The sequence below is a fragment of the Brassica rapa genome, chromosome A02 (assembly GCF_000309985.2).
Source record: "Brassica rapa cultivar Chiifu-401-42 chromosome A02, CAAS_Brap_v3.01, whole genome shotgun sequence".
NCBI classification, from domain to species: domain Eukaryota; kingdom Viridiplantae; phylum Streptophyta; class Magnoliopsida; order Brassicales; family Brassicaceae; genus Brassica; species Brassica rapa.
In genome coordinates this window covers 28,254,341-28,470,242 of record NC_024796.2, presented here as the reverse complement: position 1 = coordinate 28,470,242, position 215,902 = coordinate 28,254,341, and the positions used below count along the sequence as shown (strand labels likewise).

The 215,902-nt window shown below is 33.9% G+C and overlaps 31 protein-coding genes, 1 long non-coding RNA gene, 8 other non-coding genes and 3 pseudogenes across 63 annotated transcripts; 12 read left to right on the top strand and 31 right to left on the bottom strand.

Moving 5' to 3' along the window:
* Positions 1–3,845: 3,845 nt before the first annotated feature.
* Positions 3,846–8,457, bottom strand: LOC103854687. 7 transcript variants are annotated; one of them, XM_033284484.1, is made up of 7 exons: positions 7,680–8,454; positions 7,470–7,649; positions 6,989–7,127; positions 6,757–6,809; positions 5,773–6,649; positions 5,285–5,742; positions 3,846–4,699 (listed from the first exon to the last, which is right to left on the bottom strand). In XM_033284484.1, the coding sequence occupies exons 3-7, from the start codon at positions 7,098–7,100 to the stop codon at positions 4,091–4,093; spliced, it is 2,109 nt and encodes a 702-aa protein (XP_033140375.1). In that variant the 5' UTR covers positions 7,101–7,127; positions 7,470–7,649; positions 7,680–8,454; the 3' UTR covers positions 3,846–4,090. The 7 variants fall into 7 exon arrangements, with proteins under 7 accessions (XP_033140375.1, XP_033140376.1, XP_033140374.1 ...); XM_033284485.1 differs by having other exon boundaries at positions 5,285–5,747; positions 5,778–6,649; XM_033284483.1 differs by having other exon boundaries at positions 5,285–6,649; positions 6,757–6,806; positions 7,680–8,457.
* Positions 8,458–13,307: 4,850 nt separating this feature from the next.
* On the top strand, positions 13,308–17,422 carry LOC103854686 (calmodulin-binding protein 60 G). Of its 2 annotated transcripts, none has more exons than XM_009131648.2 (6): positions 13,308–14,445; positions 14,545–14,620; positions 15,132–15,663; positions 16,029–16,183; positions 16,266–16,569; positions 16,704–17,422. In XM_009131648.2, exons 1-6 carry the CDS (start codon positions 14,369–14,371, stop codon positions 17,189–17,191), a joined length of 1,632 nt encoding a protein of 543 aa, XP_009129896.1. In that variant the 5' UTR covers positions 13,308–14,368; the 3' UTR covers positions 17,192–17,422. The 2 variants fall into 2 exon arrangements, with proteins under 2 accessions (XP_009129896.1, XP_009129897.1); XM_009131649.2 differs by having other exon boundaries at positions 14,357–14,445; positions 14,510–14,620.
* Positions 17,423–17,703: 281 nt separating this feature from the next.
* On the bottom strand, positions 17,704–20,736 carry LOC103854825 (putative nuclease HARBI1; the record flags this gene model as incomplete). The annotated part of the gene is made up of 1 exon (XM_033284582.1): positions 17,704–20,736. A coding segment is annotated over one exon (1,353 nt), but the record flags the coding sequence as incomplete, so codon positions are not given.
* On the bottom strand, positions 20,560–24,224 carry LOC117131799 (LWamide neuropeptides-like). Of its 2 annotated transcripts, XM_033284571.1 has the most exons (4): positions 23,659–24,224; positions 23,527–23,571; positions 22,254–22,318; positions 20,560–22,163 (listed from the first exon to the last, which is right to left on the bottom strand). In XM_033284571.1, the coding sequence occupies exon 4, from the start codon at positions 21,717–21,719 to the stop codon at positions 20,823–20,825; it is 897 nt and encodes a 298-aa protein (XP_033140462.1). In that variant the 5' UTR covers positions 21,720–22,163; positions 22,254–22,318; positions 23,527–23,571; positions 23,659–24,224; the 3' UTR covers positions 20,560–20,822. The 2 variants fall into 2 exon arrangements, with proteins under 2 accessions (XP_033140462.1, XP_033140461.1); XM_033284570.1 differs by having other exon boundaries at positions 20,560–21,778; positions 21,858–24,224.
* A 393-nt stretch (positions 24,225–24,617) lies between these two features.
* Positions 24,618–26,825, top strand: LOC103854685 (protein DEHYDRATION-INDUCED 19 homolog 6). 2 transcript variants are annotated; one of them, XM_018656157.2, is made up of 5 exons: positions 24,618–24,933; positions 25,409–25,551; positions 25,964–26,041; positions 26,134–26,387; positions 26,472–26,825. In XM_018656157.2, exons 1-5 carry the CDS (start codon positions 24,858–24,860, stop codon positions 26,575–26,577), a joined length of 657 nt encoding a protein of 218 aa, XP_018511673.2. In that variant the 5' UTR covers positions 24,618–24,857; the 3' UTR covers positions 26,578–26,825. The 2 variants fall into 2 exon arrangements, with proteins under 2 accessions (XP_018511673.2, XP_009129895.2); XM_009131647.3 differs by having other exon boundaries at positions 26,469–26,825.
* Positions 26,826–27,040: 215 nt separating this feature from the next.
* Positions 27,041–27,202, bottom strand: LOC117132337. The gene has a single exon (XR_004455887.1). It is a non-coding gene; the product is annotated as a U1 spliceosomal RNA (small nuclear RNA).
* A 949-nt stretch (positions 27,203–28,151) lies between these two features.
* LOC117132339 lies at positions 28,152–28,313 on the bottom strand. The gene has a single exon (XR_004455889.1). It is a non-coding gene; the product is annotated as a U1 spliceosomal RNA (small nuclear RNA).
* A 2,000-nt stretch (positions 28,314–30,313) lies between these two features.
* LOC117132338 lies at positions 30,314–30,475 on the bottom strand. Its single transcript, XR_004455888.1, has one exon. It is a non-coding gene; the product is annotated as a U1 spliceosomal RNA (small nuclear RNA).
* A 2,201-nt stretch (positions 30,476–32,676) lies between these two features.
* LOC117132342 lies at positions 32,677–32,838 on the bottom strand. Its single transcript, XR_004455892.1, has one exon. It is a non-coding gene; the product is annotated as a U1 spliceosomal RNA (small nuclear RNA).
* Positions 32,839–33,526: 688 nt separating this feature from the next.
* Positions 33,527–40,568, bottom strand: LOC103854682 (topless-related protein 3). Its single transcript, XM_009131645.3, has 25 exons — positions 40,307–40,568; positions 39,536–39,715; positions 39,346–39,459; positions 39,014–39,172; positions 38,757–38,931; positions 38,535–38,670; positions 38,322–38,434; positions 38,101–38,236; positions 37,892–38,001; positions 37,654–37,723; positions 37,515–37,588; positions 37,332–37,427; positions 37,164–37,256; positions 36,929–37,056; positions 36,394–36,628; positions 36,133–36,303; positions 35,965–36,039; positions 35,642–35,779; positions 35,442–35,552; positions 35,190–35,369; positions 34,938–35,066; positions 34,650–34,745; positions 34,328–34,513; positions 34,076–34,239; positions 33,527–33,981 (listed from the first exon to the last, which is right to left on the bottom strand). Exons 1-25 carry the CDS (start codon positions 40,384–40,386, stop codon positions 33,780–33,782), a joined length of 3,351 nt encoding a protein of 1,116 aa, XP_009129893.1. The 5' UTR covers positions 40,387–40,568; the 3' UTR covers positions 33,527–33,779.
* Positions 40,569–43,623: 3,055 nt separating this feature from the next.
* On the bottom strand, positions 43,624–44,611 carry LOC117131812. Its single transcript, XR_004455210.1, has 2 exons — positions 44,470–44,611; positions 43,624–44,377 (listed from the first exon to the last, which is right to left on the bottom strand). It is a non-coding gene; the product is annotated as an uncharacterized LOC117131812 (long non-coding RNA).
* A 3,650-nt stretch (positions 44,612–48,261) lies between these two features.
* Positions 48,262–52,133, top strand: LOC103854681 (probable disease resistance protein At5g66900). The gene is made up of 5 exons (XM_009131644.3): positions 48,262–49,083; positions 49,719–50,125; positions 50,184–50,521; positions 50,629–50,834; positions 51,216–52,133. The coding sequence occupies exons 1-5, from the start codon at positions 48,495–48,497 to the stop codon at positions 51,941–51,943; spliced, it is 2,268 nt and encodes a 755-aa protein (XP_009129892.1). The 5' UTR covers positions 48,262–48,494; the 3' UTR covers positions 51,944–52,133.
* Positions 52,134–56,652: 4,519 nt separating this feature from the next.
* On the top strand, positions 56,653–59,785 carry LOC103854680 (probable protein phosphatase 2C 73). Of its 2 annotated transcripts, none has more exons than XM_009131642.3 (6): positions 56,653–56,904; positions 57,535–57,839; positions 58,011–58,325; positions 58,488–58,605; positions 58,725–58,948; positions 59,470–59,785. In XM_009131642.3, the coding sequence occupies exons 2-6, from the start codon at positions 57,594–57,596 to the stop codon at positions 59,692–59,694; spliced, it is 1,128 nt and encodes a 375-aa protein (XP_009129890.1). In that variant the 5' UTR covers positions 56,653–56,904; positions 57,535–57,593; the 3' UTR covers positions 59,695–59,785. The 2 variants fall into 2 exon arrangements, with proteins under 2 accessions (XP_009129890.1, XP_009129891.1); XM_009131643.3 differs by lacking the exon at positions 56,653–56,904 and adding an exon at positions 56,967–57,427.
* A 2,482-nt stretch (positions 59,786–62,267) lies between these two features.
* On the bottom strand, positions 62,268–70,756 carry LOC103854679 (40S ribosomal protein S13-2-like). 4 transcript variants are annotated; one of them, XM_033284609.1, is made up of 10 exons: positions 70,745–70,756; positions 64,485–64,539; positions 64,323–64,395; positions 63,998–64,136; positions 63,819–63,906; positions 63,379–63,444; positions 63,245–63,289; positions 62,985–63,075; positions 62,814–62,883; positions 62,268–62,555 (listed from the first exon to the last, which is right to left on the bottom strand). In XM_033284609.1, coding segments are annotated over exons 2-6 (324 nt in total). In that variant the 5' UTR covers positions 64,508–64,539; positions 70,745–70,756; the 3' UTR covers positions 62,268–62,555; positions 62,814–62,883; positions 62,985–63,075; positions 63,245–63,289; positions 63,379–63,443. The 4 variants fall into 4 exon arrangements, with proteins under 4 accessions (XP_033140500.1, XP_033140501.1, XP_033140502.1 ...); XM_033284610.1 differs by lacking the exon at positions 70,745–70,756 and adding an exon at positions 63,571–63,681 and having other exon boundaries at positions 64,485–64,745; XM_033284611.1 differs by lacking the exon at positions 70,745–70,756 and having other exon boundaries at positions 62,268–62,734; positions 64,485–64,712.
* Positions 70,757–72,449: 1,693 nt separating this feature from the next.
* On the bottom strand, positions 72,450–75,040 carry LOC103854678 (zinc finger protein JAGGED-like). Its single transcript, XM_009131637.2, has one exon. The coding sequence runs from the start codon at positions 73,513–73,515 to the stop codon at positions 72,694–72,696; it is 822 nt and encodes a 273-aa protein (XP_009129885.1). The 5' UTR covers positions 73,516–75,040; the 3' UTR covers positions 72,450–72,693.
* A 242-nt stretch (positions 75,041–75,282) lies between these two features.
* LOC103854823 lies at positions 75,283–76,809 on the bottom strand (annotated as a pseudogene).
* A 93-nt stretch (positions 76,810–76,902) lies between these two features.
* Positions 76,903–78,231, bottom strand: LOC103854677 (60S ribosomal protein L18-2). Its single transcript, XM_009131636.2, has 5 exons — positions 78,023–78,231; positions 77,805–77,894; positions 77,605–77,733; positions 77,331–77,513; positions 76,903–77,238 (listed from the first exon to the last, which is right to left on the bottom strand). The coding sequence occupies exons 1-5, from the start codon at positions 78,128–78,130 to the stop codon at positions 77,080–77,082; spliced, it is 669 nt and encodes a 222-aa protein (XP_009129884.1). The 5' UTR covers positions 78,131–78,231; the 3' UTR covers positions 76,903–77,079.
* A 49-nt stretch (positions 78,232–78,280) lies between these two features.
* LOC103854676 (serine/threonine-protein phosphatase PP1 isozyme 9) lies at positions 78,281–80,479 on the top strand. Of its 2 annotated transcripts, XR_004455200.1 has the most exons (5): positions 78,281–78,633; positions 79,146–79,705; positions 79,787–79,966; positions 80,112–80,190; positions 80,236–80,479. XR_004455200.1 is itself a non-coding variant. In XM_009131635.3 (4 exons), exons 1-4 carry the CDS (start codon positions 78,441–78,443, stop codon positions 80,133–80,135), a joined length of 957 nt encoding a protein of 318 aa, XP_009129883.1. In that variant the 5' UTR covers positions 78,281–78,440; the 3' UTR covers positions 80,136–80,479. The 2 variants fall into 2 exon arrangements, 1 of the variants encoding a protein (XP_009129883.1); XM_009131635.3 differs by having other exon boundaries at positions 80,112–80,479.
* Positions 80,480–80,551: 72 nt separating this feature from the next.
* On the bottom strand, positions 80,552–81,790 carry LOC103854674 (50S ribosomal protein L18). The gene is made up of 2 exons (XM_009131633.3): positions 81,637–81,790; positions 80,552–81,194 (listed from the first exon to the last, which is right to left on the bottom strand). The coding sequence occupies exon 2, from the start codon at positions 81,164–81,166 to the stop codon at positions 80,822–80,824; it is 345 nt and encodes a 114-aa protein (XP_009129881.1). The 5' UTR covers positions 81,167–81,194; positions 81,637–81,790; the 3' UTR covers positions 80,552–80,821.
* A 3,088-nt stretch (positions 81,791–84,878) lies between these two features.
* MIR164B (microRNA MIR164b) lies at positions 84,879–84,990 on the bottom strand. Its single transcript, NR_128656.1, has one exon. It is a non-coding gene; the product is annotated as a microRNA MIR164b (primary transcript).
* A 4,302-nt stretch (positions 84,991–89,292) lies between these two features.
* Positions 89,293–90,804, bottom strand: LOC117131809 (annotated as a pseudogene).
* Positions 90,479–90,640, bottom strand: LOC117132340. The gene has a single exon (XR_004455890.1). It is a non-coding gene; the product is annotated as a U1 spliceosomal RNA (small nuclear RNA).
* Positions 90,805–91,038: 234 nt separating the features above from the next.
* LOC103854672 lies at positions 91,039–92,377 on the bottom strand. Its single transcript, XM_009131632.3, has 3 exons — positions 92,123–92,377; positions 91,741–91,831; positions 91,039–91,420 (listed from the first exon to the last, which is right to left on the bottom strand). Exons 1-3 carry the CDS (start codon positions 92,190–92,192, stop codon positions 91,291–91,293), a joined length of 291 nt encoding a protein of 96 aa, XP_009129880.1. The 5' UTR covers positions 92,193–92,377; the 3' UTR covers positions 91,039–91,290.
* Positions 92,378–93,294: 917 nt separating this feature from the next.
* On the bottom strand, positions 93,295–96,591 carry LOC103854671 (replication factor C subunit 3). Its single transcript, XM_009131631.3, has 12 exons — positions 96,326–96,591; positions 96,182–96,247; positions 95,920–95,964; positions 95,463–95,495; positions 94,929–95,097; positions 94,631–94,812; positions 94,366–94,502; positions 94,146–94,244; positions 94,006–94,075; positions 93,844–93,918; positions 93,681–93,726; positions 93,295–93,583 (listed from the first exon to the last, which is right to left on the bottom strand). The coding sequence occupies exons 1-12, from the start codon at positions 96,407–96,409 to the stop codon at positions 93,525–93,527; spliced, it is 1,065 nt and encodes a 354-aa protein (XP_009129879.1). The 5' UTR covers positions 96,410–96,591; the 3' UTR covers positions 93,295–93,524.
* Positions 96,592–97,170: 579 nt separating this feature from the next.
* LOC103854670 (heparan-alpha-glucosaminide N-acetyltransferase) lies at positions 97,171–109,948 on the bottom strand. Of its 2 annotated transcripts, none has more exons than XM_009131629.3 (11): positions 109,672–109,948; positions 99,652–99,814; positions 99,449–99,586; positions 99,288–99,369; positions 98,803–98,879; positions 98,611–98,726; positions 98,298–98,532; positions 97,991–98,231; positions 97,813–97,904; positions 97,603–97,746; positions 97,171–97,513 (listed from the first exon to the last, which is right to left on the bottom strand). In XM_009131629.3, the coding sequence occupies exons 2-11, from the start codon at positions 99,787–99,789 to the stop codon at positions 97,367–97,369; spliced, it is 1,410 nt and encodes a 469-aa protein (XP_009129877.1). In that variant the 5' UTR covers positions 99,790–99,814; positions 109,672–109,948; the 3' UTR covers positions 97,171–97,366. The 2 variants fall into 2 exon arrangements, 1 of the variants encoding a protein (XP_009129877.1); XR_004455173.1 differs by having other exon boundaries at positions 97,175–97,513; positions 97,823–97,904; positions 99,652–99,816.
* On the top strand, positions 101,456–101,527 carry TRNAE-UUC. The gene has a single exon. It is a non-coding gene; the product is annotated as a tRNA-Glu (tRNA).
* Positions 101,611–102,495, top strand: LOC103854669 (40S ribosomal protein S21-2). Its single transcript, XM_009131628.3, has 4 exons — positions 101,611–101,756; positions 101,844–101,929; positions 102,015–102,147; positions 102,287–102,495. The coding sequence occupies exons 2-4, from the start codon at positions 101,880–101,882 to the stop codon at positions 102,350–102,352; spliced, it is 249 nt and encodes an 82-aa protein (XP_009129876.1). The 5' UTR covers positions 101,611–101,756; positions 101,844–101,879; the 3' UTR covers positions 102,353–102,495.
* On the bottom strand, positions 103,003–104,625 carry LOC103854668 (heavy metal-associated isoprenylated plant protein 36). Its single transcript, XM_009131626.3, has 3 exons — positions 104,404–104,625; positions 104,231–104,306; positions 103,003–104,164 (listed from the first exon to the last, which is right to left on the bottom strand). The coding sequence occupies exons 1-3, from the start codon at positions 104,527–104,529 to the stop codon at positions 103,287–103,289; spliced, it is 1,080 nt and encodes a 359-aa protein (XP_009129874.2). The 5' UTR covers positions 104,530–104,625; the 3' UTR covers positions 103,003–103,286.
* On the top strand, positions 108,256–109,035 carry LOC103854667 (probable histone H2A.5). The gene is made up of 2 exons (XM_009131625.3): positions 108,256–108,536; positions 108,623–109,035. Exons 1-2 carry the CDS (start codon positions 108,327–108,329, stop codon positions 108,884–108,886), a joined length of 474 nt encoding a protein of 157 aa, XP_009129873.2. The 5' UTR covers positions 108,256–108,326; the 3' UTR covers positions 108,887–109,035.
* A 296-nt stretch (positions 109,949–110,244) lies between the features above and the next one.
* Positions 110,245–115,482, bottom strand: LOC103854665 (acyl-CoA-binding domain-containing protein 5). 2 transcript variants are annotated; one of them, XM_009131623.3, is made up of 18 exons: positions 114,710–115,482; positions 114,507–114,577; positions 114,112–114,175; positions 113,950–114,021; positions 113,584–113,778; positions 113,405–113,482; positions 113,148–113,258; positions 112,914–112,980; positions 112,751–112,812; positions 112,380–112,519; positions 112,092–112,218; positions 111,905–112,019; positions 111,668–111,756; positions 111,503–111,586; positions 111,236–111,421; positions 110,982–111,128; positions 110,762–110,821; positions 110,245–110,660 (listed from the first exon to the last, which is right to left on the bottom strand). In XM_009131623.3, exons 1-18 carry the CDS (start codon positions 114,863–114,865, stop codon positions 110,478–110,480), a joined length of 2,007 nt encoding a protein of 668 aa, XP_009129871.1. In that variant the 5' UTR covers positions 114,866–115,482; the 3' UTR covers positions 110,245–110,477. The 2 variants fall into 2 exon arrangements, with proteins under 2 accessions (XP_009129871.1, XP_009129872.1); XM_009131624.3 differs by having other exon boundaries at positions 113,584–113,775; positions 114,710–115,470.
* A 585-nt stretch (positions 115,483–116,067) lies between these two features.
* On the bottom strand, positions 116,068–119,129 carry LOC103854664 (cyclin-H1-1). The gene is made up of 13 exons (XM_009131622.3): positions 118,570–119,129; positions 118,411–118,461; positions 118,246–118,327; positions 118,049–118,161; positions 117,873–117,946; positions 117,573–117,693; positions 117,403–117,471; positions 117,123–117,164; positions 116,951–117,028; positions 116,787–116,845; positions 116,624–116,708; positions 116,460–116,551; positions 116,068–116,365 (listed from the first exon to the last, which is right to left on the bottom strand). Exons 1-13 carry the CDS (start codon positions 118,627–118,629, stop codon positions 116,284–116,286), a joined length of 1,008 nt encoding a protein of 335 aa, XP_009129870.1. The 5' UTR covers positions 118,630–119,129; the 3' UTR covers positions 116,068–116,283.
* Positions 119,130–119,380: 251 nt separating this feature from the next.
* On the bottom strand, positions 119,381–125,769 carry LOC103854663 (protein ALWAYS EARLY 1). 2 transcript variants are annotated; one of them, XM_033284468.1, is made up of 19 exons: positions 124,439–125,769; positions 124,068–124,179; positions 123,803–123,901; positions 123,649–123,714; positions 123,477–123,554; positions 123,099–123,288; positions 122,671–122,900; positions 122,351–122,597; positions 122,109–122,180; positions 121,867–122,014; positions 121,761–121,830; positions 121,339–121,647; positions 121,085–121,260; positions 120,743–121,019; positions 120,487–120,657; positions 120,299–120,412; positions 120,070–120,147; positions 119,776–119,982; positions 119,381–119,699 (listed from the first exon to the last, which is right to left on the bottom strand). In XM_033284468.1, exons 2-19 carry the CDS (start codon positions 124,164–124,166, stop codon positions 119,526–119,528), a joined length of 2,805 nt encoding a protein of 934 aa, XP_033140359.1. In that variant the 5' UTR covers positions 124,167–124,179; positions 124,439–125,769; the 3' UTR covers positions 119,381–119,525. The 2 variants fall into 2 exon arrangements, with proteins under 2 accessions (XP_033140359.1, XP_009129869.2); XM_009131621.3 differs by having other exon boundaries at positions 121,761–122,014.
* Positions 125,770–126,014: 245 nt separating this feature from the next.
* Positions 126,015–130,063, top strand: LOC103854662 (kinesin-like protein KIN-14S). The gene is made up of 12 exons (XM_009131620.3): positions 126,015–126,519; positions 126,618–126,701; positions 126,985–127,094; positions 127,169–127,268; positions 127,345–127,608; positions 127,696–127,975; positions 128,053–128,214; positions 128,293–128,508; positions 128,590–128,627; positions 128,729–128,892; positions 128,978–129,091; positions 129,167–130,063. Exons 1-12 carry the CDS (start codon positions 126,363–126,365, stop codon positions 129,914–129,916), a joined length of 2,439 nt encoding a protein of 812 aa, XP_009129868.2. The 5' UTR covers positions 126,015–126,362; the 3' UTR covers positions 129,917–130,063.
* Positions 130,064–130,394: 331 nt separating this feature from the next.
* On the bottom strand, positions 130,395–135,843 carry LOC103854661 (mitochondrial Rho GTPase 1). 3 transcript variants are annotated; one of them, XM_009131619.3, is made up of 15 exons: positions 135,508–135,843; positions 135,191–135,412; positions 134,230–134,362; positions 133,908–134,057; positions 133,439–133,615; positions 133,044–133,298; positions 132,763–132,831; positions 132,624–132,679; positions 132,448–132,529; positions 131,920–132,131; positions 131,683–131,749; positions 131,337–131,449; positions 131,106–131,256; positions 130,840–131,026; positions 130,395–130,747 (listed from the first exon to the last, which is right to left on the bottom strand). In XM_009131619.3, exons 2-15 carry the CDS (start codon positions 135,400–135,402, stop codon positions 130,674–130,676), a joined length of 1,938 nt encoding a protein of 645 aa, XP_009129867.1. In that variant the 5' UTR covers positions 135,403–135,412; positions 135,508–135,843; the 3' UTR covers positions 130,395–130,673. The 3 variants fall into 3 exon arrangements, with proteins under 3 accessions (XP_009129867.1, XP_009129866.1, XP_033140381.1); XM_009131618.3 differs by having other exon boundaries at positions 135,577–135,840; XM_033284490.1 differs by lacking the exon at positions 135,508–135,843 and adding an exon at positions 134,469–135,004.
* A 749-nt stretch (positions 135,844–136,592) lies between these two features.
* On the bottom strand, positions 136,593–139,225 carry LOC103854660 (serine--tRNA ligase, cytoplasmic). Its single transcript, XM_009131617.3, has 10 exons — positions 139,132–139,225; positions 138,870–139,029; positions 138,732–138,802; positions 138,239–138,400; positions 138,053–138,167; positions 137,795–137,988; positions 137,619–137,722; positions 137,370–137,553; positions 137,106–137,285; positions 136,593–137,013 (listed from the first exon to the last, which is right to left on the bottom strand). The coding sequence occupies exons 2-10, from the start codon at positions 139,000–139,002 to the stop codon at positions 136,801–136,803; spliced, it is 1,356 nt and encodes a 451-aa protein (XP_009129865.1). The 5' UTR covers positions 139,003–139,029; positions 139,132–139,225; the 3' UTR covers positions 136,593–136,800.
* Positions 139,226–139,483: 258 nt separating this feature from the next.
* Positions 139,484–143,851, top strand: LOC103854659 (pentatricopeptide repeat-containing protein At5g27460). Of its 2 annotated transcripts, XM_018656316.2 has the most exons (3): positions 139,484–140,286; positions 140,471–141,650; positions 143,282–143,851. In XM_018656316.2, the coding sequence occupies exons 1-3, from the start codon at positions 140,020–140,022 to the stop codon at positions 143,296–143,298; spliced, it is 1,464 nt and encodes a 487-aa protein (XP_018511832.1). In that variant the 5' UTR covers positions 139,484–140,019; the 3' UTR covers positions 143,299–143,851. The 2 variants fall into 2 exon arrangements, with proteins under 2 accessions (XP_018511832.1, XP_009129864.1); XM_009131616.3 differs by lacking the exon at positions 143,282–143,851 and having other exon boundaries at positions 140,471–142,286.
* A 295-nt stretch (positions 143,852–144,146) lies between these two features.
* LOC103854657 (mevalonate kinase-like) lies at positions 144,147–146,448 on the bottom strand. 3 transcript variants are annotated; one of them, XM_009131613.3, is made up of 6 exons: positions 146,253–146,448; positions 145,833–145,969; positions 145,438–145,687; positions 145,117–145,364; positions 144,632–145,039; positions 144,147–144,531 (listed from the first exon to the last, which is right to left on the bottom strand). In XM_009131613.3, the coding sequence occupies exons 2-6, from the start codon at positions 145,963–145,965 to the stop codon at positions 144,425–144,427; spliced, it is 1,146 nt and encodes a 381-aa protein (XP_009129861.2). In that variant the 5' UTR covers positions 145,966–145,969; positions 146,253–146,448; the 3' UTR covers positions 144,147–144,424. The 3 variants fall into 3 exon arrangements, with proteins under 3 accessions (XP_009129861.2, XP_033140438.1, XP_033140437.1); XM_033284547.1 differs by having other exon boundaries at positions 146,055–146,285; XM_033284546.1 differs by having other exon boundaries at positions 145,833–146,285.
* A 71-nt stretch (positions 146,449–146,519) lies between these two features.
* On the bottom strand, positions 146,520–148,364 carry LOC103854658 (signal peptidase complex subunit 3B). The gene is made up of 6 exons (XM_009131615.3): positions 148,143–148,364; positions 147,872–147,919; positions 147,258–147,320; positions 147,094–147,147; positions 146,905–146,991; positions 146,520–146,818 (listed from the first exon to the last, which is right to left on the bottom strand). The coding sequence occupies exons 1-6, from the start codon at positions 148,266–148,268 to the stop codon at positions 146,693–146,695; spliced, it is 504 nt and encodes a 167-aa protein (XP_009129863.1). The 5' UTR covers positions 148,269–148,364; the 3' UTR covers positions 146,520–146,692.
* A 473-nt stretch (positions 148,365–148,837) lies between these two features.
* On the top strand, positions 148,838–149,893 carry LOC103854822. Its single transcript, XM_009131784.1, has one exon. The coding sequence runs from the start codon at positions 148,838–148,840 to the stop codon at positions 149,891–149,893; it is 1,056 nt and encodes a 351-aa protein (XP_009130032.1).
* Positions 149,894–157,931: 8,038 nt separating this feature from the next.
* On the bottom strand, positions 157,932–160,636 carry LOC103854656 (E3 ubiquitin-protein ligase ATL31). Its single transcript, XM_009131612.3, has one exon. It carries the CDS (start codon positions 159,222–159,224, stop codon positions 158,079–158,081), a length of 1,146 nt encoding a protein of 381 aa, XP_009129860.2. The 5' UTR covers positions 159,225–160,636; the 3' UTR covers positions 157,932–158,078.
* An 18,012-nt stretch (positions 160,637–178,648) lies between these two features.
* LOC103854652 (sugar transporter ERD6-like 18) lies at positions 178,649–184,080 on the bottom strand. Of its 2 annotated transcripts, none has more exons than XM_009131608.3 (18): positions 183,772–184,080; positions 183,528–183,590; positions 182,617–182,706; positions 182,389–182,448; positions 182,145–182,210; positions 181,940–182,005; positions 181,041–181,116; positions 180,873–180,937; positions 180,693–180,785; positions 180,514–180,594; positions 180,330–180,414; positions 180,139–180,182; positions 179,815–179,877; positions 179,662–179,721; positions 179,467–179,520; positions 179,305–179,364; positions 179,102–179,216; positions 178,649–178,985 (listed from the first exon to the last, which is right to left on the bottom strand). In XM_009131608.3, the coding sequence occupies exons 1-18, from the start codon at positions 183,916–183,918 to the stop codon at positions 178,846–178,848; spliced, it is 1,428 nt and encodes a 475-aa protein (XP_009129856.1). In that variant the 5' UTR covers positions 183,919–184,080; the 3' UTR covers positions 178,649–178,845. The 2 variants fall into 2 exon arrangements, with proteins under 2 accessions (XP_009129856.1, XP_033140406.1); XM_033284515.1 differs by having other exon boundaries at positions 178,651–178,985; positions 182,617–182,699; positions 183,772–184,002.
* A 13,921-nt stretch (positions 184,081–198,001) lies between these two features.
* Positions 198,002–212,704, bottom strand: LOC103854821 (annotated as a pseudogene).
* On the top strand, positions 209,809–209,986 carry MIR5721 (microRNA MIR5721). Its single transcript, NR_120831.1, has one exon. It is a non-coding gene; the product is annotated as a microRNA MIR5721 (primary transcript).
* Positions 212,705–215,902: the final 3,198 nt, after the last annotated feature.

Genomic DNA, 215,902 nt, shown 5'->3' with positions numbered 1-215,902 from the left:
TTATAAATGTTTTTTATTTTCATATTTCGTTTTAAAATTAAAATTATTTAAAATTCAGAATTTTAAATAAATTCAAATTTATATATATATATTTGAGGTTAAAAATAATATTCAAAATATATTATAAAACGAAACGTCGATGTAGGCTCGACGTAAACATTTACAACTGATTACCGTCGAAAATAATTACGAGTCTTTTACATCGAAGATTTTACGTGGTCTTTACATCGAAATGTTACGTGGAGTTTACATCGAAACATTTACGAGGGTGTTACAACGAAAATGTTTACGTGTGCTTTACATCGAATCCATTACGTGGAGTTTACCACGAAATTTTACGTGTCGTTTACGACGAATCTCTGCCCTGCGCTTTACGAGGAATATATTTCGTCGTAAACTTAACAAGTCATTTACGACGAAACGTCGGTTACGATGGGCGTTTTACGACGAAACGTGTTTCGCGGTTCATTCGTCGTAACACCCCGTTTACGACGAAGTTACAACGTATATTGCCCTTGTAAAAAATATGTTTTCTTGTAGTGTCAGTTCAATGGTAGTTTCAAACATTGTTTTCTTTTCACCTGTTGCTATCAGTTCAGTAGGCAGAACTCCAGAAGAGAGAACAGTTTGTGACCTTATATTTTCAACTTCTCCATCACTCAAACCTGCTGAGAATAGACAGGGTTTTTTTTTTTTGCAAGCTAATGGCCAGTCCTGATCTTTCCTCAAAGTATTTTAGCACGCTAAGAATGGCTAGACAGAAGAGAGAGAACCATCTAAGAAAATGAGCAAATCATCAGCAAATGATAAATGAGTAAGATTAGCTTTACCACATCAAGAATGGTAGAGAAATTGTCCATTTGCAGCAGCTTTATCCTGAGCCATAGAAAGACATTCATGACCAAGACAAAGAGATAAGGGGATAAGGGAATCCCCTTGATGAAAACCTCAATTGCCTTTAAAGTAATCGTAGGTAGAATTATTGAATGCAACAGAAAATGAAGGGGGTACAAACACACCCCTCCAACTAGCGAATGAGAGTTTCCTGAATGTTGCAACTTGGTAAGCAGCTGAAAAATACCCATTTCACAGTGTCAAAAGCTTTCGCAATGGTTATCCTTTTCTCACCGCCAATCCTATCCTATGATATACTTGGACAATTTCAGAAGATAGCAGTGTGTTTTCCATCAATACAACGCAGTTTGATTAATTTGACTTGATAAAAACTCAAAACATATGCTATAAACTAGTAAAAACACATATTATCTCAGTTTTATAATGTGCTCAAAAAGGTTATGAGATTTTCTTCATGCAAAAGGTGTCAAAAATAATTAAATAATAATCTTTTCCAAAACAATAATTTTCAAAATCAACAACACATGAGAATATATGTCTTATATAGTTATATCTCCAACAGAAAAATAGCGAATTAGAATATTTTAGTTAATATGGAAAAAATGATGGTCCATTGGGCGTAATAAGGAATCACCATAACAAAGGTTATATAGCTTTCATATTTTTTTTTCTCGACTAATAAACGAACATGCTATTTAAACAAGACTTAAGGAAAAAACAAAGTGTGGAAGCCCAACATGAAGTCTGAGTTTGAATCCAGGAAAAACTAAAAATAATTATGCTCATAAGACATCTTAGAGTGATACAACCAAATAGAATTGCCGACCGTAGAATCATCTATGCAATATTTCGAATAATTGTAATATTATTAAAAAATCAGCAGAAACGGTCATCTTTCTCACCTTGTCCATCAAGTTTCTTGATTCATCTTCATTTCTTCCCTAATCTCTTCCCTCTGACTGATCTTACAATATTCTCATCTACTTAAACATCTTTTTTCAAACACTCGTTTTCCATTACACTCTCTATGTTTTTGGCTTCCTTCTTTTCATTTCTATTTTTAGATGTTTCACAGAAGGGTTCATTCAAAAAGCAAACGCTTGCATGGGTAGGCGGGGCTGGTAGGTCAAAACGCAAATAAACAACCATCTTAGAATATAATAATGTTAATTCTTGCTTTAGAAATTTAATGAAGGATTAGCCAGTGTATGATTGATATACAAAGATTTAGGAAGTGGTATACATTGGGACTAAACAGTAAATCTGGCGTCAAAGTTAGTGGTGAGCAAATGGATTGATTTGGTTTTAATCCGGTTTGATGTTCAGTATTAGCAGACATGGTACAACTCGACCGATCAAACCGAACCTGGTCCTGATTTTATTTACGTTCCACAGATTAGTCTGGTTTTCGCAGAGTAAGTGACATTAATGTGGTCCGAAACATAACGGCTTAATGGGTTGTATCCAGTTTATGAATGCCCATTATATACCCATATGTTAAGCAATTAAAAGTGTGTTTTATCTGATACACTTGTTATGTATGTTTTCGTCATAGATGCGAAGAAACTCTAAGAAATTGCACTTCTCCATGATTTTAAGATGATTTTGGTGTGGATTCGTGATTCCTTATTTAAGATAGCTAGTAGCTTGTTCGAGTTCATCAAGAGGTGGTTCTGGGGAGGTTGAAAAGTCAGGACAAAGTTATACTCATGTTTAAAATCAGTTTCCGATGATTTGCTATCGGAGATTACTGGGTCATGCTTGCTTAGCATCTAGGAGGTTAGGAGAACTTGTGAAGTCCAATAAGCTTTGAATTTTAAAATATGTCAATGATAGAATAAATAACGTCTATGTGATATCCGACTGTACATACAAAACAAAACGATTTAATTTTTGAAACTTAGACATGAAAAGAAATCAAATTTCATGTAATCAAAAATATGTAAGATGCTTAAGAGACATAAAGAATCTTTAAATCCAAAAAAAAAAAACATATCATAAGCATCTATGAGATGATATATCCTCAACAATCATCATCAAAGAAGTGAAAGTTTCACTATCATTTTCACGTGATACATAATATGCGGAGTCTATGACAAAGTACAAGTTGTGTACAATTTACCATTTAATTTAACTATATCAATACTTGTCGAGTGACAAATTATGTCATGTTTAACAACGGTTTCATGACACTTATAAAACCAAGTTACAATAATTAATAATATCACTTTGAGAAAATAAATTATTGACAACTAACGAGACAGGTTTGACATGGAAAGCAACATGATTTTTTTTAATATTTTTATCTTTTTATTAGAAAAAGGTTTGTAGTTTTGTTTTATTGATAATAACATACTTCCTCCGTTTCATTTTAATTGTCGTTTTATGTTTATGCACACAGATTAAAAAACATATGATTTTGTATATTTCCAAAATAAAAACACAATTACCTGTACACCTAACTATATTTCAACCGATAGAAAAATAAAGTGGAGAATCTTATTAATAAATGTTGCATTGAAACTCTAAAACGACATTTATTTTGAAACGAAAAATTTTCCTTGAAATGACAATTAAATCGAAACGGAGGGAGTAATAAACAACAACTACAAAATCAACATGTTAAACCACTAACACATAATATAATATTAAGTACATAAATCATTAGGATATACTGAAGCTTTACGAATTCTCTCGCTTTCCATCCCAAAGTTCACCATATAAGGCATCACCAATTCACCATACATTTTTTTATCATTAGGATAGCTTTTTTAATGCTGCTTTATTACGATCTTACAATTATGATATAGGAAAGATTACATAGACGATTCGACAACCGACAATACTACATGCCTTATGAATAGTTTATTTATGTGGTTGGACCGTTGTGGTATATTCTCATTCCCACAGCCAGATCATTATGCATCAAAACAAAAAATGTTATCTGTTTGTTATACTACGAAGGCGCTGGGATGAAGGACAAGACTGTTTCATCAGAACATGTATCATACTATTTGCATTTCATCCGATCTTTAAGAATACAGAATATATTTAAATGGAATGCTTCTGAACTACATTGAGGGAGACTGCTACTCAACATTGATTACTTTCCACTTTATCTCAATTCTCATGTCAGAGAAACTATCACATGAATGAAACACAGACTAGAAGCATCTACAATGCAGAGAGAAGATCAGACTCAAAACAAATCAGAAACCAACACTTTTCATTGGCTTCAGTGCTTTTCTTTGAACATTGAGGCAAGCTCATTAACTAAATCACCAACCAACTTAGATACTATCCCTCCTTCAATGTCAACACCTTCTTCATAAGTCTCTCTCTCGAAATCAATCCAACTCCCTTCTAAACTGCTCATCTCTTTCTCAACAAGCTCGTCCATCATCATCTCCCTCATCTTCCCCAACCCTTGAACCTCTCTGTTCAGTTCTTCTGCTAACCAATCTCTATGTTCAAACAAAATCCCCTCTCTCCACAATAGCCCTCTGCAGCTACCCCTAAACATCTGCTCGCATTTAAGCGCTAAACTCTTATTGACATAATCAAACAGTGTCTTCCTCTTGAGCTTGGCTGCTGTTTCTTCTCCACAGCCTTCCAGTTCTTTAAAGAGGCTCGCAGGTAATATGTCAGTATCCATTCCCAAAGCGAATTCTTTCACCATCAGTTGGTCAGAACCGAGGATCACAGATATGTACTCAACCTCCCAGACTAGCCTTTCTGCGGTTTGTCTGCAATCTGAGAAGCCCTTGCTGCAAGAGCTTCTGAGATCATCTGCTTCTGTTACAGTGCTAATGCTGCTAACTTCATGCTCCTCTGCATGCGTCATCTTTTTTTTTACCGGAACAAACGAAATTACACAAAAACATAATTAGTTAGAAAGCCTTGAATAATGTAGAAAGATTTACACGTACAGAGACAGTGCCAAGATACTAAAACTGGGGCTGGGATTTTGAACTGAACCGAACCAAACCAAACCCGCCAAACCGACTGAAATTTTCGATTACTTTGGTTAGGAGTTTGGTTTCGATTTGGTAGGGTTTTTAACAATATGGTGTTCGGTTCCCTTTGGCAATCGGTTTTCTTTAATAAAAATTAACCAGACCATACAAAAAACCATAACCAAACTAACCAAATTTCAAACCAGACTAACCGGATATAATTGAAATTAACCAAATTTATTTGAAATTTTAACAAAACTAAACCAAACCAACATATAACCAAAATTAAAAACTTCGGTACGATTTTCAAAAACCAAACTAACCAAATACCGAACCGAACTTTGTTTTGAGTTAATTCGGTAAGATTTGTTGAACCGAACTAACAGAGCCGAAGTACTTAAACCAGCGGGCCTAACTAAAAATATAGAATTCTAAATATGACAAATAATAAAATGCATCAGGAAGGAACTAACCTGAAGTTTTTGTTTGTCATAGGATGAGGTGCAGTCAGAAACAGACTCACTCTCTGATAAAACTTTTTCCAGACCATTTTGGGTCGACTTGTCATACTCTGATGAAGATGAAGGCTCTTCTTGGGTCAGGCTACAGCTAGAAGACTCAAGCTTAGAAGTCATCACTCTGAGCTTTTTCCCCAACAGAACATTTAAAGGATTGGCGCCAACAAACATATCGAAACTAGCTGCAGAGTCTATGTCTTGATCAGTTACTTGAGTGGAGGATAGTGAATCAGATGATAAACCTTTAACCGGAGATGAGAATGTGAATGAAATCACATCCATTTCCTTTTTCAGATCATCTTTGCCTGACTGCAAGCCACCATCACTGGCAATATTACATTTTATCACACTTTCAACCCTTTTGATTCCACACTCTTGCGTCCCATTTGGTGGTTTCTTGCTCCGGGGAACAGTCTTTTTGCGCAACAAAGATAGAGAAGCATTCTTTCCTGCCGGTTCAGTTCTCACACCGGACTGCTTTGATATCGATCCACGCTCCACTGGAACCTTGTTTACTAACCGTTGGTTGTCCTTGCAGTTCTGTTTCTGTTCATTCTTCTGCTGAAGACCACTCTTGACGATGCGCTTTTTAGGTTCTGCTTTCTCCTTATGGCTTGGAGAGTTTCTAATGACACGTAAGGGCGTTGTGCTGGCCTTTGCTTGTGCTGCAGATACATGAGGTGACCTAGCTTTACTCTTCAAACCATCATGACTACTTTTGGTAGTGACTGATGTTGATGCTCTCTTCTCGTTGAAGGTATTATTAGAGGAGACTCGGCGGCTTGACACTTTCTTTGCAGCTTTTAGTTTCTCTCTCAAATCTTGAATCCTCATAGGAACTGATGTTGAAGGAGAATCTGATGGCGAAGAAAACCGTGTTCTAGTAACCATCCTAGGACTTGGTGCAATCATTCTCGAAGCTGCTTCCATTACATAAACTGGGTTCCTGTATGGGACAAACCCAGGGCTCCTGATAGGAGACAAGAGTCTATTGTTTGCAGCAGAGATCGGTTTAGCTAACCTGGGAGGGAAAGTTTCGGAATGAAACCTCTCAACCGGTCTGTTGTGGCCATCATAACAAAGATTATCATATGCATTACATTTGTTTGTGTTTAGTGAATGTCTGAAGAAGAATGGATCAAGAACAGGATTAAACCGAGGTTCCTGTACCGGTAAAGACTCTAAACCCATGAGCCTTGCAACCACACTAGGGGGGCCTCTTGTCCCTTGTCCATCATCACTGGTGACAGAAGATGCACAACAGCTCGAGTCACTTCTTGAGGTGTAATTCCAGTTCTTGCCATTCTTATCAACCTCATTCTGCATTAAAAAAAAAAATCATATTCCACTAAATAAACAAAATAAAACTGAAGAAGACAAAAGGCACTTGACATAAACAAGGTAATAATAGTATTGAGAAAACTCACGAGAGAAGGACTTGAGAGGTTATGAGCATTCTGCTTTGTCTGCTTCGGTTCTTCTGGTACAAAAACAACAAGAAGAAGATTGAACTTGTTAAAACAAAAACCAAAACATGTTACAACCAAAGATCTTGAAAACAAAAAGTGCATTGCCTATAACCATATAATCAACAAAGAACACTAAACATTGCTAATTAGTTCTGAGCATTACAAAGGCAATATTTGTAGACACACACACCTGAGAGCTCCGAGTTGCCGGAAGAGAAGAGCTTCTTCTTCCGTGATTTACCAGGCCAGTCAAATAGATTTAAGAACCCTCCTCTTGATCGTTTCCTCTCAGCAACCTCCATTTTTTTTTTAAATTATTATTCTATCTACACATTACAATCAGTGAATCACTTTAACTTACAAGACGCAGCAAAAATGGGGGAGGTTCTAGCTGTACTAGATAACCAAAGAATAGACCAAAAATTGTAGAAACTATGATATGAAGACAGTTATTAATCTACAGTCAGAAAGTGGACACCACAGGATAAATACAGAAACAGAGCTGTGAAGAAGACAACGACAACTCAAACAATGTAGACACAGAAAGTTACCTATTAGCTTTACTTTGGGTTGCCAAAGACTTTGACACGTTAAGAGTAGAATGTAGCAACGGGAAACAAGAACCCAGACCTAAAAGCGACCAACAAGTTCTCTCACTAGGGGATGAGGTAGTGTCTTGTGTTCCCCCAAACACACAGCAATTGAGAAGGTTGGAAACACCAATGAATCAGAAGAAAGTAGTTAATGGCAAAGGGACCAATAGAGAGTGCAGAAGCAGCAAAGGAACTTGAAACTACACAGTGTGGATTGATGTGACGAGAGAGAGAAGAAGAAGAAGAAGAAGAAGAAGAAGAAGAAGAAGAAGAAGAAGAAGAATAAGAGTTGGGAGAGAGATAACAGCCTTTTGAATTGACCACTCTCTCACTCTTCCACCTCTGTAAATTAAATCAAATTAATTTAATTAATGTATTTATTTTATTAATTATTTTTTGTCAGCATTTTATTAATTTTTATAAGAAAGTGAATTTATTCTGCATATGATCCCAAAAGAAGATAGTGGTGGACACAAATTGTGTTAATATCCCCATTTTTAAAAATATTTGTGATCTGATTTATTTTGTCTGAATAAATAATTATTTGATTTGATTTGATCTTTAATTATTCGGGTGGGTGTTTGATAAAAAAAAAACTATTGGTGTTTGAATATCAAATTTTAAAATATTTTTTTATTGAATATACGATTCAGTCCATTCAAAAATATAAAATAAAATAAATAAATAAATCTAAAGATAATATAAAATAAAAAGATTTTACATTTTAAAATTCTAATAACTGAATAATAAATTTAGTAATAAAATATTGTAAACTTACATAAAATATAGTATTTATATAATTTATATATACTCCTTTAAATCCAGATTTTTTTTTAATCAAAATGAATAAAGAATCAAATAAAAAAATTAGATATTTTGTCCATTCCTAATAGAATATAGTTTAAATCTTGTATTTTTCTAAGGCGACGATCTAGTATCGACGAATGAACTATAATGAGTACAGAGAAAAAAGCTGAATAATATTCAGTCTGATTAGATGAATCTGTAGCAAATTGAGAAATCGACCATACATATGTTTCTCCTGTTCGGTTATGGAAGCATGCAAAAACTTTATGGTATACAGTGCACACGTCTAATAATGCCAACTCGCAATAGTTGATTTTCCACGGAGTTTGGGAACCACAAAATGGGTTTTCGGGCTCCACTTTCTATAATAATAATAATACGTTAGATCGTGTTTTTTTGTGTGTAAAGTTTTGTCCAGTTGTGTTCTCGAAAGTGAATCAATACTTGCTTGCTGCTATAAGCATCTCATTGTAAAGTTTTGGTGCATCCTTTTTCGTGCAACGGTTCTCTGTGATGGAATGCATTTTAAAGGTGGTACACGGAATACGAGTATCCTTTTTGCATATATAACCTGCAAATATCATGTGAAGGAGAAAATGAAACAAATTTTTATGTTATCTAAAGATGAGCAACGGCGCATGTAGATTACTCAAAAGATTGTTGCTCATTTCTTAACTGAACAAAGAACGAGCATTTACTGACGAAGAGTCGGTCTATTAGCGAAAATTATTTGATCATTTAATAGAGGTTTAAAGAGTCATGGGTTTATTCTTTGGCAATGATTTTTTATGCTACATAGAGTTAAAATGTACTGACTTTTGAGACCGAAAACTTTTAATCGTTTTTAAAAATAAACATTTTTGCTAAAATAGAGGTGAAAGAGTCCACGTGTTATTCGAGTTGCATAAGGTGAACGCCAAAATAGGTGTTTGTTAACTTATAAAAAAAACTTAAGGCAATTATAGGAAGAATATAATAAAAGAAGTTCATTAGGGATATATATAAAAAAATTCTCTTCTGACAATTTTTAGGACAAAAATTTGTGGAAACAAAATCTTATACTATAGAATAAACAGAAAATGATCTGCTAAGGAAAATATACTATTGACATTTTCTCTCTGAATGTATTTCCTAGGATATGATTAGCAAGATCAGTCGCATACCTTTCTTACAGGTTCTTACAGCACTTTAAGGATATCATTTTTCGATATGAATTAAAAAAAGACTGATGCTTGGTCATAAGTTTCACTACCATACAAGTATTTGAGGAACAAGTCTCAAAGTTAGTATATATTTAAAAGAGAATCTACCATCCTATATATCTTTAGTTCAGAAACTTCGTGGATGCTGGGTTCGCTAATATATAATTTTAAATTAACAAGACGATCTAACGTAGATCTACATGTACTCTGACTCACTCATGAGCATGTATGTCCATGAAGAAAAAAACATTTCTGGAACGATGATTACAAATGTATCTTTTAAAACATTATTACTGCAATACGTCCAAAACTCTTAAATGAAAAGGAGAAAATAAATAAATAAACATTAAAAAAACTTCACTTTTAGACTTTGGATTCGAGTGAATCTGTTTTGTATACGTAGTGCTTGATTTCGAATATATAAAATTGTGAACTCAACATTAAAACGTTTCGTCTATATGGATTGTGTGTGTGTGTTGTCTTTGCATTTCTAAGTCATGATCACAGCAAGTTCTTCTGTGATCGCTCTGCAAGGAATTCTCCATGACATCAGTGTGTTGAGTCTTTCCTTCTCTTCTATATGTTTTAAGTTTGTTCTTCGGCTCTCTAATACGATCGCTGATCGTCTGGCCAAAGAGGTTTTATCTTTGTATCTCAACCCCTCTGTGGTGAGAGGAAACCTTGATAACTAAGTAGTAATATAAGCATGTTTGACCAAAAAAAAGTATAACCAAACGCAAACCTTGTTTTGGGACAGATAACCAAATGCAGAAAAGAACCAAGACTCGCTTAATCTCTCATTTGCGCAACAAACTTCACAAATGAACCAAAATATAGTTCTGATCACAACTTAGCATGTGCATTTTGTTCAACTTTGCTGTACGATGATACATCCAAAAAAAGATTAACACAGCAGATTAACTATTACAAGTGAACAATATAATTAAAAAGTATGAAAGCCACGTCAAGAGTGACTGGTTAACGAAATGATTCGATGATCAAACTTAGATATCAATCAACAGTTACTTTGACTATTCGGCAGTTCCTTTCCGTTTTCCTCGAATTTGGAAGGAAAGTTTCAAGAAATGTATTTATACATATGCACGCCATTTTTTTCCGTAAAAGTCATCCATACATTATATTGGCCTGGAAACAATTGAACAAGAGTTCTTGAAACCTTTACTTTTAATTTTATTAAGTTTCAAAAAAACCCTCTAATTTTATTATATTTAACTTCCTCCTTATTTGTATAAAAGATCAGAAATTGTCTATCCTAATATGGTATAGAATATTTTTTATATCAACTTTTATAAGTTCTGAATCTTCAAAGCTACATTGTTTGATGTCTTCAATGCAAGGAGACATCACACAAGCTGGATGACAGTTGAGACCATGCGTGCTACAATAGACAAGACCATGCGAAATCGCATCTCGTCTCTCAAATATAGGGGGGGACATAAGTATGCAGGACTTCTCCAGAGATGGTTCTTGCTCACCATGTAGATGGGCTCTTTACTTTCAAAATTTTCCAGCTTACACATAGCATAGAAGAGTAGTCATAGTAGTTAAAATAGCCATATTATTCTTTTGTAAATATTAATACCCTAAAAGGATGAATAAATTTGAAATTTCATCAAAAAAAAAAAAAGTCATCCATACATTATATTGGCCTGGAACAGTGGCAGAGCCAGAAAATTTTTGTACCAGGGTCAATTTGTTTTTTCCAAATACATAATTTATAACCACAGAAAAACTATAAATATACTCTATGATCATTCATATCTTAAAACTTGTTTATCATAATTATTTACTACAATTTAAAATATTTTCGATAAAACAAATCATAAAAAATTTAGAAACTCACTACTGATGCGATATTGTATTAATACTATTTTTTGACCATTTTATTGGCTGATATTTTTTTGCCGATTCAGAAACTGATCCATTAGTTAACTGATAAATTTACATAATCATTGAATCATAATCAGTTTTTAGTTTGGTAAAATAAAGTGGAGAGTGTATAACAAAAAAAAAATAGAAAACTTATTTAAAAATTATTCGGTCAAAAAAAATATCCAAAAATTGCTTGGGGAACATGAGAGTTCTTCCTTTTTGCGTTGTCCAGAAAAGAAGTACAAATCCTTTTTTTCAAATTCACTCATTAATTTCAAACTTTTTTTAATATTAGTTATTGGACCTAATACAATTTGGGCTTTATTGAAATATGTAACTAACACTTAATATAAAAACGTGTTTATTGAAATTTAAGCTAAAATTAATATAAATCAAATGTTTAACAAATAAAATAAACATATTATTTATATAATTTTAAATTATCTTCAATTTTTAATGTTTTGTGATTATATTTGTGAAATTATATTTTTAGTGGGGTCAAATTTTCATTTTTAATAGGGTCAATAAAAATTTTCTTAAATAAAAAAAATATTTTTTAAAAAAGTAGTGGGGTCAGCTGACCCCACACCTCCTTCACTGCCTCCGCCCCTGGCCTGGAAACAATTGAACAAGAGTTCTTGAAACCTTTACTTTTAATTTTATTAAGTTTCAAAAAAACCTCTAAATTTATTATATTTAACTTCCTCCTTATTTGTATAAAAGATCAGAAATTGTCTATCCTAATATGGTATAGAATATTTTTTATATCAACTTTTATAAGTTCTGAATCTTCAAAGCTATATTGTTTGATGCCTACCTATTATAAACAATCCCTTAATTATTAATATACTTTTCTGTTTCAGTTTATTTGATGCTTAAAAATATGTTTATTGTAAAATAAGAGATTTTTCATTATTTCAGATAAAAAAAATTGTTTGAGATTTGCGACCAATTAATAATACTACATTTTTCTTTATTGATTAAATTAGTTTTGTTTAATGATATTTTTATATATATAGTCAATATAAATTATATAAAATTGTATTTTCTTAATATATATATGTATTAATCTTATATATTATATAAAATGAAATGAAACAAAGAAATTATCGTAAGTTTGAGTAATAGATCAACCGTTTGATGTAAAAAAAATCATATTTGCATTTTTAAATAAATAAAAATAAACCGTTTGTGTCGTTTTATTTGGTTTCCATCGTAGAGGGAGATAGTCCATCATCGGAACGCGTTAATGAAGAAAAATTTGTTCTTATATTTATCTGCATCTTGTCCTGCAATCGTTAAAACTTTAATATTTATGTTGAATGTTATTTTATATGATCATAAACTACTTAAAACGCGTTATCATTACCGCCTAAACGTGTTTTTTGGGGGTCATATGCTTTTAGTTGACGATGTAGCCTTGTCAACGCTTATGTCATCGGTTCTTTTTGGCTGGTTTATAAATTTTCAAATGTTATAAAATTGAGATAGTTCATTAAGCTAAATAGAACAATTTAACGTTAATATACGCTAAATTTTGATTGTAGTTTTACTTGCTTAGAATTTGATAATATGATCAAACTGCTTCCTTTTTTATCAAGGGATCATACCACTCCTAAATTTGGAAAATACGAAATTTATGCTATATATATCAACTATTGCAATTAAAACCAGTGCATGAGTAGCCGCGTAGGGTTTGATTGTGCATGGTAGCACCATAACAGTTACGTGTTTCTCAGGTCTAGTCAATGATTGAGAAATGGACAAAAGCTTTCAAGTAATAATTATAAAAACGCGTAGACTGTAACATCTATTAAGATGCAATTCTTACACATAAATGCAGGATCTTGTCTGCTAACAACAACAAATGTTTTTCGCTCATATGATTTCTGACCACAAACTATACAAATGAACGTTTGTAATACTTAGAAACCAAGATCGAAGGAAAAAAAAAAAGGAAGCAGTTTGATCGAAAAAAAAAAAAAAAAAAAAAAAAGATCGAAGAGATCATCGACTAATTTCTTAATGAAATTATTTCAATGATGATATTTTATTTACAATGGAAAACTAGTACACGTTTTCTCAAGTTTACGTATAGAAAATTTCAATGATATATTTAATTACATATTATAAATGACAAAGTACTAGTTAGAGACATCAGAAATCTATTTTTCCTTTAATATATTTGTGTGTTTAGGTCAATGATATTTTTTCTCTTACTCTGGAATATATTATTTCAAAAATATCATGTCTAATTTATTTCGTTTGAGATATCTAAACGCTTATAGGCATCAAATTCATCAGATGAGATCAATAAAAATAATAAGTCCAAAAGAAAACAGAAGAAATTGAATAAAAATGATTTAGGAACTGGTTCTTGTTTTCGTTATTCGGCTGATCTCCCCGTTAAGGGAATTTTTACAACAAAAATCTTTAAAGGTTGTAGACATGAAAAAATCTATAGACTAGGAGTTATTAGACCGTCTCTTAAATAACAGATATAAGAGTTTTCTTTTAACCGAAAAATGTAAAAAAAAAATATCGAATCATGAATTAAAAATTTCGGCTAAGAAACCGGGGTTAATCATGCAATTCTACTTTATTTCTGACTTTCCCAATATTCGTGGATGTTCTTATGAACCGTTATATTTTGAATGAAATACATGAACATGTTTGGCCGGATAGAGTGTATATTCGAGGTTATCATAAGCTTGTGACTCAACCAGCAATTGATTTGGTAACGAATATATATATACACTACACAAGTGTCCTTATGTTTGGTTTTAATTAATTAACAAAACACTAAAAATAACTAACTATAGCGTTGTTAATGTATAGCGCTACTAAACTATAAGAGCAGAACGAATCTTCCTCGAAGTTTCAAGTGCTACTTCGTCAATGCTCTCCCTTTATATAATCCCCCATCAACTACTCTTTCACAAACTCATCTCCTGCTCTCTTCTCTCCTCTCACACACACAAAGATCCCTTTCTTTTTCTTTTTTTAGAAAGACGATAAAATCTTTTGAGGTTTTTTAAAATCTGATAACACACACACACAAACCAAAAGTGATCAATGAAGATGCAACACACCCATTTTCATGGGGCTAGTGTGTACAATGGTTTAAAACCTCATAAACTAACATTCAAGAAGTGAGTTTCTTCCATCTTACAATACACATATATTGTTTGGTTGGTTTTCTAACAATAATTTAAGTTTTTGAGTTTGTTTTTTTCTCATGTAAACCTCAGAGCTGTGAAGAAAGTGATGAGAGATCGGTTAACTAATCAGTTCATGGTCGAGATGGAGAACAGGCTCAGAAAAATTGTGAGTTTTCTCACTGTCTTCAATTACACATAAACCACATAATTAATTAAAATCTCAATTAGTCACGAAATTAGTTAAATTAATCCATTCCTACAAAGCCGCCAGCTTTGACCGACTTCTTCTTCTCTTCTGTCCCGTTTTAGTTTCTGTGGTTTTATAATTTGTGGGCTCCGTATCAACAATATTGAACGGTCCTTAAGTCTAGCTAGTTTCTATAGTATATCATATATACATATAACTAAGAAGTTTATTGATCGAGTTGTATGTACTAATATACGTATAAACAAAATACATGTGTTAATTAAACCAGTTACTAATTATGTTATTTTAAATCATTTAGGTTCGAGAGGGGCTTGATATATATATATTTTTTATTAAAAAAAAATACATGTGTTTTTCTTTGTATCTTTTGCATGCAATTGTTGCAACTTGTTAACGTTTGCTTAGTTATACTTTATATTCAATGATATGCGTAAACTAGTTACTAATTATGTTATTTTTTATGATTTAGGTTCGAGAGGAGCTTGATCGTGTTATTCAACCACATCTCTCCTCGTCATGGTCCCCGACCGAACGATCACGTTCAGAAACGCCGTCCTCGCGTTCACGTTACAAGCTGCGATTCATCAACGCACCACCGTCTACGATATTCACGGGGGCCAAAATCGAAGCTAGGGACCGTTCTCCCGTAGCGTTCGAGCTCGTGGATACAGCCACGAACTATCGAGTCGTGGCGGGACCGCTCTCGTCTTCTCAGGTCGAAATAGTGCCGCTGAACGCTGACTTCACGGAGGAAAGCTGGACCGTTGACGTATTCAAAGGGTATATTGAAAAGCAACGCGAAGGGAAACGTCCGTTACTCACCGGAGATTTAACGGTGACGCTTAAAGACGGCGTCGGAGTGATCACCGGAGTTGTTACTTTCTCGGATAATTCGAGCTGGACTAGGAGTAAGAAGTTCCGGTTAGGTGCTAAACTAACCGGTGGTGGTGCCGTGGAGGCGAGAAGTGAAGCCTTTAAAGTTAAAGACCAACGTGGAGAATGTAAGTATACTTAGCTGTCTGAAACGGTTAATGTGTTTAGGGTAAAATATCAAAACAAATCACTTAGATAGCACAAAAAATATATTTGTCACAAAATAGTTTACCAAGAGAAAAATCTTAAAACTAACAATAATTTAAAAATAAAATGATTAATTAATTTAAACCTTAAAAAATTATGGTAATAATTTAACCCTAATTTTACTCCCAAAATATTATTATAAATACTAATTACTAAACCAAAACTCAAGTAAAAAATAAATAAAAATAATATTTTTTAATTAATAATATTTAGAAGAAAAAGTGTTCTAGTGCTAGTATTTCTCAATGATCAATAGTTTTTATTTTCTACATTTTTGGTTATGCAGCTTATAAAAAACATCATCCTCCGTACCCTGGCGACGAGGTTTGGAGGCTGGAGAAATTAGCTGGCGTTTCAGCGAAGCGTTTGGCTGAACGGAAGATTTTTACCGTTAAGGATTTTCGTCGTTGGTATACGGTAGATCCAGAGGCGCTATACAACGTAAGATTGATTATAAACCTAAAATAATTCAAATAAATATTTGAAGTAAATAAACCTAACCTAAGTTGTTCTTTTCTAACAGCTACTTGGTGGAGGGATCTCAAAGAGAACTTATGAAGAAGTAATTGTATCCCATGCGATGGAATGCGTTTTGGACGAAGCCGAGTGTTACATCTACAACACAACCGCTCTTGGCGTGTCGCTTATTTTTAACTCAGTCTATGAAGTGATCAAAGTGTACTTCAGTGACGGCACGTTTGGAAGCCCCGATCAGCTACCAGCTTATCAGCTGGACGAGCTGAAGCGTGAAGCGTATCAAAACCTTAGCCAGTTTAGGTCCTTGCAATGCACGCAGAATCCTGGAGTGCAGCACAACAACTTTCAAGGTATATATATTTAATTTTTGTCATAGTCTTGTAAAGCCCTTTTGGTATGTAAATAACTTGACTTAACTAATAACGATGTTTTTGATCAAAAAAATTAATAATGATGTTTTTTTTTTTTCTTTTCGGATATTTAGGAGTTTCAATTCCAATAGACTCTTTGAGCTCTTTTTACTTCACTGCTCCAACCTCCACGGTCCAACCAGAGATGGTGATGAATTTTGATAACTCACCAGCTACGACGTCGTTTCATATGGACGGAAAGTTCATGCAAAGAAACAGCTTCAGGGCTGGTGAACACGATCCGGTGTACAGTGAATCACAAACTGTAGAGACAAGGGATTGTATCGAGAATGACGGGAATATTTTTGCTTATCATCAACATCATGACTTTCCCTTGAACTGGTCGGCTGGTGCAGCGGATGTGGAGCAACAATTGAAAAGTTTTTGTGTTAGCGTGTCTGGCACGGAAGAAGCTGGAACGTACGATGTTAACATTAATGTGGGATCTCCAAGAGGCAGGTGGTGTAAGGTCAAGGCAGCCTTTAAAATCCGAGAAGTCTGGAAACTCACAACTGCCAGAAAACGAGGGAAGGCTTGTAAGAACCCTTGTCTAATGTATTAGATACAGAGGTTTCGATTCTTATACGGTGCATGAAAGATGTGTATATTGTATATGTGTGTGAGTTCTTATTCTTTCCTTTTGATAGAATATGGTTAGTTGAATGGATCCCGGCCATTGACTGTTTCCAATGGTTTAATAAGTACTGGGGATTAGTCTTTGTGTATACCATGTTTGATATGTACTTCTACAAAATGTATACACTATATATATATAACCAAATCAGTTTCCATATTTTATAATTAAAGTATTTGTTTATCCCCTAATTTGAAATGGTGTTATAGCTAAGGACTTGTAACTTGTAGCCTTTACAATATAGATTACATGCCATATTGGATTCAAAGGTTCCTTGATATGCACGAAAGCTATATATATATAAGATAAATTTTCTCTTTGCCTATACAATATTTTTAGAGAAAAATAAAACTATTTATTTTTGACAAAGTCAGCTTACATCTTTAAAATTTTGCTGTAAGAGTGTATTTCGATTTTATCCGCTAACAATGTGTAGAATCATTATCATAAAGACCATTCAAACAAGTATATAAACAGCACTATTAAGATATACCAAATCAACCAATACCATGAGGCATGAACTCTCAGTTTTCATAACAGAATCAACTTTCAAATCAAATCCTCAGTTGGCTAGAACTTATTAGAAAATAATCTGCTGGTTTGGGACAGACTATTTTATTGTATGTATTCCCTTTATAGTTTGTGACTTTATAGTATATGTACTTTTTCTTTCCCTCCAACTGATTGAGAAAGAAGACTATTGGCTTCCTAATCACAACAAAAAGTCTATGAGTAAGTGAAAACATAGGTGGCTTTTGTTTCATTACTTTTTTCTGTCTTTACGTGAACAAGTTTGCTGAATCTGTGGCTTTTTTTTTTTGAAACACCACTTGATTTCATTAGAACTTCAACTTGTTTGAGTACAGAGTAGAATCTGTGGCTTATTCTACTTTCTTTTCTCTAATACACACACAAACGCACTCATAATTATTAAAAACGACAGTTGTTCAAAAAAAAAATTATTAAAAACGATTCCAAAGATCCCGGTCGTGCGTACTGCCACTTGGCTTTCCACCCGACAATTATTTGGCAGATGTTTTGTTTTTTGTCATCAGTCTAGCAGAAAGGCCATAATCATTGACTGACCAAAAGTGCGGCCAAGGGCGTTTGTGTCTTCTTACCACAGTCACACTTGTTTGAAAGGGGGTTTAAAGATGTCCTAAGCCTTTCTTGATGATTGACTCATACCACAAAAATAACTAGCAATCTTGACATTGTTTCTATATATCAATCCTCTTGGCTTTATAGTGATCAGGCCCTCTATTTTGCTAAGAGTTATATAGATAACTGGGATAGTTCTTTGCTACTGTGGTTGCAAAAAGAGGCTCTGAAAATAAAGGTTGGTTGGTTCCTTTGATTTGATTTGATCCAAGAGAGCTATGTTCTTATACTTCATCTAATATTGTCATTGTTGCTCTTCTAAAATTGAACATAGAAATGGAAGAAGAGAAGGAGAGAGTTAGGTGTTGCAGTGATTGCAAAACCACCAGGACACCAATGTGGAGAGGTGGACCATCTGGTCCCAAGGTCTCTTCTACGTACCTTGAGTTACTATATTTATAACTTTGTTTGATATAGTTCAAGAAGTACCCTTAACTTTCTTTCTTTTTTTTTGGATAAAGAAGTGTTTTTAACTTGGTTTCCTTCTGGTTTTGCATAATGGAATTAGCAGTCACTTTGCAATGCATGTGGGATCAGATTCAAGAGACAGAGACGATCCCATTTGTTGGGTATTCATAGACAGAAAGCCCACAAGAAGATAAACACATCAATATTGTCATCAAAAGTTTGCGTGTCATTCAAGAAAAGAAAGAGTTTAAAGGAGGAAGAACAAGCTGCTCTTTGTCTACTATTATTGGCTACGAATGGCAAGCAGATCAGAAAAACGCAGATCAAATATACAATGCAGATCAAGCAGAACAAATGCAGATCAAGCAGAACAAATGCAGATCAAACTCGTTTAACTAATTTATCGAATTAGCTTATTTAACTGAATGCTAAACAAAAAATTTATTAAATTAAATATTTAAAATTACAAATTATTATATAAAAACTAATTATTATTTTTATTAAATAACAATAAAATTAAAACATTAAAAAGTACAATTACAACAAACAAATCAACATGGAGCATTTTTATTTGCCCATAATGTATTTGCAATCATTTCTCTAACGTTTGCCATGAAATTTCCTTGTGCTGTTTCCGCTTCTTCCATATCATTTTGTTCAGCCGTAGATGTAGCATTCGAAATCTCTGTATGTGTCATTGTATCAGCAAAATCTTCATCAGAAAAATTTGAAATTCTAATAAAATTATGTAATCCCATTGTTGCTGTGACCACTCTTTTCTGAACATGCATATCATATCTCGGAAATTCACAAAGAATCCTCCATTTCTTCTTCCAAACTCCAAATGTCCTCTCAATAACAGAACGCAAAGATGCATGATATCGATTAAATAACTCTTGTTTGTTTCTCGGAGGAGGACCACTTTCGAACTGTGACATATGATACCTCACAACCCCATTTCGTGAAGACCTATAGGGAGCCAAAAAGCCTTGTTTGTTTGGATAGCCAGAGTCAACGAGATAGTACTTATCGACTGGAGGTAAAGGAAAACTAGAATCATTGTCTTGCGCCATTGTGAGAACTGCTGTATCATGACATGAACCTGGTGCTCCATTCCAAACATATGTGAATAACATATTCAAATCACATATCGCCATTATGTTAAACGATGTAATATGGTGTCGATTCCAATACATTCCTTGAACTTCAGGCTTCACTTTAACGCAAACATGAACTCCATCCATAGCTCCAACAAAACCACTAAAATAAGGCCAATATCTCTCATCCATTAGTAGTCGTTCTGGAACCCGTCTTAGTTCTTGTGTTGTTGGAGTCTTGATATAGTCACAAGCAAGCAATTCAGTCGCTCGAAGCACTTCAAAAAATTTTCGCTTCACTGTCTCTTGCGTTCGTCCAAATCGTAATCCAACATTTCTTTGAACTTCGTTATGCCCACATATCGTTAGAAACATGGCCACACTCTCTTCAATGCTTACATTTAATGTTGATTGTAAGCCATAAGCCGTTTGCAATTTCTCACACAATGTGCAAAACGTGCCAAGAGACATTCGTAATAGCTGAAGACAAGCAACATTATCTTCTTGTAATCGATCCCAAATATTTCTCCATCCCAAACCACCATCAGTTTGAGCTGGTCTTCTTTCAAAATATCGATTGTAATAACTTAATGATGGTTGAATGATTAACTCTTCAAACTGCTCATTTTCCAAATTCCACAACTCAATTCGCTCTTCATAATTTAGATTTTGAACACCATGTGCTCGTAACTGACATATACGAAATGCCTGCAATTTTAAAAATATGAGGTAAGATTTAAATAAGAGTTTTAAAAACTCATTAATTATTAAATAAACTTTTAAGCACAAAAAATAACTAAAATCAAATTGAGAAGTTCTTTATAATACTTAATAGATATGACGAAAACATAAAATGAAACATAACATAATTATTAATAGCAAACAATACGAAACTAATCTTCATCTTCAGATTCACTTTGATGACTTTCATTTAAATTTGGTCCTTGTTTCTTTCCCCAGATATTGAATAATCCTCCTCTTCTGCGGGATCTTGGAATTTGCGCTTCTGAAGAATAATTTGTGAAACCGAATTCTGGTGATACTCTCATATGAAGGTTAGCTGATATGCGACCTTCTGCTTCCAGAGAATCTCTTTGTTGATTATTCATATTTGTTTCAGCTTCTGGTCCCACTGAAAATCCACGTTGAACATTTGGAGGTGTACCCCATTGTGGAATATTTGATGATGAACCCCATTGTTGAACATTTGATGATGAACCCCATTGCTGAGCATTTGGAGGTGTACCCCACTGTGGAACATTTGGTGATGAGCCCCATTGCTGAGCATTTGGAGGTGTACCCCATGGAACATTTGATGATGAACCCCATTGTGGACCATTTGAGGATGAACCCCATTGCGGAGCATTTGGAGGTGTACCCCATTGTGGAACATTTGATGATGAACCCCATTGCGGAACATTTGGAGGTGTACCCCATTGTGGAACATTTGATGATGAACCCCATTGCTGAACATTTGGAGGTGTACCCCATTGCTGAGAAACGTTGCCCAATGGTCCACCTGAAGTTCGACCCCATGAATTGTTTCCACCGGAAGATGGACTACCAGAAAAACTACCACTTAAATTTGGGTTTCCAGAATTCTGACCCGAGGCTAACCGCTTTCCAACAAACTCACTGTCTCGTGTATATCCAGTTAGAGCTTGCAAAAACTGTAGCTTATCTTCACTACTGTTGTCAGCTCTATCAATGAAATACTTTCGCCAAAATCTGTCATCTTTGAATGCTTGAATGCATGCCCAATAAAATTTAGTATTCTTTGGAACTTCCATCGATTCAAATATCTTGATAGCCCTTTCGCATTCATCGTAATTATCTTGATCGAAAAAATCTGGACGCAGTTGTTGTAAAAATATTTATTAAAATATATTTAGTATATTTTGGGTGTGGTAAAGATTAAAATTACTTACTTCACGATCTTTCCACCACGAATCAGATGCAGAAATTACAGACGTAACCGGATCAACCGAGATACCCGTAGAGTTTTGCATAAGCCCCGTATACTTCTTGTACTTTCTTTTCATTTGATCAAGTTTTTCTCTGAAGAACTTATAGTTTATATCAAGATTAAATTCTTGGTTGAACTTGTCAACTATAAACTCTTTACCAAGTGGTGACGGGTCTTTTAGACGATAATAATTCATAGCAAGTGCTTGGTCGTATAACTCAAGAAATATTCGTTCTCGTCTATGATCTCATTTCAAATATTCTTCACTCTAAAATTTTTAAAAATAAAAATATATTATTCACTAATTTCTAACAAAACTACTAATTTTAAATTTTAAATATAATAGTAAATATTTTACCCGTGTTGATGTTTCCGTATGAAGTGTACTGGAGTTCACGTTTTGTCCACGGTTAGACACCATATCTACACATTTGAAAATGATATTAGTTTTCTTACATAATCAAATTTTTATTCTAAACTGTTATGTTATTTATATGAATAATTAAAAAAATAACTTTAATGAGCTCTATTAGATAAGATATAAAAATATTCAACTAGTAAAAATACATTTGAATTAAATACAAGACATAAATCAATTTTCTGTTATAATATATTTGTAGAAACTAAGTAAGTCTAACATAATATTATCCAGCATAAATTTCAAGTTTTGTATACATATTAACGTTTTTATAATTCACTAAAGAAAACAAATTATGTACCATAATTTTTCAATTATTATAATAAATATAGATATAGAAGACAACTTGAAAAAATAAAACAACTGGTAATATAATTAGTTTACTTGTATTTTCTGATAACAAATTTTAAACATAAAGTAGATGGAACTATATATAGAAATAAATCATATCAACTGTGTATCGAGTCCGTCAATAACTACAAATAATTAAATTATAGTTTAGCAAGTTATTGTTTTTTTTGCCAAAATTACATTTGTGTTCTTCTAATTTCATGTAGTGAAGGTCAACGTGTTTTCCTTTTATAGAGACATATGTATTAAATGAACAAACTGAATAACGTAAAAATATATTTGGTAACATAAATTAAAAAACAATCACGCCTACTATACGCTTTTACAACAATGAATTTACACAGAATTAATAATATCTTAAACTATAATCAGTGGTTGCAGAAGAAACGCATGCTAACTACTGAAAAAAAAAAAATTAAACACAAGATTAAAACGCATGCATGTGTTATAGTACATTTAAAATGAAAAAAAAAAATTTATTATTTCATAGTTTCAAAATATTAATTAATTATATCAATAATTATTTTAATATATAAATATATTAAACGAGAATACATGAAATATCAATAACATTAATAAATTCATTAAACTAATAAATATTTAATATAAGTAGATGATTAAAATGCATGCAAATTGTATCATATATTTTTTAAAGAATTAGTTAATTCATTTCTAAGTATTATTGAGTATACATTTTGACTTATTTTTAACAAATTATAATTATCAAAATAAAATTGTAGCTTAATTTTTGATTGTTTTTATGGATATAAGTGTATGAGACAATATGAAATATGAATTTTAACTTATTTTTAAACAAATTTAAATTTTCATAACTCATTAAAGAAACAAAATGAAAATATACCTTGATTTCTTAATTGTTTTAGTGGATATAAATGGATGAGACAACCTGAAAAATAGGAAAAACTAGTTAAACACAATACAAAAATTTATCAAAAATTTTCATATAAAACGAAAAATTAAAAAAAAAACTTACTTGTAGAGAGGATTGTTTGATTTGTGAAAGAATGAAATGAGATAGTTGTAGAATTTATAGACAAAACAAGGAAATAAAAAAAATAAAAAAAGAAAGTAACAATCACATGCATTGGCCCACTGCATTCCCCCAACGTCTTTTTCTTATTTTGTGCAGGACAGCCTTTTTATCACATATCTTCTTCTGCATGCAGTGGTATGTATTTTTTATTATTATAATTTGTTCTGCAATTTTTTTTTTGATTGGGCTTCAGTTGCAGAGCAATCTGCATGCGATTTTCTCCTGCATTTATCCTGTGTTTCTCCTGCCACTCATTCAAAGCCATTGTCTTGCAGTTCTGTTCTCGCCTGAAAGGAAAAAAAAAAGAGTATCTATGAAAAGACAGTTTTGCCCTTTATTGTATCCACGCTCTTTGGGCCATTCTTTTTTAGTATATTAACGTAGTGAAGTTGGGCCTGTTTTGTATCGACAGTCCTGACCCGTAGAGACGATTGGTCAAAATCTAAAAAGTGAAATTAGACCGGAGCATTTCGATTTATGGCTTTGCATTGACTTCGGTTTAGTCTGTTTGCACCGAAAAAAATATATTGATGTGAAAACAAAAAGTTAGTGTATTATTAAAAATGAATATAAAAAATACAAAAAATCTTTGAAACAGTGAATACTCTGTTTGCGCGGGTCAAGTTCACCTGCTTCACCAACATACCATAACCAAACCAGTAATATTTAGACACGTACGCTTGTAACTAACACATTGACGTGTTCACTAAGCGGAAAATCGTGCCAGTTTTATATTACGAAAGGAAAATACACGTCGGGTAAAAGGTTTAAACGGCATGTATTCGTGCGGGCTGTTATAAACGAGAGATTAATTTTTTTTAAAAGACAGCTAGTTAAGGAAGTAAATACATGTAATAAAACTAATTTAAATTAAGAAATTATTATTACATAGGGAGAGAACTCGTCTCCTCTCTCCTATGTCTCTCACTCTCTATCCAAACAATTAAAAAAAAAAAAAAAAGACAACTTCCGGAAAACAACGCAGCATCGCCGTCGTTCGTTGTCGTCTTCGTAATACGTCTTTGCATCTCGCCGGAATCTTTTTGATTCGTTGATCGGAATATTCGTATAATCAATCTTTGTCCGTACCGAGAATCTTGATTCTTCGAATTTATTTTGGGATTCGATCGAGGAAAAAAATGGATTCTGATTCATGGAGTGATCGTCTCGCATCGGCTTCACGAAGATACCAGCTCGATTTCTTGTCTCGATCTGGTGAGTTGAAAAAATAAATAATATTGTTCTTTGTTTTATTTTTTGAGATTTGATTTTTTTTTGTTGGCTTATATTAATTGTACGAGTGATAAAGAAACGAGAAAATTATTTTTTTTTGTTGTAATTAAATCCATCCTGTCCGAAAATCATTGACATAGAGAACCAAGAAATGGAGAAAAGTTTCTGTCTTTGAGGCATTTGAGTCTCATGTGTGTGTTAGTTTATGTGTAAGAGTTCTGTTTGTCAAAAGGTTGGAACCTTTGATTCTTGGTTTAACAACAAGACATACAAAAAAAACTTGTTTTTGGTACAACGTTGTTTATTGCATAACTCCAACTTTTATTACATATCTCAGTGTTCCTTCTGATCCCCATTTATATTTGTCGTGTAACCACAAGAATGGAACACACTTTTAGTAGTCCTATATTTTTCAAGTCTCTGATTGTTTACATTTTGTTTTTGATGATAAATGCAGATAACTTCTTGGGGTTTGAGGAGGCGGAGGGAGAAGATGAGTTCAGGGAAGAGTATGCTTGCCCCTTCTGCTCTGACTACTTTGATATCGTCTCTTTGTGCTGCCACATTGACGAAGATCATCCAATGGACACTATCAATGGGGTGAACACTTCTCCCATATTATTCTGTAATATCAAAAATCTAATTAATGTCTCATCACATGGTTCTTAGTAGATTAGGCAGACCACTGCTCTTTGTTTAGTAGTTCCTCTTCTTGGACATACAATAAGGGAAGATGTGTTTGAATCAGGATAGGAGTCCTGTTTATTGTCAGGAGAGTTTCTTTTATTGTCGACAGTGTTCTAAAAATCGGTCTGCCCGCCTAAATGGTAAATTGGGTCTAAACGAAATGATTTTTTTAGAACGATTTTTTTTTCAAAATTGGTCTAAGCGCTCAAAAAATCGGTCTAGGCATCCGTCTAATCAGTAATTTTCTATAAAGCACAAAATTATTGTGACACTATCTGGCGATTTCTTGAACAGTGATTGTAGATTAACATTGTTCTCCTTGTAGGTATGCCCCGTATGTGCGGTGAAAGTGAGCTCCGATATGGTTGCTCATATAACACTTCAACATGCAAACATGTTCAAGATATCCTTTTTTTTTTCTATCCATCATTTTACCTATATGATTCCCTTCCTTCAATGTATTGTGTTTCATTCATTCCTTAACTATAATATCACGTGACAACGCGGAAAAGAAAATCAACAAGAAGAGGCGGGGCTCAGTCCATGCTATCCATCTTGAAGAGAGAGTTCCCTGATGGAAACTTTCAAAGCTTGTTTGAAGGATCTTCGCGTGTTGTTGTACCTCCTTCATCGTCCAGTATAGCTGCTGACCCTTTGCTGTCTTCCTTCATTTCGCCAATGGCAGATGGACTTTTCATTTCGGAAACAAGTTCTGCCAAGAAGACATCGAATCAGAGTTTGCCTAAACGGTATTGCTTCATTCATCATCCTCAGATTGGTTTTCTTACATTCACTCTCTGATGGTTCTCGTCTTGATCTGGATTTTGCAGGAGTGTTGAGAAGAAGTCTCTTTCGGCTGAGGATCACAGAGAAAAGTTGAAACAGAGCGAGTTTGTTCAAGGGATTTTCAGCTCCATGATTCTTGATGATGATTTATAAAGGGAGAGAAAAATATAACTTATCCACGAGTATTAGATCATTCAACTGTTGGAGTTGTTGTTTATTTTCAACAAGTGATATTGTGGGATAACCAGAATAATGTTAGCTTTGTATTGAAGAGTCAAGAAATACATCACATCAATAATGAGTATTATTTATCTTATTGAACACATCTTTTCTTTAATGAACACTTTGTTCGTCTGTACACTGTAAGAAAACAACAACATAAATGTACGTATTTGATCATATTTATCTACATTGAGTTATGTTCTTGAGATCCTATGTACATTTTCGGTTTACTCCAGTATTTTGCTATGGGGTTTCTATACAAGTTCTTAGTACTATGATTCACAGTGCACACAAACAGATTTTGAACATAAGATATTTAAGATTTACAACAATTTCTTTGCAGGGCTACATCTCCCTTTTGATTGAGATTAACATTTAAGACTGATAATAGATGGTAGGAGCCGCGCGAACGCAGGCTCCCTCTGCCACAAATAATGACGCAGGCTCTCCCACTTGGGGAGACCTTAGGCTAAGCACCCCTCCTCAGTGCAATGGAGGTCACTAGCCTAGGCCACTCGTCTTCTTGATCACGAGTTGACCCCGTCCAGGTAAGTGATTTGCTTGTTCGCTCCCCTTCTCTTTTTATACTATGGTAAGCGAGACCTTCCTTGTAAACGTAAGCGATGTGGGATAAATTTACATCTCTCTCACTAACAAGTTTAGATTCTTTCATGCATATATACACGGGCCGGATACGTACCATTTGGACTTATCCCTCCCATGCAGTATTTTGCTCATATTTTGTTTCCTAATGTGGATCAAGTGTTATCTTCGATCAAAAATAAAAGTATAAAACGTCACTGTTTTTGTGATCTTTAATGAAATATATAGCTGATGCCCACGTTACCAACTACCTAAAGCTATTGAGATCTGAATTTTGTTTGTTTGTAAGAATATAATTTCAGATTTGCTCTGAAGATTCTTGTCTTGACAGAATTTTTACAGGAATATTGGAGAGCAGTGTATTTCAGTTCCACTATTCCTGGTGGGGATTTATAAAGGAAAACATGCTGGTAACTATTGAACGAGTGTTAGATAATTCAGCGATTGATTCTCATGTAACCGAGTTGGCATGGAATTTTATTTAGAAACAATGACAAATACTAAGTAAAAGCATGTTAGTGGGACTTAGATTTCTATAGAATTTGTTGATTTTAAAAGTTGTGAGATTTGTAAAATTTGGAAAGATTTGTAAAAAAATTTATATATTGTGTAAATTTATGAAAATAAAGTAATGTAATGATTTTAAGAATTCAAGGGAAACATGTAATATTTTCAAAATCTTGTTTTGTGAGTTTAAATATTAAGAATTCAACTCTGCACTCCGATGTGTGATATTAGAAGTAGCTTGACCAACCTCAAAACCATTATAATAAACTTTCCTTTCTGCATTATATAATAACTTTCCCTGCATGGTTTATACGGTCGGTCATGAGATAAGTATCATAACTAATGATGCAATTACTACATAACTAACAAAATAACTTTAAGACGAAGAGTGAATGGTAGGAGCCGCGCGAACGCAGGCTCCCTCTGCCACAAATAATGACGCAGGCTCTCCCGCTTGGGGAGACCTTAAGCTAAGCACCCCTCCTTAGTGCAATGGAGGTCACTAGCCTAGGCCACTCGTCTTCTTGATCACGAGTCGACCCCGTCCAGGTAAGTGATTTGCTTGTAAGCTTCCCTTCTGTTTTTATACTCTGGTAAGCGAGACCTTCTCTTTACGTGTAAGCGATGTGGGACTTTTACACATCTCTCATTTACGAGTTTTAAACGGCAAAATTGTTGGGGGTTTTAGACATGGGCCGGACACGACAAGCCCAAGTTAAGTGTTTCGTAGTTGGTCGTTGGTAAAAAGCTTACATGCATAGTTGGGGAATGTGTTTACATATGCTAGCTTCAAGAATTAACCAATCAAACTTTCTTTACCAAAAGTATATAGAATCTTTGTTACTGTTCCTGGGTTTAGTTGTTTGTGGTGGATGGTGAAGTTGGAATCTTTGATTCTTGTTTGAACGACAAGAAAATACAAAAACTTGTTGTTGGTAATTGGTAAACCATCGTTTATTACATATCTCCAACTTTTATTACATATCTCCATGTTCCTTCTGATCCCCATTTATATTTGTCGTGTAACCACAAGATAGGAACATTTTAGTATTCCTAATTTCTTTCTCAAGTCTCTGTTTCTTTTTGTAGTTGTGCCATGTCTTATTGTTTGCTTTTGTTCTTTATGAAAACTTCTTGGGGTTTGAGGAGGTAGAGGGAGAAGATAATTTCAGGGAGGACTATGCTTTCCCCTTCTGCTCAGAGTACTTTGATATCGTCTCTCTCTGCTGCCACATAGACGAAGATTATCCTATGGATACAATTAATGGGGTAAACACTTCTTCCATACTATTCTGTTATATCAAAATCTAATTTATTGTTTCATCACATAGTTCTTACTTCTTAGTTGATTGGGCAAACTACTGCTATTTGTTTAGTAGTTCCTCTTCTTGAACATGCAATAAGGAAGTGAAAGTAGCCTAACGAAGATGTGTCGGAATTAGGATAGGACCCTTGTTTATTTTGGACAGTGTTCTAAAAACCGGTTTAGGAGGCAAATCGAATCTAAGAGAAATTATTTTTTTAGAACGCTTTTTTCAACATCTGCCTAATCAATAACTGTCTATAAAGCATCTAATTACTGCTTATCTATTTCTTGAACATTGATTAGATTAACATTATTCTCCTTGTAGGTATGCCCCGTATGTGCGGTGAAAGTGAGCTCTGATATAGTTGCTCATATAACACCTCAACATGCAAATATGTTCAAGATATCATTTTTTATCAACCATCATTATAATTTATGTGATTTCCTTCAATGTATTGTGTTTCATTCATTCCTTAACAATGACAACGCGAAAAAGAAAATCAAGAAGACATCGAACCAGAGTTTGCCTGAACGGTACTGCTTCATTCATCCTCAGATTGGTTTTCTTACGTGTTTGGATATTCTCACAATCTCACTCTCTGATGGTTCTTGTATTGGCTGAATTTTATAGGAGTGTTGAGAAAAAGTGGCTTTCGGCAGAGCATCACAGAGAAAAGTTAAAACAGAGCGAGTTTGTTCAAGGGATTTTTCAGCTCCATGATTCTTGATGATGATTTATAAAGGAAGAGAAGATATAACTTGTCTATAATTATTAGATCATTCAACTGTTGGAACAAATTTAATGGAGTTATTGTTTATTTTTTAACAAGTGATCATCTGGTGGGATAACCAGAATAATGTTAGAGAGCTTTGTGTTGAAGAGTCAAGAGATACGTGAATAATAAGTATTATTTATCTTATTGAACACGTATTTTCTTTAACGAACACTTGATTTGTTTTTTCAAAAAGAAAAACACTTGATTTGTCTGTAGACTGTAAGAAAACATCATAAATGTACGTATTTGATCATATGTCTACACTGAGTTATGTTCTTGATATCTTTAAGTATATTTTCGGTTTATTCTAGTATTTTGCTATGGGGTTTGTATGTATACAAGCTCTTAGTACTATAATTCATAGTGCGCAGACAATTTATTTTGAAAATAAAATATTTAGGACATCAACAAGTTCTTTGCAGGGCTTTACTTCACCCTTTTGGTTGGGACCAACATTTAATACTAAGGTTAGATAGTAGGAGCCGCGCGAACGCAGGCTCCTTCTGCCACAAATAATGACGCAGGCTCTCCCACTTGGGGAGACCTTAAGCTAAGCGCCCCTCCTCAGTGCAATGGAGGTCACTAGCCTAGGCCACTCGTCTTCTTGATCACGAGTTGACCCCGTCCAGGTAAGTAATTTGCTAGTTATCCCCCCCTTCTCTTCTTATACTCTGGTTAGCGAGTCCTTCTTATCAAATGTAAGCGATGTGGGACAAGTTATATTATATACATCTCTCACTCGTAGGCTTTAAACGGCGAAGATTCTTTCATGCTACACACAACAGGACGGATTCTAAAGGCCTGGTTAAATGTTTGAAGCCCTTTTCTTGTTACATTTCTCGATACGTACCATTTGGACTTATCCCTCCCATGCAATATTTTTGCTCCTATTTTGTTTCGTATTGTGGATCGAATGCTGTCGTCGATCAAAAAATTAAACGCCGCTGTGTTTTGTGATCTTTAATTAAATACTAGATCTTGTGCGGTGATTATTTTTCATTTTTATACATATAAATATTTTATTTACACAAATTAGTGGTATATAATTTTAACATTTACCATATTACTAATAGTTTAATTTAATATTTTTAAAACCAACAATTTTTATAGTTTGCATGCAACTATTTAATTTATTGTTTCAAATTATTATAATTAGTAATATCTCTATTACTAAAACATGAACACTAATTAAAACCTTACATTATATGATATTTACAATAAATTTTGTTCAATTTAACATTAAATTAAATATTAATTTCTTTGTGATTATACTTGTATCTTAGGATTTGGTCATACATATATGTTGATCGAATCATTTGTATGAATTTAATCTTTAACTGAATAACCTATATTAAGTAATGTAATTTATAAACCATCCACTTCATTTAAATTATTAAACCGAAAATTGTAATGCATTGTGTTTGTTTTTGTTCTTTTAAACATGAATTTTATCTTTATTATCTTTTTTTTGGAGGTTTCTTATGTTGTCTACTGTTGATTTAGATTTTTCTACCCTAAAACTCTTGGATTGTTTACAATGAAATTTTCTATGTTAAACTTTTAGTTGCAATTCATCATCTATCATACATCATGTTATATAATTAACACTTAAACCTATAACTAAGTTTGATAATATACACACTGAAAATAAAATATTCACATGAAATGTATTTTTCAATCATTCATTTTTCATTTATGTTAATGACATAAATTGGTACAATACCTAGTGCACTTTCAAATATCCAGCTCCAATTTTGCTCTTATTTTGTTTCGTATTGCGGATCAATACCTATTGCACTTTCAAATAAATTGATACAATAACTAGATTTTGATCCGCGTTTCGAAAACGCGAGTTTTCTTGAATTATAATTAAAATTTGATATAAATTAGAATTTTGAGATTGTACATTATTATGTTACAAAATCTGTATAAATTTTGTTTAAAATTATATAATTTATGAATTAATTTATTTGAGATTTCGTATAAACATTCTTATGTAACTTCTCTTAGGTCTGGGCATTTTATTCAGATTAAAAAAACTCAACCAAAACCGACCCGGAAATATAGATTTGGTTTGAGTCTCAGTCCAAGGCAAAATACTATTGTTTTTTTTTGTGTCCTGTGGGTCTTGGTTTGGTTCTATATCCTACCGAAGACCCGATCGGGTATTCAAAGTACCTGGAACATTTTGTGTTTATTAGGTATATTAGGTAATTTGAGTATTGCATATATATATATTGGCATTACAAATATTCTTTTAAACTTCAAATTAGAGGTTTCAGTTATAGTTTTGAATTCAGGTAAAATTTCAAAAAATTAAAATATATTACAAATATTCTGATAACATTGCAGAACTTGAGAGTACTTCCTTTTTGCGTTTGTCCGAAAAAGAAGTACAAATCTTTTTTTTTTTCAAATTCACTCATTAATTTCAAAAAAAAATTAATATTAGTTATTGAACGGGCTTTATTGAAATAAGTAACTAAGATTTTAACATAAAAGAACGTGTTTATTGAAATTTAAGCTAAAATTAATATAAATCAAATGTTTAACAAATAAAATAAACATATTATTTATATAATTTTCAATTATCTACAATCTTTAATGTTTTGTGATTATTTTTGTGAAGTTATATTTTTAGTGGGGTCAAAAAAAAATTTATGGGGTCAATACAAATTTTCTTATAAAAAAAGGATTAAAACAAAAATGTTTTGTAATACACCTCCTTCATTGCCTCCGCCCTTGGAGGGAAGAGAGTTTTCACTCAGACTCAGGCTGGTTTTTCAAGTGAAAAAGATGACTTCTGTAATTACCAACATTTAAGACTGATAATAGATGGTAGGAGCCGCGCGAACGCAGGCTCCCTCTGCCACAAATAATGACGCAGGCTCTCCCACTTGGGGAGACCTTAAGCTAAGCGCCCCTCCTTAGTGCAATGGAGGTCACTAGCCTAGGCCACTTGTCTTCTTGATCACGAGTCGACCCCGTCCAGGTAAGTGATTCGCTTGTTCGCTCCCCTTCTCTTCTTATACTCTGCTTAGCGAGTACTTCCCTTTTAACGTAACCGATGTGGGACAATTTACACATCTCTCAGACTCTCACAAGCTTTACAAGGCAAAAAGCCTAGTTAAGTGTTTGAAGCCATTTTCTGGATACGCACCACTCGGACTTATTCCATATACAGTTTTTTTGCTCATATTTTGCTTCGTGTTGTGGATCAAATGTTATGTTCAATCAACAAAACGCCACATATTACTTTGTTTTTGTGATCTTTAATGAATTTTAGCTGATCCCAACGTTCCTAACTAACTACCTAAAGCTCTTGAGATCTGAATTTTCTTTGTTTGTAAGAATATAAGTTGCAGATTTGCTCTGAAGATTCTTGTCTTAACAGGATTTTTAAAGGAATGTTGGAAAGCAGTGTCTTTTCAGCAGAGGATAAAACAGAGAAGAGTTGAAACAGAGCCGCCGAGTTCATTCAAATGATATTCAGTTCCACTATTTCTTGATGGCGATTTATAAAGGAAAAACATGTTGGTAACTTTTGTATGAGTGTTAGATCATTCAGCGATTGATTCTCATGTAACGGAGCTGGCATGAAAATAAACAGAACAATGTTAAAGAGCTAAGTAAAGTACCAAAAATGACAGTCAGGATGAGCATTGATCGATTATTGATGGTAGGGTGGTTTCACTAAACAGTCATGGTCGTGTTGCTTATTCACTCTTGAGATTTGCTTATACAAACTTTATTTCTTACCAATGTCATTATCTTAACAATCTTCAAACTAAGACTACATTCCAAGACCTAATACCACTGCTGAAACCTTAAACAATAATCAGCAAGAACACTAACTAACCAACAAACCTGAAGAGTCAATATTATGGAGACATTTGAAACTAATTACATGGATAATTATGAGTAAAGCCATAGTAGTTTGTTCATCTTTGTAACTGTTCTTGAGTTTGGTTGTTTGTGGTGGATGGTGAAGATTTGATGGCTTCAGAGGGTGGAACCATCCCCCACTTGCCTTCAGCCTCCGTCGGTTCTATCACCTTTACTGACCCATCATTCAAACCGACCGCAAACTGGTTTGGCTCTTGCGGGTGAGCTGCCACAACTAAAGGGGACAAGCCTTGGTTCCTATAATAACAGAGAGTTAATATAGAGACAAGCTTATAAACACTTACATTGACTTAGAACTAAGAATCTAATGAAATGCTAGATAAACATTTACCCTTGAGGCAAGTAGGCGGATGGAGAGATACGACATCTTAATCTAAGAGTGTCTGCGTCGAACACTCCAATGTTACCATCGCGGAAAGTGGTGTAGATCAACTGGCTGTTACACGCATACACTGCTGAAGATATAGGAGCAGACAACGAGTCTTGAGGAATCCACTGAGACATGGAAACAAGAAAACATAAGCCACTACAAAATTAAGAACTTAGGGTGTGTATGATCTTGCATTTCTAATCTCATACGCACCTGTCGGATGCATTCCATCTTGGAAGCATCAAATATCGCTAGTTGTGTCTCGTGGACTGCCAGGATACGGATCTGATCCACATGGAACTGTACACGCGTGTCTCCATTGGCGGCGGCTTTTCCTGCTGGCATTTGTATTGCAACTGATTTTCTCTTCTCCCATGTGTCAATGCTCCAAAAGCATATCTAAGAGAAGACAACAACAACAAGAGTTAGCATCCTTCTAAAATTAGATAATCGAACAGAGAAAATCGAGCAAGGAAAAGGCACAAAATATTCCAGCAATTTTTTTATGCAACAACAAGACGCAGGCATAACGCACCTGTGCATCAGCACCAGATGAAACCAAGATATTGAGTGTTGTAGAAAATGCTAAGCCGGTGATGCGTTTCTGGTGACCCTTTAGCTTTGATTTGACCTGATGAAACACAGATGCAAGTGAAGTGAGCTCGTGCATATAGTTTCAGGGCAACATTTAGCAGGGGAAGAATTAAAATGTGAAGCTATAACAACCACTTCCCAGATAAATGGTCAAAATTTCCCTCGTCATAGATCACAAAACTACGTAACTGGCAATGGTTAGAGAACTACTACTATCGGCTACACTTACCTCATCGACTCTGACATTGTAGATGTGAATCGTGGAGTCCTCCATACCAATGGCAATGATGTTGTTGTCCTGAGGATGGAACGCCAAAAATGTTGAAGCCGGTGGAGGTTGCATGAATGTTGTCATCACCTATAAGGCCAACAGATATTTTAAAATATTAGAACCACCAAAGGAGTTTTATAGTACGAACGTGAGAACATTTTCAGCTAGAGCTTGTGGTTTTAGTGCCTCTATTTCCAAGTTCATATATACCTTAAAAGTCATCATGTTGAACAACGAGACTTTTCCTCCAGCAGCCGACATGACATATGAGTCGTTCTTAGAGAGAGCGATGCACGGGTTAGACTCTTCAAGGTTTACACCAGAGACATCGTTGGCCATGAGAAGACCACTGTTTGGTTGCCATTGCTGAGGAACAACAGCAGTAGTTGCCTGCATAATAAATGGTACTTAGATATAGCCGTACACAGCACGCATTGAGCTCTAACTCTCTTTTATGCTTACCTTTCCACTAGGGTTCTGCTCATTGCGAACCCACTTCCACAGCCTCTGAATACCGTTCAAACCTAGTGCCAAGATTCCAGCGCCGGAATTAGTATACAGAAGCCGCACAACCTGCTTTGCCACGCAACAGGAGAAACATAAGCCTAAGTTTTTTTTTTAAATTACAAAACAAATTTCTAGTCGAAGTTAATTAGGCAAACCTTTGTGGAAGAACCAGCGGTATCGGGTAAAGTAGCCTGGCGACACTGGGCAGGGTCCACTATTTCAGCTAATTGCCAAGGTCTTGGTTTGTCTGTTGAGTCGTCTATTATTCTTGGCTTCGAGGCATCAACTCCATTCTTGAGGATTTGCCACAACAAAAAAAGATTAGCAACTATCCTTACACATATAAGAAAACTGAAATGCTATTAGCCATGATTTTAAGCAAATGTAATCCAATTTCATTTTCTAGTGATAAATTTAGAACAGAATAATAATGATTTATAAAAATGGCTAGAAACATAACATTTAATGGTTAATTTACCAGCATTGGTGAGGGTCTAACAGGAGAGCCTCGTTCAATTTTACAGTTAACAGACGCAACAGGAGCACCAGGAACCTAACAGAATACCAAAATGTGTAAACCGAGAGGGCTTGCTAAAACAGGGGATGTTAATAAAGAAAATTATACTACAAAGTTGAGAAACATTACAGCTTTGGTTAAGGAAGAATCGACTGGATTCCTCATAGTTTCAAAAGCAGAAGCTTCCATGGCTCTCATAGATCGGAAACCAGCTGTGTTTGCTAGGATCTTAAATCCGTTATCTGCCGTAGAAACGGCTAGAAGATTACCTTCCCTGTTAAATCTCACGCGAGGAAGAGCCTGAAGATGAGATAAGTTAGTATCCAAATCTAAAAAGATCGCCTAAGCAACAAGCCGTGGGAGAAAAAAAAAAGAATCTGTGAGACTAACCGGAAGTCCACCCTCCGCATCAGTGCTAGTCAGAACATTGATATTGTCCATATCCCAGAACTTGATTTGCCCATCTTCACCAACAGCCAGAAAGTGGTTCTTGGAGGTATCAAACTGAACCACACCAGCCAACTTTTTATGAAACCCAAGATACGTCCTTTTAATTGATCCTTCACTTTCATTCCATTCAACTAGGAAAAAGTCTCCATCTTTACTCGTTCCACAAGAGAACAATCTGAAGAAGAATATACACCACAATATCAGAAAGAACTAAAGCAGAGCAATGAAAAATGTATTCTGAAACAGATCAATTGAGTGGTACTAAATCAGCAAACGATGCACGACATTTGGGAGAGAGAAAAATGAGTATTTAGAGGAACTAGAAAATCAGAGAGACAACTCAGTACCTTCAGGAATAAATAAATCTCAGTGACGAACTTTAACATTTTAGGTACTACGTACGAAAAATAAAGAACGATTGACAAGCGAGTTTAAAGGATTGGAAGATGAACTTTTTATAAAATTCAGATCGTACCTAGACCCATCAGCGCTGTAAAGCATCGTAGTACACCATTTACCAGGAGCATCATAATCAACTCTGGAACCCATATTGTCATAAAGCCAGGCCTTTATCTTCCCATCTATGGCCGTTGAAAATATGAACTGAAATCCAAATAAGAATAGAAGTCAATAGGCAGGATCTTCTAAAGGAAATATGTCATCTACTTTTAGTGTTCTTTAAGCAGATGATAGATGATAGAATGCCACACCTGAATGTTCTCTTTGTGATGAGGACAAATGGAATACACAGGAGTTTCATGACCTTCAAAGGTAAAATGCTTTCGACCTTGAACATCCCATACCTGTTCCACATATATCAAGTTAGACAGGTGCAGTAGATATGTCTAGCAGTGAAATCCTGTGATTCATTTACTCACCTTGATTAGCTTATCATCTCCGCAAGTAACTACACATAGCTGTCTGTTCGGAATAGCGAAAGCCAAGTCGTTCACAGCACCCATATGGGCATCGATCTGTGAGAACAAAAAGAGATATAATTTCATGAGATATAATTACATAGCATTCCTTATCGTACGGAATATGATCTAACGTATGCTCACCTCAGCATGCTGGCGAAGATCGTTAGGTCCAGAGAAAGCATACAAGTGAACAAGATGTTTCGAATAGGCAACCCCTGCACAAGAAGAGACTGAGACAAGAGACTAACTAAAATCAAAGAATGCACGAAGGGAAGCTTACCAATGAAATTTCCATCTGGACTCCATGCAACACGGGTGACAGAAATTGGTGTTTCCTTAGCTATCAAAGCCTGAGTGAGTCCCAAAAAACGGTAAGTATAAGATTCTCGGACAACAAATAGTTTGCTGATACATTTTGTCTCCATCAACTATCAGTTCTCAAAGAAATATTTTTTTTTTTAAATCAAGCCTTTTAGATCAAACACATAAACTACAAAATTCTTAGCTGTAAGACAAACCTGAAACTGATTTGTGCAGTTAGTCATATCCCATACTTTGAATGGGCTTGTAACCAGCTTCTCTCGAACAGCCAGTTCCCACAATGTGATTTCTCCCGTCGCAGATCCGACTAATGGAACACAAATGGCATTCAGAATACGAAAAAGTAACTGAAATATAACTTCAAATCGAGTTTAGAATTTGCATTCTAAGTTTCTAACCACCATACCAAGAAGTAACGTATTTTGCATAGGGTGAAACTCCATGCTTGTCACAGTAGATCCTTGATGCAACGCTAGAGCCACCTTTAACGGCAAGTCTTCCGGCGACCATAGAGCTTGTTGCCTAGGAGCAGGATATGTCACCTGAAAACGAATAATGCTTAGAATATTTTGAGAAAAATGCAAGAATCGTACAAATAGCTTTCCAGAAAGAAAAAAATTATATTACCTCCTCCACAGATGGGGCAGGGCGGAGACGCTTCATTAGTTCATGATCCGGATTCTGATAATCTACTATACCTGGAGTTGCTGGTGGCGTTCTTGGTCGCTTCAAGATTGCCACTTTTTGTAAGAAAGGTAATTAGTCTTAGAAGGATATAAAACAGGTATTTACTGATAAGTACAGAACCAAAAAAAATGTAGAATACTGTCACAAACTAACCTTGATTCATAGGTAGAGGCATAGGCGCAGGTGTAACAACGGCAGCTTGGACAGCAGAAGCACCAGAGGCAGCAGCCATCCAACTAGCTAAAGCGCCAGCATTAGCAGCAGCAACAGCACCACCAGGAGGAAAGGGCTACATTAATACAGATTTACTCAACTATTAAATTTTTGTACGATTCAGAAACATGAATAAAGGAGTCAAACGTTGAGGTTTCTTACACCATGAGCTCCAAGTGGCGGAAAAGCTGTTGGCTTTGTTAAAGTTGTAACAGGCTGATTGACTGATGAAGGTGCCAGAGGACCATTGGGAACTGCGCATGTGTGGTCTGTGAATAGAGTTTTAATATCTGGGTTTGGCCTCGGATTTTTGCAAAGCTGGTGCTGCCAATTAAGACTGCAAGAGAACATGTGCACGATGAATCCAGCAACATATTCTATGGTCGTGAGGAGAAGAAGAAAAAGAAAAAGAAACACACCTTTGATTAATGAGAGTTCGCAGTCTCGAAGATCTTAGTGCAGGGAACGTCAATTTGTCACGAAAAAGAGGATTTGCTTCGATTAGTTTTTTAACTTCTGATAGCATTACGGTCCGAGCTGTTTTAGTGTCTCCGTATTTGGAAAGCTGGTCATTTTCCCTGCAGAATCAAATTGTTTAATATCATTAGATGTCAGATTCACATTCCTATTGATATCAGTTGATAAAAAAGGATCTTGAACTCTACATGAACAGACACTAATCAATCACATTCTCATAGTTTCAAAAATTCATCTTCCATCACAAGAGAAATGTATAGACTAAGTATCGTACCTGAAGTTCTGTAAAGTTAAAAGCTGAGTAATCTCTTTGTAGAGATCCTCGTTGAAAGTGGAGAAGACTCTCAAGTCCTGCACCAGTATCTCAACTGCTTTGGCCTTGTCTTGCCTGGAGAAAGAGACATGGAGATGACATCACACTCTGAAAATACACACACAACAAGATATAATCCGCAGGAAATTACCGATCAAGCGCCTCGAGATACTTCTGCTTCCTAATTTCGAAGAAAATCTTCATGGAGTATCTGTTATCATCAACCTTGGTAAACCCAGACAAGTACTTCTCCACTTCATTCCACTCTCCAGCGAGAACTTTTTCGTCGAAATACTTTGTATTGAAGAAGAACCCTGACTCTTTCTCAAGCCTGTAAACAATAATTACAAACATATGAACAACAAACCATCAACTCAAGAAAGGCTAATAAAACAACAAAATCATAAGAAAATTAAAATTAAATTTCACTGATTGAAATACAAATAATTCAAACAAGTCTAGGCGGAGCCTAAGCAGCAAATCGAGCCTAAATTAGACCTATTTTTTCAAAAAAATCGGTTTAGGCACCGCCTAAACCATAGCCTATTTAAAAAACGGTAAACCATTCCCCGGAGAGAGAATATAAAAGCTCCGGTGGCCACGCGCGTGAAAATCTTGTATGGTGCAGATTCGAATCCTGGTCCCTTAGGGATCCAACCACCCGAGCACAGACGCAGATTCGAACTCGGGTCCCTTAGGGCCATATAAAACGCCTAATTACCGCCTAGCAATTTCTTAAACACTGATTCAAACTACATAACCATCATCCATGTATATAACAATAACAAATGTTTTATTTAAATAATTACATAATTATATCACGAAACTGCACTTCTAATAAATCTCACAAACAGAGTAATCAAACACAGAGACGGCGAAATAATAATTTTGGAATTTTCAATTGAACTTCTTCTAGACTAACCTGTGCACAGACTCGTTGAATTTCTCTTCCTCTAGAAATTGCAGAATCAGAAACACCAGCTCTCGGCTTAGCGATGACATTCTCCGAAGCTCCGAATCTCAAATCTAACGTCAAAAATCACAAAATTAAACGATGAAAAATACACGATTACGTACGAATCGGAGCTCGAAGATCTACACGAGCTAGACGAAATCACGATTCGAGAATTTCTAGGGTTTTGAAGAGCTGCGTGGAGAGAAACAATGGAGAGAATAAATAATGGAGAGAGAGAGAGAGAGAGAAACTTGACCTCGCTTTCTTGGACGCGTTCTTCTTTCGAGAGAGCAGGTCTTACCGACTTATCAGATATAAGCGGAGCAATCTTCGGTGATACGAGAGTTTGCTTATAATATAGGTGGAGTAGGATATCACGTAATGAGGTGATAAGGGGGATTGGAGATTAAGTGGCGGATTCGAAAACAAAATTCAAATAGTGTGAATATGCCGTGCACACGTCCAGTCTGGTGGTCCCCACGTTTTTCTCTCTCTTGTGATGTCGCTCTCTCACCTCTTGTTGTTTGGCTTTTCTCATTTTCTCCTAATCACCCCTTTTTTATCGCGTTATATATTAACTCCGACAACGTGTCAGTTACACGGTGGACTATTCAACATATCACAAGTCACATCGACAAATAATAATTTTTTTTTTGCAAATAATAATATTCTTACAAAAACATTTATTTTTATTTTTTTATAAACACATTACGGACTTTTTTTTTTTGAAACTCTTGTTTTTCTTTCTCTCTAATAGTTGTTTTTGAGAGTTTTGAGTAAAATACACATTACGGACTTCACTAGAACAAAAAGCGAATAAAGGATGGGTATTGTTACATGGCAAGGCAGCCATAGAACCGATTGGCTCACCACTTGAGGCAGAAGCTGAAGCCTTACGTATGGCCATCTCCCGCATCAAAAGACTAGTCTTCAACTCAGTAACATTTTGTGGTGACTCAGCTTGAGCTCTACAAACAACTTCCACAATACAAAGAGCTTCCTATGATTAAAAAAAGAAAACCAATGAGTTTGTCATGCCCAACATACATGGAAGACACTGGTAATCTTACCAATGGAAGAAAAGCTAGCTTCCGCTTTCAAAAAAGTCCCTAGATCTTGTAATTCTCATGCTGATAACTTAGAGCTAGAGAAGGTAGAATGAAAAACTTAAGCTATGTGGTTAGCTGGAATCTTTTATAAAACTTTTATGTTATTATGAATATAAATTAATAATTAAAACCGGAGCTTCTAAAGGGTTCACGGCTGTGATTTCTGCCACCTGGGTTCGAAACCCGGCCACTGGAGAATTTACATGCGGGACCCCCAACACCCGAGACCGAAGACCGTTAATGGTGAGCCACATGGTGACGTCCTAGCAGCGTCCTTACTCACTTCGGTCTCTAGTCTGAAACACCACGGTGGGACCATGACACTCGGTTATCAAAAAGAAAATGAATATAAATTAAATGGTCGACAAAAAAAAATGATACCAATGAAAACAAATTAGCTACAGGATAATGTTTTCAAACAACTTTATTCATAAGTAACTATTGATAAGTTGTATACTTTTAAGAAAGTAGGATTTTCTTGATTTATTTTTTGTTCCAAAATAATAGATTTTCTAGAATTTTAAGATATTTTTAGTAGTTAATATTGTTAAGTTGTACTCCCTCCGTTCCATTAAGATTGACTTTTTAGAAAAAAAAAGTTTGTTTCACAAAGATGTATTTTTTGTGTTTTCTATGAAAAAATTGTAAACTTCAAGAAAATTAGTTGACTTTATTGAATTAATATTGGTTAAAAGTTATTGAAAATTGAAAATTACAGAAAACAATACATTTATTATGGTAATTTAATGTGCTTTCTTAATATGTGTGAAAACACTAAAAAATCTATCTTATGGAATGGAGAGAGTATATTTTTAAGAAATATTAATTGAAAATATTTAAATTGGTTAAATATTATTGATTGATAATTATTGGGAAATGTATAATAAAATAAACGATAAATTTAATTGTAAACATTCATTGCTCCCTTCATATCACTTTAAGTGGTGTTTAAGGATTTTTATTTTGTTTCATAATAAGTGATATTATCACTATTCTAGATAAAATTTAATGTCATTTAAAATTTGTGACCAATTACAAAATATTATGTTTTTTTTTCTCTTATTGGTTAAACTATTTTTATTTAATACGTAACTAAAATAAACTATATAAAAATTTGTATTTTCTTAATCTTTATGAAAAAACCTTAAACATCAATTAAAATGATACAAATGAAGTATATTCTTAACATGCGTGAATATTCTAAAGAAAAAACTTTTTTTAGAAACGGAAAGAGTATATATTTGGTTTCAGGTATATACATTTTAGGGCATCTCCAACCCTACTCTAAAACCCACTCCAAACTCCATTTTGCAGTAAAATCATCTCCAACCCCACTTCAAAACTCACTCCAAAATAAAGTAATAGATATGATTACTCCAAAATGAAGTAACAGGTATGATTACTCCAAATATGGAGTAACTCATTACACCAAAATGGAGTTGAACTTTTTTATTTATAAAATGGTCCTCCATATTTAAATATTTTCGTTTTTAATAAAATATTATTATAAATAAATATATAAATATTATTTTACTATATATATTATAAAAATTACTGTTAATATTTCTTAATTATAGAAATATCCATCTAATGAACTATTTTATGCAACAAAATATATATAATATAAAACATAAAAGACCATACATATAAAACATAAAATTGATAAGCACCATACAAAAGATATATAATATTAAACATAAAAGATCATACATATGAAAATTGACTATTTTGCAAATAGTATAAATGAAAGATGATATTACTAATTTTTTAATAACACAAAACATAATATATTAAAAAATTATATTTTGGAGTAAGAAATGGAATAATACATTGGAGCAAAATTCAACTTCATTTTGAAGTTACTCTATTTTGGAGTAGAAAATGGAATAATACATTGGGGAAGAGCGTTGTAAAAACCTCGTGTAGTACACGTAACATCTCTTTATCGACCAGACCTTTTAGCCAAATTTTCGTAGCTTTGGTCGTATAACACAATACATTTAGACCATTGTAGGAAAAAGACTCAATACATTTAGACCATTGTAGGAAAAAGACTTATAGCAAACTTGTAAACACATCTAGCGTTTTTCTTGGCTGCCTTTGATATTTCTGAGAGTTGCCGTATATGTATTGTGTTCTTCATTTTTTTTGACATCATATGTAGTGTGTTCTCTAATATGTTGAATTAGGATAAAAAGATGATGTTGTTTCCCGAAGTTGACCATATAAATTAGAATTCAGTTATATATAAGTAAGATTTTTCTTGTTGATGTATCAATTTAATTATGTTTATTTATTATAGTTACTGAGAAATGACGAACATTATTTTTATTGTTTAAAAAATTTCTATCTGGAATGTTTTTTCAAAAAAAAGATCGTGAATTCTTATAAAAATGTAAAGATCTGAATTACAGAATCATATTTATAGTTTTATGTCCAAAGGCGTATCTTAATATATTTTTTCCAGTAATTATGTCTTTGCTAGAGAGAAAAATGAACAATTATAATTAGAATTTTATCGTTCATCATTTACAAATTATATGTGTCGAATATCAGTTAATCTTTTTCTTAGTAGAAATCATGTGCATTGTACGTTTATAAGAAAATTCTCAAAATCACATAAAAATAAAATAATTTTCTACATTTTTAGTCTTTATATTCTTTAAACTGGGTGCATATGGGTGGGACAAGCCCATATCTAAATCTAGACTCAGCCCAAACAATTAAGATCTATGAGACGAGAAAACAATTAAAAGGTGTAACATAAAATGTTTTGAGAAGTTGACCAAAATATGTTTTGAGAACGGTTGAATTCTGAAAATGACGATGAAATTTTATTATTATACATAGTAAACTAAAAATATCATGTGTGTTTAATAACATATCTCTCTATGTAAGAATTTCTTAAAATATATCTTTACCCGCCATCCTGCACATCCATTGCCACCAATAAAAACATGTCAACATGCTACATACATACACATTATTACATATATACAATGATACATGAATTATATATACCGGGGGATTACATGTGCTTTATGACATTTGGAACCAACACAATCATGAATGCATTTGATTTTAACGTCGAGAGAAAACATTTGGCACGAGGAAACACAACTATCATAACAAGCTTCATATGTTTCACTCATCGCTGGTAATGGTATCATCGTCAATGCAATGATCATAATCATCAACATGCACATACACTTCTTTTCCATCTTTTGTTTTTTGGTCTTGTGTGTATCTATCTATGCTTGTCTCTTTTTGATGCCTCTAATCGCTACTAACAATCCCTATTTATAGCTGTATAAGCTTTATTATTTGAAACATGTTGTTAGATTTGACTCTTTATATATTGATCAACGGAAATTAAATTGGTTCCGATTTTGATCTTGATCAGCAATGTAGTATTATAACTATTCCACATTTAGTAAAGCTATTATTATTTCTTGCTGTATATTAGATTAATTTGACTAACACAAATCTACTTATATAATATTTTATACTTCTACACACCTAAAAAATCTGTAACTAATAATGTTGGGATTATAATATTTTCTTAATTTATAGAGATTAATTTATAAGAAGTTTCCTTTTTTATATTTCTATAGTTTAGAATAAAAAAAATTATCAAACAAAAATAGTTGATTCCAATGTTTATATATTCATTGAAATTATAAATTCAACTTTTCATATCATTTTATTATATTTATTTATGTATATGAGATATGTAGCATACAATTTAAATGTATTTTAGATATAATTTTATTAAATACTATCAAAATATTATGAAACTTAGAAAACATAGAAGTAAATTTCATTATGAATATAAAACAGACAATACAATGTATTATTTGCATTCTTATAAACTGTACTAGATATAGGAATTATTAATTAAAATTTAATGGTATTATATATTTACATGAGATTTTCTAAAAAATATCATTTTATTATTTTATTGATTTGTGTTATATTTTAAAACCGGCCTCAATTATATGAAATCATCTAAAATCATTAATTTATAGAGTTTTATTGTACAATGTTATTGAAAACCAATCCCAAACCAAAATTAATATAGCAAATTCACTCAAAACTAGTATCGGTCTCAAATTAGTTTAAATTCCGACCAATCTAAACACCTATAAAATTGCCATGTTTCACTTTGATTATTTTTCCAATCTTGGGAAAATAAGTACGAAATATGACAATGTAGATTCATCTTTTCAAAAAAAAAAAAAGACAATGTAAATTCACATCATCTGAAACATCAAAATATGTGCTTTCATGACTCCGCTTGATAATATGAAAGATTTAGTTTGTTGTTTGTCATAGTCACTACTTCACGACCAGACAATGGCAGAGAGAAATATAATTATATATGTTGATGGACTTATTAAAATTGGTCTATAGTTATGTGCTTTTGATGGAATTAGATTAAAAATGTATCATAAAATTGGCTTAAGCATCTTTATGTCGAGTGTCATGTGAAGTACATTATAGAGAACTCAGTAGTTCTCAAGAAACTAGTACTGAATTTGAGAGGTTCCATGATGGAACAAGGTGTCGTGTCTATATATGGATCTCCTTGCATTACCCAGACGATTTAGCACTTGCCGAATCATATTTTGTTGACCCATTGTTCTTGCCCTTTGACCAAGGTTTTTACCAAGGGCATTTTCTTGCTACTACCCGCAAACGCAATACAGCTTCTGCAATAGGTAGTGGTTGTTGACATTTTGCAACAATCACTCAAATCACTCTAAACCGCGTCAAACCGTTCTAAATCTCTTAAATTCAAAAACTGGTTCTACCTAGTGTTTGCGGGAAGATGATTTTTTAAAAAACAATATAAATACAAAAAAAAATTAAATTGAAATAATAGAAATGCTAAAATATATCTATTATATTCTAATTTTTATTATAAATTTTATAAATATAATTTTATAAATATAATTTTAACATTTATTATAATATTATGATGTTTAATATTTTTATAATTATATAAAATGTAAATATAGTTAATTTATTATTTAACAACCGTTGTATTTGATGCTTAACCAGTCATAAGTATCCCGCAAATACACTAATTTCTAACCACATAATCACTCGTTCAAATCTCTTAAAACCGCAACCACCCGCATTCACAAACCAGTCATGCTCCTAGTCGGTACCAACATAATCAGGTGGTTTCATATTTATTGGAGAAATTTTGAAAAATACATATACATGATATTTTAATTTGAAAACTACATTTTTTTTTTTGAAAACGACACTCTTATATATGTAAACTGACTAAATTTTCTAATCTGAATATTTAAAATTATTGTAATATATTTTGGTTTTCATAATTTTCTTAAATTTTAAACTAACAAACTCAATAACAATAAAATTATTTATTTTGGATATAATATTATTAACCTCTACATAATATCTTATTAAATCTTATACCTAAACAGTATTTTATAAAACTCATTATACTAAATTTTCATTTGCAATAAGAAGATTAATAGACATGACAAACAGTGACAAGTTGAAATGAATTATACTAAATTTCCATGAACACCTTTAGGATGTAATATCTATTATATGGTTGCCCGCGAATTTGTAGATATAAATATTTTATTAAAATATATATTATGTATACAATGTCATAATTTTGATTGATAATTAGAAACATTAAAAAATATAAATTTTTACTTCAGATAGTTTGAAAATAAGTCGTAAAATTTTCATAAATTTGATGTAAAAATAACTGATGAATATTTAGTAATAACAAATGCTTGTGAAATTATATATGTAATTATCACATCAACTTCTCCAACACATATTATGCATCTTCTTCGGGCTCTTCTTGTTTTTCTCGTCATCATTTTATTCCTTTTTATTAAATTTTACTAATGTTTTCCTAATTTTTACATATTTTTTACCAAATATTTATTTCTCCCTCTAAATAATAATACAAAACATACAATCAATGAACCAAAAATTCATCTTAGAATTATTTTCAATCATAACATTACCTTATTCAACATATTATTTGGCTTAAATACAAAACATTTTTTAAAAACTAAAAAATAAGATATATATTTCAAACTTAAAATTTCGAATAGAGTATTTTTCGAGTTATCTCTATTATTGTTGTCTCTTCTCCTAAAATCATAGAATATCTTGTGCTTCACTATGTTTTCCATGGCTTGTTTGATATATTTGGAAAGTAAAAAATAATAAAGTTTTCCACAATAAGGAAGTTATAGCGACCGACATTCTTCAATTAGCAGAACTAGAAACAAAAAGTTGAACAACGCAATGGAGGAAGAAAAAGATGAGGAATGTATCGTTTCAGAAGACAACTCAACGTCTCACAAGTCAGATCTGCAAATAATAATATTCTACAAAATTTTGTTTTAATTATTTTGTTATTCTCTATCCTAAAATGATAATAACAAAAGAAATTAATTACAAAATTATATTTTCAAACAACATTGATAATAACTAACTAGTTAAACAATATATATTTAGTTTCAGGTATATACACATTTATGAGCATTGTAAGGAAGTCTTGTAGTGCATATCAGTAAGTAACATCTCCTTAATGAAATATTTATAGCTTAGGATGTATAATATATACATTCAGATAATTCTAAGAAAAAAAAGACAAATAGCAAACATGTATATATTTACCGAGGTTTTCTCAACTGTCTTTGAAATTTATGAGGGTTGTCGTATGCAGTGTGCTCTTAAGAATGTTGAATTGTGGATAGAAGATGAAGTTGTTAATTAATACCCGAAGTTAACCATATAAATTAGAATCCAGATACACAAAATAAGTTTTTCCGTGTTGTATAAAGCATGTTAGTGGGCCGGTAGGCCAAAATTAAGAGAGGCATACGTTCGCACGTATGAGCGCGGCAAGGGAGATTCCTTAGCAATTAAGCGGAAGCTTTTGATTTTAACAGAGTTCCTTTTCCCCTTCTTTAAAATGTTATACCGACAATTTTTTTTATTTGTTTTTTTGTTCAGTCAAAGAAAGAAAAAGAGCAAAAATGAGCGTTTGGTTTGGGAGAGGTTTCCTCTTTAACTCTAGCCTTCTGGAAACTTTGATTTTCGCAGCTAAGGTTTACACAGACTTCAAACCTTTGTCCGAAGATCTCGCATCAACTTTGGAGAGATTAATTCCTCTGTCGGAAGAGATAGAATCTTTCCAAGGGAAACTAGACTTTGCCTATGGGGATCTCAAGGAACTTGTTGATACTCTCTTTCGAGCTCGTGAAGTGGTTAGCACCTGTATAGAAGGCGTCTCTTGGTTCCAGAAACCTATCCTCACAAGAGAGATTCAGCGAATCGTTAATGATTTGCTAAAGTTCTCTCGGACTGAGCTACAGTTTCTTCAGTTCAGGACCCTGGACGATGGTGGTTTATGTAAGAGAATTGATGGCTTCAGTGTTCCTGTTTATACGGATCTTTGTTCTGTTCCCCTGCCTGATAAGGATCTCCTTGGATTTGATTACCCCTTGATGGAGCTTAAGAAGAAGCTCCTTGATGATTCCGTGGGTAGTCTTGTTGTGTGCGCTCCTCCCGGTTGCGGCAAGACCACTCTCGTTGCTCAGCTTTGCCACGACCAAGAAATCAAAGGTATAAGTGCCTAGGCATATAAACCGAACCGAAAAACTAAACTGATGTTCAAAAATAACTGAATGGTTCTCATATCTTTGAAACCAAACTAACCGGAAAATCAAATAAGTATACGAATATCTAAAATATAGTTTATCAACCTAAAATATTAATTATTTTTAACTTTAAAAATACCAAATATTTTATAAATATTATTTATAAACCAAACTACCCAAGTATTGAATTATCCAAATATTTTTATTCAAAATATTAAAATCTAACTATCCAAAAGGCCGAATTAATTATCCAAATATTTTTATCCGGAATGTATTAATTTATCGGAATTACATGATCTTTGATTCGAGAAAACTGAAAAAGAAAATCTAATTTTCTTCGAAAAACCGAAACCGAAATTTATCGGATATTAGTTAGTTCTTAACACTGTTACTTGAACTGAGTCGAAAGATAAAATAACCGAGTTGAAATCGAACTAAATTTTATAAATAACTGAATGGTTCCTATATCTATCAAAACGAAAAACCAAAATTTAAAAAAAAAACTAACCGGAATCGAATCAAAATCCGAAAGTCAAGGCCTAGGTATAACTTGTTAAGTGTTTTTTTTTTACACACTGTTCAAAGTGTTTCCATTGGCAGGAGTGTTCAAACATATCTTCTATTGGGTTACTTCAAGAACCCCTAACTTGAGGGTCATGGTACAGCATCTACTTCTGCACAACGGTTTCAAAGATCTTACATTCACCAACGATTCTCAAGCAGCTAACTGCTTAAGAAAACTGCTAGAGGAACTTAAAGGAAATGGTGGTATATTGCTGGTGTTTGATGATGTGTTTGCTGGAGCAGAATCCTTGCTTAAGACGTTTCAGATTAACCTACAAGATTATAAGATTTTGGTCACTTCTCAGTTTGAGTTTGCCAGTTGTGGTCCCACTTATCATCTGAAACCTTTGGAACATCAAGATGCCAAGAACCTTCTCATTCAGCTTGCATCACCACTGCCTCATCACACAAATCCATATGAGTTTGAAGATCTTCTTCAAAAGGTATTAGTTTCTGATTCTAGCTCATGTCTGTGGAAACACTAATCCATCTTTTTTGTAGACGTTGAAACGTTGCAATGGACTCCCGCTTGTGATTGAAGTAGTTGGTGTTTCCCTTAAAGGACGAGGTCTACATTTATGGAAAGACCAAGTCGAAAGCTGGTCTGAAGGGAAAACAATTCTAGAACGTCTGCAGCCTAGCTTCGATGCCCTGAAACCTCATCTTAAAGAGTGTTTCATGGACATGGGCTCGTTTCTTGAGGACCAAAAGATATGTGCTTCGGTAATAATTGACTTATGGGTGGAACTATACGGTACTAGTAGTAGTAGTAGTATTGTGTACATGAAGTACCTCAATGACCTTGCTTCCCAGAACCTGCTTAAACTTATTCCTCTCGGGTATGTTTATTTAAGGAATAAGTTTATTTATATGTCAACATTTTTTCTTTGCTACCTTCTTATACCATGTACCACTTTGATGAACTTGTTTATGTACTACTTACCAGGAAAAATGAGCAGGAAGATGGATTCTACAATGGGATCTTAGTCACTCAACATGATGTCCTGAGGGAGCTGGCTATCCATCAAAGCCGATTGGAATCAATCTTGGAAACAAAAAGACTCCATTTGAAGATCATAAAGAACATATTTCCAGACTGGTATTCGAATCTAAGGCAGCCTATTAATGCTCGTCTCTTGTCTATCTCCACAGGTAATCTTTCAGGGTCCTCTTTTTTTTTTGTTCCTAACAATATAACTTGGACTTTCTGTTGTGAACAAGCGCCCATTAACTTTGAAAAAAGCAAAAAAAGAGGTTAAGAAAAACAAAATATGATCGAGTCATATACCCGTTTAGAATTTGTATATTGATTATGTGAATTAATATTTACAATCCCTTAAACTTACATTTATACTACCCAAAATACTATATTCCTTTTCTCTTTAAAAAACATCTTTCGTCCTGCCAGACGAATTTGACTTCTTATTGGTGCATAGAGATTTAAATCATTTTTAGAGTTTAACACTTTCTCTACTGTTTCTAGAGGTATGACTTTCTTACATACTATGTTTGATCTTTCTATTTTGGTTACAGATGATTTGTTCTCATCGAGTTGGGTTGAAATGGATTGCCCCAACGTTGAGGCTTTAATATCAAATATTTCTTCATCAGACTATGCATTACCAAGCTTCATTGTTGGAATGAAGAAGCTAAAGGTTTTGACCATCACAAACCACGGTGTTTCCCTTGCAAAAATAACAAACTTCTCCTGTCTCAGCTCATTACCAAACCTGAAACGTATCAGATTGGAGAAAGCTTCAGTCACTTTGCTGGACCTTCCCCAATTGCGACTCGGCAGTCTCCAGAAGATATCTTTTGTTATGTGTAGTTTCCATGAGGTTTTCTATGAATGTGTAGATATCGATATCTCTAAAGCTCTTCCTAGCTTACAGGAGATTGAGATAGACTATTGCTACGACCTCGATGAGGTGCCGTATTGGGTATCTCAAGTTGTTTCGTTGAAGAAACTTAGCGTCACGAACTGTTACAAGCTTTCTAGACTTCCAAATGATATAGACAACTTGAGTAAACTAGAGGTGTTGAGGCTGGCTTCTTGTTTTAATCTCTGCGAGCTGCCTGAAACGACTAGCGAACTCAGAAATTTGCGGTTTCTGGATATTTCTGATTGCACGGGGTTGAGAAAGCTGCCTCTAGAGATTGGGAAGCTGCAGAAGAAGTTGAAGAAGATCTCGATGAGGAAATGTTGGAGATGCGAATTGCCTGGTTCAGTGGTAAATCTAGAGAATCTGGAGCTGATATGACATGAAACTGAATTGGTGTGACGTACATCATTGTAGAGAACTCAGTAGTTCTCAAGAAACTTTGTTCTGAATATGTGTTTTTCCATGCTGGAACACAACTTCATGCTTAGTATGGTTGTATAGTCATGGGCTTCATATGCCCATGGGCTTTTTTTCCCTAGCTAGTACATTATTATACACCGTTTCCACACGTGACACGTTCTTATTGCTACGGTGGGTGCACAAACACGGAAAATCCACCACCACACAAGTGAATTATTTGTCAATTGTCGACAACACGTGTTGACCGTAGAATGTAAACTTTTATCCAAAGGTTTGGGCTCGCGTGTGGACCCCGTGAAGACCTAACTCATCATGTGGTTGGTTCTCGACTAGGTTCGGTTGCCGAAATTTGAACTTCCCTTTCGAAATGGGAAGAATTCACTCTAAAAGTCTTCTACTGTAGTGGTGAGTCTATGTTTCTCTCGTCACGTGTGCATGCATAGCTCCTCATATGACTCATTACCACGTATGTTCTTATTTTAGATCTAGTGGGTAGACGTTTTAGTTTTTTTTTGCTTAAATGGAAAAACGTTTTAGTTCTACAAATCGAATATCTTCTGGTCTATTTTAGTATGTTACTGTTTTCAAATACACAGCACACTAGAGAAAAGAAACATAAAGTTATATATATAAATAATAGATTACAATAGCCATGTTCTTTTCATAACCGCTGCGATTAGCGGTAGGAGCAAAAAATAACACTTCGGCGGAGTCAGGATTAACGATTTTGAAAACAAATTTAATTATTGAAGCTTGCTGCAACGACTGACAAAGGGAAAGATGCGGCCACTGATATTTCTAGCGTTAGACTTAGTTAATGATTCTTGCCACTGTTACTGATAATGTAAGTTCATGTTGTCTCACCGGCGTTGCATTTCCGATGGCAAAAGTGTAATTGGTCGTCAGCGTTAGCGAACAGAACATAACGAACGTTTATTCTTGTGGTTTGAATTTAAATATCCTCTTCTCAACAAAAAAATAAATAAATAAATAAATATCCAACCTGGCTGTGCTTACCATAAAACTTCATAAGTTTTGCTTCTCAAGTCCAAAAATAATTAAAAAAATTTACCAAAACAATAATAAAAATAAATGAAAACAGAGAAAAAGATTTTGCACAGATTGTTGCCGACATATTGGGGATTCATCCAACGAACCAATACAGAAAATCAGTGTTTGTTGTTTTCTTATGCGTGATGGGTCCCGCCCAAAAGACTACCGTCACAAGCGGTCAGACACAGTCCCCGTAAATTGGGTCCCACTGACTGTTCCCTCGACCAATGTGAAACTCGAAGGTTCGTGTCCAGTTTCGTCACGGCGTCTGATTATTGCGACCTGACATGCTACGGTTATCGATCCGGTTCACTGGCTGTAAACTGATTACTTAAAATATCTAGATCGAACCGGAATACGGTCAATGTTTAGAATGCATAAGCTAGCGAATCGAACCAGACCAATCATCCCTTTTATCGTGAGCTGTTTATTTCGTATAGTACACACAGGATCTCAATCGATCTCTATTTATTATTTACATATGCATGCACCTATATAATTCTTTTTTTTTTAAATTAAAGTTTTTTATTAGTTTTTACTTTTTACATATATCATATATGGACCATACTCACATGTCATTGTTTATAGTACACATTATAAAAACTGTTTATTCATACTTTAAAATGCTTATGTTAAACGTGTATAGCTACGACGTACGTACTTTATATGTATTTTGAATGCTCAACTTGTGTTTCTTTTTCAATATACATTTGGTCTTCCAAGAATATTTTCTCAATAGAAGATATGACTAGCTAACTACACATGTAACGTGCATGATGAAATTAAATTCATGAAGATAGATTTTCTAACATTTTCACGCATATTAAAAAATACATTAAATCACTATAATAAATGTATTAGTTTTTGCAATTTTTAATTTTTAATAACTTTTAACCAATAGTATTTCAATAAAAGCAATTAATTCTTTTGAAGTTTATAGATTTTCATTGAAAACATAAAATATCTATTTTTGTGAAACAATTTTTTTTCTAAAATATCTACAGTATCTTTATGAAACAGAGAGAATACTACTAAACCAGTATATTATTGTTATCTTATTTCATCGTGAACTGAACTGTATTAAGCATTTGTGCCTTTCAATTTGATATCTTATGCGTAAATAAAATAGAGGATTTTAAACTAGAACATTTCTTATACTGATGCGTCATATACATTCGGTAAACAGCAAAAAAACATAGAAACATTTTGAAATGGAATTATACGAACGTTTACGTAGGGCTGATCAAAATAATCGAATCCAAAAAAACGAACCCAATCCAAAAAATTAATAACGGATCCGAATTAAAATTTATTAAATATCCAAACGAGTTCAAAATTTTGGTATTTAGAGAACCGAAATCGAATCCGATCTGAACCAAAATATTTTGGGTACCCGAATGCACCGTAGCCTATTGGTTAAGGTTTAAAGGCTTCTACACCCAGGTCTGAGGTTCAAATCCCAGACTATGCAATTTATTGCAGATTACAGGAAATTCATGCTTCAAGTCCCGGAGAAAGCAGTTTATTAAACAATTATGCCAGACTACAGAGGAAAGGCTTGCAAGGGATCTTCAACATGGTGCAAGTAAATCTGGCCAGGCGTGGATCTTCATAGGACGGCTCAGGTGATGCAGTTAGGCGTAGATCTTCATAAGGCAGGTAGTATTGTCGGTTGTCGAATCGTCTATGTAATCTTTCCTATATCATAATTGTAAGATCGTAATAAATCAGCGTTAAAAAAAAATATTAATTATTTTTATATTTAATGTATATTAAAAACCATCCAAAATATGTAAGATATTTTTAAGTTGTCTAAAATACTTGAAAATACATACAAATAGTCAAAAGTAAATGTCTAAAATAACTAAAATATACTCAAAACACCAAAAATACTTAAAATATCTATTGATTCTCTATCAAAATATTCAAACCAAACTAATTTATATGTTAAACTTAGGTATTTTGACATATGTTATTCAAATTTATATGCAATATATTATTTTATTTATAGATTTTAAGAAATTTAAAGTATATAATGAATTTTAAATTTTTTAAATTTTAAAAATCATTTAAATGAGTTATCTAAATCTGAACCTAACCCGCAAAGATCTGAACTCGAACCAAAATTTAAAAACATCCTAATGAAACTAAAATCTTTGATCCCAAAAATCTGAAACCAAATAGACTCGAACCGAACACGAATAGATACTGATGGAACTAATTATCAATATTTGAGTCAATTGCAAAGGCCAAGGCAAATAACAATCAGTGCACTGCCTTTTACTGGACTTTATCAAAAGCTTTAGAGAGCATTATTGTCAAGTCATTTCTGTCATTTTCATGCTTTTTCTTCCCATCTTGTTTGGCCGGTCGTCAAAACCCGTTGCCAAAATAATCTAAAGCCGGAACGCTTACATAAATTATTCTCTAGCTAGAGTGTAATTTAAAATTTTGTATTTTTATCATTTGACCTCTTCTTCTATTAAAGTTGTAAGCTTTATAGTTAGTTTCGATATTGACCTAAATATCTTTTGGTTAGGAAATTTATTGATATATTTTATTTATTTATACGTATATAATACAGCAACTATGCTCTTTAAATATTCACATTTAAACAAATATGTGTATATTTTACTTGAGATCGATGTCGTTGACATACAGACATATTGTTACCACGATAATCATATGACGCAATGCCAAATAAAGTAGTAGTATCAATCGTAATATATATTAGATATATATGATTAGATTCCCCGACCTTCGAATTTTATTATCTTTAGTCGCTTGACCATATTTCTTTTATGCCTCCCGCTTACCTAATTTTATGCCAATTAAATTGATTTTTATACACTGTTTTTTGATATTATACGTATATTTTTTTTGATATTATACGTATATTAACTGCATAGTTTTCAGTCCGAAAAGATGTTAGATAACCACAACGGAACTGTTGGCAGTCTCTTCCTAAGGATAATGCTAAATATAATATACATATACTATTTGATTGCTTTATTATCTTGCCCATTCATAAAAACAGTGAGCTTTTCAGGTAACATTTACTTTTTGTTTTTTTCTTCATATAAAATATTGATTTGTTACCCTTATTACTGTGGTATTTAGTTATTTACTGAACTTTATTAGTTGTTTTTTTTTTTTGAGAAAAACTTTATTAGTTGTTTGTATCTGCTTTATTTGACTTTTGATGCAACAATATGGGCGCATTCATCTCTTAACCCATTTCATTCCATTATGTACACAATATTCTCATTTTATTATTGTGTTATTTCGAACAATAATTTTTATTATCATGTAAATGCAAATAGCATGTTGTAACACCATTTTAAATTATTTAAAAGCCTGTAACGAAAATGGTATGATCGAGGTCTTAATTGTATAATTTTCGAAGAAGATATAAACGTATCTCGTAGTTGTCTCTGTTTCTGATAATCGACACTTAAATATTCTACAACTTGTTCTTAATTAACTAATTTTTATTTTAAACCATAAGAAACAAATATCGTGGTGAGTTTATGATTATTAAAAAAATATATAATTATTGAATTTCTGATTTTCTGACATCCACAAAAGACCAAAGACATTGTCGTCCATGCCTTTGTCCTTCTCTTACCATAAGATAAATGACATAAGGAACTATTACAACACCGTACCAGAAAAAAATATTAACTTTATAAATAATCTTTCTTGATTGTTCCATTTAATGTGTTTCTTTCTCTTTGGAGCATTAAATGGATTCTGATAATTCTTCTCTCTCTCGCTTCCTTAGCTAACTTTTCTTCTCCGTTTGGTGCTACGTCAGCTTTTCCGACAATACGTCATCTCTACGGCGTCTCTGAGCCATCTCAACGGTCTCTATATTTCCATCTCTATCTCTCTTTTATACATCTAAGTTGAATCTGACTGGTCTGTGACGAATCACGAATGTTTAAACAAAGAGGGTGAAGAGTAATCTGTTGTTGGATTTTGCCTTTTAGGTTTTCATATTTAAATATATGTTAAGCAAAAGCATGCTCAGAAAGTTATGAGACTGTGATAGATTTTTATTTTCTTGTTAGATTTCCCTGAAAAAGCAAAAGAGGGGGAATCTTGGAGTCTTGCAACTTGTTTTTCATTTCCTTATTAAGAAATATCTCTAAATGTGTTTTCTATAAAGAGAAACTTGATTTCCCTTAGAGTCAAATTCATATTCATATTTATATATAGAACTTATCTCAAAAGATAACCATTTGATAATCTCAGAAGCTTGTTTCAATGGAATTCCATGTCAGACTTATGAATATTCTGCTAACTTAAGCATATTTTCTTTCTTATCGTTTATATTCTCTGCACTATGACTCATCTTCGTACCTTTTAAGTTTAAACCTCTGTTTGGTATTTTTTTTCTCCAATACTTTTAGGCATTATATTATGTCCCTCTAGCTCTTAAAACTCTCATCCAATAATCTAAAAACTCTCTGTTCTTTTTTTTTGTTCAACAGATTCAAGATCATCTTACTCACTGTTGCTTGATATTTTCATCATCTGGTGTAATTAAAGAATGGGACATTTTTCGTCCATGTTTAGTGGATTAGCTCGATCCTTTTCGATCAAGAAAGTGAAGAACAACAATGGAACTTGCGACGCTAAGCAAGCTGCTGATGAGATGGTGAAAGATGCAAAAAAAAAGGAGATGATTCTGAAATCATGTGGTTACGTTTATGCAGAAGGTTCTAATAACTCGGCCTCTGTTTTCTCTAAACGCGGCCAAAAAGGCGTTAACCAGGACTGTGCAATCGTTTGGGAGGTATATTACAACGCTACTAACCTTTTTCCCGTTTTAAAAATTTTCTGCGTTTGCGTTTGTTTGTTAGACTTCTCGGTTCCTTTAGGTGGAGCTTCTAGATTCATATCCTTTGTGCTATTTACCGCGTTTTGAGTATGTTTAGCGTTTTGACAATTTATCTTTGGTAATCAGGGATTTGGGTGCCAAGAAGACATGATATTCTGCGGAATATTCGATGGACATGGTCCATGGGGTCACTATGTAGCCAAACATGTAAGAAACTCAATGCCTTCGTCGCTTCTATGCAACTGGCAAAAGACTCTTGCTCAAACCGCACTACTAGAGCCCGAGCTAGACCTTGAAGGCTCCAATAAAAAATTCTCGAGATTCGACATATGGAAACATTCATATCTAAAGACATGTGCATCGGTTGATCAAGAGCTTGAACATCACCGCAAGATCGATTCTTACAACAGCGGCACAACCGCTATAACCATTGTCAGACAGGTAAAACATAAAACAATTAGTGATCACTCCGAGTAAAAATGTTCAAATCCAATAAATTTAACTTCATAAAAAAACTTAAAAAATATATGGTTTCTAATTGTTAATAAGATTTTTTGAGATTTATATGTTCATTGATCAAATGGTGTGTCTTGCCGTATGTAGGGTGATGTTATTTATGTATCAAACGTAGGCGATTCACGAGCAGTACTAGCCACGACTTCGGATGAAGGTAGCTTGGTTGCTGTTCAGCTCACCCTTGATTTCAAACCGAATCTGCCTCGTTAGTTCTCTCAATCCTTCTTGAACTTTACCTTACTAGATCTTGAAAAAGATATGAATATTATTCTAGTACGTTCTTGAATCTTGATTCTTGTGTTTGTTTTGGTGTGAAAATAATAGAGGAGAAGGAGAGAATTATCGGATGCAATGGGCGGGTTTTCTGTATGAAAGATGAGCCAGGAGTCCATCGTGTATGGCAACCAGACACAGAAGCACCGGGTTTGGCTATGTCAAGAGCGTTCGGAGACTATTGTATCAAAGAGTATGGATTGGTCTCGGTCCCTGAAGTCACTCAAAGGCATATCTCTGCTAAAGACCACTTTATCATCTTGGCTAGTGATGGGGTAAGTATCTGTAAACCGTGAAAACAAACAAACAATAACCATTCATTCACATTCCACACACACTTAAAATACTTTAAAGGGTTTTAAAATGCCAAATGTAAGACAGAAGAAAACATTTGAAAAGAATGAAATTAGAATATTATTTATTCGATTTACGAACATCTCATTCTAATTTCAGTACTGTTTTGGTTTTGAGTTTTTGGTTTTATATAAAATAGCTACATGTAAAAATCAAATTTATTATAACCGGCTTGAACAGTTTCATTTCGGTGGTTTTAATAAATAGATTTTGAAGTTCAAAATAATATAATTTTCAGTTTTTTTTGCTTTTAGATATATATAAAAATAAAATATTTGAGACAGCAATAGACCCTATTTCAGATTTTTGTTTAGGTTCAAATAAACATTTTTGATCGGTTTGAATTGAATTGGTTTATTCTGATTGGACACTCCTAATTTCGTTTATTTATTGTTAAATTTATTGACCAATTTGTTTTTTGTTTTTGGTTTGAATATAAAAGATATGGGATGTGATCACAAACCAAGAAGCTATAGAGATCGTTTCTTCGACCGCTGAGCGGCCTAAGGCGGCTAAGCGATTAGTGGAGCAAGCGGTTCGGGCTTGGAAGAAGAAGAGACGAGGTATTGCAATGGACGATATGTCCGTGGTCTGCCTCTTCCTCCATTCCTCTTCATCATCGCCATCTCTCTCACAACATGTTCAACATGCCACGACTTTTAAGTAGAAAGTTGCGTTTGTAAATAGATCAGCGATAGCTCTCCGTTTGTAACCTTGATTTTGAAATTCGAAATGCAGTTTTTTTGTCGCAGCCATCATGAGTTGGTTCATAAGTCTCATCATGTGTGATTGATTTATATGCTGACAAAAAAAAAACGATAGGAAGAGTGAAGAAACCATATGGTGATATCAAGTGGTAAGTAGACAACATATGCGATCATATATTAGAAGCACAAATGTATGCTGTATGGTATTTATTTTGAATTTTTATATGGACCATAGTCTTTGAGGTGATAGATGAGCATATCTCATAGTCTTTGTTTTGGGAGACAATGAACTCATATTTTCATATGATGTCATTATATGAGCACATCACCATATTAGATGTAGTCTAAGCTCAATAAAATGCGATCATCATCATAAAGTTTGCCCTATATAAAATGAGAGATGACGGCTTAGCCCGAGGTTGCAAGGCTTGAATCGGCTCATTCTATCGTACTGCATACAGTGAACCGACGGTTTTAGGGTTTGTCTCTAGAAAGTTTGATAATCACTATATATTTAAATATCTTAATGAATATATATTTTTTATTCTTTAACAAAAAAAAAAAAAAATATATTTTTTTACGTAAGACAATACTGATGTCTTTATATTTACTAGGGGTTGGCCGGCGCTACGCGCCGGATTTTCTATTATTATTATTTTAAATTATTTTTTCATAGAATAGTGTTATAATATTTGTTTTTTTTTATTTTATTTTGTGAAATAGTTTTATTATATTGATATCATATAAAATGTTTAACTTTTATATTGTGGAAATTGTTCAATAAAACTAAATTATTATATAAGATCAATTGATAAATTCACACAATGACTTTGCATATATCCAACCATGTTCCTTGTCTAAAGACCTATAAAATATAAACTGGAATCAGCTTAAGAGTAAAATAAACATAATAAAAATAAAGAGAGATGAATGGTATTTATTATTTGTTATTTGTTAAGCCTAATGTGTTGTATTTGTTATAAGATATAAGTTTTTATGTATTAAATTTTTTTTTCCGATGTCTGATCTCAGTACTTGAGTTCAAGTATTATCTATATCTCCAAGTGATTGTTTAATTGGTTAGTAGCAAAAAGTTCAACATTAATTTTGCTATATCTTGTCTTATTTGGGCTATCTTCCTCAACGTAGTTTTCCCGTTAGCTTTTTGTGATATGTACTTGATTGAGAGCCATGGTGGCTGATGTCCCACATTCTCCTCAACCGTAGATGCTACAGGTCCTGCTTACGCACCAAATGAATTGTAACTTAAATCCATCACTTTTTAGTATGTCTAATGAATGGATGTGTAATATGCTTCTTTCCATGTTTTTTTTTTAATTTCTACATTCACCATTCAAGAGATACATATGACCTGCATTTTTCACCAAATATCAATAGTTTAAGTGGACTGGAGTTAACATGACTTCGTTGTATCTGTGACTGCACTATAGTTGTAGATTTGAAACAAACTATAATGATTGAGTTGGAGGGAGTGATGAGTTCTTTGGATAGTAACATTCGTATTTATATTGTAGATTTGCTATGTAACGTTGGAGGAGTGGGAGGAAAGTAGTGTATCAATAGTTATAAGAAAGCCCATTTTATATAACTTTCTGAAGACAGTCAAGAACTAACTAAGAAGTAAAGAAAAAGAACTGGAGTTATGAAAATATATACGCTTGGACTGCTGCACCAATGGAGGTCGTGATCTCTAAGAACTTGTTTTTCTGTTTCAGGGGAGACAATTATAACAGTTGATTTCAGTAACATTACAGGACCAAACTTCTTCGACAGCTTCAATAGAAACTGATGTGGTAATTATCCTAGCTGGTGCAAGTTCCTGATGATCGATAAGCCATGAGAAGAAGGTAAACACGGACAACACCGCCGCTTAGTATGTTTCACGACGGTCATAAAGATAGAGATGAGATGCCAAATCAAATTCGTACTTTTAACATGTTTCACTTTGTACCTTCATAAGCATATATTTAAATTAACTTCCTTGTTGTTTTCGTATCATTCATAAGTTCATTAAATATTTTTGATTATATATAGAATAATTTTTCAAATAAAATACAAAAATATTCCAGATTTTAAGATGCTTATAGTATACTTTTTGTATTGTCAAAGTATCCACGATGATATATAAACTTCATAAACGATTGCATTTTAACATAATGTTAATGTGGACTGGATGTACTAATGTCTTCCTCTTACTCTTCCGTTATTGAGTTTTGAAACTTAGAAGAGACATCGTTAGGTTTTGTGAATTTTACCTAAAATGTTAATGTGGACTGTATGTGCTCTTCCCTTTCAATGTTTTTTTATGAACGTAGATTAAAGGCTGAAGTAGCCTTGGAAACTTGTTGTTGTCATGTATTTATTCCAGACACTAAGTATAAATAAAGATTTGTAGAACAAAGTTTATAGTGACCATCTTAAACCATTGCATAAGTAAAACTCTTGTTCCAAAAAAAAAAGGTAAGAAACTCATTAACCAGAGTAGAAGCTTAGGTGGAAGAACACATAGAAAACAAAAATAAAAAGCCTGCAGTCTCTATTACGATCACATGGGCTAAAACGTTCCAACAAAATCATTCACTTTTAACAGTTACATTGTATGTTTTGGGTTTTTGTACAAAGCTAATTCGTCTAAGTTACATGTTAGACCTGTTTAAGAGGGTACAGCCGTACATGTTGTGTTCCAGACCTGTGCCTCAGAACATATGCATTAAACTCCGCATCTGTGACGTATTCGAGTTTCTGGACACCTCCATAATTGGTTGAGGCTGAGGAAGAACCGATGTCCTTAACACATTCCCTGCATAATGTTAAGTGGGCTAAGACTGAAAACTCAGATACGTTAACTTGAGAGTTGAGTTATCTTGAGAGTTGAAACGGGAGTTGTATATATGCTAACGCATCGAGGAATATATGGCTAGCAAGACACTGTTTGTCAGAATAAATAAGTTCCTTAAGTATCATTTACGAAGAGCCGGCCTAGCAGGAAAAGAAGTAAGCAATTAAAGGTTGGAGAAATAGAGTTATAAAATGCTCAAAGTTACTGGGCAATCCGTACCACTAACCAACAATGACATTAGGCTCGTCAGTTCTCATCGAAGTTGGTGGCAAGGACGTAAGTGGTGTGCCTGCAGAGTGAGGACAAAGTGCCATCAAAAACATGTTCAACCAAAACTTCCACCACTTTCAAACCGTTCAACGTATTTAAGTTCGTCCAGGCGGTACATACCTCTCTATGCTTAGGTTTACCATGATTCGTTGAATATTCTGGCTTTCACCGCTAAAAGTGTTTTCGATTCCCTTTGCTTACCCAACAATAACTGAAATCAAACAAACAGCATCTGGTTAGTTTGTGTTGGTTAATAAAAAAGATAGACAACATTAGTGGGAAGGTTTGTTTTTGAGACGTATCACGTAACATCCAGAAGACTAATCTCGACTGATTTACGCTTTAGACTGCAATACAGTAAAAATAATCATAGTAAATACCTTAGTGAACTGAACGGTGCTAATTTCAGATGTTAATTCAAAAGCCTGCAACCAAAAGAAAATAAGCTATTGAGAACATCGAACCTGTAGATCCAATTGCATTGGTGTAGTGTCTAAATTCAATCTAGAAATACCTGGACATCAGTTTTCTCGCCATCCATCAACCTCACATACCTGACCACGTCTCATAGATCCATCACCTAAGCGAATATTAACAATCTCTTGGTACTTCGAACTCTACATGTACATTATAAACATTTATATAGATAGCAAAGATATAATTCAATATATTTAGATACATTTTCCTCCCCTTTGGAAACCGTAACTCATTTTTCTCTGCCAGAGAGATCAAATCATTGAAAGTATTGATGATATTTTTGTCATAAGAATCCCACATTTGAATCCATAGGTATGATGGGCCTAACAGACTCCTTTTTCTTCTCAATAGAGGTTCCATCATTGAACCGAATCGAGAAGAAAGCATCAGACAACCGAAAATAATTCACATGTCGAGAAAGAACAGCGAAACAGGGCACATTTTCATTCAGATAGGTAGGTAACAGAGTGCACTTACTACTTCCTGTTCCTCTCCAAGTGCTTGCGGATAGCAACTGCCTTCTTGATCAAATGGTACAGATCCTCAGGAATCTCAGGTGCAAGACCTTTTCACAAATAACAACAACAATACAATGCCACTCTTTTAAGTTAACGCAAATAAATAAAAGATGTAATAAAATGGCTAAAAACACAAACCGTGAGCTTTGAGAATACGCAAGATCTTGTTTCCGGTAACACTCTTCACCTGAGGGATACCATGAGAGTCACGAATAATCACACCAATCTGAGACGGTGTCAAACCCTTCTTCGCAAACTTGCAGATTGACTCATCAACCTAGTTAATAATATTAACCCCATTAAATGATCAGATCTAACAAAATAATTTTCAGACAGTCGAACAAAACCAAAGCTCTTGTCCTAATACTAAAGAGTAAGCTAAGTGAATCAACTAAGAAACCAAACGACAACAATCGAAGCTAATGTCTCAACAAAGAATCAAAAGTCTTAGGATTTTTCTTTCATCGAGGGCTGTGGTCTTGAGCCATGTCGGAGGTGAGCGCTTGTACGGCAACGCAGATGCGGAGATACCCTTTCTGCATAACACAAAATGAGAATAAGACGAAGAGATAAGAAGAAAAAAAACTAAGGCTTGAAGATGGTGATAAAGAAGAAGCTGACGAACCCTCTAGAATGCATACGCCCCATCTTGAAAAATTAGGGTTTGTTTCACTGTCTCGCTGAGATGAGTTCCTGCTGCGTTGTGAGTCAAGAGAAGATTTAAGTTGGGCTACGAAATGGTTTAAATGCTCTGGGAAGGTTAACTTAAATTTTTTATTCTAAGCCCAGTCCGCGATGACCTGGCAGAATGATTGGTGGGGAATATTTCTGCCCATGTGGCACCCCTTAAAAGCTCTAAAAATAGCTTCTTTTATATAGTAGGATGTTATTTTAACAAATTTATATTTTCACATTCTGGTACATAATGACAGCGAATATGCTATTTCTAACAATGCGCTGGAGACAGGAAATATTCATGGAATATACATATATATTATAGGAATTAGTTTAATTTAATTTAATTTTATTTAAAGAGATGTTCATGTATAAAGGTAGTATTATACAAGTCATTTTATATTGGCTGTAAATTATAGAAAACAAATTTACCAGTTTTAACAAGGGCAATGTGCTGGAGACAAAATATACATCTTCTCTATTAAAAGAGAAGTACCATTTTTATCTACCATAAAAAAGTCATACTAAATCCATTTCATTAATTACATTTATTTAATTATGTATATTAATCTATTCAATAAATAAAGATAGTAATAATAAATCAATTTTAACTGTAAATTTAAATTTTATTTTTAGTTATAACAAAACATTGAGAAAAAAATTAACAAAATTTTTTTAAAATTTAAAATATTTTATTTAAATTAATACCATTGATTAATTTCGTAATTAATGATATATACTATTATACATCTTCTCTATTAAAAGAGAAGTACCATTATTATCTACCATAAAAAAGTAATACGAGGTCTATTTCATTAATTATGTTTATTTAATTATGTATATTAATTTATTCAATATATAAAAATATTAATAAATCAATTTTAACTGTAAATTTAATTTTATTTTTAGTTATAACAAAACGTTGAGAAAAAATCTAACAAAATCTTTTTAAAATTTAAAATATTTTATTTAAATTAATACCATTGATTAATTTCGTAATTAATGATATATAATATTATACATTAATATAAATAAAAGTTTATTATAAAAAAAAGTATATGCTATTTTTCAAATTTTATAATTATATTCTATATATTCTTTATTAAAAGAAATACCATAAAAATTCATACTAGGTCTATTTCATTAATTACATCTATTTGACTATTTAAGTTAATCTATTTAATATATAACATTTCTAAAAAATCTTATTAAATATATAGGTATTAATAAATAAATTTTAACTGTAAATTTAAATTTTATTTTTATTTATAACAAAATAGGTTGAAAAAACTTAACAAAATCTTTATAAAATTTTAAAATATTTTTAAATTAATGCAGCGATTGATTTCACAATTAATAATATAGCATTATTATAATGTCTTTACTCATAAAATCCCACAATATACTAAAATAAATAGCATATAAATATAAATTATGCTAAGAAAATATCAGTTTTATAGTATAACTAAATAAAATTTTAAATGTATTGTATTCAGTCTGTAAAAATTAGAAAAAAGGACGGAGATTCTCAATTTTTTTTATTTCATACTATGAATTTATTTTACCAAACTCGAAAATATATTAATATATAATAACAATTAATAATAAAGTAAAATATATAAAACAAATTATTATACATTAATAATATTGAATAAGAAACATAGCCAATACCATTATATATTTACACAATATATAATACTAAAATGTAAATCATATATTTTAAAGTTTTGCGATGGTATCCGTTATATATTTATAAAATGAAAATCTACATGCACGGATGTGCGGGTGAAAAATCTAGTATATATTATAGGAAGTTTAATTTTATTTTATGTAAAGAGATGTTTATGTATAAGGGTAGTATTATACTAGTCATTTTTATATTGGTTGTAAATTATAGAAAACAAATTTACCATTTTTTTCCTCTTTCACTATTATGTATGATTTATTAAATTAAGTTTTTTCTGAACACCTGTAGTTACATTTTCATTATATTTGAAAATAACAAGTATCAACAAATATATGTATATATTATCAGAACTACAATAGATTCTTCAAATTTATATGTGTGATGGGATCTATTTTAATTAAACGTAAAAAATTAGAAGAAGTTATGATAGAAAACAATTTATAAGACAAACAAATATGTGAATTTAGATTTATTTAATGGTATATAGGTGTAAAAAAAAACCCCCAATGTTGTTCTCGACACTTATATATATATATATATATATATTTTTTTTTTTTATGAAATATTATTCAGAAACTGATATATTATTTATCTCACTTTTCAGTGAAAAATTAATCATCAAAAATTTATACTTGTAAGTATATAATTTATTAACATACTTACTGACTTCACCCACTTTAATTAGAGATTTGACAATACAAATATAATTATTGGCCATTATGCTAAAAATAACCTAGTAGCTAAAATAGCTAGATAATATACCAAACATTTGAATTTATATAAAAAATGAGTAGCGTACTGTATTAGTATTGATTAAGATTAATTTTCGATAGATTTCTTCTAATTATTATTATAATTACATAAAATCTCTTCTGTTCTTTTTCGGTCAAACTGTATAGCATCTTATTTTCATAGATTTATATGATGTTGTTTAACTTGTTTTTTCTTACGTATACTAACCAATATTTACATTAATCAACATTTAATACAGGATGAAGTAAGTAATATCTGGTGATACTGAATGCATTTAGTTAGCCATTCACGCACATTAAGAGGAATATATTTCTGATATCATATGAATAGCTTTTCTACATCGGTATAGACTGCAAATTTTGATACACATACATACGTACATGTACATTATTATATGTCTTAGTTATTCATTTGATTTGAATATGCTTAACTTGAGTACTTTAGCAAATTTTTATAATCATAAAGAAGGACATAACTTGAAATAAAAATACATAAGCAATTACGATTCTTTTTATTCTTTTTTTTTTTTTGTAAACTCGATTTTTTTTATTCGAAAAGGTAGAATTACATCTTGAGAGACAGATCAATCCCCCAATCTTTAGAACCATTAATGTTGGAACTGTTTTCACCAAAGTGTGAAACAAAATCTGCTGAGTAATGGTCACGACTTCCAATGGTTGAAATAAGATCTCTTGTGTAAATCTTAGGAATGTTAGCATTACAATTACCACGAACAAGTCTTTGCGATAAATCACTAAAAAATGAGGTTGAAGTAGATGAAGGAGATGGTTCAATATTCATGATCAGACAGCCATGCTCAGAACTATACCGAATTTTCTTAAATAATGGCTGTAAATCTGGTTTGCGTTTAGAAAAATCAAATAAACTAACCCTAGTACGAGTTTTGTCAAATGAAGAGTCGTTTAAAGACTGAGAAATGTTCGAGTACAGGTTAAGGTAGAAGAGGCTAGGATGCTCCGGCTCCATCTCTTTGCGTTTCATAACCATGATCTCTCTTTTGTGTGAGAACTAGTTTTCTAGCTTTGTGAGAGAACTATATCTTGAAAGAACCACAAGTTTAAACCCTAAATTGTGAGACAGTATCTTTAATCAAACTCTCAAACCCACTAGTTTGCTCTATATGCACTTATGATGTCAGAAACACTGTCCTATTTATATAGTGCCAGGAAGTTAACTGTCTTAATTAAGTTTTTAATTTTGGGTGAGGTTTATCTAGTACTTAAGGTATAATATTTTTATGGGTTGACAAATGCATTAATGTCATGAAACTAAAAAGAGTTATTTTCAAATTATATGGGAACAAATGAGGCCCAGTATTTATCTTTCTTCACTAAATAATATATTATGTGCTTTTATTGCTTTCATAAAGTTGGTAAATGAAATGTACAGCAAATTAATACTCAGCAATTCCTTAATTATTATTAAAATAAGTCATAAAAATTAATGATGATACATGCATGTAATATGTATCATTTGGGATAGAAAAAAATTCCAAAAGTACCTCGTCGGAAATCCGTCAGAACAGTCTATTTCCGACGGGTTTCCAACAGATTTGACCGTCAGAAATTTCTCCTTTTCTTGTAGTGAGATATGTAACTAATATACTATAGCATTGTTTTAAATTTATAAGATTACAGACTTCGGTTTATAACATTTTTTTATATCTGTGGTTTGTCCCAAATCACCACCGCATCCGTAGAATCCACGTTTTTACCACTTAAAGCGCTCCAAATGGCCATATTCAAACCAAGATGGCGATACTCATAGCTGTTAAATCTTTACCACAAGAACCGGAAGCTTCGGTTTATAACTTTAAATATGTAACTTTCTGTTCATTCAAAAACATCATTAAAACAAAATTATTAAATTTTAGTAAACATGTCGAGTATATAGTAGCCAAAAATTGATTTGATTGTTGATAATTTTTTTTGTTAAAGGCTATACATCAATATTTTTTCATAAAAAGTACCAATATTCAGATATATGTTTAATAATTTTGTTAGCAGGTTTCTGATTTGTAAAAAAAAAAAAGTCACAAAATGTTCACCAACTACATTTTATATAATTTTTAGCAAGAGCTACATTAAATTGAATAATTTAGTTATTCATAATTTTATTATAAATTTTCTTAGGTAGTCAAATTACATTTATAGAGACTAATTGTTAAATATACAAAATTCATTTACCAAAATTTAACTAATTTAAAATAAGTAAATTACTAGTATTTATTTTTAAAGTTTTGATCACTTATAATTTAGATAAAAAGAATATAGAATTAGAGAACAATTGTTTTCAATGCTACCCATCTTAGGCTTGGTGGCGACTCAGCGACTGAAGCAAATGAAATTTTGAGAATTATTTTAATTATTATTAAATATTTCAAATCTAGTACCATTATTAAATTAAATCCTATAGTTTTAGTTAACCTATAACAATAAAATATAAAACTATAATATATTATATATATCTTATAAATACATCCATTAAGATAAATTAATTTCATTTTATATTTTATATTTATTTCATATTTTTTCTATATTAATAGAATATTAATTAATATATATATTGAAATTAAGTTTGATAAGAACTTAATATTTTCTTCCTTTAAAATTTTAGATTTTATTTTTAATCCAATATTAATAATTAATAATTTATTATTTTAAATAAAAAATTAATAGAAATAAACTATACTGCACAATGCTTAGCTTTTATTATTTCATGAAAAGTTATTTAAATGAAATATTTTTATAAAATTGGAAATACACATACAAAATTAATGTTAATGAATATATGATTAAAATTAATGTATATATAAATTAAATTATAAAATGTTGATTTATGATAACATTTTTTTTTAAATTAAATATTCAATATGACCCTGGTTAGATTGTTTTGATGGGTGTCCATATGGATGTGGAGTTACCAGTTTTGTTTACAGAGTTTACATGATTCTGTTTATGTTGCTCACAAAAAAAAGAATATTTTGCTAGGTGGTGAGCATCGGTTCCTTTAAATCTTTTTTTTTGACAGCCGGTTTCTTTAAACCAAGAGTTATGAATTTTGTTAAAAAAACACTTTATTTACTATTAGACTATTAGTGCAACACTTTTGATACGTTTTGATTCTAAGTGACATAATAAATACAAAGAAGGTGCAAAAAGTAAAGAGGAAGAGTTTCTTCAAAAAAATAAAGAGGAAGAGGTGAAGCAAACAACTAAAGGCACTCTCATTTGCAGTATCTCCATGAGTCTATATCTAATATAGAATTGAAAAAAAAAATTATAAAGTTTTGCAGCATAGTTGGTCTCTATCATCGTCACCACCGATCAGATCTCCACCATACCCTTTTCTTTTTCAAAAAAGAAAAGAAAAGAAAAAGAAAATAAAACTGACCAAAAAAGTGTCTCATCTGAGATATCCCAAAATAATTTGTGAAAAATCATTCACACATGTCAAGTGATGATTGATTTAAATTTTAATTATACAAATAAATTTAATAAAAAGTAGTTTTATATTGGGTTAGATGTTCTTGTGAATATACCATTGAGAATGCCTTAAAAAAAACACTGTTAACTTTTTATACCAAATCAGGTTATGATGAAACTGTGGTAAGTCGTAAACAGTTGGATCTTGGATTTGGAGGAAACTCCTCAGACTCCATAAGCTTGCAAAGTTCTTCTTTCGTATGAATATCTAGAGTGGTCGTACAATGAGGTTTTGGACAGACCTATGGCACCCAATGGTATCACATGTGAGATTGGCACCCAAAACTTGGAACTGGTCACAATGCAAGGATTCGTGATGTTATTGTCAGGAATGAATGGAGGTTTCAGAACTGGTGACCGCCACATTCAACATCTTGTACATGAGACTTAGCAGTTTTTGGTGACTTTGGTAACGAATGGTAATGATGGTGTATTAATGAAAAGAGGTGAGGATGATTATCGTGATCATTTCAAGACCACTGAAATTTGGAACCAACTAAGGCATTGCCAGGAGAAAAAGCAATGGAGTAAAATTATTTGGTTCTCTCATGGTGTTCTACAGTTTGCTTTTGTCGCTTAGCTGGCAATCAAGGATAGACTGTCTACTGGACGCTGGATGCGTAGTTATAGTCTGGTCAAAGGTTGTTTATTTTGTGGGAAGCTAGATGAAAATAGAGATCATTTCTTTTTTGCTTGTCCTTATACTTTCACTTAATAGATAGTAGTGGTGGGAAACCTATTGGCCCGCGAGCCAAACTCAGATTGGAATATTACGGCGTCCATGCTAATTTTTGGTACCTATGATGTACTCTCCTATATTCTCATCCACCTTGCATTTCAGGTAACTATTACTACATATTGGGAGAGAGGAATAAACGGAGGCATAAGCCAAATTTGAAAGGATTGATGCGTCGTTGGTTATAAGGACACCGTACGTGACATATTGATTGCTCTTTTGACAAATTTTTGGGATTGTTTTTTTCATTATTCTTTACAAAATGATTAAACCTTGTACCTATAATCTTTCTTGGTGATTAATAAAATTTAACATTTCATTAAAAAAAAGTTTATAGTCTCAAGTACTCACTTATCAATCAAAGCTACGATTTGTTGATGGAATATGAACTCATTTGATGCATGCCATTTTCTTTTCATAACGACATATATAAGGTGCGTTCTCATGTAATAATATACAACAATATCATATCATATCTTGAGACTTCAGTTCATGTTGAATTGAGACATAAACATCCTATAGCTACGTTTTGTATATTTTTATTGCCGTCGCTTGCCGCAGCGTTTGTTCGCTGAACATGGCTTTACTATTGATCATCCTTGGGATTTTTGTCCATTTATACTTAGGAGGAAACATCTGCAAAATCAAACCAGAAGTTCGGTTTGCAAAGTTACTTTTCAAATCATGGAGTAACGCATTGGTTCATAATATTCGATTGGCTTTAGGGGTATGAAATATAAGTTGTTTCTAATAGTTTTTCGCACGTATTTTTCTGGTTAGCATAAAAAATCTACTTTTGAGAAATTTGAGTCAACACGGTCTCTTCAACTTACTTTTTAAAGATATACAAAACGCTCCATCGTAAATGCAAGTCTATTCTTGGACATTGCTCTAATATAATACATTTGATTTGATGCATCTCGTTTTGTTTTAGTAGCGATTAGCGATTAGCGAAGGTTTTCTTTATAAATAACGCTATGGTGCGTACATTGTAATATACATCCATCCTGAATCTCGAATAAACTCATCTTACGTGAAACAATGAACATATATTATTATAGATAAAAAAAAGAACTCTATTCTCATATTTCTTCATGCGTTCCCTTCCTTAATATATTCAACGCTATTACTAATAGCTTGACTAACTTGCACAAGAAAATATATTTGAATAACTAGTTTTTTTAATCAGTGTCCCCACCTATACGAGATATATAAATTATCTAAATTTTTTTAAGACTCACGCTATATAAATCACAACAATAAAAAAAAAGAAAATCAGAGATTAAAAAAAACAACCAAGACACAATGAGATGTCAATAGATGGAGAGATGATACAGACAAAGGAACATTTAAACTGAAATACAATAAAAAGGAGAACAACAATATTCATAGACAGAGATGAGGTGTATGGAGAGAGGTCTCTAATAGCTATGATACCTCAAAAATGAAAACCAAATAAACACACATACAATATTACTCAAAGGGATAGAGATAAATCAATGCCCCAGCTTTTAGATGTCCCTTTTTCTGGCTGATCATTATCATCATCATCAATCTCGACGATCTTGTCATTCCCTACCTTTGAGATGAGATTCTCTTCGCTCAATACATTCTTTTGAGAATAGCAAACGCTAGAGAGATTGGTGGCTCGAGGAGGAGGTGGAAAAGGAGGAATGTTTCTAGGAATCATCGGGGGATTGTTGTTGTAAGAGGGTCTTGGTGCAAGCCCCATTGAAGAAGAACCATTGGTACAAGTGGTCCCAGTGAAGAAGCGGGTAGGAGTCATGCGAGGAACTATGGCCACGTTGGTGAGACCACCACCGAACGATGGGTACAATCCTGTTCTTGTACGTTTGAGTACAGGTTCAAGAGTGATCCCAAGATGATTATCATTCGATAAAGCATCTTGTGAATACCCACCTAAGAGCAAGTGAGGCTTGTCTAGGTAAGGGCTCAAAAAGGAGAGTCCTGGAAAGTTTGCTTCCATCTCCTTACGCTTCTTGTCCCAGTCTCGCTCCTGTTTGTGTGCGTTCTGGTGGCCACCTAGGGCTTGAGAGGTTGAGAACCGTTTGTTGCAGAAGTGACAAATGTAGATCTTATTTGATTTTGATGGGTAGAACTTCATGATCTCACTTCCTGTTCGGACAGGATCGGATCTGAAACTAGGGTTCTCACTTCTGGACATAGCCTCCTGTGGGGACCCTAGTATCAGATTGTTGCTCTCTGCTGCTATCTCCTTGAACTCCTCCATGGCCTGGATGACAACCGGTTGCGGTGTGGAAGAGGTTGAAGAAGACATAACAAAATCTTTTTCTTTAATTTTTTTAAGGATTCAGAAGTGATCTTTATCTCTTTGTGCTATATTCGGAGAAGTGAGGACGCTATTTATTGAGAAAATAGTCTTAGTGTTCTTCAACTATTATGGTATAAAATCTTCAAGGGTAAAATTTAATCAGTCTTTGAATTCATATATAAAAAAATTATGGTCGTCTCTTTAGGTATGTGATTCTACTCTCCGTCTTAAAATCGCATTCTTCTGTGAAACTGTGATTCCATATTTTTGAATTTTATGATCATTTTTTTCTCTTTTGTCTTCCAACATGACATTCTATGTGAAATATGTACGAACCGATGTAAATTATATAAAATACTATATGGTTATAGTTTAGAGTCATTTTCTAACCATCTTGATTTTACTAAATTTATCTTCCAAAGCTATATTTGTGTGAAAAATACACCACTATAATTTGATGTTTATTCACTCATTCGAATATGTTGTATTTCGTGTGTGTAATAGCAGTGTAATATATATCAATATTACAAAAATATATTAGTTTTAAATATAATATTTTGAAAACAACGTTTTTCAATTATCTTAATTTTTCTATTTTGTGTCTATGCTACGTACGTAATATAGTACTACTATAAATCCATTTACGAAAGTTTCTTTGACAAAAGAAAATATTAATTAAGAAACTAACTAGTCAAAGTAACATCTTTCACTATAAGGAAGGATACTATTATTCTTCACTAAATTCATACGAAATATTTAATCACTTAAAATACAAGGAAACTGCAATGTAACATATGGAAAACCCAACGTGGAAGATGTTTCATAAACATTGTACTTAGACTGCTTGGCCTTGACCTGTTTGACTACAGTTGGTTCTTTGCAATGTGAAAAAGTATTAGTATAAAAGATTGTGAGATTTTTATAATTAGTTTCTTGGTCGTAATCAACTTTTAATTTCTATGTTTAAAAGCAAAATGACAAATATGGTGCATGAACTAGGAAGAATAACAGCTTTATCCCAGAAAGGTTTGAATACCTTTATAGTGTCATTATCTTTTTTCTTAAGCCAGACTTCAGAACTATTGGTAATTGTATCGAAGATACATTCATGAATACGGATTTATTACTACACAATCTGAGTTTGTATCTATCCTTTTTCACAAAAACAGATCAGCATTATGAAATATTATTCTTCTCTTGGATAACACCAACATTATATTTTTCTCTTTTCCAAGTGATGTCTGTAAATAATAAAGATAAACAGCTAAGAAATATGTATAATTTTTTTTAATAACCCTTGGGTATATGGCGGACCGAAGTCCAACCGACTAATTTTTTGGAGGCCCGTTTACCGGCGCCAGACATACGGATTAATCTAAGTTTGGTAGATTTCAAACTCTAGAAATGTAACATATTTCCAAGTCTGCCGTACCATTCGACCACACTTGTGTGGTTAATACATATAAACTGAAAAAGCATATATATAGGGAACACAATATGAGTAGCCTTTAATTTTATTATTTTGGAACATTGTGGAAACTAAAAACAAAATTTGGATAGGCTTTAAAGTTTAGAGGCATTTTCTACCCCCGATTAATTATATAGAAGTTTTCATACTAGGGATCGATCCTCGTGTAAATTCCCACCAAGAACGTGTTATTTCTGCCCCCACACAAGCATTAGTTAATAACTTAATATATATATTGCTGCACTAAGTATATAATTTCAATTTCAATTTATTCTATGTTCTTTTTGAACTAAGCTAGCATGAATATCTGGAACACAGGTTAGGTATAAGAAACGAGAACGAGATCGAGATTTTTTAACACACTGATAGAGTAAATAACACCATAGTAGAACTTCAAACACCGAGACAGGAGTCACGGGACATGTAGTTTAAAGAAAACACAAACTTAAGACTCATCAAGAGAATGTCTTGAGCCCATTCACGCAACAAACAAAAAGATAATAGAAACCTATTTTTCGAAACATTCTTAGTACTCCTCGCCTTCGTCATCCTCATCATCACCACCTTCAGCACCAACCTCCTCATAATCCTTCTCCAACGCCGCAAGATCCTCACGAGCCTCAGAGAACTCTCCTTCCTCCATACCCTCACCGACATACCAGTGAACGAACGCACGTTTCGCGTACATGAGATCGAACTTTGTGATCAATCCTCGAGAACACCTCAGCGACACTCGTCGAGTTAGAGATCATACACACAGCTCTCTGCACTTTCGCAAGGTCTCCTCCAGGGACAACAGTCGGTGGCTGGTAGTTGATACCGCACTTGAACACCAGTCAACGAACTGGATGGTACGTTTGGTCTTGATTGTTCCGACAGCTGCGTTCACGTCCTTGGGGACGACATCACAACGGTACATCAAACAGCAAGCCATGTATTTGCCGTGACGTGGGTCACATTTAGCCATCATGGAAGCAGGCTCGAAAGCGCTGTTGGTGATCTCAGCAACAGAGAGTTGCTCGTGGAAGGCCTTCTCAGCAGAGATCACTGGTGCGTAGGAGGAAAGCATGAAGTGGATTCTTGGGTATGGGACCAAATTGGTCTGAAACTCAGTGACATCCACGTTCAATGCACCATCGAACCTTAGAGAAGCAGTCAATGAAGAGATAACCTGAACCAAAAATCAAGAAATTAACATTAAACATCAAGATTAGTGTTAAAAGAGTTGTTCTTGTGGGCTGGTGTTATGATACCTGAGAGACGAGACGGTTAAGGTTGGTGTAAGTTGGTCTCTCAATGTTGAGGGAACGTCTACAGATGTCGTAGATAGCTTCATTGTCGAGGAGGATAGAGACATCAGTGTGTTCCAGGAGAGAGTGAGTGGAGAGGACACTGTTGTAAGGCTCAACAACGGAGGTAGAGACCTGAGGAGATGGGTAAACAGTGAAACCAAGCTTGGATTTTTTCCCATAGTCCACAGAGAGTCTCTCAAGGAGGAGAGACCCCAGACCAGACCCAGTTCCTCCACCAACAGCATTGAAGACAAGGAAGCCTTGGAGACCAGTGCAGTTATCAGCGAGCTTTCTGACCAAGCACAGATCAACAATCTCCTTCCCAACTGTTATTTCTAAACATTAAACACCATTGATTTGTTTTTTCGCGGTTTAAGCACTCTAGATTTTGACAATTTCAAAGCCCAATATCGAACTTTTAATCCCAATATTAACCACAAAAAAAAAGACACCCTGTTACCTACCGTTGAGTTTTGTTTCAATATATTTGTTAGAAAGTAGAAACCGTAGTGTTCTTATTAGACTAGTGTCATTAATCATTATGATTATGAAAATTACTTTACGGATGACTTCTGTAAAACTACATTTTCAGCTAGTGGTCCAACAATTAACATGCAACTTTAAGCACTAAACGATCTGAAAAGACTCTTTGGAATAAGTAAATTCTTAAGCAAAACATTTAAATGTCGAGTAGAACATAATAAAAACAAAAAGCTTAAAACATTGTCTGCAAGAGGGGAAGAGGAACACGAGTTCTCTAAGAAAATTTCGATTATGAAACCAACCATAACGAAACAACAGAGATATTTCTTAGACCTTGAAACCACGACTCTTTCGCTTTCCTCTAGCCTTCTCAAACTTCCTTCCCTTAGCCCTCACATAGGGCTTGGAGTGACTGTGCGGCACACCAGGAGCTGGACCAAAGTGCTTCACTGCTTCACGCGAGTTCTTTGGTCCTCTAAGTAGAACCTGTCACAAGATATTATTTAAGTTCATAAACTAAATTTCAAATACAAAAGCATCAAGGTAAAGAAAGGGGATTCCATTTTAAAATTACTCACCGTGTTCTGTCCCAATGGAGCAACGAGAGCAAGCTGATCAAAAGTCAAGCACTCACCACCAGCTTTCTCAATCCTAGCCCTAGCCCTCTCCGTAAACCTCAAGGCAGTAACCTTCATTGCAGGGATCTCATGCACTCTCAAATCATCAGTAATAGTCCCAACCAACACAGCAATCTTACCATCCTAAAGTAAAAAAAAAAAAAAACAACCACACAATTTAAGCTTCTCCAGACAAACAAAGCCTAATTAGATTGTAACTCAAAAGAAAACAAACCTTGCCCTTCATAAACTCCACGAGCTTGGAGAGTGAAAGAGGAGCCTTGTTGACTTTACTCATGAAAAGCCTCTTAAGGATCACAGCATCGAACTTGCTCCCGGTTCGCCTAACCAAAAACCGGTACAGCTACAAAAAAAGGAGAAAACCACATTAAACCAATCTGACATTACGATCCAACTAATATCAATTTTATTTACCTTGACGAGAAGCTTGAGGTAGACATCATCGGACTTTGGAGCAGTCCTTTTGGTCTTCTTGCTCTTACCTCCCGCGATAAGATCGATACCCTGCAATTACGATAAAACTAAAGAATCAAGCATCTCCAGATTAATCCTCAACTATAAGCTATAGCGCAGATCAATAAGCGTAGGAAACTCATAAGAGAAGATATTAAGCGGCGGAGATGAGTACGTACCATGGCGTGAGCTGTCGAGTGTCTGCAACGGAGAGAGACTGAAATGAAATTAGGGTTTATAAATTTATAGGAACAAGCTCGCTCGCGTTTTAGGTTTCGTGACGTCATCTTCGCTTTAGGCCTTCTTTGGGCCCAAATAAAAAGCCCATTTATATGATAGATCACTTTAATTGGTTTTTATTTATTTTTGTTTTTTTTTTCTTGTGTGAATATCAAGTTCTTCTGGGTTCTCATTGTTTGACGACCCTTCATCCTCAATTCCATCTTTCCCACGCTTTCTCGGGAAAATTCAAAGCGAGAAAATATTTAATTCGATCGGTGTCTAAGCACGACCCATTACTCCTCTCCTGCTTGTGAACGAAACCCTTGTACCAAGTTTCGATTTTGGTGAGGAAAACTTGAGATCTGAGAGAAGACGATGATGACGAGTATGGAAGGGATGATAGAGAAAGGAGTGTTGGACGATATCATCAGAAGATTGTTAGAAGGCAGAGGAGGCAAACAGGTTCAGCTATCAGAGTGCGAGATTCGTCAACTCTGCTCCAACGCTCGTCAAATCCTCCTCTCTCAGCCCAATCTCCTCGAGCTCCATGCCCCAATCCGCATCTGCGGTAATCTCTCTCTCTCTCTCATGATGAAATTTGCATAATTGGGGTTGAAAAGTAACAAACTTTAGGGATTTGAGCAACTGGGTACTGTAATTGGGGGTGAAAGTATCAAAATTTAGGGATTTGATCATCTGGGTATTGTGATTGTGGGTGAAAGTAGCAAACTTTAGGGGTTTGAGCATATGGGTATTCTAATTGGGTGACAAAAGTAGCAAACTTTAGGGATTTGAGCATCTAGGTATTGTAGTTGGATGACAAAAGTAGCAAACTTTAGGGATTTGAGCATCTGGGTATTGTAGTTGGATGACAAAAGTAGCAAACTTTAGGGATTTGAGCATCTGGGTATTCTAAGTGGGAGTGAATGTAGCAAAATTTAGGGATTCTTTGTGAATTTGAGGTTGATCATGGAGGTGAAAGTAGCAAAACTTTAGGGTTTCTCTGTAAATTTGAGGTTAATTTTGATACTTGGGGTGAAAGTAACAAACTTTAGGGCTTCTATGTGAATTTGAGATCAGGTGATATCCATGGCCAGTATCAAGATCTTCTTCGGCTATTCGAATACGGAGGCTACCCTCCTTCAGCGACCTATCTCTTCCTTGGCGACTACGTTGACAGAGGCAAGCAAAGTCTCGAGACCATATGTCTACTCCTCGCTTACAAGATTCGTTACCCGTCAAAGATTTATCTCCTGAGAGGCAACCACGAGGACGCCAAGATCAACAGAATCTACGGCTTCTACGACGAGTGCAAGCGTAGATTCAACGTACGTCTCTGGAAGATCTTTACCGATTGCTTCAACTCTTTGCCCGTGGCAGCACTCATTGATGACAAGATCTTGTGTATGCACGGGGGGTTGTCGCCGGAGTTGGAGAATTTGAATCAGATTCGAGAGATCGAGAGGCCTACTGAGATTCCAGACAACGGTCTTCTTTGTGATTTGCTTTGGTCGGATCCTGACCAGAAGAGGGAAGGATGGTCTGATAGTGATCGAGGCATCTCTTGTACTTTTGGAGCTGATAAAGTTGATGAGTTTTTGGATAAGAATGATCTTGACCTCATTTGCCGTGGCCATCAGGTAAAAACTAGATGAGATTTTTTGTTGTGAAGGTAGAGACTTTTTAGTGGAGACGTGTGTGATGGGTTTTGTGTGTTCCAGGTAGTGGAAGATGGGTATGAGTTTTTTGCGAACAGGAGGTTAGTTACGATATTTTCTGCTCCAAACTATGGTGGGGAGTTTGATAACGCTGGTGCGTTATTGAGCGTGGACGAGTCTCTTGTTTGCTCTTTTGAAATTATGAAACCGGCTCCAGCTTCTAGTAGTCATCCTCTCAAGAAGGTTCGTTTCTACCAAGAAAGTATATAGATTCAGACTTATCTTGTAACACAGTCTCTTCACCAGAACCTTAGGTCTCATCAGTATGAGATTGTAGTTCAATGTCCACAATCTTAACAACTATTGTTCATATGTTTCTCTTTATCAGGTACCCAAAATGGGGAAGTCTTGAAGTCTAGTCTTCTCTTTAAAGATAACGGTTCCACAGCTCAAGCTAGACTCAAGATTTGAACTTCCATTATAACTGTGTCTGTCAGTATTGGTTGAATGCATTGAAGAACCGAAAGGGTCCTTAGTCATCATCAAGCAACTTCTGTAAAAAGATAAAGTGACAAAGCAAAAAATACACTTTCTTTTCTGTGTGTAGAGATGCAGAATGATCTTGTCTTCTGCTTCTGGAGATTTTTAACTCCTTGAGAGTATCTTTTCCCTTTTAGTTTACGTTAGAGTGCCTCTGTTAGATTTATATGTGCTTGTCTAAACCCTTTTGCATATCATCAAGGTACCACATTTTTTCATTTTAGCTTCGTGTTCTTCTCCAGAGTAAAAAGACGAACATTAAAACACATTAAAGGTTCAACAAAAAAATAGTGTTCCATAAGCTTACTCAGCTTGTTCATTCAAACGCTTACAACTATTATCTATTCAAGAGTACAGAATCTCTCTCTATTGATATAATCTTACAACTCAATAGTCAAAGTTTTATAACATTTATTCTCCTTTGACATCTTTCTTCACAACCCTGAAGTAGAAGAAAAATGAACTAAGCAAAGGCTTTGATTGTGGCAACGCTCTTATCTCAAGCCAAAAAAAAGGACAATGTTCCCAACATGAAAGTGATGGATTGTTGAATAATCCTCAAAGCAACTTGACGCCAGCTTCCCTGACGGAATCGATCACAGCCTTTACTTTACCATGATACATCTGCTCTTTCTTCATGTGAATACTAACAGCTGGAATGTCTTTCATCAAGAGCCTTTCCCCAAGGAGTTTACCGATCTTTGCAGCAGCAGCCACGTCGCGTGTGACATTCATTGTTTCCCTCAATGCTTTCTCCTGTGAGCTAGCTGAGCAAGCTACTGTGGCTGTTGGTGAGTGGATGACTTGTGCGTGAACAAACTTGTTCGTGAAATGGAGCTTCAGGACGTAAGGTTTGAGGTAGTCGAAGAGACGAGGTGGTCTTACTGCTGGTGGAATCACCATCTTTCTCTCCCTTTTACTCTCTAAAACTCTGCAAGGAGAAACAAAGTGTAAACACTTCAAAAGATAAAAACTAAAAGAAAACTCTAATTTTCACTAAGCATTATTAACACAACATAAGCAAAATTTACATGACCAGGGCAGCAACTGCAGTTAATAACAGTTGAATACTCCATTTTCAGCTAAATCTTAACATATCAGACAAAGACAATGTGTGATGTGACAACTCCTGTATTAATATAATTCGACTGCTTGTTTGTAGCACCAAAACCAAACCTAGAAGAATCAACATCCTACGTTTTAACTCTCCACTCCTTTCAGACATTTCATCGAACAGTTGGTGGATATCAGTTTGTGAATAAACCATAATCATTAACAAAAAAATCATTCCTTTCTCAAGGTTTAAAGCTCAAAAACTAATCTACGGTAAAGAACTTCCAATGTTCTAGACATTGAACCCAGAATTGGCGTACCTGGAAAATTAGGAACGGAGTCTGGCGAAGGAAAAATTGAAACAAATGCCGATGAGGACGAGATATTGAGTTTTGATCAAAGAAGTATAATGAGCCCATTATCGGCCCATTTATACTGAAATTTTGGGTTAGTGAGCCCATTGTTTCTTTCTAATTTAAGTTGGGGGTCATATACTAGGTTCGATTTGAGTATTTCAATTTTCAACTAATCTGCATATTTTTTTAAAGTAAATAGGGTCGGCCCACCCTACGGACGGGATATACTTTATTTGTGATTTCAATTTTTATTCCTTTGTATGATTTTGTGGTTTGTGTTTTAGATTTGCATTTACATTTGTAAGTGATGTGTGTAATAATGATATTTCTCTATTAGAAAATTTTAAGAGATGAGGGATATTACATTCATTTTAGTTAACGTTGGATGTTGTTTATTTTTCTAACTTGTTTATGTTTTTTTATTTGTTTTCAAATACATTTTCTGACATTATACTATTTTATTATTCTTTTTCTTTTTTGTTATGTTTTTTTTTATAATAAACACACATTTTTATATCATCTTCACATATGTATAACTAAACTCTTTTATTTTTTATTTTATTATTAGTGTTATTAGAGATTATAAGTTTGTATTAGCATGACATGATGTTCATGATTGATATGGTATTATACGTTTTCTTAAATGTTTGCTCAACTTTTCTTATATATAGTAAGTAGATTTTAGTTTTTATTGTTGTGGTTAGGTTTAATACTCAAAATATTGATTATTTTATATAGTTTTGTACGTGGGTTTTGTATTTTTTTATTCTTATTAAAATATTTGTATATTTATGTATTAACATATTAACATGATTATTTATTTTAAAATTCAAAATAAACCAATCTACATATTTTTGCTAATAATATATAAACAGTTAATTTTTTATTTATTGGTTCAGTAATTTCACATTTATTAGAATAATTTACTTATAACTAATATTTAAACGAAATAATTGGATAGACAACAAATCAAATTTAGAATCTAGCTATTACTTTGTATGTTATAACTATATAAATTTTTATGCATTTTACCATTTTTAAAAAATTATGTATGTTATAACTAATAGCAAAACTGTTTGCAGCAAAGTTTTTAACTTCACGATCTTCATCTTGACGTCAGTTCAGTGTCGGCCCTGGCCCAAGCAGAAGAAGCATGGGCTTCCACCTGACATGATAATAAGTATTTTCGCGGCCACATATTTATAAAAAGTGACTTTATCCTAGTGGTTCTAAGAGAAATTACCAGTGCTAGAGGTGCTGGGTACAGTTACCCTTAACTGCTTTCATTTATTTTAGCCCTAAATATAAAATATAAAATGGATAACATTTTTTATATATATATTTTTTGATTATGTTTCAATAGCGAAACCAAACCATATACCAAATAGTCAGGCTTCATCATAAGTCGTTTGTCTGATTTTTTGTCACAAAAAATCAACTACAGCAATGTTGTTAATTAGTTTCATTATTTATATAACAAAATTATATTAATTGTTACATTTTGGAATACTTCAGTACTATATTTAAGTAAATGGCAAATTTTTGGCTCAACAACTACTGCTTAATTTTTCACTGATTCTACGTTATAACAGTTTATCAAACTCAATACGAGTTATAATAACTCAATGTAGTACATAGGTCACAACTTAGCCACTGCATTTACTTCTCTAGGGATAAAACACCAACCTGACATCACTGAATATGGAGAAGCATGTTTTTGATATCGTTAGAAACATGTTTGACACTCAGCCTATCTTCCTCACTATTGAACAATGTAAACGAGTTATTTGGAGGACTACGAATCAAAGACAATGTTCATAACTTCAGATAATTCATCGAAAGAGTTTTTTTTGTTTGAAAAATCGACCTCTTCAAAGAGATTTTCATCAGGTCGATTTTTTATGAAAAATCGACCTGCTGCAACTGTCTTCCATGCTATTGACAAAGAAATTCGTAACATCATCTCGGCAAGGAGACACAGAAAGCACTTCGACACACTAATGATCTTGTGGTTGAGATAAGTCAGATCTCTTGTTGTTCAAACTTGTGTCCCATCTTGTTTTTATTTCTTTTTGCCAAGATGACACAAACATAAGATTCTATTTTGTATTATCTTTCTTTCATTTATGATATTTACAGTTTAGCAAAAAAAGTTCATTCTTATTTTTTTGTTTTATTATATATTATACAAGAATCCGTTATAAAGTTGTACCCTCCAGTGTGCCCCTTTTTTCTGTCTCCACAAGGACATGACAACATTACTTGCGTAATAAAACTGTGACTTTTATTTGATTTTCTCACTTTCTGAATCTCTATTTATTAACTGAGGAAGAAAGAGAGTCACAGAAGTACGAGTTAATGGCAGTGTGAGTGAAAGAGAGAAAGTCCCCCGCTTTCTACGCCTCCACAGCCTTTCTTCTTTTTACCCTACACACAATCTACACGCTTGCATAATTGCATTCATTTTTATTATCAATGACGTAAGCAACTGGTTGTCTTTCTATACTAGTAGTATATTACTACACTCTTCATTCTCTCTTTCCAAAGAAAATAAAAATAAAACAAGGTTACTGAATACATAGTCCGTTTATACATATAAATAAGAAATCAGATTTTGTCTGTCAGAGTTAACAGCAGTCTTCAAACTTGAATATTCCGATTCTTCTATAAAGTAAAATAGTTCCATGATGAGTAACTGAAAAAGATATACTTATTTGCTAGGAGAATTAGTGAAATAACAAAAAAAATCAAAATGAAATTTGTAGAGAGAGATAGGAATAGAAAGGAAGAGAGAATGGGGTTTGGTTATTTTCTTAATTTGGGTTTTTCTGGTTGTAGAGTGCAATTTCTTTATTTGTTATCGCAGTTTTCAATAAAATTTCACTAAGTTCAATAATATATCTTAAGCTTTTATACCAAGTTTATTTTACAGTTAACTATATAAAAATCTATATCAGTGACTTAATATAGACGTAAGTATTGTATATACGTATTGATGCATTACAATATCTCATATGTTAATGCCCATTCGTGTGCATAATTGCGTACCATTGCCAACAATAAGTGACAATAAGCCGGAGTAGCTATCAATGTTTATTTATCCACAATGTATACATTAAAATGTAAGCTTAAATTAGTCCAAAAAATATGAACATAGATCAATCATGTAAATTCTCTTCTCACCGTGGATGATTACTTAGCCGGGAGAGGGGGAGGCACACGTGTTGGAGTAGTAGAACACGTGCGAAAATATGATCAACATATACCGATCGATCTCATTTGTTCGCACGTGCCCTGCTTCTCCAGCAAGTGTAACTCGCCCATTTCATTTCTTATACATCAACTCCATATAGCTTCAATGGCCACTGTAGGAAAAGAAAGATATTTGTTTGTGTAGAAGAAGAGAGTTAAGATTAGAGCGTGGGAGGCAGGAACTTCTGCTTGCTCGTTTACGTACATATATAGTGCGTACATATATAGTGGGCTTCAAGTGTTCGATAAAATGAGGCAAAACTTTAAAATGGAGTAAGACCATCTCCAATGCCATTCTATTTTTTTTTTTATAATTTACATCAAAATAGAGTAATTCTATTATATTGTAATTTTTGCTCCAATGGCGTTACTTTATAATAGAGTTACTCTATTATAGAGTGAAATATAGAGTAATGTCATTTTTCCACTCCAAATATAGAGTAAAATATGACATTCCTCTATATTTTACTCTATAATAGAGTAACTCTATTATAGAGTAACACCATTAGAGCAAAAGCTACACTATAATAGAGTTACTCTATTTTAGTGTAAATTATAGAGAAAAAAATAAGAATGGCATTGTAGATGCCCTAAAATATATCCTAAAATTCAAAAAGTATTAACTTAAAAAAATTGGGAGTGGAATTAAAATGATTGAGTCTTGAAGTGGGATTTCTTTAAATGTGGATAAGAAGTAAAATAGATAGCTATCATATCACCAAGTCTTTCATTACTTTAAAATTAAATGATACAGTATTTTTTATTTTCTTTGTCAAATTTAAATTGTCTACGTAGATTCGTAAAACGAGACCCGCAGTTGATAACTACGTAGTAGTGTATTACAAAACAGTAACTAAAGAGAATTATGAAAAAAGTATTTAAAGAAAACAAAAACAATGTAGTTATGCATAAACATGAACAGCCTTTAACCATGATAAGAGGATCAGATAATCGGTAGTATTATTATGAGACTTGTTAATAAATAAATAACTAAATAAAACATGTATTACGCAATGTATGTAACAGAGACAGGCAGTAAAGATAGGTGACGAGTTTGGAGTCAGTTTATGTCTACCTCCTGCCGCCAGATCCAAGTTCAAGTCTCTCTATTTTTATCCCAATCTTTACTTCATAGTGACGTATGTTGCTACCACATGTATAGTTATCAACCAAATTATTACGTATTACTTCTCAACTCGGAGTTCAAAATCTTAAGAGCGCTTCCGATCTTAAACTGTTCATGGATACTTGCCAACACTGACTAATTAGTGATGGTTTATATTAACACAGTTTGGTATAATCAAACTTCGTCCAAAAACGCAGTAATAAGAAAGGTAGAGCACGATTAAGCGTAGCATCACCAGTGACTACACTATGCATATACTATAACCAACTGGTTAAATATGTACAAATATTTAACATTCATTCAAAAAAATGTAAAAACATAAATTTAACATTCATTCATAAAAAAGTGTGCAAATATCATTGACATTTGCCCCTAATATACGAGAATTTCCGTGAAACCGTCCGACTAATTTCGGAAATTGACAAGGTAGTTTATGCAATCTCATTAGTAATAACACATTCGATCAAAGCAAGCGAGAAAGTAGTTCATGCGGAGTGTTTGCACACTATAATAAAATATCAACTACTTTACTATAAAGTTTTTTTCAGATAAAGTAATAATCAGTAGGGATGATCATTATAATTCATGCGTGGCTGACTTTTTCTAATACGAAATCACATTATTTGATTTTTTTTTTCGACGAAAGCATAAGCTGATTTGAAATGGGAAAGAAATGAAATAAATATTATATTTTTTTTTATAAAAGAAAAAGAGAGAAGAAGAAGGATGGTGATGAAAGTGATGGAGACAGTAACACAGAGAGGAATGGGTTGCGTGTTCCTCGCGAGTTCCTTTCCCTTTTGCCTTTTTTTTTACCCTCGGACCGAAAACAAAATCCACCACGATGCAGTAATTTTCTCTTTTTAATAATTTGTTGTTCTCAGTCGTCCATGATTAACAAAACTATAATAAAGCAATTAAGCAGACCTTCATGATCTATGTATCTTAAGACATTAATACATCTGTAGCCTATATTTAGTAGTGGGATGCATGCAATAATCTATATAGTCCTTTTCATAAAAGTTCCTACCATAATTCCCATTACTCGAGGTGGGAAAAATTAAACTAAAACTCAGTTAAATAATAGCATATCTACATTGGTCAATTCAATTATTGTAACATGTTTTAAAGCATAAGTACCGAATCTCAGATGATAGATCTTCATATCATGTGAAAAAAGAAATAGAAAAGATATTTGTATAACTAAAAGATTTCAACTAAAAGAAAAAGAAAAAAAAGTGATGGATTCTGTAGTTCACTGTCACTTACTTCTGACGAAATTAACTGAAGTGAATCGTTCCCCCATGTTTTATGGGTTTGGGTTTTCCCCTCTGACGTCTTTGCTTTTAAGTAACACACATACACACAGACTCTCTCATTTCAATATTTACATAATTACATTTATATATATCTCACACATCACACACGTCATAACGTCGTTAATGTTGTTATCTGAACATCTTCAATCCATAATACTATAATAGTATCAAAGTGACACTATTTTACTCTAATTTCAACACTAAAACAAATTTCATCTCCAACTCAACTCCAAAACACTATTTTATTGTGATTTTCACACTAAACATCTATAATCCAACACTAAAATATGTAACTTTTAGTGTTGTATTGGAGAGACTTACAATAAAAATAGTGTCAAAATTACACAAGTACTTGAATAGAGTGAAAAAAATAAAATGAACTATATTGGAGATGGTCTTAGGGTACCATCAGCAGTTACTAATTTGCAAAATGATTGTTTATCATATTAATAATTATTTCGATACAATTATTTAACTTAGGCCATCTCTAACCTAACTGCAAAACACTATTTTTGTGTGAATTTTACACTAAAACCTTCTTCAACCCAACACTAAAAATCACACTATTTTAGTGTAACACTATAATTTTACACCAAATTTGGTGTGACACTATTTATCACACTAAAACACTATTCACTCTACTAAACACTATTCACTTATTTTATTAATAAATTATATTATTAAAAACGAAAATTTAAATAAATTATATAAATATAATATTATAAAATAGCTTTTAGTGTAAAGTTTAGTGTTGTGGTTAGAGATGAATTTGTTTTTAATGTTGAAACTACAGTAAAATAGTGTGGTTTTGACACTAAAATAGTGTTATGGGTTGGAAATGCTATTAGTCATGGTAAATAAGATAAGCTTCACGCAAATAATTGAATAAAATTTTACCTACTGTTCATCGTGTAGTGTTCTTTCTTTGTTAAAGATCACACATCTCTATCCAATATATAAACAGCCTGTTTCATACATAAAGTATTATCTTTGTCTTTTAAAAGAAACCAGACATTCGAAGTAGATTAACTCCAATGGTCAGATAATGGACGATGATCTAATTGACTAATTATAGCTTGGTTAATAGTTGCAGTACGTTTTTCCACAGTAGTTAGTGTTAAATTTATCTAGTACACCTGAACCAAATATTAGTTGCAAGAAGATGGTTATATGCCCCCATACCAAAAACAATCTTGCATCCGTGATTTGAAACGATACAATAATCTTTAACCAACAATGCTGGTGAAATGCTGTGTATCAAAATAGTATTTGTTACTATTATTGTGTTCGACTCACAATTGTTAACATGAATTGGAAGATTACATTAACAATTATGATGCGGTAAAAATAGAGATACGACAATAGATGGAGCTGAAGTTGTATTTTGATTAGTAATATATAGTTTGTACACTCTGCATCATTACCAATCACATTCTAACTATTATGAGATCAACCACAGTATTTGTTTTGGTTCTGACTCTCTCAAGTCCTACAATTTAGTCAAAGCCGACATTAACTATAAGGCACATCCTGAAGTCTTGTATGTTCTAAGGGACTGAACAATAATCAAAATAATAAGCAAACAGAACCTTAAGAGCATCTCCAACCACACTCTATTTTTCACTCTAAAATAGAGTTTAGAGTAAGAAATGCTCTAATGGTATTCTATTTCTTTTTTTTTTTTGAATTATACAGAGGTATCCTGGCCTCACATAAGTGATCCAGACTAGTCACGTGTTGCCACGTGTCGGTCCTCTGTCCCTGGCGATGCCGAAATGTTAATTCCCCAGTAGCCGGGATTCGAACCCAGGTGGCGGTACTCACAGCTGTAAGCCCTTTACCACTAGAGCTAGAAGCCCCGGTTTACTCCAAATATATAGTAATTTGTTTTTCTTTTGTTCATCATTCTATTTTCTACTCTAAAATAGAGTACCGTTGGAACAAATTCAAACTCTATTATAAAGTTACTCTATTTTAGAGTAAAAAATAGAATAACCCATTGGAGATGGTCTAAAGTATTGTCCGAGAACTGAGAATAACATTCCTCACGAAATCTCCAAGTGTGCAATAACAAAAAGAAAGTGTATCACTTCAGTCAAAATAGATAATATCTAACAAAAACAGAGATAAAACCAAACCAAAACTAAGAGAAAAATATTGGTCTTAGCCTTCTTCCTCAGCTTCGTTCTCAGCAATATTGAAGTACCTCAACTCATAGAGGTTACGGTCCTTGAGGTATCCAAACCTACATTAAACAAACAGTGAGCTCAAGACAAATTCAAGATTCTAACATTCAAATTCTACCAAGATCTTACCAGCAAGACTTAAACTAACATTATCTTATATCTCTTGGAGAATTGGCCATCAGAGGTGACGGTGATCTTGCTCTTGTCGCGAGTGATGGAGACAGAGTCAGCAAGAGCACCTGCTTTACCACCAACCTTAATCCTCTCCTGAAGAAACTTCTCTAGCGAAGCAATCTCCATGATCTTGTCATCAACAGGCTTCGAACAATCTATGGTGAAGGCAACTCCTCCCTTCCTCTTCCCTTCCCCTTTGGAGCTGCTGCACTTCCACGACTCATTTTCACCACTACAGTCCAAAAAACGTATGAGCACTCGTAACGTTCGCAATAATTATACGACAAATTATTATAATCTAAGCTCCTCAATTAGATTTTTTTTTGCAGCAAAATATTATATATAATCGTTAATTCTTTTCTTCATCATTTTCCAATCTCTCGGGAGTTTCTAACAATTATACAGAACATTCAGTGGAAAGATTTATTCAAAAGTTCAAAGAGGGACGATAAGAGCTTTACCTGTTATACGAAACGAAAGAGAAAATAAATTGCGTCTTAAGTTTTTTTTAGAGTTTTGAGATTGATTCAATTTGTTCGAAATGGCCCACGTATTCTCTAATGGGCCGAAAGCCAAGATGAATCGGTTTGGTCTTATCAATGTGGGATGTTGTACGTTCGTCAACATACATAAACTCGTAACAATAAACTTTTATATATGTCTGGAATATATAATTTTAGACGGAACTTCATTTTAAGTTTGAATGGTATAATTATGAAACTATAGAAAAAATATTAAACTTTTGAATGGTAGGAGCCGCGCGAACGCAGGCTCCCTCTGCCACAAATAATGACGCAGGCTCTCCCACTTGGGGAGACCTTAGGCTAAGCGCCCCTCCTCAGTGCAATGGAGGTCACTAGCCTAGGCCACTCGTCTTCTTGATCACGAGTCGACCCCGTCCAGGTAAGTGATTTGCTTGTTCGCTCCCCTTCTTCTCTTATACTACGGTAAGCGAGTCCTTTCTGTTAAATGTAAGCGATGTGGGACTTTCACCCATCTCTCATTCACAGGCTTTAAGCGGCAAAATTGTTGGGTTTTTAGACATGGGCCGTACACGAAAAGCCCAAGTTAAGTGTTTCGTAGTTGCTCGTTGGTAAAAGCCTACATGCATAGTTGGGGAATGTGTAACGAAAACAAATTAAGACGAGGAGAGATTGAACCTAGTATGATAGCTTTTATTAATCAATCATCGTAAGTTCTTTAACTATTGAAAATATAATGAATCTGATTTATGCTTTTTTTACACATTCAAGAACATTGGAGTTCATGTAAAAATAAGTGCGTTACTGACAAATGCGTATCTCAGAGCTAATCAACAATATGAATTAGGGATAAGGACCAGCCTCATTATCGAAATATATGTATACATTATTTTTTTTTCTGAAGGTGTATCTCTTACAGATTAGCATCCCGTATTTTGCAAACAATCTTCAGGGCGTAGAGGCTATATAACCATAGTCAATCCATTTCAAAGTAGTAAAGAAGGATTCAATAAACATTAAAAAAAAAAATCTCACTAGCTATAATATGCCTACAATAGGCATTATTAGCCAAAGATTGTTTAGTCTTTATTCAAGTTATCAGGCTTGAGAAATTTGGGGTAGCGATCGGTGGCTCCAGTTTTGTGATCATAGTACTCCACCGCGGCTGCTCCAGCTAGAGCGGCCAACGTCAGGGCCTGAGCGTGTAGCCTGAATAAAGATAAAAAACGTGTGAGAGATGTAATGGTGAAGAAGAATCAAAGGATGATCATCATCAACATCCATGGTAAAGGAAACAATCCACGACGAATTAAAAAAAAAAAAAAAAAGACTAACAAGACCGACATTTGTGATACATCCAACACCCTAAATGTTTCTTCGATATATATGATATTTCAAGTACAAAACAAGCATACTGGCAAGTATGGCGTATATGTTAACACAATGGAGACGGTTGGATGTTGCTAGAATCAGTATTTCTATATCTAACCAGAAAACCAAAAGAAGTTGGATTAATAAATAAATGGTACCTGGCGTGGATGATACGGACACTGGTTTTCATGCCAGGTTTAGACCAGTTGTAGGCGATCGAACCAGAGATACCACTCAGCCATAAACAACCTATCAAGAAGACCAAACCAAATATTATAAGAATACACACACAAATATTTGTTTTTTTTTTAAACGAAACCGCAGAGACCAATAATGTCCGAAGCACATCGGAGCACCGACAATGTCAAGCAAATAGGAAAATTAAATTTTAGGGGGAAAAAACACAGATCCAGATATTAAAATCAGGTCAGATGAATACTACATAAGCCTCGGATCTATAATAACGCCAAAACGACCTAGGAGCAACATTTTTTATGAACAGACGGAATTAAAAAAAAAAGGAGAATGAGAATGATTTACCAACGGTACGGAGCTTGTGGTCGACGATCCATTCCCTGATTTCTGCAAACTTTGTCTTTGATTCCGCCATTTGATGAACAACCCAAAAAAAAAATTATTCGGAAGAAAAATAAAAAAACGATTGTAAGAGAAACAATGTGCGTGCGGCGGTGGTTTTAAAGCAAACACCAAGGCGGAAAATTCTGAGAAAGAGAAACCCAATTTTGCTACCTTGCGCTACATTCCCGCTGGATACGTAGTTGTGTAATTAAATAAAACTTATTTTTCGTTTAATAGATTATTTAATTAAGGGCAATTGTCAATAATAGCACATTTTGAAGTTTATGTCTCAAAAATAGCATTAGAAGGAGAAAGTCACAAAAATGACATTCATTAAAGGGTAAAATATCCCTAATACCCTTGGTTTAAAATTAAATAAACAAACAAAAATAAATAAAAATAAATAAAATAAAAATAAAAATAAAAAAAAAATAATTTTTTTATAGTTTCAAATTACATGTTTTCAGATTCGAAATTTTTATAATTTTTTTTAAATTTTATTTTTTTTAATTTTTTTTTTCAAATTTTCTTTTTATAATTTAAAAATACTTTTTGAAACTGTTTTTTAAATTTTTATTTTTTATTTTAATATTTATTTTTTATAAAATTTTAAACCCTAATTCCAAAACCTCACCTCCTAACTCTAAACCCTAAGGTTTGGATTAATTAACCCAAAGGGTATAAGTGTATATTTACCTCTTTAATGAAATCTATTTTTGTGATTTTGAACCTTGAGTGCTACTTTGGGAACAAAAACTTGGTTTAGTGCTATTCTAGTCTTTCTTTTTAATTAATACTACTATAATAATATCGTACGAATTTGCAAACAAAAAATTTACTAACGAAATAAAAGATTGTAGAACATTTTCGTATAAAAATTTTGCAAGATTAAGAAAATTAGTAGACCAACTCTTGTTATTAATTTTATTTTGTTTGTTAATGAGAAAGCTGTATAATTAATCAAGTGTCAAGCTTTGACCGACTGTTGAGACGAGTCAAAAAATGGTTTAGTCAATTCAAAACCATTCTTCTTTCAACTACGGCGGAAGCACCTAGTATTACACCTGTTATAATCTTTTTTTTTTTAAAGCAACACCTGTTATAATCATGTGTCACTGTTTATAAATAAAAAAGGGACCCAATAAAAAACCATTACTTTTAGAAGTCTCATTTTGACATTGATGAACCAAACGGCTTCCATGGTTACTGAAAACAAGACGGTTAAAATTCAGACGTTGAGGTAAAAAAAAAAATCAAAGTTACAAAAACTCACTGAACAACCATAGTTTCAGAACATCGGGCCATTGCATTAAAAAGAAACAGTAGTACAAGCTTGTCCTCTTTTCAAAACAGCCATCCTTCTCTACCCAAATGTTGAAATGAGGAAGTTTTTGTATATGCTCATGAATTTGGCCACAAATGCTGCAGTGGTGTAACACACAACAACAGCACCCATAAAAAAATGTACGATGATATTTTTTTTTTTCTTTAAATGTAGCATATATGAAGAGTTATATACCTTCTATGTGAAATATGGCTTTCTGACCTAGTCTCATCCGATGTTCCTGCAATAAGGACCGGACCATAGCTCAGTCTCAAATGATAGCAAAGATGTTGAGATAACGCTGAGGAGAAATAAATTCACAAGCTAAGAGGCAAAAGTGGTATACAAATAATCTTACATAATATGCAGCCCAGTGGCAGACTTCAAGCTTCAGCTCTGAGTCAAGTTTCTTCAGCAGTTCATGAAGAAGTTTCTGAAAATAAGTGTAAACAATGTATAAAAAGGAAAGAGATAGAGACACGAATATAAAAAATTGAAAACAGAATTTTTTGTTTCACACCTTCAGTATGACTTCTGGTGGAATGCAGTTAACTAGCAGCTCGTACACCTTCCCACGCACCTGAAACAAACTGAAGAAGCACACAAGAGATGTTTAGAACTACAAATTGTAAAGCTAAATGATTTACTAAAGTGTGTGACCTTTTAGGGCTCTGTTCCCTCAACATGTCAGTTGATATTTCAGCAACATACTCTTCCCAATCCATGGGTGATATCACTTGGTTATCTGTGAACGGATAGCTAAAAAGAAAACATATTAATTGTTGATTTCAAAGTATGAAACAACTAAAAGAAACAACTAACAGAATCAATCAGACTCATTGATTGTGTGCATAGATATACAGTTAATGAAGCAGCTTACTTTTGGACACGACAGGTCTCAAGCGACAGAATAGCTCTTCTAAGACTGCGGTTTGATTTTTCAGCTATTCGAGCAGCAAAACCGTGTGGTAGCTGCAGAGTTTCTTTCTTTGCAACGAACTCCAACACTTTCACTATCTGTAAACAGATAGCTACACTTTTGTAAACAAACAATGCATACATGTTTTTTGCAAGAAACTTTACACAGGCCAAACTAAGCAAACACTGAATCTTCTAAAAATAACAGAGGGAAACAGTTGATGTACCTCTTCTAGCGAAGGTGCATTTATCCGCACATTGAGACAACGAGACTTAATGGCTTCTGTAACCTTCGAAGAACTGTTACAGCATAAGATGAGACGGCATGATGAGCTATATTTCTCCATTGTTCTCCGCAGAGAATGCTGAGCTTCTCGTGAGAGCTTGTCAACTTCATTTAGTACCAAAACTGCCAAAGCAAGAAGAAATGATTCAAACAACTATTATGAGACCTAGACATCAAAAATGTCTCCACTACTGAATAATAATGTAGTGAAAGAGTCAGGCGGAACACTAATTGTTTACCCTTATATCCCTTCTTTCCCTTGGTGTCAATAGGTCTGTTCTTGGCCATCTCTTTAATGATCTCTTGAACGATGTATCTGTCCTGAAAGCCTGCATCACTTGGAGTAAGCTCCACATGGTTGGTGCTTGATAGCGTAGTGAGCTCCAGATCAATAGTTCTACTCCCAGCCTACATTATTCAAAGATAACATAACAAAACCATTAAAAAAAACTTTAAAAGGTAGAAAATAATTCAAGGTAAAACATAGTACTAGAGAATCTACGAAGGATCCCAAGACTTCAATGGGTTTGGCTTAAGATGTTTTCATATACTGAAAATAAGAGACAACAAAACTGACAATTCTCACAATGTTCTCATGGACCAACAAAAAGTAAATGATAGCAAACATAATTCACAACTCTCCATTCACAAGTACAAGAAGATACTGAAACACCATTTACTAATCCAACAAGAGCACAAGAATATAGATATCAAGCAGAGAGAGAAGAACTCTAGCAAGTAAAAATCAATGAAAAAAACATGTAACAACTCACATCGACTTTCCAAGCCCTGTTCTCCACTTTCACCTGCACAACAAAAATGAAAAAGGTAGCAATCAGAAGATAAACATCAATCTAAACAGAAAACAATGAGTTAATGCTAGTGAGATTCTCCACACTTTCCTCAACAGCAAAAAAGTTCAAAGTCTTCATCTTTTGTTATCACCAAACCAAACCCATAAAAAATAAAACAAAGGGGGAACAAAGAAAGAAGGTATCCCTTTGTTTTATTTTTTATGGGTTTAGTTTGGTAACAACAAAAGATGAAGACTTTGAACTCTTTTTGCTGTTGAACAAAGTGTGTTGGCATGTGGAGAATCTCACTAGCACTAACTCATCTTTTGCTCACACTTTGCTCAACAGCAAAAAAGTTCAAAGTCTTCATCTTTTGTTATTACAAAACCAAACCCATAAAAAATAAAACAAAGGGGGAAGAAAGAAAGAAGGATACCTTCTCAGCGCTGGCACCATATATCTGCTTGAGAAGCGCCATGATCAGTGGCGGAGGCAGGGCTAAGGGAGGGGGGTCAGTTGACCCCCATGAAATTTCATTGCAAAAAAAGTTACATGTATTTTCTATTAAATAACTAGTGAAATGTTATAAAATCAGTGTATTGACCCCGCTAAAATATTTACTCAAAACTAACTTGACCCATGATTTAGTTATAGTGACCCCGTTAAATTTTGCGGCTGGCTCCGCCACTGGCCATGATTAGGGTTTTCTTCCCCGAACCAGACGGTCCATAGAACAGCAGATGCGGACAATCTTGCTCCGTTACCTAAGAGTTCAATTCCAACCACAAAACATTAAAAAGTAGAAAACTTTGCAATAGGGATCGAAGCAAAAAAAGGCGTACCAATTTCTTGAGATTTTGGGCGATCTCCTGGTGAACGATGACCTTATCTAGCGATCTCGGCCTGTACTTGTCGACCCACAACATGTTAGCGCACCAGAGGAGGAGTTTTGGGGAAGGAAGGCGATGGGGGGAAGTGGCGGGAAATAAGTGAATCGTCTTCGTCTCCCTCCGCACTCAGGAACTTCTTCTAGTGAAACCTCTCTCCTCGAGTCGATGCCTAACAAACCGAATACTCTTTCTCGTTTAGAGTGTTAGAGAATTAGCATAAAAACATCAAAAAAAGTTATTTATCCATACAAAACGGATTATTTTCGGTTTTGTTCTGGTTCAGTTCTTTTTTTTTTTTATTCTTAGTTTTTTTTTGTTCTAAAGGTTTAGGATTTGTTCTGATCAGTTTCGGTTCAGTTATTCAGTTTTTGGTTTGGTTCGAGTAACAAAGTTATGACCGAATAATATTTGAAGTAATTTCGGATCTTATCTGGTTTCGATTTTTCCGGTTAATTCGGGTTAAAAAGTCAGAAAAGTCAGAATCTTCACATTAAATATCGTATTTTCGATTTTGAAATAAAAATTCTAGATAATTCAAATAATTTTAAATATTTCGGATAAAAAATATTCTAGTAGTTTAATTTTTTTGGTATTTCGGTTTATAAATAACATATATTTAAATTATTTTAGTAATTCAAAAATTGTGATATTTTATTTTATAAATAATATATATTTAAATTATTTAATTATTTTAAAATTAAATATAGTTAATATTTATAAATATAATATATATTATAGAAATTCGAATATCATTCAGTTCTTGGTTCAATTCAGTTCTTGGTTCGAGACTGATTCAGTTTCTTGGTTCGGTTCTGATTCAGTTTAGTATTTTTGGTTTTAAAGATACAAGATCGGTTATCAGTTCCGGAATGTGTGTCACAAAAGAGAGTTATGAGGAGGAATATACAAAAGCTATAACGAATCTGACTTATACATATCCTAACTAATAGTACTACAGCTTCGCATAGAGTTCTGTTTCTCTGCATGGTCTGCTTAGAGTTTCCAATAGATCTTGAACCTGTGGCAAACACCAGTAACCAAACCCCAGAAGAGAATCTCCCCGAAAATAACATACATCAGAACTCCAACTCTTCTTGAATGCCAAACTCTGACGAAAACATGCTCTTTAATCCAATTTATCTAAACACACAAGCACCATAAACAACACTGTTACTAAACTCCAACTAGACCATTAAGAGAAACACAAGGCTCATTTAAGAGACTTTTACCAGTGTATTGCTCGGGTGGCGATAGTACCAACCGTTGAAGAAAGCAGCTAAAACGCCTTCAGCTCCCATCACGTACACCAGCATCGCGTTCATCCCTATCCATTCTAGAGGTAGAAACACGTGCTTCCACTCCAATACATCCACCTGTTTTGTGCAAAGTTTGTTAACAGTCTTTATTTTATTGTCTATGTGGTTTGGAAGAAGAATCACCAGAGAATACAAGGCGGAGAAGACGAGGGCGGCTGCACCGGAGGTGACGCATGTGTAGCTGAAAGTATAGAGTTGTTTGTTCAAAGGCATCACTGCAAACATTAATATATGTAAGTGAACAAAGAGAAGAGAGTGTTTTGTGAGTTGGATTAAAGAACAATGTGTTGTGTTTACTCACAGTGGGTGAAATGTAGAGTTAGTCCTAGAGAAAGGAGAGCTAGACCGGTGGAGATCCAATGTTTCAGCCGAGCTGAATGCTCCTTAAAGTGTAAGATGGTGTGTCCAAAATGGACTCCGATGATTGTAGAAAGAATAGCAGATATAGAGCTTAGGACTCCTTCAGGCTCAAACGGAGCATGACACCAAGACGGTGCATCTTGGCGCAAAGATCCCTCGTAAGGAGAATCATCAGTGCAAGCCTAAGTCTCAAAAAGAATACATTAGGAGGTGTGTTCATTGACATGAGACATAGACAATAGTGTAACCTTGGATCGTCTCCAGGCAGGATGGTGATACATATGGTTGATCCCTAGAACTTGTCTATCAACATATCCAACAGCGTTACAAGGAGGGTTTAGCTTCCCTCTCACTCCACATGATACGGATTTGATCTTTCCATAGAGAATGCTATCTTTATCAGAGACAACGAACTCCCAATCAGGAACGTAAGTTCCATAGAGTGTGGCGAGATAAATCACAAGAACTGATGCACCAACAATCCTGTGAATGTAAAAGAATAATAATCTGAAACTCTTTTTCATGAACTTCTATTCTAAATTAGATCAAATGTTATGTTACCAGTGCCAGTAGTATGACTTGAATATTGAGAACGTTCCAGTTGAGAGACTTTCCTCATGTGAGTTCTTTGTTAAAATCTCCACTAGTGCTACTACCAAGTAGGATAAAGCTATTCTCTACACGAAAACATGAATCCTTTAAGTCAGTGAGTATATATAAACACAAGATGAATCTTTGAGGCTAAGACAAGACCTGGAGAATCCCACAGAACCTCATCATAGTGACATCAACACCATAGATTAATTCATCAGGAGCATGGGAGAAACCCCCTACACAACCAAAGAAATGAAGAGTTAAATATCAATAACAAATCATGTTTTGAGGCTACAAGTTTTTTTATTATTATTAACCCGGAGGTAATCCGGGCCGAAAACACGGCATTAACTCCCTTTCCAACGCGAACCGGGCGAAATGAAACGGACTCCAAGCGCTAAACCACTAGTGCAGTGTTCTAAAAATCGGTGTAGGATATCTAGAATCCGCCTAGATAGCAAATCAGATCTAAATGAAACAATTTTTTTTAAATCAGTGTAAGCGTTCGAAAAATTGGTCTAGATGCCCGTATAATCAATAATCTCCTATAAAGGGTTTAATTGCCGTCTAGCGATTTCTTGAACAAACATGAATGTTATCATGTTTTGAGGGCTACAAAGTTACAGGACAAAGAACATCACTACCTTGTAGTAGAAGACCCCAGAAGAGGAGCTTGCATGTCCTAAACCCCACCTTCTTACAAGCTTCAAACTTGTTCGAAACCCGCTGAAAACTTACACGTATTAATTTGTGTATGTTTGAGCCATCAGAATACTAAAATTGAACAAAAAGAGAGCTTTCAAACCTTGAAGGCAAGAGCGATGGAGACGCCAACGATGAACAAGAAGAAAGGCATGACGAAATCAGCCAAGTTGCAGCCTTCCCACGGAGCGTGAGCGATCACAGGCCAGTCTCCTCCGGCGTCATCCACGAGGATCATCAGCTGTAGTGAGAAAAATGAAAGCTTCTAAGTTTGAAAATTCAGAGGGGTAGAGAGAAGAAAGATACGGCGACGGTGAGGCCACGGAAGATGTCTAGAGAAGCAAGTCGTCTCTTTTCGTTGAGGTTCAAAGTAGAAGCAGCTTCTTCGTGTACGAGGAGGCCTTGATCGTGACTCATGACATCCACCACTTTGATTTCCGACATCACTTTCAACTCTCTCTCTCTCTCTCTACTAACGTGCTTACTAAAACATAAGCCACTGGTTCCTGTTCTGTAAGAATTTCTTAATATCTAATTTTTAGTTTTTTTTCTTTCTTTTGTCATCTGACATAAATCAAATCAAAAGATATTCACTTGTCTAATGCAAGGAAATATTATATAGAAAAAAAAAGACCAATCACAATGTAAAAATGTTTTAACATTCTCTATCCACTTCTTATTTAAATTTGGTTTTATTCTACATTCTTAATTGGTTGCATCAACCACGTATGTCCACGACCTGCTCCTTTTTTTTTTTTCACAACACAGTATAACGTAGCTTTATATATGCTTTGTAGCAGAATTAACAGCTTTTTGATATAATCTAGTAATTAAAATTAGAATTTTGTGACATGTTTAAATAATTATCAGGAATATCATGATTCTGTTTGAAAAAGGCATCATTTAGACCAGTGCCAGTCCAGACTCGTCCGGCGCCTAAAGCTATTGAGAAAAATTGTGCCCCTTTACTATAACTTAAATTTGCTGTATTTTAATTATATAATCAAAATTGTATCAAATATTATGAAAACTAAAGTTGTTTTCAAAAGGAAAACGAAACATCAAAACATTATTTTCAGATACTATTTTAATAACTTTTCAAAACATAAATCTGGTAATAGCTTTTTTTTTTACAAATCCAAAGAATAGAAAACCACAAAATAAATAATTTATAGATAGGATAGTTTAATTCTTTTCACAGAGATTTAGAAAGATGTTAAAACGATGGGATAGTAAGTTTTTTGAATTTCAAAAGTTTCTAACCAAATTACAAAAATAAATAAAGGCTGACTCACTCCTGCAAAGCTTAATCATAGTGAAACATTGGAACATGAATATTTTTTATTCACATAGCTCTTTTAGGAAAACCAAAACAAAAATTAAAAAGAAAGACAGATGGAGAAGATAACTCACTTTTAACAAAACAAAAGAAATAATTGAGTTTTGTTTGATTAACTTAGTTATCTAATCCCATATTATTTGATGTTCATGTAATAAAAATATACATAACAAAAGAGTTAAGTTGTTAGAACATGTAAGCATGTCTTACGTATAAATCTGTTATTCTCAGAAAATAGAAAAATATTATTATCACCAAAAAGAAGGGAAAAGGAAGAAAGAAGAAAAAAGAGACTGTGGGTTCGAACCTATAAGAGGAAGAGACCAAGAGCAGGTTACAACCACTAGACTAAAGTGCAAATTGGCCAAATTGGCGCCCCTAAACTATTTAATATCTCTGGCGCTCTAAGCCTGAGCTTTACGGGCTTTAGCACAAGGCCGGTACTGATTTAGACATGAGGAAACTTTGTATAGATTACTTCACGCAGATGAATGTTCATCCATGTATCACAATTTTACTAAATGCCCCCATTGTAACTCTCTCCATTCTTTACCTCTACAAGCTAACACAAAAACAAAGTTGCTTCGCACACAAATTTTACAATATGCAGAAACATTTAATAGACTCCTAACGCTACATCTCAGATTCAAACAGTGGCCACTTACACATCACCTCCATATCTTACAAAACTATAACCAAAAGTCGGAAGTTAACTTACATTCGTATGTTAAAATCGTAAATTAAAATGTACGGTGATGAGAATTCAACAAATCCGATGTCGTCCAGCGGTTAGGATATCTGGCTTTCACCCAGGAGACCCGGGTTCGATTACCGGCATCGGAGCTTTTTTTTAGTTTTGAACTTTTGATATTAATCAAAAATACTGTTTTTTTTTAAAGTTAAATAAAAGATAGCAACATGGGCCTTTAATAGACCAAACAGCATGACGATTTTTTATGCCAGGCCCGTTTTAAAACTTAGGGTTCTTAGCAAACGTATAAACCCTGTGAGCTTCCTCCGTCTAGTCGTTTCTCTACCCTCGCCGCACTTGCTTTTGCTTCTCCTCCCTCAGGTAAACGTATAAACCCTGTGTCCTGTTTTTAATGTGTTCGTACTATTAGAGTCTAACACAACATGTTTTGTTTTTTGTTTTTAATAGTGTTTGGAATTAGAATAGTCTAGCTAATCTTCCAAGATGCAAAACGAAGAGGGTCAGATCACAGAGTTATACGTTCCTAGGAAATGGTAATTACAACATTTTCTTCTTATTATTCTCTATTTGATTTTTATTTTTTCATCTCTCAAAAGACAAAATATTTACATAATGCAGCTCTGCTACTAACCGGATGATCACATCGAAGGACCATGCCTCTGTGCAGCTCAACATTGGTCATTTAGATGCTGATGGTATCTACACCGGACAGTTCACTACCTTTGCTCTCTGCGGTTTCGTTCGTGCCCAGGTTTGTGATACACGACTCTTGATTCTTGGTTTTTCGTTTGGTTCAGCCCGGTTTAGCATTTTGTTAGTAAGATTTTAGCTTTGGTTAATTATTCTTCAACAGCATGACTAATTTATCAAACAATGATCTAATATTGCAGGGAGATGCAGACAGTGGTGTGGACAGGCTATGGCAGAAGAAGAAGGTCGAAGCCAAACAGATTTAAAGAGCTTATAAAGCTGTTTTTTTTTATCGTTCTCGGACATACACTTAAGTAATGAATTTTGCTTTGACCTTTTGTTTTATTGTACTCAGTGAACTTGTTTCTTCTGATTCGCTAGTAAGATTATAACTTCAATTAATCTCAAAGCCTTTTAGTACGATAAACATTACTATAAGAAGAAGAAAAAGTTAATGTTACTCATGCATGATTTTAAACATCAGTGTATGTTAACGTGAATTGGTTTATAAAACTAGAATCAGATTCTCATCTTCGCTCGGTTCTCTTTTTAACTATAGAAGAATTAAAGAATAACTGAAATGTTTTACGTATGTGTTAGATTCCATACGTAAAAAAAATGACTGCTTTTTCTTATATGGAAAAGTACAATAGTTATTTTGTATCAATCAAGTAAGAGTCAATCCAAAAATACGATTCCCTGAGGCACACTAATACATAAAATTCTTCGTCATCAAAGATATGCGCATCTCAAAAGCCATCCATTCATTTCAAATTTCTCTCTCTTTCCCTATTATTCTTATTCTTTTCTTTTGTAAAAAGATTTATTCCTTCTCAAAGTCCAAATATTCTCAACTCATCTATTCTAAATTTTGTACCCAAAATACAAAATGGCATATTCGAAAATAGTACATCACTTTCACAACTCTTTTTGTAGAGTCGTAATTTATCACATTTCATTTACAATAAGATATCTACTAAAATACAAAATATATGTCTCTTACATGAAACCTCAGATTTCATTGTGCAAAATCTTTTTATTCAAGGTATACATATTTGATTCAATTTAATTTTACCAATGGAGATTGTTTTTAGTGATTGTTTGTGAAAGTACCAGTCTAGTAACAACTCGTTCAGCATTAACAAGATGCCATTTCAAAGCCCAATTATAATCATTTGATTCTAAAAACTTTTAGACCAATCACATGACGCCACAAGCGTTTGGATTGCCTTCGCTGAGTGCCTCAAACGATTCGCACGGCTGAGATCTATACGAATAAAATTCGGGCGGCGGAGATTCGTATCCCGTGTCCACGTACTCGTAAGAATAATAGGAAGGAGGAGCCGCGTAATACGACGCCGCATTGTCATTCCCACCGTTACTCGGCCCACTTTGACTCGGCCCGTGGGCCGTGTTATAGCTCACAGTATAGGACGGCGCCGTTTGAGGCTGCGCGTGATAGTACGTAGGAGGAGGAGGACCGTACGTTTGGTGTTGGTAATGACGTGGAGGACTGTGAGCCGTCGGATACATATGCTGCTGCTGCTGATGAGGAGGATGGTATTGATCTGGTGGTGGAGCAGAGTATATCACAGTCTCCGGTGGTCCACCGTTCTGCGGCGGAGGACCACCACCGCCACCACCGCCTCCTCCTTCCATCACCACCGTGGTGCTCTTCTTCTTCTTTTTCTTTTTCTTCTTCTTCTTTGGAGCTCCATCTCCAGACGGTGGTTGAGGCTGTCCGTTTACAAACGTCACAACTTGCTTCACCTGATCACCGCCGCCTCCGGGAGGCCCGCCAATGCATGTGCCGCCGTCCATCATCCCGCCGCTGTTGTTGTTGTTTCCGTCGTCTTCGTCATCTTCGCTGCTGTCCTCATCATCGTTTTTAGGTTTCTTTGGTTTCTTCTCTCTCTGCTGGTAGTTACACTCGTTGTTGTTGTTGTTGTCCATCGACGTCGGCCATAGCTCGGCGTGTCTACCAGCTTTCATGATCTTTTTGATCAAAAGCTCCGGCTCCACGTTTCCAACCACCGTTACTTTCTGTTGCTTCACGTCGATGTTCGTTGTGTATACACCTAACCACAAGAAAACGTCTATGAAAAACAAAAAAACACAACATGAGGAGAAAATGTTTTACTTACCTTCGATTTTGCTCAATAGTTTCTTGATTTTTCTCTTGCATCCTTCGCAGTGGATAGAAACTCTCAAAACCCATGTCTTGCAACAACAACAAAAACCAGGTAAAAGATTATATTTAAAGAAAGAAAATAAAGGTGACAATAATGAGAATTGATTGTGTTGAAAATGATCTTACGGTGTATCTGAGAGGTTCTTGGTATTCTTGAAAAACATGTCTCTGATCTTCTTGGCATGTCTCTGGTTTAATATCTGTTCCGATCTCTGTACCAATTTGTGCTCCTATCTGTGTTCCAAGGTCCATTGGAGAGAGAAATTAGAACCAAGCAGAGGGAAAGTGATGTTATGCAACTTCATATGTAATATAGAACACATGATGTTTGGCTTCTATATTTTTTGGGAGTCCTCCTAGATAATATTCTCCACTATGCTTTATCTTTATTCTAATAGAATACTACTTTTGTTCGTAAAAACTTTTTTATTTTATTTTATAGAAAGTTTATTAAACCATATACTAACCTCTCGCCCTATTCAGCAAACTAATCTGTTATTTTCCACTTGATGCTGATATGTGGAACGTGAGATGTGCAGCTTAAAGCTAATATATAATTAAAGTTTGCAGCTTCATGTAAAGTACTTCAAATGCTAACAACACAACTAAAGTCGCATATATCATATGCTGGTTTGGAGGAAAACTTTCGAACCCGTTACCTTAAATAGTGTAAGGTTATTAAATAACCAACTTAGCTAAAATAACTTTTGATTTTTATAATTATTGTTTGGTGATCGAAAACATGGGCTTGGTCTGCTTCTACTCAGGACCGACTATGCAAGGAACTATTCATTGGCTTTTATGCATTTACCTATACATGACAGCCTCTTTATAGTCAAACTGAACATGATGATTGATTGAGATGAGTTTTTGAGTGATGCTACAACAAATCTCAGCATGTCAAGAAGTAGAAAGCCAATTAAATCACTTCAATTTTTTTAAGATATATATGGATTAGACAACAATCTGAGGGAAAGGTAAACGAGGTCGTTGAGGCTGCAGATACCATTCTCCCTAGTGTTTTCTCCTTCTTGTCTTGTTTCACTAAGTTTATTTTATAAGCTTTTTTCTTTCTAAGCTATTGTTTGGCTAAATATGAGGATTGTCTCATCATACTTTCTACAATTTTATAGTTATAAAACCATACTTTGTATGTTTATGTTTTTTTTTTAATTTGAAATACCCTAAAAAAAACGAAGGCTGCAGCTTGTAATACATTTGACCTATATTTTTTACTTGTTATTGCCTAATGTAGGTTTCTCAACTGCTTCTTAGGAATGAAAAATGTCAACCTTTATTAACATGGATAAACCTCGTTTAATTAACGTGGGGATGAATCTAACGGCTGAGATTACTCTGAGTGTTTATACCCTCCTTCCTTTGCGGCTCCCACGTGTAGCAACTAAATACGTCGACAACAAATTTATCATCATAATCATCACATCATCATTATGGTGTGTAAATATTCAGATATGGACATATCTATATATATCTCTTAGAATATATTTTCATTAATTTTCATATATCTTGTAAATCTAGTTTAGAAATTAAACCATTGTATAAAGACAAGGTCTTAGACCTAAAGATTAATACATGAAACTTTTTACGATACTCTTGTTTTCTGACATGGTATCACCCTACTAGGGTTTCAATTCTTTACTCGCGCCGATCATCACTCTTTCTTGATTGTCGTTTGGTTCTGGCATATTGTTCATCATTCTTATTTGATCAAAGTCAAAACCGTGTTGAGATGTCTGAGGAAGTGAAGACTGATGGAGCTTTGGTTAAAGATGGAGAAGTGAAGGAGACGAGTGGAGTTCAGTGGAGAACCAACTCTCCTTATGATTTGAGTTCTAGTGACAATATGGGAAGTGTTATTTCCCAACCGTTGCTGAGAGGTTTGAACTATGATGAGTGGGCAACCAATCTTCGACTTGCTCTTGTTGCGTCGTTTCCAATGGATCAGAATCACCAACTCGCTCGTGCGACTGGTGCGACAATCTCTGACCCGAAAATATATCGAGGATTTGAGGGAGATTTGATTTATCTACGAGTGACTCGGCCAGAGTTGTCATACGCGATCCACAAACTCTCACAATTTATGCAGGCTCCGAAACAAGATCATATGGATGCTGCTATGAGAGTTGTGAGATATCTGAAGTGGATTCCTGGTCAAGCCGTGTTGCTGAAAGCGGGCCAGCCCCTTATACTTACTGCTTGGTGTGATGCAGATTGGGGAGGATGTCCTCTTACTATATGATCTTTGATGGCACGGTTTATACAGCTGGGAGATTCTCCAGTCTCATGGAGAACATATAAACAAGACACAGTGTCAAGATCATCGATGGAAGCGGAGTATAAAGCGATGTCTGATACAGTTCAAGAGTTGCATTGGTTGATGAATCTACTTTTTACACTTGGAGTTTGATTTGATGCCCCAATACTGGTTTATTGTAACAATATCTCAGCGATTTATATGGCGGAAAATCCGGTATGTCATGAGAAGACTAAACATGTGGGTGTCAGTTATCATTTTATATGAGACAAGATAGTTAGAAAATTCATCACAATGAAGCATGTCTTCACAAAGATGCAATTGACTGATATATTGACAAAATCTCTTGGGAATAAAGAGTTTGGAGCATTTCTTATCAAGTTGGGAGTTTGAAATCTACACTCTCCAACTTGAGAGATGGTATTCGGATATAGAGATGTCAAACATGTTTATCCATCCTGTTTGGTCCCGTACTGCGACGGGTTTGTCATCGGGCGGGTTACAGCGGGCATGTCCCACGCGGGCTGGGGTCCTCAGAATACCGGCCCAAACCCATACCACTTAACATACATGCCGTGCCGTCTCGCGGGATGCCTCTTTATCAAACCGTCTACTACAACTTCCTTCATGAATGTTCAAGTGAAAGAGTTGTGTAAGAGAGTTGAAGAGAGCTCATTAAGCTTCACTAAAGCCTTATCAAAATCAATGCCATAAAACTCTGTTTGTGCTTGTGCTCTTGAGTTAAAAACCTTTTTTTTGTTATCAACATAAGATTTTATTAAGTTTGAATCTGATTGAGTTGTTGTCTTTGTAATAACTTGGCTCAAGTGTTGTATGTCTTCATCAAACCATCTCTCTTTGTAATTCTTTGGATTTAAAAAAAAAATCGTGAATCACTTTGTCAAATTATACAAGTGACATGATATACAACTAACTTTTCTCCTAAACAACATCATTGTAACCAAATTTAATTTAAGAAAAACACCATTTCACAGTACTGAAAACAAAACCAATCAACTTAAACAATAAATCCCACATTGTAATAAAGCAATTCATAGTTGTGTGTAATAAATAGAGAAAACCAAATTAAAACACCACCAGAGCTCGAATCGTCATTGTTGGAGCTGGAGTTGTCATCGCCGGATCTCGAATCATCATCACCGGAGCTCGAATCATCATCGCTGGAACTCCCTATTTTTTATGGGGAAAAGTCACAAGAATCATTTTCTTCTCACTCTCCTTCTCGTTTTTTTCAGGTGAAATAAGAAATGAAAAAAATGTGGGTCCATGTAATCCAGCAAAAGGCCCAGTCCCGCAAAGACTCGTCCCGCGAGGCCTGCAAATTTATGGGCCTAGAAAACCTCGTCCCAATACCGTTTCACGACAGTCCTTTACGGGCCAAGTCCATGGTCCAAGTCCATGATTACTATCTCTATTCGGATATGAACATATCTGTATATATCTCTTAGAATATATTGCCATTAATTTTCATATATCTTGTAAATCTAGTTTAGGAATGAAACCTTTGTATAAAGAGAAGGTCTTTGACCTAAAGATTAATACATACTCTTGTTTTCTGACTGTAAAGAGTGACCGTTGGATCAAAACCAGCTAAATACAATCTGAACCGTTAACTTCACTAACACTCGGATCGCCAGCGTGGCAAAAACATGATATTTTATTTTATATACATACATGTTGCTATGACCTCATTACACAAACAGTACACTCAACTCTCTTTAGATCCGTTTATTAAAAAAAAAACAAAATCCCGATGGAGTCATCAGCAGCAGCAACCAAGCCAGCGAGAGGTGGAAGAAGGGGAGGAGACCGCAAGAAGAGCGTCTCCAAGTCCGTCAAAGCCGGTCTCCAGTTCCCCGTCGGTCGTATCGCTCGTTACCTTAAGAAAGGCCGTTACGCGGTCAGGTACGGCTCCGGCGCTCCGGTCTACCTCGCCGCTGTTCTCGAGTACCTCGCCGCCGAGGTAATAATTCTCCATAAGATCTCTCTGATTGAAATCTTTTACGGATCTTGATTCTAATCATCTTTATCTTTATCTGTTTATGTTAGGTTCTTGAGCTAGCTGGAAACGCGGCGAGGGATAACAAGAAGAACAGGATAAACCCGAGGCATCTTTGTTTGGCGATAAGGAACGATGAGGAGCTGGGGAAGCTGTTGCACGGTGTGACGATAGCGAGTGGCGGTGTGCTTCCGAATATCAACCCGGTTCTGCTTCCTAAGAGGACTGCTGGTTCGTCTCAAGGTGAGAAAGTGAAAGCAGAGAAAGTGAAAGCTTCTTCGCCGGCTAAGAAGCTTTCTCCCAAGAAGGGTTGAAAAACGGTGTCGCTTTGTTTTGTTTAGGGTTTCTCATTAATGTTATTTATGTTTTTATACATTTGTAATGAAGGAACTAACTTCTCCGGGTATGTTTCTGAGTTTCTGTCTAATCGAATAAAAAAAATAAAATATCTTTCTGGATCTCATTCTTGTTATTCATCAAAGATTGAACTTGAGAAATTGAATGTAGAGTTATGGCAAAGTCGGTAGTATTAATCAAAGCAGTTCGTTAATGACTGTTTTAGCTGAATAAATGTATCATTGTATTAGGTTTTAATTTGTGCCTGATTGAAGAGCCTCATTAGAGACCCGTTTAAATTGCTCGTCAGCGTGCGATGTAACTACTCTCCAGTTGATTTTTTTGCTTTACTTGGGTTTTGTTTTATTTTGATTTAATGGGATTTGCTTTCCTATTTGACAACGGATGTAAGCGAACCTATGTTTGTTCATGTCATTTAAAACAAAAAAATACTTACAAATGGTTTCATTTCGTATAACATTTAATTAAAGATTTAAAGTTGATCGAGGAGTTAGAGTGTTTTACTGTTTTTAGCAGTTGATCGAGGAGTTAGAGTGTTTTCTCTCAACCTTTGTTGGAAGAGGAGTTAGAGTGTTATACTGTTTTTCATCTAGTAATTAAACTGGCCACTCAATTTTTTTTATTTTTAAGTTCTAAGATTTGGACAACAGGAATACAGGCACCAAAGCGAACCTGGTCCATTTGGTTGTGGTTATGTCCTTTCCACTTGGGGTCCAGTGTTCGAAACAGCTTTGGTACCCATCTCTCTCTCTCTATCTCTCTATCTCTCTGTTCCTTCGAAGTTCGAATGACTCGTATCAAAAACCGAGGTAATAATAATTACCTTTTTTTAATTTAAGAAAAGAAAGCTAGGTATTGTTTAGACCAGCATTATCGGTGCATGGGCATGTAGTGGTAAAAATAAAAACACGAAAACTGAAACAACGAGACAACGAGAGCAAGAGGGGTATATAGAGATCCCACCTTATGAATGGTAAATTGGTAATACATGATCAAAATAACAAAGTTGATTAATATCATATTACTAATATGTAACATACTAATATATCATCACATCCTGAATACTAAAAAAACAACATTTTATGGTTGCCACTAGTGCTTGGTTCATCGCGTGGTTTCTTCAAACAGGATCTAAGGTTTATGTTTGGTGTTGGTTGTCGCTGGTGCCATTGGCTCTGCAGTTCATCATCTTCTTCGCGTTTTCTGGTTCATGATGCTTGGCTTTAGGAGTATCCTGTCCACATCACAGAGAAAGTACACCTAGTATAATGAAATCATGTTACACTCTATAACAGTAACTTAATCCAAGCACAAATCACCACCATATATATACATACATACATACATAAAAATCTTCCAAACGGCAATAATAATAAAGCTCAATCATACGATTGTAGATATACCCATTTACACCTTATTTTCAGTAAAGAACCAACTCTGACAAGTGTACCAACAAAATTTCTGTATGATGTTTATCTCTTTTCTAAAGGTAAATACTGATGTAGAAGAAGAGGCTGGTAATGGAAGAGACAAAACTTAATGGGGGAATCAAGTTTTTGGCGGAGGAGTTCCAGCAAGCCATCCCCAGACGCCACCAGAGCTTTGTCGTTTGCCATTCATATTGACGGCGGCTTGTTCAGACGCAACCGCTCGTTGACGGTGGAGTAGTTCGAGTTCCTTTTCAAGTGTTTCCATTGTCTGAAGCTTTTGTCTTACCTCTGCAACTTCAACCTGAAGGGAAATTGCAGAGGTCCAGATAATCAAACCCAGAACTTACAATACACTTTCAAAAAGGAAAGAAAAGTAATATTCTTGGTAAAGAATCTAATTACCTCTAACTTGAAACACCTTGACTGTTCTGCTGCAAGTTGGCTCCGCACAGAGTGAAGTTCCTAATACATCAAAATACAAAAAGTAATGTTGATATGACAAAACAATCTCTCAAGAAAATTCTCTCAAACTCATGTGTCTTGCTTATTAATACTTTTCCAAATGATACAATGCAAGACTGAATAAAAGAACTAATTTGAAGGCAATAGTATTATTTATTACCTTGTATAACTCTGCGCTTCTCGTTTCTGTTTCTGTTAACTCTTCCTTCAGTTGCAGAGTTTGTATCTTCTCCTTGCTCAGTGATGCCTCCAGTTCTTCCTTCTCCGATCTAAGGGATGTGATAATGCGCTCGCTTTTACCTTCAACCTATGGATTTTCATATTCAAAATGACAAAAGAAAATACAGAGAAAAAAATTTCAAATCTCTTCATATTTTCACATTTTAAGGAGGGAAAAGTTATGCGGGAAGATACCTTTGATCCGGAGTTAACATTATCCATGACAATTTCCCGTACTTTGCTTTCTTGGCTCACCCCGATCTCTGACTCAATATCTCTTGTGGTGGCGTTGTTAACAGCAGAAACACTATCACGCACAGGAGAAGCTTCCATAATCTTTGATTTCAAGCTTGATTTGTGGCTTGGTTTAAGAACATTCACCTGTGATTGGCAAAATACAGAGTTAACAACCGAGTTGAAAAAAAATACAAATCATGACAAAATGTATGTAACTATGAGTACCTCGTTGTTGTAACGTCCGTTGTATCCACCAAAAGCAACGATTACGTCTTCACCATTATATGAGCTCACAACTAAACTCAATCCCTGTTATCAAAGTAACGTTTTGCAGCTCAACTCTGGAAGAATGAAAAAGTTCCACGTTTCTGGAAAAAGAACGTTATCTACCTCGCTAGCGAGAGGTACACCTCCTTGGACTGATGTGAGTACTGACCACGCAAGAGTTGACATATTTAATACAACAGTCTCACATGCCCCTGCGGTAAAAGTACCAGCAAGCATCACAATTAATCACAATAGAAAGTTATTTGTTTTTCCAGGAAAGGTTCCAGTGATGTAACGTAAAAAGTAACACATGCTTGTTGGGAAGATTAAGAGTCGCAAAGGGAAAAGTGCAAAATATACCGCTCTTGTTATCTCCACCGCCAACGATAAACCAGTTCTCCCCAATCGTCACACCAGCGTGTCCAGCACGTGGAGTTGGGGCTTCACCTTGTTGTGCATGTCTTGACCATTCCATCTATAATATGGAAACGCATATGTTAAGAAGCCAACAAAGAGCGTTGTTGAGAAAAAGAGAAGCTTAACGTACAGTTTGCAAATCAAGAACGTGCAGATCACTAAAACAGTTTGTATGTGATCCTCCGCCAAATATTAGAAGATGACGCTCAGCATGCACTGCAGCTGCATGATCAGACCTTGGAGATGGAGGGGAACCCCTGCAAGTTGACAGAAGTTTAACTTTGAACTGCGGAAAGTTGATAACTGGCGGATTTGTGAAATTTCCTTCAATTTCTGAATTTGTATCTAGTCTTTAAACAAATGATTTGACTTCTTCAAAAAAAATTGAATAAAGTGCAGAAACGTCATAGGATCTTACACGGCATCTATCTCATCCCAGGTCATGGTATCCAGATCAAGTAGATGCAAATCATTCAGAAGCGATTTATTTACATCCTGGCCGCCAAATATCACCAATTTTTTTCCCACAAGAGTCACTGACTGGCCTCCACGTGAAATCTGCAAGCAAGAAAGAGTGATAAACATAGTGTCGAAGAAGCCAAACTACATACTCCATTTCAAATATCAGAAAGAAGATCAATAAATTGCATTCGGATGCAACTTAACACCAGGGAATACTAAGAAGGAAAAATGAGAGCCAATTGTCATATAAGGAAAGTTTACTAGGTTACTACATAGAAAAGTTTCCCATATAAGGATTAGAAAAACTTAGGAGAAAAGATGATGTACCGGTGGCTTTCCATCTGTCTTTAAGATTGACCATGTACAGGTATGCAGATCAAAGACCTTAACTGTGACGAGAAAACAGAAGAAAAAGTGATATACAAAATAAGCATGCACAAAACTACAACTTACCTGAAATTAGCAACTTCATAAGCGTTTAAACTCTTACCTAGAATTGATTCTGAGGGATCCTTTGCATGGCCACCGATAGACAGAAGCTTGTTGTCCCATGGTATCTACATAACAAAAAGGGAAGGCCAGTGATAATAACGTATTTCAAGATTATATCTGCTATAAACTAGTAGCATGTGGATTTCATAAGGAGATTACTGTACTTTCAACCTTGCCTTTGATATATCAAGGCTAGAAAACCAAAGAAAAAAATAATAGTTAGAACACAAACCAACGAATGACCAGCACAGTGAGTTAGTGTTGCTGGAGATGATGTTTCCTGTGATTCAGTCACAACCTTGGTTTCAACTCTTGACCAAGTCCAGTTTTTTAGATCTAAAACCTGTATTTCAAACACCATTTACAGAAAATATGCTTTTATTCCACAGAAAATAATAGGAGAAGATTCCTGAAGGTAGGCAAAACTGAAACCAAATATTCTGATTAGATACAGTTAATGCTTTTCAAAGAATGCTATAAGTTGCTTACATGAAGATCACCCAGATAACGCCCGTTGTGGTTTCCACCATACATATACATCTTATCTTGAATAACCGCTGCTCCATGCTGGAAACGAATTTAATAAACAAGAGTTAGAAAAGAGAGAAGATACACGAAGAGAGATCCTCTTCTTTGATGTTCCACAAGATGTTTAGATAAAACAATACCTCATACCGAGCTTTTGGTGGCTGTCCTAATGTAAATGGTGCCGTCCACTGGTTATACACAGAAATAGTATTTGGGTTTTCCAAAACTACATCTTTATCTTGGGTTTCCATCAACCGTCCATCCTCTGTAGCAGTCGTCATTGTCTCACCAAAAGAACCTCCATTCTCAACACTCGGCTCCGCCTTTGTGCTCTGCTACAGAGAATCAATCCCAATTACTAAATGAGTAAGATACATCTCTTTAGGAAAAGGAATGAAAAGTCTGAACCTAAATGGCTAAAGATGGAATGAAATTTTGCTAGCAGTACATGCACAAATTGAAACTTGATCCTATGTACAAGCAATGAAATTTTTCAAAAAACTCACACTGATTTGGACATCTATAGCAGGCTCTGGGGCAGAGTTCGTTGGATTTGGATACCAACTAGGATCTCCTTCCTTTTTTTAAAATGAGGAATATAGGGGACGAATTTAGCCGATGATCCACAAATTAAGCAAAATGGGCATAAAAAATTCTCTGTTGGCTACCTCTAGAATTTTCACAAAGTGACGCATTGCCTCAATGGAGGGCATGGCTCCAAGCCCCTGCCAACTAGTAAACACGTACATCTCTTAGGAAAGCTCACAAGGACAAAGTAGGTTTGTATTTGCATAATGGGAATCTCTAAGATGACTTTCCCACGGCATGTGACCATCATTTTTGCATACAGTAGTACAACACCAAAGTTTAATGCAACTCTTTTCATTTATTCCCCATGCATGGAAACAAAAGTACCACATCTAAAACTACTACTACATCATCAATAATACTCTCTTTTGCGTTTAATGTCTTTTGGACTAGGAAGCTACATAATGTAGCATACACTGACGGAATCTAAAGAGCCTCTCCTTATTAGTGTAAGGAAGGCAGGGATGAATCTAACCTTCTCCAATTGCTTTGCTCAGCTGGATTCCACGCACTAGGTTTTGGTACATTGCAAGGTCCTACAGTAGCCTGATTAACATGTCAAGCCAGTATCAATAAGCCTTTCTTTTACCACAACGATGATCAATAAGTCGAATCGCCAATCAAATCAATCATGTTGTTTAGATCTAGTGGAATTCGAAATAGATATTTGTTTCGGACCTGCTTGTGAAGCGCGTGGAGAAGCAGCGCGGTGTCGTTGGAGAATTTGGAGCTGAGTTGTTTCACGGAAGACGGTACAGATCCGTCGAGGCCGAGGTACGATACGGCGGCGTAGAATCTGTCGGGGTAAGCGAGGGTAGCGCTCGCCTTCGCCATTTTTGTTTTCCTTTCGCGGATTTGATTCGAGAGACGATGGGGGAAGGAGGAAGAGCCAACAACACTCGGGTTCAAGTTTTCGGATCAAGAAAAAAAAGAAAAAAAGAAGGCTTTCGGATCAATTTAAATTTAGTTGTTTAATTACGAATGGATAGATGCAGCGTTTATATAGGCATGCCGTTTAAACCAAACCAAACATGACGAACCGAACCGAATAAAAATTCTAAATTAATTTATCTATCGGTTCAATTCGACCGTCAATTAAATGTTCTTCTAAATTTTAAACTAAATTGTTATCTGGAAATAATCAAATTTAACCGAAAATCTAGTATGACGGTTCAATTTGGTGATAAAATTGTTACAAGTGAAACGAACCCTGATTTGTTTATTCAATCAGCGATTTAAAATCAATTATCAAGTTTTGTTAACAATTAAAATTTTAAATTCAAACATAATTTTTAGTTAATGAATTATAAAATCTATGCAATATACCTTAGATTTTGATTTCAATCATTTGTTCACGAAAGAATCAACCACAAATGATTTGAAATCAATTTTAAATACAAAAAACTTTTAAATCATTTGAAGTTAAATAACATTGGATTTTAAAAACTAGATTTAAATCATTCATTGAATACTATCAGATTTTAAATTAAATTTATAAATACCATATCCAATAAAACTATAATTTACAAGTGAATTTTACTTAGATTTAAGTTCTATTAAAATACATCTTATTATATAAAACTTGGTTCTTCAAAGTTGCTATTTAACATGATCGCGACATGTGTCAATAAATTTTTTAAGATTGTGACATGTGTCAAAAATATAACATCATTTTTTTAAGATTTAAAAATATGATATATTATTACAAAAATATCTTTTTACAATTATTTTTAAGATTTTAGAAACGAACAATTACTATTACATAGTTTTTTACAATTATATATTGTTACAATTATGGGATAGTAATTTTTTTTTAAAATCCTAAACAAGTAAATAATTATAAAAGATTATTTGAAAGTAAATTAATTTTTCGTTTAAAAGTAAATTAATTTTTTGTTTAAAAATATTTTTTGATTAAATAAACTCATGCCCAGTTCAGCAACCTTCTCATACTTTGAATTAACCGAAAAACCGAACTAATCAACCCGACTAAACTGAAGTAACCGAATTTTCACAAAAACTTTGAAAATGGTAAGTTTTGTATTTGAAGGTGTTCAATAGCATCTTCTTCCGAATAAACAAATTATGTGCCAATATTTGTTGCCAGATACAGCTTTTGTCTCTATAGCACAAAATGCCAGTTTATGATTCAGATATGCTTCAAATTTAACAACACGGCAAAAAAGTATAAAGAGGATTTGAACATTCAATAATATTAAAGCTACCAAATGCTAATGGCAAAAACGAGAAACTCAACCTATGGGTGCACCCTTTGGTGTATCACTGGAGTTCCTATGTGACTTGTGCTTCGATCTCTTCTCCCGTTTCTTACTCCTGAGAAGAAAACGAATACAGAACAGAGTCATCAACTGAAGTAGCAAGAAGTAAGTGGTTAAAAGAACCAAAAAAGCAGGAAGGATGATTGTACTCGTCATGTGAAGAGCTATGTCCTAGACAAGATTTTAGCTTCCTGTTGATATGCTTCATGTCCTTTTCACTTGGGTACTTGTAGTTCTTTACCTGCAAACAAAAGAGAACATATAGTAAAACTGCATATTTAGAAATGAAGTTTCATAGTCAGTGAGTGCATACCCGATATTCAATTTCATCAAGTAATTTTAAGAGCTCTGAAGTCGTGTGCTCAGAGTTCGGTTGAGAAACAATGTTCTCTAGGTACCTGAATGAAGTTTAGTTTAAGATCCAACCGCTACAAGCATTCATATAACAAAAACAGAGAGGCGAAGAGGGAAATAACCTGTCAAAGTCAACCACTCCAAGAACCCCATTTGCAATACGCAAAGCAGCCAACGCCAACTGAGAAACAATACAGAATACATTCCAAACCATGAGCTCAACCAGATTCTTTGAATGGTTCTTCAACCTGATAAATACAAAGGCTAGGGAGACAAAGAAACTTACCTGGCCAGGAGGAAAGAGGAGTGGAGCATCTGTGAGCATAAATTTATCGGCTTCTGCTGTTGCCGCTTTGAGCAAACTCTGCAAAGTACTTGAAATGTTATGCCAGTTTGAGAAAATGAAACTTCAGTAAGGCCAGTTAAGTTAGGACTTGCAATCGTGAAGAGAGATCTACCTCCAGTTTTTGGATTTCATCATCTCTAGCTTGAAGAAACTCCTAGAGGGTGATGATAAGATGAGTCACTTTTGGAGACAATTTGAAGTTAAACAAAGATGATAAACTACACACACACCAAATATATAGTATTGAAAAACTTAAACTCTCCTACTAAAGTTCCCCAAGGCAACAAAAAATTGCCTTTCGACTCAAAAGGAGTCTCATCATTATAAAGATGTAAACAGAGAAAACCAAGCTGTCACACAAGAAAACCTAGGATTAGACAGCCAAGATGTACCTCCATGTTGCTGACAAAGCCTTCGATTGCACGATATGGTGCATAGACAATCAGATCAAATTCCAAACTCTGCAAATTAAGTTAATCCAATATGAACAGAAGAACACAGAGAAAATAGGACATGAGAGATATATAGACAGACATAAGGAAGTTGCTACAAATTATCATGCCTGAAGAACAGCCATCTCATACTTGAGAATGACGTGGTGATCTTGTTTAATCCCCTTCCCTATCTCCTCAGCAGATACATGATTCTCCTCTATCTTACAGGCCGCATACACGCAGGTTAACCTGTTCAATAAAAGGTATCAATTAGTCCAAATTACAACATTCTACCAAAGGGCAATAAACCGCCTAATTAAGCATGTCCGAAGTAAAAAAAAAAATCAAATTCGATAAACACTTCCAAAACATATTTTTTTTTTCCAATGGGAAGCAAATTGGTAAAGCATGTGCGTGAAGAAGTATACATTATCTCTTTGGGATGATGTTGCATAACAGACCATTGCAGATAAAACCTTTTAAAGTATTGGAGAGCTGTTGCCTGCAAAAGATTAGAAGTTAGAACATGATATCCAGAGGAGCTAACAAGATCTAGGCTTTTTTACATTTGACATCATCGTGAAAGAAGAGCAAAATGTCACACCTGAATCTTGTGAGGAAACTCAAAGGCACTGCAGACTTCTTGGACCTTTGCCTCATAAAAAGCTCTCATGAACAGTTCTTCATCAACACTCAAAGGCTTAAGCTTCTTATCACCTGAGAGAGTAATAAAAAAAAACTAACATCATTAAAAACTTTGACCAACAAAAAAACCATAATGATAAATAAAAAAAAGCTTACTTTGATCTCCTCCTGCATCAACTTTCTCCGTGGGATAAGTTAGTGATCCACTAGCATCTACTTCAACTTGGGTTGTTCCACACTATGAATTAAAAAAATAAGATAAAAAAAATCCATAATAAAAGTAAATATCAACACTTAACAGTAGTAACACGTTACACGCACCTTCTCTAGCAAGTGCACTGCCTTCTGGTTAGCAGCTTTATATCTCTCTGCCTACAATAAACAACACTTGAGCTTAGCTGCAATGCTAATAATAATATCTAGAAGAAAACAAGAAGCAATAAGAAGGTATGGGAGATGGAAAGAGGAGCATATGGTTACTAGTTTCTGGGGAGTGAAGATCCACTTGGCTCGTTGAGTTGATGTCTGGAAATCCGCCATTACTAAGCGCGGCTTATAACAGTTCACGCCGATCAAATTCACACACGCTGTCGACGACGAGACGACGATTCTCGGAACAAAAAAAAGAATGAACCAACCACCGTCTCAATTTCAATCTTAATTTTTTTTTTTAAATAAGTAATTTCTTCAGAAAAGGTTTATTTATGTCTGACACTCGGTTCTGCTCTTCAGTTTTTCAATTTTAAAGATACGGGAACCTTTCGGTTATTATGAAATTCGGTTCAGTTTTGATTCGTTTCTATTTTATTCTTTTTTGTTTGGTTTGAATAATAATTATAAAACTAATATCAGGTAAAAAATATAATTGTAATTATGTTTCAGTTTGGTTTCAGTTTTTGAATAATTAGATATTTTTTTTATAGTTTCTTGAAATTATATATCGGGTGATTCAATCAAATCTTTTGAACAAAATTATTTGGGTGAATTGAATAATTTTAAATATCTAAAATAAAATTATTCATGTATAACGGTTATTTTTCCTGATATTTTGGTTTATAAGTATTTATAAATATTTAAATAATTTTAAAATTAAATATATTTTTTTGGTCAATTTTTTTTAAAATTAAATATAATCAATATTTTTAAGTATATAAACTGTATTTTAAATGTTTGGATATCCATTAAGTTCCAAAAATATAGAAACTATTCAAAGAACTTCGGTTCAGTTTTGGGTCCAATTTTTGATTCTTGGTTTATGTGCAGAAAACTAGTTTATTAGATAGTGGTTGGCTTTCAGAAGAGAGTGAATTTTATTTCAAAGGCTTTAAAACCCGAACTGGCCCAATAAAAGAATTAACTGTTCAGTTATTACCTAACTAAAACTAAACTAACCTTTACCATCCATCCAAGACAGTACAAATAAAGAACTCAAAAAGTTAAATTTTCATGGGTTTTACAAGAGACATAATTTGATTCGTGATCCACCCCATGCAAGTCTGAATATCTCTGTAGATGGGCATGTTCTGGGGATACCTTGGCTCCAAGCTTCTCACTGCTATCTCCATCACCTGAGCTATATCAGCTGGTGGGTACTGCTTCTCTGTGCACCTCTGCAAGTTCTCTTTCCATTTCAGTCATATGTAAAAACAGTGATTTAGATTTAAACTTTCCTTTTTCAATTTTTACCTGAATCATGAGCCAAGTTGAAAGACAAGAGGCGATAAGCTCTGAAGTCATCAAACCTTCAGTGTTTGAGGGAGACCAGCTTTGATGATGATGATGCTCAAAGCTGCCATTGGTTTGGCCTTGATGCTTTAAACCAGACACTATTGAGTCTAACGCTTGTAGAACCACATTCCTTTTGTCTTTGTCATCCTTTACCAAAGATGCAGCCTACAACAGCACATAAGGTAAGACTTGTATGCCTTTGAGTTCTCTGTATATTATTTGGATACTACACTAATAGTTGATCGTAACTACCTTCATAGCTGCATCCACCATTGCTTGTGCTATTGACCTTGAAAGATTAACTATTTCAAGCATTTCTGGCTCCATTTCCTGAAAAGCAGAATTAAAAACAATATTCTTCATTTTGGAAAAAAAAAAGAGTTCATACTTATCAATCTAAAGGCAAGTTTCCACGGGCATCCAAGATTCATTAACTTGGGCGTATTTAGTTACCAATAGCCACAAATAACACAGTCATTACCTCTGCATCTGAAGTATACTCCAACATCAGACCTCGTTGATTTTCACCTTGTCTTGCGTTGTCATTAGCTATGTTATATGATTGATCAGTAGTGACTCGCTTGTCCCTATCATCCTGTAGAGAGACTTACTGAATCATGCATAGAGTTTACCAAAAACGTTCTGAAAAAAAAGAAAAGAAGATTGTACCTGTTTCTTAGGAGGAACCATGGAAAAGTCGATATTTTCAAGTACAGGAGGGAACAGAGCAGATTTATCAGAGCTTGGGTGTCTGTTAAGCTCTGCTTCTTTGCTTTCGATTTGCCTCATCAGACCGTCTGGCATGTATTCCAACGGATTCAAAGGCATGATATCAATGTCCTGCCAAATAAAATAAAAAAAAGGATTCGTTAAACCATCTTAAAGTCCACAAGAAGTGACTTGCGTCAACATTTTGTGATTTTACCATAACCATGTCGGCGCCCAAGTCATCAAACAGAACGTTGCACTTGTTATGATCAACAGTAAGAATCTTGCCATCACGAACTTCACGTGTTTTAGGATGTATGGCAATGACTCTGTTCCCCACTGATAATGGCTGCGCAAAATCTCTAGGAACCACTTCCCTTGCACCTGTGCGTAGCTCTGTGTAATGCTTTCTCGCAGATTCACGATACTGTTTGAGTTTGTCCCGCTCTTCTTGTATGAACTTCTCAGAGAATCTCCGAGTTCTACCAAGAGAACTGAAAATACACAACAGAATGAGTAACCTTTTGCAAATCTTTACATATTAAAAACTTCAACAAACCTTTTAATGACGCTCCATTCAAGACGAGTAAGTCTTGGAGTACCAATCCCCAAATGATTTAGAAAATCAATGAACTCCATCTTTGCAAACCAGGGGTAGTCAATAGCACTGTAGAACCATTCATATATGCACCTTCTACGTACCAATGGACATGACAGACAAGTAGAAACTTGCTCCTGTAAATGGAATAAAAATAAATAAAATTAGCAGATTTTTGAATGAGTCTAGGAGAAATAAAAGTTGGAAATTCCCACCTTTAATAACTCTTTCTTGCAACTATGTGGCTTCTCATGAGTGGTTTCAGAAATTTTAGCTCTCTCTCGTAAACTCTTCTTCAAACTCATCTTACGCCTGTTTGGTGGTCTCTGCGGCAAACTCGCTGGACCTGGACCTGGACCTGAAACTTGTGTAGCTGACACTACTGCATCTGGTTCAGTTATTTTCTTATCACTAGGTGAAGAAGATTCTTCCGCGGTTTTTGCAGTTCTCAGCTTCTTTGGTGGACTCTGATCAGCACGTCTCGCTTTGAACATAGTCTTCAAATCATCATCTTTAGCCGATTCCTGCATTGCAATAAACAATAAATTACTTAGGCATAAGCCATAAGCTTTTTGATTGAAAAGACTTTGTCAAGGATCCTACAGATCACAGAGTAAGATTAAACCCAAGCAAATACCTTATCATGTAGAGTTTTACGTTTTCTTTTTGAAATGCCAAGTTCCCCTATGGAAGCAGCATTAGCATCAATGGTTTCCTGCGCAGATTTCTGTTTTCTAGTATTAGCAGGTGAAACTGGATGTGAAAGACTGTCTTCGGGTCCTGCTTGTTTTGATTTTCGTCTGTGATAGCTTCTGACAAAGGTTTCCGGAGTGTTAGGTTTCTCATCCACGTTGCTAGCTATTGCGTCTTCTTTCAACTGTGGATTTGATTCTAGATCCAACACAAAACATTAGAAATAAATAAAGAAATATGAATGGTCGAAGTGACATTCACACTCCAGAATATAAAAACATTCGTTGTTCACCTGATTCCGTCAAACCATCAGGAGACAGTAAACCTGACAATGCAGCCAATGCTTGCAGTGCTTCAAATTCATCTACACAGGAAGAGACAAGAAATAAGTTTCAGATTCTGATATATTCAATTGTCAAAAGATGAATCCAGCCAAAGTTAATAAGACAATGTGGTATAGATAAGCAATCAAATATATCACTATGATAAAAAATATAAAACAGGATCACTATTGAACTTATTATTGCGTTTTACCTCCAGATTTGAATCCCTCATTGGCACTGCCTGCTTCTCCGCTGTCATTAGAAGCAGCTCCTTCTGCTTCTTCGAGTCTCACATTTTTCCCCTTCGGGGGAACCTCCACGGTACCAACCCCTTCCGTATTCACCAACAAAGCTCCACCAGGCGCTGCCTTTATATGCCTTCTGTCTCGCCTTATTCTCACCACATTCCTAACCATGGAGCTAGCACCGTGCTTGGATTGAGCTTCCTTTGCTTGTGACTGGCAAAAGCATAAAAATTAAAATTGTGTGTGTTTAATGAATCATGATAAGTTGCTAGAGCTAGAAAGATACCACTTTTCCATTTGAAGTGCTGCCATTGACTTCTGCTCTTCTATATTGTGATCCTTCTCCCCTTCTCGCTGCATTTGCCATTGCTAGCGCTAGTGTATCATCGTCATCGGCATCAAGTTGCTTCTTGGCTCTTTTACTTGGTGGCATAGAAACTTCTCTATCTTCCCTCTCGTATTCACTTGGTACAGGAAACCGAGGTGTACGCTTACCAGCGGCACGCCGCTCTATTCCTGCAGAACGCAAAGTAACAAACCACACATTCTTTAACATATTCATTCACATGTATTTGTTAGGCCTTAAGATAAAAAGGTAGCTTGTTGTTCATTAACTCAACAATTTAAACCGAATAATAATCAATTAATCATTTGTTTAGCATCTTTTGAACAATAAATTTTAGAAAACTTAGTTGCGGAAAATGATGATTGTACCATAAGCTTGTGTCAGCTTCAGAAATGGGAGGCAGCCTCCCGCTGATGCAACTGAATGTGGTGGAATAACTTCTTGGCGAAAATCACTAGACGAAAGTTGAGCCAGTTTGCGCTTCTGATATTTAACCGAAGCACCATGGCCTTCTTCTTCTTCTTCTTCTTCTTCTTCTTCTTCACTTTCGCTCTCCTCCTGCAAACATTACCATAAGCATGTAACAACTGGACCAGACAACTTTACTAAAAAACAATCTGCCACATCTCTCCCTTGTTTACAAGTAAATATAACTAAAATTTCACAACTTCAACTTCCCATTTGAATTTTCAAGCAGGAAGTCATTTAACATGAACTTTAAGGTGTTAATAAGGTAAATGACTCACTATGACGCTGTAATGATCAGTCATCATTGCAATGAGGCCAACGACAGAGGCAGTTCCCTCGGGCAGAGATAAATATGCCTGGAAAGAAAACACAAAAAAATCAAATGGATGAAAAGGTATTCATGTTTAACATAATCTCGTTTTAAACTGTTAGACTGTCTTGTATTCATACCCGGTTCATATTAAAAAGAGCTTCCACCATGTCAACAGACCGGTTATTCCTTACTACAGCAGCTACCTAAAGCAGTTTCAAGAGAAGAACTTAGTATTAAAAACGTTGAAGTCATACAAAATTTGAGAAAGTAGTCACATACAACAAAGCTTACCTTCTTCCAGTCTCTCCCATGTTTCCTATACGCGTCATAGAAACGCTCAAGCTCTACTTTCGTCCACTGAGGTCCCAGCTTATTAGTCAATCTCTTCTTCTGTGATAAAAACAACAACACATAGTCACCAAAAAATGCGAGTTAAAAATCTGATTCAGACTCTAAGAAACAAAGCACTAGACGAGGGTCCAATCTTTGAACTAAGTGACTCCTAATAACATAGGTACGAGCATCAAAGTGAGTAAGATTTGGTGAAAAGACTCACTCTTGGCTTGGTTTTGCTAGAGTTCCTTAACTCTTTCTCTGGAGAAGCTTCTTTGTTGGAACGTTTGTACACACTCTTGGACGTCCTACTGGGCCCCATCTTCCGGTTTTATCTGCGAAGTGATTGCAACCAAAGTTCAAATTAAACCGATCTAACCAAGAAAGACAAAAACTTTTGCTCTCTTCAACGAAATTTGAAGCAATCGATTGAATAAAGACACCAACTTTGCTTACAAATTCGCAGCACCCAATCGGAATTAAAAAAAAAGAAGTGAAATTCAATTTTCACACAAAGCTTTTCAACAAAATCAGATTAAAGTGAAGTCCGAAGAGATCCCGTTAAAACCCTAAAATCAGAAGAGATCCACTCACCGATTACAAAGCTCAAGGAGAATCGGCGGTTGAATCTCTTCGATAGATCGGTGAGAGAAAGGATTGTAGAGAGAGAGAGAGAGAGAGGCGTTGCCGCGAAACTTGAATAAAAAGGCCGACTTGGTGATACTTGAGAGCCAATAGGCGTTTGTTTATTTATTTTGTTTTACCACTCTGAATATCTGGAGGTTGTGATCCTAAACGACCACGTGTCTTCCCGTTATGTATATCCACCGTTGGATATTTTTGAGGTTATTTAGGGTTTGTAGTAACGGCTTCATGGGATTGTATTTGAAAAATACCCTTATTTCGAAATAAATAAAAATACATACAAAATAGATAATGACGCTGAGAAATGGAAAATTTCTTTGTTATAGTGGTGGGAAAAAAATCTAAACCATACCAAATCAAACCGATTCATTCACGACCCATATCAAACCAAATTATATGTTTAAACCATTTGGTTCAAGATTTTATCAATCCAAATGGTTCAGTTTTAACCAAACCAAATGATTTTAAACATGAGTTTTTAGTTAGGCTAATTAACTATGACAGTAATAATATTAAGATTTAATATATTTAAACTAAACAACTAAATATGATTTATACATTTTTACTTCTAAATGAATAGAATCAACACAACTAAAATAAAATAAAAGAGTATGAATCTCCTGCATTAACATCAAAAACAGAAAATTACCTATGGTATTTATATAAGATTTGAATATAATAACATAAAATTATTAGATTATATCTTATAATTTATTGTGATATTTGGATTTATATTTAAATATGAAGAAAATAATGATTTTTCAAATGGTAATTTGTTTATCTTCTTATCAATCATAATTTTGTAATTAAACTATAACCCAACTAAAAAATCAACTCGACTAAAATGAATAGACACAAAAAAAAATTAAATCGAAATAAACACAAATCAAACTGAACTAAGACTAAATCGAACATAAACCAAACCGAACTAAAATTATACCAAACCAAACTAATTTGGATTTACTTTGATTAAAGTTTTCTTATACCAAATAAACTAAATCCAAACTCAAATCGAATCCGTAATTATTGCTCACCCATATTTTGTCAGCTCACATACTTACTCTATAATATACTGTCTTATGTAATGAATCTAATCACCATAATTTTGAATTCATATTTTAACGGAGATACAACAGAAAATTTTAAAACATAGATTGATGGCCAAACTTTTAACTAAGATATATCATTCATTATTAATTTAGCCAAAATCTAAGATTATATTAGTCAATTAGAGAGAAACAAATAACAAGATATACTAAGAACATCATTATCAATATTGTTTTTTAAAGAAACTACCATTTAAACTATTTTGAAAAAGAGAAAAAAAAATTTCATATGAGACTAAAAAACTGATAAAATCTAACCGAAAAAATCTCATAAACCATGTATCACTTGAATCAATGGTCTAAATTTTTATATTTAAAATTTAATTACAAAATTAAGTTATATTTAGCACATTATATAAAATGATCTCCATGGGTTGTTAGATTTTATCAAGAGAATACATTATAGCTGCATTTGTAGATATGATTTGGGCAGTGGAGAACGAATTAACTGGTGAGATAGCCATGGAACCTGCTTGGTACTGAAGAATAAGCCATATCCAGATTCTACCAATATTGATATCGAAAATCAAGTAGATTTTGTTCAGACAGTTGAAATATAGGGGCGTATATCGAAAATTAGCATATACGGGAGCTTTTTCTAAACTAATTGGAAGTTTAGGTTTTTTTATTAATTAATGAAACATATTCTATCCTTCTTAAGGAAACCCTCCTAGCTAAAGGAGAAGGTTTGGAGACTTTAAGGATCCGTTTCGGTTAACCCGTATTCGGATCCGTTTTCTGACGCTCCGATAAATGAATGAACGGTGATGATATATATAAACGTTACAAAGCTCCTCACATCCAACGGCTCATATTCATCTCAAATTCAAATTCCCCCCCTCTTACCTACACTCTGTCTCTCTCTCGCTCATTCTCTCGCTCTCGCTCTATTGCTCTCGTTCTCAACCAGATCCGCCATGGAAGGTACTAATCGCAGTTTCCTGATTGATCTGAGTTTCTTCCGATTCGCTTTCTTGATTCGAAACGAAACGATTTCGCTGATTAAACACGGTTTTTGTCAGATCAACTCCCAGAAATTTGCAGCGATGGTGTTTCGCCGTGTGAATCGAAGGAATATTCTGCTGAAGATCACGATCCCGACGCTGGTAATGGTTTTTTCTCGTTGTGAATTTTGAATTTCGCACAAAGAAAATCACAAGCGAACCTGAGTTTTTGATTCGATTGCTTGATCCTTCGTCGTAGTAGATCTCTCAATCCATTAGTTTCCATGTTGTTTTAGATGTTTTATTCGTGATGGAATCCAATTAGGTCTTTAGAAGATTCGAATTAGGGTTTAGGGTTTATAACTTTATTTGATGAATCTGGAACTCCAGTCAGAAAAGTAGAATGAGATTGATTTTGCTGCATTACTGATTTGGCTGATAATAGTGGAAGAAAGTGAGGACTCTGTTACAAGTGGAAGCCAACAAGTTTCTCCTAACGGTGGACCAACACTCCCAATTCTCCAGAAAATTATTGATTTGAGTAGCTTAATCAAGGTTATTCCCTTTTCTTTAACAAGTTCCTTCTGAGTTGCAATTGAAAGGAGTATAATTTGGAGGTTGTTTTATAGGTCTTGAAGGATGAGCATGTGTTGGTATCTAATCAAGTGAAAGAAATCAAGAACTGCTCCTTTGTAGAACCGGAAATGTCAAACGCTCTCCAGCTTCTGAGTCAGTACCTTTATTTTAACTTTTTTTTTAAGGCTTGTTTGCTATTTTGTAATTGATGTTGTGTGTTCAATGGCAGCTACTGAGCTTGGAACTCTGAAAAGGCAGTACTTGGAAGAGTCATCAGAGAGGAAGCGGTTATACAATGAAAACATCGAACTCAAGGGGAATATCAGGGTCTTTTGCAGATGCAGGCCTCTAAACCAAGCTGACATAGCGAATGGCTGTGCTTCTGTTGTTGAGTTTGAGGCCTCCCATGAAAACGAGCTTCAACTGATTTCTACCGATTCATCCAAGAAGCATTTTAAGTTTGACCATGTTTTTAAGCCTGAGGATGGGCAAGGTAAACTGAGGGGTTACCTGTTTTAAGTTTGTTTTGGATAAACCTTTGCTCTGAGTTCTCTTATCTTACTGTTCCCTTTATGTGCAGACACTGTTTTTGCACAGACAAAACCTATAGTTACTTCTGTGCTTGATGGTTACAATGTCTGCATTTTTGCCTATGGCCAAACTGGAACCGGGAAGACATTTACCATGGAGGGAACACCAGAGAATAGAGGAGTGAACTACAGGACATTAGAAGAACTGTTTCGTTCTTCGGAAAGTAGAAGTCGTCTCATGAAATTTGAGCTATCTGTTAGCATGTTGGAGGTTTACAATGAGAAGATAAGGGACCTCTTAGTTGATAACTCAAGCCATCCTCCTAAAAAGTAGGTCCTTCATTCTCTTGCTTTGTAATCAAATAGAAACGCCTCACTGTTTCTCTGTCTGTGTTGAATTAATGAAGGTTGGAGGTTAAGCAATCAGCAGAAGGGACTCAAGAAGTCCCTGGATTAGTCGAAGCACAAGTTTTCAACACAGACGAAGTGTGGGATCTGCTCAAAAGAGGCTATTGTGTTAGATCTGTGGGATCAACAGCTGCAAACGAGCAAAGCAGCCGCTCTCACTGGTATGCAAAAGGGTTTGGAAACAAAAGCCATGTGAAACGAAACCTTACTCATACAATAAAAAATTTCTTTCTGTGCAGCTTGTTGCGAGTGACAGTGAAGGGAGAGAATTTGATCAATGGCCAGAGAACCAGAAGTCATCTCTGGCTTGTGGACTTGGCTGGAAGTGAGCGAGTAGGAAAGGTAGAAGTTGAAGGAGAAAGGCTGAAAGAATCTCTGTTTATCAATAAGTCGCTTTCTGCACTCGGTGATGTTATCTCCGCCCTTGCATCCAAAACAAGCCACATTCCTTACAGGTTTTCCTCTCTCAAGACAATTTCATTTGAGCTATACTGTTTTTTTAATTGTAAAACGTTTCTCTCTTTTTTGTGCGTTAGAAACTCAAAGCTCACTCATATGCTACAAAACTCTTTGGGTAAGTAAAACTTGTCCTATACATCCGTTGCTTACATGAGCCATAGGACATTTTGCCTTTCATCTCTCAATGGTTTGTCCATTTCACTGTGACTTATACAGGTGGAGATTGCAAGACATTGATGTTTGTTCAGATTAGTCCTAGCTCTGATGATCAAGGAGAGACGCTTTGCTCCTTAAACTTTGCTAGCAGAGTTCGCGGAATCGAAAGTGGACCTGCCCGGAAACAAGCGGATGTGTCTGAGCTCCTCAAGCTAAAGCAAATGGTAACGTGATTCCACTGCACTCCTATTCATCTAAGCTTTAAACATATCTAAAGCTGATTCTTTTTGCTGTCTCCTTTATAAACAGACGGAGAAGCTGAAACAGGAGGAAAAGGAAACGAAGAAGCTGCAGGACAATGTGCAGTCACTACAGCTACGCCTCACTGCTAGAGAACATATATGCAAAGGACTTCAAGATAAGGTAGTCAAGCTTTAACTAATAGGTTTTGATATGTTTAGTGCTTCTCTTCTTCTAAAGTTGTGAATCATGTTTCAGGTTCGTGATCTGGAATTTCAACTAGCGGAAGAAAGGAAAACCAGAATCAAGCAGGAGACACGAGCTCTAGCGACTGCATCATCATCATCGTCAACAACAACATCTAGACAGCTACCGACAATCACAGAGAAAAAGCCACCTTTGGCTCCCCCAAGATCAATGCGAATGCCACTCAGAAGAATCACAAACTTCATGCCGCAGCCAGGACAACCATCTCAGGGTCATACCAAGAGATTCTCAGACGCAACAAGCAAAGAGAATAATAATAACAGCCTCAGGAGATCATCATCCATGGACATCAACACACTAATGAAACCGAGAAGAAGCTCCATTGCATTCAGACCAGCCCCTCCTCCGTCAGCTATTGCATCAGGTAATAATAAAACACTCCAGCCGAGAAGGAGAGTCTCTATTGCAACGTTGAGACCAGAACCATCATCATCGTCTTACATGAACATGGCTACTCCATCACGCCCTACGTTCCGTGGTGGTGGTGGTGACCCGAGAAGGGGGAGATACTCTAAGCTCTTCTCTCCAGACCACAATCTGGTCACTCCAAATGCGATGAAAGGTAGTAGATTCAAGAAGAGCCCTCTTGGAGGAGGAGGGCCGAGACATCCCACGGTGGTTGCATTGCAGAAGAAGGCTGTGGTGTGGAGTCCGCTTAAGTTCAAGAACAGAAGACCATCTTTTATAGCGATGCGAGCTTCTTCTTCTTCTGCTACCGATTTGGTCAGGAGGGAACAGTAGTGACCTTTTTATTCACTGTCTTTGTGAAAGTGTGTGTTTTACATTTCTGTTCTTTTTTTTTGTATTATTCTTCAATTGATTTGTTTAACTACAACTATATTGAGAATCTTGTGCTATGGCTTTGATATATGGGATGAAATTTAAACCTGGGCTCAAATGTAAGAAGAAACTATGCAACAGAGTGCATAGCTTCGGAAACAGATAAAAGTTATATTCATTTTGTTTATACAGCATCGTAGTGTTTACTTCACTATGACTCACAATCCTATGTTCTTCTTCCCTTGTCTAGTTATGTTAAAGATGAAACGGCTTTGGGTGTATATAGGATGTGGAAGCTCTTTCTTGGGTGCATGCTTAGATTTCAGTTTTTATCTTCCAAACATATACTCGTAACTGAGTTTTTGAACACTGATTTGAGGTACATGTAGTGAAGTGAATTGAATTGTAAGAAAGCTCATGAGAAAGTGGATACGGTGGCTCCTCTCTCAATTGATAGAACAAGATCCCACATCAAGGAGACACAAGTTCTTTTGTTATTGATAAAACTCAACACAATGTCTATTGTAACTATATGTTCTCTTCTTTCTCTTGTCCCTTAATGTTCCTACAAGATCTTGAAAAGCCCATTTTTCTATTAATCTTCTAAAAAACAGTACGCTGGTTTAAACTTGGGATAAACAAACTCAGAACAAGAGATTTGCCATCTTCGTTTCGCCTTCACACCTCGAGACACTGGCTTCTTCATTCTCAAATCTTCTCAGGCAGAAGCGCTCTTTCTTGCGGCATACACACGGTATGCAGCCAGTCCAACGACCACAGCAGCAGCTCCAACTGTTTTATACGAAGTTTTTTGTCAATGGGTTTTGTTTGTTCTTGAGAGAAAAATTGTGTCAAGATTCAAGAGACCATGGAAGTAAACGTACTTGAAACAGCCATAAGAGAGCGGTTGATCAGCCTGTTGTAATGTTTGCGGCTTTTTCCTGCTTCCGTCTCTGGAATACTCAGATGAGGATGTTGCGCTGCAGTTACGATCTTGCGGAATAAGTTGTTGAAATCACCCAGTTTGGAGCTGATGGATACCGGAGGCTCTATTCCCATATCTTGTGTCACCTGCAGTGTGCATAATCATTTATATATACAAGTTATTCGAGCTAATTTTTATTGACTCAGAGATCAATAAGAACCTTACCCTGGTGGATTCTTGTATGCAAATTGGGAAGGAATCAAGATCGTCTTTCGCTGAGACCATGAGGCAAGGGACCTCATATCCAGTGGCCTCTCCGTGAGTTGCAACTTCTACAAGCAGCTCAGTCGCTCTCTTCCATGAGGACTCATCAGAGCTGGAGTGAAAAAAAATCAGAGGATGATAAGGGATATACTTAAGCATGTTTTTAACCAATCAAATAGAAGGAAACATTACCTGTCATACACGAAGACAGCTATGTCACACGCAGCCAACGACTCCTTGGATGAAAATAGCCCTTTAGCCCCATCGTCTGGAATTTCCCTCATCACGAGAGTTTTCTTTGCACTCTACACCCAGAGAATTGCAATTTTCAGATTAATGAGCAAAGGTAGGCCTCAAAAGATGCCAAAACGCATGCATGTACCCATAGAACAATTCATCAAAGATATCTAGCTAGTTTCCCGTCTCAACGTCACCAAACTAACACTCAAGTTTGCCATTCTTGTTCAATGTTTTGCATATCTTTGTGAGCAGACAGACACATATATAATGGACAGATTGAATAAGTAGTCCCACTCACCCCAGAGTCATCCACCATATTTACTGCATAGCGCTCATCAGTGGTTGATCCATGGTTTTCATATGACCTAGAACATGAAGACATAACTGTAAACCACATGGAGAGGTCATCTGAAAAAAAGAGGAAAATTTTCTGCTCTAACAATATGCAAACGTCTCCATGCATAAAAAAACATGGAAAGGAGTATACTCTTTTTTCTGTTTATATTTTGGAAATGCAATAAGTTTCGTTACATACCTTCCAAGAAAGCAATTCAGTAATGCAGATTTTCCAGCGTTATTGGGTCCAAACACAAAGCACTGGAAAACTTTTCTTTCGCATTGTTGCTTTTTGCGATCTAAACGTCTTCTCCTAGTAAGACGAATGGCAGAAGATGGATCACCAGGGAATCCAATGTAAATCAAATATTCCACACTCTTAGCTGGTTCTAGTAGTGTCATCAGTGACCACTGCAAGGATAAAATTGAAGTGATTCAATGGACAACTTAGTAAAACTAGTTCCCAAACAATAAAGATACGAAATCAACTAAGAATTGCAAAACCACATAAAATCAAATGAGAAGTTGTATATGTCCCAAAAAATAAAGATAGTAAGATAAAAATGCAATTATGACTGACAGAAAGAATTGCATGACATTTAATCTGTCAATCAACAAAACCAAAGCAAAAAGTGAAGCAAAGATGAATGAGTATTCTGTATATGTGTTAGCATGCATACAAAATGTTTCCTTTGTCGAGCATGTGAAAGAGGAGAGTACTGATTACCAGTGACAGGAAAGCGTCACATGATAGTCCTCCAAGGGCAGTTTTCTCCGCAGCACCATCATAAGGAGCATCTTTCCAAGGACTGACATTCATAATTTATTGTGGCTTTTTAATGAAGTGGAGAATATCAAAATCAAAATTACAAGTTCTTTGCTTTCTGAAGGTGGGAAAGGTACCTTTCAGGTGCAGTTGAAAAAAGATCCTCGATCTCTTGAGGTCTCAGATTATTATCCTGCAAAGTGAAAACTTATTATGACAAATTAACAACTATAAAAACTGCAACCTAAACCCATTAGTTTTAAATTAAAAAAATACCTCATCGTCATCAAACATCATAAACACTCCTTTCAAGAATTCGATTGCTACATCTGTCAACTCGACACTCTACAGAAACAATGAACACAATCATTAGCTGCACGACGCCAAAGAAGGCAAGTTACTGTGAATATATAGCAATGAAACAAATACGCATCCACATTCTATTGCTGTTAAAATTCGAAACAAAAAAAAAGCGATATACAGCTCATCCAGTGGCAGATGACTGCAAAACCCAATAAATACAAAAAAATACAATGGATTCCGTCACTGCAATTTACCTGATCAGGTGTTCGTTTGAATAATGAAGGTGGGAGCAATTCATCAGCAAGTCTTATCTCATTGTTATACCCAAACTTCCTAAGCACAGTCCATGTTGTCTCGAGCCTCCCTTTCTCAATAAAAAGTGCGTGTAGAAACAGGAAGCCAGTCACTGTCAGTCCTCTTTCGTTCACACCTTCTGGCAACTTTTCTTGTACAACCCTCTTAACACCTTCAATTTCAGAAGGCTGCAATGGTGCATGAAAGCACTTGACCTATTTGGAAACAGCAATTAGATGTGACATCGGGATAAGAGAATCATAACTTCTTTACAATAACTCTGAAGGACAAGCCAGAGCCAATTCTATGAAGAAAATAGCCAAAACATATGAAACACAAGAAGAGAAAATAGAACCTGAAAATCATTTAGCTCAGCCTCGCTAAGAGCACCATCTCTGTCCTGATCACACAGTATAAAGATACGCTTCAAGGCCCTTACACACCGGGGCTTCAATGCCTGGGCTTCTTGATCGAACAGAGGTCCTGTTGGGTGAAGGACAGTTTTTTGCGCATAATAGAAAACTTCTTGTGCCTACAGGAAAGCGTTTTCATTAGTATGATAGTTCATAGTTCAGGCTGAGTTGTAATTTATAATTCCCATTCCAAAGTTGTTTTATGACTAGGCATTCCAATTCATCCTTAATAAAAGTGCAAACCAATCACGGTACTACCCACTTCCAAGCGAAAATAAATTGGCACAACTTAAGTCCTTGAATTTCTTAGTAAGACGATCACATGCCTAAGCTACATCGAATCAAATTCGGTGCCATGTTTGAGCAAAGACAAATATTATATCTCAAGAGGAATAACAGAAGTCATGAAACCTGGAGTTGCTTCAGGGCAGAGCACTCGATACAAGTCTCAATCTCCCGGAACTGCTGCATTATAGGTGACATCACTTGTTCGAGGCTGACCTGGTTATTGTCGTCTCTGAAGTCAAGCTTACAACCTGCTACTATTATAGGAACTTTTACCTGTTAAAAAAAAATAGACCACAAAAGAATCCTAATAAGAAGCAGCTAAAATTTAGTCCACAGCAAATCTTTATACAAAACAGTGATATTAAGCACCAGGAGTGAGTCTATACACTTGCTAAAACAAGAAGATTGACATGGCTAAAACTGAAAACAGAGAGTAAAATCAAACCTCTAATCGCCGAAGCTCCGGAAGCCAGTATGTAGTCAAACCTTCAAGTGTCTCAGGTCGGTCACATGCATACGTCAAAACCACCGCATCTGCCTGCTTCAATTCCTCGGCAACCATGTTCCTATCTTCCGGCCTGAACCACACAAGCATAATTATCAAAAGATACATCAACAAAGCCGCAAACCATAAACGGTTCTCTTCCCAGATAACATACTCATCTGGTACATTACTATACTAACAACGATAACATATGAGCAAACAGTAACCCTCCACAATGTGGCTCTGTTCGTTTACGAAGCGACCTGCGACTAAGATTATGTTCGTTTACGAAGCGACCTGCGACTAAAATTATGTTCGTTTACGTGTAGCGCGACTTGTAGATCTGCGACCAGTCGCGCGATCAAAATGTTTATAAGTTTTAGTCACTGTTTCTTCGGGCAACTTGAATCAGAACCTGGTCATGCGACATCAAAACGAACAACAACCTGCAACTCGCAGGTTGCATGTCGCAGGTGGCGCGATAGGTAGAGGAACAGGGCCTGTCACTCATCTGCATGTTCTTACCTGCGACATGCGACTAAGATTATGTTCGTTTAAGTGTCGACCTGCAACTAAACCTGGACCTACGACTAAAATTATGTTCGTTTACGTGTCGCGCAACCCGTAGATTTGCGACCAGCATATTTTTAAGTTTTAGTCGCTGTTTCTTCGGGCGACTTGAATCAGAACCTGCGACTGGTCGTGCGATCAGTTGCGCGACATAACGAACAACAACCTGCGACCAATCGCAGGTTAGCAAAACAAACAACAACCTGCGATAGGTAAACGAACAGGGCCTGTTCACTCATCTGCCATAAGGTAACTAACTTTCCTCTCCACATCACCATAAGATCCATTCTCTTATCTATAGTCTCTACACTAACATCACTATCCTTCCAAGCAGACTTATCATTCTCCATACCTGGAGGAAGTGTCGACAATGGTGACGGGAATACCATCAGGGAAGAACTCAAAAGGGAGCTTGGTATCAGGCAACACGGGAGGGACATTGGGAGGGAACGAATCGGTGGCCGCAGCAACAATCAAGCTCGATTTTCCAGTTCCCTTGTCACCAACCACAACGATCCTCACGGATTTGAGCGAGCCGGGACAATCAACAGCAGCAGCCGCCATCAGAAAGAAACTGCAAAATCAAAAAAATACGATTTAACCTTAATATACACTCCGATGATTAGCGATTCGAGAGTTAGAAATTCGAGAATCGTAAGCTCGAGTTACGTGAACGAGGAGAGGAAAGTAAGGTGAGATCGAAGATTAGGTAACGGAAACGAGAGATAAGGGGATGACCTCTAAGCTTGGAGAGTGAGGGGGAGACGCGAAGGGTTGAAAACCCTAGAGTTTTTGGGTGTGGGGGGAGGAGGAATGTGGCGGTGACGATGAGGAGGAGAGGAGAGACTAATAGAAAGCTTTCTATTCTAGTGGCATTTCTGTAAATACCTGCACTGTAATTTTTTTTTTTCTTTTTTGACAACCAAGCATAAATCATTTTTCTAAAAAGAATTTTTTTCATTTTCTAGTATTTTACCATTTTTGCAGAAGTGTTATTTTACCATTGTGGTTGTATTTTACCATTTTTGCAAGTGTTATTGAGTCAATACCAATGTTTAAATTGAATTATTCTAAAGATTACACGAAGATGTAAACCTGATTCATATTTCTCGTAACATATATTATGGCCAGGAAGACTTACTAGTCAAAAAGGAAAAAAATTTACATGTTGTATTTTCTTTCATATGGATCAAACACGGAAAAACGGAAATGCTCTTTGAAAAAACAGAAATGTTCTTCGGAAAATCGACTTGTCTGACCAACACTTAATCTAATTTAACAAAAGAACAACTATTTATGATTTATATAGAAAATAATACTTTTTGGTTTAAATTATTTTGCCAATTATTTGTGCTGACATTTCAGAACCTGCAAATATAGATCAAGTTCATGTTTTCAAAATTATATTGCAAAAGTTAAATGCATTTATCTCTTAAAGTAAAACCGACCATTCAATCAAAATTTTAATCATATCCACTAAATCTAAATCTGGTCTATCCCTAAAGTAAAAACTGATCATTTATCAGATTTTTAATTATATCCACTAATTTTAAATCTGATCTTTAGGTAAAACCAATCATTCAATCAGATTTTTATTCCTATCCACTAAATCTGAATCTGGCTTTGGCTAGAGAAAGTGTGATTATATGAGTCATTTTGGCTCTGTGCTTTGTCTAAATATATCTAGACTCAAATGGAATCAAGAAGCTTGGTTATTTTTCATCAAAGTAACACGAGAACGAATAACACAACTCTTATTTGTTTTACTTCCAAATTTTTACTCTTGAAGCAAAGTTTAAAACCTGTGAATGCGTAACTGAGAAGATGCATTCGCCAAAGAAAACAATCCGATGATGAATACAAAAAGGTAACACAACGTCAATCCCAAAATAAAGTTCCACAGAATCAAAGAAACACTATGATAGAAAATTTTCATCCGAGTTGTAATGAAGTCATTCATAATCAAGCTTTGGACTTTTTGCCTTTGGTGTCTGCAGCCACTGGCTTAGCCTTGAAAGGCAAAAACGTCTCTCCGCCCATGAAAGGCTGCAAAACCTCAGGGATCTCCACGCCATTCTCTCGCTGGTAGTTCTCGAGGATGCAGCAGATGGTTCTCTCGGTAGCGGTAAGAGTCGAGTTCAGCATGTGTACGTACTGCTTCGCCTGCTCATTGCTCTGCATCCAAGAAAACCCACATCAAAGTCATTCATTACACAGGGTCGAATATATTTGCTGATAAAACGAAAAGAACAGAGAGAGAGATGTACCTTCTTCTGACCGTATCGGATCTCAAGTCTTCGAGCTTGGTAGTCTGTGCAGTTGGAACACGACACGAGCTCTCTGTAAGTCTCCGACGAAGGAAACCAAGCTTCCAAGTCGTACTTCTTAGCAGCTGCATCGTTCAATGCTCCCGAGACGATGGTAACGATTCGGTATGGAAGCTTTAGCTGCATAGGAATCATCATATACAATAGCCTAATTAGAAAACAATGAAATTTCACAGGGTTTGTAACTTTGAATATTGACATTACCTCTTGGTAAAAATCTTTCGAGTTCTGCATCATCTCGTCAAGCATTTTCCACGACTCATTATCGTTAGGACTAGTGATGCAGAACTGTTCAATCTTCTCAAACTGGTGAACACGGAAGATGCCAAGTGTGTCTCTTCCGTGGGACCCAGCCTCCTTTCTAAAGCAGGACGAGTAACCAGCATATCTGGACAACAAGATTATCATGTCAATAGGTTGTAACTCAACAGTCTACTCGCTGCTAATGTTTACCTTATGGGAAGCTCGTTCGGAGGGATCCATTCATCTATATGGTATGCACAAAGAGGTTGCTCAGCAGTAGCAATAAGGTACTTGTCATCTCCTTCACCAGTCACCTAAATAAAAAAACTCCTCTCAGAATCAAAGCCCATGACAAGACTAAGAAAATAATTTAAACAGTGGAAGACCTTGTAAAGCTCTTCATCGAACTGAGCCAACTGTGCGCACTTGGCCATGACATCCTTCCTCATGAAGAACGGAGGCTGCAGTCCAGTGAACCCTCTCTTTTTCAAGAAGGTCAGCCCAAAGTTGATAAGAGCTTGGTTAAGTAGCAACCCATCTCCTTTCAGGAAAAAGCCTCTTGCTCCAGCAATCTCAGCACCTGATGTCAAAAACACCATTCTAATGAAACTCCACAACAAAAGGTGTAAAGCCAATGCTAGTACCTCTCTTGGTATCTGCAATGTCAAGAAGCTCAACGAGATCCACATGGTTTTTCAGCTTAAAACCAGGCGAAGCAACAAGCTTCTCACCCCAAACATCGTTCACAGCATTGTTCGCCTGCAAAATGAAAACACCATACACTTGTGTAAATCACTCTCCTTTCACAATGCATACAAAAAAGAACAAACCTCATCGTTGTCAACAGGAACAGAGTCGTGGATGAGATTCCCAACAGTCTCCAACTTAGCCTTCAACGCAGCGTAAGCTTCACGAACCTCAGCCTCCTTCTCAGTAGCATCACGTTTGTTCTTCTCCGTTTGCTGAATCACCTCACTCGCATCAGCACCAGACTATCCCAAAACAAAAGTTCCAATCACTGTCAGATCATTTAATCATCTTAAGAGCATCTCCAACCCCACTCTATTTTTTACTCTAAAATAGAGTTTAGAGTAAAAAATGATCTAATGGCACTCTATTTTTCACTCTATAATAGAATGAAAAATAGGTTTACTCCAAATACAGAGTAATTTGTTTTTTTTTGTTCATCAATCTATTTTTTACTAATAGAGTACCATTAGAACAAACTCAAACTCTATTATAGAATAAAAAATAGAGTAAACCATTGGAGATGGTCTAAGTAATAAACACAACGAAGCTAGATATAAGAAGTTAGTTACTAACGATCTTGAGCTTGGCGACTTGCTTGTTAAGCTTATTGAACTCCTTACGGAAATTATCTACTTCGAATTGACCTGAAACAAAACGATGTTAGCAATCAAAGATCGATTCCGTAACGATTGAATCATGAGATGGTTTTACGCTGGCGCCATTCTTTGTCGAGCTTGATGATCTCGTCGACGACTTCGACGCTGGCGAATCTCCGGCGTTGGGATTCGCGGATGATCTCGGGGTTGTTCCCCTTCTCTTCCCGGAAAAGATTGATGTCCAACATGTTTTGTGTGTGTGTGCGCTCTTCTCTCTGTGAGTGAAAACGGAAACGAGGATATGAATCTCAAAAGCTCAATTAAACAGTTAGGGATTTGGAGATGAGAAGAAGCGACAACGTTAAGCGATAACTTACGTAGGACTGTGGAGAAGAAGAAGAAGGAGATGACTCTGCGGCGATTGATTTTTTACCTCTGAAGCTGAGAAAGTCTATCTAGGGTTTGTGTAAATTGATTTTCTTTATTTAAATTAATAACCGACATATCCCTTGTGTTTTACTATATCACTAAAACAACCCCATACTTTTAGATTTGTAACAAAAAACCCCTTTCTTTCCATCAACAATCTTCAGAGTATTATCAAATTGGTCCCTATTTTTTTGGGTGCAAATCGGTCCCTAATTAAAGCGTCTATTATAATAACTTTTCCACGTCGTGGCACTACCAGAGTTTGAGAAATACTTCATCCATTCCACACATATTAAAAAAAAACATATCAAATCATTATAATAAATATATCATTTTCTATAATTTTTAAATTTTAATACAATAATAATTTAATAAAATCAATTAATTTTATTGAAATTTACAATTTTTTATAAAAAAATACAAAATTTCTATATATGTGGAACAATTTTTCTTCTAAAACGGAAGGTGTATATTCAAGAAAATAAAATTATGAAATCTTAAATTAATCCAATTTTCCATCTTACTGACATGAGATAATTATAAACAAAAGATTATTTAATCACTCACTTGCAAGTCATTAATAAACAAAAGCTTATTAATCACTCACTTACAACAAGCTTACTGACATGAGATAAATATAAACAAAAGCTTATTAATCACTTACTGACATCTTATAACTATAAGAAAGAACCTTATTATATATCACTCACTTGCATGACACTAGTTCTGCAGATAATTTTGTTTATGGGCTTAGCCCAGCATATATTTTAGAGCCCAATTTGTATCTGTCTCTTCTTCTACCTAGCAAGAGAACCTCTGCAACATCTCAGGTAACAATGTTCACCAGGTTTCGTCTAGTTACGAATAAGACTTTCTCCACCACCACCGTTCTTAGGCTCGTGTCTTCACGCGCCTCCACGGACACGTCATCCTTATCTCATCATAATAGCTTGAAGGAGATACTGAGAAAGAACGGTCCACGATTCAGCGTCCCTTCCCTGCTCCAGCAACGACTCGACTCGGGCCACCCCGTCACGTTACCGGAGCTCCGGTCCATCACCAACCGCCTCATTAAATCTAACCGCCACGATATCGCACTCCAGGTTCGAAAGTCTCTCCCTTTACCAAACACAATGATATTGGATACATAAAGTTTAGATTTTTCTTTTTAGTTCAAAAAAAAAATTTAGATTTTTCCTTTCAAGTTTAAAAAAAAAAAAGTTTAGATTTTTCCTTTTTTTAGTTAAAAAGAAAAGTTTAGATTTTTGCCAGTGATGTTTTGTACAGATGATGGAGTGGATGGAGACTCAAAAAGACGTTCACTTCTCTGCCTACGACACGTGTCTTAGATTGGAGTTAATCATCAAAAGCCACGGCTTGAAACAAGCAGAGGAGTATTTTGAGAAGCTCTCTCTTAAAGCTTCAAAAGCATCTTATCTTCCACTGCTTCGTGGTTATGTTAGGGATAAACTGGTTCTTGAAGCTGAATCTCTCATGGAGAAGCTGAATGGATTGGGGTTTCTCGTCACTCCACACCCATTCAACGAGATGATGAAGCTTTACGAAGCCACTCACCAGTACGAGAAAGTGGTTTTAGTGGTTTCGTTGATGAAGAGGAACAAGATACCGAGAAATGTTCTTTCTTACAATCTCTGGATGAACGCTTGTTGTGAAGTATCCGGTGTGGAGTGTGTTTACAAGGAGATGGTTGATGACAAGAGTGTTGAAGTTGGGTGGAGCTCTTTATGTGCTCTAGCGAATGTTTATGTGAAAGCTGGTTTTGTTGAGAAGGCGAGTTTGGTGCTTGAGAGTGCGGAGAAGAAGTTGAACAGAAGCAATAGGCTTGGATACTTCTTCCTCATCACACTCTATGCATCTTTAGGAAACAAGGAAGGAGTTGTGAAGCTTTGGGAACGTTCAAAGTCTGTTTCCGGCAGGGCTACTTGTGCAAACTACATATGCGTGTTGACGTCCTTGGTGAAACTTGGTGATCTTGCAGAGGCTGAAAGTGTGTTTAGTGAATGGGAGGGGACATGTTTTAACTATGATGTTAGAGTCTCCAATGTTCTTTTGGGTGCTTACATGCGTGGTGGAGATATCCGCAGAGCCGAGGGGTTGCACCACCGTGTGTTGGAGAGAGGAGGTGTTCCAAACTATAAGACTTGGGAGATTTTGATGGAAGGGTTTGTGAAGTGTCAAAGTATGGAGAAAGCTATCGATGCTATGCACCGAGCGTTTGAACTGATGAAGGACTGTCATTGGAGACCGTCACAAAAGATTGTCATGGCCATTGCTGAGTACTTTGAGAAGGAGGCGAAGATGGATGAAGCTAACAGATATGTTAGAGATTTACATCGTTTAGGTCTTGCAAGCTTACCGTTATACAGATTATTACTTAGAATGCATGAACATGTCCAGAGGCCAGCTTCTGACATCTATGAAATGATGAAGTTGGACAATATTATAAGGGAAAATTGGAAATATAGGACACTTTGAACTTTGATTTGTCACAATAATATTTTGTCTAAGTTTTTTGTCTTATTAAGATTTTAATTAATGTTAATACGATTATACCCTTAGATTATTGAAATTTTAATTTAATTAAAATATAGAATGTTTATTAATTAGATTTATTTATAATTGTTTTTACATTAGGGATGTAAAGAAAAATCAAAAGCATTAAAAGTTATGTAATTGTGTATGTTTCATTTTTTCTTCTTCCACAATTCAAAGCACGACAATTTTTCACAAATACCTTTATGAGGTTTCTGTTCTCATCTTCTTCTTTATCTTCTCAGATTATTGTCTCCATCTTTACTTGATATCCTTCTTAGCCTCTTTGATTTCGCATTGTGTCATGTGAAGATGGTTTATAGCATCTTCGATTTTATTTCGTATTTGATTTGATGGGTGATTTTCTTTTGTTCTTGATTAGATCCTTTGTTAAAGGCGGCCATTAAATCGGAGTCACCAAAATTATTCACGTTTTTAAGTTTTGAAAGCTTGAAACTGGAAGATACATGCTAAATCTACAAATTTAAACCATACCCAACAAAAAAAATGCAAAAATAATGGACGAAATCAATCAAAGAAAGCATGGCGGCTTTGTAAAAATATCTCTGTAACCCTAAAAACAGTCGAGGAAGATGATGACTTATTTACGGTTATGCCATTAATGAAAATAAACACTTAAAAGAGCAAAATGCACTTCTTGGTAATCGAACCTGACAACCGGGCAACATAAACCTATCCAATTCCCACTAGGCCGCTTCAATAAATGACGTTCTCTATACAAATCACTATGTAATATAAACAATTTTCTGAAAATTGAAAAACAGTGTTTAAAATTAATCCCCGATTAATCGGTATTTAGTAAAGATATTTAAAAAAAAATGGAACTTCCATATTTTTGGTTTAGACTAAATTTATTAACGATATTAAATAAAATATTCTTTGAGAGATTTATGATATATTTAGTTTAGATTCAGGAAACATCTTCAACTGAATATGGAAGTTTCCATATTTTCCGGATTTACCTAGAATATGTATACTACCTACGCGAACAAAATATAGTAGGCGAGAAACATATTCTTCTTTAAGGCGTCATATAAGGTAAAAGGCAGAACAAGTTATGTAACATAATATAACTGACCTATATCATTGAGTTGTGGCTATATATCGTTATCAAACTGTAGGTAGACCGAAGACATCTTTCTTGATTATAACGTAATCAATTCTATTTGTGCAAGATTATACAAGAAATGTTAGTTTACAGTATATACCCTAGATATATCTATGTTTAAAACTTAGAATCAGACATATAAACTAGGTAGATTACCAAAATGAGTTTTCTAACTGTACCTAGAAGAGAAAATAAAATATGATTCCATTTTTTTATAGAAAAAGTTTAAACATATATATTGTCATACTTATGTTTCCAACACTTATCATATTTTTTTACATTTTTAAAATTCAGTTTACTATTTTTCTCATTAAAAAAGGGTAAAACATGTCCAAAATTGCCAAAAGTATGAGAAGTCTTATTGTGACAAACAAAAGTTCAAAGTGTCTCATTTTTCTAATTATTCCATATTATAATGGATAGAGAAAGTTAAGGGAACAAACATTAAAGAATGTTACCATAGTAGAAATCTTTATGTGCCATGTTATTTAACAAAACATTGTCAGAGTTCACACTTCTTTCAATATAGTCCAACTTCTCAACATGTCCATTATTAGGCATGGGATCTTTATGTGTCTAAGTTATTTAATTTTCTGAAAATTTTATTTAGTTTTCTTAATTCTTCTATATATTAAATGAGAAATCACTTAAATGATAAATTTAGAACTAATTAATATCACTTACCAAATAATCTAAATAATATTATAAATAATAATTCATGGTAACTAGTTGTCAACATTGTAGAGAGTGTAATGTTTGATCAATTCTTTTTATATTTTTATATACTATATAAAATAATGAATAGAAAACAAATTATAGAAATGATATAATGATTTTATATTCATATAAAATATAGGTATCTATAATAATTATTAATCTCTTATAATGTTCATATATGATAGTTATCTTTTTTAGGGCTGAGATTTTGAACTTGCCGAACCGAACTGGAATTTTTGGTTAGTTCGGTAAAGAGTTGGGTTTGATTCGGTAGGATTTTTAAAATAGTTCATTTTTCGGTTTGGTTCAGCATTCAATTACTTCGGTTTTCTTAATAAAATAACTAAAAGAAGTTATAACCAAACCATATCAAACCGAACTAACCAAATTTTAAACAAAACAAACCGAAATAACTGAAGTAACCAAATTTAACCAAAAATAATCAAACTTATCAGCAATTTTAAAATAACTAAACCAAAATATAATTGAAATAAAAAAATTTGGTAGGATTTTTAGAAACCGAACCGAACTTTATTATGGCTTAATTCGTAAAATTTTATGTGCCTAGTTATCTTTATGTAACAAAACATTGTCAGTTCATACTTCTTTCAAGAGAATCCAACTTCCTATCATGTCCATAATCATGCATTAATTTCTACAAAAAGAGAAAGAGACTTCACATGGAGAGAAAGCATTTTACATAATAGTAAAAAAAAAAATCAACTCTTTGAACTTCTAGTTGCAGCCTTCTAGTAGACAGTGAGCAAGTTCAAGAATGGTGATTGGTGAGAAGCCAAATATGATGTTGTTAACCACATAGCATCAGGGATACTCCAGTCTGATCAAAAGCAAATCTCAGCTCCTTTACCACCAATTGAAGCAGTGAAGCACTGAAAACCACTGGACTCTAGCTCTTCCACCACTTTCTCCACCACCGTCCCTGAAACCACTTCATTTACCAAAGAAGGACACAGCGTCAAGGGACAAACAAAATTCAAGAACTCAAATTCCTCAATAAAGAATGATTGAAAGTTTCTGAATAAGGATACGTGTAGGTAAGAGAGTGAGGACGCAGCCGCCACCACCAGCTCCAGTCAGTTTTGAGGCAAGTTTGTGCTTGAGAGTGGTTTGTATCACGGTATCAATCGAGCTGTGGCTAACCCCCATTGACTCCAGCAAGCCTTGGTTCATCTCCATGAGTTCTTTCACACTCTCTTCTTTCTCTGTCACCGAGATCTCGTCTTTGGTTTGGATGATGGCAGCCACCTCTTTGCTTATAGAGTCTACAGCATTGAACACCGAGTTCATCGCCTCTGGATGTCTGACCGCTCTCTCTGACACGCCAGAGACCAGAGCCTTCGTGTTCCGACCAACTTTAGTGTTGGTGATCAACATCCTCAGAGGCATGTTTGACTTTAACCGAGTTATCTCCCCTGAGCAGAACTTGATCATGTTGCCTGCAACAACCACAAACACACACAAATGGTTTTCATCTGATGAGAGGGTTTTGGATGTTTTAAGAGTTGAAACTGACCGTATGCACTGACGGTGTTGTCTATCCCTGAAGGCTTCCCATGGATGATTTTTTCTCCTTCAAACGCCCATTTATTCAGCAGCTCAAGATTGGTTTCATCTAGAGAAGACCAACCTTCGCCATGAGTTTTGTCTGAAGTAGAAGATGCAATGAGAGCAGCTGTGAGAGCTACACAGAAAGCTGCTGATGAACCGAGGCCTGACCCGTATGGAAGCTCGGTTGTAATGATGACAGTAGCCGGAATGAATCTAAAAACACACAATAACAAGACTCAAACAATCTGAAAATAAAGGTCTGGGACATCTCTTTGAGCTCATTTACCCTAGGATGCTGGTGTAAATCCAGAGGAAGGTGGAGATCCCAGAGGAGAGCTGGATCTTTGCCTCTGGAATGTTTTGTTCTTCAACCAAAACAGCTATTGATTTAAGTGTCTGGCTGGAGCATGAAGCTGGCGTTGAAGGGGAAACATTGCTTGAATCATAAGCAATCCCTTCTTTGAGTCTGGATACAGACCAAGTAAACTCCAAGGAAAGGTCCTTGAGCTGAAGTGTAAGCCTATCATTGCTTTCATCTGTCAAAAAAAAGGAAATGTAAATGCTTTTAGGAACAACCATCAATGTTAACTTCTTCCACATTTGCTAATAGACATGCTTCTAGACTCTTACATCAACACAATGTCCAAAATATTATTACATGAACATTCCAAAGTCTAGAACCTGAATGAAGAGGAAGGCGGAGAGTGACGTAAGTGTAGAGATCAATGGCTGCAGCTACAGCTGTGGAACCATGGACAACAGCGTGTTCTCCTGCGAGTATGATCTTCCCCGGAGCTCTAGCTTTCACTTCCATGTTTCTAAATCAATGTTACATAAACAGAATGTCAAGGAAACATACAGAACCATTAACAACAATAGAGTCTATGTAACTGGAACACCAACTCAAGAAGAGATATATAACAGTGACATTGTTACAAAACATGAATCAGACCAAAGGGTATTCATATAATTGAGATCTGAATCAAACTAAAGACCAAAGCTTTGGACTTTGCAACCAAAATGGTAAAAAATGTGAATCAGACCAAAGCTGCTCGGATCCCAAAAAAAAACGAAACTTTAATATTCCTTCTCTTATTGTACCTGGAATTGCCAAGAACAGAACCCCTAGAAGATGGACACTGTCTGAAGAAGCCTCCTCATTTTCATCAATCTTACTTTTCATTTTTGGTTTGGTTTTGTTTTCACACACGTGTTATAAAGATGAACAGGTTGGAATGGAAAGAAACGTAGGAGACACACACAGTCCCATACGCATTTAGCAACAATGTCTATTTCTATTAGACGAGAAACAAGAAGACATAAATTGCGCAACAGAGTACGTTTGTGTTAAGTTCTATGGACTTATGGTTTCTGCAAAAAATCTATAATCTTTATGAAGTTAGCAATGCTAAAAGAGTCAATGAAGGATTAAGTCTTTTGAGTTATTAGCTCATAAGTTCATTACAAAACAATGTTTCAAACAACTGAACAAACAAACTCTCTTTCATTCCTAGATGATATCCATGAGGCCTCTTACATAATCATCTGTACGCATTGGGTAGACGATAACCAGACATGACTATTTTGTCAGCAAACATCTTGCCAGTCTTGGGCATGACATGCCAGTGGAGTGTCAAGTTGAAGTCTTTCCCTCGGAGGTTGTGTCCCTACAAAGATCCCATTAACAACAACATATCAGAGATACTCTCTTGCCCCCAGTAAGAGTTCTGTAAGTTTCTTTTGAGATATATACCTGGTCTATGAAACGGTACTTGTTTGAGATTTGAATCCAGAAGTTGGCTTCCTCTTTCTCTGGTATTATAGCATCCCATAGAGAAACCTGCCAAAACGTCAAGTACATGGCATGTCAACAAAGGATGTCCTCATCTAACATTAGAGGCATCAACACACAAGAACCACATAAAGCAAAGTAGATTCATACCTGATTCAGTGAGTTCTTTGAGGTTTCATACTCTGCTGCTACAAAAGCGAATACCTGCAAAATGTTTTGGTTTGTGTTTGTTTTGTGTTCTTCCAACCAATATTCAAAAAGAAGTATCCAACAAGACAGTATGAGATAAGGGAGACCTCAGGTTAAAGCATTACCTGCTTTGTGTTCCAAGTAAATAGTGACTGCAAGTCTGCTGTTATGTTCAGTGTCAAGCTGACCTGAAAACACGTAGTAAAATTCAAAGCATTTAAAATATATATGCAACTGATAAATGGCAGCCTGATGACTCGACAAAGAAGAAAAAACTACTGGTGTGTTGTAAAATAACCGAGTTTGTACTTCTTTAACTAATATAACATTTGAAGTATATTAATCAACTTCTACAATTTGAGTTCAGTCAAGAGTATGTTTATATTTTACTACAAATGTTCAAAAGAAAGCGTGGCATCTAAATCCCTATGACCATAAAAGTCAAGAAACACTAAGCTTTAAGATGTCTCTTTACAAAATCTCATACCAAAGCACAAAGTTAGAAGTCATGACTCTTAGCCTGATTTCAACCATCAAGAAAGGAAAAAAAGAAGCAAAAGTTTATGTTCGCTTGAACTCCACACTCTTTAGATAGACAGAGAAGGAAGTGATGATGATGTAAGCATTGATTTATCAAACAGATACACTCAAACATATATTGTAGGCTCCTCAAACCAAGCAATTATCTGATGAATTAGAAAAAAACACACAAGGAAGGGGCAAGACAATGAAAGCTAACCTCATCATTTCCATGGGGTTGCTTCTGAAACCAATTGATATTCAATATCTGCACACCACATCACAACCCATTACATAAAAATTCAAGCTTTTTCACAACCCATATAACAAAATTTCCAGAAAGGCTCAACCTTTATCACAGTTTCTTACCACAACAGAGGCTAGAATCTAACACAGTTAAGGATCTAAAACAACTTAACCGTATCATGCACATATAGATCCAGTATGCACTAAGAGATCTCTTCGAATAAATAAATAAACAAAAGGCAAACCTGGATCTGAGCAGAGGGAGTTTGGTTGCTGAAGTTATCAGAGAAGGACGCAATCGCGCAGATGAAGGCTAGTATCGTGACAGCGAATGTGAGGAGAGCGTTCGCTCTGTACCCAAAAGAATGCATCTTCTTTAAATCACTCGTCGAAACGTTTCTCCACTCGGAAGGAAGAAGAAGAAGACGAACGTTTTTATTTATTTTATTTTAAAAAACAATTAATTAATGTTTTATTTATTTCCTTGACTGACTGATATGCTGCAATGTGATTGGCCAAGCCACGAAGAATACTAATGTGATATAAACCGGCATTGCGGTTTACAACACCGGTTCAGAGATTGATTGATCGGATATGTCTCTCTGGTGAAAATTGTTCGAATAATATGTAATTTAATTCTATATATTTACATCTTTTAAATGTTTTGCTAAAAGTTATTGCGTCCCTAGAATGGGCTTTCGTTTCTCTCTCAAGCTGAAATAAAATAGTGGAGTGTGGGGCCTGGAAAAAGCAAGAAAAACACGGTTTCTATCATCATTTCAACCACTTTATGGTATTTTTCAGCTTATTTCAAACAGAGGAAAGGATAAGATCTAGGGTTCTTAATTTCTGAAGATTGGGTTCAGTGTTCGTTTTGGATTCTAAACGGTGAAATCTCTGGGATTAAGAGAGCTTGACAGTGTGAGACCCGTCTGTAGCTATGTCGGCTGCAATGGATAGAGCTTTGATGGCTCTGTCGTTGGAGGAAGAATATAAACCGTTCGACATGCCGGATCTTCCGGGGTTTTGTTCGAATGAGAAGAATAAGCTAAGTTTGGTGGGTAGAATGTTAAATCCAGAGTGTCAGAAGATGTCTACACTGATCTGGAGAATGCCCGGAAAGTGGTCAAAGGAAGGCAAATGTCGAGGAGTGGCTCTGTCTCGGGAGCGTTTTCAGTTCTTCTTCGACCATGAACATGACCTGCTCGATGTGTTAGAGAAAGGGGTCCATACGTTTAATGAGTGGGCTTTGGCGATTGAGAGGTGGGTAGAAGAGCCACCGGATGATTATCTGCAGTTTATTTCTTTGTGGGTTCGTATAAGCAACATCCCGATAAACTATTACACAAAGGAAGCTATTATGGCGCTTGGTGACTTGGTTGGAGAAGTGAAGGAGTTCATCTTCGACCCCACAAAGCCTCAAACACAACCTTACGAGAGGGTTCTAGTTAAGTTCAATGTGGCGAACTCATTGAAGACTTCTAGAGTCATAAACATCAAAGGAGCTAAACCGGTGACCATCCACTACAACTATGAAAGGATCCAGAAGAGGTGTTTCACCTGCTTCAGGCTTAACCATGAGCAAAGTATCTGTCCCTTGGTTGTGAAGAGAAGAAAAGATGAAGCTTTTGCTAGGCGTCAAGCGATCTCTAACGAGTTGGAACTAAAAAAGGTTGTATTACATGAAGACGATCCTCTCTATGGGGTTCTCACTGAAGATCAGGTGGGGACTAGTGCGGTCACAGGAAAGCCGAAAATTGTGAAAGAAGTTCTGGATGAGATGAGACAGTACTTGATGCTGTCAACAGATGAGGATCGTATTGTTAGGGAAGAAAGAGTGAGAAGCTCGGTAGCAGCGGTGGAGCAAGACCCTATGCTGCAGCGTACTGTTCTAAGACTCGAGGCTCCTCCTGTTATATCTCAAGATTTTAATAAAGGGAAAGGAGTGGTCTACAGCTATGAGGAGCTTCAGAAACCGAAAGAGGGCAGGTCGTAGTCAGAGAAATTTATGGCATCTGCAATCAGAGCTGGTTCAGCAGGGCAGTGGAACGCTGGGAATTTGGCTAGGACTTTAAGTGATGAGGCGTACGTTGGCTATAATTTTATGGCCACTTCTGAAGGTTCAACGGTATTTAGCACTGGTTTCTCGGAACCTTGTGCTTCGACCGGGACCATGAAGAAAGTGTACCAGCGAAGACGGCCCCCAAAATCAAGGAGAAAGCCTAGACCTTTGTTGTTGGCTGATATGTCTGAGGGGGTGATGTGGGACAAATCAGCAGATAAGAGTGTTGTGGGGAGCAAAAAGAGAAAGGTAGAGACTGAAGTTGGGGAACTTTTAGTTTCGGCGAAGTCTAAAACCCTAAAGGTGATCCCAAGGGAGGGATCGCCCAACGCTTAAATGAGCATTTTCAGTTGGAATTGCCAAGGCTTGGGGCGTACTCAAGACCTGACAATCCAGAGACTCCGGGAGATTCGGCGTACGTATTTTCCGGAGATCATGTTCTTGATGGAGACTAAGAAGTGCAGGGATATTTTGGTGGATTTACAGCAGTGGTTAGGTTATGACAGGGTGTTTACAGCAGTGGTTAGGTTATGACAGGGAGCCTAGAGGCTTGAGTGGTGGCTTGGCAGTATTTTGGAAAAACGAGATCAAGTTGGACTTCAAATTTGCGGATAAGAATCTCATTGACATGCAGGTTCAGTTTGGAGAAGTCAGTTTTTATCTTTCTTGTATATATGGAGAACCCAGTTCTGAAGGGAAGAATATAGTATGGGAGAGAATCTCAAGGATTGGGGTCAATAGAAGAGAGAAGTGGTGTATGCTTGGGGATTTTAACGAGATCCTCAATAATGATGAAAAGATTGGAGGACCTATGAGATCAGAAGAATCGTTCAAACCTTTTGGGGATATGTTGTCCGCTTGTGGAATGGAAGAGCTGGAGTCATCGGGGATCAGGTTTACTTGGGCTGGTCAACGGTGGAAAAAGTGGATTCAGAGTTGCTTGGACAGAGCTTTTGGTAACAGGGAGTGGCTGAGAGTATTCCCGGGGTCTAATCAGAGATTTTTGGCTAAATGTGGGTCTGACCACAGACCTGTCTTGTTATTGATGCAAACGTCACAGTCAAAAAACAGGGGCCAGTTCAGGTATGACAAAAAATTCTTGTTCCAACCGGGACTTAAGGAAAAAATCATTGAAGTCTGGAGGGGAACAGAGGGGGATCTGATAATCGTTGTGTGGCAAAACGATTGCGTGATTGTAGAGGTGCTTTGAGTGTGTGGAAAAAAGAGAAGGACTTCAATGCCAAAGACAGGATTCATATTTTGGAAGATCGATTGGAGTGGTTCCAATCAAGAAATTACCCCTGTTGGCATGCTATCAGAGTGATTAAGGAGTTGTGTAGAGCCTATAAGGAAGAAGAGCTTTTTTGGCAGCAGAAGAGTATGGAAAAATGGCTGAAGTATGGGGATCGCAACTCTAATTTTTTCCATGAAACGGTTAAAGCCAACAGAGAGAAGAGGAAGCTCATAAAATTAAAGGATGGCAGCGGGTTGGAGCATTGGTCAGAAGAATCTAAGGCTCGGGTGGCTTTGGATTACTTTAAGGAGCTCTTCAAATCTTCTAACCCCCCTAGCTACCAACCTGTGTTTCAGAGTATGAGACCAAGAGTGACAGATTCGATGAATCAGAGGTTATTGGTTGCTGTTACAGATGAAGAGATCAGAGATGCAGTCTTTGGCATAAAATTTTCGAGTGCTCCTGGCCCAGATGGGATGTCGGGCCTCTTCTTTCAACAATATTGGGGAGAAATTGGTCCCAAAGTGTCCTTTGAAGTGAAGAGATTTTTTGAAAGAAGAAGGATGCCAGTGGATTGGAATTTCACCTTTATCTGCCTCATTCCAAAAGTACAAGATCCGGGGACGATGACTGACTTACGGCCGATCAGTCTCTGCTCGGTCCTGTATAAAATCATCTCTAAGATTTTGGTGAAACGGTTGCAGCCCATTCTTCCTGAGCTTATCTCGGTCAATCAACCAGCCTTCGTAGCAGAGAGACTGATCACTGATAACATTGGCATTGCGCATGAAGTGGTACATGGCCTTAGAGTCAATCCGATGCTCATGTACGACGGTATGGTGGTGAAGACTGATATGTCAAAAGCGTATGATAGAGTCGAGTGGAGTTATCTGAGGAGTTTGTTGGAAGCTCTTGGGTTTGATGCGAGATGGATCTCTCTGGTCATGGAGTGTGTTTCTTCAGTTTCCTATGCGGTGCTTATGAACGACCAGCCTTTTGGTTTGATCAAGCCTCAACGGGGTTTGCGACAGGGTGATCCGTTATCCCCAAATTTGTTTGTTCTATGTACTGAGGGACTTACCCATTTGATGAATTATGCGGAAAGTGTTTCTCTCCTCTCAGGCGTAAAATTTGCAGAATCGGGGCCCTCAGTGAATCATCTCTTGTTTGCAGATGATAGTTTGTTCATGTGTAAGGCGACTCAAGCCCAAGCTGTGGCTCTTCATGAGGTATTGAAGGTGTATGAAAGAGCAACAGGACAAACTATCAATTTGCAGAAATCGGCAATCTCCTTTGGAGATCAGGTGGACTCCATGTCTAAGCTTGCGATTCGAGGGATTCTTGGTATTGATAATGAAGGAGGATCTAGCAAGTATTTAGGTTTGCCTGAATGCTTCAGTGGATCGAAAATTGAACTGTTGGATTATCTTCGAGGGAGGGTTAATGGCAGGTTGAATGCGTGGTACCTAAGGAAGCTATCACAAGGGGGGAAAGAAATTTTATTGAAAACTGCAGCCTCTGCTCTGCCTGTCTTTGCGATGTCAGTTTTCAAGCTTCCGAAAACGCTTTGTGCAAATATTTCAAGTGTGATGGCGAATTTTTGGTGGGGGATCAGATGCGCATCTTAGGAAAATCCATTGGATTTCTTGGGATAAACTGTGTCTGCCAAAGGGGAGTGGAGGAATGGGTTTCAGAGATTTGGAGGCATTTAATCAAGCTCTCTTGGCAAAGCAGGCGTGGAAAGTACTCTCTGATCCTAATTGCTTGTTGGCTCAGATGCTTAAGAGTAGATATTTTCCTCGCACAGGTTTTTTGGAAGCCAAATTGGGTGATAGACCGTCTTTTGCTTGGAGAAGTCTGCTCTTTGGAAGGGATCTCCTCGCCAAGGGCCTTCGGAAAAGGGTGGGTGATGGAAACTCTATCTCTGTTTGGACCGATAAATGGCTGGAAGATGAAGAGGATGGTTTTGGCCTTCGTGCTCCATGGATTAAAAACTGCACTTTCAATGTTAATCTGAGAGCTAGGGAGCTGATTGATTTTCAGAGTAGAAGATGGAACCTTCAAGCTCTTGAGGAGGTCTTTGTGCCTTCTGACATTCAGATCCTGATCAAGAACCAACCGGTGGTTTCTAAGGAAGATTTTTGGGTTTGGAAATTCAATAAATCTGGAGCTTACTCGGTCAAATCCGGTTACTGGTTGGCGGCTCGGGACAAATCCAAAGAGCTACGAAGAGTTATGGAGGCTATGCCTTCGATCAATGTACTGAAAGCCAACACTTGGAAGGTTCAGACGGCTCCTAAGATTAAGACCTTCATTTGGAAGGCTCTTTCGCAAGCTCTGCCTGTTGCTGTATGCTTAATAGAAAGAGGTATGAAATGTGATGACAGATGTCAGTTGTGTGGCTTTGAGGGTGAATCAGTGAATCATGTGCTGTTTAGTTGCCATCTTGCTCGAATTTGCTGGGCTCTTTCCAACATTCCGAGCCCTCGTGGAGGTTTTAGTGTATCGTCGATCTATGAGAACATCTCATACTTGTTGAGAACCAGACCTGTTGGGAGGTATGGAGCGGACTCTGTTCGAAGCTGGCCGTGGCTCCTTTGGTTTTTGTGGAAGAACAGGAACTCCTTTATTTTCGAAGGTAAATCTTTTGAAGCTGAGGAAATTGTTGTGAAAGCAAAACAGGAAGCTGAGGCCTGGTTCTTAGCGCAACAAGTGCAGAGTGGAATGGAAATAGAAGAGGAGAAGGTAGTTTCTGCAACGGTTCTGTGTTCTTTGCAGAATGTTCCAGTTGGTTGGGTTCAGTGTGAGTTTGCGATGGATTGGGCAAGTCGAGGTGAGAGCATGGGAGCTTCATGGATTGTAAAAGATGAGAAAGGTAAAGTCTTGGAGCATAGTAGGCGTGCCTTTGTGGAGGTGGGATCATTGACAGAGGCTAAATTGCAATTGTGGTTATGGGTTCTGGAAAGTATGAGAAGTTTGAAGAAAAAGAAGGTTAGGTTTGTCTCATCTTTTGGGGATCTGATCGAAGCAATTGAAAAACCTTCCTGCTGGCCTGCGTTGCAGTTTGAGGTGGGAGAGATCAAGAGAGAGCTGCAGGCTTTTGAAGCGTGGGAACTAAGGATTGGGTCTTCGAATACAATCAGATGTGCATCTTTCATTGCTCAGAGTGTGAGAAACTTAGGTCTCACTAAGTCTTATGTAGCTGCTGGTCATCCAAGATGGTTGGATCATATCTATGCGAATGACAGAAGTGCATCTGGTGGTAACTAATTAGTTTGCTGTTTTTTTGGTATTCGCCTTTGTAGGCGTGGATGTGTAGTTGGATGAGTCTTTCTAACCCATTTTTGTAGTGGTTGTGATGCAAGCTGTGTTGCTTGGAGGTGTTGTTGTATGGAACCAAGTTAATATATATATGATTTCAAGTTGGAAAAAAAAATGTTTTGCTAAAAGTTTGATTGGATGATAAAAGAACATAATTCTTTTATAAAAGATCTACCAATCAAAATCCAAAACTAGACATAAAACTGTAAAAGAGTTGATGCAGAGAGTGGAGTATAAATGTTCACTGATCCAGTTCCGATTCGATCTTAAGACTTGATTATTGCAGCTAGGAAATGAGTTTCTTGATCATCTTTATCGTCTTGTGGCAAACCAAAAAGATAAAAAAAAATATTGTTGTGTTCAGGATTAGATATGGGATTTTAAAAGTAACTAACGTTTATTAAAAAGTTTAACCAAAAAAAATTCATGATTTAGAAACTTATTTCTATATATAATCTCTACAAAAATTAAAAGTCAAAATCAATATTTTATGAGAAATTCCATGGAATAGACTTAAAAATTTTTTTGTCACAAATATAAACCTAAAAATAAAAATGACCAAAATAAATTTAAATGTTTTATCAAAAAAGTAAATATACACTTATATCCATGGGGTTAATTAATCTAGACATTATGGTTTAGAATTAATGGGTGGGGTTTAGGGTTTAAGGTTTGGATTTAGGGTTTAGAGTTTACGGTTTAGAGTTTAGTAGTGGAGTTTTAGGGATATGTTTCAAATTTAAAAAAAATAAAATAAAATTTAAAATAAAAAATGTTATTTGGTCATTTTAGTTTTTGATGTCTATTTTTGTGACAAAAACTTTAAAATGATTATTTAAGATAATTGTCCATATTTTTTGGGTTGTACATATATCAGACCCTGAACGTGTTTGTGATTGCCCAACAATTGGATGGCACTATAAGATCATATCTAAACAAGCTGCATGTAGGGTGGAGGGAAGTGAGTAATCAACCTTTTACTTTATTAGGATTTTGGTTTGGTTTCTCGTACGTATATATCCTTTTATCATGGCTAAACACTCTTTGCGACAGTCTCTGAGTTGTACTCTGGCTCCGGCTGGTCTCTTCCTCCGGCCAGAACCACCAGGCAGCTAAACCTTCAGATCTTCCTAACTACTCAGTCGTTGACACAAGCTTCAGACTCACCGCAATGGTCTGTAGAGGGCGCTCTGCAAAACTCCTTTAATTCTGCTCTGGTTTGGAATGTGTTGAGGGAACACAAACCTCCTTGGCCTTTAGCGAAATTGATCTGGTTCAACGCCGCCATTCCCCGCCACGCGATGACGGCTTGGCTCTTCGGTTTGAACAGGAACCCCACTTTGGTAAGGATTCATGCTTGGAATCCTGAAACCGACAAAACTTGTCTGTTATGCGGTCTTGAGGAGGAGTCAAGAGACCATTTGTTCTTTCAGTGCCAATACTCTTCTCAAGTTTGGACACAAATAATGGGTAAGTTAGGCCTCCCATCTCCACCAACAGAATGGGAACACACCACAGAGTGGATTCATCGACTACCGCCTCCTATTACTCTAAAGACGGCGGTGATCCAAGCTTGGCAAGGAACTATCTACCTAATCTGGCAGGAACGGAACCGACGGTTTCATGATGGCCTAACATTTCCTCCAGCAAGGTTCATGAAATCTTTAATTTCTCTGTTGAGGATTAAAGCACTTGCCCTTTCAGCAACTGGTCGTGCTCTGGGTGACAAGCTACTCTTTCTCTGCTCGGGAGAGTAGAAACATTGCTGCTGTTGTTCCCTTTAAAAATCATTCTTCCATGTCTGTTTAGCTGTGGTTGCCATCCCCCTCCTTTCTTTTAATTTCTTTTCTGTAATCGCTTGCTTTGAAACTTTTCTTATTAATGAAAGCCATTTAACAAAAAAAAAAAAAAATCATGGCTAAACACTTTTGTAACCACTCTTGTAAGTTACCTCTTACTAAGTAGGCTTCAAATAATTATCAACCCCAACAGTTTCACTGAAATAAATATTCCACAGAAGGATCAAGGATATACACTTTTTGTTTTTGGTAAAAAGATGGATGGAGTTTGAAGATGCTAAGAGAAAAGTTACAATATGTGGCAAGCACATATACTAAAAAAAGTTACAATGATATCTTGTTTGTCACATCATCGTGTAGTAAAAATATAGGCAACAACGATGAATTTGTATTCACGTTTAGAATTATTGTATAGTCAACGGAACCTTCCTTGGAGTTGAAGGATGGGATTATTGGGTTCCCGTTATCATGAGTTTTGGTAATTTACACATTATCTTTCCAGAACAAATTTGATTAACTTTCATACGTCAATTTGTTGAACAAGTAACCTTTACGGATCCGTATAAAGGCGGCGACCAAGTCTTTGTCCATCTTTTTTGGCTGTCAAAAGTCATCGTCTATCTAGATGACATACATAGGGAATGAAGTTGCCATATTTGATACTCCAAGTTTAATTAGATTAAAAAGATTTTCTCGGACTATTTTTGGCCCCATGTAACGGGAATCTCGTACTAGAAAGTTCAAATGATTAATTGTCGGAGCTCTATGAGGATAAGGTTATATGAATTGTATGATTCTAATTAATAGATGGCCTATATCATAATTGTAAAATCATAATAAATCAGCGTTATAAAAAAAAATTAATAGATGGAATAAGTTTCAAATCAAACTCAAACATGAGTACACTTTTTTTTTATTAAATCCGTCTACAACACTTTAGCCCAAAAAAATAAACAAGTAAGTTGCTAACAAATTTATTAATCATGAATTATCGTATTCGTTGAGTAAAATAATTATCATGTAAGTGATTTTTAATTATTTAGAAATGAATTTTATGATTAACAAACTGACAATTCTAACTATTCAAAAACACATACTAAACCAAGTTGCTTTGGTCTAGTGGTAAAGGAGCTCCAGCTGGAGTGTCCGCTCCTGGGTTTGAGCTTTGGCCACTGTAGAATTTACATATGGGCTGCAGTGTCCGAGACCGAAGACCGTTAACGGTGAGCCACCTGGTAACCTTCGAATCCATGTTCACTTCGGTCTCTAGTCTGAAACACCACGGTGAGGCCAAGATACAGCAAAAAAAAAAAAAAAAACACATGCTAATATTGGTAGCATACGAAATTAAAATAGACAATCAAATCCATTACATTTTGCTAAGATACACTACCAAACCAAACTATTACATTACATTTCTAATTTCTAACTACTAAAATATCTTTGGAAGCCTTTAATCAACAAGTATATTCTATATCTTCTCTTCTATGTATCCTTGGTCGACGAATAAGACTTTTCTTGTTTGTTTCTTAAAGAACAGAGAGGTCAATCTCCACCCAATACTACTCATTGTTCTTTGTTTGACTTTAATGGTCGATTTCTTTCTGAAGAAAAAACATAATATAAAACAATACAATCTCCTTGTCCATGGGATTGACATTAAATATCTTACATCATAAAAGGAAAAAGACAATATAAAAGAATTGCGTAAAATCTTTTGTATGAACAACACAAACTTTTTTTGATAGAACAAGACAGAAGCCACCTAAACCGGTAATCTAACGGAACCACTAGATAAACCAACTGTACCCGTATGTTGACTTTGAACCGATGATGTTCCTTCACCGTCTTTAATATTAACTTCAACTCTCGGCGAAGGAACCGGCGTACCCCTCCACATAAAAGACGGGTTTCTAAGAAAATTCCATCCTTCTGCTCGTACCGAATCACCGGTTGGACTTGTTACTGCATTTGCTTTGACACTACCGTTACCACCTAGCCTAATCGAACCATCGTCCCTACTCCTCCACAAAAACGACGGTGTTTTGATAAACAACCACCGGTCCGACCGAGCCCTTGACCGTTCAACCGGTTTACCACTCCTCGATCGAACCAAAAGACTATTCGACCGGTTCATCTTCCAATTTGCCATAATCTTTTTCCTTAACTCTTCCGGTAACCTTAACGTAAACCGCTCGGTACATTCTCCAGGTAACACCACCGAATGCCCCGTCGTGTGCGACCTCGGGAGCTTGACACGTGCCACACTCCCACCTTCCACCGCCGGTTCAGGAACCACCGTTTGCTGCGACTCGAGATCAATTTCGGTTACAACTTCCGGTTCGACCGGCCCAGCTGTTGTCTGCTCTTGCTCAGCGAGATTGGTCCGGCAAACCGGACAAGTCACGTGACTCTTCAGCCACGCGTCGATGCAGTGAGGGTGGAACACGTGATCGCACTTAGGCAGCAAACGCAGCGTTTCGTCGTCCTCGAACTCGTTCAGACATATCGCACACTCCAACGCGCCTTTACCTATCTTCTGCGTCTTAACTTCAGAGTACACGAAAGTAGGGAACGTCTCGAGCATCTCCGCGTCTAGCCCACGCGCCACCGTCGAGTTTATCACTCTCCTCGCGCCTACACGTGGGTTAACGCTGCCGCCGTCGGATGCGCTGGTGCAGTGACGGAGGTAGATGGTGAAGAAGCCCATGAAGAAGAGAAGAGCGATCACGACCACCACGACAACAGCCATGACTGGACTTAACCTGCCGCCGTAGTCATACGGGTTGTTCGGGTCGGATTGGCTCGGTTGACCAGAAGCTAGCTCCGACATGGTTAGTAGTAGTAACAGGACAACAGCTAGTAAAGCTGGTTGCTTTCGATTAGGACCACCATCGAAGAAGCTCTTCATGCTTAAAGGTTTTGTTTTTTTAATTGAAGTTAGTTATGAGGAGAAGAATGTGAAGTTTATAGAGAAGTATTATTTGAAAAGTTGAAGGCTTGGAGAAGAAGAGAGGAGGAAAGACTCAAAGAGGGTGGTGGGACCAGTTTGGGGGTTGTGACATCAGCAAATGTGTCACTAGCTGAGCTCCACGTAGACAGGGAGACTTTTCCAATTGAGGTGGGAGTGAAAGTCATAATAGTTCGGTTACTTTGAATACGTTGACATGGTCTTATATTTCATTTATCAAACATATTATATGAAAGGAATCATTTAAAATTGATCAATTTCAGATTCTTTTACCCATGCTTTGCAAGTTTCATTCATAGTATTACTGAAATCTCTTGACATTTTAAATTTTTAGTTAGAAAAGTGTAATAAGTTGCATGTTATGGTTTATAGATTTCATCAACTTTAGAACAAGTTAGTGACATTTGTTACCATGCTATATTCGTTTTTATTATGTTAATACAAAAATTTGGTTAAACAAAAAGCTAAATGACATTTTTCAAAAAAAAAATATGTACGTAACTTAAGTAAAAGAAATGATAACGATGTTTTATCTAAATTATGAAAAAACATTTTTATCAATTTTACAAAAGTCAAATTACTATAATATTAATATTTATAGTATAATTATCCACTTTTAATCACTTATTTTTTATAAGGGTTTTCGCTTGAAATACAAATTGGATATAAGCAATAATGAACCAACAAGGCTTGCAAAACAAGACACACGATGAACCTCATCAAAATAAATGGTAAAGTACAGGAAAGCAAAGAAATAGGTAGGAAACTTATGTTATGGGTTATCACCAAGAATTTGCAGTTGCCACACATAAGGGAGGGAAAGATCATCAAATTGAGATTTTATAATCCAATGTGATGGCAAAGACAAAACAAACATGAATAAACCAAACTTTCAACAAAAAAAAAAGAACTTTCTCTTTACTAATCTTAGCCATCTTTCGTAGGTCCTACTTTGATATTTGCATCCTTCTAGAAAGCTCTTAGCCATCGCAGCTTCATAGGTCTATCGTGATCACTACTAACCCATATGATTTTTAATTATAACTTACGCACTTTAGTTAGTAGTCGGCGTAATGAGTATAATTATTCGGCAGTTCTGTTTTTTCTTTGAAGTGTTAACCAATCACAACAGCAAAAAAAATTGTAGAATCACAGTATTAAGTATATGCTCGGTCGCTCCATTGCTAGTCTCTAAAACCACAGTTACATATCATTTTCGATTTGAATTAGCAAATTAAATAACTAACAAGTACATTAACTAATTTTAATCCCCTATATATTATTTGAGAAGCATTACAACTTCTTTTTGTAGCCACATGTCATCACTAGGATGATTCTTAGAATCATTAGAGAAATATGTTGGTTCATCTAATTATATAATAAGTTTTTTTATTAAACTAACAATAAATTCATTATTAATGTACTTCATTATTTCCTTAAATAAAATTTACGGAATTGCCTAATGTGGCTAAAGTATATATGATAATTAATGATTTTGAATAATAAAGATTTGATAAAAATTAGTGTATCTTCTATCATATTTTTTTAATTTTAAACTATTAAATAAATTAAACAACCACAATAACCATATAATAAAAAATTAGATTTTTATGTATATGTTATATTTTGAAATTTGAAAAACGACTACAAATTACTAAAATTGTTAAAAGTCTCACATTCAAATGATTACAAAATTATATAAGTAAGAAGTATAATTTAATTAATTATTAAGATTGATATATATATATATATATATATATATATATATATATATATATATATATATATATATATATATATATCGTTTTAAATTAAACTATAAACCATATAAAATACATAAATCTTTTAGTTTCAAAATTTACTTTGAACAATTTTTTGGTAAAAGTTTTGAACGAACATTGACAACTTATTTTTTTTTTAAATTATAAATTATTAAAACTATTAATCTCACAATGAAAATTTTGTTATCAGTAATTTAAATTTTTTTCTATAAAAGATACAAATGATCAAAAAAAACTATATGAGTAGAAAACATCATTTAATAGACAATAATATTAAAAATATGCTAAAATATACTATGTATATTAGTATCATTTAAATTTAATTACATATCCTATCAAATATTAAAAAAAATTGGATTAATAAAATTGATTTATATGTTCACACCAATTTAATTATATATTTAATAGGTACTGACTTTTAATTATTCAATATATATTTATTATTTCATAATATGTAAAAATATTTAATACATAAAATAATTTTTATATATAATGTTCATTCCGTGCAAGGCGCGGGTCTTAACCTAGTAGACTGTTATTATATATATCGAGTTCAGTTATGCGAGAAACTATATTACTATAGCTTAGGCAAATGTTTTAGGTTTTACTGGAAAATTTAAGGTTGAACTATTCGTCGGTACTATTAGTTTCGACTCAAACACCCTAGTTAACGAATAACGAACGATTATGTTTGTAAAGAAAATAAGATCTTCGAATTTTTACTCTACTTTTTATTTGTTTTCCATTATTCCGCAATGTTACCGAGAGAAGCTAATATCATTTTAAAATTAGTTGGAATATTAAAGACAGATAATCTTGTTATATATTTGGGTCAAACATTATCATTCTTGTGAAGGGAGAAAATAAAGTCGAACAAGAAGCAGCTGACTTGATTTGGTCGCCGGTGGCGAGTCTGGCGACCAACTGTTATTACATTGACCCAGACTTGCATGAGGGAAAAACATCACGTACTTTCTACTTGCAAAGGAGAGACGACACATTGTTTTCTATGGAGTTACGTAACTAACCACTGTTCTTCGCCATATAAAACTACGTGCCGTTTGTTCGTATGCCTTGTTTTTTACTCTCTACAGAAATAAAAAACCTTTTTGAGTTTTGACTTCATATGTAGAAATGATAATTGATGAATCATGTGAAAGTTGAATACTTTTTCAAAAGAATGTTCCCTTTGTTTAACGTTATGGTTATAGTATAAAACCAATGACGTTTTATATCCATACGCAAGAATCTTGAAGTAACACAGCAACGTGAATTACAGTCTGTTCTATCATCGAAGACATGGTTCAAAATTCATCCGTTAGTTTCTTGTAAGCGCTTTGAAAAATTTGCAATATTCTTGTTACCATTCCTGCTTTTCCTTCACCGAGCAATGAACTCGGATTAATAAGCGTCATGAAACAAACCACACAAGTGTTCTAAAGTTTGGTCTTTGTTGGAAACAAGAATGTTAAATCTTCTTCTCTCTTACAGTGGCTCGGGTAATGCATGGAATACAGTAATCTGCATGAGTGAGAACTCGAACCTTTCTTCACCATGATACTGCATCAAACATTAGTTTTCAAATGCTACATACAGATTCAGCAGGCATTTTCAGAGAGTAAATACTCCATCTGAGCCTATTCGTGACCTTAGAAATTGGTTGCACAAGTTTCAGAGACAAAGCCATCCTTGTCAAGCATGCATGATTGCATCATCGACGTTGGCATTGTTTCTTTCAATCTGTGTCATTATAAGTACAGACAAATCATCTTAAAATGGTGTCCTAATAACATATAATCACCGATATAACTTGATGCAGGGGAAGAAATAGAACATTTGCAAGTACGTTATTGAGGAGGTTTATTGTAGTTGTATCTGAATAATCTGTCCTTTTGTTGCATTATATATTAAACTGAAGCTAAAAGTTACATTTTCTTATTTCTTTCCCTTGTTTGCAGGTCATTGCTTCGACCTATATGGGAATCATCTTGGGCTAGACAGTTAGAATAAGTAGGCAATCCAAGTCTCACATCAGATATTAGACCAAAGAAAATCTAATCTATAAGTCTAGTCTAACTCTATTTAGTATGAGAGTTTTTCGTTCACATGAACAAATCCGTGATGGCTTAGGTTCAAAGCCAATAATATCACATTATTGACTGTGATAAAAAAAATACTGAAATCAAGAATCAACAACCTAGTTTTCGAAGGTTTTATGTTTAAAGATAGAATGTTTCTTTGTTTCAGAGCCGTTGGCATGGTCGTTTACAAAGAGGTGTTGTGTTCTTCCTTAACTTCAAGCACACACAATGTTGTAATTAACCATCACGAAGACTTTAGCAGAAGTGGAAAATGAAGAGCGTGTACAAGAGGACAGAACCCTTGTGAAATGTTAAGTAGTTTTCTGCATTGCGGTTTTTATAGCATCTATTGTAGGAAACTATGTAAAGAGTTCTTGTTGTTGCAGTTGCGTCCAAGCGTTGCGGTGGCTTACCTCAGATCAGCCTATATTCCCACAGATTATCCGCTTGAATCAGTAAGTAACTATATTCTATCTAATATCGGGTCTTGGTTTTATAAGAATGTTCTCATCATATTCTAAGCGTATATCATTGGATTCTTTCAAGAAACAACATCTATGGAGATGATGTGAGGGAAAATAAACGCTGCGTATATCCTACTGCAGAGTATATTCCCAAAAGTGTCAAACGTATTCTTGTTGCGTGAAGACGTTTACCATATACATAGATCAAGTTACAACAGAACTGAGAATCTATGGCGCTTACCTCAGGTACAGAGTAGAAAGAAGAAGAGTTTAATATTATGATTTATCAGTCTCATCTGTGGCATAATCTTTGATATGTGTAGGAAGTAGGAACAAGGAAAGAGTTATAATAAACGAGAAGAGCGGTTACCTCATGCGCACAGAGGTATGCTCATCAAATGAAGTCAGTGCTTCGAGTTTTATAAACTTAAACGCGTTGCTTCTCAAGGTTATTTCCAAAGTACTTTATCATCTCACAATTAAACTTCTTTGATTGAACCTTGTCATAAAGTTTTATTTATACAGTGTACTATAAATTTTTGGTGTATTATACTTTTCTAATTATATAAAATAAAATTTAACTTCATCGGCTCATCGTTGCCCTAGCTAACTCTAATGCGGTATCTTGCATTGTCCTAGCTTAGTGTTTCTTTGGCTTAGTTTTTAGTTTATCGCATAGAAAACCTTACTTCAGCTGAATCTTTTTTCGAATATTTTCTTGTAACTCATAAAAGTATTGTTTGACTATAAGAATATGCAAATATTTTTCATATTTATGATCATGGCTATGGTTTAATATGCAAAATTTTAATAAAGGCTTGTGCAGGCCGGGCTCATTTAGTTTATGGGCCTTGAGCAGAGAAATGTTTTTTCCTCCAAATTATGACCGTGTAATTTTGAATTATGACCTTAATCTATACTAGAGGTGGACCCGCTGATAGAGCGGGTGTTTTTTTCTGTTTATATAGTGTAACTAAATATTTTTTACACCATTATATAATATATAAAAATTGTAATAAAATGGTGACAAAAATACATCACAGAATACATACATTACTGTTATATAACTCCACTAATAGTAAAAGTAAAATAATTTATATAACTGTAAATGTAAATATCACGCGAACATTTATTTTTATTTAACCGATATCATTTTTATTTACCCGATATCGAGTTGGCTAGTGGTAAAGGAAATGCTAGTAGCCTTTCATTGGTCGGGTTTGATACGTGTTGGAAAGAATTATTTACAACATTTGGGTTCCCAGTAAAAAAGAGAAACCATTTTTCATTTTTTAGGATATACTTTTGTTTTCTATAAATAATATAATATTTATTAATTTTTTCATGTATTATGTATTTTTTATTATGACTATACACATAATAATTAAAATAGTTTTTTTTAGTTTATTTTTAGTTTATGTGTGTGTTTTCCATAAACTAACATATATATGTGAAAATAATATTTGAGATGTTTTGATAGGTTTTTGGTCATAAATGATAACTATTTTTAAATTTCCAACCCATTATATAAGTAGTCTTAATTTTTAATTCCTCAACCTGATATATAAATATTCGTCATGTATTTTTAGTAAAATATTTATATTATACTTATTAAAATGAGCAATTTGTTAGAATGAGTAATTGCATTTCTTTTATTTATATTATTATCAAATTAATTTTATTTTAACTTATTGACTTTAACATTTTATGATATGTAGGATTTTTATTTTATTTGAATTTGTTTTTTTTAGAACATTGTTATCTTGTCTAAATTTTTTTCTTTACATATAAAACTTGAAGAATATTCTTTTGAAACTTTCCCTATTACAATTTTCTCGTAAGAAATTTTTTATGTGTTTTTAATTTTTTTAATACTAATACTTAAATGTACATGTTATTACCAAATCTAATATTTCAAATCCTTACTAAAGAAAAATAATTTAATGTAAAATAAAAAAATATCGTCAATTAAATAGATTAGTCAAATTGGTTATTTGAAAATTTTAATTAGGTACAAATTTATAATTATCAAGTAAAATAGATCTTTTTAAATATTTTCTCATTATTAAGTTTTTATTCTCAAATAAGACACATCCTTTAATTTTTTAAATATTGTTAATTGATTTAATTAACAATAAAACTTTGAAAAATGTAATAAACATTATTTAATAGAAGATAATATCCACGAATTCATGGAAAGAAGTTTTCTACTTTACATATTAAGGTTTATAGTATTAATGTGCATTAAGTGTAATAGATATCATGAATTTGTTGTGGAATAGATTTAGAAAAAAAAAATTGGATTTAAGTTTATTAATTACTTCAGTGGCATTGTATTGAAATTAAGTTGTAAGTCTTAGGGTTATTTCTTATTTGTACTTTCATTTTAATAAAGTAGATATATTATTATCAAATTAATTTTATTTTAACTTATTGACTTTAACATTTTATGATATGTAGGATTTTTATTTTATTTGAAATTTTTTTTTTAGAACATTGTTATCTTGTCTAAATTGTTTTCTTTACATATAAAACTTGAAGAATATTTTTTTGAAACTTTCCCTATTACAATTTTCTCGTAAGAAATTTTTTATGTGTTTTTAATTTTTTTAATACTAATACTTAAATGTACATGTTATTACAAAATCTAATATTTCAAATCCTTACTAAAGAAAAATAATTTAATGTAAAATAAAAAAATATCGTCAATTAAATAGATTAGTCAAATTGGTTATTTGAAAAATTTAATTAGGTACAAATTTATAATTATCAAGTAAAATAGACCTTTTAAAATATGTTCTCATTATTAAGTTTTTATTCTCAAATAAGACATATCCTTTAAATTTTTTAAATATTGTTAATTGATTTAATTAACAATAAAACTTTGAAAAATGTAATAAACATTATTTTATAGAAGATAATATCCACGAATTCATGGAAAGAAGTTTTCTACTTTACATATTAAAGTTTATAGTATTAATGTGAATTAAGTGTAATAGTTATCATGAATTTGTTGTGGAATAGATTTAGAAAAAAAAAATTGGATTTAAGTTTATTAATTACTTCAGTGGCATTGTATTGTAATTAAGTTGTAAGTCTTAGGGTTATTTTTTATTTGTACTTCTATTTTAATAAAGTAGATGTTTTAACAATTTAAGATCCTAGTTTCTTAATAAAATTATAAAGGAAAAGAAAGTACATAATGCTAATGCAAAAGCACTCCGAACACTTGTCTTAAGCCGCACTGGGTTTGGGTATTAATTGCGTAAAGCTCTTAACAGAAAAAAACCAGAAAACATATATGCTTTTTGGGGGGGGGAGGGGGTAAATGTTAAATGAAAACATATATGCTTCTTTCTTCTTTTTTAGGCCGTGTAAGATGAGATGATCACTAGTTTGACGCCACGATATGGAAGGGCTAATATTAATCATAGAATCTGGAATGATAGGCTCTTAATGTTTACTGCATTTTCGTGAAGCATTAAGGAATAATGATGAAACGAAGCAATTTGCTTAGAAACTAGCTAAAATGTAGAATGGATTTTCACAAAAATTTAGTAATATTGGCATTGCATCAGAGAATATCAGACACTTCATTACAATGAAACAATCCCTTGACTGGTCGATGTAACTTGTAAGTTGTAATCAGGCCCCTCAAATTTAATTAAGATCGACAATTTTAACTCAATCCAATTCTGACTAAACTTTCCTTATTTGTTTTTTCTTTTTCTTGTTATGTTATTATCACTTACATTTTAATTCTGAAAAATCATTGAAAACACCGTGGTCCTTTTGCGCAAAAAATAAGAACACCATTGTCCTTATCCATGCCATGTCAAGCGATCCTGATCGTAAATGTACTTCTCTTGATTCATTATATATAATACATTTTTGTCAGAAATAAATTAATAAGTGAACCCTACATCTTTGGCTTCAAGCCATTTAATGTCATAGAAAAAAAGTGGGGCATCGTTCTATCGACCAAACTTTTACCATTGGTCATTTGTGACATGCGTGTTTAGAGTATGTGAAAGCGATACAACATATAAATTTCTAGAAACTACATTTAAGAACTTACTATAACAACGACGAAAACAAAAAAGATGACTTTTAGGCTCCGAATGGTAACAGCGGGTTGAGCGGGGCGGGACAAGCGGATTAGCTAGTGCGGTGCGGTTTGTGTGCGGTTTGTGTTAGAAAAACGTATATTGCGGGACAAGTGCGGTTCGTCTAAAAGAAGCGGTTTAAAACAAAATGTGAATGGCGACTTGTGTAATGAATAGTGTAACTGCGGGATACATAATATATTTATATTTTATAAACAACAAAATGAGTAATACTAATATAATTTTTAATATATATATATATATATATTATTTTTAAAAAATAGTTTATATATCTAAAATATAAATATGTTATTTCTGAGTTTTATAGCCAATAATTTATTGTATTTTAATTTCTTAAGAGAGATTTTTAAGATATAAATTATAAAAAGTTATAAACTAAAACACACATAGAAATATACATCCTTAATCCGTAATGAATTATTTTATTCTTAAACATTAAACTGGTGAAGTTGCAAAACACAATCATTTATTAACTTTTTAAATATTGTCTAAAAGGTGAAATAGAAAATAAGAAAGGTTTATTGCATATATTTTCTTTACATTTTTAATTAACTAATAACAATAAACAATAATTTTAATATACTGGTTGACAACAGTATCACAAACCACACGTTATTACTCAAGTTTTGTCTCAACGTGCGGTACAGACATAAAACAATCCCGCTACAGTCACATTTCTTATTTTAATTATTTTTATATGCAACAATTAATATCAAACAAAACAAGGTGAATGGTGACATAATTTTTGACCGTAGGGTGCGTCTTGTTTACCCGCAGTTCTCATTCAAGGCCTTAAAAATTAAGAAAATATAAGCGGTCCATCAGTTTGGTTATGATCGATGACGCGTGGTGAAAGTGACTATCATAATTATAATTTATAAATATTTTGCTCTACCCTTATGTGCCAATCACTGTGTCATTTGCCAGCAGAAAACATAAAAAAACATACCTTGAAATGAACAAATGTGGTCCCTAATCCATAAAATCATACCTTGAAATGAAGGGATGAGAGCATTTGGAAATCGATCATTTATCGGCATTTCATATACATACAAGTTGAATTGCAATGATGTCCTTTTGATTTTTAGCCTGCGATTTGTTGGAAAGTATGTATATTTACTGATATATCTATAACATCCCAGTTTCTTAATATATATATATACACAGTTACACACATATATAATAGCGTATTTAGAAATGTACAAAATAATTTATTTGGTTATATATCATTAAAATACACTTATATTTCGATTACTCGTTACAAAAACATAAAATTAGACATGATTGAGGTCAATCATTTTATGAAAAATCAACACTGGATTAGTAAAACAAGTATGGATCGGATCTTCCTAATCATGTGTCGGACCTTCAAGTTAAATAAGTCTTTTCTTTTTTTTTTGAAATTTGGCCGGCATAAAAGGATGTGAAGTTCGCCTCTAAGCGGAGTAACTACTTTACATAGTGTAAGCTAATAAACCAAAAATATGAGAAATCAATATTAAAGCCCTTTGCAAGTGTTTTATTTTGGCATGAGTGAGGCTCAGGCCTTTGTTTAACGCATGCTTGGAGACAACTTTCGGTTAAGAATACTGATAGATATTAGTTGTGTTTTTCTCTCTTTTCACTCTCTTTATTCTAAAAAAAAAAAACTAAAAAGGAGTGTTTTGTACCTTTACTATTTTCTTTCGACCAAAAATGGTCTATAACTAAATAAATAGAGAACTTGCATCATGTACACAAAATTTTCTTCCTAATTAAAGAAATATCCGAAATCCTATATGACGGTACCTTGATTGCTAGACAAAAAGTTTACTATCATAGTAGGTAGATTGCTAATATCTATGTTTTTTGTATTATAAACCAGATATATAAATAAATAAATAATTATTTTACACAAATGTCATGCATTTAGACTCTTGATTAGTTATTAAAATAACAAACTAATTAATATATATGTATATATGTATATATAATTTTAATAACTCTCAACTAGTCTTATTATATTTTCTTTCTAGCCCTGTTCGCACATTGTGGTTGCGAATATTCTCGGTGATACAAAAGAAGATAATAATAAAAAAGTTGTTGCTACTAAAGATGTCAACGGTTGCTTGAAAAAACAGCTCAAATGTCGCTATGAGCCTATGACGAAGTTGCCAGTGTTATATTTTATGCAGTAATGATTTAATTTCGAAAAGAATAGAACCTCTTTTTCATCTATAAAAAATGTATATTATTTTGGAATAAAATTTTAGTTTCCATTTTTCACATGTTCTATTAATAATATAACACTAGATTTTGATACTGCAGTAACTTTTTTGGTTTATATTTTATGTAATAATTTTATACTTTGTTTAAAGTGCCATATAAGATTTGAACTTAGGCGTTTGCACTTTGATAAATATAGTTGAGAGTTTAGATATTTAAGTATTACATATTGATAATTTTTCTAATGTGGTATTAATTTTTTAAAGCAAAATTATGATCTGCAATTTAAACGTAAACATTAGAGTTTGGATGATAACCAAAAGTTTAGATAATGCAACGTATTTTATTACAAACTGATAAATTTTAGATTTTGATATGTTTTAACTAATATTTTAAAATTCATATTTTCGATTGCTATTTTTTTCTTTTAATATGTTAGCAGTATAATATAAATAAATTTCAAACACTAATATATATTTCAAAAATTTTTCTAAATGAAATATAGATCATATTTAATAATTTAATTTAACTGGATTTGAATAAAACAAATAAGGAATAAAATTTAATTGAATAAATTTTACCTTTTAGTATTACGCAAGATATAGTAGATATTGCAAGATACACTAAAAAGTAGTTTAATTGAATAAATTTTATTTTCTTATTGTTGCACACAACTTCATGAATATAATCAATGTATAAGAGTACATAAAATATAATGGAACCCTAAACTTCATATAGTCATATTTCATATAATATTGTAAAAAAATACATAAATATGTTAAAACATACATGTGAAGAAGAAGCATTTACATTATTCGGTTCCTAAAATATAAATTACGTTGATTGAAACAAAAAAAAAACCCTAATCAATTATACCATACTTTACACCCAAAAAATTGTATCTATACCATAAAGTAACATAGAAAAATTTGTATTAATGTATTGCTATATATTTGTCCAAAAAAATGTATTGCTACATAAAAACAGTCCGTATAAATTTAGGGTTCTAAAGTATAAATATAATCAATACCGTAAACCTCATGAATGAAACCCTAATTAAACAAAATGGTTAAATTCGGATCTATTAATTACACATACCTAATTTCCGGGTGTGAGGTGCAACCCACGGATAAATCCTCTTTCATGTATTTAAATGGGTCGTAAGCATGGATCCATATCCGCGTGACCACATGTGGAGCTAATAATTTCACACTAGAGGGGAGTCGATCCCCGGCCTGAACCAACATGGCAATTCCTCCTCTAGTGGAAACTACTAGACCATCACAATGTGTTTATTAAATAAGTGGTCTTGGCCTAGTAGTAAAGAGGTTCTAACTGGAGCTTCCGTCCTGGGTTCGATTCTCTTTAGCCACCCATAAAAATGATAAGAAAACCTGAATTCTTATGACTTCCTGATGATTAGTGCTTGAGCCTAGAAAATTTTTGGAATCACACCAAAGTTATAAAAAAAAACACTAATTAAACTTCATATTTCATGTAATAATGTAAAGAATATTTAAATATGATAAACCATGTGAAGAAGAACCATTAATACGAAGACAGCTATAGGGTAAAATGATTGAAAAGTTTTATTCAAATATTGCCATATAAATTAGCGTCTTTCAATATCTTTACTTAACAAATTATGAATAATCGTTTCATTAAAATACTTACCATAAATAAAGCCAGATGTAGGCGGTATTGTGTTATCAATATAAAGTGTTAGACTAAAGAATAATGTAGTTGGTGTTTTAGTTATATAGTATAGTATTTTTATTTATTTATTTTACCTAAGCACAAATTGGATCCAACTTTGTGCTTCTATTTTAATAGTATTAGTTACATTAATAAATTTGTCAATAAATCATTATTAAAAGAGCTACATACAATGTTTTCTTAGCAGAGTGAGCTTAACCGCGAATGTGATGGGGCATTCGTTAGCATATTGGCATGTTCATCTGCAAATACATGGATCATACATTATCAGCTTTTGGATAAAATTTTCTATAAAGACTTTACACATTAGTGTAATTCAAAATCTGAGTATTCATATGAAAGTTTGGTTGACTACATGAACGGTCTTGAGATTTTGAAATCCAGTGGCTATGTGAATAAATTAAATATTTTAAATATATTTATATTATTTTACTTAGTTTTGTTCGTCTTGAATTTTATTGACCAATAAAATAGATTATCAAACTTCATATGACGATGGTTAATGCGAGAATGATTAGATAGCTAAAATTTCCAAATGAGTCATACCTATCAAATTAGATCGTCTTTAATTCATTGGTTGAAGTTAAAAGAGAAAATAGTCATTTACAAAAAATAAATGCTCTTTTAAATCTCTACATACATATATATCTTTATGTTTTTATTACTCTGAGGATTGCACTGTAGTTGTTTTGCATGTTATCATTTGGACGCTATAACTTACTAATTTTTTAATTGTGTGCTGATACCTCGGTTTTTAATTGCTATTTTAATGGAAAAATGAACATTTTTCTTCACCAAAAATAGTTTATTTCTCATATATTTTTTCTCTACCAAAGTTATGGGTTTTACATTTACAGTAGATTCAATGATGACAAATTCAATTTTAACACATTAATCAGATAGAAAAATACAGACACATCTGTGTCGACAAAAAACGATTTATAGAATGATCATAACTTCTAATCTAGAGATAAAAAAATATGGGAGATTGCATGTGACGCTTCATATTTTGATCATTTTAGTGATATGAGTTGTATTTAAGAGTCATTTGTATGCATTAGGGGTTAGAATCACTAGTAAAATTATTTGAAACCATTCTAAAAAAAAATGCACAATTAAAAAATGTTGGACGAAGTTATAGTGCTCTAAAAAAGAGGACCTGAAAAGTTTCCTACCTACACGAAGTTTACAGTAATATGGTGGAAACCATCTAATGTATGAAAATGTGTCAACAACTACACGAAGTTTATGTTAATACATGTCACATGTACGAAGTAAATAATAATATGGTGGTAACATCACAATCGGATTTAATTAATTTTAAGCTAAGTTAATGGGATGAATCCGTAATTTACTAAACTTAATAAACTTAATGATTTATTAAGTTTAATAAACTTAATTGATTTTTTTAATAAACTTAATAATTTGTTAAATTTACTTAATAAACTTAATAAATTTATTAAACTTATAAAAATTAATAAATTTGTTAAACTTAATAAAATTAATCATTTATTAATAACATATTTTACACTTAATAAACTTGTAAACTTAATAAACATATTTATTAATTTAAGCTAAGTTAATGGGGTCAATCCGTAATTTACTAAACTTAATAAACTTAATGATTTATTAATTTTAATAAACTTAATTGATTTTATTAATAAACTTAGTAATTTAATAAACTTTAACTTTAAAAACTTAATAATTTATTATACTTAATAAATTTATTAAGCTTAATAAACTTAATAATTTAATAAACTTAATGGTTTATTAAGTTTAATAAACTTAATTGATTTTATTAATAAACTTTGTAATTTAATAAACTTTAACTTAATCAACTTAATAATTTATTAATAAACTTAATAAAATTAATCATTTATTAATAAAGTTAATCATTTAATAAAGTTAATCATTCAATAAACTTAATAAATTTATTAAACTTAATAAACTTAATAAATTTATTAAACTTAATAAACTTAATAAATTTATTAAACTTAATAAACTTAATAAATTTATTAAACTTAATAAATTTAACAAATTTATTAAGTTTATTGAATGATTAACTTTATTAAATGATTAACTTTATTAATAAATGATTAATTTTATTAAGTTTATTAATAAATTATTAAGTTTATTAAGTTTATTAATAAATGATTAAGTTATTAATAAATGATTAATTTTATTAAGTTTAACAAATTTATTAATTTTTATAAGTTTAATAAATTTATTAAGTTTATTAAGTAAATTTAACAAATTATTAAGTTTATTAACAAAATCAATTAAGTTTATTAAAGTTAATAAATCATTAAGTTTATTAAGTTTATTAAATTACGGATTCACCCCATTAACTTTGCTTAAAATCAATTAAATCCGATTGTGATGTTGTCACCATATTATTATTTATTTCGTACATGTGATATGTATTAACATAAACTTCGTGTAGTTGTTGACACATTCTCATACATTGGATGGTTTCTATCATATTAATGTAAATTAGGAAACTTTTTTCCTAAAAATATATATATATATATATATGTGTGACACGTGTCACTAAATCCACCTTCTGCATGTCTACTTTAAATATATAGAAATTATTATTACTATACTACGCTTGGCCAACATTGTTAATGCGAGATTAGGACCATAACTGATTAATCAGTTATATTATGCAGGATCGGTCTTAAAATTTTGTGGATTGTTAATTTTTTTAACGATTTCAAAATTTACGTTCACACACACACACACACATATATATACATAAAAGTTTGAAATCCTAAACCAATGTTTTACTTCACTAAGTAACTACGTCCAAAACTGGCCATATTGTTATCTAATTCTCTTCTACAACTATTGGGTGACTACAAAGTGATTGACTTCTAATTCTTTGAAACTATATTTTGCGATGTTAAAAAAATCACTCGAAGATGATTAGATACATTATAGAAAATTAAGATTTAGGCAACCACGTAAATTAATATTTTAAATGTCAATTAAAAAAATTGTTTAGTTCAAAGCTAATTTGATTATTAGATGCATTATAAAATATTAATGTTTAGGCTAACATGTAAACCAATTTTTTAAAATGTCGATTAAAAAAATTGTTTAGTTCAAACTAATTTGTTGGTAAGGCGGACGTTTTTTTTTTTTTTTTTTTTTTTTTTTTTTACTCAACATGAAATTTAGATTGATAGAGGGCCAGCCTTAGAAGACTGCCAAAGAGTTTACAGAAACAGAAGCGAGATGGACCTTTGCTAAGGAATCCGCAGGCCCATTTGTAGCTCTAGGAACATAAGAAAAAACGCAGAAATCAAAAGAAGCAGAGATCGAAGCGACGTCCGACAAGACACCGTAGAGTTCTGTCGATCCTCGGTTCGAATTGATCGCTGTGGTGAGCGCTTGAGCATCTGATCGTAGCCAGATTGAAGTTATGCCCATTGAATGAGCGTGGATAAGGGCTCCCCTAACCGCTAGAGCCTCCACCATCATTGCTGAAGAGACGGACGTCTAAGCATTGCCTACATCAATTTTTAGGACAATGATATTGGAACCATTGATACTTCTTCTGTAGCGGTCGATCGGCAACACTTGTAATTTGCGGGCACAAAAAGAGTCATTTTCATTTTTCTATTTTATTTATTTTTGGTAAAGTTTTGATAAAGAATATAATATCCAAATTAATTATTATTTTAAAATAGATATTGCCGATAAATGATGCCTTGCATTATTGGTTGCCTCTCCATTGCTTTCGCAAAGGTTTATACTTTATAGTACTCAAACTACTATTTAATTAGTTATTTATACTGTTTCATATTATTTTGTTTTATTTACTCATTAACAACTCATACACACGCGATTTTCCGGGTGACCCTGGATAATAATACAAACAGTATAAGAAAACCAATAAATGGTATGTAATGGTACACCTACTTATTTGAAAAACTAAATGACAATTTATTAAATATCTTTTAGTTTCGTGCATGTGAAAATTGGTTTGATGTCAGTATACTTTTTACTCGATTATAAAAACGTGCACTAGTATTGAAGTTATTCATACTTAAAACGTGCACCAGCTTTCCTAACCATGTAAATTAACCGGAAATTTGGTGCAACTGAACAATTAAATAAAAACCGTTGAACCATCCATGTTTGGACCTTCCGCATACAATGGCTAGAGCGATATTTTTTTCTCGCTGAGTTCAATCCTTTTTTTATTATTTGAGGAGCACTTTTGCTAATTAACCTTTACTTGATGTATGATTAACAAGATTGCCATTACTGATGTGGCAGATTCATAGTCCTTCTCAGCCTATTTATTAAAAAAGACATAACTTACTAGAGTATTTACAATAGAATGCCATTGGACATATTTATTATATCATAAACTACATATAGACAAAGAAATATAATTGGTTATCGTTAGCGACACATGAAATTTAGTTATAAACCGGACCCTTTAATAATTATTTTGGCTGTCGCATATGGTAACTTCCTTTTGATTAAAAAAAACCTTATTAGAACCAACTTCTATTATGACTGGTTTTGTTATATACTAAATAACAAATCAGCTTTTTTTATCAGAATCTTTTTCAGCATCAAACACTGCGTATGTTGACTTATTGATATGGTTTCTCTCTTTGGTCCAATAGTAATTGGATAATCTATTTAGCTTATTATTTAAATTTTGGTTTCTTATTGTGCATAAACTCATATGAAAATATGTCGGTTTCATCCACAATTCTGATTGATATCAGATTCCAACGAGGCAAAAGAATCCAGTAACTCTGTCGGAGAACCGCTTGAACACAGGAAGAACAATCCAGCAATTCGTCCTTCCTGGTATATTCGCACAGTAAATTTCAACATTTTAATATTCATCAGTTTCAGCTCCCTAATTAATCTTCTTTGTTTTCTGCAGGCAGTGCCGGCCCAACTATTTAAGTGGCCTAAAACAAATTATAAAATTGTGACCTTTCATTTTAATATTTAAAGAAAGTTAATGATACATACAAAATTAATAAAATACAGTTTTATCTTATTTCTTTCTCTATTGGTTTATTTGTTTGACATTTTTTTAAAATAGAACTACAGTCTATAACAAAAAAAAAGAAGAAGCAAAAACAGTAATAATATTAAGCAAATAGAAAGAAGAGTTAGAGAAATAAAATATAAAGAACACTGTCGTAAACGATAAGAAAAAATCAAGAAAGGATAAATGTATATAAGAAACAGAGTAAAAAGATGTAACAATTGATTTAATTTTTCTAAGTTTTGTATATTGATTTTGTACTTCTAATTTGGTATGATTTATTATTTAAATTTTGGTTTCTAGGAAAATATTATTTTTAGAAACGGTTCATATGAATAGGCAACTTCTATGTCTATATGAAAGGCTAAAAAGTTGATCCATGTATTTGATCTTTAGTATTTAACGTTTTATATTATAAATCTAACAGCTAAATTTACTTTGTAGTTACGTCGATATGAATATGGAACTTCTACGTTTATATGAAAAACCAAACTATAACATGAGTTTTATATGCATATTCATATAGGAAGAGCAACATATATCGGAGACAACATATTTATGAATTTTTTTGTGCATATTAATCCATGAAATTTTAGTATTAAAAGTTTTATATTATAAATCTAAAAAAAATATATTTACTTTGTATCTACTTTTATACGAATATGCAACTTCTACTTATATAATTATTTTTGTTATACAATTCAACTTTTTAGGAATTAGTAAGTTATTTTCATTAATATCAATGATTCGATTACTCAAAAGTTATATCATTCAAGTAAATATATAGGGAATCAATCCAATAATTTAAATTCAAGTAAATAAATAGGGAATCAGCCCAAGAATTTAAATAAATTGTGGATTTGATGGCGCTTTTGAATATCAAATCCAATAGATCTTGATTTCTATATTTAATTGATTCCTTTTGCTAATTTAAATTTGACTGTAATTTATGCAATAACCAAAAAATAGGAAACTGATATATGCAATCCTCATAACGTATTTTAGTTTCGGTTAAGATAGGAAAGTTACTATAATTGTTTTTTAAATTCTCATGGCTAATTAAAAACCACACACTAAATTTTATGGATTTACTTGAGAAACATTATTAAACAAGTTTTTTTTAAAAAAAATAAAAAAATCTAACCAGTTACACAAGTTGTAAATTACTCTTATAGATTTACTTCCACAAATTACACCTAACCAATTACACAAGTTTTTTTTTTAAAAAATCGAAGCTTATCTTCTATAAACATGCACAATGTCCTTCAATCTTTCATTATATAACATGAAATATTTGTGACTACAAGTTTACCTTTCTAATATTTATAGATTAAAAGTTTTAATCTCTATTTAGTCCGAAATTTATTTAAATTCTTGGGTTGATTCCCTATTTATTTACTTGAATTTAAATTTTGGGTTGATTCTCTATTTATTTACTTGAACTATACAACTTTCGAATAATCGAATTGTTGATATTGATGAAAATAACTTACTAATTTAATTGACTCATTTTGCTAATTTAAATTTGACCGTAAATTATGCAATAGCCAAAAAATAGAAAACTAATATATGCAATCCTCATAACGCATTTTGGTTTCGGTTTTAAATTCTCATGGCTAATTAAAAATCACACATGAAATTTTAGTGATTTACTTGAAAAAAATTATTAAACAAATTTAAAAAAAAATTATAACCAATTACACAAGTTGTAAATTACTCTTATAGATTTCTTCCACAAAATTTATTTCAGTTACACCTAACCAATTACACAAGTTTAAAACAAAATTGAAGCTTATCTTCTACAAACATATACACAATGTCCTTCAATCTTTCATTAGATAACATGAAATATTTGTGACTATAACTTTTAACTTTTCAATATTTATAGATTAAAAGTTCTAATCTCTATTTAGTCCATTCACTCCGCGCATGGCGCGGATACCACCTAGTAATTTAGTATAATAAATGAAAAGTATTGAAATCTTACAGATAGAATACGAATGAACATATACAGGCAGTCAATGTTTACATCACGGAAAGTTACATAAAAGACTAATTTATTATAAAGAATACTTAAATAGTATTCTTTCTTGATGAGTATAATCATAAACACCGAGTTCAATAATTTTATATCTTACAATGAAAAGGTAGGCATTTCAGTCTACGTATGATTTATTTCGTCGGGCTCACGAATAAGCGAAAGTTGTATTTCTTCAAGTGATAATCCTTTCGTTTCCGGAACGAGAAACCAAATAAAAACTAGTGCTGCTCCTCCGACGGCCCCGAATATGTAAAATGTTCCTATTATGTAAATTTTTATTAATCAAAGTTAAATTATAGAATTCTCTATAAAATTTAACTTATTGATATATATATATATATATATACAACATAATTTAATAAGAAGAAAATTATACCTTGAGTGCTCCATTCAAACAGAAAGTTGAAAGCGTAAGTGACGACAGAACTACTTGACCATGAGGCCAATGTAACTATACTCCCTGCTGTTACTTTTATATTCATTGGAAATACCTGCACACATACAAAAATCATACAAGTGTTACTTAATTTAAAAAAAAAAAAATTGGCATACTATTTTCTACAAAATAATTTCATGTACCTCAGACATAATTACCCAAGGGAGGCCTCCCACGCCTATTGCATAAGATGCAATATACAGCTGCCAAAGAAAGAAAATCAAAAATTTAATTACGTTTTATTTGTATAAGAAACCAAAAATATTTTTTTGATGACAGTGTGAAAGGTAGAGCAAATGTTTTACCGTAACGCATATAAACGTGAATACTGGAGTTAGTTCCAAAAGCAATTGCATTTTCTGCTCGTACCATATACAAAACATTAGTTAATAATACAATAGATAGTAATATATATTTGATCAAAAAAAAGATAGTAATATATATATATATATATATGTAAAATAACATGTAATGTGAAGAAAGCCAGTTAAAAAAAGAACCTGTAATGTGAAGGCGAGGCCAATAAACATGCAAAACAAACACATCCCAGACGCTGAAGCCTATAATTTTCAGAATAAAAACCAGAATTAAACAACTTTGTAGTTTCTATGATAAATGATTGGCCTAATTTGAAAATTCAGAAACGTGCTCACCAACAACAGGGGCCGTCTCCCCCATTTATCAACAAGAATTAGACCAATCATGGCTTTTGGTACCTGCGAATAGCCACAAAAAAAATGGAAACTATAATAATAAAATATTAAACAGAAATTCTTAGTTTATAAAGTTGTTTGAAGAAGTTTGGCCCAACAAAATATCGCAAACATCAAAATAGTTCAGTAGTTGAATAACAACTGATTTAAAAGAACATCGTTTGATTTTCACTTAAATATGGTATAAATGTAGTCAATTAAAATTATGAAAGACGACTGTATATAGTACTTTTTTCTGAACATTGAACAATTGTATATACTTACCACGAAGATGCCTAACAGTGTCGATCCAATGGCCACCGAAAAACCTGTTTCAGCCAAAAGCTAATTATTAAAGCAAAAGAGAACTCATGGTAAATATCTGATTTAACTTATCTCTCCTCGTCATGAAAATAAATAATAATTTGAATATGATAGCGTGTATATATATATATATATAAACTTGTTATTCTTACCAGCTTTTCTAAAAATGGTGTTTGCATAACATAATACAGCAGTACTCCCTGAGAATTGTTGTATTAACATTAGCCCGATTCCTACCTGAGGAATAACAATGCATGTCCGTGCAAATAAATACAAAAACTATAGTCTAGAAACTAATTTATATACTTAATTTTACAGCATATATTAAAAAAATACCACGAGAGTGTGTCTATACTTTCTCTGCAACAAATCACTGAAACTCGACTTCGAATCACTTTCCAGCATTTTGGTCATAACCTTAAAACAAAACAAAAATCATTCGGGCTCTCGCTCTAGATTACCTTTTGTCGATGAATGAAGATATATTAAAAAGCATATATTATAGTTAAACTCACTTGAATCTCCGAGGCTTCACTTGAGATATCAGCATCTCTCCCTCTAAGCCGGAGCAGTGAATTTTCTAGTTCTTTATCCGTACTAGCTTTTGCCTTTTAAAATTGAGATAATTTAATTAAGGTTCATGGTTAGTGGTTTCCTTACGAAATATACAAAAAAAAAAACAAAAATTAACCAACCAGCCATCTTGGGGACTCTGGTACGAAGAATAAACCGATTCCTTGAATGAAGCAGGGTAAAGCACCTAAAACGATAAAATATTAGATTTCTACACTCTACTATATACCATTTGCTTTCGTATTTTAACATCACTTCCATGTCGATTATGAAATAATAATTAGTTTTACCTAGTAAAGCCATCATCCTCCAGTTGATGAAATTCCCACAAAAATAAACCATGGCGAGTCCACAGTTTTGAAGAAGCTACAATAATTAGTCACACGAGAATTCAAAAGGGTCAGTCAATATTTGGGATATTTTGATTGAAACTTTCAGGTCATACAGAATCATACTATTATCATATTAAGAGTGTGATTGGTAACTACAAAAGTAACTTGGAGTAATTAATATAGTGAAATTGGGAGTAACATTAGAGGAATAAAATAACAACCAAAGAAAAAGGAAATGTCACATCCAGCGCAACACGAATTTTTCTTCACATAGCAAGGAGAACAAAATAAACATTTTTACTCTATTTAAATACTCTATCTGTTCCGAAATATAAATTTTTTTAGGTAAAACATATTTATTAAGAAAGTTACTTTTTATCTAAAAAATATCATTAAAATTTTAGATTAAAAACTATTCAACCAATTACAAAATAAAACTATTAAATTTAATTGATTACAAAATTTTTGATAAACTTAAAGCTACCTAGAAATATGAGAACATCCTACATATTGAAACATAAAAACTATTCTAAACATTCTATATTTAGGAACATAGGGAGTAGTTAGCGAAAAGATAGGTGAAAAGTTTTCATCCTGATTGATATGAATTTAGCTGAGTGAGAATAAAAGTATTTCTTGCTAAAAATATAACGCTATTTATGACATACAGTCGGATCCTAAGTTTCATTAGTTTTACTTCAAAATAATAAAATATTAATAAATATTTTTAAACGAAACATCCTCAATTTTTGGTGAAATACTTTTTGTATTCTTTTAAAACTTTTATATTTTAAAAAAACGCATATATTTATTCCCACAATACCACAATTTGGCTGGTTTTGGGAAAGAAAAGATACCTGATTTGAAAAGGTAAATGTGCCGCGAACATGTTTCGGCGTAATTTCTGCTATGTAGACCGGTACCTGCTTGGTACATCCATCATAAGTGTTATTTTAAAGTGTATATATATATATATATATATATAAATAAACATAAATAAAACTTGTTAAGGTGATATCATATATATATATATACACTAATAATAGTTAACAAGTTAATTACCACGTAGCTAATCAAGCCGAGTCCTATCCCTGATGAGAATCTTCCGATGTTCAGCCACAACACATCCTATTATGTTCCAGTTAAGCATAGCAAAAGAAGAATATATCTTTTAATTGTTGGGTCTATTTAACCATAAGATAAATTGTTTTATTATTTTTCAAAAAATAATGATCTTTTTAGCAAAAAAATAAAAATAAAATAATGATCTATGACCCATATGTCTGTGATGAAAATCTTTTAATACCTTAGCGAAAGCGATGCACAGCCAACCAGTGATGCAGAGTATATCGGAGACCCACATCGTCTTAAAATAAAGAAGAAAAATGTAATTAGCAAATAGAAATATACATTTCTAGTAGGAAATAAGTTTCCTTTCTTTGTATTCTTATAAGATTTTTCTATTTCTTTGTTAAATGGGAAAATTTGTTCATAACAATGTTTTAAGATTATGAAAAGATAAAAATATAATTACCCCTTTTCTTCCTAGCATGATCGCCATTTTACCGCTGAACAGCGCACCGAATGTTGCTCCCAACGTCGAGAACGAACCAAACGCTGAAAACTGAAAAATTGATTAAAAATACTCAACATTCATCAAAATATAAATTGCACGAGTAGAATTTTTAGTGGGATATTATGTTAAAGTTAGAAAAACTAGTAAGTCATCTACTCATTAAACAGAATGAAATAGAAACAAATGATCGGACGGTACTATAATAAACCAGAAAAGGAATGGTTGATATTTACAAATAATTTTGTTTTAGTCGTGAATTCTACCTGATATTATATGAAATATTAAGTAAAAGCATTTAAATATATATATATATATATTCTGAAAAACTTCTATTGTCGTAGACGATAGTGTGGCGGGCTGGCCACCATAGGTAGATATATTAGTAAATATAACTATCTTTGTATGATTTCATTAACTCCATACATTAGGGGATATTATTATATATTGTTTTCGCAAGGATAATCATGATTACAATTTTCCTTTGAGCTAATGATTACAATATTTTAAAGGTAAGAAAGGAGGAAGTTAACAAAAAACAAAAAAGGTTTTTAATGGAAGTGAACCATACGTAAAATAAACTTCACCATATTATGAGATAACGACTATATATCTTTTTTCATTAGAGTTGATGGGTTAACTATTTCGGCATGAATGAATACAAAAGGTATACAAATATATAATACGGAGTTAATTAAATTAGTTGTGACGTGACCTGATACAATTTTTATATACAAACGTGTTAACCTGATCCAGTTGTACTTATATACATAAGTCAAACGATCTCTGCTGCTAATCAAAGTTTATGATTGGGTTCAGTCTAATATTTGTTTATAGAAACAGTAGAAAAGAAGGAATAAAGAGAGACATACTTCTGCGATAGAGAGACCCATATCTTTTATCATTCCAACCTCAGCACCTGAAGTATAACCAACCTGCAAAGAGAAGACAAACAAACAGACTTTTAGAGTTTACCTTACTGGAATTTTGGCTCCATAAACACTGTAAATCTTTCGGTTTTTGCTTAAGTATAGTGTATATCCATTAGTATAATATTTATTTTGGGTTAGATATATTTTTGGAAAAAGGAAAAGAGGCAAAGTAAAAGAAATTAACAGAAACTCCAAAGGAGAAGGAGCCACAGATGGCTACGAAAGTGCTGAGGATAACACAGGTAGTAATACGACATCCTGAAGCGTCGTTTTGGTTCTTGAGCTTTAAAAGCCCTTCTTCTAAGCTTCTTTCTTCTTTCACCGCCACCATGGTAAGCACATGCAGCACTAATAAGACACAATTTCTTCCTGGTGAACCAGAGAGAGAGAGAGAGAGTAATAAGAAAGAGTTAGAGAGAGAGTAATAAGAAAAGGAGGAGAGAGAGAATGTGCTCTGTTTTTGTCAAAGTGGGCTTACTATATAAGGTGGGGAGGGTGTGGTATTCCTTCCTATATAGTAACTATATTTATTTCTACTCTTAAATGGGCTGGATTAGAACGCTGATGCAATGTGATATTTTTTTCGAAAAAATTCTAAATAAAAATTTCGAGTCTATCCAATTTTCTTTAAGAAAATGATTTAATTCAATTATTCTTATTGGTTTGAAAAATACATATGACCTTGTTGTTTCTTATATCATTATATAGTCATCCATGCGTCATATTCCAAAGTATGTGGACGTGTTTGGCTCATATCAATGACGTTCCACTATATGTATATATTTAAATAGAACCACACAACATAGGCTTTTTATTTGTTTTCTGTCGGATTAAAATTAAAATGATAAATTCAAAGTTTTACAAACTAATCTTCGAAAACAGAGTCTTCTCAGAATAGGAAGCTGCTCAAGTAAAGTCTGGTTTCGGTTTAAAACGCTAGCACCAGCTCCCGGATGTTGCCTGGACCCCTCGGATCTCTCCTGGTCATGTTGTCGGTCACGTCGATGCTGCTTCGCACTCAAGCTCAGGTAATTATGGTATTGGTGGTAATTTTTCAGGTGTTGGAGCTGCTGTTCCTCCAACCATAAGAGATTCTCGTTCTTCTGTATCTTCAGCACTTATGGGTGAAGTCATTGCTGTTCGTAAAGCAGTCATGATTGCAGCTGCGTCAAATGTCTGATCGTTGGTAGTTCTATCGGATTCCCAAGTTCTAATCATCTTGAGGAGAGCTAAGGAATCACGCCCGAAACTGTTTGACATCTATCATTTTAGTCTATCTTTTGATGTAATTTCCTTTTCTATTAATGGCAAGGCTGACCTGGTTGCTAAGACAGCCCTCCCCAGTCTGAATCTCTCCTCCAGAAATGGAGTGTAAGACCTTTTATTTGGAAAGTAAGCAGTTTGATAAAAAAAAAAGAATTCAATGTTTTACATCTAAGCCAACAAAACACACCACAAGCTCCCGGTCGCTTTTTGTAGTTATAAAGTAGAACTATTTACATGTCTATTTCTCAGTTTAAATTTACTTTTAAATTATTATTTTCTGCATATTAGTTCTTTTTGGCTTAGTGTTCTTATGATGCAATGTTTTGTCATTGGTTATTAATACTGTTATTTAATGTTATATTAATTTAAGGTTTGTAATGATTAATCCGTTTGGATCTAACGAACCTATTAGGCTGTTAGCATCTAGGAATGGAACCGCGCTATTGGTAGGCCTTAGACTATCTACAATGCTACACTAAAATTTACTCTATATTTCATTCTAAAATAGAGTAACTCTATTATAGAGTTGAATTTGCTCTAATGGTTCACTCTAAAATAGAGTTACTTTATAATAGAGTGGAATATAGAGTAATCTTGTTTTTTTACTCCAAATATAGAGTGAAAAATAAGATTACTCTATATTTCACTCTATTATAGAGTGAACCATTGGAGCAAATTCAACTCTATAATAGAGTTACTCTATTTTAGAGTGAAATATAGAGTAAATTTTAGTGTTGCATTGGAGATGCCCTTACAAATATTCATTCATGCTGCTTAGTTTCATTTATGAAAGTTTCAAAGATTAAATACAAACGAGGGCAAAGATTAACGATATAATTCGTATTAGGTACGGCTAAACTATAACATTAAATGCTTTAATTTTTCTTCAACATATAATAATACAAACAGTAATTTTTAGCATAGCTTATTTACATTTCCTTCCTGCCGTATAAAAGAGTTAGATTCCTTCCAACTACCCACCTATACGTGTAATGACAAAGGACTAGTTTAACTATACCCAAGCTAACAATTAATACTGCTTTGCTATGTTTTCTTAGAACTGGTACTGTTTTGCTATGTTTTTTTTTTCCGAACTAACTGTTTTGCTATGTTATGCACAATTAACTTTTCTATAATTTATTCTGAGCCAACTTCTTAGTGACAGCAACTAGTTTTAGTTCAACTTGTTAGCTGACATTAAAATCATGTGTTTTATAATTTTTTTGTTGATAAAAGCGTATATAAATATTTGCTTTAAATTCGAAACCACTCTATATTAGTTGATTATCAAGAGAAATGAAGATAACTGTTAAAATAGAGCTATTGACTTTCCTTGGAGACACTCCTCAAGAATCAAGATCATGAACTGCATGCAGTCTAACCCGCTTTATCAAATCTACAATTCTGGTTTGCTTTTGGTATCTTTTAGGAAAATTAACAGTTCGAATATGCACTTGAATAGCGTTTTGAACGAGAAAATTAGCGGTCATGGGTTTGGATTCACGATTGTATTTCTTAACGATTGTGTAATGAAACACTTTTTGGGGTTTAATATAAATTGAGAACTGCCATACTTCAGGCTAACTTCAGACTACCTACCACCATTTTAGAAGTTTCTAGAGAGTCATCTCAAGATCTTCTTATCTATCATTTCTCGTATGTTTGGTTTCAAATGTATGACTTCTCAATTGTAAGATCTTTTCTAACAATTGTAAACTTGGTTACTTTTAAATTTAATGCATAAAATTTAGTCAAAAAAAACGTTGCGTCGTTTATGGTTGTGTTCTTACTCTGTTTTTTGTCGGCTGTCCACTTTTCAATCACTAGACCAAAAAGAAATATAGAGTGAGATGTTTCTAGCAAATCAGTATGTCTGTATGGATGATGACAAATGGCTAGATGCGAGTAATTAAGGGAGTCATGTTACCATAGAGATTTGTGACATCTCTCGACCCACGTTTTGGTCCCCCTCACAATTAACTTTCTTGCCCATCGAAAAAATCTTTCTTATGACTACTATTTATGGATCGAAATTAAATGATGAATTGAAAAGTGATTTTATTGAAAAGAAGAGAAGAAGTTTTAATGTTAGTTAGAAAAGCCTTCAACGATGATCATGTGAGATATTATGTAGTGGGCAAGTTTACTTATACGCACTAAAAACCTTACCTAACTAGTCAAATAATTGAGTGAAAGCACTAGGTGATTAATTAGTTTCCTGATATTTTATGTTTCAGATAACCTATATGAATTTGATTAAAATAGGCAAAAAACTCAGAGGAATATGATATGTTTCTGACATTAAAATAAGTAAAATATTCTCTTTTGCTTATCCACTTACTTGAAGTGCGGCAAGAGAGTTTTATACTTACTGACCAGCATAGATTCATTGAATATGGACAAAAGAACGATCCAGTAAACATGTTTGGACAAACTAACGGGAACATTTTATAAGACAAAAATCCACATGAATTATGAGCAACCCATGGATTTGATGTTACTGAGACAAGAATTATATCCAACCGTACATCAGAAATATTATTCTCCCATCTTAAATTAATGTATTTTATAATTATTCATATTTGAAAATTTTAGATTTCCAATGCATGTTTGGGATAAAACATACTAGTATAATTTATTTTTTAAAAAAACTTAATTATAAATAACTAACATAGACTATACATTAGAATTCCAATACTAACTTGTTTTGTACGAAAATAATTATTACTAAAATGCTTCTTAGTTTGATCAAAATGTTAAAATTAGATTCTAATGTTTTTAGATTTTTATACCTAGAATGAATGATTGAAATCCTGCATTTTCCAGTTCTGTTTTGATTGATAAAATAAATTCATGAAATAGACGCATACATTGAACCTAGTCAGAAAAAGGTCCTCACATACACCTTTGTTTAGGTAAAACTTCAAAAGTAAAACATATGGCTCCGACTGGTGACATGTTCTATTAGAGTTGATTTACAATAAAATTACAATCCGACGTAACTTGCAGTAAAAATTATGTGGTAAAAACTGTAGATTTATGTAGTGAGTTCGCAGTAAAAATATGAGTTATTATTTTTTTAAATAATCGACTGGTAACATTTTCGATGTATAAATTGTAGTATTTTTTATTTCACAAAATAACATTTATGGTAGATTTAACAAAATAGACTGAAAATATAAAATATATAATAAAAATTAAAGAAATATACTTCGATATATATATATATATATATTATATGAAAGGTATTTATATATTTTCATAATCATGTATATAAAATTTTTAGCTACCAAACATAGTTAACAATTTTTTTTATATAATAATTAATTTCAAATAAGAAAATCTATAAAAAAAGTTTGATTAACTAGTGAATAATTACGTGATTTTTTATAATGGTTTGGTAAGTGAAGGAAAGTAAACGTGAAAAATGATTACCATGCAATTAATATATTAAATTGTTAAAAAATTAAAAGTAACCGTAATAATCCGTAGAAAACAAAATAACTACCACATCAACTTCTAATACATACAAAATGGCTTGATGTTGATTAATTATTTGATTTACCAATTTTACAAAAGAGATAACTCAAAATTGTACCTCAATGATAACACATGATAACTCAAACACAAACTTAAAAAAATAAAAAATTAATCATGATTGGTAACATTTTTGAGTTATGGACATAAATCAAATTTAATTATTTGTAACTCATGTCACCAATCAAAGCCATATATGAGACGTGATGGAATGCGTAAATATGCGAAAAACGACTTTTTCATACAGTTCATAGAAGTTCCAAACATACCTAGACTCTCAAGTTTGTTCACCACATACATGATGAACTCAATTTTTCCGTGTCATACCCCAACTTTAGATATCCAATATAAACCAACTTTGACCAAAAATCTGTGAGTCAACCAACTTACATATTGATTCACACAACTGGAAAGATGAGGTAAGAAATAAATTTTAACTGGGAAGATGAGGTAAAAAAAAAAATTTACAAGTTTTCTACCAATTTGAAATTTGAGATTTTTGGTTGTTTGTCCCAAGTTTATTGTTTTTTAAAGTTGGTTCCACGATTTGTGATGCTTTTCGTGCTTATAATTGACATTTTCATTTAAATTAAAAAACATCACTTCGATAACTGTTAAGACTTAACGGTTGACTCACAGATTTTCGGTCAAAGTTGGTTTATATTGGATATCTTTTTTTTTTTTGGTCAAATATATTTATATTGGATATCTAAAGTTGGGGTATGACACGGAAAAATTGAGTTCATCATGTATGTGGTGAACAAACTTGAGAGTCTAGGTATGTTTGAAACTTTTATGAACTCTTCGTGTATGAAAATGTCATTTATTGCTAATTTAAGTAAGAATTTGCTAACTTCTAAATGAAAATTAAGAAAATAGCATTTATTTTGACGTTATTAATTAACTAGCTTTTGTCTCATATTTTATCTGGTTATATCCTTTTTACTAGCAAGTCTCCGGTATAAGAAAGAGAGAGCAAGTCACTAATCCGATGATGAGAGCAAGGATTCTACGCCGTGGAATGTGGAATATAGGAAATATTCCGTTGGTTGTTACAAAATGGACGCCAGACGAGCTAAAGGAGAAGCCAGAGGTCAAATCTATTCCATTATGGGTTCACCTTAAGAATGTGCCCATGCACATGTTCTCATGGCAGGGATTGAGTTTCATCTCAAGCGCAGCAGGATTTCCAGTGAGATTGCATCCTGAAACTGCCTCTTGCTCAAACTTCAAGTTGGCTAAAGTTTTTGTGAATGTGGATTTGTCAAAAGAGCTGCTTTCTAAGATAAATTTCACAAAAAATGGAAAGTCATTCTTAGTGGAATTCAGTTATCCATGGCTTCCACTTCGATGCCAAACCTGCAGCAAGTGGGGACATGTGGAGAAATCTTGTGTGATGAATAAAAATGATGGGGTTGGTATGACTGAGCAGATACAGAGGAATATGATGCAGAAAGCCAAGGAGACTGGGAAAAGCATTGAAGAAGTGAGCATCCCTGAAATTGGGCCTTCTAATTCTGAAGGTATAGAGGGAATTCTGATAGAGGCAGTTGTGGGTGAACTTGAGGAGGGGCAGATAGATGAAGGGTGGAAGAATGTAAATGCAGGGAAAAGTAGAAGCTCAACGAAGAGAGTGCTTACGTATGGTCAAGACAAACTGGTGACGCCATCAAGATTCCTGATACTTAATGAACTAAATGATTATGGCGAGTTGGATAGAGCGAAGAGTACCGAGGAAGTAACACAAATGGAGGTAGTTCAGCACAAGGAGGATATTGAAGAGCAGAATACAGGGATAGAAGGAATAAAAAAGGATGATCTTGTAGAAGAGAATGAAACTAAAGAAGAGGCAATTGGTACGGAAGAGGGAAAACAACAGGAGGTAAATAAAGATAAGGAAGACAGAGATAAGGGTGTGGAAAATGCAAAGGGGGAAGTGAACGTTGTGAGATCACCAACCTACTGTGATATTGTGAAATCTCCTTCGAATGATGTTATTAGTAAAGCAGTTCAAAAATCTACAAAAGCTGATCTGGTCAACAACATTCGACCGTCTTTGCCGAGATCTTCGAAAGCTAATCATAAAGTCTTTCCTGAGAAACCTGGGCCTGGTAATCAAGGCAGAAACGCCTATCAAAAAACCTCTCAATGACAGGATTCTTCTAGAATGTAAGAGGGTTTAATAAAAGTTCGAAGCATGGAGTAGTTAAAGATTGGATTCTTAATAAAGATTTGAAGTTTGGTTGTCTGTTGGAGACCAGAGTAAAGGAGAGTAAGGCGAAGCATATTGTTTCTTCAGTGTTCTATGGTTGGTCTTGGATAAATAATTATGAGTTTAGCAGGAAGGGGAGAATTTGGGTTGTTTGGAGTCCTCAGACGCGGCTAACTCTAGTATTCAAATCAAGTCAGATAATTACCGTTTCAGTATTACTAGAAGGGGAGACAGAGGAGTTCTTTTGCTCATTTGTTTATGGAGAAAATGTCATGGAGGATAGAAAGGAGTTATGGAGTGATATTAAGGATCATCAAGATGCAGCAATGTTTAGAGGGAAGCAGTGGATAATTATGGGAGATTTTAATGAGATTCTTGATGGGGAGGAGCATTCTAGTTATCAAGACTCGGGGTTAACTAGTTCTGGGATGCGTGATTTTGAGAGCATAGTTCAGTACTGCAGGCTTGTGGATCTTGGTAGTCAAGGACCGAAATTCACCTGGTGCAATAAGAGAGAAGAGGGTCTTATATGTAAGAAGCTGGATCGATTTCTTGTTAATGATACTTGGCTGCAACGACAAGACAAATCGTATGGAGTGTTTGGGGCTGGAGGCTGTTCTGATCACCTTAGAGGCAGATTTCATTTGCAAACTGAGGCTGTAGGGAAGCGAAGACCATTTAAATTTACTAATGCAGTCGCTGAGATGTCGGATTTTATTAAGATGATTGAAGACCACTGGAAGGAAAATCAACCTCTCTTTCAGTCTACTTCAGCTCTTTTTCGATTTTCCAAATCTCTTAAAGCCCTGAAGCCTCTGATCAGAAGATTGAGTAAGGAGAAGCTAGGAAAGTTGTCTATGAAGGTAAAAGAGGCTTATAATAATCTCTGCAAGCAGCAAGAGAGATTAATGGAAGACCCCAATCTGGAAAACATTCATGAAGAACTGATAATTGAAGAGAGGTGGCAAAGAATCTCAACGATAGAGGAGAAAGTGTTAAAGCAAAGGTCAAAGATGCACTGGCTGCAGTTGGGAGATGGTAATAATAAAGCTTTTCATAATGCTGTGAAGATTAGAGGGGCAATAAATGCTATACGAGAAATAAGATGCCAATCAGGTGTAATGGCTACTTCTTAGGACGATATCAAAGCTGAGGCTGAGAGATTTTTTAGTGAATTTCTATCCTTTGAGCCCCCGGAAATTCAAGCCATATCAGTCGAAGAGCTGCAACAATTCCTTCCTTTTCGATGTTCCAGTATTGAGAGAGAGCGATTGATTAAGCCGATAACTGATGATGAGATTCGAGAGGTGTTGTTCCGGATGCCAAATAATAAATCCCCAGGGCCAGATGGATTCACAGCAGAGTTTTTCAAAGCCTCCTGGTCGATAATTGGTAAAGACTTCACTACTGCAGTTCACTCATTCTTCAGCAAAGGGTTTTTACCAAAGGGGCTGAATGCAACTATCTTAGCGCTTGTGGCAAAGAAGGAAAAGTCTACTGAGATGAGAGACTATAGACCTATCTCCTGCTGCAATGTGTTGTACAAAGTGATTTCAACGATTATTGCTAATCGACTGAAAGGTACTCTCCCGGGCTGATCACTTACAATCAATCTGCGTTTGTTAAAGATAGGTTGCTTGTTGAGAATCTTCTATTAGCCACAGAAATAGTGAAGGATTACCACAAGGAGGATGTCTCTCCTAGATGCTTTATGAAGATAGATATAGCAAAAGCTTTTGATACTGTCCACTGGCCATTTCTGTTGAATACTCTAAGAGCTCTTAACATGCCAGAGGAATTTGTTCATTGGATAGAGCTGTGTGTTTGCTCTCCATCTTTTTCGGTTCAAGTCAATGGAGAGCTGGCGGGATTCTTTCAGAGTCGTAGGGGCTTAAGGCAGGGATGTCCTCTATCTCCATATCTATTAGTTATCTGTATGAATGTGTTGTCTAGCATTCTGGATAAAGCGGCTGTCAAGGGGATTATTGGATACCATCCTAAATGTCAGAATATTTTGCTCACGCATTTGTGTTTTACTGATGATCTTTTGGTGTTCACAGATGGAACCAAAAGATATATTGAAAATGTTCTGAAGATTTTTGAAGACTTTGCTGTAATCTCTGGTTTAAAGATCAGTTTGGAAAAGTCTACATTGTTCACAGCTGGATTATCTGATATTCAAGCGAGAGATATCCTAACCTGCTTCCCATTTGCTTCTGGAAAATTACCAGTCAGGTATCTCGGCCTTCCTTTACTCTCTAGGAAGATGACGATCAATGACTACATGCCTTTAGTAGAAAAAATCCGGAAAAGGATGAGCTCTTGGACTGGGAGATTGTTGTCTTATGGAGGAAGGTTACAGCTCATTAATTCGGTTATCACTAGTATGGCAAACTTCTGGTTATCGGCTTTCCGGCTGCCAAGCAGTTGTTTGAAAGAGATAGAGAGATTGTGCTCTGCTTTTTTGTGGTCAGGGCCAGACCTAAAGACAAGTAAGGCGAAGGTATGTTGGCAAGATGTTTGTCAACCCAAGAAAGAAGGTGGGCTGGGGATTAGACCTTTAAAAGAAATCAGCATTGTGCTTGGTTTGAAGTTGGTATGGAGATTGTTCTCTACTCGCTCTTCCTTATGGGTGAAGTGGATCCACTGCTACCTAATAAGGAAAAGCTCCTTCTGGTCGACGAAATATAATGCTAGTAATGGTTCTTGGATGTGGAGAAAGATTCTGAAGTTAAGAGAGATAGCTAAATCTTATATTCGAATGGAGGTCCACAATGGCAGAAACACATCTTTCTGGTATGATTCTTGGTCTTCTTTAGGATGTCTCAGAGATCTTCTTGGAAGGAGAGGTACAATTGGTATTGGCATTACAGAACATGCTTCGGTTGAGGAAGTGATGCTCTGTCATCGGAAAAGAAGACATAGACTGGCTATTCTTAACACTGTGGAGGAAGAAATTGAAGAGTTAAAGAGCAGACGTAGTGAGGATGATGATATTCCCTTATGGAGGCAGGCTGAGACCAGATTTACAAAAGCTTTCTCTACGAAGAAGACATGGCTCTACATGAGACAGGAGCAACCAGTATGTACTTGGAATAAAGGAGTATGGTTTTCACAATCTACTCCCAAATATTCTTTCATGTTATGGGTGGCTGTGAAGAACAGGTTGCAAACCTGTGACAGAATGAAGAAGTGGAATACATCTATAAATGGAGTTTGTGTGTTATGTCAAGAGGAAGAGGAGACTTGTTCACATTTATTCTTCAAGTGTAGATACTCGGGGAAAGTTTGGAAGTCATTGATAGGTGGGATTATGAAGGGAGCTTTCTCTTTGGATTGGAGTGTGATTCTGGAATTGATTTCCCAATCAAGTTCTAGTTTCACACCCTCTGAAGTATTCATTATCAGATATACTTTTCAAGCGTTACTACATAGTATTTGGAGGGAGCGCAATGCTCGTCGGCATGGAGAGCAACCAAGAGATGAATTGTTGCTGATTAAATGGGTTGATAAAGTGATAAGACTGAAGCTTCTTGCTGTGAAAGGGACGGGGCCAATATACCTTGAGGAAAGCTTGAGTGTGTGGTTTGGCTCAAGAGTTACATGAGTTTTCTTTTTGACATACAGAAAAGTAGAGTTTTGAGAGTCTATTGATATGTATATGGAGATCATAACAGTAGCACTTGATGTAATTAAAGTTTTGATTGAATAAAATTTTACATTCATTCAAAAAAAAAGAAAAAAAAAAGAAAGAGAGAGTGCATGACGTCGTCACTTACTGCTGTTATGAATAAGAGTGAAACACCACTATTTTACCTTACGTAAATCAGCTACGTCAAACACTTCTTTACCTCGTATAAATAGAATTTTTTTTAATAAAGAGTGTATTCCATATCACTCAAATAATATATGAATCTAACCTTTATCTCAACCCCTAAATACTAAACCTATAACCTTAATCAATAAGCCCTAAATTCAAATATAAGCCATAAACCTAAATATAAACTCTAAACCCAAATATAAACCATAAACCCACATATAAACCATAAACCCAAATAGAATGGAATAAAATAAATAGCATAGTATATATTGATGAAATTATGAAATATCTATGATTCCATGGAATAAGTTAATGTTGACCCCAACCATATCCTCTCACCTTCTAAATACTAAAACCTAAACCTTAATCCCTAAATTCCTAAACCCACATATAAAACCTAAATCCAAATATCAACTTAGGAAAATTACAAACTATATTTTTAAACAAAATAGAACACTCTTTAGTAATCGTCAAGTGGAATGGAACATGCTAAAATAGTATTGTCAAATGAAATGGAACATAATAAAATCGTCAAATGGAATGGAACAGAATTGCAACCGTGACTTACAGTAGTTAAAAGTATCTTTCGCAAAACGTACATGTGAAGTCGAATCGGCAAGAGTTCAGTCATATCGGCGCCGCACTTAGAATGGCTCGTTGCATATGTAGATTTTCGTATCACCACCAAAAACTTTGCAAACAGTCTTCTCCTTCACAAAGGTATTATGGATTTACCAAATAAAAATAATTTACAAAAAGTGTGGGAATGTTGGAGGGCCACAAATTACTTTTGTTGTTAATAATTATGAATGAAAACTGTTTTTGTTTGCAGGTTTTGCCGGTAAGATAGAAGGACAAAATGATAATATTATATAAAAGTCATATGGTATATCGATAAGTTAGGATAATTAGTTATAGAGTGAATTATAATTTTTTTGTACGCTATACAATGCAATTACCCCTAATTTAAAGGGCCACAAGTTTTACTTTGTGCCTTTTCAGCTAAATATCCCGTCTAAAATGTAGTTTTGCATTTTATGTTGTTGAAGCCAATTATTTCTGATTTATGGGTCACAACTTTTATTCTGGATTTTTTCAGTTAAAATTTGTACTCTATCTGTTTCATAAAAATGTATGTTTTAGGTTTTTCACATTTATTAAGAAAATATATCAGATTTTAGTTACCAATGCATTATTTTTCGTAATTATCTATTCCTCACAAATTTTAACCAATAAAATTTAATAAAAACAATTATGCTTACTCCATTCTGGTTACTTTGGAAACTTTGGAAATCAAGGAACAATCTAATTTTCAATCAGCGTGTGATTAATCCTCAGCGTGATGCAGAGTATGTTACTGCTGAAATACGGGATTAGTTAACAAAGACGGCAAAGGATGGTCCAACACCTAGGCCATGTTTGACCCGGAACAGTTTATGGCGCCCACCATCGCACCCATTCCTCAAATGTAACTTTGATGCAGCTTATGATGATCAATCTCGACTAACCTCGGCTGGTTGGGTTATTCGGGATCAATATGGTGTCATTAGGTACTGGGCAATGGCAAGACTAGGTCTTGCTATGTCTCCGCTTGAAGCAGAATGTAAGGCTCTTATGGCTGCTGTTCAAAGTGTTTATTTCTTGGGTTATACATCAATGGTGTTTGAAGGAGACTGTGAAGTGCTGATGCGTATGATGATTGGTGAAGGAAGAGACTGTTGAATTATTACTCTATGTAATGATATTACGAGTTGGAGCCAAAAAATGGAATCAGTGCAGTATACACGTGTGCAGAGGGAAGGGAATAAGGTGGCTCATACTTTAGCCAAAAAATGTAATCTATCAACGTTGTTTACCTCTTCTTCAACATTTATTCCGCAGTGGTTAACCAATGTGCTTTGTAATGATTACATCAAACATCATTAATAAAGTTTGATTTGTTGAAAAAAAAACAATGATGCTTTTTGAAATTTACAATTTACAGTTAACTAGGATAAGATCTTCGCTTTGCGCATGGTGAATTTATATGAAAATTATTTAAGAAATATCGTATGAAAAAAATAAAATTTATATTCTTGATCGAATTAATATTTTTGGCCCTTAAATAATTTTTAAATTTTTTTTGTTAATTACATAATTTGTTTACTGATGAGCTGATCCCATTTTTAAAAATATTTTAGGTCAAAATATTTAGGCCGAAGAATCTCAGGCCTACTATTTGGTTACAATGAAACTATATCAGCTCGGTTTTATATCATGATTTAATAATTTAAAAGTTAATTATGGTTATGAGAAGTTTACGTTCACGTGCCAATCCTATTTATCTTCAATATTTTTCTCATTTTTGTGTCATTTTTTTTAATTTTGGTTATTGCTCGATATAAATATTGATTTTTGAGTTTATCCTCATTTCGTTATTTTGTTTTGGCCTGAGATTTAAAAAATAAAATTTAAAATTATTAAAGAGATACATAATTAGGTTAAGATCTACGCCTTGTGTAGAATAAATATTTTATATTTATTACTTATTTTATGTTTTTTTAATATTATGAAATAATAAAATAATAATTATATATTAAATAACTAATAAATCAGTTACTATTATGTAATAAATTGGTATGCACATATAAATCAAGCGACCACTCTTGTTTATTCGCAATCATTATAGGGTAAATAAATCAAAATAATCAATTTTATCTATCATATATGATATATAATTAAATTTAAATGATATTAACATAGATATATAGTACACTTTTAATATGAATATTTATTAAATAAAGTTTCTACTCATATGATTTTATGATTATTTGCATATTTGTGTAATAAAATTTTATACCAATGATTTTTTTTAATGTGGAATGTTTAGTGGTTTCAATAATTTATAATCATTAAAAAAACAATAAAGATTTCAAAATTAAAATATTAACTTTTTAATATATGTTCAACGCATATATCAAAATATAAGTATGTATTTTCATATGATGTATAGTTTAATTTAAAAGAAAAAAAAATATATATATATAATATTAACATAAACAAATAAAATTATTTATTCATATGATTTTATAATCATTGTATTTTATTATAGAAAAAATTTAAACCTTGACCACAAAAGTTTATATGAGACTTTTAACAGTTTTAGTAATTTATACTCGTTTTGATAAATTCAAAATATAACATATACAAAAAAATCTAAAATTTTATTATATTAAATAATTAAAAAAATGATAGAAAGTATACAGATTGTTAGCAAATCTTTATTATTTAAAATTATTAATTGCCATATATATCTTAATCACATTAGGTAATTCTGTAGATTTTATTTAAAGAGATAATGTATAATAATTTCAATTTGATAAATGAATAGTCTATAATAGACATTCTATATAATATAACATTCCCTAGCAATTTAATTTTGGACTAACAAAATTTTCAATTGATTCTCAAGCCGCTATGTAAGCAAATTAGCATTCCACTTATGTGACAACTCAGCAGTGTACTTTTTTAATTAGTACAAACTACGTGTTATAATTTTTTTAATGTTTCTCTATTAATATATATGAGATTTATGTATTAAAAATGTAAAAAATATATCTTTTTGAAACGATTTTTTTTTTTTCTAAAACATGGATTGTTTTGAAATGGAAGGAGTATAAGGTATATTTTGAAACGTGGTTATTTTTGGGTTATAGCCAATTATTGCTGGTACAATGGGTCACAACTTTTATTTTGGGCTTTTGCCTTTCATATTTGTGTCTGCTATTTTTCTTTTGTAACATGTTAACTGATCTGATCCCCAAGAACTCTATTTGTTTCATCTTCTATATACTAAAGCTATTTCTAGACTTGATTCATGATTAGCAGTTGAAGTACATGGAAGGCTCAAGAAAGAGGGTCAAGATGTGAAGCTTCTTTACTTGGATCAAGCCACCATCGGCTTCTATTTATTGCCCTAATAACAATCACATCCGTAAACCAAATTATTTTACTCTTCTTTACTCTGTTTTTTTTTCCACAAGAGAAATTAACCATGAGTTTTTTTCTTGATGAGTACTGTATAGCATGATAAACCATGAAAAAGGTATAATTCTTTCTCGATGAACATAGCCATCATATGTAACCTGAGTTCAGTAATTTTAAATATTTAAATGAAAAAGTAGACATTTCAGTCTACATATGATATATTTCGTCGGGCTCACGAATAAGCGAAGTTTGTATTTCTTCAAGTGATAATCCTTTCGTTTCCGGAACGAATAACCAAATAAAAACAAGTGCTGCTCCTGCGATAGCCCCGAATATGTAAAATGTTCCTATACATAATTTATATATTAATCAAAGTTAAATTATAAAACTCTCAGTAAAAATCAACTTATTATTATATATATAGAACATAATTTATATCAATCAAACCTCGAGTGCTCCACTCGAATAGAAAGTTGAAAGCGTAAGTGACGATAGAACTACTTGACCACGAGGCCAACGTCACTAAACTCCCTGCTGTTACTTTCATATTCATTGGAAATATCTGCGCACACACACACAGATCGTGCATTTATTACTTCATTTACTCCCAAAAAATGGCATACTATTTTCTCCATTATGAATAGAAAGAGTTTATGTACCTCAGACATAATTACCCAAGGGAGGCCTCCTACTCCTATTGCATAGGCTGCAAGATACAGCTGCCAAGAAAGAAATATTAGTTACGTTTTATTCGTATAAGAAACCAGATAAAAAAAAAAAGTAAAGTAGAGCAGATATTTTACCGTAACGCATATAAACGTCAATACTGGGGTTACTTCCGAAAGCAAATGCATTTTCTGCTCATACCATATGTACAAAACATTAGTTACTAATACAAAAAATAACAAATATATATATATATATATATATATAACTGTAAAATAACCTGTAATGTGAAGGCGAGCCCAATAAACATGCAAGTTATGCTCATCCCACACGCTGAAGTCTATAATTTTTAGAAGCAACAAATATTAAACAGCTTTGTAGTTAATTTCTATGATTAATGAAATGATTGGTCTAATTAGAAAACTCAAAAAACATGCCCACCAACAAGAGTGGACGTCTGCCCCATTTATCAACAAAAATTACACCAATCATGGCTTTTGGTACCTGCGAATAGCCATAAACAGCATTCAGTGCCAAGACAAGTCCAAAGAAATGGAAATTCTGATAATAAAAAATAATAATGAATTCTTAGTTCATTAAGTTCTTTAAAGAAATTTGACTAGAAATGTCGAAAACATCACAGTAATTTTTTTTGTACTTTAACATCACAATAGTTCTGTACGTAGTTGAATACTAACGGATTTAAAATAATATAGTTTGATTTTCACAGATATGGTATAAATGCATGAGGAATACATGATGTAGTCAGTGGGAGTAAAAAAAAAAAACAATTGTATATACTTACCATGAAGATGGCTAACAATGTCGATCCAATTGCCACAGAGAAACCTGTACAGCCAACTGCTAATTATTAAAGCAAATAAAATACAAATTGAAAAGAGAATCATGGTGAATGCCAGATTTAACTTGTCTCTATGAAAAATAAATAATAATTTGATTATGCTAATGTGTGTTTATATATATATAAATCTTAATTAGTCTGACCAGCTTTTCTAATAATGGTACTTGCATAAGAAAATACAGCCGTACTTCCCGAGAATTGTTGTATCAACATTAGCCCAACTCCTACCTGAGGAATACAATGCTCGTCCAAATAAATACGAGATTTTTATATAGTCTGGAAATTAATTTATATACTTATATTTACAAACATATTTAACACTGTACCACGAGAGTGTGTCTATACTTTCTCTGAAACAAATTAGAAAAGCTCGACTTTGAATCACTTTCTAGCATTTTGGTCATAACCTGAAAACAAAATAACATTCATTCAGGCTCTGACTCTATCTCTTTGTCAATGAATGAATATATATTTAAAAGTATCTATAATTGATACTATTATATAGTAAAACTCACTTGAATCTCTGAGGCTTCACGTGAAATATCAACATCTTTTCCTCTAAGCCGAAGCAGTGAATTTTCTAGTTCTTTATCCGCACCAACTTTTGCCTTTTAAATGTGAAATAGTTTAATTAAGGTTTTAGTAATTGAACTATGTACCGGGTTTTCTTACGAAGTATACAAAAGAACAAAATATTTACCAACCAGCCATCTTGGGGACTCTGGTATGAAGAATAAACCGATTCCTTGAATGACGCATGGTAAAGCACCTAAACCGATTAAATATTAGATTTCTATCAGTTAATTTGTATAAGAACGAGATTTTTGCATGTTGAACTACGTACTATGTTCAATTTTCTTCCGTATAAAACATCACTTGCCTGTTGATTATGAAATTATAATTAGTTTTACCTAGTAAAGCCATCATCCTCCAGCTGATGAAATTCCCCAAAAAATAAACCATGGCGAGTCCAGCGTTTTGAAGAAGCTACAGTAATTAGTCACACGAGAATTCAAAAGGGTCAATACAGCAGCGTGGCATCCTACTCCTATAGAGCTTTGGTTTTAATTTATTTTTCTTTTATATTTCTTTATTTTCGATAAGTATTAGTATTCTTAATAATAGAAAATAATGATTAAAGATTTTGGGATATAAGGTTAAATTATTATCTTTAAGAGGTTAGGTATTTTTATTAGTATATATAGTGAGCTCTTGATTTGTAGAGTCACTTTTTCATTGATTTTTCATTGATTTATAGTATAAGAGTTTTTGATTTCTCAAACCCTTGCATTTGGGTAGAACATTGGTGTTCTTAACAAATTGAAAAAGACATTGAACTTAGACTTTTGAAGACTAAATAATGTCTTTGTGTTATCAAAGTTTCCGGTACATCATGTTGAAAAGAAATTTCGTAAGAAGAGGGACAAACAGATAAAATTACCATAGAACCAAACTTTGATTAAAAAACTAGTTTTGATACCATTCAAATATAGTGGAAACTATGATAACACAAATATCTTATTTAGTCTTCAAATTTTTAAAATCAGTGTCTTTTTAAATTCGTTAAGATCTTTATGGATCTACAAATTCGTTAAACAAGAAATAAAAAGAAAATTCACATTTTTATCAATCAATCAAAGACAAAATAAGATCTTGAGATATTTTGCTTATGATGTCATGTCCTTTTTAATATAATTAGTAATTAGGTGTTTTTTTGGGCCATGCGTAAAATTAATATTTTATTTGTTTAGATTTATTTTAATTTATTTCAACATAAAATAAATAAAAATTTTGTTTATTTTAAGTTTATAGTTTAAAATGGATATGTATATATTTAAAATTATAATTTTGTTATATTTTTTATTTACCTGCTTTAGTTAAAATATAATAGATAAAATTTCATTAAATTAAAAAAAATTGTTAGAAAAAATTTATTTAATATTTATCAAAAAGTAAAACTAAGTAGTATTTCAAAAATTTATAGATATTAAAAGAAAACAGATGGTAGTATGATTTGAAATTTATAATTTTTAAATAAATTGTATAAAGTCTTGAAGAAAATTTTCTAGTCAAAAGAATTTATATAACTATAAAAATTTGAATTAAATAATATTTCTAAAATATTTTAAGTATTGTTATATTTATATCAAATATTTAATTAATTTAATATATTTTAAGAAGCTTACCAATATAAGAAATTAACACTAAAAGAAAATATCTATGTTACAATTACCTTTACACCATGTCATCATTTTTACTAAACCATGTCATTTTTTCTAATGGAAATGAGCGTGGTGGTGACACATGATTAAATTTTAAAATTAGAAATTGCCACAAATACTACATTTAGAATATCATTTTTCATGTTTAACTAATCACTTTTACCTTCATTAAAAAATGAAAGGTAAAAGATATTTATACCCTCAAAGTTAACTAATCTAGACTTAAGGTTTAGAGTTGAGGGGCGGAGCGAGGTAAGATTTATGGAATGTAAAATTTAGGATTCTAATAAATATATAAATAAATACTTAAAAAATATAAATATTTTTTTTAAATAGTAATAAACCTAATTTTCAAAAAGAAAATTAAAAAAATAATTCGATAAAAAAAATTCAAGAAACTATTTTCTTATAAAAAAATCTGAATTTGAAAAAATATAATTCAAAAACATTAATTTTTTTTTTTTTTTAATTTAAATAATGATTTATTATATATATTGAACAATGGCATAAGAGTCTTTTGCCACTTAATGAATAATGTATTTTTGAAAATATCATTTTAGTGGTCGTAAAGATAAAAAGTGATACCATGAAAGTGATAAACATAAAGTTTTCTCTTTAAAATTTTACTTTTCAAATAATATTGAGGAAAGTTGATAAAAAAAGACTTGGGTATTTTGATTGAAAATTTCCGGTTATACAGAGACTATAACTTTGAAACTACAGAACAACGCAACACGTCATCGTTTTCACTAAGTCATGTCATTTTTTCTAATGAAAGATGATTTCGTGATGACATATAATCAAACATAAAAAAAATCTATTCTCAAATAATATTTAGGGGATGGTTAATAAAAAAAAAGACTTAGAATATTTTGATTGAAACTTTCCAATTATACAAAGATTGTTAACTTTAAAACTACAGTAGATGTTTTCCATTAGGTTTTATATATAGATAGATCGGTCAAATTATATCAGTTGGAATAACGTACGTTCGCATTCGGATACTAATATCAAGTTAAGTTTTATTAGTTTCAACTCACAACCAATAAAATATGAAATGACCGTCCTATATATATATATATATATTTAAAATATATATATTTTCGTATTTTTATATATTTACAGATTTTATATTCTGTAGAGAATGCATATGTATATATATTCCCACAAGACCACACTTGATATACATAATAATTAATAAATTATTCATATTGGTGAAAAAAAATCCATCAAGTTAAAGCAAACTATATTTTGGTTTGGATAGAATGCTTTGTTCGTGAGCCTCTGTTTATATTTTCTAAAGCTAAAGTAGTAACTAATTTTGGAAAATTACCTGGGTCGAAAAGGTACATGTACCGCGAACATGTTTTGGGGTAATTTCTGCTATATAGACAGGTACCTGTTTCGTATACACATAAATATAATACAAATTAACAGTATAAGTATATAATAAATAAATACAAATCAAACAGTCAACAAGTTAACTACCACATAGCTAATCAAGCCGATTCCTATCCCTGATGAGATTCTTCCGATGTTCAGCCACAATACATCCTTTTATGTTCCAGACATGCATACCAGAAGAAATATATACTATTTAATTGTTTGATTATTTTTCAAGAATATTGATATTACGAGCCATATGAATGTGGTTAGATATTTTTTAATACCTTAGCGAAAGCGATGCACAGCCAACCAATGACGCAGAGGATATCGGCAACCCACATTGTCTTCAAATCATGAAAAATCAAAAAAGAAAAGAAAGAATATACATTTACAGTAGGAAAATATTTTATTTTCTTTCCATAATTTTTTCTCTTAAATGGGTCAATTTTGATTATTAAAACATACTAAACAAAATTTCAAGATTATGAAAAGGTAAGAAATGTAATTACTCCTCTTCTTCCTAGTACAATTGCCATTTTACCGCTGAGCAATGCACCAAATGTTCCTCCTAGCGTACAGAATGAGCCAAACGCTGAGAACTGAAAATTGAATAAAAAAAGAATTACAGGTTAATCAAAAGACAATATACATATAAAGCCAATAATAAATTACATGTATAAGAAGCTTGGATTTAATCAGAAACAGCCATATTAAGTTTTATAGAAAAACATAAAATTATACTAAACAAAAAAGCGGACAGCACCAACGAGCTATTTCCCAAAACCTATCATTTTTTAGCAACACCCTGGAACTTTCATATACCACCGTATATCTTCCAAACTATTATTAAGTTCTATATATTTTCGAATCAAAAGTTATGAACTTGTTTCCACGCGAATGTTGGTTTTGATGGTTTGTGATGTAAACCAGAATTCAAACCATCAAATCTTCAAAAATAAATCAGAGCAGAATGAACCAGAACAGAAACCCAATCCAATGTAACCAAGATTGGATTGTAACCAGGTACTCTGTGGTTTACTGAGCAAAATCAAATTTTAATTTGGTTTAATAATCAGTTAAGTGTTTGTTTAGAACATAGTAAATCAATTATAACTAACATTTAGGAGTTTAGGGATTTCAAATTTTATTTTATGAAGAATATAAGTGTGAAATTTTTATTCAGGATTTTTCAAATGTATATATAGGATGTAATCATAGTTTAAAAAACATGGATGTATCTGATGTTATATGATAATTTTCGTAGGAAAATACATTTTCGATTCCAGAAAAACAAATATACCCGCACTTTCAAAAGTACATATCAAAATCTAGTCTAAAGGTTTTATAATACTAAAAAAGAATGGTTAATATTTAAATAAGAGCATTTTAATTTTTAAAACCTCTATTGTCATAGATATATTGTCATAGATAAGAGAGTATGGCCGGAATTGACACTATTGATAGATATATGCACTTGTATGATTTCGATAGATGTGATTAATACGGACTTAACTAAATAGATGCATGTAACGTGTTAACATCATCATTGATAGATCCAATAGTACATATACATAAAAATTTAATTAGGCGGATATGTTAATGAGTCTAAAGATCTCTGCTGCTAATTAGTAGTATGTGATTAGTTTCATTTTAATATTTGTTTATAGAAATTGTAAGAAACAAAGAATAAATGAGAGTCATACTTCTGCGATAGAAAGATCCATGTCTTTTATATATCATTCCTATCTCAGCACCTGATGTATAACCAATCTGCAAAAAGAACAAACAAACAATGAAAAACAAATAGACTATTTTAAAATCTGTAAAGAATTAGCCCGATTGCTAAAGGCAGCGTGTTCGACCCTTGCCTGCGACTTTTAAAGCTACCTTATATATATACTATATGGTATTACTGCATGTATTGTTTTTGTTCCACACTTTTAATATTTCAATTTGGCTAGTCTATTTTTTGGATTAACTAACAATTTTTAAACAGAAAGGAAAGTTGTCAAAAAGTAAATTAAAAAAAAAGGAAAAAGAGGCAAAGCAAACGTAACTAACAGCAACACCAAAGGAGAAGGAGCCACAGACGGTGAGGAAAGTGCTGAAGATAACACATGCAGTAATACGACAGTCTGGATCGTCGTTTGGGTTCTTGAGCTTCAAAAGCCCTTCTTCTATGTTTCTTTTTTCTTTCACCGCCACCATCACGACACATGCACTGGAGAGAGAGCGAGTGATAAGAAAAAGAGGAGAAAGAGGGAGAGAGAATATGCTATTTTTGTGAAAGTAGGCTTCCTATATAAGGGGGTGCCGTATGTCACGAACTTAATTATTTTTATTTAATTACTACTCTTCAATGAGCTGGATTAGAACGCTGATGCGATATGATATTTTTGGGGAAATTTTTTAGAGATAATTTCGAGACATATTTATCCAGTTATGTCTCTATCAATTTGGTTGCTACTCGGTTTATGCATATCAATAATTCTCAGTTCTTAACTCTCTTTTTTTTTCATGGTTATGCACTATATATATGAAAGATTTGAGCTAAATTAAACCCATTTTCAACATAAAATATAAAAACTGGCTACTCAATTTGTTTTCCCAACCGTGTAATCGGCTAGGGCAGCCACGTTTTAGAACAAATGTCTTGATTGGCAAAGCATATGACAAAGCTAGCAACATAGTAGCAGTAACTGTATGCTTTTGCTAAACTGTTTAATAAGATAACTGGTAGAGCAATATGAGTGATATTTAAAATTATTATAGAAATTAATGTATAATATATAATATATTTATTTTTAAGGAATATATTCCTCATATATATATATATATATGCCTATTTGCCATCAATGCAACCCATATAAGGTTTATCTCGAAGATCACTAGTCTTAAAACGGTGGATGACTATAGACCTATAGCCCTCTGTAATGTTTATTATAAAGTGATATCCAAACTTCTTTCTATCCGACTGAAACCTATTCTCCAAAACATTATATCTGAAAATCAGCCTGCGTTTATACCTGATAGAGCTATATCAGACAATGTCTTAATAACGCATGAGGTACTGCACTTCTTAAAGATCTTAGGAGCCACTAAACACTGCACCATGGCTGTAAAAACATATGTTAGTAAGGCGTACGATAGACTTGAGTGGTCATTTATTCGAACAGTCTTGGAAAAATTGGGCTTCCATCCTACCTGGATAGACTGGATGATGCAGTGCATATCAACAGTCAGCTACTCCTTTCTTCTAAACAACGAGGTGGCAGGTGATATACATCCTCAGCGAGGCATTCGCCAAGGTGACCTCTTATCTCCATATATCTTTATTCTATGCGGGGAAGTGCTCTCTGGACTCTGCAAAAAGAAACAAGATGTTGGTAATCTCCAGGAAATTAGAGTGGCTAGAAATAGTCTGAGAATTAATCACCTCTTATTTGCTGATGACACCATGTTCTTCACTAAATCTGACCCGAAAAGCTGCGCAACCTTGTTGGAAATACTCCGGTCTTACGCTGAAGCTTCAGGACAAATGATCAATATTGCCAAATCTTCCATCTCTTTTTCTGGTAAGACTCCACAAGATATTAGAGCCCGAGTTAAGTCTTAGCTAGGAATATACAAAGAAGGGGGGGGGGGGGGGGGGAGGGGGGGAGTAGGCAAGTACCTCAGACTGCTTGAGCATTTTGGTAGAAAGAAAAAGGACCTCCTCGCGTCTATTGTCGATAAGATGAAACAAAAAGCCATCAGCTGGAATATGAGATTTCTATCCACGGCAGGCAAAGCCACAATGCTATAGTCTATCCTTTCTGCTAATCCCATTTTTGCTATGTCATGTTTCCAACTTCCAGTGGGCCTCTGTAATCAAATTGTGTTGGGTCTAACAAGGTTCTGGTGGGATGCAAAGGAGGGAGATAACAAAATTAGCTGGGTTGCGTGGGATACCTTAACTCTGCCAAAGCGGTTGGGTGGCATAGGCTTTCGAGACGTGCAATTATTTAATCAGGCTCTGCTATCCAAAATAGCATGGAGGTTGATCACCAAACCGCAATTCTTATTAGCTAGTGTTCTGTTGGGGAAGTACTGTATCAAGATCTCTCTACTCAAAGTGTCATCTGCGCCTTCTTCATCGCACGGCTAGAAAGGGATTGTTTGGAACCGTGACCTCCTTTTGAGCCACTTGGACAAAGCCATTGGAAATGGAGAGACAACCAAAGTGTGGAGATTCCTGGATATACCCTGCGAAGGATATAAACCCATTAGGCCCAATCCAGTTACAAGACCAAAACGTACTTGTTGCTGACCTTCTCTCACGTGAAACAAAGGAATGGAACAAGCACTTGATAGAAGACACCCTACCTCTCCTAGCAAATCAATTCATCTCCATAAGACCTAGTACCCTCGGAGCCCACGACTCTTTTGTTTGGACTCAACACCCTTCAGGTATATACTCTGCGAAATCAGGGTATTACTCCTCTCAACAAGCTAAGATCCATTCGACAAGTGTACTCATGGAAAACACTACTTCGAACTAGGATAAGAACATTTGGACACCTCCGCTCCTTCCTAAACTCAAACATTTCCTTTGGAAATGTGCTAGGAACGTGCTACCGACGGGAGACAACCTCCATCGCAGGAACATAACTACCGACACTCTGTGTTTGAGGTGTGATGACCAGGAATCTCTGCTCCATCTCTTGTTCCATTGTCCCTTTGCTTCTGAAGTATGGGATCTAGTGCCATGGTCATCCCTCTTCGACTCAACTACAAGTGTTTCCTTTAAGGAGGAGCTAGCTTCATCTCACAAGCAAATCATCCTCCCACCCGTCGGAGTGACTTCAAATCTATTCCCTTGGGTTGTCTGGAACATTTAGACCTCTCGGAACCAACTGCTCTTTGATAAGAGAGCATCGACGCTGCAGGAAGTGCTCATCAAGGCTACTATCGCTTGTAGAGAGTGGGATGGTGCTCAGAGTAATTTGATCAAATTAGCGCAGGACAAACCCCTCCATCTCCCACCACCACAACCATCGTCGGACATTGTCGTGTGCTATACAGATGCAGCATGGAATTCGACATGCAGAGCAGCGGATGTCGCATGGATCTTCACTGATCGTCACGGTACATAGATATCTAGAGGCTCTTGCTATCAAGACAACGTTTCATCTCCCTTCCTGGCGGAAGCCCTAGCAATCCGATGTGCTCTCATCCATGCTTCCTCTCTCAATCAAGACCAAATCTGGCTTCACTCAGACTCTCAAGGGCTCGTTACAGCCATCAACAAGAATCGACGATCGATAGAACTCTTCGGCGTTCTAGCGTATGTGGAATCGCTTATCTCGACTGCTTTCTCGTTTGTGTATGTTTCTTTCATTTCTAGCCGCTTCAATGGGCCGGCCGATTAGTTGGTTAAAACTTGCCTTTGTATCAACTTTGTTATGGGCCTTTAAGCCTTTTTTAATAGAAATTATCACTTTGCTCAAAAAAAAAAAATATATATATATATATATATTAACATATAAAATTAAAAAGATATTTGTAATTTATTTTATTTAATAATTTAAAAATTATGTTTATATTGAAATTATGTTTATCAAAAAATTATTATTTTAAAATAAATTTTACAATTAAAATATATATTTTTAAAATAATATTTTACATTTAAAATAGAAATAAATTATATAAATTTAATTATATTTTAAATGTGAAATACATTTAAAAATGATATTTTTATTGTAAATTAGTTTTAGAAATCAAAATTTATTTTCTGGATATAATATAATTTTATGATGTTATTAAAAAATAAATGAATTAATTATATATTTTTCTTAATTTGATAAATTATAACTGCAAATGATATTCTAAAACCTTTATATGAGAGCATTGGTCAGAGATCATTTGGAAAGCATTAGCATTTCGTAAATGCTTTTCTATTTTGTAATAATTATTGATTGAATAATGTAGAGTATAATTATAATGCTAATGCTTTATCAATCAATCAAGGTCAAAGATATCATAGTGGGCCATTTGTCATATTCATTGGACGTTTTGATTTTTTTTTGTTAAAATGATTTTATGTTTTCTTAGTTAACCCTGCCTATGGCCATAGATCAAAAACGTTCCACATTTGAAGTATATTTTTTTTATAAACCACAAAAGATTTTCAGACAGTAGGATAAATAATTATATTTTTTAACGATTAAACATGCGTAGATTATGTTACAGATATATAAAATGTGAAAGAAACATAATTTGTTTTGACCATAAAAAGAGTGTTAGGGCATCTTTATCCCCACTCCATAATTTACTCCAAAAATGGAGTGAGAAATGGAGTATGGACAAAAAATAAAAAATCTTTATATTTATGGAGTAATCACTTTTTTGTTTCTTCACTACTTCATTTTCCACTCCATTTTGCAGTAAATTATGGAGTGGAGATGAAAATGCTCTTAGTAACCTTTCACTCGGGGTTCGCTCAGAGTTAGGAGAGACTATTTATATATCTTGTTATTTTTATAATATTTTATTCTAATAAATTTTATGCTATTGAGGAGAATGATCGCATTAACCTATAAGAACAACTCTATTGTAAAATTCTAATTAAATATCTCAAAACAGTAATATAATTATTAGTTGAATATTTGAATATTTGAAACTTCCAGTCTAATAATGAAGGCTGAAGTTTTCAAATGTTGATATACCTAGTCAATATTTTTTTAATACTCAACCAAAACCTTAACAGTTATAATAAAACTTTTCTAAATTTTTACCTATCATAATAGAAGTTGCATATTTTCAATGTGTAATTTTCTAAAGTTGAATCGTACTTATAAAAAATTAAATGTATTTTTTATTTACATAATAATTTTCTGACGATAAATTTTTAACTTAGGTTTGCATATCTAATCTATTAATAAACATTTTTGTAACAACATTTAACAACATATAGATACATAAACGTATTTTGATAAAAAAAAATGATACATAAACGTATCAGGTTAAAATGATCTTTATTAATCTATGCATTTGGATATGGAATATACAGACTAAATCAGTGACACTCACTAAATATATATATAATATATTTATATTTTTTCACCAAAAATTGTAGTCTACAACATACAAAGTATGATATTTTTCTTTTTGAATTAGTATTTTAATGACTCATATGAATCGTTTGCTAGTCAAAATATTAACCTTAATATTTACTTTAAAACATACCTATAATCAAAAAGAAATAAAAATATTTTAAATTTAATTAAAACAATATAACGTGAATCCATTTGGTAATTTAATGGAATGCTCAGTTAATAAAAAATGCAAGACATACAAACTCATAATCCTAACTAACAACATGCAGACATATCATAATTGTCAAATAAAATGAATTCCAAATTTAAAACTGTAGTAACACTTATAACAATATGTTTTCATATAATTTTAGAAAATTTTAAATCGAAATAAAAGTCTATATTTAACGCGGATCATAATCTAATCTAGTTCTATTATAAGATTAGGCTTCATAACTCGGGTGTAAAAAAATTGTAAACACTCTTCATATCAATTCATCAGTCAATTAAACCTTATAGAGTAACAACGACCCCTGCATCTAATCAGATTTAGAACCAAGCCGTTATATACTTATTAACTAACTCACTGTATGTTTAAGCTACATTTTGTATCTTTTTGCTGAGAAGGATGCTATCAATATCAGACAAAAACGTTTTTTTTTTCAAAAAAAAAAATATCAGACAAAAACGTCAATGAATAGGGAAATCAAACAAGCAATTAACAAATAAATTTTTATTAGAAACAAGAATATGAGACTTATTTTGCTGTACTTTTGTAAAATAGAATTATTTAACTGCCTATTCACATTTTTATTTTACTCCTAAATAATTTTCTGCATCTAGCATTTAAATCACTTCAGGTTCAGGATATTATAGTTCTTTGGCTAACAATGTATTACGTATTTCGCACCGCTGAACTGTGCTATTTAATTGCCTATTCACATTATTATTTCGCATCTAGCATTTAAATCACTTCAGGATATCATATTTTACTTTGGCTAACGATATAATCATATAATACGTTTTTCGCACCGCTGAACTATAATATTAAATACCCTGTTTTTCTGTAGTAATAGTATCAACTTGGAAAAAGAGAGAATTTTTTTTTGTTTCAAGCCGATGACCTGAGATTTCTATAGTTCTGATATCGGCTTGTTTGATTCATTTTACTTTTTTTTTCTTTGATTTTTTTTAATTTCTATCATTTAATGTGTTTGATTGCCAATTTATTTTAAATTTGGTAAAACGTTTTATTATTATTTTGTATGTTTTTCCAATAGATTTGGTAAGACAAAAACTTCGGTTCAATTGAACCGTTTAGAAAATTTAGTTGACAGATCTATCGTGGGTGGTGGCGATAGATTTCTTCAATCGTTGATGGTTCTTCATTTGAGTGTGATGGAGTTCTTGCTACAAATTATGGTTACTTCGAAAGACAACATGAAATTTTATGAAATGGTAATCTCTTTGACTCTATTTTCTTTCAATAGAGCAATATAAAAAGTTGTTTTCTCTCGGTGACTCTTATTGAAATATTAAAAAAGAGCGGCAATCGTTCTCAATTCAGATTGAACATGGTGTTTTGGATTAATATAAAGATTATCTCTCATGAAATTCAATTATTTCAAAAGCAAATATGGAGCTTTTATATGAAAAATCTTTAATCATCCACACAAAAGATAGATGTGTGTTAGTTTACTTTAAATCTCTACTGGTGTATATATTTATTTTGCTAGTTTTCATTTTTCATTGTTTAAAATTTTTTGGGTAAAAAGTTTAATAATACACGACAAAAAAATAATAATAGTATCAACTATGACTTAAAAGAGTTACATTTTCGTCCAACGACCACCTATACATGTAATGAAAAAGGATTAATTTAATTGTTACCCAACTAACAATATTGTTTGCTGTACTATTCTAAGCCGACGTCTTATTGACAGTAGATGGTTGGAACCCAACATGTTCTCTGACAATAAATTCATTATTGGGATTTTTGCAAAATTGACCTACAACTTAAAGTCAAACACAAAACTAACCTCTTTTTTTTTGAAAATTGGTTTTGCCCTATTCACCCCACAAGTTCATATAATTTACGAAAATGCCATCAATTTTTTTTTTCTTTTTTTTTTCGAAAATGACATTTTTACTCTCTCACCCTCATCATCTTCAAGTAATTACAAGATTGCCATTGTCATCAATACCACAACCACCATGAACAACCAATTTGAAGCTCTTAATGCTCCCAAAATCGATTTACCCTTCTTCTTTTTCCATTCTTGTGAACTAAACACAACATATCTCTCAATTTCTCTCCACAATGAGCTAAAAAAACCCAAGATTTTGATTCTAAATTTTTTATGGTTCATAGAGTCATAGAAGCTAACAATTATGGGTGGGTGACTTTCGTTTGTGATTCTGTGTGCTTGGAGAAGCCTTATGTATGCTAAGGTACTTATCTCACCAATTTAAGGTATGACATCGAGTTTTTTTCCAGATCTGTTCGTCAGACGACTTACTTGGGAAGTCGTCTGGCTGTAGACGACTTACCTTTCAGTCGTCTGGCTGTAGACGACTTACCTGGAAGTCGTCTGGTCAACGCAGAGGTTATTTTTACAATTGACTTTGAAATCTGTAACCTGAGACGACTGAAAGTTAAGTCGTCTACTATTGTTTGGATTCAAAAAAAATTCCAAAGAACCTAGACGACTTACATTTCTGTCGTCATAGGTTAGTTTTGCATTTGACTGGATAATTTCAGAAGTTTGACTTCCCCAGACGACTTACATTTCAGTTGTCTGGCGAAAATTAAAATAATAATATTTTTTTAAAAGTAGACGACTTAAAGTTAAGTCGTCATAGGTTAGTTTTGCAATTGAAAAAAAAAACTTCAAGATTTAATTATACACAGACGACTTATAATTCAGTCGTCCACCAGACGACTTAATTGTAAGTCGTCCAGGACTTTTTTCCGAGATTCTGGTCAAACCTCGTAAATCCTAGACGACTTACATTTCAGTCGTCTCGTGGACGACTGAATTATAAGTCGTCTGTATATAATTAAATCTTGAAGTTTTTTTTTTCAATTGCAAAACTAACCTACGACGACTTAACTTTAAGTCGTCTACTTTTAAAAAAATATTATTATTTTAATTTTCACTAGACGACTGAAATGTAAGTCGTCCAAAAAGTCAAACTTCTGAAATAATCCAGTCAAATGCAAAACTAACCTCTGACGACTGAAATGTAAGTCGTCTAGCTTTTTTGGAGTTTTTTTTTAACCAAACAATAGTAGACGACTTAACTTTCAGTCGTCCGAAATAACAGATTTCAAAGTCAATTGCAAAAATAACCTCTGCGTTGACCAGACGACATATAGTTTAGTCGTCTAGACAACTTAGATTGAAGTCGTCCGCGTCTTCTCCACTAGTTTTTAAGTCTTCTACGTTAGTTTTTGAATAACTTGTATTTTTAAGAATGATAAGTAACTTCAAGATATGTAAAACTCATATTTACAAAATATGTTCTCTCCCTTAGTTTTACTAAATTTGACTAAGTTTTTCAATGCAAACTTATAAAAAATATGATATGCTTTGACTAGTTACTATTGTTTGTTTCCATCTCTTACCAACATTCTTGTTTATTATGATAAGAAAAAGGCCATTGGAGTTTATTATTGCATATGAGAGATCCAAAGATAAGAAAAAGGCTACTGAAGTCTATTATTTCATTGATTTGTAAATGTGTAAACACATTGTTAGCACATTTAATACATCTTGGAAAATATTATTACTGATTTTACAAAAAATTCACAACTAAAAGAGTATACATGCAATTCACAACTTGAGTAGATGAGTAGACAAGACCAGACAACTTGAGTAGATGAGTAGACAAGACCAGACAACTTTTAAGAAGTCCAGATGACTTCTAAGAAGTCCAGACGACTTCCAGGAAGTTCAGACGACTTTTAGGAAGTCCAGACGACTTCCAGACGACTTTACAGGAAGTCCAGACGACTTTACAGGAAGTCCAGACGACTTTACAGGAAGTCCAGACGACTTCCAGACGACTTTACAGGAAGTCCAGACGACTTTACAGGAAGTCCAGACGACTTCCAGACGACTTCCAGATGACTTTACAGGAAGTCCAGACGACTTTTAGGAAGTCCAGACGACTTCCAGACGACTTCCAGACGACTAACAAGTAAGTCGTCCCAAAAGTCTTCCAGATCTGAAAAACCTGCATATTAAATCCAGATCTGAAAAACCTGCATATTCAAAAACGTTCAAATGGCTTAAAAACAGAAAAAATGAATGGAAGATTAGATAAATCTACCTTTATAGAACACACAAAAATACATATCTAAAAATAATAGATCTACCTTTAAATTAGTGGAAGATGAGTACCATCTAATTAAAAACCTGCAAAAAAAAATAGATTAGTAACAAAGACATGAGACAAAATTGAAAAATTCATATAAAGTTTGGTGTTTTCAAGTCAAAGAGATTAAAGTGGGTTTGGAGAGTTTTAGTTTGGGAAAAAAGTAAGAACTTTATACAACAAGAAGTTACCAAATGAAGAAAAATCAGACATAAGAACTTACCAAAACGCTCAGAAAAATCCAGACGACTTCCTAGAAGTCCAGACGACTTCCTGGAAGTCTAGACGACTTCCTGGAAGTCCAGACGACTTCCTGGAAGTCCAGACGACTTCCTGGAAGTCCAGACGACTTCCAAGAAGTCCAGACGACTTCCAGACGACTTCCAGACGACTTCCAGACGACTAACACGTAAGTCGTCCCAGAAGTCTTCCAGATCTGAAAAACCTGCACATCAAATCCAGATCTGAAAAACCTGCATATCCAAAAACGTTCAAATGACTTAAAAATAGAAAAAATGAGTGGAAGATTAGATAAATCTACATTTATAGAACACACAAAAATACATATCTAAAATTAATAGATCTACCTCTAAATTAGTGGAAGATGAGTACCACTTGATTAAAAACCTGTAAAAGAGATAGATTAGTAAGAAATACATGAGACAAAACTGAAAAATTCATATAAAGTTTGGTGTTTTCAAGTCAAAGAGATTAGAGAGAGGTTGGAGAGTTTTAGAATGATGAACATTACATTTTTGTTGCAGCCATTTGAGAGGAGGAGAGAGAATGTGTAAATTTTTCTTTATATAGGGAGGCAAAAAATCTAATTAGGTTAAATATTTTTGACTCAGACGACTTCCTGGACGACTTACATTTCAGTCGTCTGGTGAAGAAATTAAAACAGACGACTTACATGTAAGTC

Bases quoted from the DNA above. Each gene is read 5' to 3' on its own strand.
- LOC103854676 (XM_009131635.3), top strand. From the start codon at position 78,441: ATGATGACGAGTATGGAAGGGATGATAGAGAAAGGAGTGTTGGACGAT. The intron at 78,634-79,145 runs GTAATCTCTCTC...ATTTGAGATCAG, and splicing joins TGCCCCAATCCGCATCTGCG to GTGATATCCATGGCCAGTAT. The intron at 79,967-80,111 runs GTTCGTTTCTAC...TCTCTTTATCAG, and splicing joins GTAGTCATCCTCTCAAGAAG to GTACCCAAAATGGGGAAGTC.
- LOC103854665 (XM_009131623.3), bottom strand. From the start codon at position 114,865: ATGGCGAAGGCGAGCGCTACCCTCGCTTACCCCGACAGATTCTACGCC. The intron at 114,176-114,506 runs GTTAGATTCATC...CGTGTTTACTAG, and splicing joins GAGCAAAGCAATTGGAGAAG to TTGGCAGGGGCTTGGAGCCA. The intron at 113,779-113,949 runs GTGAGTTTTTTG...GATTCTCTGTAG, and splicing joins CTATAGATGTCCAAATCAGT to CAGAGCACAAAGGCGGAGCC.
- LOC103854667 (XM_009131625.3), top strand. From the start codon at position 108,327: ATGGAGTCATCAGCAGCAGCAACCAAGCCAGCGAGAGGTGGAAGAAGG. The intron at 108,537-108,622 runs GTAATAATTCTC...TGTTTATGTTAG, and splicing joins TCGAGTACCTCGCCGCCGAG to GTTCTTGAGCTAGCTGGAAA.
- LOC103854679 (XM_033284609.1), bottom strand. From the start codon at position 64,507: ATGGGGCGTATGCATTCTAGAGG. The intron at 64,137-64,322 runs GAAAGAAAAATC...ATTATTAACTAG, and splicing joins TCAAGACCACAGCCCTCGAT to GTTGATGAGTCAATCTGCAA. The intron at 63,907-63,997 runs GTTTGTGTTTTT...ATTTGTGAAAAG, and splicing joins GCGTATTCTCAAAGCTCACG to GTCTTGCACCTGAGATTCCT.
- LOC103854681 (XM_009131644.3), top strand. From the start codon at position 48,495: ATGAGCGTTTGGTTTGGGAGAGGTTTCCTCTTTAACTCTAGCCTTCTG. The intron at 50,126-50,183 runs GTATTAGTTTCT...TCTTTTTTGTAG, and splicing joins TTGAAGATCTTCTTCAAAAG to ACGTTGAAACGTTGCAATGG. The intron at 50,835-51,215 runs GTAATCTTTCAG...TTTTGGTTACAG, and splicing joins TCTCTTGTCTATCTCCACAG to ATGATTTGTTCTCATCGAGT.
- LOC103854687 (XM_009131650.3), bottom strand. From the start codon at position 7,100: ATGGAGGTTGCTGAGAGGAAACGATCAAGAGGAGGGTTCTTAAATCTA. The intron at 6,810-6,988 runs GTGTGTGTGTCT...TTTTTGTACCAG, and splicing joins CGGCAACTCGGAGCTCTCAG to AAGAACCGAAGCAGACAAAG. The intron at 4,700-5,284 runs GTTAGTTCCTTC...GTAAAAAAAAAG, and splicing joins ATGACAAACAAAAACTTCAG to ATGACGCATGCAGAGGAGCA.
- LOC103854677 (XM_009131636.2), bottom strand. From the start codon at position 78,130: ATGACGTCACGAAACCTAAAACGCGAGCGAGCTTGTTCCTATAAATTT. The intron at 77,734-77,804 runs GTAAATAAAATT...CTTTTTTTGTAG, and splicing joins ACCTCAAGCTTCTCGTCAAG to CTGTACCGGTTTTTGGTTAG. The intron at 77,239-77,330 runs GTGAGTAATTTT...ATCTTGTGACAG, and splicing joins CTCCATTGGGACAGAACACG to GTTCTACTTAGAGGACCAAA.
- LOC103854686 (XM_009131648.2), top strand. From the start codon at position 14,369: ATGAAGATGCAACACACCCATTTTCATGGGGCTAGTGTGTACAATGGT. The intron at 14,446-14,544 runs GTGAGTTTCTTC...TGTAAACCTCAG, and splicing joins CATAAACTAACATTCAAGAA to AGCTGTGAAGAAAGTGATGA. The intron at 16,570-16,703 runs GTATATATATTT...TCGGATATTTAG, and splicing joins GCAGCACAACAACTTTCAAG to GAGTTTCAATTCCAATAGAC.
- LOC103854652 (XM_009131608.3), bottom strand. From the start codon at position 183,918: ATGGTGGCGGTGAAAGAAGAAAGAAGCTTAGAAGAAGGGCTTTTAAAG. The intron at 180,786-180,872 runs GTTGGTTAATTT...CAATTTTAAAAG, and splicing joins CAGAGTCCCCAAGATGGCTG to GCAAAAGCTAGTACGGATAA. The intron at 179,722-179,814 runs GTGAGCACGTTT...TGAAAATTATAG, and splicing joins GGAGACGGCCCCTGTTGTTG to GCTTCAGCGTCTGGGATGTG.
- LOC103854685 (XM_009131647.3), top strand. From the start codon at position 24,858: ATGGATTCTGATTCATGGAGTGATCGTCTCGCATCGGCTTCACGAAGA. The intron at 24,934-25,408 runs GTGAGTTGAAAA...TGATAAATGCAG, and splicing joins CGATTTCTTGTCTCGATCTG to ATAACTTCTTGGGGTTTGAG. The intron at 26,388-26,468 runs GTATTGCTTCAT...TGGATTTTGCAG, and splicing joins AATCAGAGTTTGCCTAAACG to GAGTGTTGAGAAGAAGTCTC.
- LOC103854671 (XM_009131631.3), bottom strand. From the start codon at position 96,409: ATGTTGTGGGTCGACAAGTACAGGCCGAGATCGCTAGATAAGGTCATC. The intron at 95,965-96,181 runs ATCATGGCCAGT...CCTCCGCCACTG, and splicing joins GTTCGGGGAAGAAAACCCTA to ATCATGGCGCTTCTCAAGCA. The intron at 94,813-94,928 runs GTAAACAATTAG...TTGCTTTGGCAG, and splicing joins GGGAAAGAAGGGATATAAGG to TTTTGGTACTAAATGAAGTT.
- LOC103854663 (XM_009131621.3), bottom strand. From the start codon at position 124,166: ATGGGGCCCAGTAGGACGTCCAAGAGTGTGTACAAACGTTCCAACAAA. The intron at 123,555-123,648 runs GTATGAATACAA...TTTTCTTTCCAG, and splicing joins CTCTTTTTAATATGAACCGG to GCATATTTATCTCTGCCCGA. The intron at 119,983-120,069 runs GTAGTTACGATC...GTGCTGTTGTAG, and splicing joins TGGTGGATGCAGCTATGAAG to GCTGCATCTTTGGTAAAGGA.
- LOC103854662 (XM_009131620.3), top strand. From the start codon at position 126,363: ATGATATATATAAACGTTACAAAGCTCCTCACATCCAACGGCTCATAT. The intron at 128,215-128,292 runs GTATGCAAAAGG...CTTTCTGTGCAG, and splicing joins CAAAGCAGCCGCTCTCACTG to CTTGTTGCGAGTGACAGTGA. The intron at 129,092-129,166 runs GTAGTCAAGCTT...ATCATGTTTCAG, and splicing joins GCAAAGGACTTCAAGATAAG to GTTCGTGATCTGGAATTTCA.
- LOC103854678 (XM_009131637.2), bottom strand. From the start codon at position 73,515: ATGTCTTCTTCAACCTCTTCCACACCGCAACCGGTTGTCATCCAGGCC.
- LOC103854660 (XM_009131617.3), bottom strand. From the start codon at position 139,002: ATGTTGGACATCAATCTTTTCCGGGAAGAGAAGGGGAACAACCCCGAG. The intron at 138,803-138,869 runs GTAAAACCATCT...GTTTTGTTTCAG, and splicing joins CGACAAAGAATGGCGCCAGC to GTCAATTCGAAGTAGATAAT. The intron at 137,989-138,052 runs GTACTAGCATTG...TTTTGACATCAG, and splicing joins CATTGCAGATACCAAGAGAG to GTGCTGAGATTGCTGGAGCA.
- LOC103854669 (XM_009131628.3), top strand. From the start codon at position 101,880: ATGCAAAACGAAGAGGGTCAGATCACAGAGTTATACGTTCCTAGGAAA. The intron at 101,930-102,014 runs GTAATTACAACA...TACATAATGCAG, and splicing joins TTATACGTTCCTAGGAAATG to CTCTGCTACTAACCGGATGA. The intron at 102,148-102,286 runs GTTTGTGATACA...CTAATATTGCAG, and splicing joins GCGGTTTCGTTCGTGCCCAG to GGAGATGCAGACAGTGGTGT.
- LOC103854664 (XM_009131622.3), bottom strand. From the start codon at position 118,629: ATGGCGGATTTCCAGACATCAACTCAACGAGCCAAGTGGATCTTCACT. The intron at 118,462-118,569 runs GTAACCATATGC...TGTTTATTGTAG, and splicing joins TCTTCACTCCCCAGAAACTA to GCAGAGAGATATAAAGCTGC. The intron at 118,328-118,410 runs GTGCGTGTAACG...TTTAATTCATAG, and splicing joins CAGTGCACTTGCTAGAGAAG to TGTGGAACAACCCAAGTTGA.
- LOC103854682 (XM_009131645.3), bottom strand. From the start codon at position 40,386: ATGTCATCGCTAAGCCGAGAGCTGGTGTTTCTGATTCTGCAATTTCTA. The intron at 37,057-37,163 runs GTGTGGCATTCT...TTTGGATTTCAG, and splicing joins ATCACAAAGAGAACATTCAG to TTCATATTTTCAACGGCCAT. The intron at 35,553-35,641 runs GTTTGCCTAATT...GTGGCAAAGCAG, and splicing joins CCGCTGGTTCTTCCACAAAG to GTTGTGCGGCTTCTGTATAC.
- LOC103854657 (XM_009131613.3), bottom strand. From the start codon at position 145,965: ATGGAAGTGAAAGCTAGAGCTCCGGGGAAGATCATACTCGCAGGAGAA. The intron at 145,365-145,437 runs GTAAATGAGCTC...GTGTGTTTTTAG, and splicing joins ATTTACACCAGCATCCTAGG to ATTCATTCCGGCTACTGTCA. The intron at 144,532-144,631 runs GTATCCTTATTC...TGGTAAATGAAG, and splicing joins CCTCACTCTCTTACCTACAC to TGGTTTCAGGGACGGTGGTG.
- LOC117131799 (XM_033284570.1), bottom strand. From the start codon at position 21,719: ATGGAAGTTCCAAAGAATACTAAATTTTATTGGGCATGCATTCAAGCA.
- LOC103854674 (XM_009131633.3), bottom strand. From the start codon at position 81,166: ATGGTGATTCCACCAGCAGTAAGACCACCTCGTCTCTTCGACTACCTC.
- LOC103854656 (XM_009131612.3), bottom strand. From the start codon at position 159,224: ATGAAGAGCTTCTTCGATGGTGGTCCTAATCGAAAGCAACCAGCTTTA.
- LOC103854822 (XM_009131784.1), top strand. From the start codon at position 148,838: ATGTCGGCTGCAATGGATAGAGCTTTGATGGCTCTGTCGTTGGAGGAA.
- LOC103854668 (XM_009131626.3), bottom strand. From the start codon at position 104,529: ATGGACCTTGGAACACAGATAGGAGCACAAATTGGTACAGAGATCGGA. The intron at 104,307-104,403 runs GTAAGATCATTT...TGTTGTTGCAAG, and splicing joins AAGAACCTCTCAGATACACC to ACATGGGTTTTGAGAGTTTC. The intron at 104,165-104,230 runs GTAAGTAAAACA...TCTTGTGGTTAG, and splicing joins ACTATTGAGCAAAATCGAAG to GTGTATACACAACGAACATC.
- LOC103854672 (XM_009131632.3), bottom strand. From the start codon at position 92,192: ATGGCGGAATCAAAGACAAAGTTTGCAGAAATCAGGGAATGGATCGTC. The intron at 91,832-92,122 runs GTAAATCATTCT...TCTTCTTGATAG, and splicing joins CCACAAGCTCCGTACCGTTG to GTTGTTTATGGCTGAGTGGT. The intron at 91,421-91,740 runs GTACCATTTATT...ATCTTTATTCAG, and splicing joins GTCCGTATCATCCACGCCAG to GCTACACGCTCAGGCCCTGA.
- LOC103854658 (XM_009131615.3), bottom strand. From the start codon at position 148,268: ATGCATTCTTTTGGGTACAGAGCGAACGCTCTCCTCACATTCGCTGTC. The intron at 147,321-147,871 runs GTTAGCTTTCAT...ACGTGTTTTCAG, and splicing joins AACCCCATGGAAATGATGAG to GTCAGCTTGACACTGAACAT. The intron at 146,992-147,093 runs GTATGAATCTAC...ACGTTTTGGCAG, and splicing joins CAAAGAACTCACTGAATCAG to GTTTCTCTATGGGATGCTAT.
- LOC103854659 (XM_009131616.3), top strand. From the start codon at position 140,020: ATGTTCACCAGGTTTCGTCTAGTTACGAATAAGACTTTCTCCACCACC. The intron at 140,287-140,470 runs GTTCGAAAGTCT...TGTTTTGTACAG, and splicing joins GCCACGATATCGCACTCCAG to ATGATGGAGTGGATGGAGAC.
- LOC103854670 (XM_009131629.3), bottom strand. From the start codon at position 99,789: ATGTCGGAAATCAAAGTGGTGGATGTCATGAGTCACGATCAAGGCCTC. The intron at 97,747-97,812 runs GTGATTCTTCTT...TGCACAAAACAG, and splicing joins TCTCCGCCTTGTATTCTCTG to GTGGATGTATTGGAGTGGAA. The intron at 97,514-97,602 runs GTAAAAGTCTCT...TTGTGTGTTTAG, and splicing joins GCCACCCGAGCAATACACTG to ATAAATTGGATTAAAGAGCA.
- LOC103854680 (XM_009131642.3), top strand. From the start codon at position 57,594: ATGGGACATTTTTCGTCCATGTTTAGTGGATTAGCTCGATCCTTTTCG. The intron at 57,840-58,010 runs GTATATTACAAC...TTTGGTAATCAG, and splicing joins ACTGTGCAATCGTTTGGGAG to GGATTTGGGTGCCAAGAAGA. The intron at 58,949-59,469 runs GTAAGTATCTGT...TGAATATAAAAG, and splicing joins TCATCTTGGCTAGTGATGGG to ATATGGGATGTGATCACAAA.
- LOC103854661 (XM_009131619.3), bottom strand. From the start codon at position 135,402: ATGGCGGCTGCTGCTGTTGATTGTCCCGGCTCGCTCAAATCCGTGAGG. The intron at 131,750-131,919 runs GTATGTAACGAA...TTCATGTTCTAG, and splicing joins CTGAATTGCTTTCTTGGAAG to GTCATATGAAAACCATGGAT. The intron at 131,450-131,682 runs GTGAGTGGGACT...CTCTGGGTGTAG, and splicing joins ATATGGTGGATGACTCTGGG to AGTGCAAAGAAAACTCTCGT.